Below are 225,757 nucleotides of genomic sequence, written 5' to 3' on the forward strand. Positions count from 1 at the left end.
CTTCTCATCCTATACTTAGGAACTTTCTTATCTGAAATTTTGTGCGCACTTACCGGATCGTTGCGTTCACTGAGAACTCCTCAGTTTCCGAGGTTTCCCGGGTTTTGGCACCACTTGTCGCTCTCACCAGCAAGAACGACCAGGAGACCTCAGCGAAGCAAGCTTTATTTCTGGGTAGCTGTTGGGATCTCCCCCTCTCCCGCCCGCACATGTCTATATATACCAAAGTTGCACAACCAATCACTTGCAGCCACATAGATACAAAATCCTCAGTTCTGCCTACCGGCTCGCATCCAGCCGCCATCTTAATGGCGTGTTTACTTTCGGGCACCGACAAAGTCGCGCGGCGCCCAGGGCCCCAGCGGGCCCAGCCGGAGCAGCTCCGCACCATCGCCACCGAGAAGAACAATAGGCAGCCGCTCACCCGGTGGCGGCGACAACGGCTTGAGGCAGCGGCGGCCGAGGCAACAAGCAGGCACGGTGGTCTCAGCGGAGCCCAGAAGCATCACCGGGGCTGCTCCGGCTCCGCGCTGGCCCTGCACACAGCCCAACCCGCCACGCATGCGCCACAAGCCACTCGGGCACCGACAGAACACGACAGGGTTGTTCCCTCTCACCACTCTTGTTCAACATAGCACTAAAAGCCCTAGCCTCAGTCATCAGACAACAAAAAGAAATAAATGACACCCAACTCTTCAAGGAAGAAGTGAAACTGTCACTCTTCACAGATCACATGGTACCCTGTTGAAAAACCCAAAAGATTCTACCCAAAAATTACTAGACCTCATACAGGAATTCAGCAAAGTGGCGGGTTATAAAAGTCAGCACAGAAATCAGTTGCATTTCTATAGAATAACAAGGAAGCCAAAGAAAGAAAATAAGGAATCAATCCCATTTACAATTGCACCAAAACCAAGATACCTAAGTATAAACCTAACCAAAGTCATAAAAGATCTGTACTATCAAAACTATAGAATGCTTATGAAAGAAATTGAGGAAGACACAAAGAAATGGAAAAACATTCCATGCTTATGGATTGGCAGAACAAATATTGTTAAAATGTCTATGCTATCCCAAGCAATCTATTCATTCAATGCAATTCCTATCAAAATACCATCAACAGGGTGCCTGGGTGGTTCAGTCAGTTAAGTGTCTGCCTTCTGCTCAGGTCCTGGTTGTGTAGTCCTGGGATCGAACCCTGCATCAGGTTCCCTACTCAGTAGGGAGCCTGCTTCTCCCTCTTCTCCTGCCCCCCCATACTCTTTCTCTCATGCACACCGTCTCTCTCTCTCTCTCTCTCTCTCATATTTATTTATTAATAAATAAATAAAATCTTTTTTTAATGTTATCAGGGGCACCTGGGTGGCTCAGTTGGTTAAGCGACGGCCTTCAGCTCAGGTCATGATCCCAGGGTCCTGGGATCGAGTCCCACATCAGGATCCCTGCTCAGCAGAGAGCCTGCTTCTCCCTCTCCCTCTACCTGTTGCTCTGCCTACTTGTGCTCTCTATCTCTCTGTCAAATAAATAAATAAAATATTTGAAAAAAATGCCATCAACATTTTTCACAGCGGAGGAACAAGTAATCTTAAAATTTGTATGGAACCAGAGAAGACCCTGAATAGTCAAAGGAATGTTAAAAAAGCAAACCAAAACTTGTGGCATCACAATTCCAGACTTCAAGCTCTATTACAAAGCTATAATCATCAAGACAGACATAGGCACAAAAACAGACACATGGATCAATAGAACAGAATGGAGAACTCAGAAAGGGACCCTTAACTGTATGGTCAACTAATCTTTGACAAAGCAGGAAATAATATCCAATAGAAAAAAGACAGTCCCTTCAACAAATGGTGTTGGGAAAACTGGAAATCCACATGGAAAAGAATGAAACTGGATTACTTTCTTACACCATACACAAAAATAAACTCAAAATGGGTGAAAGACCTAAATGTGAGACAGGAATCCATCAAAATCCTAGAGGAGAACACAGGCAGCAATCTCTTCTATCTCAGCCACAGAAATTTCTTGCTAGACATCTCCAAGGCAAGGGAAATAAAAGCAAAAATGAACTCTTGGGATTTCATCAGGATAAAACCTTTTGCACAGCAAAGAAACAGCCAACAAAACTAAAAGACAATTACAGAATGGAAGAAGGTATTTGCAAATGTCTAGTAAAGGGCTAGTATCCAAAATCTATAAAGAACTTACCAAATTCAACACTCAAAAAGCAAGTAATCCAGTCAAGAAATGGACGGAAGACATGAACAGACATTTCTCCAAAGAACACATACAAATGCCCAACAGACACATGCAAAAATGCTCAACATCACTTGATATCAGGAAAATATAAATCAAAACCACAATGAGATACCACCTTACACCAGTCATAATGGCTAAAATTAACCATTCAGGAAACAACAGATGTTGATGAGGATGAAGAAAAAGGGGAACCCTCTTACACTGTTTGTGGGAATGCAAGCTGGTGTAAGTACGCTGGAAAACAGTATGGAGGTTCCTCAAAATGTAAAAATAGAAATACCTTACAACCCAGCAATTGCACTACTAGGTATTTACCCAAAGGATACAAACATAGTGATTGGAAGGGGCACATGCACCCTAATGTTTATAGCAGCAATGTCAAAAATAGCCAGAGTATGGAAAAAGGCCAGATGTCCATCCACAGAAGAATGGATAAAATAGATGTGGTGTATGTATGCACAATGGAATATCACTCAGCCTTCCAAAAAAAATGAAATCTTACCATTTGCAACAAGGTGGACAGAACTAGAGAGTATTATCCCAAGTGAAATAAGTCAGTCAGAGTAAGATAATTATCATATGATTTCACTCAATATGTGGAATTTAAGAAAGAAAACAGATGAACATAGGGTAGGGATGGAAAAATAAGAAAAAATCATAGAGGGAGATAAACCATGAGACTTTTAACTACAGGAAACAAACTGAGGGTTGCTGGAGAGGAAGCAGGTGAGGGGACGGGGGTAACTGGGTGATGGGCATTAAGGAGGGCACTTCATGTAATGAATACTGGGCATTATATGCAACTGCTGAATCACTAAATTCTACCCCTGAAACTAATAATATACCATATGTTAGTTAATTGAATTTAAAAAAACAAAAAGGGAAAAAGACTATACCATGACGTTTTCATTTCAGATATTTTTCTTTTCATTTCCTGGGTTTCCATTTTGGTTCTTTCTTAATTCTTTCCAATTCTCTGCTTAACCTTGCATCTTTTTACTTGTTGTAGGCTTTTTCTTATGTCCTTGATCATATTAGTAGTTTCACTACCCCTTATCTGCTAATTCCAACATCTAGATTACTTTGACTGATTTTTTTCTTAATTGTGGGTTATACAATGTCTTTTACATGTCTCGTGTTTTATCCCATGCTGGACATTTTGTGTGCTATGTCACAAGGAGTCTGGATTATGTTGTCATCCTTTAAAGGATGTTGTTCTGGCCTGCTGTTAAATGACTGATAAATCCTTTTGATCTCTTCAGGTTTGGTTTTATTCTTAATTAAGACGAGCTTATTTCTCTTTTGTGTTTCATCCCAGTACAGCGTGGCCTCTCCTCAGTGGGGTCCATATTGCTAAGGTGTGGCCTTTCTGGACCTCAGCTAAATGCCTCAGATACTCAGGGAGTCTCTCTTCTTTACCTGAAGTGGATCTTAGCTTCCACAGCATGACCCTAAATAGCTGAGGTTAGTTCTCAGCACTATAGCAGGCCTTCACTACTAGACACCATGTTTTGAAAGAAAAGTTGAAACATTTTCTTTGGTAGCATTTGTTTATACGGTCTCTTTGAGAATATTTCTCCCTTTGGGAGACTGTATTAAGTACAGCAAATTACCCTAGATAAGAATGTTTGGTTTCTAGTTAGTTGCAAGCAATAGACATTAGTTTTGAACGTGAATGATATTAACAAAACTGGAGGGTACAAGATGAGGCTTTTCTGTAAGGCTATTTAAGATACCACAGAAAATCACTGAATATTTTGGAGTAGTGGAAAAGCTTGGCTCAAACTCAGTTTAGTTTAGGTTTTTCAAGTTTTTTAAAATCCTATATGAGATAGTTGAATTGTGATTCAGTAACTTTTTCTTTTCCTTTTTTTTGTTTTTTGTTTTTTGGTTTGTCATTGTTTTTGTTTGTTGTTTTGTGTTTTGTGTTTTTGTTTTTGTTACAGGAAAACTGTTTAAAACAGTGATAATTGATAGTTAAGACTGAGGATGGGGCACCTGGCTGGCTCAGTCAGTACAGCCTGCAACTCTTGATCTCGGGGTTGTGAGTTTGAGATCCACAACTGGGTTCAAGACTCAATCTTAAAAAAAGAGAGAGAAAGGGAGAGAGAGACTGGGAGGCTTGGGTGTCTCAGTAGGTTAAAGTTTACTTTCACTCAGGCCCTGATCCCTGGGTCCTAAGACCAAGCCCCATATCTGCCTCCCCACTGAGCAGGGAGTCTGCCTCTCCCTCTTATTTTGCCCCTACCCCTGCTTGTGCACGATATAGATTTAATACAATTCTATTTAAAAGATTAGAATAAGGGACACCTGGGTGGCTCAGTCAGTTAGGTGACTGCCTTCGGCCCAGGTCATGATTTCAGGGTCCTGGGATGAGTCCCACATCGGGCTCCTTGCTCAGTGGGGAGCCTGCTTCTCCCTTTGCCTGCTCTGCTTGCCTCTCCCCCTGCTTGTGCTCTCTCTCTCTCTCTTTTTTTTTTTAAAGATTTTGTTTATTTATTTGACAGGACACAAGTAGACAGAGAGGCAGGCAGAGAGAGAGAGAGGGAAGCAAGCTCCCTGCTGAGCAGAGAGCCTGACATGGGACTCCATCCCAGGACCCTGAGATCATGACCTGGGCTGAAGGCAGAGGCTTAACCCACTGAGCCACCCAGGTGCCCCTCTCTCTCTCTTTGACAAGTAAATAAATAAAATCTCTAGTCCTATACATATTAAGTACTTCCTCTCTCTCTCCTCCCTGCTCAATCTCTCCCTTGCTATCTCTGTCTCTGTCTCTCTCTCTTTCTAATAAATAAATAAAATCTTGAAAGAAAAGAGTGGAAGGGAGGGAGGAAGGAAGGAAGAAGAAGGGAACAGAAGGAGGAAGGAAGGAAGGATGCATGCACCTGGGTGGTGCAGTCAGTTGAGTGTTCAACTCTTGGTTTCAGCTCAGATCGTGATCTCAGGGTGGTGTGATTGAGCCCCAGTTGGGCTCTATGCTCAGCTCAGAGTCTGCTTGAAATTCTCTCTCCCTCTCCCTCTCCACTCCTCACCCCAGTTGCACTCTCTCTCTCAAATAAATAATAAAGTAAATCTTTTTAAAAATAGTCTGTTAAACAAAAGAATTGTGTACAAATTTAAAAATGTATACTGATCCTCAGAACAACTAGTAAAAACTCAATTGTGAAAAAAAAATTATTTTGAAGGATGCCTGGCTGGTTCAGTAGAGCATACAAATCTTGATCTTGGGGTTATAAGGTTGAGCCCCATATTGGGCCTAGAGTTTACTTTTAAAAAACCTTTTTTTAAAGAATTATTTTGAGTAAAATAATGGCTTTTATTTGTTTATTTATTTATTTATTTGAGAGAGAGAGAGAGAACATGAGAGGGGAAAGGTCAGAGGGAAAAGCAACCTCCCTGCTGAGTATGGAGCCTGATGTGGGACTCGATCCTGGGACTCCAGGATCATGACCTGAGCCAAAGGCAGTTGTTCAACAAACTGAGCCACCCAGGAGCCCCATTTTGGATTACTGTCTTGAGAAGGAAAATATCTTTCAGACTTCCTTCCTTTCTCTAAGATGACATCTGGGTATTTAGAGTAGCTTAACACATCTTACTGCCTTTGCTCTGAGGGAGCGGGAAGCAAACAGGGGGCATCTGGGAGACAGTGGATCAAAAAGGTCAAAGCAAAAGGTGGGAGCTTCTATTCCTGAGGAGGGGGAGAGTCTGACATCTGTAGAGAATGCATTAGGAGTGGCCCTAAAGGAATAGGCCCAGTGTTGCTCCAACCTCTTAGGCAACACACTTGTTTTTTCATCACTGATCATCAGCCTTGCTCATCTTGGCTTCATCATTTTCTAACAGGTTTGTTTTTGTTTTTGTTTTTGTTTTTTTAAAGCCCTAGATCAGGCTCAGATGGTGCCATAGGAAACATTATCTCCCAGAAGTCTAGGTTCCTGTCTCCACTGGGACCTCCTATCTTCACTGAATCCACACAAGGACTCTCAGTAGTTCAGGAGTAAAGTATCTCCCTAAGATTTCCACCTAATGGTGAAACTACATGCCAGTGTTTGTAGTAAAAATTACTATGAACTCGTATTTATCCTGTTCCTCACGCATATAATGGTAATGTGTTACATTTTTCACTGCTTTGTATGCTTTTATATTTTAAATATTCTTTTCTATAAGTGAAAAATATGGTCTAAATATATATATAGTTTTGGCTTCGTGTTTGAAAATGTATTAAACTGGGAAGAAATGTTGTCTGAGATTCAGAGAAGAGGACTGGCACAGAAGCTGGAGGAGTTTTGCTAGAGGGAGGTGGTTATGTTGGGATTATGTTGGGATTATGGTAAAGAAGAGGAAAGAGGGCAGAGCTCTCAGATTGGAGCTGTTGTGTGAACAACCAAAGTGAAAGGTGCCAGACTTTTCTGGGACTCATAACCTGATTTTTTAGGGAGGAGGAAGTCAATGAGGCAGAAAAAAAGTGTGTCACAATTTTAGTGGGAGGAGGCAGATAATCCCATTAATCATCTTCAATTACTATAACCTCCAGTTTTACCCACAGGAGTTTAGGGTAGAGCACAGCTTTATAAAGAATATATCTGGTACTTTCTTATCGTGGAGAGAGGAGGTCATCCCATTTCTAGGGTGATGGCCTCTAAGTTACCTGTCTAAGATGTGGAATCAGTTAATTGGTTAATGAACAAATAAATGCCATTGAGTAATTCAAGAGGTAATACAAATATAGTTTGAGCAGGAAAGGCAAAAGAAAAAAATAATAAAACAGATGTATTCCTCTAGCCCTGTTGGGAAAAAAGTCCTGCCAGAGTTTTCCTTCATCATGGGATTCTTCAGTGGTGAAAAGGGGAGGAAAAATGTTGAGCTTTTGTGGTTGTTGTTGCCATTCATTTATTCAACACAGTGATTATCCATCATGTGCCAGATTCTGTTCTTGGAACTGGGGTGTGAAACAATGACTAAAGCAGATTTAAAAGATAATAAGCATGGATCTTAGATTCTAGCAGAGAAGAACAGAAATAAATTAATAAAACACCTGTTATGTGAGACAGCAACAGGTGCTAAGGGGACACTGAAAGCAGAGGTTGTGATTGTGATGGTGTTGTGTGAGTGATCTACTACTGCTAGGCAAATTACCCCCATATTCAGGATGCTTAAACAACATTACATTTTATTACCATTCACAGCTCCTGTGAAAGCAAGTGAGCCAGGTGTTTGTGACACAGTCTATCACAAGGTTGCTGTCAAGATGTCATCCGGGGCTACCATCCTGAGAGACCCAGGCAGAAGCTAGTTCTTCTTATGACTTATCCTCTGAAGTCACATAGCACCACTTATATATTACTTATCTCTTACTGCTTAACAAATTACCCTAAAACTTAGTGGCTTAAAACAAAACAAACATTTAGTAGGTTTATCTCGGAGTCAAAAACTGAGACGGAACACAGTGGGAATGGTTTGTCTCTACTCAGGCTCATCCTCAGCTGGGACACTTAAAGCTTAAGCCTCTGAGCTCATCTGAGCTTGATTGAGGCTAAAGGAATCCACTTCTGGGGAGCTCACTCGAATGCCTGGCTAGTTGCTTCCTCTCTGACTGCGCTGCTTGGCACATGGGCCCTTCCCCAGGCTGTTTGAATGTCTTTAACATGGCAGCTGAGTTCCCCAGAGCAAGCAATCTGAGAAAAAAAGGGGAGAGAGAAGGAGAGAGGTGTAAAAGTCAACCCTTTCAACCAATTATGACCTGGCCTCAGAAGTCACATAGTCTCACTTTTTTTGTTGTTGTTTTTAAAGATTTTATTTATTTGACAGACAAAGATCACAAGTAGGCAGAGAGGCAGGCAGAGAAAGAGAGGGAAGCAGGCCCCCCACCAAGCAGAGAGCCTGATGCGGGGCTCGATCCCAGGACCCTGAGATCATGACCTGAGCTGAAGGCAGAGGCTTAACCCACTGAGCCACCCAGGCGCCCCTAGTCTCACTTTTTGTATGGAGAATGGGAGAGGTACCTGAATGGCTCAGTTCGTTAAGCATGCAACTCTTGATTTAGGCTCAGGTCATGATCTCGGGGTAGTGAGATTGAGCCCTCTGTCGAGCTCCATGCTCGGCTTAGCATTCTCTTTCTTTCTCCCTCTGCCCCTCCCTACTCATGCTCTCTTTCTCTCTCTCTCTCTCTCTCTCAAAATAAAAAATTAAAATAATAATAATAATAACAACAAAATAAACTTTTTGAATAAAGAATGGGAGATGGAAATGTGTTTGTTTTACCATTTATTCAGCAAAAAATTATAATTGTGTGTATTATATGCCAGATTGTATGTTAGGTGTACTTGGGGGTAGAATGGTGATTGAAACAGATCCAAAAGTATCACTTGTTAGTGAAGAAGACAAAAAATAAATTAGTAAATGTTTGGGTGGGTGTGTGTGTGTGTGTGTGTGTGTGTGTGTGTATGATGAGCACCTGGCTGGCTCAGTCAGAAGAGCAAGAAGAGCATGCTACTATTGATCTTGGGTTTGTGAGTTTGAGCCCGATGTTGGGTGTAGAGATTACTTAAAAATAAAATCTTTAGAGGCACCTGGGTGGCTCAGTCAGTTAAGCATCTGCTTTTGGCTCAGGTCATGATCCCAGGGTCCTGGGTTTGAGCCCCATATTGGGCTCCCTGCTCAGCAAGAAGCCTGCTTCTCCCTCTCCTTCTGTCCCTCCCTGACCCACAAGCTCCCTCGTGCACTCTCAAAATAAATAAATAAAACCTTTTAAAAAATAAATAAAATTAAATCTTTAAAATACCAAAATAAATAAAATTAAATCTTTAAAATATATATGTTTTTAAACATATGTGTGTGTGTGTTTGATAGTGATGTGTGCTAAGAAGACACCTAAGGAGACTGCAGTATTTGATAGGGTGATATCCAGTCCCAAATTTCTTTTGCCTTCTCGAGAATAATTTCTACAGGTAAAGCTCATACCCTCTGTTCCCTCCCGAAGGTCCTCACCTGTCCTACATTTACCTGGTTTTTGTTTCCTTCCCTAAATTCTATCACTGTAACAAAGTCTTTCAGCTGCCCTGGCTCTGGGGAGCCAGTTTACATTGGAGCACACCTAATTTTTCTCACCCACAGGTACAGAAGTGGGCCCTGACACTGAGGGTCACTGGAATTCCAGTGAATTCCCTGATGAGCCCCAAGACCTCCACCAAGATTCCAGCACACCAGGAGGATTCCACAGCCCTATTCACAAACTTCTGCTCCTGTACAGCTCAACAGGGCAATGATACCTCCATAAATGAATACATACAGACAGATGGACAGACATGCTGTTATTTTTGTGCTGACCACAAGAAGGTGCTGTTCCCCAACTCATGCATCTAAAGGACCCTGTTTCTTCTCAAACCCAGGGACAGTTTAAGGTGAGCTGGGACCCTCAAACTGGGATGTACTAAAAGTCTTTGAGAAAAAGAAAGGAAAACAAATGTGCAAAGTGTTGCAAACCAGTTAATCTGATGTATATGTTAATTTTCTCACCTTCAGCTTACACTTTACCAAAGGGAGACCTCTAGTGCTAGTTCTGGGGCTGCCCTCACAAAAGGGATCATATTTAGCCCCCATCGCCTAGAAATGTTTTGCTGGACAATTTTATCCCTTAATGTTCAGGCCCAAGAAAAGGGGCAAAGATGGGTTGATGTCCCTTCTCTGATCTATTGCTAGGAAGAAAGTCTTTCCAAGGCTGTAAGACTCTGGTTCACTCTCAGTAAAAATAATACTAGCAGTCACCCTTCCAGAAGGCTCAGCCATACCTGACAAGATCTCCCTTGTCTAGAACATCCAGTCTAGTACTCTCTTCTCTCTCTCTCTTTCAGAAGTATTACATGAACATACTCTTGTGGCCATGCAATACATAAATATACACAAGAACATACCAAAATCCTCATAACTCTTCTGTGATTTCCAAAGTCTCCATAGTCTCCAAAATTCCAGGAAACAACCCCACAGTCATAGAATGTAATAAGTAGGCAGAGGCCAACTCTCATATACTGTCCCTGGGGCCAGCACTTCCTATTTCTACCTTCATACCTCTCATTATTAGGAGGGTTTCCAGTCAGGATCGTACCCATCCTGGGAAGTCAACCCCGAGCATACCTCCCCAGCAGCATCTCCCATAGTATATGAGAAGGACCACTGGTGGTTCAACATGGTGAGCCACACTATTCTGAGCAAATATGGTTTCCAAGAGGTATGCAAGTCCATCAGTAAGGTTTAAAAGTAGAATCTGGCCTGGAGTGGATGAGGCACACATGAAAGTGTCCAAATCATGATGTCCAGGAATGACCACAGACTGTTAGGCACTCTCAAATATGGGGGAAAACCAGTAACAGATTGGACTGCTTGGCAGGCTTAGTAGGTAGAGCATGCAACTCTTGATCACAGGGTGATGAGTTTGAGCCCCACATTCGGTATAGAGATTACTTTAAAAAAAAATCATTTTGCTACCAGGTCTGAGTGGAAATTTAGACAACAGTGTACATTTTCCAAGATGGGAATAATTGTCTACGGCCCATACCACCCTGAACGCGCCCGATCTCGTCTGATCTCAGAAGCTAAGCAGGGTCGGGCCTGGTTAGTACTTGGATGGGAGACCAAGATGGGAATAATTAACAGAACTAAGGAAGTACATCACCTCAAGAGTCCACTTTTGAATATCCTTCTACCAAAAACGAAATGCAAATTGATCCTGAATTCTTTCTGTTTATAACATATATAAGCAAACAGTGCCACCTAGGCATACTCCTCTTGTGACTTAATCCAATAAAATTCTCTACAAAATATTTGCCAGTTCTAGTAGAGCAGTTGATTTTTTAGCACATTTACTTTATCTTCTTGTTTTATGAACCAATCTGATATGTGGAACATAAAAATTTTAATTCATGTTTCCTAATCTGACAGAATAATTCATATAAATTCACCCTCAGATAAATTCACCAAAACTTAGGTTTGATTTTACTTTTGAGCTATTTCCATTCTGTTTTCAACAACAAGCAAAAGGGATGGTGAGTTGTAACTTCACTTTGTCCTAGCATATGTCAGGTATCTACAAAAAGAAAAATTCAGTTCTAGGTGCCGGGGTTACAGAGAACATACATGAACTACTATCTTCTTTTTTTTTTTTTCCTTTTTCCAATTTATTTATTTTCAGAAAAACAGTATTCATTATTTTTTCACCACACCCTGTGCTCCATGCAAGATGTGCCCTCTATAATACCCACCACCTGGTACCCCAACCTCCCACCCCCCCCGCCACTTCAAACCCCTCAGATTGTTTTTCAGAGTCCATAGTCTCTCATGGTTCATCTCCCCTTCCAATTTACCCAAAAGCACATACCCTCCCCAATGTCCATAACCCTACCCCCCTTCTCCCAACCCCCCCTCCCCCCAGCAACCCACAGTTTGTTTCGTGAGATTAAGAGTCACTTATGGTTTGTCTCCCTCCCTATCCCATCTTGTTTCATGGATTCTTCTCCTACCCACTTAAGCCCCCATGTTGCAATTGCACTACTGGAACTAGAGCGTATCTTCTTTTTTTTTTTAAAGATTTTATTTATTTATGTGACAGACAGAGATTACAAGCAGGCAGAGAAACAGGCAGAGAGAGGGGAGGAACCAGGCTCCCCGCTGAGCAGAGAGCCTGATGCGGGGCTCGATCCCAAGACTCTGAGATCATGACCTGAGCCAAAGGCAGCGGCTTAACCCACTGAGCCACCCAGGCGCCCCATGAACTACTATCTTCTTGAGAATTAATTCTTGGCAACCAAAATCACCATCAACCATAGAATCAGTATAATTTCTACAGTTAGTTAAAATGGTTTTGGTTATAAGTAGAAAAACAGCATAGAAACAAGCTTAAGACACATAGATATTTGTTATCAGGATTCAAAGGTAACTCACAGAACCTAGGGGCTGAAAGGCAGTCCAAACTTAGTAATGGACCTGAAACCAAAGATTCATTTGTGCCAGGAAATCTTTATCCTCCATGCACTCTGTCTGCATGTATTGTTCTCTTTCTCAGCTTACTGAACTTCTATACAACTCAGGCAACAGAGCAGAATGTGTCTTCTCAAAGGCATGCATTCACATCTGCCTTGTTTAAGAGAACAACTAGACTGAGAGTGGAAAGAAGGAGTGGGAATACTGGGAGACCAGTCCATGAGTTCAGGTTTCCTACAACTGGCATTTTATAGAACATCTAGTCTAGTACTACTCTCTCCTCTCTGCCCCCCCACCAGTTTATAAGTATTACATGGACATACTCTTGTAGCCATGCAATACATAAACATACACAGGAACACAGCAAAATTTCATAACTCCAATTCTCCTTTCTACATCAAGGATAACCACCATTAACAGTTATATATGCTTCCAGTTTTCTTCCTACGTACATATCTGTACCTATATCCATATCTCTATCTATCTATCTATATCCGTACACTTGGAATAAAGCAAATTACCCTCCATAGTGTGATATGCCTCATCAAATCAATTGAGGCTCTTAAGAACAATGTCAGGTTTCTTGAGGAAGAAGCAATTCTGTTTCAAGATTGCAACCTAGAATCCCTGTTTGAGTTTCCAGCCGGCATATCTCAGACTCAAACTGCAACACCAAATTATTCCTGAATTTCCAGCCTTCTGGCATGCCCAATACATTTCAAATTTGCCAACCCCCATATCCTATTGGTTTAAATTTTCTAGAGAACACTGACTATACAAATTTTGGTACTGAGAATGCTTCTAGAGGAACACAGTCTCAACACTGAGTTTCTTGAATTGGCTCTGGGATTTCTGGAATTGGTTCTCTAATCTGGTTACATTTAAAGGCACTAATAATTATTTTCAGTAGGAAAGAGAACACTGATAGTTCACAGCATGAAGTGATGATAGAGATAAACAAATATCACAACTGAATAGCCCTAATCAATATTGATAAGAGGCATGGTCCTGAGTGACCATGTATTTGATACCTTAGAACATTTTGTCAAACTAACAAGTATAATGAGACTGCCTGATTACTCCTAATTGCACTGGACAGAGTGAGGAAGGAAAAGGAAGAGCTCAGGGATTTGAAATCTTGGCTTGATGCTGAACAAATTACTGAAGTTTTCCCCTGTAGCTGCAGGGCTAAGATGGCTGCAAAACAAAACTAGCGTTTCGTCCTGAAATACAACACAAATAGAATTCCCAATCTCACAGGGTGTCTACTGTTAAAATGAAGCATTGGTAGGAAAGGAATGGGATCCTGAAAATTGGAATGGAGACATATGGGAAGATGCTGATAAGATGGAACATAACCCCTAAATTTTGATGAGTCTTCTTGCCAGTGAAAGCACCATTCCATCCATATCTGAGATTAATACTGCTTTGCCTGAGGAACTCGTAATGGCTTTCTTTGAGGTAGTTGCCTTGCAAGACAATGCTGATTCTCCTCAGGACCACCTGTCTTTGCTTCCAGATGTATAACTGGACTCAAGTTCCACCAAGCCCCTAAAGGTGAGCTATGAAGTGTGACTCATGAGGAGATGTGTTACCTCCAAAAGAATTACATTATTTTTCCAATGTATACAGCCGGAAATCCAGAGAATCTTAAGAGATATCAAGAGTATGAGATAATGGTGCAAGATTGGATCAGCTAAATTGATTGATATGGGCCCGCTAAGAAAAGATCCCAGATTTAATATTGCTCTCAAGGGGTTCAAAATACCTCTAATAGTATGTTTGGTTGTTTGGACTAAAAATATGACAAAAAATACCTCCAATAGTATATTTGGTTGTTTGGACCAAAAATGCTAAATGAGTTAAAAATACCAGAACTTCCTTGGTATACTTAGAGAAAGAAATCCAAAGCCTAAGGCAATTGGGGTGTTAGAGTACATTTATTATTTAAATCCAGCTCACCTAACTTGGGAGAATACAGAAGATACATCTTTCACTATGGGAAATAAAATTTACGAGAAGGAGCTCCAGCTCTTCTCTGTAGGTTAGAAATTACAGTAAGGAACTGCTAACACTAATTTGGGAAACCCAAAAACAATGGGAGTATTGGATCCTGAGGGGGCAAGGATCAAATGGTGGCACTGAATCACCAAATGCTGTAATGGACAAGAGTCAAAGCAGCAATTGAAATACCGTGATCCTCAAAGACTCTGATCTGCAGAGACTTAATGGCATTAACTAGTTGACCATGGTGTCACTATACATGAAATAGATGGGCAATCAATTAAACTCTTACTTAGGCTGTATAAGTGAAAGTGTTCCAGGTCAAATGAAAAACAGCCTAATTGTGAGTAGTCGTGGTTCTTCAACCAATTCCCCAGACTTGAGCCAGTTTACTCAGAGCCCCTTGAATGAAAAAGAGGCCAGGTTCCCTTCAGGAAGGACCTTAGTATACTGATAAAAATTTATACTGTTCATCTCTTTCCTGGCTTTTCCCCAAAGAGGCCAGTGGCCTGTCTTCAGAGTGACTGCACTGGGAGAAAGGAAATAATCAGACTTTTTGTGGATTATTGGATACCAGCTCTAAACTTAAAATTATTCCAAGGGACCCAAAATGTCTCTGTGGTCTACTACCTGGAGGTCAGGTGATTTTTTAATGTTTTTATTTTAATACCAGTTAGTTAACATACAGTGGTATATTAGTTTCAGGTGTACGATATAGTGATTCAACATCTCCATACATCACCTAGTGCTCATCACGACAACAGCAGTCCTTAATCCCCATCACATATTTCTTTTTTTTTAAGACTTTTAAAAATTTATTTATTTGAGAGACAGAGATCACAAGTAGGCAGAGTAACAGGCAGACAGAGAGAGCGGGAAGCAGGCTCCCTGCTGAGCGGAGAGTCTGATGGAGGGCTCCATCCCAGGACCCTAGGATCATGACCTGAGCCAAAAGCAGAGGCTTTAACCCACAGAGTCACCCAGGTGCCCTATATATTTCTTTTTTTTTTTTAAGATTTTATTTATTTATTGGACAGAGAGACAGCAAGAGAGGGAACACAGCAGGGGGTAGAAGAGGGAAAAGCAGGCTTCCCGCTGAGCAGGCAGCTTGATGCAGGACGCCTGGGATCATGACCTGAGCGGAAGGCAGCCCCTTAATGACTGAGCCACCCAGATGCTCCCCTCCCCCATCACATATTTCATCCATCTACCCAAACACCTCCCCTGGTAATGATCAGTTTGTTCTTTATAGTTAAGAGTCTGTCTCTTGGTTTGTCTATCTCTCTTTGCTTGTTTGTTTTGTTTCTAAAACTCCAGATATGAGTGAAATCATACGGTATTTGTCTTCTCTGATCAGCTTATTTTACTTAGCATTATACTCCCTAGCTCCGTCCATGTTGTTAAAAGTGGCAAGATTTCATTCTTTTTATGGTTGAGTAATATTCCATGGTATACATATACCTACCACATCTTCTTTATCTATTCATTAACCAATGGACACTTGGGCTGCTTCCATATCTTGACCATCATAAATAATGCTGCTATAAATATAAGGATGCATTTATCCCTTTGAATTAGTATATTGCATTCTATTGAATAGTGTATTGTATTCTTTGGGTAAATATCCAGGAATTCAATTGCAGATCTTAGGGTAGTTCTATTTTTAACATTTTGTGGAACCTCCATACTATTTTCCACAGTGGCTGTACTGGTTTGCCTTTCCAGCAACATTGCAAGGAAGTTCCTTTTTTTTTTTTTTTAAGTGTATGTATGTATGTATGTATTTACTTATGAGAGAGAGAGAGCACAAGCAGGGGAAAGGGGCAGAAGGAGAGGGAGAAGGGAAAGCAGATTCCCAGTTGAGCAGGGAGCTTGATGCAGGACTTGATCCCAGAACCCTGGGATGGTGACCTGAACCAAAGGCAGATGCTTAACCGACTGAGCCACCCAGGTGCCCCAAAAGGATTCCTTCTTCTCCACATCCTCATCAATACCTGCTGTTTCTTGTGGGAGATGATTAATGATGTTTTAGTTCAGGTTTGTCTAACTGTGTGGGTCATCAAAACCATGTTGTGGTTATTTTCCCATGTCCAGAATTTCTAATTGGAACAGACACACTTAGGGACTGGCAGAATTCCCACTTTGGTTCCCAGACCTGTGGAATGAGGTCCATTGCGGTGGGAAAGGCAGGTGGAAACCACAAGAACTGTCTCTACTTAGCAAAACGAAAACCCAAAGAAATGCTGCTTTTCTGAAGGTTATCAGAGAGATTAATGCCAACATCACGGACTTGGAGCATGCAAGGATGGTGATTCTTACCACTTTCTCATTTGACTCACATATTTGGCCTATGCAGAAAATATATGGATCATGAAGAATGACAGTGAATTATCACGAACTTAACCAAAAGTGACTCCAGATGCAACTGCTGTATGAGTTATGATTTCATGACTTCAGCAAATTAATAAGTATATCCCTGTTACCTGTTCTGCTGATATTGATCTGGTAAATGCCTTTTTTCTCAGTACCTATTAGAAAAGACCACCAGAAGCAGTTTGGCAAAGCCAACAATTTAACTTCAATGCTTCAATGTCTTACCTCAGGGATCTGATCATTATCCAGCCCTGTGTCATGGTAGTCCACATGGGTCATGATTGCCTTGCCTTTCCATAAGACATCCCAGTGGTCCATCACACTGACATAAGGCTGATTGGACCCAGGGAGTGAGAAGTGGCAACTATCCTAGACTTATTGGTAGGACATTTGCATGTCAGAGCATGGCACAAAAAATCCAAAATTTACAGACATTCTACCTCCTTGAAGTTCTAGGGGCTCAGTAACATGGGGCATGTCGTGATATCTCTTCCAAAATGGAGAATAAATTGTTGCATCTGGCCCCTCTTACAACCTAAAAAGAGGAACGACACCTGTGGGACTCTCTGGATTTCAGACAAAGCATGTTCATCATTTGAGTGTGCTTTTCTGGACCCATTTACCAAGTAACTTGAAATCTACTGTTTTGAGTGGGGACTAGACAAGAGAAGGCTTTGCAATAGACCCAGGCTGCTGTGTAAGTTGCTCTGCCACTTAGCCATATGATCCAGGAGATCCAATGGTGCTTGAAGTGGTGGTGGCTAGTAGAGATGCTGTTGGGAGCCCTTAGCAGTTCTTTATAGACAATCACAGTGCAGAACCTTAGGACTTTGAAACAAAGCCATACCCTCCACTGTGGATAATTTTTCATTTTGAGAAACAGCTTTTGGCCTTTTGGTACCATGCGTCAGTGGAGACTGAACACTAGAATCAGAGACCACCAAGTTACCATGCACCTGAGCTGCCCATCATGAACTAGATATTATCTGACCCACAAAGCCATAAAATTGGACACTCCAACAGCAAATGGAAGCAGCATATATGAGACTGGGCTTGCCCAGGCTCTGAAGGTACAAAAGTTACAAAAAGAAGTAGCCCAAATGTCCGTGGACCCCATTCCTGTTAGATAGTCTTCTTCTATCTCCCAACCTGCGCTAATGGACTCATGGGGAGTTCCCTACAATCAGTTTACAAAGGAAAAGAAAACTCAGGCCTGGTTTATGGTTGGTTTTGCCCAGTGTGTAGGCACCACCCAAGAAGTGGACAGCTGCAACACCACAGCCCCTTCCTGGAATATTCCTGAAAGACACTGCTGAAGGGAAATCCTCCAGGGGCAGAACTTTGAGCATCAGGTTGTTCATTTGCTTGTAAGTGAAAATGACAAGATGTGCAATTATATGAATGAATTATGCATGAATTTTGCAATTCATGAATTCTGGCCAATGGTTTGACTAGATGGCCAGACTTGGAAGGCACATGATTAGAAAGTTGGTGTCAGTGGCACCTGGGTGGCTAGGTGGGTTAAGCCTCTGCCTTTGTCTCAGGTAATGATGGAGCCCCACATCAGGCTCTCTTCTCGGGAGCCTGTTTCCCCCTCTTTCTCTGCCTGCCTCTCTGCCTATTTGTGATCTCTCTCTCTGTCAAAGAAAGAAAGAAAAGAAGGAAGGGAAGGGAAGGGAAGGGAAGGAAAGGGAAGGAAGGAAGGAAGAAAGAAAGGAAGGAGGGAAGGAAGGAAGATAAATGGTGTCAAGAAGGTCTAAGTGGCACCTGAGTGGCTCAGTTGGTTAAGCATCCAATTTTGGCTCAGGTCTTGATCTCAGGATCATGAGATTGAGCCCCATATCGGGCTCCACACTGGGCATGGAGCCTGCTTAAGACTCTCTCTCTCCCTCTCCCTCTGCCTCTCCCTGCTACCCTCTCTCTTTCTTAAAAAAAAAAAAATCTAAGGAAGAGTAAGTGGACTCACCTCTCTGGATGATTAACAAATATATTTGTGTCCCATGCAAATGCTCACCAAAGGGTGTCCTCATCAGAGGACAATTTTAACATTCAAGCAAATATAATGACCTCTTTTGTGGACCACTCTGCCTCTTTTCCCAGCCACACCTGTTATTGCTCAATGAGCTCATGGAAAAAGTGGCTATGGTGACAGAGTGGAAGATCATGCATGAGCTCAGCAATAGTCACCAAGGCTGACATGCTTACAGCCACCACTGGAGTGCCCAATTTGCCAGCAGCAGACACCAACGCTGAGCCCCCAATATGACACCACTTTCCACTTTGATCAGCTAGCTTCATAGTGGCAGGTTGATTACATTGCACCACTTCTATTGTGGAAACAAAAGCACTTTGTTCTAACAAAAATAAACTCCTATTCTGGATATAGATTTCATTTCCTTGCATGCAGTGCTTCTGCCAAAATTATCATCCATGGACTTACAGACTACTTTATTTACCATCATGGTATTCTACACAGTATTGTTTCTGATCAGGGAGCTTAGTTTACAGAAAATGAAGTGTGCTAATGGGCTGATGCTCATGGACTTGCCATGTTCCACCCTACCTTTAAAGCCGCTGGTTTCACAGAATAGTAGAATGACCTTTTGAAAATCTAATTACAAGAAGAAGAAGAAGAAAGGAAGGAGGAGGAGAAGAGGAAGAAAGCAGAGGGGGAGGAGGAAAGGAAATCTAATTGCAATGCCAGTTAGAGGGCAATACTTTGCAGAGCTGGGCAAGGTTTTCCAGGAGACTGTATATGTCCTAAATCAGCATCCAACATGTGCTGTTTCTCCCATAGCCATCACCCATCATCCAGGGGTGGAAACAGGAGTGGTACTAACTCACTATTACCCCTTGCAGGCCCACTAGCATAATTTTTGCTCCATCCCCATGACCTTATGGTCTGCTAGTCTAAAAGGAAGAATACTTCCACCAGGAGACACAACAGTAATTCCACTGAATAGGAATTTAAGAGTGCCAGTTGGTTATTTTAAGCTCCTGATGCCTCTGAAACAACAGGTAAAGAAGGAAGTTATTGTTTTGGTTGGACTGATTAGTTCTGATTATCAAGAAGAAATTGTACTGCTTTTCCACAATGGAAGTAAGGCAGAATATATGTGGAATATAGGAGATTTCTTAGGGCATCTAAAAAGAAAATTATTTTTTTCTCTACTCACACTTCTGACACCAAATGCATGGATTTTCCACACAAAACAATTCTGACACTAACTACCCACAGTTAGTGCAGACCCCACAGATTAAACTCAGTCACACAAGACCATCCCCCACACACATTCAGATGCTTTCCTGTTCTTTTGACCAACTGAATATAAGTCAAGGATTCCCAAAACACCCTCCTCCTCTGAACAGAGCTGTGAGCTGTGAGAACAGCTCACAGAACTTAGGAAAACAGGTCACTTACTACTGCTGGTTTTTTATAAAGGAAACAACTCAGGAATAGTCAAATGGAAGAGATACATAGGGCAAGGTATGGGTGTGGGTGTGAGTAGAGCACTACCTGCCATCCCCAAAAGTATCACCCTCCCAGTACCTCAATGCATTCATTTACCTAGAAGCTCTCCAAGCCCTGTTGTATAGGGGTTTTTGGAGTTTCCACTACATAAGCATTATGAAGTCATTGGCCACTGGTGATTATCTCAATCTCAAAACCCTCTCCCTTTCCAGAGGTGGAGGGTTGGGGCCAAAACTTCCAACCCCCTAATCACAGGGTTGGTTAGCAGCTGGTTACCAGCCCCTATCCTCCAGGAGTCACCTCATTAGCATAAACTGAATATGCTCATGTTATGCTGTATTACAAACTGTTTCAAAGGGGCTTATTATGAACAAAAAAAAAATGCTCCTCTCTTATCATGCAGGAAATTACAAGGGTTTTAGCATCTCTATGCCGGGAACCAAAAATAAAAACCAAAACATTATTATTTATTTATTTCACAATTTCACAGTGTGTCTAAGTCTTACCATGCCCTGTGACTGTGTCAATGGAAAACTATAACATCCCAATTCAGATGAGCCACTATGGCCTAGACCCTTTAGAAATTAAGGTTTCATTTATCCCACCTGATAAAAAGCTATGACAAGCTCCTGAGGGTAAAAGGAATATGAAATGTGTAGTGAAAGGAGATATTTGTAAAGGCCAGCTACAAACAGTGACAGCTTGTAGAAATGAGGATGGTAGTTGTTATAACTGTATCTTCTTTATTCTGTTATCAATGTCTGTGTGTATGTATATAAGAGTAAATGTGTATGTGTATACATATATGTATGTGTATATCTCTTTGTTTTCTTCCCTGTCTTATCCCCTTACCATTAATTTTACATAACAGTGTTGAAGGCATGGATATCAAAGAAGAGAGTGAATATCACCCAAGGATGTTGCATTCTTTTCTGGGGAAAGGGTTAGTTTGTTTTCAGCTGTAGATAGAATAGTTGTATCATGTTTGGCAGAAGTTTGACTTTGTTAGTGTCTTTATTTGGAGATTAAATATGGTTCCAGGGGAGGTGTACAGGTGCCAAGTCGATAAACTGTGATAGTTGATTTTGTGTGTGAGTTTGGCTAGGCTATGATACCCAGCCATGTAGTCAAATACTCATCTCAGTGTTGTTTTAAAAGGTATTTTTTAGTCAATCATATCTAAATTAGCACAATTTGAGTAAACCAGAAACTGTTCATAATGTGGATGGGCCTTATTCAATCAGTTGAAGGCCTTAAGAGCAAAGATAGGTTATTTGAAGAAGAAGCATTTCTCCTCAAGACTACAAGATAGACACTCTGCTTGCGTTTCCAGCCTCCTATCCTGCAAAATTCAATTTCAAGTCTGCAATATTAACTCTTAACTGAGTTTGCAGTCTGCTGGCCTATCTTAAAGATTTCATACTTGCCACCCTCATAATCATGTGTCTGTTTATTAAAATAAATCTCAAATTCTTAATATATACAATATATTGATTAATACATTTTAAAAGTTAATGAATCATTCATACCAGCATTATTCACGATAGCCAAAAGGTGAAAGCAACCTAATGTTTATCAACAGATAACTGGATAAATAAAATGTGATATATACATACAATGGAATATCACTTAGACTTAAAAAAGAAAGAAATCCCATCATATGCTATGACATGGATAAACCTTGAAGAAATTTTCCTAAATGAAATAAGCCAGTCACAAAAGGACAAATACTGTATGATTCCACTTACATGAGAAACCTAGGGCAGTCAGACTCATACAGAAAGTAGAATGGTGGTTGTCAAGGGGCTGGTGAAGGGAGAATGGGGAGTTTCTGGTTCACAGGCACAGAGTTTCAGTTTGGAAGATGAGAAAATCTTGAATGGTGGTGATGGTTGCACAACAATGCAAACATACTTAATGCCATTGAACTCTATACTTAAAAATGTTTTAAACCTTGCATTCAGTGTATTTACAATTTTAAGTAAGGAGAAAAATTAAGGAATTAAAAAATAATTTACACATTCTTTGTATCATCCCCCTTGGAGCTTTATTCTGGGTAATTGAATCTACACTTGGATTTGTCAGAGGATATTTTGGGGCAGGAGGCTTTTCTAGGGCAACAAAATGGTTCATTCTGGTAACCCTATCCACATGCAGCACAGTTTCCGTGTTTGTGGGTTTTCCAATTCGTGTTTTTTGGTTCTATTTAAAACCATGGACACATGAAGAGCATTTTTCTTAGTTATACCACCAAATAGTAGCAGACCATTCTTAAATAACAAGACAGAAATGACAATAGTTCATATTTACACTTCCTTGATCATAGTCTCTAAGGCATTGTGTTAGTCTGGGCCCAATAAGGAGATTGAAACCACAATGTACATTAAACAGTGGAAGTTTACTATAAAAAATTATTCAGCTCTGATTAACGTGTGACTAGAAAATATAAGGAAAACGTGACTGAACGATAGTACCCAAGGAAGACACACTTGGAATGGGCCCCTTCCCCAAATCCAGGGCTCAGACCTCCTTGAAGAAGACGCAGTCCAGCCTAGGCTGGATGTCAGAGGATGTTAGAGATAGCAGGGACATCTAGCACGCTGGATTAACAGGGAAAGAAGTTGTCTAGCTCCCCTAGGCCAGTCAATGACTAAGGTCTGCAGCCGAGGGGCAAGCAGGAAGCAACCCTTCAGAGGACAGGTGGGGCACAGGTGACAATCTGAGACATGAGTGTGCAGGGGTGGCCAGGGCTGCCCATGTGCAGGTCTGCAGAAAGAATGGAGACAGGAAAGACAGGAGCTGTCTGTGGTGCAGGTGAGGAATGGGGCCACTGGCGGAGGCAGAAGGGCCTTGGGGCAGTTTCCACATCAGGCACAGTGCAGGAAGGTTATTGCTAGGTCAGGGCATGACTGCAAGATTGCTGAAGCAATGCACACACTGGGCACGTGACTGGGAAGAGATCTGCACAGTGTCCTCACTGACCCAACATGCAGCAGCTGGAAACAGCATGAGAACCCCTTCCTCCTGCAACTGCACCCCTCTGCTCCACCCTCTACCGAAAATGCTTAACATCCTGCCCACCAAAAATGAGAGATGCTTGAAGGAAATCTGTCCAGTATCACAAAGCATATATTGAAGGATGAATTTGGAGCTGGGAGACAATAAATTTCTAACTGTCATAGGTGCTTTATCCTTGAGTCTCTAATTCATTCAGTCATGTTCTGATGCTCCTTCCACAATCCTTTTTAATTTCTGCATTTGTGCATGCCCTACTACAGAATTACTTTTTAATGATGTCTGAGTTTATTGTTCTGCTAAAATAACAATGACTAAATCATATGTCTCTTTATATTTGAAAATTAAATTGTCTAATCTATATTTCTTAATTCTTATCAAATACAACCATAAGAGCAATAATGTCAAAGCAAACTTTAAATCTATTTTTTTAAGACTTTATTTATTTGACAGGGAGTGGTGGCTCAGTCATTAAGCGTTTGCCTTCTGCTCAGGCCATGGTTCCTGGGATCAAGCCCTGCATTGGGCTGCCTGCTCCTCGGGAAGCTTGCTTCTCCCAAAATTAAGAGTTGAACACGATCCCTGCTTGTGTTCCCTTTCTTGTTGTGTCTTTCTCTGTCTAATAAATAAAATATTTAAAAAAAAATAACTGTCGGGGCACCAGGGTGGCTCAGTGGGTTAAAGCCTCTGCCTTCAGCTCGGGTCCTGATCCTGGGATCAAACCCCGCATCAGGCTCTCTGCCTACTTGTGATCTCTATCTGTCAAATAAATAAATAAAATCTTTTTAAAAAGCAACTATTTAAAAAAAAAAACTGTCAAGATAGGAGCAGCAGTTTTCTTATTTGCACATCTATGTCTGCTTACCAGAACACTGCTAGTAATAAATGCACTCACGTCTTTCTCTGGCAACTTTCTTATTGTCAGTGCTATCCTTCAGCATTTTATTCTCCTCAGGTCATATAGTTAGTACCAGATTTCAAGCAGCTCCCTCTCTTATAGGCCAGAGGCTTTTGGTACTGAATTCTTCCTGGCTAAAGGTCTTCAATGTAAATACACATTCTCTTTCCTTGATGTCTCAAATTGATGACTCCAAAACAAGAAAGAAGTTGGGGACATCAATTTTAAATCCCACATAAGCCCCATAGGGAATTAGTTTACAAATAACATGACTCTTCGTGAACATTTTAAGTTATCTTAATTTAATTATTAATTGAGTAATAGTGCTGGCTGAGAGGATGGGGAAATAAGAACTCAAGACCACTTCTGCCATGACAAACTTGGCAATAATCTGCATGTAAAATGAGCACATCCTCTCATTCAGAAATTCCACTTCCAGCAATTGATCCTGGACATATACTCTCCCAATTTAAAACTGGTGTTTGCAAAAGGATGTGACCCAAATTGTTTTTATTTATTTATTTATTTTTACTTGGCAGAGTGAGAGCAAGAGAGAGCGAGCGCATAAGCAAGGGAATGGCAGGCAGAGGGAGAGGGAGAAGCATGCTCCCTGCTGAGCAGAGCACCCTACATGGGGCTCTATCCTAGAACCCTGGGATCATGACCTGAGCTGAAGACAGATGTTTAAACTACTGAGCCATCCAGGCACCCCTCAAATGTTATTTCTAATAGCCGAGAGAGAGAGAGAGAGAGAAAGAAAGAAAGAAAGAAAGAAAGAAAAGAGGGACAAGGAAAAAAAGGAAAGAAGGAAGGAAGGAAGGAAGGAAGGAAGGGAAAACCACCTACATCTTTAAGAAACCATTTAACTATATTTCTTTAAGACTGAGGACAAACTATGCAGCAATATTTTAAACTATTATTTTTTTAAAGGTTTATTTATTTCAGAGAGAACATGCTCAAAGCGGGTAGAGGGAAAGGGAGAGAAGCAGACTCTCCAGGGAATGTGGAGCCTGTCTCCAGGCTCGATATCACAACCCTGAAATCGTGACCAGAGCCGAAATTAAGAGTTGAGCTTAACCAACTGAGCCACCCAGGTGCCCAAGTATACAAAATAAAAGAAAGAATAGTATAATGAATCCACATTTAGCCCTCATGCACCTTCAAAAATTATCACTGTAACTAAACCGACACGAATTCATTCACTCTTTGGTAAGTCAGAAACTGCACCAGGCTAAGTTGTCGCTCAAAGAAAACTTCATTTGCAGCAAATGAGGAGATCACAGGGACTGGCTTCCAAAGCCATGACCCCCCACGCAAGGGTGGATGCATTCCTTTTATTTAAGGTTAGGATGAATACCTGGATAGGAAAGCCTTGTCATCATATACAGAGGTAGGCATAAGGTCACACATGTGCCTTGAGGAAACAGGGAAACATGCCTATACACACATTATATGTTATGTAAATGAGGCTTGTGCTCCTCCTTGGGTGGAGATTTTAGTATTACAATGAGGTAAATGTAGTTGTCAGTCATTCCAGAGGTCACTCCATTGTCCATCTGCACAAGCACGAGTGAGGGGTTAAGCTCAAACTGATCTGGGTGGTCTGGGCTGCCTGGAGGTCTTGTCAGGGCAGTTGCTACAGCTTGAGGGGCAATTTCCATTTCCATTTCCCTGAGCTAAGGGATAAACTGTAAAGAAGAGCTTAAGGAAAAATGCAGGACAAGGGTGGTGAGTACCAGCAAGTGGGCAGTAGAGGTCAGTCTTGGGGTCTAGTTGGTGACAGCTAATCATGTTTCATCTTCTCTTTCTTTTTTTCTTTTGGTGGGGGCCTAGAATAATTTGAAGCAAATAGCAAATTACACCATTATATTGTTTTATCTCTGAACAATATGATCTCCAGCAGAAAAGGACCTTTCAAAACACAAAACAACATTGACATTATCACATCTAACAATGTTTACAATAATTCAATGATACCACCTGAAACCCAGTGTATGGTTTCCAGTTGTCTAAAAAATATGGGTTTTTTTAAGTTAAATATATTTCACATATAACAATGTGTGAATTGAAGGTATACAGCATGTTGATTGATAGATTTATTATGGCATGATGATCACCAGTGTAATGATAGCTAGTACATCTATCACCTCACATAATGATCACTTCTTCTTTGTCATGATTGGAATAATTAAGACCTAGTCTCTTAGCAAGTTTGGTGTTTATAATACAATATTGTTATCTATAATCACTATAATGTGCATTAGACCTCTAAGACTTATTTATCAGGATTATACTCTTAAACAGTCTTTCCTATCTCCATTCTCCAGGCCTTGGTAACTGATGGAATAGGCATTTAGCTAGGTAAAAGCAGGGAACAATTGCTTTTGAACAAATGAAAAGGGCAGAAATTAAGTTCCAAACAGCCAGGATAGACTCTGGAAGATAAGCGTGCATTCTTCCCTGTAACAGCTGCCCTACAGTAAACTATAGCTTCATTACAATACATTTAAATTGCAATTTTGACCCTCCCACCTCTTTGGGAGAGGGCTGCCATGACAGTTCCAATGAGGATCATTGGAGGGCCAAAAGCTCCCCTCCCAACCATTAGTAGCAGGCCCTCAGATAACTGGAGGCAACGTCCGTTAGAGACCACCCAGCTATGACCTATAACTCATGCAAATATAAAAAAAACAAGACAGCCTTGACTCCCAGTGGAGTTGCCACCTCTGGACTGCCTGCTCTCCCGTCTTGAGAGTATTCTTTCTCTTTAAATATCTTTTTTTTAAGGTTTATTTATTTTACAGAGAGAAAGATCATGCACAAGAGTGGGGAGAAGGGTAGAAGGAGAGGGAGAGAATCTCAAGCAGACCCCACGCTAACCACAGAGCCTGATGCGGGCCTGGATCTCATGATTGTGCCAACACCAAGAGTCAGATGCTCAACCAACTGAGACACTCATGTGCCCCAAGAGTGTTCTTTCTCATTAACTCTATTAAACTCTTCCTTACTTGAGAGTTTGACTTCGAATTCTTTCTTTGCTAAATTCTAGAACTGAGGTTAGTGCAGAAGCAGGGAAGGACCTACAGATGACAGTGACCACCATTTTACTCTCTATTTCTACAAGTTTAGCATTTTTTAGGTTCCACTTATAAGTGATATGATATAAAATTTGTCTTTCTCTATCTGACTTACCTCACTTAGCATAATATCCTCAAGGTCCATCCATGTTGTCACAATGGCAGCATTTCCTTCTTTCTCAAGGCTGAATAATACCTCACTCTGTGTGTGTGTGTGTGTGTGTGTATATATATATATAATATTTTTATCCATTCATCCATTGATGGACATTTAGGTTGTTTCCATGTCTTGGCAATTGTAAATAATGCTACAATAAACATGAAATATCCTGTTTTCATTTTCTTTAGTCATATACCAGAAGTGGAATTGCTGGATCTTATGGTAATTCTATTTTTAATTTTTTTAAGGAACCTCCATAACACTTTTTAGAGTGGCTGTGCTAATTTACATTACCACCAACAGTGATCAGGTGTTCCTCACCAACAGTTGTTTTTTCTTGTTTTCTTGATGATATCCATTCTAATGGATGTGAGATGATAGGCTTTGATTTGCATTTCTCTGATGATTAATGATGTTGAGCATCTTTTCTTGGTGGCCATTTGGATGTCTTCTTTGGAAAACTGTCTATTTAGTTCCTCTGCCTATTGGTTTTTAATTGGAATGTCATTTGTTCATGAGTTCTGAGTCCTTATATATTTTGGATATTTACCCCTTATCCAACATATAGTTTGCAAATATTTTCTCCCATTCTATAGATTGCCTTTCATTTTGTTGTTTCTATTGCTTTTAAGTTTGATGGAGTCCCACTTACTGATTTTTGCTTTTGTTGTTTGAATCAAGGTTTTCCGTTACTTGAAACCAAGAACACTGTAAATGGTAAGTTCTCACTATACTTATTCATATTTCTGCCAAATTATTTATTGCTCTTCATTACAACTATTTTGAGTTTATCTTCCCACCTAGACTATTAGCTCATTGCCTTAAGATTTGTTTTATTTATCTTAATCTTTCGAGTTTCTAACAGTGCCTGACACAGAGAAGTAAATATTTGTTGACTGTGTGATTAGTTCTGCCTGTTATATCCTGAGCATAGGGAGTAAGAACCTTATATGAAATACAGTTTGGGGGCACCTGGGTGGCTCAGTCAGTTAAGCAGCTACCTTCAGATCTGATCCTGCGTTGGGCTCCCTGCTCAGCAGGGAGCCTGCTTCTCCTTCTCCCTCTGTCCCCAACTTGTGCATGTGTTCTCTCTCTCTTAAATAAATAAATAAAATCATAAAGGAAAAAAAGAAACACAGTTTGTATCCTTAAAATGTTAAAGGAAACTACTTTGCAGTTAATACTTTGAAAAAAGAAATACATTTGAGAGTAACCACATGAAACATCCGAACCAGAATAAGACGTATTCTACGGTGATCATCTGTGGCTGTGTCCATACGTTTTTCCTGATCACTTAGACTCTAGAATATTTTTTAAAACTTTTTGTTTGGGACGCCTGCGTGGCTCGGTCAGTTAAGTGTCTGCCTTCGGCTCAGATCATGATTTCAGGGTCCTGGGATCAAGTCCCACATTGGGTTCCCTTCAGCGGAGCGCCTGCTTCTCCCTCTGCCTGCCTCTCCCAAATAAATAAATAAAATTTAAAAAAATAAATTAAAAAAAACTTGTTTTGATCTAATTTTAGATGTACAGATGAATTACAAAAACAGTACAGAGTTCCTATTAACCCTTTACTCACTTACCTCTGTTAACATCTTAAATGACTATGATAAATTTATTGAAACTAAAATATTAACATTGGTAAAATGCAACTCATTAAACTACAGACTTTATTTGGATTTTCTGTTTTTCTACTAATATCCTCTTTCTGTTCTAGGATCCGTTTCAAGATATCATGTTGTCTTTAGCTGTCCTGATTCCTAATCTCTCATCTATGATGGTTTCTTGATCTTTGACTTTAATGACTTAACACCTTTGAAGCATATTGGTCAGGTATTTACGAATGTCCCTCAATTTTTGTTTATCCAGAGATTTATTATTTCAGTTTTTTTCCTTTCCTTCCTGACATCTATAACTTCCCAGAAATTCTTTTTTATTTTTTATTTTATTTATTTTATTATTTTTTAAAAGATTTTATTCATTTATTTGAGAGGGAGAGTACGAGAGAGAGAAAGAGAGAGAGCACAAGCGGGGGAGCAGCAGAGGCAGAGGGAGAAGCAGACAACCCACTGAGCAGGGAGCCTGATATGGGGCTCTATCCCAGGACCCTGAGGTCAAGACCTGAGCCAAAGGCAACTGTTTAGCCAAGTGAGCCACCAGGTGCCCCGCAAAGATAGCTTTTTATTGTACTTTCCTCTTTCTTAAAGGCATATAGACAAAGGAAGCAAAATAAAGCCCTTTACCTTTGCCTTTCTCTGGGCAAGGTCCTCTTCAAAAGGCTAATTGGAGTATATTGGCACCAACTTGTCCCATCAGCCTAAATTACTTTTCTCTTTCTTTCTTTCTTTCGTTCTTTCTTTCAAGATTTTATTTATTCATTTGTCAGAGAGAGAGAGAGGGAGAACAAACAGGGGGAGCAATAGACAGAGGGAGAAGCAGGCTCCCTGCTGACCAAGGAGCCCGATGTGGGACGTGATCCCAGGGTGCTGGGATCATGATTTGAGCCAAAGGCAGATGCTTAACTGGCTGAGACACCCAGGCGTCCCTCTTTTTTCTTTTTTAAAGTTTTTTTTTTAATGTGTGTTGTTGTTGCTGTTTTGGTAATTTCTACACCCAACATAGGGCTCAAACCAACAACCCCAAAATCAAGAGTTGCAGGCTCTTCCAACTGAGCCAGCCAGGCGCCCCTGCCTAAGTTGCTTCTTAAAGAATTAACCTCTTGGGAGCTACATTCCTTGTTTCTGGAAACCAAGGTGCATTAGTGACAGCAGCAGAGATGAATAAACCAGTAATGCGCTATTTTCAGACCGAGGTACGGTTACAGAACTCAGCCAGCTATGTTTGGGGAGAAGAGAGAAGGGAGGCTAGGGAAGGAAGAGAATAGGTATAGGGAGAAGTTAAGTACAAGGGGAAAGCTTAAGGGTAAGCAAAAAGGAGTTCACCTATTCATGAATATTTATTGGATACTTTCTATGTGTAAGGTTTTATAGGAGAGATAAACACGACACCAGGCGAGGTAGGTACAAGGCAAGATTTATTAAAGGCTCCCTCAGGCGAGGTTCCACGACTCCAGAGAGAAGAGTCGGGTTAGTCGAGCTGGGAGGGGGTCGAGTGGGTCTTTTATCTGGGTTAACACAGGGAATGGGTTCACAGCCATATAAGGTATGGTATTGGGGGATTGGAGGGTTGGGGGAGTCCTGATGTTCCGGTTCCTTGCATAGGTATCGGGTTACTTGTGGAGTGGTGACCTGGGCATACATCCTTGTGGCGGGAGAGTCAAGGGTTAGGAAAGGGGGCGGTGCTGGAAGATGGAAGCCCGGTGGTCATTTCTGTTGTTTCTCCTGTATTCCCGGAACTGCCGACCCAACACTACATATCAGGCTCTGCGATAGATTTTGGAGATACACAGAACAGGGTAGACATGGACTTTGTTGTCAGTGAGTTAATAGTCTTCGTAAGAAATGGACAAGAGGGCGCCTAGGTGACTCAGTGGGTTAAGCCTCTGCCTTCCCCTCAGGTCATGATCTCAGGGTCCTGGGATAGAGGCCCACATCAGGCTCTCTGCTCAGTAGGGAGCCTGCTTCCCCATCTCTCTGCCTGCCTCTCTGCCTATCTGTGATCTTTGTCTCTCTTTCTCTATCAAATAAATAAATAAAATCTTAAAAAAAAAAAAAAAAAGGGAAAGAAATGGACAAGAGGGGTGCCTGGGTGGCTTAGGCAGTTAAGCATCTGCTTTGGCTCAGGTCATGATCCCAGGCTCCTGGGATCAAGTCACACATGGGACTCCTTGCTCAGCGGGGAGCCTGCTTCTCTCTCTGTCTACTACTCCCCCTACTTGGGCACTCATGCTCTCTCTCTTTGACAAATAAATAAATAAAATCTTTTTAAAAATGGACAAGAGGCAGATAATTATTTAATCATAATTGTAACAAATGCTTAAAAATAAAGTGTGCAGTGTACCAAAGAACCAGAAGGTAGCAGGACGGTGCTCTCCAGCTGGGCTAGAATAGTAGCTAATGAATTATTAGCAGACTCCTGGGTTCAACCACGCAGTTCTAGAGAGTTTTGACTAGCTGTTGGGAGACCACTGGGAAAACTGTGGTCAGAGTCAGTGGTTAGAAACAGAGCCAAGGAATCTGAAATTCTACAGTCGAGTGAGGCTTGTCTCTGGAATAATCTGAATGGGAATAGAACTGGCTGGGTGTTAGGTTGATGGGTTTCTGTGGACTGGCCAGCCTGCTGTCGGACGTGTCTTCTGAGCTCTGTCCTGCCTGTTTCAACCAGTGGGCCGCCGCTGTCTGGTGAAGCACTCCCACTGCCCTGCTCCCATTCATACGGGACCCAGGCTGGCTGGTGAGCACTGTCCTAGCACCACCATTTCTCGCCCATGTATTCCCCAATCAGACACTCTTCACAGAGGCCCAGCATGTGGCAGGCTTCCTACCAGTCTGGGAAGACAGCACAGGGGTGCACAAGGGAAGAAGCGTACTAGCTCACTTAGAGCTTCCCTAACATTCTCCATTCACAGCACCTTTAGGCCCAAAGAAACCCCTGCCTCCCTTTGTTTAGAAGTTAGGTCCATGAGTATTTATATCTGAACAACGTCATAGTTTTCTGAAGATATACCTATAAATTAAAAGAAAATGTCATATTTTTATTTCACTCTAGGACGTGTGTGCCTGCTGGACACGACACAACTTCTCAAGCCTTGAAATCAGGTTAGACAGCACCCCTCATTTCCTGTCCCACAGTGATTTTTGTGTGGTTCTAGCTTTTTATTGCAACTGTTGAAAACCCAGTTTGGCAATGATATGTAGGAGAAAGAAATGTCAAATCTTGAATTATCGCTGCTTACTGATAAGATGTCAGACAGATGACCTGTTCCCTCAAATATTTAAAATATCCTACTGTAGCTATTCCGTAAGGGCACTGTAGTCCCTCAACACCCATATCTTGATTTAGTAACACATCTCTGCTTTCAAATGTTTGAACCCACCACAGGGCTTCTCAAACAGAGAGCACTTAAATATGTGTCCAATAATGTATATACCTTCTTGTGCATTTCGTGCCAGACGTGAGTCACATGTACTTCCCCAGCACTCTGCCCTTGATGTGGGTGGCTCTAAAGGGTTTCAATTAGACAAATACAATAGAGGATCATATTTTCTGAACTGCAAATCCAGATACAAAGGCGGGTGAACTTATAAAGATGAAGACTGTTACAGGGCCCTGCCCTAGGAGTTCTGGACCCCTGGTCACCACCCAAGAAAAACCTAGTACAGGATTAACCTCCAAGTCCAGAGCCAGAGGCTGCAGAAATTCCTGATTTCCCCCATGCCTGCCTGCAGCCTGCCTTAGGAGAAATTAAGATGGAACCAGAAGCATGCCTAAAAGACTACCTGGCATCAACCTCAAAAATAAAACCTCCAGTTATTTTACCAGCAAAACGAGTTTACTTGGCAATAGCAGAGGAATTGCAATTTGGTACAAATTATGGCAAACCACAGGCAAATCTAAAGAAACAAAGGGAAGTTCAGCTTTTATTAGGTTTTAGGGGAAATTGGGGAGGTTGTTTTGAACAAAAGTTCACTGGAGAAGCATTTGGGGCTTGTCACTGGCTGCAAGCCATGGTTAGCACATTGCAAGGGCAGAGAGGAATCTTCCTTTGTCTTAAAAGCTGGAGATAAACTCCTCTGTGAAAAGTGTCCTCTCCTGTCAAGATAATTTTTATCGTCCTTCTTCCTGCAGGTTATACAGGCTTCAAGGAATGGTACCAGCAGGAAAGCTTTCCCTTTTGGGCTTCTGGACTTCATTTTAAAATGAGGTGTCCTTCGTAGAGACTTCTACAAAACTCCATTGTCCCTCCCAGGCCACCTTTGACACACACAGGTAATTTAAATCTCTTAAGGAGTCTGGCAAATAGCTTTGTTAAAAAACATCTGGGGGGGGGTGGGGCGCCTGGGTGGCTCAGTCATTAAGAGTCTGCCTTAGGCTCAGGTCATGATCCCAGAGGCCTGGAATCGAGTCCCACATCCCTGCTCTGTGGGAACCCTGCTTCTCCTCCCATGCCCCCTGCTTGTGTTCCCTCTCTTGCTGTGTCTGTCAAATAAATAAATAAAATCTTAAAAAAAAAAAGAAAAAAGAACATCTGGGGGAGGGGTGCCTGGGTGCCTCAGTGGGGTAAGCATCTGCCTTTGGCTCAGGTCATGGTCTTAGGGTCCTGGGATTGAACCCTTCATCTGGCTCTCTGCTCAGCAGGGAGCCTGCTTCTCCCTTTCTCTCTGCCTGCCTTTCTGCCTACTTGTGATCTCTATCTGTCAAATAAATAAATAAAATCTTAAAAAAAAAAAAAAACATATGGGAAGGGGCATCTAGGAGGCTCAGTTGGTTAAGCTTCTGCCTTCAACTCAGGTCATGATCCCATAGTCCTAGGATTGGGTGGCATCAGGCTCTGTACTCAGTGGAAAGCAGAGAAAAGTCTGCTTTCTCTCTACCCCCTGCCCCCTTTACCCTGCTCGTGCTCGCTCTCTTGGTCTCTCTCTCTCTCTGAAATGAATAAATAAAATATTTTTTTAAATTGGGGGGGGTGTAGACTCTTGAAACACTTTAGTACATTTCTAAAATAGGTTTATTTATATATTTTAAGTAGGCTTCACACCCAACATGGAGCCCGACATGGGGCTTGGCTTCACAACCCTGCAATCAAGAACTGAGCTGAGATCAAGGGTCATAAGGTCAACTGACTGAGCCACCCAGGTGCCCCTATAATAGCTTTATTATTCTGACTCTTGAAAAATGGAACTGTTAAGCATGCAACTCTTGACTTCATCGCAGGTCATGATCTCAGGTTTATGAGATTGAGCCCCGCATTGGGGCACAGGGTGGTCCATGCTCAGCAGAGAGTCTGCTTGAGATTCTCTCTCTCTCTCTCTCTCTGCCCCTCCCCCCTTCTAATATAAATAAATAAATCTTTAAAAAAATAGAAGTGGAACTGAGGTTGGAAGCAACCTGAGTTCATCAATAGGCAAATGGAGGAGGAAAGATGAGGTACATACACACACACACACACACACACACACACACACACACACGAATATTATGCAGCCATAAAAAAGGAGATCATGCCATTTATGACAACACATAAAGAGTATTATGCTAAATGAAACAAGTCAGACTAAGACAAATTTCATATGATTTTATTCATATGTGGAATCTTAAAAAAATAAAACAATTAGGCAAATAAAAAAGCGGAACCAGACCTGTAAACACAGAGAACAAACTCATGGTTTCCAGAGGGGGTAAAGAGTAGATGAGCAAAATGGGTGAAGGGGAGTGGGAGATACAGCTCTCCAGTTATGAAATGAATAAGTCACAGAAATAAAAGGCACAGCATAAGGAATATAGTCAATGATATTATAATAGTGTAGTAAGGTGGCAGATGGTAGCTACACCTGTGAATCAGCATGTTTAAATGTGTTGAATCACTATGTTGTATACCTAAAACGAATGTAATATTGTGTGCCAATACAACACTCAAAAACAAAAATTAATAATAAAATATTTCATTGTCTTGCCCAAAGAGGTTGAAATTATGCATCTTAGCTTCTTGTTGTCTGTGATACTTCACAAACTGCTGCATTCCTACCTTGTTCTAAGGCTTAATACAAAAATACTTAAATCACTGTCTCTCTCTCTCTCTCTGTCTCTCAAACACTCACAGAGTGGAACTAAAGGAGTTTTCTTTAGTGATGAAATGTCCCCTATTTTCTTGGGATGTGAATAACAGAGGTGGACAACCAGGAAAAACTCACTCAACTGTGGAGAAATGCATTGAAAAATGACAGAGTAAAAATTATCAGTAGAAACTAAATGGTCAATATCAGAGTGCTCACTGTACAATTCTTTCTATTTGGGGGGATGTTTTAAAATGTCCCATGATATGTACACCTGAAACTAATCTAACGACTGGAATTAAAATAAACAACTAAAAAATAAAATGAAAAATAAAAACTCCTTGCTTAATCAAGGTAAAAAAAAAATGCACATCCAGTGACCCATTCATTATTCTCTTGGGCATATACTCAACAGCAATGCATAAACATAAGTCAAGAGACATGTATTTTAAATCCTACAGTGGCATTGTTCATACTAAGCAGAATTCTATTGGCAAAATGAGTAATAGTTATTCAGATATAAGAATTGGGGAAAAAAGCCCACTCATATTCTTAAGAAATAAGTGTTAAAGATAATTTTGCTTTTTATGTTTAATAATTGCATATCAAATTATGTAATGATTTATGTTTTGATCATTTCCTAATTGAGAAGGATAGAAAATTTTTTTTAATGTTTATTTATTTATTTGACAGACAGAGATCACAAGGAGGCAGAGAGGCAGGCAGAGAGAGAGAGAGGAGGAAGCAGGCTCCTTGCCGAGAAGAGAGCCCGATGGGGGACTTGATCCCAGGACCCTGGGGTCATGACCTGAGCTGAAGGCAGAGACTTTAACCCACTGAGCTACCCAGGTGCCCCGAGAAGGAGAGAAATTTTTTAAATAAAAAAGTAAAATGTCCATGATAAAATGTTAGAAATTTTTAAATTAAAAAATTAAAGATTTATTTTCAAAATAAAATTTAGCTTGGAGCGCCTGGGTGGCTCAATTAAGCCTCTGACTCCTGGTTTCAGCTCAGGTCTGGGGTTGCTGAGTGTTAGGTCTGTTATTAAATGAAACAAGACTGAGACAAAGTGAAAGTTATTGAAACCTTTATTTTATGCCAAGTATTAGAAATCAGACTGATTGGCCAGGGGAATGAGAATGAGACAAGGTGAAAGATATGCAAAGCTCTATTCTACGCTAAGCATTAGAAGTCAGACTGACTGGCCAGGGCCATCTCTGAAGAGAGTGACCACCTCCAGCTTGCAGGCTCAAGAATTGACCGACTGACCGGTCAGGGCCGCCTCCAAAGAGGGCGACCCCTTCCTATCTTACAGATTACCTTCTATAGAGCAAAAGTCTGGCCACACATAGGTGGCCAATGAGATTGTAGTCATGCTAGGTCACACGCAGGTGGCCAATTGAATTACAATTTACCCTATAGTAGCTTTTGACCCAAACTATTACTCTGGTCAGAATTAGTGCTCAAGGTTGGCGCCCAAATGGCAGGGTTTACATTCTTTGGTGGTTAGGGAAAAAGTATGTGTGTTTCTTACTGATTGGATGTCTCCACCTGACCTGACTCGTCCTTGTATTCTGGGCTCTGTTATCAGGAACTAGCTGACCATATTTTACTGGTTTCCCAGACTTGCTTCTAAGTAAGTTTCTCTGGGGGGAGGGGGGCAGGGTCAGTTTAAGTTTTACTGAACAAACAGCAAAATGGCTTTTAACCAAGATGGAGTTGCTCTGGCTAAATAGGTCCTTACATTCCCCCCTTTTCTTTGGAGATTAGTCAAATCTTTGACTTTTCAGAACAAAACTTTTCTTTTGTTCCCTTATTATTTTTCCCTGAACAATTTTAACCCTTAAATCTTTAAGGTAGTTGAAGGTGGAAGGTCTCATCTTCTATGATTTCTTCCTGCTGAATAGGGGCATAGAGTTGTCCCTACCTATTTGGGTCTACATTGATCAGTTGAGGAGAGTATAGGGAAGTTATGAAAGATGGAGGCAGCTGAATCCAGCACTGACAGTGAAGAAGTGTCTCTATGCATGGTAAGGATCATCTGTTGTCGTGAAGTCATTGCAGTAACAGAGTCTCAGTATCAAGTAGGGAAACACTGAACAAAGCAACATATTAAAATTAATAAGGCTATAATAATGAGAAGCCCAAAAAGGAGATTTATTCATCCATCTCCAGCCTCCAGAATTAACTTTGTCAAGGTCTCTTTAAGAGTTTGGTTTATGGGCACTTGGGTGGCTCAGTGGGTTGAGCCGCTGCCTTCGGCTCAGGTCATGATCTCAGGGTCCTGGGATCGAATCCCGCATCGGGCTCTCTGCTCGGCAGGGAGCCTGCTTCCTCCTCTCTCTTTCTCTCTCTGCCTGCTTCTATGCCTGCTTGTGATCTCTCTCTGTCAAATAAATAAATAAAAATCTTTAAAAAAAAAAGAGAGTTTGGTTTATTATTTTTTACTTATCTGGAGTTTTGGGGCTGGTAGGCACAGTGTGGTTTTCAACTAGTGCCCATGACCTTGGCCAGTGTCTGTGAGACTGAACTCATAAATGCAGGACCGTTGTCTGATCTGATCACGAGAGGTAATCCAAACCTAGGAATTTTTTTTTTTAGTAGCTTTTGGCTACCACTCCTGTCTTATTAAATGTTTCACGGAAAAAGCCTCTACCCAGCCTGAACAGGTATCCACAAAAACTAACATATACTTATGTCCATATTTTCCTGGTTTTATCTCTGTAAAATCTATTTCCCAATAAATTCCTGGTTCCTTACCTCTTTTTTCTTTTCCCTCTTCTGCATTTACCGCTTGACATTGAGCACATTTATCAACCACATCCTGAGCCATACACTCTAATTTAGAAACCTGGAACTGTTTGCCCATAAGCTCTTTAAGTTTGTGTGTCCCCACATGAGTGCCCTGATCTATTTGACTTACTAATTTCTTCTAGTCTTCGAGGAAGAATTAACTTTCCTGTTCTAGTTTTAGCCCAATCCCCTTTATAATCTAATTTAGTTCATTTCTGTAAATGTACTTGCATCCTTGACCAGGAGGGCCATGGCAGCAATTATGCGGAGGCAAGGGGGAACCCAGCCGCTACTGGATCTAGTTTCTTGCTAAGATAGGCTATTGGCCTTTTCCAAGGCCCTGGAGTCTGAGTCAAAACTCCTTCAATCATCCCTGCCTTTTTATCCACATACAAGTGGAAGGGCTTGGTAACGTCTGGGATGGCCAATGCTGGGGCACTCAGTAAGGCTGCTTGTAATTCCCAAAATGCTCCTTCTGCCTCAGCTGTCCATTCTACCATAGTGAGTCCTCCCTTAATCAGTTCGTAGAGAGGTCAGGTAATCTCTGCGAACTGCAGTATCCACAGCCTGTAGTCCACCGTCCCAAGAAATTCCCTCATGGAGATCAAAGCCTAAATAAGTGGCGTGGCTCTGTCAAAGCTGTGCTTTCTTTGCTGACACCTAATACCCTTTATCCTGCAGAGTCTGTAAGAGAGCTCTTGTCCCCCGAAAGCATGATCCATAGCGGCTATTTCCACTATTCCCACTAACTCAGTCAGATTCTTCCTTTTAAATCCCTCAATTTTTTGAAGTTTCCTCCTTATATCTGGGGCTGACTGACTGGCAAAAGTAAGATCGTCTAAACGAGCTGTTGTGCAACTTCTCTGAAGTTTACCTCAAGTTGCCTAGCTTAGGTAAACAAACATTTAAAGACAATAAAATTTAGAATATAACATCCATAAAGGTGTGCTACTGAACATAATTTTTTTCTCTAAAATAACCCTCATTTCCAGAGATAGCCAAATCAGGACTGACTTATTTGAAAAACAAGTCCAGTTTTAATAAACTTGGCCTAATTATTTACATAAGCTCAGCAAGAACAGTAAGTGATCATATAGATCTTTTAGAATCTGCTTTGCTGGAATTTTTATAAGGAATCTCTAGGTTGAACTTGTAATAGCCTGTCCAGGCCAGAAGCCAAGCCACGTACTTGCCATCAGACATGCCTACAATACCTGTCGATTTGGGCAAATTCCTCTTCCTGAGGTCCTGCACCTGCCAGGAAGTGACATTCTTTACTCACCTGGTGAGACTGCTGGGAACTCTGTAAGCAAGGTATCAGGCCAACAGTTCCAAGGGGCTTTATGGCTCCAGGTTTTATAAAGTCAACCTTAGTTCCCTTAAGCTGTCTGGTCATATCTGAGTTTTTTTTTCAAATATGACATTCCAGTCAAAGCCTTGGTAAAATAACCAGTGTTTCCAATAGTGTCCTGTTACAAGGAGAACAGATTCTTACTGAACTTATACAAATGACTGATTGCCACGGAGGAAAGAATACTTACTGAGACATTTTGAGTTTCAGAGGGTTTAGATAGAGAGAAAATTGAATACTTTGATTTGTATACAAATGAATATTTTTCCATTTCTCTAAGTTACAGATAACTTAAGGAAAGAAGTGTCTTTCATCTGGAAGAGCAAACATTAGAGAACCAGCAATGTTTAAAATGAGACAAAACATTAAGAGACATAACATTATAATCTTTTAGTTTGTTTAGTTTCATGTTACTAATTCTGGTTTAGTTTGAATGCAGCTTTTACTCCTAGAAATTCTTACCCATTTCAGTCCCAGGATTTTTAACATATCCTGAAAGTCTTATATATGAATCTCCTTGAAGATAAAAAAAAAAAAAACATAGAAACTGGTTTTTCTGGGCAGGCAAAGAGAAAACTATTTACATTTTCTTTTTAACAGCAGATTAATTAATCTAGAAAACTTTGTACTTGAGTGGATCATCAATATAGATTTGCCCTGACACAGGGCTTTAGTCTTTCTTTCTTAAATACTATGCCTCATTTGAACAGAAACATATTACAGGAAAAGTTTCATTAGTCTTTTTTCTCCTCTTGTGAATAAATCCACCAAAACTGATCTAATATAGTAAAATTTTTAACATATTTCATGGTATCCTTTCAAACCCATAAACCAAGGCAAATAAAAGTCACTTCCCCCAAACCTTCTATGACTTACTTCATACCCTCAAGTTTATCTCCTTTTATGTTCTGGTGCAACCAGATATTTTCACTTTAAGACAAAACTACTCATTCTTTTAGGCCCTCTTTTTTGTGTGTATAGTTCATCTTAGTCCATCCTGACTATACCTAAAATTCCTTTTCTGAAAATTTCCCTTCACAAACCTTTTACAACTTGATTTTGCATTCAGGTTTTGTCCCAAGCCATTTCTTTCAAACAACCAACTCATTTAGGACAAAATTACCTTCTTTTACCTTTAACAAAATGCATTCTCATTCCTTAAACCTTTCTTACATATCTCCTACTTTCCTACATACAGGGTTGCTTTCCTCATTTCCATCAGCCTTAGTTATAGTTAGCAGAATTTTGTACTCTTAGAAACATCTTAATCTCTAGTGAAGACAAAATATAAACCAATTGTGAACAGTTACAACAGAATTCTTTAGAAGGCAAATTATGAAACAGTTAAGCATAAAACATGTTTATTCTTAGTTTCTTTGCAGTAAGAAGTCAAAAGCATAAACCTATATCAAGTACTCAATGCTTTAACATTTTATCCCATTTGGTTAAAACCTAGATGTTCATAATTTAATTCTACTTGTCATCCAACCAAAACTTAAAATTTTCAGGTTACCAAAGACTTTGAAAGCTACCTTAGCAATTACTCATTGAAACTTTGAGACAGATAAGTAACCATCAGTTCAGTCATCTCTTTGCTAACAGATTTTAACAAATAACATGAATTTATTTGACCTTCAGTAAGCCTTGACAGAATAAAAGCTTCATATTTACTACTGTAACTTTAAAGACATGTCTATCTTAATTAAACCAGCAAACTTAACTTAGTTTAAATACTGATTTACATTCCACCTGAGCCCATTCTGCTTTGAATGTTTACCTGAGACCTGGGTGGGAAGATCCAGAGTCGGAGGTGTTAGGTCTACGGGGTGCTCTTCTTGTTTCCCGACAGTGAAGAACAGAACAAAGTGCCACCAGAAGGCAGAGAAAAGGTTCCCAGTTTTAGAGCTCATCAGCCCCAACAGAGGAGCAGATGCCATGCTTTCCCGCCAGCAAGAGGGGAGGGGTTAGGCAGTCCATATAGGGCCAGAGAAGACAGGGAATTTCCCCAAAACAAAGGGAGTTTCAGCAGCTGCTTGGGAATATTCCTTATGGTCTCTGTCTCGAGTTAGACCAACACCAGTTGGCTCCAGTTATAGCCAGCCATTAACATAAGAAATGAGTGAGGGGAGAAGCCCCACATCTATTAGGAGGAACGGAGAGATGAAAGTCAGAGTCCCTTTACTCTCCACTTGCCCCATTTCTTCAAACACAATAAACAACACAACAGACAAAAAAAAAAAGACAAGACAAAGACAACCATGGACCCAGCGGCCTTCCCAGGGTCATCCAACATTAAAGGATAGCCATTCAGACATGCAGAAAGTCTGAAACTTTCCCTTTCGTACATCCGTGCTCAGGTTATGAGTTCTTTCCTAACATCCGAGAAGTAGTCAATCATCAGAGACAGAGGGGTCTTCTGTGTCTGTTCCATCACGTCCTCAGTCCACAACAAGACAAATACACTTACAACAATTAACAAGAACATGCTCACAAAGACAAACAATCCAGCGCGGCAGCGAAGACAGAACTGAAAGGAAGTTAAGGGAGAATCTGACTGCAACGCAGCCGGCTTTCCTCACAGATAAGGACCTTGTCCTCCAGGTGGGGGTAAGGGACGTCTCTTCCAAAAATCCTCGTAAACTTAACAACCAGCACAACAGACAAAATTCCCATACATTTAACAAACAGCACAACTGACAACAAAAACAAGGCACCTGACTGCCTAGGGGGACTTGAACCCCCTGGCTGCCTTGGGGGACCATGAACCCCCTAGTGACTGCTTAGGGGGACTCCAACCCCCTGAAAGGGCAGGGGACTTGAACCCCCTGATAACCGCTCAGGGGGACTCTAATCCCCTGAAACGGGGGGGGGGGACTTGAACCCCCTGTGACTGCCTAGGGGGACTCAAACCCCCTGGCAATCCACCAGTGGAGGGATGGGGCATCCCCGCATCCACTCCAGCTCTGGGGAGCAATACTGCATCGAGTTTCTGCCCAGTGGGCCATACCCCTGGAGCTCCGCAACCAGACAGACAGACAGACAGAATCTCACCTCCGGAGGCTTTTCCCAGAAATTCTGATGCTGACTCAGTTCTCGTCATTTAATCCCAGATGAGCCCCCAATGTTAGGTCCGTTATTAAACAAAACGAGACTGAGGCAAAGTGAAAGTTATTTAAAGCTTTATTTTATGCCAAGTATTAAAAATCAGACTGATTGGCCAAGGGGAACGAGACTGAGACAAGGTGAAAGTTATGCAAAGCTCTATTCTATGCTAAGCATTAGAAGTCAGACTGACTGGCCAGGGCCAGCTCCAAAGAGAGTGACCATCTCCAGCTTACAGGCTCAAGAATTGACTGACCGGTCAGGGCCGCCTCCGAAGAGGGCAACCCCTCCCCATCTTACAGACTACCTTCTATAGAGCAAAAGTCTGGCCACACATAGGTGGCCAATGAGATTGTAGTCATGCTAGGTCACACGCAGGTGGCCAATTGAATTACAATTTACCCTATAGTAGCTTTTGACCCAAACTATTACTCTGGTCAGAATTAGTGCTCAAGGTTGGCGCCCAAATGGCAGGGTTTACATTCTTTGGTGGTTAGGGAAAAAGTATGTGTGTTTCTTACTGATTGGATGTCTCCACCTGACCTGACTCGTCCTTGTATTCTGGGCTCTGTTATCAGGAACTAGCTGACCATATTTTACTGGTTTCCCAGACTTGCTTCTAAGTAAGTTTCTCTGGGGGGAGGGGGGCAGGGTCAGTTTAAGTTTTACTGCACAAACAACAAAATGGCTTTTAACCAAGGTGGAGTCGCTCTGACTAAATAGGTCTTTACAGTGAGTTCAAGCCCTGCATGGTGCTGGGGGTGGAGACTACTTAAAAAAAAAAGTCTGTGGGCTGCCTGGGTGGCTCAGTGGGTTAAACCTCTGCCTTCAGCACAGGTCATGATCTCAGGGTCCTGGGATCGAGTCCCACATTGGGCTCTCTGCTAGGCAAAAAGCCTGCTTCCTCCTCCCTCCCTCTCTCTGTGCTTGCCTCTCTGCCTGCTTGTGATCTCTCTCTGTCAAATAAATAAAATCTTAAAAAAAAAAAAAAAAAAATGTCTGCTACTAGGGTGCCAATCCCCGGACCCTGAGATCATGATCTGAGCCAAAGACAGTCGTTTAAGGACTAAGCCACCCTGGTGTCTGTCCCCAAAAAAGCCTTTTTAAAATTAAACTTTTATTTACTTCTTTGAGAGACAAAGAACACTCACTTGGCCCGTGGGAGAGGAAGGGGGGGTAAGCGAAAGTCCGAAGTAGACTGTGCTCAGGGTTTGCTGAGGAGGGCCTCAAGCTCACCACCCAGAGATCAGGACCACAACGAAAATCAAGAGTCCAAGGTGCTTAGCGGAATGTGCCACCCAGAGCCCCCACCACCACCAAAAAAAGTCTTAAAAATAAATGAATAAATAAAAGTTAATTCCACACGTAAGATGTACATCAACTTTACCTCAAACAAAACAAAACAAAAACAAAACACCAGACCTAAGCAGGGAATGGGTGAAAAACAGAATAGAAGAAAATACAACAAATCTGTTGGCTCACTGATTTGGTTGTTCTGAGCACACCCAACCTCTGCGCAGCTGGACGTGTCCCGTCCTGTCCCCGCACTGCCCCGACTGCCAGCGCCCAGGACCCCGCGCCCCAGCTGCATCAAACCCAGCGAGGCAACGTCCCTTGTGCTCCGCCCTGCGCTCTGTCCCGCCTCTCCCAGGACGGGCTCCGCTCCGCCCCGCCCCTCCCAGGACAGGCTCCGCTCCGCCCCTCCTGGGTTGCGCCCCGCCCCCCCGCGAGGAAGCTCGTCCGGGCCCCTAGGGACCCCACGTAGCCCCACCCCCTGCATCCCGCCCCGCTCCGCCCTACGCTCCGCCCCGCCCTGCTCCCAGTGCTCCTCCCCGATTGCTCCGCCCTGAGCCCCGCTCGGCCGTGACCCGGCTCGCCTAAGCTGTGCTGTCCGCTTTGGGGACGGTGGGCTCGAACCCGGGCGGGCAGATGCAGGGTGCAGAGGTCGACCCCGCCCTCGCCGCAGTCACGCGGCAGGTCAGCGGTCGCACCGCCCCAGCCACAGTCCCGAGCGGCCCAGAGCGCGGGCAGCCCCTGGCTGCAGCGGTGGCCGAGCTGCCCGTGCTGGACGCCTCCGGGAGGCAGGTGCCTTTCGGCGCGCTGTTTCGGGAGCGTCGGGCTGTCGTAGTCTTCGTGAGGGTGAGCGCAGACAACGGGGCGGCCCGGAGTAGGGACTTGGCCCGCAGGCTGGGATGGAGGTTGCTTCTACAGCTTCGGCTGGGGGGACATCGGGTCCTTCGAGAGGTTCAAGGCCCGAGAGCGCGGTCCCGTTGGGCCCTGGCCCTTCCCGTTGCCTCCACTAGAGGTTTCCGGAATGCGAACCGCTTCTCTCGCTGCCTTTATTAGAATGGAAAACCAGCCCGCCAAACCAAGTCCCTTTTCCCAGCTAACGAGAAGGCCTAGGGAAGTGGGTGCGGCCCAATATTAACGCCTCTCGGGCGCCCTTTGCCCTTTTTCTACCCGCTGTGAGTAGCGTTAATTAGCGTCACGCGTAACGAAGTATTGGTTTTTTCTGAATCCTGAGGTATTAGTTGCTAACTTGTCCTTTTTGCCGTTTTGGGATTTCAGCATTTCCTGTGTTACATTTGCAAGGAATACGTAGAAGATCTGGCCAAAATCCCCAAGAGTTTTTTACAGGTAAGTTTCCTGAGACTGAACAGCAGCGTACCCTGCTTCAGGGCGACCTTGTCAAAGTCACCTGTGATTTCTAAGAAGCGGGGTGGGGTGAGGTGCATAGGACAACACCTCTCCAGAACAGACCCCCTTGCAAGCCCAGATTATCACCTTCCCAAACATCTCTCCAACACTTTCAAAAAGGAGAGAGACGTTAGAGATCTATTTCTGTCCTGCTTTATTCGCTACTGCCTGCTTATAAATATACTAACTGTAATAATTCCGTTGTAAGTAACCTGTTGGCAAATGTTGATAATGACCAGAAGCACAAACGCTAGAAATTATTTTATTTCCCTTATTTTTTAAGTAAGAACACTCCAAATAGTACATTATAGGAAAATACAAATATAGCTTACGGGTTGAAATTTGTATTTGTTAGGATGTGCCTCCCACGTTCCTGTGACAACCACATACATATGATCTTTGTCAGGCACATATACATTTGCCCCCAGGTGAGCTTTTCAGTGAAGGAACTGGACAACCTTTATAAAGCTAAGATCTGTTTTCATCAGGTGTTATGAATAGGGATGTAAAAAAATAAAACTGATTAGCCCTACTTCAATAATTTTTATTCTTGTTTAGTGTATGCCTTTGGAGGGAGCATAGATTTTTTTGAGAATTATTGAGTATATTATTTTGAAGTTCTTAGCAAGAGATTGACTGAATTAACTGAACATTTTAGCATACATTGCTTTGCTTTGACTCACACAGTTTTGCTGTTTATTCCATTCTTCTATAAGCCTGTAGGTGGCATTAGAATGGAGCAAAAGAGTTGGACAGGGGGAGGTTTTATAAAACATGTATAATTTCTGGTAATATGTACTTGTCCCTTTCCTCTCCTGAAGGAAGCAGATGTCGCTCTAATAGTGATTGGACAGTCATCCTATCATCATATCGAGGTAAATATATCAGAAATTGAGAAACTAACGTATCTGTTTCAGACATAAAAATTATTTTATTTGAACCACTAAGTGTAGGTTAAATTTGCTAAAATAAAGGTAGGTTATAATTACTTTTCTCTCATTTTTACTTAAACAAATTCCAAATACTTTTTTTTTTTTTTTTTAGCCTTTCTGCAAACTGACTGGGTATTCTCATGAAATCTATGTTGACCCTGAGAGAGAAATTTATAAAAAATTGGGAATGAAAAGAGGTGAAGAAATTGCCTCCTCAGGTAAGAGATGACACGTCTCATCAGAAAACACTGATGGTGCATTTGCACATTTCTGTATGTATGCATAGGGAAACAAATGGTAAATTCATCAATCAGGCTGCTTTTTATGATTCTGGTAAGTGGGCCAGGATACACCAAGCTCTCAAAGATTTATTTCCTGGGTGTAATGACATAGAAATCTATTTGTGAAATACTAAATGCGTGAAAAAAGCAAGTTGCAGAACAGTGTTTTAGGTATGATTCTATTTTTGTGGAAATAAAAATCATTTTCATAAAGATTGAGAGTACATGTGTGTGTAATGAACAAGGTTTTAGAAGATATTGCCATGCTTACCCCAAGGTATGAAAGTTAGGAAAGTGGCCTTTGTATTTTTAACAAGTTGTGGCTAATTCAGGCACAGTCTGGGATGACATGCCAAGGAATTTGGATTTGTTCTGGAGGAGTGGGGATGTCATACAAGCATTTGAAGTGGCAAAATGATAATCCTGTGTCCAGTGTGGATGAGTAATTGGAATTCACCAAACCAGAGCTAGTGATACGGCTGTAGTAGGTTGTAGTGATAGGCTAGAAAAAAATGTCAGCAGAGATGGAGAGGAGGGGATGGGTCAGGAACTATTTATGACATAAAGTTGACATGATCCCTTTACTGATGTTTTTAAGGAAGGCAGCCTAAACTTTATTAAAACTAATGAGCTAGCATAAACACACCGAGTGTGCTCTTTTCTTTTTCTTCCTGGTATAGGAAATTGCAATGTATACTTTGTGAACCTTACTTAATGGTAGATGGTTTCTGTGTTCTACCAGTCCCAGCATGTGCAAGTTGTTTATCACTTAGCACTTTAGATCTAAACTGTGAGTTTCACCTTAGTAACACTTCACAGTTCATCAGCTCAATAAAAATACAGAATTGCAAAGAAAACAGTTGAATTCTAAACAAAATATATGCTTATAATTGTTAGAGATGGTATAGTCAAATCTTTTAAACTCCTGTGACCTGCGTTCAAGGGCTGTATTTCCAACCAGAAAATATTATTCTCTCATAAAATCATCTTTTAAAAGTTTCTCTCTGGGGCACCTGGGTGGCTCAGTGGGTTAAATCCTCTGCCTTCAGCTCAGATCATGATCTCAGGGTCCTGGGATCGAGCCCCGCATGGGGCTCTCTGCTCAGCAGGGAGCCTGCTTCTCCCTCTCCCTCTGCCTGCCTCTCTGCCTACTTATGATCTCTCTGTCAAATAAATAAAAAAATAAATAAATATTTTTTAACAAATAAATAAAATAATAAAATAAAAGTTTCTCTCTGAAAAAAAAAAAAGTTTCTCTCTGAAAGAGCAGAAATTTCAGAATCAGTCTCAGAATAGCCCCACTTGAAAATTAAGACTCTAAAAAATATAATGATTTTAAATTAGTGGACATTTTATAAAAACAAAGAATAAGAAAATAAAGCCCATAAATGCCAGGGAGTAATGTGTTTGTAGAATACTGAAAAACAGGAGTTATAGACATAAGAACTAAATTCAAATGGGCAAAATTAGATTATGTTTGAAGCAAAGATTGTTAAATTCTAGGTCATGGAATCTCCAATTAAATGTCTAAAATTTTAGAAATATTAAATATTAAAATATTTAGAAATATTAAATCTCTTCTTTGGATATGAAGAGATAGCTTGGGTTTCTGAATATTTATTTTAGACACAGAATCTTAGAAAACAGTAAAATTTAGTTTTTTACTTATGTCTCTAAGGTAACAGGCCTGTATTTGTTCCTTGGTCAGATAAATGTCCATCATGATAGAAACATGAGAAAAATAGAAGAGAAGAAGGGAAATGATAGGTATCTGGAAATACTAAGGATTCAGGCAGGTTAAAGGCCCCATAACCATCAAAACAAAAAGCCAAAAGCAAGACATAAAAGGCAGGGATAGGAAAAAGATAAGTTACAAGAAGGGTAAAGAGAGTGGGTCCCTTTGATCAGAGGGAGCAGAAGTGAAGTATTAGTCACCGTGGGAAAGAAGGGGGAAACACTGACAGTCGAGGAAGATGGACAGGCAGCTGGAGTAGCCGTTGTCACAGACAACTCCCAAAGTCTCAGTGGCACAGCACGGTAGAGGTTAGTTTTTTTTCTGTTCAAGATGGGTGTATCTATTCAGATGTCTTTCCTCCGAGTAGCAGTCCAGGCAGGGACACAGGGGAAAGGACCCAGGCCCCTTTCATCTTATTGCTCTGTCATTTTCAGCCCAGGGCTTCCAAGAATGTAGAAGGAACATGGAGGTCATAAGGAGCGGGCCTGGAAGTGGCCTGTATCATTTTACTCATGTGTTAGAACATAGTCACATGGCCATAACAAACTGCCGGGAGGACTGGAAATATAGGTTAGCTGTGGGCCCAGAAAGAGGAAATGGGTTTTGATGAGCATATATTAGCCTGTGCTGCAGTGGCTCTTGAAATAGTTGAAATTAATAGTTACCTATTAGTAGGTGAGAGATTAAACAGGATAAATGATGTATTAAAAGGGAAAGCATTAAGGGCACCTGGCTAACTCAGTACAGCATGTGACTTTTGATCTTGGGGTTGTGAGTTCGAGTCCCATGTTGGTTATGGGGAGGACTTAAAAATATTAAAAAAAAAAAAAAAAGGTGGGGCACATGGGTGGCTCAGTGGGCCTCTCCCTTCAGCTAAGGTCATGATCCCAGAGTCCTGGGATTGAGTCCCACATTGGGCTTCTTGATCCACGAGGGAGACTGCTTGTCCCTCAGCTTCTGCCTCTCTCTCTCTCTCTCTCTCTCTCTCTCATGAATAAATAAATAAGATCTTTAAAAAAGAAAAAGGTGGGGGAAAACACTATCAGTTTGAGAAGTCTGTAGCGGACATTCTTCTGTGGCAGGTGATTGGGGTATATCATCACTTTAAAGATTTTATTTATTTATTTGACAGAGAAAGATTACAGGTAGGCAGAGAGGCAGGCAGAGAGAGAGAGGAGGAAGCAGGCTCCCTGCCGAGCAGAGAGCCCAGTGCGGGACTCGATCCCAGGACCCTGAGATCATGACCAGAGCCGAAGGCAGCGGCCCAACCCACTGAGCCACCCAGGCTCCCCTATATCATCACTTTAAAGTAATGGTTCTCCAGTGGGGTACATTTGGTGTTATCTGGAGACCTTTTTGGTTTGTGACAACTTGGTGAAGCTATTGTGGCATCTGGTGGGTATGCAGGACAGTGATGCTGCTCACCACCCTGCAGTGCACTGGCTGAAGACTTTTGTGGTCCAAAATGTCAGTTGTGAAAGGCTGAGAAACCTCTCTTTGAAGGGAGAAAAGAAGACAAGTTAACACAGGAGAACACAAGAAAGAAACTTTCAAGGCGAATGGGCAAAAATGGGTAAAGGGGAGTGGGAGGTACAGGCTTCCAGTTATGGAATGATTAGGTCATAGAGATGACAGGTACAGTATAGGGAATGTGATCCGTGTTATTGTAAGAGCATCGTATGGTGACAGGTGGCAGCTATGCTTGTAGTGAGCCTAGCCCAAGTACAGAGCTGGGCATCACCACATTATACACCCAAAACCAGTGTATGTTCTGTGTCTACTTAAAAAAAAAAAAAGAATGTTTTATAGAAGCGCTACATTATCTTCTGATATCTAATTGAGTATAAAATGATAATATCTAAAGACAGTTCTCAATATTTCAGGAAACAGCCCCCACATAAAATCGAATATACTCTCAGGAAGCATTCGGAGTCTGTGGAGAGCAGTGACTGGCCCTCTTTTTGATTTTCAAGGAGACCCTGCTCAGCAAGGTGGAACCCTCATCTTAGGTCCAGGTAAACATCAAAGCCCGGGTCCAGTGGCACACTTTTTGTGCCTTTTAGAAGTTAGGATTCCACACAGTTTCTTCATGACACAGATTCCATGTAAAAATTGCAATTCGGCATTGTAACAGTCGCAATTCTATGCTTATAGGGGTTACCTTTGTTTGCTAAGGCTTCTGTGTATTTTGGTGCCTGTTTACTGGATAGAATGTGCCCATTACTCTGTGCTCGAGTGATTTCAGGTATTTGGGATGAGAAAGTCAGTGGTGGTTGGGTGAAGTGTATCTGTCAATAAAACTCTTTGAAAAGTTCATGGAAGAGGGGCGCCTGCGTGGGTCAGCCGCTTATATGCCAGATACTTGATTTCAGTGCAGGTCATGATCTCAGGGTCCTGGGATTGAGCCCTGTGTGGGCTGCACTCAGCAGGGAGTTTGCTTGAGATCTTCTCTCTTTCTTTCCCTTCCCACCCCGCCCCCACACTCACATGCTCTCTCTCTAAAATAAATCTTTTTTTAAAAAAAGTTCACAGAAGTGAACATTTCTACATAGAACAAACCATCACCCCTTTTATTTCCTTTTTTTCTTTTCCTCAACAGAAGAATCGTCTAGTCACTTATATCTAACAAGGCTAGAAGACTTACTCAGTGTCAGAAAGCAAGTCAGCTGCAGGGACAACTCATTCAGTAACAATTACTCTAAGCAATGTAGTTTTAATAGATTTATTGATCACTTTGGACCACCTGAAATTTCTTTAGCTCCACACTGCTAAATGGTTGAGTGTTGGATCTCTACCATGGTCAAGTGTTAGAGTCAGGAACAGGCACTCACATATAACAGTATAAATCACTAAGTTGTACATTGATTTTCTTGGTGGTTCTTCCTCTTTAAAATTGTCTGCAAATGGGCGCCTGGGCGGCTCAGTGGGTTAAGCCCTGCCTTCGGCTCAGGTCATGATCTCAGGGTCCTGGGATCGAGTCCCGAATCGGGCTCTCTGCTCGGCAGAGAGCCTGCTACCTCCTCTCTCTCTCTCTGCCTGCCTCTCTGCCTACTTGTGATCTCTCTCTGTCAAATAAATAAATAAAATCTTTAAAAAAAAAAAATTGTCTGCATAAGCGAGCATAGCTCCTAAGAGTTATAAAATTAACATTTACTTTAATGAGCTCCACATGTCTTAAGGTCTTTAGAAGGAGGCTTTTGACCAAGCATTGTGGCTTTTTAGCTTTCTGCAGCTGGAGCTCTTTAGCTAGCTAAAACCTGTAATTTAATCTCTTTCCCTTGTGAATTTACACCAGTTAAACTAGAAAAAAAAAGACAAGCCCTGTTTTATGAGAATGAGTCCTCTAGATTAGCCCTGAATGACCTTCAGCCATAGTTTTGGATGGCTTGTTTCCATCTTCAGACGGTTTTGAGTCCCTAATCTCCATGTCTCAGCATCATTTGACTACATGTTCAGGTGTGTAAGAGTGACAAGCACACAGAGAGCATCATTTGAGTCCCAAGTTGAGAACATACTCAATAAGGAGAATATTTTATACTACCTGCTGGAGGAAATGTAGCTTCTCTAAGGAGAGAGCTGGGTATACTTATTTACAGAAACCTTTCATGGTTAAACCTATATTTCATTTCACCTTATTTGATAATAAGCCAATTTATGATATTAAATCTACAGTGATCACTGTAGACAGCATGTAAGTACAATGCAGAAAACATGCCTCTTTTTTTTAAATTAAGATTTTATTTATTTATTTGACAGAGAGAGCACAAGCAGGGTGAGTGGCAGGCAGAGGGAGAAGCAGGCTCCCTGCAGAGCAGGGAGCCAGATGTGGTGCTCAATCCCCCAGGACCCTGGGATCATGACCTGAGCCAAAGGCAGATGCTTAACTAACTGAGCCACCCAGCACCCAAAAACATGCCTCTTCTAATATTTAATCTTATGTTTTAAGTTAAAATTCTGGTCTTGAATCAAAGTAAAAAAGACCCTAGACCTATAAATTATGACCTTTCAATTTGAGCAGATAAAAGGATTGTGAATGTCTAAGTGTATTGTAACTAACTGTATCAATGCCCTGATTTTTCAGCCTCTTTTGGTCTATGGTTATAATGCAGATAGGCTATTAAATCAGTGTTTGGCAGTGAATTTTTTTTTTTTGAAGCAAGTGATTTATTCCATTATTACATTTAAGAAACAGATGTGATTTTCCAGCTTTGATATTTATGCTAGTTTCATATTCTGCCTGTCTGTTTGACAGGACATTTTATTTAATTACATCTAATAAAACCTAACAGAGGTTATAATTTAAGAATCTTTCCCCTTGGATCTCATAAAACATTAAGTATCACTTTTATTTAACCATAATTCTTGTCATGCTTTATTACTTTAATTAAAAATTATTAGGGCATTATATAGAGAATATTATGAACTCCAGGCAATTAATTTTTCCCTTTAGACTAATTAAAAGTTGAAAAGGTTCCTGGTTCTAATAAGCAGTAAATCTAATGAATAATACTGTATGCCAACAATTGCCTTTTATTCTCTCCTAGGTAACAACATCCATTTTATACACCGTGATAAAAATAGGTTGGATCACAAACCCATCAACTCTGTTTTACAGCTTGTAGGAGTTCGGCATGTGGACTTTACAAGCAGACCTTCAGTCATCCATGTGTGATGGTATAGACTGTGGACCCTTGGAATATGACCTGAAACGTTCAGAGTATGGTATCCTTGTGCAATGGCTAGCTTTTTGGCTTTTCCCAGCCTTTGAGGAGTTCTGAAAACACGAAGAGACTGTGTACCTGTTATTTTGTGCTAGGAGGCATCAGCTGTCAAAAACGTGATACATATTTCTAATTCTGTAGCTTTTAAAATTTTATGTAAAATTAAAGTTTGTTTATATAAAACTTTAAAAGCTATAAAATTAGAAATACTATTCTTTATTTTACATTATGGTATATCCATTAAATGAAAGTTTCTGTTGGCCATTAAAATAATAAATTCTTTGAAGAACATATAAATGGAAAGGTAAGCAACTCACCACCATTTTATCCAGTGAAAAAAAACAGGATATCAAATTCTATAAATAATATAATCTTTTTTTAAAAATTAACATATAAGGTATTATTAGCTCCAGGGGTACAGTCTGTGAATATAATCATTTTTATATGTTTATATTTTTGTATGCTTAGGAAAAAAGAGAAACACACCAGAATATTGCCAGGAGGTACCTCTATGTGGTAGGATTACAGGTGTCTTTATTGTCTTTTCCATACTTTTATCTCTGAACTATTCTATAATGAGCATGATTCATTTTTTTTGCCAGGAAAAGTTCTTTAAAAATTATATGAAGAATATATTCCTACATAACAAGTTCCACAAAGCTGCATTTATATGGGCCGCCGTCCACATGTTTCTATCCTTATTGCTTTACTCAAAGGAAATATAGCAGACCAAGCCTTCTGCATATCCTATGTTCAGAGCACCTTGCACATCCATTTCACTAGGATTTTTGAGGGGAGGAGTAAAAGGAGAAAAAAAATTTCTTACGTATTTAAGATATGCTTCAGTATGCTTTTTGAAAGAATTCTAAGAATTGTTTAAACTAAAAAAGCTTTATAGCTTAAATGTACACTGGTTTGGCTCCCAGATTGCTTTTGTTTAGTGTACTGTTGTCGTCTTTTATAGGTTTAGTTGGGAAAAAATTCTTTTGAAAAGTACAGTAAGATCAAAATCTTGGTAATTATTAGCAAGTATGTACTGCTTTAACTTAGAAGCTTTTATATCAGGCATATGAGGTCACACACAATTATATTTCAAGTATCCAAATATTCTAATGTATGTTTGTAAAAAATCATGTTTTTAATCAATAAAAATGAAACGTCTCATGACATTTAAAATTAAACAATTTTGTGCTGTTTTTTTAGTAAGGAAGGACTGGTGACCCAGATTCATTTGCTGATTTTAGGCTTAAAACTGGTGAATCATAGCTTACACAAAACTTTATGTACTTATAAATGTATAGCACATTTTCCTAAGATCCATAGATGTTCTTTATGTGGCCTCAGGGAGATACAGGGAGATACAAACAGTACAGTGGTAAATCACCAACCCAAACAAACATATTTAATGCAAAAAATCTTTTTTTTAAAGATTTTTTTAAAAATGTATTATTTATTTTTGGCGGGGGAGAGGAGCAGAGGGAGAGGGATAAGTAGATTCTGCTCTGAGCACAGAGCCAGATGAGGGACTTAGTCTCACAACCGCGAGATCGTGACCTAAGCAGCAATCTAGAGTTGGATGCCTGACTGACTGAGCTACCCAGGCACCCTGATACAACAATTATTTGTCCTAGGTACTGTGAAATATATAAACTTGTGCTGTACCAAATAATGTACTAGACTCAAATTTTGAAAAACCTTCCTACAATAAATACATAGAAATACTATTAGAAGAGTGCTATCTATGACTTCCACGGTGCTGATTATTTGCCAGGTAGTATTCCAAGTTCTTAACATTCATTAGCTCTATAGAACTGACATGGTCATCATGCCCATTTCACAGAGAAGAAACTTTTTTTTTTAAGCTGAACTTTTAATAAAAAAGTGAGGAAATGACCAGGGCCAAAAGCAGAAGTAGAAACAATGCTGATGACCATGCCCTGAAGCTGTGGGCTGCTCTGAGGTTTGTGCTCATCCCAGGAATGTTCCTTGGCCAACTGAAAGGCCTCGTGCAGTAGAGGGTTAAAACTAAGACCACTGCCTAAAGTATGGCCTGTGACCTTTGCCTGCAACTTGAGACTTCCAGGAGCTTCTAAGAGCTACAGCTGCACCGCAGTCAGATCCATCCATAGACCAAGGAGCCCAGTGAGGAAGTGTTGTAAGACTTATACAATGAATCAGAGGCAACAAAAATTTTAATAAAATGCAAGTGCATGTTTAATTTAAAAAGTAAATATTTTTGGTTTTTTTTTCCTTAAATTTTTTTATTTTTTTATTTTTTTATTTATTTGACAGAGAGAGATCACAAGGAGGCAGAGAGGGAGAGAGGAAAGCAGGCTCCCCGCTCAGCAGAGAGCCCGATGTGGGACTCGATCCCAGGACCCTGGGATCATGACCGGAGCCGAAGGCAGCGGCTTAACCCACTGAGCCACCAAGAAGATTGATGATAAGCTAGTAATCTGCATAAAATTTTTATTTATATTACCATCTACCACTGGGGCCAGAGTGATAACATGGACCATGTGAAACTGAGGGACAAACTTCCTAAAGAAGCAGTATCATCTACTCTGAAGATATTAGTTATTTTTTTTAAAGTGTTCCAGAAAATAATTAAAGATGTGCAGTTGCAGAAGGTATATTTACATATCATTCTGTGAAAAATTAGTTTTAGTTTATTTAAATAGCCTCCATGCCCAACATGGGGCTTGAACTCATGACCCTGAGATCAAGAGTCACATGCCCTACTCACTGAGCCAGACAGGCACCCCTAGGTTTCATTTAGAACAGAGTTCTTTTAAATTAATTTTGCTCATTTTCAGTTCCACGTTTTCTTGTACCCATATAAAAAGTGGAGTGGCAGCTATTCATATGCTGGCTCTGTTAGCAGAAAACTTTGAAAATAGGTACAAGATGCCAGTTTTATATCCGTATTATATAAATTTGAATGATTACCTATTGTATAAAAATAATGTCCATACTAAAATAAGAAACCTATAGAGCATTCTTAGAATTTGTTGTGTATACATATAATGTATAATTGTGTCCAAGCTGTCAGTCAAAATAGATATTATAATTGTTAAAATTTAACACATTTTTTAAAACTTTTTTTATTGTGGTAAAATACACATTACAAAAATTTACCATTTTAACCATTTTTAAGCGTACAGTTCAGTGACATTAAGTATATTCATAGTATTATGCAACAATCACCACTATTCATCTCCAGAATTTTGTCATTATGTCTTACTGACACTCTGTACCCATTAAATAATACCTATCATGGCAACTGCTGTTCTAACTCTCTGCCTCTATAAACTTGATGACTCTAGGAACCTCATATAAGTGCAGTCATATAATATTTATCTGTTTGTATCTGTGTGATTTCACTTAGAATGAAGTCCTCAAGGTTCATCTGTGTTGTATTATGGAGCAAAATTTCATTCCTTTGGGGCGCCTGGGTGGCTCAGTGGGTTAAAGCCTCCGCCTTCGGCTCGGGTCATGATCCCAGGGTCCTGGGATCGAGCCCCGTATCGGGCTCTCTGCTCGGCAGGGAGCCTGCTTCCTCCTCTCCCTCTGCCTGCTTCTCTGCCTACTTGTGATCTCTGTCTGTCAAATAAACAAATAAAATCTTTAAAAAAAAAAAATTCATTCCTTTTTAAGGCTAAATTATATTCCATTGTACGCATATATATTTTATTTATCCATTCATCTCTCAATGGACATTTAGATTATTTCTACCTTTGGGCTACTGTGAATAATGTTACTGTCAACCTTGGTGTACATGTATCTGTTTGATTCCCTGCCTTCAGTTCTTTTGTGTGTATACCCAGAAGTGGAACTGCTGGATAATACCGGCATTCCATGTTTAAGGAACCACCAGACTGTTTCCCAGAGCAGCTGCATCATTTTATATCCTGCCAGCCGTGTACAAGGGTTCCAATTTCTCTATATTCTCACCAACTTGTTTCTATTTTTTTAGATGTTTATTTGTTTAAGAAATCTCTACATCCAACCTGGGGCTCAAACTCACAACCTGGAGATCAAAGAGTTGTATGCTTGACTGAGCCAGCCAGGTACCCGTATTATTATTATTACCTTTTTTTTAATAATGGCCATTCTAATGGGTGTGAAGTGATATCTTACTGTAGTTTTGATAAAATTTATCAATTTTTAAGCATGTATACACAATAACCAAAGGAAAAAAAATCTATGAGCAGTTGATGTGGAGTAATAATTTTTTTAAAGTAAACTCTATGCCCAGTGTGGAGCCCCATGCAGGGCTTAGTCTCACAACCCTGAGATTGAGACCTGAGCCAAATCCAAGGGTCAGACACTTAACCAACTGAGCCGCCCAGGCACCCCAAAAGTATCCTTCATCTAACAAAATTTTTCCTGAGTTTAACAAGTACCTCAGTACCTGAAGAGACAGAACATTCTCCATTTGAAATGTGGACTATGGGGTGCCTGGGTGGCTCAGTTGTTAAGTGTCTGCCTTCAGCTCAGGTCATAATCCTGGGGTCCTGGGATTGAGTCCCGCATGGGGCTCCCTGCTCAGCCAGAAGCCTGCTTGTCCCTCTCCTGCTCCCCTTGCTTGTGTCCCCTCTCTCGCTGTGTCTTTCTGTGTCAAATAAATAAAATCTTTAAATAAAATGTGGACTACAGAGAAAAATCAAATGAAGAGGTCTACAATTCCAAGTCAATTAACTACAAAATGCAATGTTAGAGAAGGCTAAAGGTAATTTTATTTAAAGTAAATTAAAAATAATTTCAATTAATATAAACTACCACAACTGAACCAGGAAGAAAAAGAAAACCTGAACAGACCCATAACCAGTAAGGAGATTGAAACAGTCATCAAAAATCTCCAAACAAGAGCCCAGGGCCAGAAGGCTTCCCAGGGGAATTCTACCAAACATTTAAAGAAGAATTAATTCCTATTCTCCTGAAATGTTCCAAAAAATACAAAAGGAAGGAAAACTTCCAAACTCATTTTATGAGGCTAGCATCACCTTGATCCCCAAACCAGACAAGGATCCCATCAAAAAAGAGAATTACAGACCAATATCCTTGATGAACGTAGATGCGAAAATTCTCACCAAAATACTAGCCAATAGGATCCAACAGTATGTTAAAAGGATTATTCACCACAACCAAGTGGGATTTATTCCAGGACTGCAAGGTTAGTTCAACATCTGTGAATCAATCAATGTGATACAATACATTAATAAAATAAAGAACAAGAACTGTATGATACTCTCAATAGATGCTGAAAAAGCATTTGACAAAGTACAGCATCCCTTCTTGATCAAAACTTTTAAAAGTTTAGGGATAGAGGGCACATACCTCAATAGCTTCAAAGCCATCTATGAAAAACCCACCACAGGGGCGCCTGGGTGGCTCAGTGAGTTAAATCCTCTGCCTTTGGCTCAGGTCATGATCTCAGGGTCCTGGGATCGAGCCCCGCATCGGGCTCTCTGCTCAGTAGGGAGCCTGCTTCCCCCTCTCTCTCTGCCTGCCTCTCTGCCTACTTGTGGCTTCTGTGCCTACTTGTTATCTCTCTCTCTGTCAAATAAATAAATAAAATCTTAAAAAAAAAAAAAAAGAAATAGTTAAAAAAGAAAAACCCACCGCAAATATCATTCTCGATGGAGAAAAACTGAGAGCCTTTCTGCTAAGGTCAGGAACATGGCAGGGATGTCCGTTATCACCACTGCTATTCAACATAGAACTAGAAGTCCTAGCCTCAGCAGTCAGACAATGAAAAGAAATTAAAGGCATCTAAATCAGCATAGAAGAAATCAAACTATCACTCCTTGCAGATGCTATGATACTTTATGTGGAAAACCAAAGACCACTCTAAATCTGCTAGAACTTGTAGAGGAATTCAGAAAAGTGTCAGGATATAAAATCAATGCACAGAAAGCAGTTTCATTTCTTTACACCAACAACAAGACAGAAGAAAGAGAAATTAAGGAGTCAGTCCCATTTACAATTGCACCCAAAACCATAAGATACCTAGGAATAAACCTAACCAAAGAGGCAAAAAAAATCTATACTCAGAAAACTATAACATACTCACGAGAGAAATTGAGGAAGACACAAAGAAATGGAAAAATGTTCCATGTTCCTGGATTGAAAGAACAAATATTGTGAAAATGTCTATGCTACCTAAAGCAATCTACACATTTAATGCAATTCCTATCAAAATACCATCCATTTTTTTCAAAGAAATGGAACATATAATCCTAAAATTTATATGGAACCAGAAAAGACCTTGAAAGCCAGAGGAAAATTGGAAAAGAAAGCCAAAGTTGGTGGCATCACAATTCCGGACTTCAAGCACTATTACGAAGCTGTCATCATCAAGACAGTATGGTACGGGCACAAAAACAAACCCATAGATCAATGGAACAGAATAGAGAGCCCAGAAATAGACCCTCAACTCTACGGTCAACTAATCTTCAACAAAGCAGGAAAGAATGTCCAATGGAAAAAAGACAGCCTCTTCAACAAATGGTTTTGGGAAAATTGGGCAGTCACACGCAGAAGAATGAAACTAGACCATTTCCTTACACCACACAAGAAAATAGACTCAAAATGAATGAAGGACCTCATTGTGAGAAAGGAATCCATCAAAATCCTTGAGAACACAGGCAGCAACCTCTTCCACCTCAGCCGCAGCAACATCTTCCTAGGAACATCACCAAAGGCAAAGGAAACAAGAGCGAAAATGAACTATTGGGACTTCATCAAGATCAAAAGCTTTTGCACAGCAAAGGTAACAGTTAACAAAACCAAAAGACAACTGACAGAATGGGAGAAGATATTTGCAAACGACATATTAGATAAAGGGCTAGTATCCAAAATCTATAAAGAGCTTATCAAACTCACACTCAACAAATAATCCAATCAAGAAATGGGCAGAGGACATGAACAGACATTTCTGCAAAGAAGACATCCAGAAGCCCAACAGACACATGAAAAAGTGCTCCACATCACTCAGCATCAGGGAAATACAAATCAAAACCACAATGAGATACCACCTCACATCAGTCAGAATGGCTAAAATTAACAAGTCAGGGAATGACAGATGCTGGCAAGGATGTGAAGAAAGGCAAACCCTCCTATATTATTGGTGGGAGTGCAAGCTGGTGCAACCACTCTGGAAAACAGCGTAGAAGCTCCTCAAAAGTTGAAAATAGAGCTACCCTATGACCCAGAAATTGCACTACACGGTATTTACCCTAAAGATACAAACGTAGTGATCCGAAGGGGCACAGGTTTATAGCAGCAATGTCCACAATAGCCAAACTATGGAAAGAAACTAGATGTCCATCATCAGATGAATGGATAAAGAAGATGTGGTATATACACACACACTCACACACACACTGGAATACTATGCAGCCATCAAAAGAAATAAAATTGTGCCATTTGCGACAACGTGGATGGAACTAGAGGGTATTTCGCTTAGCAAAATAAGTCAATCAAAGAAAGACAACTGTTATATGATCTCCCTGATATGAGAAAGTGGAGATGCAATGTTGGGGGGCTGTGGGGTAAGAAAAGAATAAATTAAACAAGAATGGGATTGGGAGGGAGACAAACCATAAGAGACTCTTAATCTCACAAAACAAACTGAGGGTTGCCGGGGGAAGGGCGTAGGGAGAGGGTGGTTGGGTTATGGACATGGGGAGGGTATATGCTATGATGAGTGCTGTGAAGTGTGTAAACCTGTAAACCTGGTGATTCACAGACCTGTACCCCTGGGGCTAATAATATATGATTATAAAAAAATTTAAAAACTTTTTAAAAATAATGACTTCAATTAAAAATAATAAAACTGGCGTGCCTGGATGGCTCAGTCAGTTACGCATCTGTGTTCAGCTCAGGTCATGATCTCGGGGTCCTGGGATCAAGCCCTATATCAGGCTCTCTGCTCAGCAGGGGGACTGCTTCCTCCCCCCCTTTCTCTCTGCCTGCTTCTCTGCCTGCTTGTGATCTCTCTGTCTCTGTCAAATAAATAAAATCTTAAAAAAAAAAAGAGCAAAAGCTAAGACATTCCTGAAGAACAAGAGGCAAGAGGTGACACGTCTGTGAGAAATCAAAATGCAGGCTAAAGCCATAACAATGAAGATGGTGTGAAATTGGCAGGGCATATGTATATATAGAGAGGCATGGAATAAAGTAGAAAGCTCAGAAACAGACAAACACATATAGACACACTTAACATATGCTGCAGATAACTGGAGAAAGGATAGAGTATTAATTAGTAAGTGGTGTTGGGATAGTTAATTATCCACAAGAAAAGACAAATACATGAGTGTAATATTTGTAAACGACTATTTTTCAATCACAGTATCATTAGTCTGTCTGGCATGACCTCAGGCAAGTCCACTCCTATCAGGAGTGACATTCCAAGAGTTTAGGGATTATCTCTAAGAAGCTAAGGGCAAAGGCCAGACCTCTTTTGAGGGAAGACCACATTCTTTGGTACACAACTATAAATTCATAGGGAAAAATCTCAGAAGTGGCTAATAAACAGGAAAAATGTCTAACTTCACTAGTAATTAAGACTTGCAAATTAAAACCACAGTGATAAACTATTTTATACTCGGGAGTTTGGCAAAAAATAAAAAGTATGATGACAACAAGTGTTGAGGATAGAGTCATGGGTATTCTCACACACTCACAGAACATAAACTAGAGAAAAAAATTGCAGAGCAATTTAATAGTATCTAGTAAAATAGAAAACGTGTATAACTCTAGAGTCAGTCTTATATAAAGTAGATGAAATGCACAAAAATATCCACAATGACATTGTTTGTCATCACTATAATCTGGAGACATCCTAAATGCCTATTACCAGGAGAACAGATGAATTAATTGTGGCATAAAGTTTTAAGAAGTATGTATTATTTATAGATACCTACATATGTCTTACAGTTTTAAAGAAATGCAAGGCAGTGGTAAACAGCTAATTAAGGAAAATGAACATCTTCAGGGGAATGAAGGGGGAGGTGATTAGTGGGCACAGAAATGGGGTTTGGCTGGGTTGGCAAAATTTCATTTCTAAAGTGAGGTAGTTGGGTACAGGGATATCTGTTGTATCATTCTTTGTACCTTTTGTATGTATGTATGTATGTATCTGAGAAGGAGAGAGAGCATGAGTGGCGGGGGGCAGGGGTAGAGGGAGAGGAAGAAGCAGGCTCTCCATTGAGTAGGGAACCAGACATGGGGCTCAATCACATGACCCCATGATCAAGACCTGAGCCAAAGGCAGATGCTTAACTGACTGAGCCAGCCAGTAGCCCCAGTACCTTTTGTAGTCTTAAATGGTGTACAGTACTTTGAAATTGAATATATATGTCTCTGTGTATATGTGTGTGTATGCATATATATATACGTGTGTATATACACACATACACACATGTATATATATATATGCATACACATATACACACATATGAATATATCATAGCCTGTTTTGTAGATGTATTAATCAGGTTGTACCTTTATTGTCCAATAATTGCCTTTACAGCACAAATGTTGAAAAAGAAGGCAGTCCACAATTTTACCTTTTTTTTTTAAGATTTTATTTATTTGAGAGACAGTGAGAGCGAGAGCGAGCGAGAGAGAGAGAGCACAAGCCAGGGAGGGGGGTCAGAGGGGTAAGGCAGAGGGAGAGGGAGAAGCAGGCTCTCTGTTGAGCAGGGAACCCACCTCTGGGCTTGATCCCAGGACTCCGGGATTGTGACCTGAGCTGAAGGCAGACGCTTAACTGACGGAACCACCCAGGCACCCTGACGGTTTTACATTTATACATGGAAAGTGGAAAAGCAATTTTTACACCTTTAAAACATGTAGGTTTACTAAGCTGTACATTCAGTTCCCGCCTAGAACGGCAACACAGGGATGTCCTTCTTGTTGGGATCTGGGCTGCAGTACTGTCTTACAGGTGATATGGTCTGATAGTTAGGAAGAAGATGTTTTCCAGGGCCAATCACATTAGGTATTATGGGAGATTTAAAGGACAGATATGGCAGAATCTTTGCCTTTAATCATTCAGAATATATCTAGGGAAGGTGGGAAGAGTATCAGGGCAACTAATAAAATGGGGTAGTAAATGATAAACAGGGTGCAGAAAACCTCCCAGTGATTTGAAGGTCTTGGAGGGGAAGGCAGGAGATTGGAGTGCTCAGAGGTTGGCACATGAATTTTTAAAAGCAGCTCACAAGAACCACAGTGTAATTAACCTTATTCATCATGATGAGGTATTTGATCAAAGCTCTAATGGAAGTAAAACTTGTTTCTAAAAAATTATTTTTAATATTATGCCAATCTTCTATACCCTTTTTAAAAACAGGTAAGCACTCAGAGAATTTTTAAGATTTCTTTAGAAATCACTCCAAAAAGAAAAAGAAAAAGAAAAAGAAAATCACTCCAGCTCTATTATTTAACTTTACTCCGAGAGCAGCCTGTAATCACTGACATTTCCAGACTTTGACTCCTAAAGACTTAAAATGCCACATGTGAATGTATTTACTAACTTGATGTAAACAAAGAATAGCTTCATAATTCCAAAAACATGCAAAAATCTCTCATAAGCACAACATTCGTCATTCTTTCTGCTTAAACCACTATACTTTTCTCTCCATTTTTCTAGACTGAAAGCTCATATTTTGATATTTTGTTGTTCATATATGTATTGGCCAGTATGAGGGCCTCCTGTCAATTAGAGCTGTATGCCACACAAAAGGAAAACAAAGCAAAGAAATGCTTTCAAAAATGCATTGGAGGGGGGCACCTGGGTGGCTCAGTGGGTTAAAGCCTCTGCCTTCGGTTCAGGTCATGATCTCAGGGTCCTGGGATTGAGCCCCTCATCGGGCTCTCTGCTCAACAGGGAGCCTGCTTCCTCCTCTCTCTCTGCCTGCCTTTCTGCCTACCTGTGATCTCTGTCTGTCAAATAAATAAATAAAATATTTTTAAAAAAATGCATTGGAAGATTAACAACTCAGGAACAATAGATGTTGGTGAGGATATGGAGAATTACTACCTCTAACAGTGTTGGTGGGAATGTAAACTGGTGCAGCCACTCTGGAAAACAGTATGGAGGTTCCTCAAAACATTAAAAACAGGGCTACCCTATGACCCAGCAATTGCTCTATTATTTATCCAAAGGATATAAAAATAGTGATTTGAAGGGGCACATGCATCCCAATGTTTATAGCAGGACTATCCACAATAGCCAAAAGAGCCCAAATGTCCATTGACTGATGAATGGATAAAGAAGATGTGGTATCTATATACAATGGAATATTATTCAGTCATCAAAAAGTATGAAATCTTGCCATCTGCAACAACATGAATGGAGCTAGAGAGTATAATGCTAAGTGAAATAAATCAGAGACAGACAAATACCATATGATCTCACTCATATGTGGAATTTAAGAACAGAACAAATGAACATAGGGGAAGGAAAGGAAAAATAAAATAGAATAAAAACAGAGAGGGAGGCAAACTGTAAGAGACTCTGAACTGGGGAAAAAACTGAGGGTTGCTAGAGGGGAGGTGGGTGGAGTATGGGGTAACTGGGTGATGGGGATTAGAGCACTTGTTATTATTGAGCACAGGGTGTTATACACAAGTGATAAATCACTAAATTCTACCCCTGAAACTAATACTAAAACAAAACATCAAAAACAAACAAAAAAATGTATTGGAGGGGTGCCTGGCTGGCTCGTTGATAGACCATGTGACTCTTGATCTCAAGCTTGTACGCCTGAACACCATGTTGGATGTAGAGATTACGTAAAAACAAAACTGAAATAATAATAATAATAATAGGGGCATCTGGGTAGCTCAGTGAGTTAAGCCTCTGCCTTCAGCTCAGGTCATGATCTCAGGGTCCTGGGATCGAGCCCCACATCTGGGCTCTCTGCTCGGCAGGGAGCCTGCTTCCCCCACTCTCTTTCTGCCTACCTCTCTACCTACTTGTGATCTCTTTCTCTACCAAATTTAAAAAAAAAAAAACAACTTTAAAAAATTAAAAAAAAAAAGTATATTGCAGAATATATTTTTCCAAAGACAAACAGATGGACAATGGGTACATGAAGAGATGATCAATACCATCTATCATCAGGAAGATGGAAATCAAAACCACAATGAGATATCACCTCACACCTATCAGAATGGCTAAAATAAAAAAAAACAAGAAGTAACAGTGTTGGCAAGGATGTAGAGAAAAGGGATCTCTCAAGTACTTGGTGAGAATGTAATTGGTGCAGCCACTATGGAAAAGAGTATGGAGGTTCTTCAAAAAACTGAAAGTAGAGCTACAATAAGATCCAGCAATTATACTTCAGATTATTTATCAAAAAAAAAATGAAAACACAAACTCAAAAAGATATCTGTACTTTCGTATACATTGTACCATGATTTACAATAGTCAAGACTTAGAAGCAACCTAAAGTGTCCATCAAAGGATGAATGGATAAAGAAAAATGCATCTAGTGTGTGTGTGTGTGTGTGTGTGTATACACACACATATATACATGCACATACTCAATGGAATATTACTTAGCCAAAGAAAGAATGAAATCTTGTTATTTGCTGTTTACATGGATGGAACTTGAGGGCATTATACTAAGTGAAATAGGTTAGATAAAAAGTGATAAATACTTCATTCTCTCATTTATATGTAAAATTTAAAAACAAAACAAAACCAAGTTCAGGGCACCTGTGTGACTCAGTCCGGTTAAATGTCTGCCTTCAGCTCAGTTCATAGTCCTGGAGTCCTGGGGTCCTGGGGTCCTGGGATGGAGCCCCACACTGGGCTCCCTGCTCAGCGGGGAGTCTGCTTCTCCCCCTCCTTCCCGCTCTTGCTCCTTCTCACGATCTCTGTCTCTCTCAAATAAATAAAATATTAAAAAACAAAAAAACAAAATCAAAAACCAAGTTCATGAATACAGAGAGCAGACAGTTGGTTGCCTGTGGCGTGGGTAGGCAAAAATGGGTGAAATGGGTCAAAAAGTACAATTTCCAGTTTTAAAATAACTAAGTCATAGGAATGTAATGCATAGATGACTGTAGTTAATAATACTTTACTGTGGAGAACCTGGGTGGCTCAGGCTCTTGAGTGCCGGACTCTTGATTTAGGCTCAGGTTATGATCTCCATCAGGGGATAGAGTCCTGTGCCAGTCCATGCTCAGTGTGGAGCCTCCTTGTCCCTCTCCCTCCCTGCCACTCTGACTTTCCTTCCACTCCCCTCCTTACGCCCCTCCTCCCCAATTCTCTTGCTCTAAAATAATTAATAAAGAAAATCTTTAAATAATACCTTACTGCATTTTTTTTTAAGAGAGGGAGAGAGAGAAGGTGGGAGGGGCAGAAGGAGAAGGAGAGAGAGAGCCACAGGCTCCACACCCAGGGCAGAGCCCAGTGAAGGGCTGGATGTGGGGCTCCATGTGGAGCTTGATTCTCCACCTAACAACATGAGACTGTGACCCAAGCTGCAATCAGGAGTTGGTACTTAACCAACTGAGCCACCCAGGCACCCCACCTTACTATATATTTGACAAGAGCTGAGAGTGGATCTTGAAAATTCTCATCACAAGAAAATCAAATTTTATAACTATGTATGGTGATAGTGTTAACTGGACTGATTATGATGATCATTTTGCAATATATACAAATATCAAATCATTATATTATATACCTGAAACTAATATAATGTTATGTCAGTTATACCTTAATAAAAAAACATACTGGAAACCATGATCCATGTATGTTGTATAATTAGGAAAATAAAATATAGTATTAGAACCATTCTGGCAAAGAGACCTTTGACCAAAGAGAAATAATTTAAGCATCTTTCCGCTACTTTGTGGAAAGAAAACATATTCATTTACTAATATTGATAAATTATTCTTTTTTTAAAAAGATTTTATTTATTTATTTGAGAGAGTGAGCGAGAGAGACAGAGAGAAGGAACAGGGAAAAGGGCAGAGGAAGCAGACTCCTTAGTGAGCAGGGAGCCTCATGTGGGGCTTGATGGTAGGGGGCTGAATCCCTGGTCTCCGGGATCATGACCTGAGCCAAAGGCAGATGCCAACTGAGCCACCCAGGCACCCCACTAAGAAATTATTCTAATATTTACTTAGAATCTATATGCTACAGTGTAATCACACACATCTCCATTAAAAGTTATAAAATTCAGGGGCGCCTGGGTGGCTCAGTGGGTTAAGCCGCTGCCTTCAGCTCAGGTCATGATCTCGGGGTCCTGGGATCGAGTCCCGCATCGGGCTCTCTGCTCAGCGGGGAGCCTGCTTCCTCCTCCTTCTCTCTCTACCTGCCTCTCTGCCTACTTGTAATCTCTCTCTGTCAAATAAATAAATAAAATCTTTAAAAAAAAAAGTTATAAAATTCATTATGTAAGTTTGTTTATGTTATTTTGTTTTAAGATATAAAAGTGAACCACTCATAGGGTATATAATAATAGATGTGAAACTATACCTGGATACAAAAATACTGAATTTTGAGCCAGGTGGATGTATTATCTACTTGATAAATAGTTATTTTTATAAGTAATAATCAAATTGTCATTGCATTACAAGCTTCTCTACATTAGTTGATACTTACAGAAGACTCAACTAAAAACCCAGTTCAGCAAAGACTATCAACCTCATTGCTTTATAATGCCAGTTCTCCTATCCTCTTGAACAGTATTATTTTCTATTTCCCACACAGAAAGCAAATAGGCTCACACCAGTAATCAGGCAAATGTAAATCAGAACAATGAGATGGGCAGCGCATGTGACTTTTGATCTCAGGGTTCTGAGTTTGAGCCTCCATGTTGGGTGTAGAGATTATTTAAAAAGAAAAGAAAAGATACTTAGAAACAAAACAAAAACGAGATGCTATCTTCCTTATCATGTGAGAGGGGGTTACAGAGTATGTGCTGCCAGCAGCACAGGTCAGGTGGGATTCTGAGGTGGTCAGAGAACATCACACAGCAGTTAATACTTGAATAGTTGTGAAAAAGAGTAAGAAAAGTGTAAGAAAAGTGGTGGCAAGAGCCTCCAGAAAGAGGGCACAGGAAGTGCAAGATTAGAGAGGAGCACAGCCCTTTGGGGACTCTGGAAAGGTATGTGGCTGTGCAGACAATGCAGGGAAGGAATCGCTGCCTTGATGAGGCCAGAGTCAGGTCTCAGAGACCTTGAATGCTTTTTAAATACCATGATCCCAGTGGAGAGAGCCAGACCTTCCTAAAGGAATAACTGACTCCAGGGTGGAGTCAAGGAAAGGACAAGTTAAAGCTGGAACATCTTGGGCCAGAAAGTAAGAACACATTAAAAAATTGATGGGGCATGTCAACATGACAAAGAAACTAATATGAAGTGCCACCCACTAGTCAAATCTGGGACAATTTGGGCATCAAAATATATAATGACACTATGGGATTATAACCCATTATAGAAAACAGGATATGAATAATTAATAATCACCCATCCATCCATACGTATACATACATTGTACATACATATAAACAAAAAAGCACTCCTCTTCCCAAAGAATGCCAATTAATAAATGTAGAAGATAATTAGAAAGTCACCAGTCTGTACCATTATAGTAACAACTGATTCAGAATCATCAATGTATACTAAATCACTGGGTGGAAGTTTGTGGTCTTAAAGTATCTCCCCACAAATTATTAATTACAAGAGGAAAAGTTACACCTTTTTAGTGGAAAAAAACTGGCAGGTAACACCTTAATGAACCCGGTGATCAAAGTTCATAATTATCCAGAAAAAGGCAAACTTCATCTTGGGTCTCCTAACCTGACATATCAAGAACAAACCATTAGGGCTGGAAACTGCAAAAATGAACATCCTTGGGCTAATTGTTAGAAAAAGGACTGCTTCCTGGGTCAGGGAGAAAAATGCTCAAAAGGATATTATTAGAATAATTGGTGAATTGTGAAGACAGACCATGAAATATTTGATAACTGTACTGTAGGAATGTTAAATTTCCTGAATTTGACAATAACATTACGGTTATGTAGGAAAATGTCCCCATTCTTAGGGGAGCAGTTATGATGTCTGGAACATTTTCTCAAATTTCAAATTTCAAAAATTTCCCCCCTAAATTAACTTACAGTTTTGAAATTTTCAAACTGAACTAAAATAATAATAACAATGACTCTCATAGAAATGTGTAGGATGGTCCAGAAGATAAATTCAAGACTCTCTAAATGGGGCAGGGAGCTGTTAGAACATTTTAGTTGATAAAATGATATGATTATATTTGCCATTTTGAAAGTTTACTATGGAACAGCATCGAGCATGGGCCAGGAAATGGACATGCTGGCCAAAGCACAAGTTTGATCTGCAAACTCTTCACTTATAAACATATTGTACTGTCATTTTGGCAGCTAGATTGAAGTCAGAAACATGTTCTTTTTTATATAATATTTAGTAGTACATAAGCTAAAAGGATTACATTAATACATTAAACATGAAAACATAATTGCTTTTCTTTCCATAAATATTATTAAATGATAATTCACTTTTATGGACGATTTCTAGAAGCTGACTGCCTATATTATGGGTCATTTCAGCTTTCTGTTTTTGTCTTTTGTATAGCCCCCAACTTTGGATAAAACAGTTGACTGCTCAGTTGAATCTGCATTTAAAAATGAAATTAGGGGCGCCTAGGTGGTGCAGTCAGTTAAGCACAGGACTCTTGGTTTCAGCTCAGGTCGTGATCTCAGGGTCCTGATCTCAGGGTCAGGAGATCAAGCCCTGTGTTGCAGGGAGTCGGCCTGAAACTCTCCCTCCCCCCACTCTCAAATAAATAAATAAATCTTAAAAAATGAAATTGATGGAGAATCCAACTTAATTTGTCCATTTGTGCCCTGATATTATTGAAGAAGGGGAAAAAAAAGATAGTAAAAACCTCCCATCAAATAAGAATGTGCATTTTAATCTTTACTGTCCTCCCTATTCCTATGGAAAATAGTGGGTAAGAGGGAAAAACAAGACTGGGCTAGGATCTCTTCATAGACAAGAAAATTTGTAACAAAAAGACAGAAAAACCACTCAATATATTGGAATTGCTGGCTAATTCTCTTCCAAATTCTTTTCAGGGAATATTCTCGCAGACACAACAGGAGATAAAGAATAAATTGCTTTTACACTTCTGCAGCTACAGAAGTGACTTGAAATTGATGCCTTTAATTTACTTCTAACTGTGTGGATAAGGGCAGAGTCAGACAAGGGATGTCTTTCTTGTCCTGCAACAATTGGAAAGACAAATGTGTGTAGTGAAGGTGAAGGAGGCTATTAGCTACTTCACATTACCTGATTATCTCTGTTGATTACTACCCACAGCCAGCTCAATTCTACCACTCTCAAGCCCCATGGGAGGAGGTCTGGTGGAGTGGGGCCGGCAGCTAGGGCCAAAATGCAGGGACAATTTGCTTTAGACCCACCAACTTGGGTCTGCAACAAATTTGTAGCTCAGGGCCATCTGAGGAAGAGGACCAAGACCCCAGCCAGGACAGCCTGTACCATTCAGTCAGAGTGAGTGGGAGGGAATGTTCTGAAGCTGAGGTATGGTGCCAAAGGGGTATCAGGGGTGAGATGGAGGGCATCAAGCAGGGGCAAAGGAAGGGTGGCAGTTGGATTGGAATGGCAAGGGGGTTGGTCTGGGCATGGGTTTGGCATAGGATTCATGCTTACGTTTGCATGGATGGTATTTCTGTAAGGACCACTGATTCTGTATCTTATTTTGGGTGGTGGTTACACAGGTGCATATAGTTTTAAAACCCACTGAACTGGGCGCCTGGGTGGCTCAGTGGGTTAAGCCGCTGCCTTCAGCTCAGGTCATGATCTCAGGGTCCTGGGATGGAGTCCCGCATCGGGCTCTCTGCTCAGCGGGGAGCCTGCTTCCTCATCTCTCTCTCTCTGCCTGCCTCTCCGCCTACTTGTGATCTCTGTCAAATAAATAAATGAAATCTTTAAAAAAAAAAAACAAACCCACTGAACTAACATCCAAATCTTAGTTTCTACTGCATGTTAATTATACCTCAATTTTTTAAAAGCCCACTGTAAGTAAATATAGCAGGAAATTACTGTAGCTGAAATCACAATCTTATGGTGCCCTAGAGCTTACAAAATGAGGTAATAAGAGACTGCACTGCCCCAAACTCCAGACTAAAATAAAGAAAAGAGTTAGTTTAGTTTAGTTCCAAAGTTCTGTTGGGCCTTGGTGTAAATGAAAGTGTCCCAGATGTAGTAGATTCTGCTTTGGTCAGCCAGTCATAGGTGTAATTTCTTTTGCCCCAGTAGGCCTCTGGGCCTTGTAAGAAGCAAAGAGGAGGAACTGAAATTAGTCTGGACAGTAATTTAAAATACTATCTCCCTTGTGAACAAAAGAAGCTACGAAATCTATGTTTAATGAAAATTGTTTGCATTTCTATGAATTTAGGCCGTACTGTCTTCTAGTAACAGTGGTAGGATCAAAGAACAATACAAAAAATCATGCTCATAATAAGCCATGATGGTTTACTTACTGAAGTAAGAAAGGACTTAAATAAATTCAAAGATAGACTTTTCCCTTACCAGTCAGGGGAGTCTCTGACTCTTGATCTCTTGGTTATTAGTTCAAGCCCCACAGTGGGTGGAGACATTACTTAAAAATAAAATCTTGGAAAAAAAAATCTTAAAAAAGGACTGGTTGAATTGATCAGACATTAAAACACATAAAACTTTAGTAGTAACATGAATATAGGGACATGCTCAGCTTTACTAGTGATCAGAGAAATACAATGAAAAGTACAATAAGCTATTACTTTATCTTCTCAAACTTAAAAATATTGGTTATATCTAGTGAACACAGGGTGTACAAAAACAGGTACTCTAAAATATTATTGGTGTCCAGCAAAATTTAAAAAACAGATACTCTTCAATCCAGCAATTCCACCTTCTCTGGATATACATATGTTAGGATATTCAATGCAGGACTGTTTGTAATAGTGCCCCCACCGAATACAACCTGAATGTCCATCCATAGGAAAATAAATTATGGAAAACATAAAAGAGAAATCCATGCACCCATTAGAGTGAATGAAGTTGGCTATAAAGACTGCCAAGGAAAATGTTCAGGATCCCGTATTAAGTAAAACAAACAACCTGCCCAAAAAACCCCACTTCACAGAACAATATGCATACTATGAAACAATTTATTTAAAAAATCTTTAAAATCTAAATACAGAATGTTTATTTTTATTTGATGTATATGAGAGAGAAAGCAAGAAGAGACAGAGCATGAGCAGGGAAAGGGGTAGAAGGTGAGGAAGAGGGAGAAGCAGACTCCCCACTGAGCAGGGAGCCCAAGGAACACAGGGCTCAATCCAAGGATCCTGGGATCATGACCTGAGCCAAAGGCAGACGCTTAACCAACTGAGCCACCCAGGCATCCCTGAATACAGACTCTTAAAGGTGGTTATTTATGAGGATAGGATTGGAGTATGGGGGTGAAGGAGAGCTTTTTTGGTATACACACACACATATGTAGTATATATTAAATATTTACACACATATATATAAGTAAATATCAAATATATTTGATTTTTATTTATATTTCTAAAAAATACAGACACATTCATGCATTATTTAGTCATTTGGGATAAAAACAAAGAAAAAGAAAAATCTCCTACTCAATAATCTTTGAGTTAAAAAGCCACTATCACAAAATTATACCTACATTTAAGAAGCTACTGATGAGGAGGATGAGCATGTATATTCATTCAGTCTTGGTAGAAACATTTAGCCAAGGACAGCCTGCTGATCCTAATGCATGCTTTTCCATTTCTCCCAGGTTACTAAACTCTACTGTACTGATACAATGAACATCTGACAATAAGTCAGATGTGTGTTAGCATTTTTCAAAAGGTGAAGTGAGAATGAGCTAGGCGCTGCTCACTCGGTGCCCCAGGCACAGGCCTAGGCTTTGGGGTGAAAGCATTCTTAGTCATTCACTAATCTCAAGACTCAGTATAACCAGAATCCTCACCATTCTCTAGCACCTTCCATCCCAGCATTCCATTACTATAATTATTGTTGTTGTGTGGGAGGAAGTGTACCTAACTCCAAATCCCAAATTAATATTAGGAATATTGTTTTAAAAATCTGCAGTGTTATGGGACACCCAGGTGGCTTTGTCGGTTAAGCATCTACCTTTGGCTGGGGTCATGATCCCGGGGTTCTGGGATTGAGTCCGTTTCAGGTTCCTTGCCTTGCAGGGAGCCTGCTTCTCTCTCTGCTTGCACCTCTCCCTTCTCTTGCTCTCTCTCTCTCTCTCTCTCTCTCTCCCTTTCTCTGACAAAAACAAAACAAAACAAAAAAACAACAACAAAAAAACTACGTTAACATGTGATCTGAGGTCCAAAAAAAAAAAAAAATCATCAAACTGTATGACATTTACACAACTATACAGGTTATTTCAAAAATGGACCTGCAAGGAAAGGTCCCTTCAAACCCTGTCCTTAACCTGTGAAGAAGGGTGCTGACCCCAGGAAAGAGCCACGGATTTCCAAACCAAACTCACTGTAGGACCTAGAATAACTGGCTTGACCTGACAAATGAGGGATTCCTCATCTACAAAATAAAAATGATAATATTTAACAGGGCATTTGTGTGAAGCCCCTATCACCTGTGTACAGCATGGGGTGATAGCTTAATAAATATCCATTTTCTCCCCTTTTTACAATTCTAAGAGATTTTTAGTCTCAGGGTCAGGAACATGGGGGATTTCAGATTAATGCTGAGATTACCAGAATATCCAATAAAATAAAACCAACTCTTCTTTTAAATTTTATTTTTAAGTAATCTCTACACTCAACTTGGGGCTTGAGCTTAACAACCCTGAGATCAAGAATTGCATGCTCTACAGACTAAGCCAGCCATGTGGCCCCCAAACCAACTTTAAAAAAAAATGCTAGTGAAGATTCTCGTGTGTGTCCTTTTTCCCACATACCTGCTACCTAAACCCTCTAGGTTTATGGAAATTTGACCTTATTTAAATTATTTATCTTCCTATCATTAAGCTATAATTTACTTATCATTTGAAATTGAAATTTAGTATCATTAAAAAATTGTTTTAAAGATTTTTATTTTTAAGTAATCTCTACACCCAACATGGGGTCAAACTTAAAACCCTGAGATCAAGAGTTACAAGTTCTACCTGCTGAGCCAGCCAAGTGCCCTCATCATTAGAAATTTTTTTTAAAGATTTTTAAAAAAATTTATTCATTTGAGAGAGAGAGAGCAGCAGCAAGCAGAGGGAAGGAGAAGAAGCAGACTCCTCACAGCGCTGGAAGCCTGAACCTGGGCTTAGTCCCAGGACCTGGAGATCATGACCTGAGCTGAAGGCAGAGGCTTAACCATCTGAGCTACCCAGGTACCTGGAGAAGCCTTGAAATTTTAACATAATGTATCTATGAACCAGTTTCTCCTCATTTTAGGGTAAGATTTCAAACTTTCAGAGTATGACTTATCTTTAAATATACATATCAGAAAATGTCCCCCCCCCAAAAAAAAAGAAAGAAAGAAAAGTAAATGTTCCATAACTGAATTCTTTTCAGGGTGAATTTACCTGTGAGAAAGGAATATAGAGAATCCCTTCCCTCCTTGTTTTGTTTTTCACCATGTTGCCCGTAATGCTGAAGATCACAACCAGATGCATCTGTTCTCTAAGCTCAGACAGGCTGGGGAAAGACAAGCTGGAATCTTGAAGACAGTGTTTAGGTTCTCACTCCAGCCCTGTCCTTGTCACTTCTGTGGATCCCCATATCCTCACCGTGAAAGGGAAGCTTTGGACCAAAAGTGCCTTCTAGCTCTAAAATTTTATGATCCATGGTCAAACAGTGAACAACAAACTAACCAATCAACCAAGTGAACTAAACTACATTTCCTGTGGCCAATTTCTGAGCCTAGAGATTGGCTTATTGAACATCAGGAAGACTCAAATTGCTCAAGTGAATACACAAATATCAGTAAGAAATACCACTTTTCTACCACTACCTAAACATGACCTAAAAACAAAATACAAATAGGGTTTGAAATTTTGATGTGTGTACTTGCGTATGGACTTCCTATTCCCAAGAATGTAAGACATTCTGGCAAAATTACCAACTGTAATTATATATTTTCTCTCTTAATGATGTTATAGTAACAAAACCATAAAATTCTGTTTCTAAAACATGAAAATACTTAAACAGCATAATTATTTGTATTTATTATATTTTCTCTTTTATTGGAATCATAGACATTTTGTTAGAATTTCCAGCCTTAACACATAAGTTTGAAGGAGAAAATGAACTGCTGTAAGTGAACTTACTGGCACTTCAATCTTAGTTTGACATTTAGATAAGTCACCCTCAAATAAATAGAATATCATGGGGTATTTGAATTTCTTTCATGCTAGGGATCAAGAAAATTCTCATGGATTATCTATTCAAAACAAGACCTACCCAATGTTAACTAGACTTGCTGTGGTGATCATTTTGCAAATCAAATCAAAGCATTATGTTTACACCTTAACTTAATATAACATTATATATCAATTTTACCTCAGTAAACAAAACAAAACAAAAGACTTCTGCAAAATCCCAGATAGTATGGGAAAAGGTGGCCTTTCTACTGCTGAGCCCCTAAGGCCAAAAAGGCCTCCTATTTCCGGTCAAAGCAGAGGACCTGGGAGGATACCTTTCAGTTGAATTTCAACTCATTTGCATAGCATTCCACAAGCTCCCAATTCTTTCCCTTCATCGCTACCCCAGAAGACAAACAGGTAGACCATTTTAAATTTAAGGCCTTCACTGATTTCCTTTAGGGGCAACAGGGGATGAAAGAACATGATTACTAAGCTTCTGGTCTAAGTGGCTGATCTGTAGTTCCAGGCTGTTCAGCTGAGTCAGTGATGCAGAACCTTCTTTCCCCAGCCCCCTTTCCTCCTTAATTAGCAGCGCTAAAGGGTAAAGGCCTTCAACAATAGAAGTCAAATAGCCCCCCACCCGAGAAGTACTCCATCAAAATTTGCATTTCTGAGACGCTTCTAGGTGGACTGACTCAAACTCATCTTTCTCTTCTAGAGGCTGGCAGTGATTGCGGAACTGCAGGATAAAACGTTAAAATGCTGATGAAAAATTAGGAACGGCTTGCAAGACGTAAAGTTCGGGGCTATGAAATCTAAAGATTTGCTCTCCAGTCTATTCACCTTTTTAGATGCTACTGTGCAAATTTGTTTAAAGTCCCTCCAAAATGAGAGTTTTGGTTAAGTTCCAGAAATATCAGCCATTATTTTAACCCAGAAGAAAAATATATCACTCCAGTTTGCAGGATGAAAGTTCAAGAATTAAATTCGTCACTTGCTTCAATACTTCGGTAATTGGATCTGCAGACACCTTAGATAAGAAAAACTCAGCAACTGGTGTATAAAATTACTGAGTTAAATGCGGGTACTGGATTCTAAGAGGAACTACGAGACAAACCGTACGGTATATCATGTTTCCATCGTAGGTTTATCGACCCCCTAAGCATCATATCGACCCCCTAAGCAGCCCTGGCTTAGTCTTTTTGAATGCTGGGCATACCACAGGTGGGTAAATAGTGTAGGTGATTTGGATCGTGGGTCGGTTGTGGTATCACCTTTCCCTTAAGTCTACAGAGCGGCGGACAATTTAATCAGCTCATAACTCTTTTCCAAGCCAGCAGCGTGGCAAGAATCCTTCTCACTTGGCGTGATTACAGGGAAAACCCTGAAATACTTTTTTAAAAATACACATGCCAAAGAACTGGAGTCAAGTTACTAGGGTGGGGCTGTGTACAGCTTCGGCGACTCACTAAAGGAAGTTGGGACCTGGGGTCTCGGCACCGGAGGAACACAGAAAAAACAAAAGTTGGGGGCTGGCGGAGGGTCGCGAGCACACTTTTATATTTGATTGGCGGAACCACTCAGACTTTTCTTTATGGCGTCACCGGGTACCTGCCTGTAAAAAGGCCCCGTCTCCGTGACGTCACATATCACTGACCAATGAAAAGCCCCATTCTGCGGGCCCCGAGGAGGGTTGTGGGCCCTTTTTTGTGAATGAAGCTCCACGGAACAGCCCTCCTGGGGTCCCCGGGAGCCGCGGCCGACTGTGCTTCGGCGTTTCGGCAGCAGCGTCCGCGGCTGCGGTGGGCGCGCGCGGTTACCCCGGGCAGCCCCAGCCGCCGGCGGCAGCACCGTCGCCTCGGGCGCCCCAGCGGGCTGCGGGCACCTGGGGGCGGGCTGGGGGGCGCCGGCGGCGGCAGGAGGCGCTGTAGCCAGGGCTGCGGCGCGGGTCCCTTGGCGGCCGCAGGAGGGAGCGGGGCAGGCGCGGTGGGCCCGGCCCCTCCTCCGACTCCTGCGCCGCCGCCTCCCGCCGGGCTCAACCGGCGCCCGTCGTCCCCGCAGCGCCGTTCCGCGCCCGCCACCCCGAGCGCCCGCGCGCGGGGTCGGCGGGGGCCTCGGCGGGCGAGCGGACGCACGGGGCCATGGTCGTGGCCCCCTGACGGGCCGCGGCCGCCTCCATGAAGCGGAAGAGCGAGCGGCGGCCGACTTGGGCCGCCGCGCCCCCCTGCTCGCGGCGCTGCTCGGCGTCCTCGCAGGGAGTGAAGAAAAGCCGCAGCTCCACGTCGCAGGAACTGCACCGCCTGGACCACCAGGACGACCTGTACCTAGACATCACCGGTGAGCCGGCGAGCGAGCGCGTGGCGGGAACCGCAGACACGCGGCACCCCGCGCGGGGGTCCTAGCCCACCCTCCCAGGCAGTGGAGGCGCCTCCCTGGGCCCGGCTGACACACCTCCCCCCCCACTCCCAAAAAAGCCCCACCGGCCACACCCCCTTCAGCAGCCCGACTCCCTGGGAGCGCCCCCCTACCCCGACTTTCCATCTGCGGGTGTTAGCGAGCTGTAACTTTATCCGTTTTGCGCTCTCCTACCCCGGCAAGATGGGCCGAGGGTCACCTTTCTAAATTGCTGGCGTCAGCTCGGCGCCTCGGGCTTTTTCTGAGTTCGGGTTGATAGCGCCTCTCGGGGCTGCAAGCTCGGTTGGCCCTCACAGGAGTCTGAACCTCTGAATCACCCCGGAGGATTCCCCGAGCGCGCGGAACGCGCCGGCACGGGAGCAGCTGCCCTGTTGGCTGGGCGTTCGCCCAACCTCGGCCGCTGTGGAGGAAATGGAGTCCCGCCTCGTGCGGCGTTCCCACGTCCTCGCGCGGGTCCGCTCCGCGCTCGCCCCCTCCCCAGCGCGCGCGCGAGCACACCCCGACCTAGTAGGGCTAGCTCCTCTCCCCCGCTTCCACAAGGAATGTGTCACACTGGTGACTTGGGAGCCGCTCTGCGTGCCGAATGCCCAGTGGTGTCACTTCTGAGAAATCGCAGCCAGCCGGAGCAGCTAGAAAAGAAGCCCTTTGATAGCGGTTTTATTAATTAGTGCTGACTCTACAGTTCTTGAAGACTAACAAATCCAATTTGGCAGCTGTTGGATTTGCCAGGATTGACACTAAAGCCCGTGAAGGCACGAACGTGGTGATGTATGTGGAAACGCTTTGTAAACAGCATCGCTGTCTACGGTTTTGAGGGAATTCGCAGTCCGCTTTCTGTGGCGCGGCAAGTGTGAGCCTTGGCGTGTGGGATTTTTATAAACAGTTTCCCACCCTTAGCCATTGATAAGCCAGGTGAGCTGGAGTGGTCAGAATATTAATTTAGGAAGTGTCCAGGCAAACACAAATTTAGTAGAAATTGTTTTCTAGGTTGATGGACGGTTGTAAACTTAAGGTCCATATTAATAAAGCTGCGAGTGGAGGGGAAGGTTTCTTGGCGCGCGGTGGATGGACCCCTGGGAACTGTGGAGGGAGGGCTGGCACCTGCCCGGGTCCCTCGTAGCGCGCTCTCTGAGGCCGAGACTGGGTCCCACCAGGCTATGCAGTCCCAGGGAGATAGCCTCGGGAGGGCTCGGGATGGGTGATGACACTACACATTCCTTACGCCTTCGTTCTTTATACCTCTTAAAAGGCATTTTGCTTCATAGCTTTTAGTTTTAGGGCAAGTAACGCACGGTTCGTTACAAAGGTGCCAGGAGTTTATAGTGAAAAGTTGGTCGCAGCCACTTGGTGGCCTTCCCTAAGGCAACTGAAGTTTCCTATGAATCCTTCCGGAAAGAGACTATGTGTATAAACTTGTGTATTCTCTATCATACGCAAGCATGGTAGCTTACATGTTGTTTTGCACATTGTTTATTCTTCGCAGCATTATCTCTTAGAACGGTTAGTACATGCAAAACTGCTTCATTCGGTTTTAATTACTGCTAGGCCAAAGTAGATAGGGTTTTAGAAAATAAAACTATAAAGTACATGTGGATTTAAAATGTGTTCAAGATTTCATTGTATTTGTTCATTTTTAAGTAATTTCTATAGTCAGCCTGAGGCTGGGACTCAACCCCGAGATCAAGAATCACATGCTCTACAGACTGAGCTAGCCAGGAGCACCCTAAATACGTATGTTTTATAATTTGTTTAGACAGCTCCCTATGGATAAGCATTTAGGTTGTCTCCATCAAAAAGGAAGTTTTGTAAAGTCAAGTCATTGGGCTAGATCTTCTTCCTCCTTCATGGAGGGCTTTCCTGAATCACAAGAGTGATTTAATTTCAGAAAATATTGCTAAGCCGAATATTGAGGAAGGAGTTGGTGCATTATATAAAATAAAAAATGCTGTTATTTAGATTACAAGCCCAGATAATGGAAGGGTCCAGTCTCATTGTAAGAGGGGAAGTAAGGAGAATCAACTTTGCCAGGAATTTTCCCAGGTATCCTTTAGTGACAGTCTTGGCTTCTTAGAAAAATGATACTGAATCAGTCTGTTTTAGGGTGATAAATAAGACAAATTAACTTCGGGGTAATGGGGTGAAAAAAAAAATAAAGTGACTTTGGATACAGGGTACAGATTACTTTTTATTGGGCTTGGAGGGAAGGCTTGAAACCTCATCCTCAGCAAGTGGCAACCTGGTCCCGTCCTCCCCAACTTGTTTTTCTTCTTAATATTTTTCAAGTTGAGCATTAGGAAAGGAGATATATATAGTTTGTCTCTTCAGTACTATTTGCTTTCTTTTTTTCTGTGCATACTTAAGTTTCTATAAATTGTGCCATACCAGGAGGGAGAGTCCCCTTTTAATGGCTATATGGTATTGCATTGTATGGCTGAATCGTGATTTATGTAATGGCAATAAATAAATGGTTATGTGGGGGGTTTTCTGTCCCTGCAAATGGCAGCAGTAGCATCATTGTATATATCTACATACATGTATGATTGTATCTGCAGAGTAAAGTAGAAGTGAAGAGACCAGGCCAAAATATATATAGGTTTATCCACTCATGGGTGGACTTTTTTGGTGATTATGAATAATGCTGCTGTGAACATTGATGTACCAGTTTTTGCATGGAGTTGTTTTCGGTTACTTTGCATATATACACCTAGAAGTAGAATTGCAGGGTTGCATGGTAATGCCATGTTTAACCTGCCAGACTTTTCCAAAGCTGCTGTACCAGCAGCACTTTCCACCAGAAATTTATTCCACATCCTCACCAAAACTTGTTACAGGATTGTGAAGATTCTTTCCCACTGGGGTTGGTTTGTAAAAATTAATGCACATTATCGCTTTTGCCCACTCTGTCCTTAAATACATTAAATTTTTTTTTTTTTACTTTAGTCCCTAATTATTTTTATTACAACTATCTCATCTGTTAAGTCAAATTCCATTCCTGTAGATTGCAGTGCATTTCATGGTGGTGTATACATTTTTTTTTTAAAGATTGATTGATTGATTTTAGAGAGAGAGATTAAGAGAGAGTTCTAGTGCCTGCAAGAGTGGGCAGAGGGAGAGGGAGAGAGATGTCAAGCAGATTCCCCAGCGAGCACAGAACCCATTGGGGCTCCACCCCAGCTGCAATCAAGAGTCAGTATCTTAACTGACTGAGCCATCCAGGCACCCCAGTGTATATATTTAATACAGGATGCTTAATGCCTATTTTTGTTCTCTGTAGTCCTTTGCTATGTGGTCACAATTTTTTTTAGTGTGCAGCCAACCATCTGGCTACACTGGCCATTTACTAGGAGCTGACCGATGTTTATTCCCATGTGGACCTCATCCACTTCTCATTGGCCATTCACTCAGCTCTTGTCCTGTGGAATGACGTGGATTTTTACATAAGCTGTATTCCTGCTGCAGTTCCAGTGTATTGTGTTAAAAAAAGATAATTAAACTGTAACCTGTATACATTAATGTGAAAGAGATACTGAGTAAAGGTATAATCAGAATGAGTTGTGATCAGTCAGGGAAGCTGGGGAAGAATGGAAGAGAAGAGGGTTTCTCTTCTGATTGGCTTTGGAATTAGATCTCTCCCAAGATGGGAGAAGTACCAAAGGAAAAATGTTGGACATAGATTTTTGATTTTCCTATGAAACTCCTTGCAGTTAGAAGTCTGAATCTTTTTATTCTTATTCCTTAAATAGGGCCATAAATGACAGTGTACATTCTCCTTTTCTCTTCATTAATATAGGAAAAAATATTAAAGATTATGAAATTACTGTATTATCCCTATGCTTGATAATTGTTGGATTTAATAGTTGGTACAGAGCTTAAATTTATTTTACTTCTTTATGTTTTTTTAAACTTAACGATTAGTGAAAGTAATTGGTATTAACTATTGGCTAGAAAAAGGTTTTTAGTGGTTAAAAAATTTTTTTTGCAGTGTCTGTCATGATAGTCTATCTCTTTAAGACTGTCTATTATAACTGTAAATAATTTTATTGGAGAAGCTCTAGTTGAGGTCAGGATTGTCATTTAAAAGCACCAATTAATGGTATATCAGATACTCATCAAATTAAACAGATAGAGCACTGCCTCTACCCTGCCTTATTTTCTTTTTAGGATTTAAAAAATTCACACTAGACATTATTAGACAGGGAAAATTTATTCATTAATTCAAGAAGTATTTAATTGAATCTTACTATGTAAAATAGTGCTGCATATTCATTGTTTGCTGTGATCAAAGTATATTTTTCTTGATAAAAAAAGGAATACAGTTACCTGGGCCACTGATTCAAGGAGGAAATTCATTTTTCTTCAAGACTTTCACGTAGTAGATTATTTAGAGTTTTAATAATTGAAGCTCATCAAAGTATGTAGTGTTCATTTTCCTTCTTGCTTATGACTTAGTTCTAATTTATTTTCTTGATTTATGTGCTTAATTTTTCAACATCTTTTACTTCTGATGGTGTCATGTTACTTACCTGTTTTAGGTCTAAATCCTTATGCACTGGGGTACCATACACAAAAACTTAACATAGTTGTGTTGTTACTGTTTCAATGGACAGAATGGTTGGGCATAGAGATGAAGGGAAAGTGGAGTAACTGGGTGACAAAGATGGTACTAATGTTAGGAGTTGCCAGTCAGTGCACACTGTAATTTCTCTGTGCCTTTCAATAATGGGAATGAATTTCCCCAATTCCTATGGGGGAGAGCTGGAATGGAACCACACTGCAGATTTTTAGAGTGGAAGGATCGCATTGCTTGTGTACCAGTGACATTTCCTGGAAGTTTGTGAGATAGTCTTTGGGGATCTCTGAATTGACAGGACAGGTATTTTGTTATTTGAAAGAATTTCAAGAGATCACCTTGAAATACCACAACCATCCACTTTTCCCTCAGAACTTAACACAAGAGATAAGTAACTTTGGCCAAATTGATGCACCTTCTTTTTGGCAAAGCTGTCCTTACCTGTCTTTTATTCTTTCCAACAGATAAAGCTATTTCAGCAGAGTTGTACATAAATGATTCATTGGCCATGTACTGTTTAGTCCCGTGTTTACATAGACTAATAGGTGATGTCCTAGTAGATACTCTGTAAGTTGTATCTGTAAAGTTGAATTTAGATAATTACCTAGTCAATTTGGAAATATGAGCAAACTACATAATTCAAGTCCTCCATTCATGCTGTTGTCCAAATTGGCTGTCATCACAGCCCAGATTTTCTAGATAGTTCATTCATTCAACCAAATTGTAATAAATACCTACTCTGCCAGGCTTTTTTTTTTTTTTTCTCCCCCTCTTCAAGTGATAAAAATAGGTCACTGCTGGATATAATCCCTGGTCTCATGGAGTTTGTTTTCTGTGCTGATTGAGAAAATGAAACTTGGAAGGTCTGTAGGTAAACTAGATTAAACTTGGAGGGTCTGAGAAATAACTAGCTTAGAGAGGGCTGAGCCATATTGTGGTTGAAATCCTTGGGGATGTAAAACTTTTCATAGGGTATTTGAAGAGTTAATTCTAGTAGTGAGGCATGAGGATACCAAGGACAGCTAGTGCCAGCCTTTGTGGGGAGCGAACACAGCTGGATTATTAATAACCTTTTGGAGCCTCTTTTCTCTCATCTGTTTGAAAGTTGAAAGTGCACAGTGTTGTTGGAAGAACTGAAGCAGATGTGTGTGAAGTGCTTGGCTTGGTGCCTCTTTGACAGCCGGGGCTCCATAAACGGTCTCTAGTATTAAAAGTGTGTGTGCAGTGGCCCAGGATACCAAGGGCAGACTGAGACAGTCACCATGGTTGGAAAGGTTTCCAGCTCTGAAGCAAACATTTCCCCCATAAGTGTATGTGCACAAAAGGTTCAGTGAATCAGCATAGTGAAAATGCAAGTGTGTTCCTTTCTCTGCTTCTAAGAGTAATCTTGAGGGCAGAAGCACTCCCGGTGAGGCTGGTTCAGTATTTGTCTAAGCTCTGGAAGAGATTTAGCACTGCCTTGACAATATTTTCTGCCTTGGGAAAAACGTTGCCGTTTCTCTTTAAAGATTCCCTGTAAGAGGAAGAATAAACGAGCTGTTTCTTCCTTTTTGAGGCTGTTATGTATATTTACTACACTGAAGAGTTTGTATATAGCCTTATATTAAATTGTAGCTAAGCTTATGGGGGGGGTGTCTTTGTAAAGATGAAAAGGCCTCATGGGAAAGCCTCAGGTAGGTTATGGAAAATAAAACAAATATATTAAATTATTTACTGGTAGAATATAAACTCTTCAGAGTGGTTAGTTTAAAGCATGACTATGCCCTAGAATATTGTTTAAAAAGAATATTTCACAGATCCAAAAGATTTGATACTGGTGGTGTGTATTATAGGCAATAGGACATTTTTTTGGTTCCTATTTTGAGTAAAACAAAATTGCCTTTCAATGGGCCTTTCCATGCTTAATTTGTGGCATGGAGACCCAATGTATTTGGAAAGGGTGGGAGTTAGGCATAAGTAAGAAATTACTTGTTTAAATCTTTTCCTTTAATTACACTGAGAACAAAATAATTTCAGTAGCCAGTATTTTATTTTCCTTTCCATACTAGCTACAGAGTATTTTTAATCTCAGTCCTTTAAGGTCTTTCACATTAAAATTACTTTTATATAATTATCTGTCAGTTGAATAAAAAACATGGGTAGACTGGTTTCAAACATTTCAAAGCCATTCCTCACTTAGGACAGGCACCTTTATGAGTGAGGTAAGTAGGCACAGGGGTTGTGGGCAAAAAAGTGATCAGATTGATCCAGAGACATGGAAACTGTTTAGCAGGAGCTAACCAATCTTCAAGTATCATTTCTTTATATTATTTGATTTTTAGCTTCTGAGGTTAGTCACTTAATTTCTAGAAGTGCTGACTACCATATTAGACAGGGATTACATTAGAAAACATTTTCTAAAATAAAATTGATTTTAATTTCCTAAATGCAAGGATATTTAACTGGAATGTGTGCGTCTCATCTGGATTCTCTAGTTTATATGAAAGTTTTACGCCCTTCTCTCTCTTTCTCTTTTTTCTATAGCTTTTCATGGATACTGCTCCAACAAAGGTATTCAGATCATTGACTCTACTTTGCAGTGCTTTCTGATGATTTTAAAATTGTAGATTTAATCTGTTAGTTGTCATTCTTGGTTCCGTCCCTTCCTGTTTGCTTGTCTTAAATTTAGTCTTGGGTAGCAGATTCAGTTTTCTATAACTGTAGAGTATCCTCTGTATGTTTATGACTTAAGTTGAAATTTGTCTTTATATGAAAAGTTTTGTTGGTTTCTGTGTATAGGTAATGCTGACAGTTGTTTGATATTTTACTGGGTTAATTATTAATGCTATGTTTTTGATGGTGGATATTTTTGGTAATACTGAACTTTTTCTATTATAATTGAATCTTACTTTTGTAGACTTGCTGAAAGGATGCTTAGAATAAGTTGTTATAACTAAACAGCTATTCTTGATTTGTTTTTTCTTTTGCGAGGTCACTTAGTTCTTTCTAGGCATTTCTTTGTTTAATGGACAGGCTTATATCTTATTTATTGTTTTTGGCAAGAGGGAAGTCTCATGAAATGCCAACTTAAACTTTGGGAATGGGGAAGCTCTTTCATAATTCTATTAAAAAATTAAAAGTATTCTGATTCCATTTCATTTTCAAGTGCTTCAGATAAAGCCAGTTATCAAAAGAACAAATCTGTATGGCTCCGTATTTATAATTATTCTAATTTTAAAAAATTTCTGCCTTTATTCTCTTTGTCTTTTATTCAGCTCCTTTAATTCTTAGTATTATTTACCTTCTAGAGAGTAGTTCCCTTAGAGGGCTTTATTCACCAGTTGAAAGATTTGGTCCCATTGTCTTGGATTCTGAAAAGCTGAGGAAGCTAGGCTGGGTAAATTTATTCTAATTGTGTAATATCACATATTGACTTCATTTCTCAGGTAGTTCACTTTCATACTATTAAAATTTGGTTGCCAGTGTACTTTTCACAAAAGAAAAACATCTTGTTCCCAGTGTCGATGGTATTTGTTGTTCCTTCAAGTTCTAATTTGAAAGTAAAATTACTTTCTTGGCACTGCAGTTTATGACATTGATCTTTTTATACCCAATCCATAATGCTATAATATCATTACAGATTCTGAATTCTGCAAAGCCCTCCATTTTAGGACCATCGCAGCTGAATCATTCTCTGCATTTTGCTCATTTATACTCATTTATAGTTGTACGAATTGTGCTATGAAATTAATTAGTATATCCATTTAACAAATATTTATTGAGCAACTACCTTGAGCAAGGCATTGGGCCAGGTGTTATTGAGGAAGGGAGGAGATGTGAAGATTGATCGCAACATGCCTGAAAGAATGAGAAGGCATAGACTATTAAGTCAGCATCTCAGTGACGACAGGTGATGAAGGAATCAGTCATTATGTAGTTTTGCTCTCTTCATTTACACAGTGTCAGTTTGAGAAAATTTTGTGATGCAAATGTCACTCCATAATTCCTACACAAAGTGAACTATTTTTTCCAGTGTGTGGTGAAAACGATCTGTCTTAAGGTGTCTTTCTCTTGGGAGTGTGGGGGATGTGGGAGTAGGTGTGTGTTTTAAACCTTAAAAGAGACAAGAGGAAAAAGCTTAGTTGTGGTATATAACTAGTCATATCCATATGTGAGTGCACTATATCTATGAATACTGTAAATATAGAAATGTACATTGTTAATATACATATTGTTAATATACTGAAAACCTTATTCCTACTAAGAACATTATTTCTACTAAACCACAGCTGAAGTAAAAGGTCTCCATTCCAATTCGTTCTGTATCTCTAATTTGAATCTCAAGAGCATCCCAGACAATGTAATTTTAAAATGAGATACCTTGTTTGTTTTTTTAAAATACATTATTTATTGGTAGGAATTAATTACAGAGCACCTTTTAAGCTGGGTATTGCTTCTTGAATTGAAGGCACTAAGGACGAAGATTACCAAATATTTTAAGAACTAGATTTGGTTTGTGTGACTTGAACTGAGAACTGAAAAAATTCTAATTTTCACATTGTTTTATAGGTGCTGAGGAAGAATTACTTTGACGTGAATGTATAACAGAATTAACGTTATGGTTTTACATTTTGGGGAGCTGTTCTCAGTCTGCTCTTGGAATTTTTTTATTGTAATACTGTCATTAGGTAGCTTGTTGGAAGCACCTTATACATGAAACTGAATCATCTTAACATGCATTTAGTTCCTTTTGACAATAAACTGTCAAATAAAATCTTAGGATTTAACTAGCAAACATAATTGAGTTTAGGATTTTAACTTCACTATTAATATACTCTAATTTTAAACTATTGTGACTGAAAGGGCTCAAAGCGCAAATTCACTCAGGATATGTGTGAGTGCATTTTATGGTGGCTGCACCATAGAAGTGGCTGCTTCTGGGCTATAGCAGAGATTTCACACTTGACTCAGATCTCTGGGAAGTGATAGGAGACAATAGAACGGGGTGATGTATCTCTTGAATCTGCCATATAGAGGGGTTTATCAGTGAATGTCACAAGGATCAAAGATGGATGTCTCTGAATGAATGAGAAAAGAGGCTTGAACGCCCTGTAGCTCACTTCCCCCCTCCTTCCTCCACCTCCTCCCCCCAGGACCAGCAGGAACTTTTCTTGATCACTGTAACACCAGTCTGCTTTCTTCCTGCTGACAGCATCATTGTCCCTACTGTGGTGGCAGTTGTCAGGGGTTGGTGACTGCTGGGATTGGGGATAGACTCCACTCCAGTGTGAGGGGAAACACCCTCTTCTACCCCCTTGACCTATCTCACAGTGCTCTCCCATTCTGCCAGTAACAAGCATCAAATGTGGTACTTAACCTAAATTAAACAACAGCTCTGCTTCAAAATGAAGAAGTACTTTAATGTAATCTCTCTTACTCAGGAGAGCAGGAAAAGGATCGTAAACCTTAAATCATCTTTATCTATTAGAGCCTTATTTTGATCAAACAAATTGAGATTATTTTGATCAAACAAATTTTGGGGAGTTAAATGTGTGGATTCAGAAGACAGCCATTTCTAGGTACAACAGCAAATAATTTTTTTCCTTTTTCTTTTTATATTTTTCTGCCTTTCTCAGTCTGACTTTTTTCACTTAGCATACTACTCTCTGGGTCCATCCGTGTTCTACCAAATGGCAGGGGCCTCATCTCTTTTTTTCTGGCTGTGTAATAGTCTATTGTATATATATGTATATATCTTTACACACACATACACACACCACATCTTCCTTATTTCTTTGTCTATGGGTGATGGATACTCAGGTTGCTTCCATATCTTTGGTATTATAAATAATGTTGCAATAAACATAGGGGTGCACCCTATGTTAGTATTTTCATTTTCTTTGGGTAAATACCCAGTAGTGGAATTGCTGGATCATACAGTAGTTCTATTTTTAATTTTTTCAGGAACCTCCATACTATTTTCCACAGTGGCTGCACCAATTTACATTCCTACCAGCAATGCGTGAAGAGGAGTCTTTTTTTTTTTTTTTTTTTGGTAATATGATACTTTTGGGAATTAAGTATGTGAGATGTTTTTGAAGGCTAAGCAATAAACATTTTTTTTTCTTCAAATCAAAACTTTGGATTAAGGGCTTTATTTTAAAATGGCCAGAAAAGAAATGTTATTCTAATTATAGAGATTTATGAATAGGATTAATAAGTTTTGTTGGTTATGCCAAAAAGCAATTTTTAAATAATGTCAATTTTTTATGTACCTATTACACACCCCATTTAACATAACCCTATGCAGTGCTACTTTGTTGTAATTATATTGTCTTCAAAATAATTTTTCTAAGAATAAATAGGCATGTATAAAAGTGGTCAATGTCTTGTTTTGGCTTCCCCAGCACAGACTGAGTCAAGGATTCCAACACAGTAATTCCTTTGGGATATGATCCCATTAAACTCTCCAGAGGAAGTGGGGAAGTGAGAGGGTTATGAGTGGGAAAGAATGCTCCTCATATTAGGCAGGTTACTTCTGTACTAATTAGAGTTTGATCCCATAGGGGAAATCTGACAGCAGTATAGAACGTACGAGGATTGAGGGGATTGGGATATTTTTTAACCAGTAACTTAGAGTGGGGGCTGAGTGATCATTTTGAAGTGCTGTGAGGATGGCCAAAATGGGCCCTATCGTCAGGAGAAAGCCGTGCAGGAGATGCTGGTACAATTGGAAAGTGTTGGTGGGAGAAGGGTCTAAGTGGAGCTCTTCAGTGTTTCTCCAGAGTCAGCTAGGCTATTGTTAAATTTTTGTGTGTGCTCCTAGTGCTATTGTAAGTTCTCAGCTAGTTAGTGCTCAACTGTTATCCTGAGTTGAGTGCATGACTATCACTCTGTTGTGTCCTGTTAGGGTATGAGGTGTTTTTGATAGCAGATGTTGAGAAAATGTATGCATGGGACAGGGTGGGTTTGTTAGAAAGAAGCAGTGGGAGAGCTGGACTAAGTTTAGAGACCATTGGAGGGAAATGTGTAAAGAAACTAGGATGATTGGGAGTTCTGTCATTTTTACGAAAGGCTTTATAAACACCGTAGCTTGGATGTTTGACTAACAACTGTGTGATTAGCACCTAGAAGAATTACAGCCAGAGACAGTCCTGAATTCAGTGAATGTGAACAAGCTGGAGGAGCTGAGCCATTGCCAATGTAGGATGCCAGGACTGGATCTCCATGGAGACTCCGCGGTTTCTGTGCAGTTCCGTTTCCAGAAACTCCTCATCCCCAGCTAAATGAAGTTTGTGCAAGAGTGTGAAGTCAACCACCTTATGTCATTTATTATTTTTTTAAGAAGTTTTCATTTATTTCTCTATACCTAACCTGGGGCTTGAACCCATAACCCTGAAATCAAGACTTACATGCTCTTCCAAATGAGTCAGCCAACTGCCCCCTATGTTCGTTCGTTCGTTCGTTCTTTTTCTTTCTTCCTTTCTTCCTTCCTTCTTTTCTTCCCTTTTTTCTAAAAAATTTTAAAAGATTTTATTTGAGAGAGAGAATGAGTATTTAGAGAGAGAGAAAAGGAGCAAGGGGAAGGGCAAAGGGAGAAGCAGTGTCTCTGCTCATCAGGGAGCTGAACGGGGGCCTTGATCCTGGGACCCTGGGATGATGACCTGAGCTGAAGGCAGATGCTTAACTGGCAGAGCCACCCAGGCACCTCTGTCATTTATTTCTAATAAGGCCAGGTAACAAGTGTTAGGAACTCTTGGGAAAGTTGCAAAACGAATCTGTATACTAATTTAATTGCTTGTGTAAAACATTATACTGATATAAATGAGAGAACTCACAGCTTACCATATATAGTGTAAGTAAGTCTTGTTTTCCTACCTTTTGAGATACTTTACCCATTTTAAAATTAATTAAGTCATGAATTAATTAATGTTAGTAATCTATGTATGAGGTTTATCGTGACACCCCCCCCCCCCCCCCCCCCCGAGAGAGAGCAAGCAGGGGAACAGGGAGGGTCAGAGGGAGAGAGAGGATCTTAAGCAGGCTCTGCGCCACCCAGTGCGGGCCTCAATCTCACCACCCTCAGATTATGACCTGAGCCAAAATCAAGTCGATTCATCAACTGAGCCACCCAGGTGCCCGCTTTTCCCATATTATTAAAGCCTAGTACAGTCCATTTTCATTTTTCTTTGGAAACAGTAATTCAGTCTGTTGTTCTTAGTGGAGGAGAAAAAATAAGTCATACCATTAATCATGTTAAGAGGTAGACTTTAACAATGCTGAAGCTTTCACATAGGATCAGGATTCAGTTATAAAAAAGCCTTGACTTTGGAAGCATTAGAAGTAATTTTTCTTCATTTTCTTGAATATCAGTGGGCAGTTCATAGAGCTTATTTGCAAAAGCAGAGCTGCTGATCTTTCTTGCCCTTTAATCATATTCTATGCTATTGAGGTGCATTTATGATTCTAGGATCATGACACATTCATCCTTGGTCTGTGCAAGCCCCTTTAGTAGACTTTCCATATTTTTGAAATATGACCCACTAAATAACACTTAGTATACTCCATCACTTAGAGTTGCTTGTGTTTTTTTAAAGTTTTTTTCATTCTATGTTTTTTTCCTTTTTTTTAAAGATTTTATTTATTTACTTGATAGAGAGCGAGCGTGAAAGGGGAAGGGTCAGAGGGAGAAGCTGACTCCCTGCTGAGCAGGGAGCCTGATGCAGGACTCTGAGCTCTGGGACTCCAGGATAATGACCAGAGCTGAAGGCAGTTGCTTAATCAACTGAGCAACCCAGGTGCCTCTATTTTATCTGTTTTTTAAATAGATAATACATGTGTGTAGTTCAGAATTTAAAAGATAAAAAAGAGGGGTGGCCTGGCTGGCTCACTCAGTGGAGCAAGTGACCCTTGATCTCTGGGTCATGAGTTTGAGCCCGACATGGGGTATAGAGATTACTTAAAAATAAAATTCTTAAGAAAATAAATAAAAGATACAAAAGAGTAAATGGCACAGAGTAAGATTTCCACTTTGTCTTGTCACCTAGCAACTTCTCTTCCCTTTTCAGAATAAACTGACATAACTTTTTCTGTGTCTCACCAGAGATTTGCTATGTATTTACAAACATGTATATATGTGTATACAGATGTATATATATTTGTATCTTCTCATGCAAAATACAGCACTTTATTCTCATTGTTCTGTTCCTTGCTTTTTTCACTGCTGTTAGGTTGCTCAGTGAGCATGGAATGAAACAAAGGGAGCTGAGGGATCCTAACAGAGGATGTTTTCAGGCTGCTCTAGATTGAGATGTGATAGTAATAATCTCTGATGGTCAGTGTCTGCTTAATGCAAGGGCCATGCTAAGACTTGTGTCTCTCCTCTATCCCCAGATAAGTTTTCTAAGATACAGGTGCTCATTACTTTTGTTTTTAATTTTTTTTAAAGATTTATTTGAGAGAAAAAGAGAGCACATGCTAGAGTGTAAGCAGGGGAAGGGCCAGCAGAGAGGCAGAGGGAAAAAGAGAATCCCAAGCAGATACCCCACTGAGCATGGAGTCCTATGCAGCATCCTAGGACCTTGAGACCATGACTTAAGGGGAAATCAAGAGTAGGAAGCTTAACTGACTGAGCCACCCATGCGCCCCAGGGGCTTATTTTTTAAAAAGACCACACAGGAAAAAAGTGGTCAGAGATCCTACTAGGAAGGATGTTTTCTTTATCAGTTAGTTTAGGCTTGGTTATATTGTAATAACAAGCCGCTGCTCACCCCCTGGCCAATTTTAGCAGCTTAAAAGATAAATTTAAAATATTTTGTTTCACATCTACTGTGGGTTAGCATGGGGTTCTGCTTGTTGTAATTGTTTAGGGACTTAGGCATATGAGCAGCAATTGTCTCTAAAATTGTTGGTTCCTATACCAGAGGAAAAAGAGTGCCTGTGGAGGGTCTTGAATCAACAATTAAATGTTTGTTTCTACTCATAACTCTGTTGCCAGAATTAATCACAAGGTCCCACCCAACCATTGAGGGGCAGGAAGCCAGAAATATTTGAACAGCATTAATGGTTACCACATTTAGCCTTTTAGATTGCTCATTGCATATTTATATACATAGACATCACTATAGACAGATGTTTTTACATTAACAAAGTAAACACTGTAAATACTATCATTACTTTTTTCCACTTTATATGTTAGAGGGGAATCTTTCATTGTCCTCTAAGTATATGTCCAAATGTATATCTCTTAGTAGATGCATATTGTAGTGTATGGTTATATAAGTTATTTATTTCCTTATAGTCCCTCTACTGAGGAAAATGTCTATGAATTCATTTACATAAAATTGGGTAGAGAATTTTAGGTTGCAGACCTTCCCCAGCCAAGCCATGGATTCTTGCCACGGTTCTTCGGTTATAAATATAAGCTTTATTTAGAATAACCTCTCTTTATCCCCTTTGTCCTCTAATAAAGTATGTTTTTATAGTTTTTATTTTTTTCTTGTCACTGTCACATTATTAATATCAGGTAAATATATATGTATTTTTAAAAATTTTAATTCCAGTTTAGTTAACATACAGTGTTTTATGTTTCACGTGTACAATATAGTGATTCAGCAGTTTCATTTATTACTTAGTGTTGTACTCTTGGAGACACCTGGCTGGCTCAGTGGGTAGACCATGGGACTTTTGATCTTGGGATTGTGAGTTCGAGTCTGTTGCTGGCCTACTGAAAAAAATGTTAAAAAAACAAAAATGATAAGTGTATTCTTAATCCCCCTCACTTACTTTGCCATCCCCACCCCCCACCCCACCCCTGCCCCAACTCCCCTCTGGTAACCATCTGCTTGTTCTCTGTAGTTGAGTCTGTTTCTTGGGTTGTATCTTTTTCCCCCTTTGTTGGTTTCCTAAATTTCATGTATGAGTGAAGAATGGTACTTGTTTTTCTCTGACTGACTTATTTTGCTTAGCCTTATATTGTAGATCCATCCATGTTTTTTTGCAAATGGCAAGATTTCATTATGTTTTGTGGCTAATACTCCATTATATATATACCACATCTTTATCCATTCATCAGTTGATGGATACTTGGGTGGCTTCCATAATTTGGCCTTTGTAGATTATGCTGCAGTAAACATTTATCCCTTTGAATTAGTGCTTTATATTCTTTAGGTAAATACCCAGTACTATGATTACTGGATCATGTGGTACTTCGGTTTTTAATTTTTTTTTAATGATTTTATTTATTCATTTGACAGAGAGAGAGAGAGAGAACAAGCAGATGGAGTGGCAGAGGGAGAGGGAGAAGCAGGCATGCCCTGAGCAGGGAGCTGGGTGTGGGGCTTGATCCCAAGACATACCTTGGGATCATGACCTGAGCTGAAGGCAGTTGCTTAACTAACTGAGCCATCCAGGCACCCCTATTTTTAATTTTTTGAGCAACCTCCATACCATTTTCCCCCAGTGGCTGCACTAGTTTGCATAACCACCAGTAGTGCACAAGGGTTCCTTTTTTCTACATTCTTGTCAACACCTTGTGTTACTTCTTGTGTTATAATTTTTAAACTTGATATCTGGATAGGTAAATACATTCATATGGTTCTGAGACGAGTGTAAAGTGAGCAGTCTCCCATCAGCCCCTCTCTGTCTGTATTTGTCTGCTTAGCCTCACCCTGCCATCCCCCAGGGACTTGACTTTGTTGTTTGCCTTGAGTTTTTAAAAATGCATAAAGTATGGATCCTTCTAAAAATTACTTCAACGAACTTTTTTATTGTGGAATAATTTAAGATTTACAGAAAAGTTGCAAAGATAATACAGAGGGCTTCTGTATCTGTCTTCCCCATTTCCCTAATGCTACTTTACATTACCATAGGATTTGTCAAAACCAAGAAACCACCATTGATGTGATGTTAACTAAACTCCAGACTTTATTTAGATTTCCTCACATAAACAACTTTTTTTTCTGTTCAGGATACAAGCCAGAAGACTACACTGTATTTAATAGATTCTTTTTGAACTAGAAGATAGCATATTCTACACATGCTTCTGCACCTTGCTGTTCTCCACTGATACCACGTTTCACTGATTTTTAAACACAAAAGAATATATTAAATACTTCAAAGAAAGGAGACATGCTGCCAATTATAACTAAGTCACAGATCTTAAGCTACAGCACAATTTCAGAGATATTCAAATGTGAAAAAGTATACACGTTAGAATTGATGGAATAGGATATATCTTGGAGATCGTTCAATTTTATTTCATAAAGACTTCCTCATTCATATTTATAGCTGCATAGAATTTCACTTTATAATACACATAAGATCTTTAAGCCCTTATTCATACTCATTAGGATTGCTTTCAGTCTTAAGGTATAAAAAATAAAATGCTCATTGAATAACCTGTTACATACGTCATATGTACAGATGTATATAGGAATGACTTTTCAAAAGTGAATTGCTGAGTTAGAAGTATATATATTTGTAATTTTGGTAGAAGTTATACCCATTTACCATTTCACCTGCAGTGTGTGAGAAGAGTTGTTTAAAGGTTCACCAACAGGGTGGGTTACCAAATTTTTGGATTTTTGCCACTCTGACAGGTGGAAAATTACAGTCTCAATGTTTTCATTCATGAGCATAGGTTGAGTTTCCCAAAACTGGCCATAAATATTATTCACCCTTTTTTTTATTGGACTGTTTGCTGTTTCCAGTTTATATGCATTGCATTAGACTCTTTAAACATTAAGGAAGTTACTAATGTGTTAAGATTTACAAGTGAGTTTTATATTTGTCATTCACTTTTTAATTTTTTTACAGCTGTGGTAAGATGTGTGTTTACCATGCAAAGTTTATAGCTGAACCTGATAATCTTTTCTCTTAAGGTTTCTGTAGTGTAAGTCATAGTTGGACTTCAGCAAAGTTATTAGGGAACTTCCTATGTGTTTCTTTCCATTTCTCCTGTCTTGGCCCTTATGCTATTGTTCTCATGCATTTTACTTATACATATATTATATTACAAAAAACTCCATAGTACATTATTACTTTTGTTAAAACAATCATCTTTTAGAAGATTTAGATGAGAAAAATACTGTATATTAACCCATGTAGTTATCATTTCTGGTACCCTTCATTCTTTTGTATGGATCCAGACAACTGGTATCATTTTCATTCTGTCTGAAGGGATTTTTTTTTTTTAAACATTATTTATAGTGCAGGTCTGCTAACGAAGAACTCTTTGATCTTTTGAATATCATATCTAAAAAGGTCTTCATTATAACTTCATTTTTGACAGATTTTTGCTTAGTATAGAATTCAGGGTTGGCATTTTCTTTTTAATTTCAGTACTTTAAAGATGTTTCTCTTTTGTGCTATCACTTAAATTGGTTCCAACAAGAAATCTGTTATCCTTGTCTTTGTTTCTGTGTGTATTATGTAATTTTTTCTCTGGTTGCTTTCACGATTTTCTCTTTATAACTGGTTTGGGGCATTTTGCTTAAAGTGTTGTTTTCTTTGTTTCTTGTGCTTAGGATTCATTGAACTTCTTGGATCTGTGGTTTTAATAGAATTCATTGATTTGGAAAGTTTACAGCCATTATTAATATTTTTTAAGGATTTTATTTATTTAGTTGTCAGAGCATAAGCAGGGAGGGCGGCAGGCAGAGGGAGAAGTAGGCTCCCCATTGAGCAGAGAGTCTGTTGTGGGACTCCATCCCAGGACCCTAGGATCATAACCTGAGCCAAAGACAGATGCTTAACCAACTGAGCCACCCAGGCATCCCTTCGATATTATTTTTTTTAATATTTTTTCTGCCTGCCCCACTTCCTTAATATTATAATTACTTTTATATTAGGCCATTTAAACTGTCCCACAGCTCACTGATCTCTTTTCATTTGGGGGGATTTTTTTTTTCTCTTTCATTTGGATAGGTTCACTAATGTGCATTCTAGCTCACTTAATGTTTTCTTCTCCTTTTATCTGCCATTAATCCCATCCATTGTGTTCCTCATTTTATAGATTAGTCTTCATCTTCAGAAAAGCTTGAAGTGGGCCATTTTTATATCTTATGTATCTCTACTTTTTTTTACTTTATTTGTATTTTTTACTCTATTTGAAAAATAATAGCTCTATTGACATAATTCAACTATTATACAATCCTCCAATTTATTATTTTTTAAAGGTTTTATTTATTAGAGAGAGCATGAGATGACAGAGGAGTAGAGGGGGAGGGACAGGCAGACTCCGTGCCAAGGAGTGGGAGACAGGAATCCATCCCAGGACCCTGAGATCAGGTCCCTGAGATCATGACCTGAGGGGAATTCAGATGCTTACCTGACTGAGCCACCCCCAGGTGCCTCCAGTCTTCCAATTTAAAGTGCACATTTGAATGGTGTATTTTTTTGCAATAGTTCTTTTAAATAGAGTTTAAATTTTAAATATTTAAAAAATTGTGTTTCAGGGGTATATAGTATACTTACAGAATTGTGCAGCTGGCACCATGATCTATTTTTAGAACATTTTCATTATCCCTAAAAGAAAGCTTTTACCTAATAGAAGTTGCTCCATTCCTTTCCCTTTCCCCTTAGGCAATCTACATTTTGTTGCTATAGATTTCCTATTTTTGGGTATTTCATATAAGTGGGATTATATGATCAGTGATCTTTTGTGACTGGTTTCTCAACAGAATGTTGGTGAGTTTGTTATGTTGTAGCATGTATCAGTGCCTTATTCCTTTTTAAGATTGAATAATATCACAAAATGTTTATCTTTTCTTCATGGACATGTGGATTGTTTCTGCTTTTAGGCTGTTATGAGTAATGCTGCTATGAACATATATACACAAATTTTTATGTGGACATATATTTTCATTACTTAACTTACTGAACATATGACTACAGTTATAATAACTTTCAGTGTCTTTCTCTGCTCATTCTAACTTATGCATCTGTTCTGGGTCTATTTTGATTGATTATTCTCTTCATATGGGTCATGTTTTTCTGCTTCCTTGCACTCCTGGCAGTTGTTGGATGCTGAATTTTACCTCAGTGGGTGCTAGATATTTTTGTATTTGTTAGGCCGGCCTGCTTCAATGCTAAGTCCAGGGCTAATTATTCATTATTGAGACAATACCTTCCTGAGTACTCTTATCCAATATGACTTAGGCCATTATGTAAAAATTCCTAAAACTCACAACTGTGAGGTCAAGAGTCACATGCATGAGGTGCCTGGCTGGCTCAGGGGGTTAAGCCTCTGCCTTCAGCTCCAGTCATGATCTCAGGGTCCTGGGATCGAGTCCCGCGTTGGGCGCTGTGCTCAGCAGGGAGCCTGCTTCCCCCTCTCTCTCTGCCTGCTTCTCTGCCTACTTGTGATCTCTCTCTGTGTCAAATAAATAAATAAAATCTAAAAAAAAAAAAAAATGAAAAGTCACATGCACTACCATCTGAGCCAGCCAGGGAACCTGAGGAATAATAATACATTTTAGATGATTTGCCAAAATAGCAATCAGTGTGGTTCCTACAATTTAACTTCTATGATTCTGAAGTAAGTTGCTTAAAGAAGTTGGAATTCTAAAGATTACAAGTGGGGATTTTTTTTTTTTTTAAAGATTTAATTTTTAAGTAACCTCTATACCCAAAGTGGGGCTTGAACTCACAACTCTGGAATCGAGAGTTGCATGCTGTATGGACTGAGCCAGCAGGCGCCCCACAAGTGGGGAATTTTTGAAGTGCTGATATTCAAGTGATGATCAGAGAAGCTCAGCTAAAAGAATTGTGGACTGATTGACAATGACAATTGTGGATTGAGCAAAAAATCTTTATAAAAATATAAATTCTTTCTAAAAATTCTTTATAAAAAAATTCTATATTATTCTTTATAATTCTTCAGTCTTGAAGATTCTGACCAGGCTTTGGAGGAGCTAAAGTGATTGATTGGCAGTGAAAGGAATCACATGTGAAGTTCCTTAAATAAAAATCCATTGGTCTTTAAAAAAACAACAACAACAACAACAACAAAAAACCCACCAAACCCTCCAGCTATTCTTGTTTGTTTATTCTTGCATATTTTTCCATATGAATTTAAGGATAAACTTGCCTATTCCATAAAGAAAAAAAAATCCTGCTGGTTACTTAAAAATAACTTGGAAGGAAAAAAAGTCTTTAGGATGATACCACTCTGTCCACAAACATAATATGTCTTGTTTGCTCAAGTCTTCTTTTTTTTTTTTAAGATTTTATTTATTTATTTGACAGAGAGGGAGAGATCACAAGTAGGCAGAGAGGTAGGCAGAGAGAGAGAGGAGGAAGCAGGCTCCCTGCTGAGAGCTGGATGCAGGGCTTGATCCCAGGGTCCTGGGATCATGACCTGAGCCGAAGGCAGAGGCTTAACCCACTGAGCCACCCAGGTGCCCCTCAAGTCTTCTTTTGAGGAACTCCTTAATGTGCTAAAATTTTATACCATACAGTGTCTTACACTTGCTTAACTTTTTCCAAGGTATTTAATCTTTGTTGTTGCTGTTATAAATAGGATTTTTTTTCTCTTTTATTTCAGGTATAAATAGAACCTGAACATTTAACTGAGCTCATTGTGGAAACCATCTTAATTTTATTTAACTTTGACTCTACAGTGCCTACCATGGAGTTTAGAAGATAGAAGTGACTGCGCTTACTGTTTAGATGTTAGAATAAAGACTGAAGAGTTAACTATAACTTCATTAATACTATGTTTACATTGTAGATGATTATCTCATGGCTTTGTTTTTTATTATTAAAATTTAGGAATTGATCATTCTGATTGTGTTGGTATTTTATCTTTCAGCTCTTGTAAATAAGACTATTAATATTCTTTTTAACTACCTGTTTTTGAACTCTGTTGAGTAAGTTGGTATAGCTAATGGTGACCATAGATTTGTTTGGTAAATGAGAAGCAAAATGGCCTTTTAAAAACTTACGGTTTTACACTGCTGTAAAAAATTAAAGACACGGGGGCGCCTGGGTGGCTCAGTGGGTTAAAGCCTCTTCCTTCAGCTCAGGTCATTATCTCAGGGTCGTGGGTTTGAGCTCCACATTGGGCTCTCTGCTTGGCGGGGAGCCTGCTTCTCCCTCTCTCTCTGCCTACTTGTGATCTCTTACTCTGTCAAATAAATAAATAAAATCTTAAAAAAATAAAGACACAAATAAATGGAAAAGCATTCCATACTTGTGGATTGGAAGACTTAATATTGTTTAAATGTCCGTACTACCCAGAGTGATCTACATATTTTATACAGTCTATCAAAATCACAATGGTATATTTAGCAGAAATAGAAGAAAATTCTAAGATTCATATGGAATCTCAAAGGACCTCAGCCAAAACAATCTTGAGAAAGATGGAGGCTGGAGGCTTCATACCTCTGATTTCAAAACATATTACAAAGCTACAAAACAGTGTGGTACTGTCATTAAAACATACACCAATGGAGCGGAACAGAGCTCAGAAGTAAACCCTTATGTATATGGTCAAATAATCTTTTTTTTTTTTTTTTTTTAAAGATTTTATTTATTTATTTGACAGAGATCACAAGTAGTCAGAGAGGCAGGCAGAGAGAGGGGAAGGGAAGCAGGCTCCCTGCTGAGCAGAGAGCCCTATGTGGGGCTCCATCCCAGGACCCTGGAATCATGACCTGAGCTGAATGCAGAGGCTTTAACCCACTGAGCCACCCAGGCACCCCCGTCAAAGATTATTTGACGGGGGTGCCTGTGTTGCTCAGTCAGTTAAGCGTCTGCCTTTGGCTCAGGTCATGATCCCAGGCTTTTGGGATCGAATCCTTCATCAGGCTCCCTCTACTTAGTGGGGAGCCAGCATCTCCCTCTGCCTCTGCCTCCCTCTCTCTGTCTCTCATGAATAAATAAATAAAATCTTTTAAAAAAATTTAAAAAATGGTCTTTGACAAAGGTGCCAGGGCTGCACTATGGTGAAAGGATAATCTCTTCAGTTAATGGCATTGGGAAAACTGTATGTCCACATGCAAAAGAATGAAATTGGATTCTTACATTACATCACATACAAAATTAACTCAAAATGGATTAAAGATTAAATGTAAAACCAGAAACTAAGACTCCTACAGGAAAACACTGGGAAAAAGCTTCAAGACACTGGATTTGACCATGATTTCATGGATATGTACCAAAAGCACAGCAAGAAAAGCAACAGTAGACAAATAGGACTGTATCAGATACAAAAAAATTTGCACATCAAAGGACACAAGAGTGAAACCTACAGAATGAGAAAAATATATGCAAACTGTGTATCTGATAAATGAGTTGATATAAGCAGTTTGTTATTCAGAATATATAAAGAACTCCTGTAAAGAACTACAACTCAACATCAAAAAAAAAAAAAATCCAACTAAAAAATGGGCAAAAGCCTTGCATAGACATTTCTCCAAAGAAGACAAAGAGCCAATAAGCTATATTAGAAAAAGACCTCTCTGATTTCCCTCCTGTATGTTTCCTTTACTCTTACAGATAATCTGTCACTTCTGATACTTCTGGTTACCAAATATGTGGGGATTTTCCCCCACACCAAGCAATTCTGTGACACTAGATGGATGTCCTATAATTGAACTTTTATTCTGACTCTATCAACTTGGAGATAGCATCAGATCTCAAAGATGAAGGTCTCAGTCCCACAAGACTGCCCTCCCCCCACTTCAGATGCCAATCACAAATCCAAGTTGTTACCTGTGCTCCTCTTCAGGTTTGATTAATTGCTAGAGGGGCTTAACTTACTGTTTACCAGTTTATTATAAAAGGATATGACAGGATACAGATGAACATCCAGATGGAAGAGATACATAGAACAAGGTATGTGGGATGGGATGGAGCTTCCATGCCTGCTCTGGGCCCACTATTCTTCTAGTACTACTATGTGTTCATCAACCTAGTAGCTTCCCAAACCCCATACTATTGGGATTTTTATGGAGCTTCCTCATGTAGGCATGATCAATTTATCAACTCCATCTCTAACTGTTCTCTCTAAAGAATTCAGGGCAGAGCTGAAAATTCCAAGCTTGTAATATGGCTTGCTGTTTCTGGTGACCAGCCCTAATCCAGAGTCATCACATTAGAACAAAAGACATTCCTATCACCTAGGGAATTTCTATAAATTTAGGATCCTGTATCAGGAACCAGGATCAGAGACCAAATACTAGAAAAAAAGATATTTCTAGTGTTCTTATCACTTAGGAAATGACAGTTTTAGGAACTATGTGCCAGGAACTGGGGCAGAGACCAATATGTATGTTTCCTGTCCTCTCACATAAACATATGAAACAATGCTCACCATCACTAATTATTAGGAAAATGCAAGTCAAAACCACAGTAAGTTACTGTGCCTGTTAGGTTGGGCACTATTTAAGAAAAGAAAAGAAAAAAAAAAGCCAAAATAGCAAGTGTTGGTGAGGATGTGGAGAAATTTGACAAAAGTGCCAGGGCTACACCTTTTGGTGTCTCACTTTCCTTGTTTTTAAGTAGGCCCCATGCTGGGTGTGGAGCCTAACATGGGGCTTGAGTTTACAATCCTGACATCAAGACCTGAGCTAAGATCAAGAGTTGGACGCCTAACCAACTGATCTACCCAGGTGCCTCAAAAATTTTTAATGATCAAAGTGGTGATAAAACTCCAGCATCCTTTTTCTCTCATAGATGTTTGCTTTTAATGTAGGCTTTTATTTGTTTGCTTTTTAATGTAGGCTCCACAGGTGCAATGGAGCCCAATGTGGAGCTTGAACCCAAAATCCTGAGATCAAGATCTGAGCTAAAATCAAGAGTCGGATGCTTAACCAACTGAGCCACCCAGGCATCCCTAGAGCCTTTGTGCATTGTTGATGGGAATGTAAAATGGTGCAGCTGCTGTATGGAAAACATAACAAATAGCATGGAGGACAAGGGGCGTTAGAGAGGAGAAGGGAATTTGGGTAAATGGGAAGGGGAGGTGAACCATGAGAGACTATGGACTCTGAAAAACAATCTGAGGGGTTTGAAGTGGCGGGGGGGTGGGAGGTTGGGGTACCAGGTGGTGGGTATTATAGAGGGCACGGCTTGCATGGAGCACTGGGTGTGGTGAAAAAATAATGAATAATGTTTTTCTGAAAATAAATTGGAAAAAAAAAACAGTATGAAGGGCTTTAAAAATTGAAATTAGAACTACTGTGTGATCTGGCAATGTCACTTCTGGGTATATAAAAGTACTGAAGACCAGATTTCAAAGAAATCATTCATGTACACTTACATTCACTGCATTTTTCCACAGTAGCCAAGAGGTGAAAGCAACCTAAATGTCCGTAACAAGTGAATGAATAAAAAAAGCGTGATATGGACATAAAGTGGGCTATTATTCAGTCTTTAAGGCTGTCCTGTCATAAACAAAAACACTGAAGAACCTTGAGGACATCATGTCTAAGTGAAATAAGGCAGTCACAAAATGACAAATATTTTATGATTCTACATATGAGGTGATCTAAAGCAGTCAGACTCTTAGAGACAGAAAGTAAATGGTGGTTGCCTTTCTGGGGGAGGTAGAAAAAGGTAGTTGCTGTTCTAGTGGATACAGAGTTTCAGTTTTTCAAAATGAAAGAGTTCTGGAAATCTGTTTTCACGTGTGCATAGTTAACACTACTATACACTTAAAAATGGTTAAGGTGAATTCTTTGTTTTGTTAAATATGTATCTGATTGATTACAGTTATTAATGAGGTCTTTCAAAAATTATTTATTTTTAGTAATCTCTACTAGGGGGTCAAACTCAAAACCCTAAGAGCAAGAGATGCATATTCTTCTGACTGAACCAGCTAGACATCCCTGTGTTATGCTGTTTTTGATCACACACATACACAGTTTTAAAAAAAATAATTTTCACATCTATTTTTATTTGTTGATTGATCTTAATATTGCTCTTTGTTTAGGTATTCCTCTGGAGTATATTAGGCTCTTGGAGATCAAGAATCCAGATTTCAGAGACTGTTTTACTTGTATCTTAAGTAAATAAGTGCATCTGACAAATATAAGGATTAGTTTTAGAGGTGGAACAGAATATTTGAAATTAGAATTGTTGAGGAAAATTGAGAATGTGTGATTAAGCATTAACAGAATTCTTGCACATATCCATTCAATTTAAGCAAAAACAAAATATACTTAGGTATAAATTTTATTTATAGCACTTTATGGATTTTACTTTTATGGATTTTACTTCTGCTTCAGGCAGTGTTTTTCAATTGTAAGTCCTTAAGCAGTGCTGTAAAACAAAGCCGCTTCATAGGTATAATCTAAATATTGCATTGTTGAGGCGTCTGGGTGGCTCAGTAGGTTAAGAGTCTTGGTTTCAGCTTATGTTGTGATCTCAGGATTGTGGTGAGAAATAAAATGAGATAATGTGTGTAAAGTGCCTACCCAGGATGTACTCGGTAAATGACTTTAATTTTCCTCTGCACTTGTCTGTTCTTCTTCCATTTCTTTTTTCTTTTTTTTAAGGTTTTATTTATTTACTTGACAGACAGAGATCTCAAGTAGGCCGAGAGGCAGGCAGAGAAAGAGAGGAGGAAGCTGAGCAGAGAGCCTGATGCAGGGCTTGATCCCAGGACCCTGGGATCAAGACCTGAGCCAAAGGCAGAGGCTTTAACCCGCTGAGCCACTCAGGCACCTGTCTTCTTCCATTTATTAAATTGGCTTCTTTTTTAAAGATTTTTTTTTTTTATTATTTGATAGAGTGAGCAAGCTAGAGAGGATGAGCAGGAGGAGGAGCAGAGGGAGAGAGAGAAGCAGACTCTCACTGAGCAGGGAGCCTAACACAGTACTCAATCTCACTACCTGAGCTGAGGGCCAACGCCTAACCAACTAAGCCACCCAGGCATCCCTAAATTGTTTTTTTATATAGGCATTTATTTTTTATTTTTTATTATTTTTAGATTTTATTTATTTATTTGACAGAGATCACAAGCACGCAGAGAGGCAGGCAAAGAGAGAGGAGGAAGCAGACTCCCGGCCAAGAAGAGAGCCTGATGCAGAGCTCAATCCCAGGACCCTGGGATCATGACCCGAGCTGAAGGCAGAGGCTTTAACCCATTGAGCCACCCAGGAGCCCCTATAGAGGCATTTATTAAGCACCTGTTGTGTCTTGGGCACTGCACTAGGTAGGGTGTGTTTCTGACTGCCTGCTCTCATTCTCTTCAGATGCGTAAGAAAAGCAGAGTTGTTCTCTGAGGATTGGTGTTCAGATCAGGACTCTTGGATCCAAAGGACCTAAAAGCAGAGGGAAAGCCATAGCTCCCTTGCTTCTGTTTTGGCAATAGTGGGGGCCTTTTGTTTTCTTCGTATCCACTTGTCAGAATGTGTAGGTTAGAAAACGATGGACTAATTTCCTCTAAATCTGTGTTGCAGTGATCACTGACCATGTTTGCACATGCTGCACATTTCCATCATTGCAGAAAGTTCTATCGGGCAGCAGTATTGTACGTAGTATGAGAGTTGGACCATTAGTAGATCATTAGTTTTAAGAGAAGAGAGATAAGAACTCGAGATTATTCTGCTATTTTTATGTTACTTGAAGCAAGCCTTAGAGCCATATGACATGGTATTTAACACATATGACATGGTATTTAACAGAGTCAGTGTTCTCCTTATTCTCAATCCAGAGTACTTTATTAAATAATGTGTTTGATGGAATGTAAGGAATGGCAGATATTCCTTCTGTTAATAAAGATAGGCCCTGTATCTATGAATTAGGAAATGTAGATTTATAGGAATTATAGATTTTATAAAGGACCTGAGGAACTGCTTTAAAAATTTTTTTTGTTTTATATTTTATAAACAGTCTATAAAAATAGACAGGAAGAATAAAAATACTTAGATTTCAACAATCTTTCTACTAGTCCCTATCTTTTCTGGTAGTTTTTCTTTTTTTTTTTTCCTGGACTGTAATTATTCATGGTCTGTGCTATATATACACTTAATTAGGTCAAGATAATTCTTCATTATATTCTACACAAAAAAAGTTACTCTGTAGTTATTGTAATCATTTCATGAATGTGTACCAGTTAAGATTCTTTTTGTCCCCCTTTTAAAAAGTCCAGTATAGGGGCGCCTGGGTGGCTCAGTGGATTAAGCCGCTGCCTTCGGCTCAGGTCATGATCTCAGGGTCCTGGGATCGAGTCCTGCATCAGGCTCTCTGCTCAGCAGGGAGCCTGCTTCCCTCTCTCTCTCTCTCTGCCTGCCTCTCTGCCTACTTGTGATCTCTCTCTGTCAAATAAATAAATAAAATCTTAAAAAAAAAATTTAAAAAAAGTCCAGTATAACTTGTGTACAGTAAATTATACAGATTTATGTGTAGAGTTTAAAATTTAAGAAGGATTTACCTCTGTGACCCACTGTTCTCTCTGGGCCTCTCTCCAGTCAACTCCTCCTTACCCCAAGCATCCACTGTTCTGATTTCTGTCAGTATAGATTAGTTCTTCCTGTTGTTGAAATTTATGTATCTGGAATTCTATAGCATGAACTGTTGTGTCTGTCTTTTTTTGCTCAGCATAATGCTTCAGAGATGCATCCATTTTATTTTGGGTATCAACATTTCTTTCTTTTGTTTTCACTGAGTAGCGTTCTGTTGCATGATACAGCAATCCATTTGTCCATTCTTCTGTTGGTGGACATTTCTTGTTTTGGACTCTTATAAAGCTGCTATAAATAATTTGTCTACAAGTCTTTTTGTAGACGTGTTTTATTTCTCTTGCGTATATACTTACAAGTAGGATGGTTGGGTCATAGGGAAAGTGTATGTTATGTCCCATCGTCTTAACATCATTTAAAATTCCCATTAGCAAAATTTGAGAGTACTAATTGCTCTGTATCTTCCTCAGCAATTGGTTTTGTCATCCCTTTTTTTTTAGATTTTATTTTGAAGTAATCTCTACACCCAACATGGGTGTGGGGGCTCAAATTCGCAACCCTGAGATGAAGATTTGCAGGCTTTACTGACTGAGCCAACCAGGTGCCTCTGGTGTTGTGATTCTAAATGTAACCTTTCTAGTGGGTGTAGCTATTTCAGTGCGGTTTCACTTTGCATTTTCCAGATATTGAATGCCTTTTTTTTTTTTTTTTTTTAGCTTTTAGGCCATTCGTATAGCTTCTTTCATAGAGTATCTTCAGATCTTTTGCTCTTCCCGTTAAAAAAAATTTAATTTGTGCTCAAAATCCTCTCAACAACATTTTCTTAAAAACTACAGTCCAATTGGCACAATTTTTAAAGATCTTGCTTTGATGTTTCTCTACAGAAAAAAAAACCCACTATTTGTTGATAGGACTAGTGGCCTAGAATTGTGATTTGTACTAAATATTGTTAGGAAGGCCTTGAAATACTGTTGGAGATAATGAGTATTATGAATAAGAATTTACTTCTGATTAGGTTATATTAAAAATACTCATTAAAGTAAATCTATTTTACATTGACTGCCAAGAAATTTGAGATGAGATAGACCATGTACTTAGCCCCTTCCAATTCCCTCTACCTTTTGAAATGCTCATTTAGGTAGATAAACTAGAATTTATCAATTAAAGTTCTTGGCTTGGAATCTTAGAAAAATATCTGTCTGCTGAAGTTGACTGCTTTATTTCAGCATAATTTCCTTTCTCTGGCTTGTGTCTTACTTCCATGACTATGATGATCCAAATGTTTTAGGACATGTTAGTAATGCCAGATCTAATCTAATTTTTGTATCAGATTTTTGGAAACTGAACTGAGCCATTTTGGTCATGCATAGCTCTTAGGACTTTTTGATAGATAACAGTAAACTTCAGGAAAACTTGAGGTAAATAGGGTTATAATGAAAGCTAGTCTCATAAAAACAATTCTATACAACAGTCATTTATTAAATATTCTTAGCAAGCAGGCATAAATCTTGGTACACCCTCTCCTTTGGGCTTAGCTTCTGAATTTTTAGGTATTCCGACCCCCGTTTTCATGACAGGTTCAGCTAAGGCGGAAATGACAATATTCCAGGTACAAGATTCTGTTAACCTTATAGTTGGCACCAATCAACCAGAAATCCTCACAGCTAATAACTGGACCCAGGCCACTTTAGACATGTGGTCTTAAACACTACATCAAAGGGTCACATTAGATTCTTATAAAATATTTGTCTAAAATATTAGAAGATTTTAAAATTTATTTTAGAGATGGAGCACTAGCGCTAACATGGGGAGGAGCAGAGGGAAGAGAGAGAAGCCGACTCCGTGGTGAGCACAGAGCCCTACGTGGGGCTCAGTCCCACAACCCCAAGATCATGACCTGAGCTGAAACCAAGAGTCAGACAGTTAGGGCCCCTGGGTGGCTCAGTTGTTAAGCGTCTGTCTTTGGCTCAAGGTCATGGTCCCCGGATCCTGGGATTGAGGCCCACATCAGGCTCCCTGCTCAGCAGGAAGCCAGCTTCTCCCTCTCGCACTCCCCCAGCTTGTGTTTCCTTTCTCGCTGTATCTCTCTGTCAAATAAATTGAATCTATAAAAAAGACACTTAATCGATGGAGCTACCTACCCAGGTGCCCCGTTTGTCTAAAATATTTTATAGACCGATTATACAGTCTACATATGTGGACAGCCATTAGTTTCACCAATGAGAGCCCTTTCTAACAACTATTATTTTGATTAACAAAGTACTCATTTTACCAATAAAAACTACTTGGCATTCAGTAGTTTCATTATACATTTTCCAGATACATGGTTAACAGAAAAGCTGTATCATCTCTGGAATGTGATTTTCCTGCAAAATGCTATCTTTGGAGTATGAGTTTCTGATAAGAGCAACTGCCCCTAGATCAACTGATTTGTCCCACAGTGTAGCTTAAGCCAAATTGTGTACATTTTGAACTTGTCTATGCAGTTTGAAAGCAAATTTAACAATAACCCAGTGCCATTATATAAAACAAAAGATTTCATCTGTATAATGCACTCTACCTTCTGATAGATTTAGTAAATATATTAGAAGTCTCAGATAAGAGTAACTTTACAAGATTCAAAGACAAAGAAAACTAGAGTCTAGAACTATTAATTTTGCTTTTTTTTTTTTTTTTACATAGCCAGAGAACATGTGAGACAGAGGGCTGGAGAGATTCCCCCACCCACTCCCCACCCCAGCCCCCCAGTGATGTAAATTTCAGAGCCTTTGTTTTAAAGAGAAGGGCCAAAGAGCTTGATAGAGCTGTCTTTATCTTTGCCACCCCTTAGTATCTCCCCATAAAGTGCTCTGAGAGTCAAACAATTTTGAATCTCTAGCCCAGGGATGAAGGATAGACTAAGATAAAGAAGGATGGTGAAAGGCAGCTGGCAGGCATTACTAACTCATTCTTCCAGTTAAGAGTGCTAGGCTAGTTACTAATGCTTTATTTAAACTTGCCCTGGGACAGTAGATCTTGTCCTGACTGAAAATAGCTGTTGTTTGGGTACTTATTAACAGGGAATTAGGCCACCCAGGTTGAGAGGGAGATGATCTGGAAAGATGATGAGAGCCCCCTACCCCCCAATCCCTTCCTTACTCCTCAGAAGACTATATTTTAAATAACGTATAAACTAAGTAAAAATGACTTACTTTTAAATGTTCTTAAAGACATAAGTAATAACTGTAAAATAACTATTTCTTTCCCCGCCCCCCAATTCCAGTTCCTTTTCTGTAAATGAACTGTTTGGTTGGGTACCCCAGTTGCTTTTCTGTTTTCATATGTGTAAATTTGCTTATAGAGATACTGCTTTGTTTCAGTGTTTTTACATATATCTGTTGTTTGTCTAGATTTTTTAAAAATAATTTATCTTTGTAGTACTTGTGGCGAGATTTCATAGTGCTCCTCATTAATTTTACATCACAGTATGACTTAATTTTAGTTCATGTAATTATTCCGCTTTGAAAGCAATTGTTATTTCCATTTAGTTTTACTGCAGACAATGCATTAGTAAACATCTTCACAAATGCTTCTTAGTGCTCATATGCTAGCATTTCTCTGAGGTAGACATCAAGAAGGGGGACCAGCTGGGTCAAGGAATATGTGCATAACAGACACTGCCAGACTGCCCTCCAGAATGCCTTATTTATATAAAAGTAACAAGTTCCCCACAACCTTTCCCTAATTGACACCAGCATTTATTTATTTATAATAAATAATATAAAATAATATAAATAATTATTTATTAAAATTATATTATAAATAATATAATAAAAATTTTTAATAGACTTTATTTGACAGAGAGAGATCACAAGTAGGCAGAGAGGCAGGCAGAGAGAGAGAGGAGGAAGCAGACTCCCTGCTGAGCTGAGAGCCCGAAATGGGACTCGATTCCAGGACCCTGAGATCATGACCTGAGCCAAAGACAGAGGCTTAACCCACTGAGCCATATTTTAAATACCAGTATTTAAAATATTTTTCCAATTTGATGGTGTGAAACAGGATTAGTTTTATAATTTTTATTTTTTGAATAACTAATTACGTTAAACATCTCACATGGTTTTTTTGTCATTTGTATTTAGTTTTCTGACTTGCCTTTTTATATTTGATTCCGTTTTCTGTTGGACTGTTTGCAATTTTCATAGGCATTTTTTAAAAAGATTTTATTTATTTATTTGACACAGAGAGAGATCACAAGTAGGCAGAGAGAAAGGGGGAAGCAGGCTCCCTGCTGAGCAAAGAGCCCGATGTGGGGCTCAGTCCCAGCACTCTGAGAACCATGACCTGAGCCAAAGGCAGAGGCTTAACCTACTGAGCCACCCAGGAGCCCCAATAGGCATTTAAAAAAAAAAAATTAAAAGGTTTATTTATTTATTTGACAGAGAGAGAGAACACAGAAGCAGGGGGAATGGCAGAGGGAGAGGGAGAAGCAGGCTCCCCACACCTGCAATCATGATCTGAGACAAAGTCAAATGCTTAATTAACCATGTGAGCCACCCAGGCGCCCCTTTCATAGGCATTTTTAAATATTTATTATATATATATATATATATTTATATTTTGTTACATAAGTCACAAATATTTTCTTCTAGTCAGCTGCTTTTTTTAAAAGCAATTTTTTAGATTTATAGAAACATTGCAAAGATAGTACAGAGAGTTCCTGTATAGTCTTTACAAGTTTCAGTTTCTTCCAACTTTACCCTCTGCATTAGTCACCTTGGGCTGCCCAAATAAATACACAGACTTGGTGGTTTAAACAACAACAATCTATTTTTTTTTTTTTCCGGTTCTGGATGTTGGAAGTCCCAAGATTAAGGAGCCACCAGGGTTGGTTTGGGTGAAGCCTCTCTTCCTAGCTTGCTGTGACTTCACATGGCTTTTACTCTTTGTGTGCACAGAGAGAAAGACCCATCTCTGGTATCTCTTCTACTTCTTTTTCTTCCTTCCTTCCTTCCTTCCTTCCTTCCTTCCTTTTTTAGTCTTCCAGATTTTACTTATTTGAGAGAGAGAGCAGGGGAAGAGGGATAGCAGACTCTGCGATGAACGCAGATCCCAACACAGAGTTCGATCTCACGATCCTGAGATTATGACCTGAGCTGAAACCAAGAGTCAGATGCTTAACAGAGTGAGCCACCCAGGTGTCCCTCTTCCAATTCTTAAAAGGACTTTAGTTCTTTTACTCTAGGGCACCATCTTTATGACCTCGTTTAATTACTTTCTTAAAGTCCCTATCTCCAATATAGTCCTAATAGGGGAGAAGGCTTCAAGATAGGCGAATACAATTGAGTCTCTATATCATCTTGAAGTACTGTGGTATATTAGGACTCCAACACTGGTATGTTGCTATTAAGTGTATGCTAGACTTTATTCAGATACCCACAGTTTTTCCATTAATGTCCTTTTTCTATTTCATGATTCATTCTAGGCTACTATATTGTTTTTGTTATCTTCTTAGTCATCTTAGTCTTTGACAATTTCCTTGAGAGTTTTGGGGAGTACTGGTCAGGCATTTTGTAGAATGTTTTTAAGGTGTGTTTGATATTTTCTAATGATTACACTGGGTTTTGGAATGAATACCACAGCAAAGTGCCCTTCTTAGCACATCATATGAGGGGGTACATGAAATCCACATGACAGCCCTGGTTAATTATGACCACTTGGGTTAAAGTAATGTTGGCCAGGTTTCTCTTCTATTAAGTTGCCATTTTCCCCTTTCCATAGTATATTCTTTAGAAGCAAGTCATTAAGTTCATGCAAAGAGGGGAGGGATTAAGCTCCACCTCTTGGAGGAAAGTATGAAGGTTTGGCTCTTCTCCATTTATTTAATCACTTATTTGTATCAGCATTTGTGCATATTTATTTTATACATGGAGTTAAAATACAATATTATGTACTTATTTTGTATAAGTACTTATTTTGCAGTTTTTTTCAGGTTGGCTACAGTATTCTTCTCTCCCCCCACCCCATTTCTAAAAAATAGCTTATGGTGTCTTCTGTAAATTTATCAAATCCTTTCTCTTTATAGCTTTTGCATTTTGTGTTTTAGTTTAAGACTTTTCTTAAATATCTGAGGATAAGTATAAGGATAGGCTAGATTATGTTGTGATTACAACTCCAAAATCTTAGTGGAATTTAACCAGCAAAGGTTTATTTTGTGTTCATGACACATACCTATCACTGATTAGGTAAGATCTGTTCTAAATCTACTTTTGTGACCCAGGCTCGTGGAGCACAGCTAGTACATATATAACTTTTTATTGAGTATGACATAAGTGAATTCATATATTTTAATAATATACACATATAATAGTAATACATAGACACAGTAATACAAAGAAATGTGCACTTAAGGAATAACTTGATAGACAGCTTGTGTACATCGTGGGTAAATAACTAGCACACAGACTGAGAAACAGAACATCACCATATCCCAGAAACTACCCCTTTGTAGCCTTTCCTAATCACTAACTCTTCCAAGGATAATCCAAATTTTTATTGCCAAAGATTTGTCTTGTTTTAAAATCTATATAAATGGAATTATATTATATGTACTCTTTTGTGTCTGGCTACTTTCACTAAACAGTGTGTTTGTGAGGGTCATCTGTGATAATCGTGCGAGGCTATAGTTCATTCATTCTTATGTTATTTAATATGCCATTGTAAGCAAGTATCACAGTGTTTCAGTCTACTGTTTCTGAATATCGGTTTGTTTTCAGTCATTTCAAATGATTCTATGAACCTCTTTTTTATCTTAGTGAATATGTTTTTGTTGTATATATATATCTAGAAGTGGAATTACTAAATCAAAATGTGTGATGTTCATTTTTTATGGCCACTCATAGGTTTTTTTTGTTTTTTAAAATTTATCCATTGGGGGCGGAGGGCAGAGGGAAAGAATCTCAAGGAGGAGACTCCCTGCTGAGCGCAGAGCTAGATGCAGGGCTGGATCTCACCAACCTGAGATCTGACCTCAGCAGAAATCAGCAGTCAGAGGCTTCACTGACTGAGCCACCTAGGTGCCCCATCTTTTTTGTTGTTTTTTTTTTAAAGATTTATTTATTTATTGGAGCAGGGAGTGGGAGGAGAGGGAAAGAACTCCAAGCAGACTCTGCCAAGTGCAGAGCCTAAGGTGGGGCTCTATCCCTCAGCCCCAAGACCACACCTGAGCTGAAACCAAGAATTGGACACCCAACCGACTGAGCCACCCAGGCACCCCTTGACACTGCCAGTTTTCTAAAATGCTTTGTGTTATGGCTATAATCTTGAGTGCTGCTGGTCAGAGGGAAGGAAAATTCTGCAGGGTTTTGTACCATCAAGTTAATGGGCCAGCCTAAAAGCAATATATATCTCACCTCTGCTATTTAGCCATAAGGGAGTCAGGATATACAATCCTACATCCTGTGGAGAACCAGAATTACTATGTTCAGCTTTTTAATCAGGTACAGTTTATTTTTTCATGAGTAATGGTGACAAGTAGACATTTTGTAGGCAGATCATTTTCTTCAGATTTTTGTTTAACCATATTCTACAGATTTTAATATTCTTATTTTTTTAAAAATTTTATTTATTTATTTGTCAGGGAGTGACCACAAGCAGGCAGAATGGCAGGCAGAGGCAGAGAGAGAAGCAGGCTCCCTGCTGGCAAGGAGCCTCATACGGGACTTGATCCCTAGGCCCCTCGGGATCATGACCTGAGCCAAAGGCAGTGGCCCAACCCACTGAGCTACCCAGGCGTCCCTAATATGAATTCTTATTGACATTAATATTAAATAGCTGTGTTGAATTCTGGAAGTTCTTGTGATTTCCTTGTGACCTTGACACATGTTGACTTAAGTGCATATCCTATTTGCAAAGTTTACGTTCTCTGTTAGAAACAGTATTCTGTATTTACTAGATCAAACTTCTAATTTCTTATTTGTTGGAGGTATGTTAGTGTTTTATGATTATGGATTTATTAATTTCTCCTATTTTCACTAGTTTTGTTTTATGGATTTTAAATCTGTTGTCATAAGATGTATGTTGTTGTAATCTCTTGGTAGTTATATATTTAATTATGAAACATCTTCATCTTTTTATTTCTTTTTGGTGTGAATTCTACAGGTATACCTCGGAGATCTTTGCAGGCTCAGTTCTAGACCACTGCAATACAGTGAATATCACAATAAAGCAAATCAAATGAACTCTTTGGTTTCCCAGGGCATATAAATGTTATGTTAGCTATATAGTCCAATTCTTAAGTATGCAGTAGCATTATATCTAAGAAACCAATGTGTATACCTTAGTTAAAAAATACTTTATTGCTGTGTGGGAGGTTGGGGTACCAGGTGGTGGGTATTATAGAGGGCACAGCTTGCATGGAGCACTGGGTGTGGTGAAAAAATAATGAATAATGTTTTTCTGAAAATAAATAAATTGGAAAAAAAATACTTTATTGCTAAAAAATGCTAACCATCATCTGAGCTTTAAGTGACCCAAAATCTTTTTGCTAGTGAAGAGTCTTGTCTCGATGTAGATGGCTGCTGACTGATCATGGTGGTAGTTCTGAAGGTTGAGTGGCTGTGGCAGTTTCTTAAAATAGGACAACAGTGAGGTTTGCCCCATTGATTGACTCTTCTTTTCAGGAATGGTTTCTCCATAACATGCAGTACTGTTTGATAGCATTTTACTAGCAGAATTTCTTTCAAAATTGGAGTCAGTCCTCTAAAACCCTGCTGGCTGCTTTTATCAGCTGTTACATAATATTCTAAATCCTTTGATTTAATTTCAGCAATCTTCACAGCATCTTCACCAGGAGTAGATTCCATCTCAAGAAACTGCTTGTGTTGCTCATCCATAGGGAACAAGTCCTTATCCATTTGCAGCAATCCAGTCACATCTCCAGGTTCCACTTCTAAATCTAGTTCTTTTGCTGTTCCATCACATCTGCAGTTAACTTCTTCCAAGTCATGAACCCCTGAAAGTCATCCATGAGGTTGAAATCAGTTTCTTCCAAACTCCTGTTTATGTTGGTATTTGACCTCTTCCCATGAATCATGAATGTTCTTAATGGCATCTAGAATGGTGAATCCTTCCTAGAAGGTTTTTGATTTACTTTGCCCAGATCTATAGGAGGAACCATTATCTATGGCAGCTATCTGTATATAGCTTTGCAAAAATGTATTTCTTAAATAATTTTGACTTAAGTCAAAATGATTCCTTGACTGTGGGCTACAGAATGGATGTTTTGGTAGCAGGTATGAACATGTTTATCTCATTGTACATCTCTCATGAGTGCTCTTGAGTGACCAGGAACATTGTCAATGAGCATTGATATTTTGAAAGGATCTTTTTCTCTGAGCAGTAGGTCTCAACATTGGACTTAAAATATCCAGTAAACCATACTCTATAAACAGATGTGCTGCCATCCAAGCTTTGTTTTTCCATTTGTAGAGCACAGGCAGAGTAGATTTAGCATAATTGTCAAGGGCCCTAGGATTTTCAGAATGGTAAAGGAACATTAGCTTCAACTGAAAGTTACCATTTATGTTAGCCCTTAATAAGAGAGTCAGCCTGTCCTTTGAAGTTTTGAAGCCAGGCATTGACTAGCTATGAAAGTCCTAAATGACATCTTCCAATAGAAGGCTGTTTCATCTATGTTGAAAATCTGTTGAGTATAGTCCTCTTCATTAATTACCTTAGCTCGATCTCCTGGATAACTTGCTGCTTCACCTTGTACTTGTATGTCATGGAGATGGCTTCTTTCTATTAACTTTATGAACCAACTTCTGCTAGCTTCAGACTTTCCTGCTGTAGTTTCCCCATTTCTCTCAGCCTTCACAGAGTTGGAGAGATGGTGCCTTGCTTTGACTTAGGCATTGGCCTAAGGGAATGTTATGACTAGTGCGATCTTCTATCCACATCCCCAAAACTTTCCCCAAATCCACAATAAGGCTGTCTCACTTTTATTATCATTAATGTGTTCACTGGAGTAGCACTTTTTATTTTCTTTAAGAACTTTATCTTTGCATTCACTACTCTGTTTGTGTAAGAGGCCTAGCTTTCCGCTTATCTTGGCTTTTGACATGCCCTCTTCACCAAACTTAGTGATTTCTACCTTTGGATTTAAAGTGAAAGATGTGTAATTCTTCCTTTCACTCGAACATTTAGAGGCCAATTCCAATATTGTTGTTTCTCAGGCATAAGGGAGGCCTGAGGAGGGGGAAGAGAGATGGGGAAAAGGCTAGTTGGTGGAGTGGACAGAATATACACATTTATCGATTAAGTTTACCATCTTATATGGATGTGGTTTGTGGTATCCCAAAACAATTAGAATAGTGACATCAAAGATCACAGCTCACCATAACATATATAATAATGAAAATGTTTGATGTAATTGTAAGAATTACCTAGATGTGACACATAGACACAAAGTGAGCAAATGCTGTTGGAAAAAATGGCTCCAAGAGATTGCTTAATGCCATGTTGCCACAAACCTTCAATTTGCAAATATTGTAGTATCTGTGAAGTGCAATAAATGGGTACCATATTCTATCCTTTCATTTAAATGAAATTCCTATAGGCTTTGTTTTAGTAGTCTTTTTTAAACAGTATATACTTCTAAAATCAATATGAAAGTCTTAAAGATGAATTTAAGTGTTTTATACTTTATTAATATATTCAGACTTACTCTTACCATCTCACTCTGTTTTCTGTTTGCCATATTTTTCCTAGCTGTTTGGTGCCTTGATCACATTTTCTTAGTTTTATTTTTTCTCTTGCTCTAGTGATTTGGAAGGTATGAAATCCTTCATAGTTCTTCTAATGGCTTCCTTTTAAAAAATTCATTTATAAAATATTTCAGAAATACAGGTGAGTATGGAGACTGCTGTAACATTGGGGGAAGATGTTGGGATCTCTTCAGATATAATTACTCTTTTCCCTATCTTGGTTCCAGACCGATTGATACAGGAACATGGGAATTACACAGATAAAGTTTAAAATGTAGGCATTATTACTGGTAAAATTATGGGACTTGGTTTATATCTGTGTGCATTTAGATTTGCAGGCAACTGAAATTACTTATGTAAGCAGTCACTGGCTAATTGGACAACCAGCTACAAGGATAAATTCCAGATGGTGCATCTGCTAACTGATAGAGGCTCTATCATCTTGGATCCTTGGATGACATCCACCATCAAATGTCATCCACCCCCCTACCGATGATGCACATGTAGCACCAACAAGAAATAAGCTCTGTTGGAGTAAACTAAAACATTAAGATTTCAGGGTTAGTTGTTGCCATAGCCTTTCCTGAGCAACCATCTCAGTTCATCACAAAGCATAGCGTAGACTAAAACCATCCTTATACTCATAGGTCCTAAAAAGAAGAGTGAAAAAGGACAGTTAGGTTTCTTCTTTTGTGAATTTCTTATTCCCATATTCTGCCCATATATTTATTGGGGTGTTATCTTTTTTCTCTTTGACTTATAGTGGATCGTAAATTCTGATACTAATCATCTTTTGCTTTTATGCATTGTACCTATCTTCTAGTGTGTGAATTATCTTTTTAAATTTTGTTTATGAGGGGGCGCCTGGGTGGCTCAGTCATTAAGTGTCTGCTTTCGGCTCAGGTCATGATCCCAGGGTTCTGGGATCGAGCCCTGCATCAGGCTCCCTTCAAGCGGGAAGCCTGTTTCTCTCCCTCCCACTCCCCCTGCTTGTGTTCCCTCTCTCACTGTGTCTCTGTCAAATAAGTAAAATCTTTTTTTTTTTTTTAAGATTTTATTTATTTATTTGACAGAGAGAAAGATCACAAGTAGGCAGGCAGAGAAAGAGGGGGAAGCAGGCTCCCTGCTGAGCAGAGAGCCTGATGCGAGGCTCTATCCCAGGACCCTGAGATCATGACCTGAGCCAAAGGCAGCGGCTTAACCCACTGAGCCATCCAGGCGCCCAAAAAATAAAATCTTTAAAAAGAAAAAAATTTTTGTTTATGGGACCTTGTACTGAATAAAGCATCAAATCTTTATGTGACCAAATTTCTTAAACTTTTGCTTTATAGTTGGTACTTTTTATGTTTTGTTTTTTAAAAAATCCATACCTTTGCTTTTGTTTTTCCATATTTTCTTTAAAAACTTTTCAAACTTTGTTCTCAAATCTAAGATTTTAATCCACCTGAGATTTTTTTTTTCTTCTTTGGGGCTAGGTGGCATATGATGTGAGATCAGATCTTCTCCCTCCTGCCGTCTCTGACAGTATACACACCCAGTTATCCCCATACCATGTATTGAATATTCTTAATTTTCCTACTGATCTGTAATTCCATCTCTGGAATTTCCATGTATATGTGGCCTCTTTCTGGGCTCTTGTCTTTACCTTTTGTCTATTCTTGTCTGTGTCAGATTATTTTAAGTTTTACTATTTTTAAAAAATATTTTATTTATTTATTTGCCCGAGACAGCATGTACACAGGCAGAGGGAGAGGTAGGCTCCCTGCTGAGAAAGGAGCCTGATGTGGGACTCGAACCCAAATCATGACCTGATCAGAAGGCAGACACTCAACTGACTGAGCCACCCAGAATTCTCCCCTTACCTTTTCATTTTCAAAGTGGTCTCAGTTCTTCTTGGCCCTGTGATCTCCTGGATTAATTTTAGGATCAGCTTGTCAGATTCCACGAAAAGCTCTATTGAGAATTTAATAAGAATTGCTTTTAGTTTGAGGGTAATCACCATCTTTTGATAGTGAACCTTCCCAATTATAAATCTGCTGTATCTTCCCATATATTCATAGAGGATATACACTTGTTTTTTTCTATTGTATTTCATAGTTGGTTATTACAAATATTTAGAAAAAACTGTTGGGTTTTGTATGTTAACCATCTATATCTAGAAACTTTGCAGAAGTTTATTAGGTTATTTAATAGTTTGCCTACAGATTCTCTTGTATTTTTTAGGAAAATAATGATTGTCTGTAAATAAGGACAGCTGGTTCCTTTCCAATTCTTCTCTCTTGTTTCTTTTTCTTTGGCATTATCTAGACCTTCCAGTTATTATAATGATAGAAGTTGTTGTCTTTTTTTTTTTTTTTTTTTAAATTTCAGGGAGAGGCTTACAAATTAAAGCATGAAGTATAATATTTGGTAGAGGTATTTGGAAGATACACTTTATCAGGTTAAGGACGTTCTTTAGGCTCATTATACAAAGACTTAATTGGAACTGACTTGGTTTTAATGATTCCTTTTTCTGTATTTAATGAAATAATCATGTCGCTTTCTTCTATAATCTGTTCATGGTGATAGGTTTTCTTGTTTTTGTTTTTGTTTTTGTTTTTAAAATGATGAGCCAGCCACTGGGAAGGTGTTCTTTTCAAATGCCATTGACTGTTTGTATACTTTTCTGAATTGGCTATTTATAGCCTTTGTAGAGTTTTATTTTCTGTTAGGTTGTTATATTGCTTTGTAGGTACTTTTTAATCTGTTGTGATGATTAACTCTTTATTATATATTTTCCCCTAAGTCTCTGTTTTTTTCCTGTATGACCTGAGTTTTGTGTCATACTTGAAAATTCACCATTTAAAAAAAAATATTTATTTATTTATTTGACAGAGAAAGAGAAAGAGAGAGAGATAGCCAGGACCCTTGGGATCATGACCTGAGCCAAAGACAGATGCTTAGCCAATTGAGCCACCCAGGAACCCCTGAAATTCCCCATTTAGATTATAAAACTATTCAGTATATTTTAATAGTTATCTGACATCTTTTAAAAAATTATGTAATCTGTTTTTTTTTCTATATAATACGTAGGATGGGAATCTCACTCTCTTTTTATACATGTAGATATTTGCCTCTTATTTGTGACTGACTTGAAGTATCATTTTCCTCATTTACCAAGCTTTCATATATGCCTAGGTCCATATTTATCTTTTGCTGTTCTAAAATCATACTGTTTTAATTATTCATGCTTTATATTAGGGCAAGTCTCTGAGGCAGGGATTTTAGAAATCTCAGGCTTCAATCTAGTGTCCTGTCCTAATTCTGCTACTTTACCATAGGTTTTGGACCTTGCTTAAGTTAGTCACTTTGCTTTTTTAAGGTTAGGTTTCATTTCCTGAAAATACTGATGGGAGCAGTAGTAGTATCTACCTCATAGGTTGTAATGAACTTATATTAATACAATACCTGGCACTAAATTCTCAATAATTGCTTGCTGTCATGGTTTTCTTTTTTTTAAATCCATACTTTCATTAACATTCTTCCTCTGCTCCCCTTGGTCATTTCTTCCCTTCAAAGGTGCATGACTAATATAGATGAGAGCTTGATGTCTGTTGCCTTCTCTCTCAGGTGGAGACTGGTTTATTTTTTTTACCTGTTCTCTTTTGTTCCACAGGTATAAGCATCTTCCTTTCTGCTTGTCTTGTGGTGAGATCCCTTATACTGTAGGGAAGCTGCTTATGTCTCTAGCTGCTCTGCCAGGATCTGTGAAGTCAGTTCAGTTCCAGGGGTAAAGAGAAATAGTAGAAAGTCCATTGTGTCTATTATGTTCAAGTAGAGTTTTTAAAATTTTCTTTTAAAAAGTGGTATATACTGTTTTATCAGTGCCACCTGACTCCTATATATATTTCTCACTTGGTTTAGATCATAGCCCTCTGTTTGATTGATTATCCCCAAATATCTACAGTTGTTATGCAGGAGAATGTTTTTCATTTATTTAACATAGTTATTAAAGGAAGAATTAGCAAATTGGAGGCCAAAAAGCCAAGTCAAAACAAACAACTTTGGCATGAGGATGTTGAAAGTTTTTGTTAGCATTTTAAAATGGTGAGATTTTATTTCCTTCTACTGTTATCATGTTATCCAGAGAAGAAAGAGAGGCAACATTATATGACAGGCATATATAGGCAAGAAGATTTATTACTTTAAAACTTTGGTTTTCTGTTTTTGACAACAGAACCGTTAAGTGGAAGATATGTGGGTTTACAGTAGGTTTATATTTTAATCATGAACCTTTAAGGAAAACTTTGTAAAGACCCCTGTTTCTAGCTCCAGGTTTCTAATAAATAGCTCTCATCTTAGCACTCTAGTCTCTGTAACAGGTTATTGCAATATTCTAACAATAGAGTATTGAGAATATATTCTACAAGGATAATTGGACATCAAAAACCACTGATTCTTTTTTTCTTCCCTGTAATAATAAACATCTCTTCTCACTTCCTTCTAGGTATACCCAGTTTTATTTGGGTTTGTTAAAAGAAACTCGATTTCAAGATATATGTAGGTAGAAATCAAAAGAAGTTACTAACTAGTTCTCTTCTTTAAATGTGCACAAAGGACATTTTCCAGGTTGCCTTGTACTTACTGTGCTTATCATGTTTTGTATCTTGAAGAAGAGTCAGCTTTGGAAAAACACTGTTAGCTTGCAAGTTCACTTTTCAAAGCTTCATAATTTTGAACAGGTAATATATGGTACAGAATTTGAAAGTTTTTAGAAAGGCATAAATCTCACTTACCCTTCTGTGTTTCTGAACACCCAGGTTCCCTCTGTAAGACATCCACTACTACCAGTTTCTTGTATTCCTTCTGGATATTTGCTATGCAAGATTTCATATACAGTCATACAAATGAGTATATATACTATACATACACTATGGTAGTATTTAAATAGGAGCCTATCTTGGCAATCTTTTTTTTTTTTTTTTTTAAGATTTTATTTATTTGAGTGAGAGAGAGATGTACAAGCAGGGTGGGGAAGGGAGGGGTAGATGGAGAAGCAGATTCCCCACTAAGCTGGGACTCCCATGTAGGGCTCCAACCTGGGACCCTGGGATCATGACCTAAGCTGAAGGTCACTGCTTAACCATCTGAGCCACCCAGATGCCCCCTGTCTTGGCAGTCTTGCCAGTTTTCAGTCTTGAACATTTTGCCAAATTACCCTTCCTTGCCTTTCAAGGAGGTTGTCCCAGTTTATATTCCTATCCATAGAAAATGTTAAAGTGCCTGTTTCCCTACAGACTCACCAATAGGATGCCTTATCAAACTCTTTTGATTTTTGCCAGTCAGAAGGCAAAATAGTACCTTGTAGTTTCAGTTTGTATTTTGAAGTTCAGCATCAAGATGAGATGAATTTTAAAAATATTTTTCCAGTTTATCTCTTGACTATGTTTATTTGACATGAAGACCATTTTAAAAATGTGTATCAATTTAGTAGTTAATTCTCTTATGGCTTTTAGATTTTGTTTCATTTAGAAAGGCCTAGTCGGAGAGCACAGAAATAATTCATTGTTGTTTTTTTTTACGTTTAAAGCCTTTGATCCCTCCAGAAATTTTAGAATAAGGTTAGGAGGTATACAGGCTTACTTTTGAGGCAAAGATGTATATACTGTAATATAATGTGTATGTTTGTATTGAGACTATAAGTAATTTAGGGGAAGGAGTTGTTACTGTATTGCTTTTCTCTGTAAGGGAGAGTCATTGCAAATTTTTTCATGGATAAAACAATAGTTTTTCTGTAGGAAATTTGGAAAAAGAACAGGGGAAAATGAAAACCAGCCACGGCCCCTGCACCAATATATGTAACAAAATCCGGTCCATACTCACACTGTATCATAATTTTTTTCACTTGAGACTAAATAGTTAAACAGATTTAGAGAATACTTTAAATGGATGCTTCATATTGTATTGATGCTTCTTCGTATTGTGTCCGAATATTTTTCAACCATGCCAGGGCTTTCCTGAGGCGAAATCTAAGGTCTTTAAAGAAACGCCTGGCCTCCGTTTTTAGGCTTACCTTTAAATCCGGAACCGTTTTTGGAAAGCCCATTTTAGATGAGATGCCAGCACTGGCGCAAGCCGGCATCCCGTGGGTCTGGACCCAACCTGACCCAGGACAGGACGAAGTCCCGGCCCACCACCCTGCCTCGTCTACCCGGACTGGCCAGAGCGCCCCCTAGCGGCGGTGAGAGCAGCTGAGTGCGCGGCTGTGGGAGGGCCCTCTCGTCGCTTGGCAGATCCCCACCGAGCCTGTCTATTCTGACAAGTCCTTTTAATGGCTTTTGGAGCTGCTTGTTTTCCGAGGCTGGCATTCCCTCTCCCGCGCTTTGCTGCAGGCCCCGACTTCAAGTGCAGAATTGCTGCGGGGCCTGGCCTGGAGCTGCAAAATATCGGGCCGACGCTCAGCCCGAGCGTCTGGGGCTGGTCTGCGTCCCACTCCCTTGCTGCTTCGTTTGGGGACGTTTGAGAAGTTTTGAACTTCCGGGGTTGGCTGGCCCGCGTCTGCCCTGTGGAGGGTGACCGAGGGGAGTCGCTGTGCCCTGCCCTTGGGCGCGGCCCTTTAAACTTTCTGTTTTTTTAAACTTTGGGGGTGTGGTCGCGGCGCCTCCTCTCTCAGCGGCTGGTTGTTCCCTGGCCACCCGGTCCTCCCCTCCGCCCCGCCTTCCAGATGCTTTGGAATCATGAGCCGGGAGGGCGCAGGGACCCCTCTGGTGGTGGAGGTGATCAAAGGTGAGTGGGGTGGCGCCGGGCTTGCCTGTCCCGGGAGCTACTGTGACAGCCGTATTTAGGGGGTGTCAGGCCGTGCGGGGGGAGGCGAAGAGACGCCTGTTGCCGGCCAAGAGCCGCCCTTCAACTTCTGGGCCCGGCCGATGCTGTCTCACGGGCGTGGGTGGCTTCCCGGGACTCCTTGTCCCCAGGCACGGTCTTGCTTTGGGGCGAATCCGCACAGATGTGTGCAGTTGGGAACCTGGTGTCCTTCCACCCCTGGCTGGCAGAGGAGTTGCCCCTACTCACCCACGGGAGCAGAATCCTAGGTCACTCTGTGCACAGGGATCAAGGGTCATTTGTGGTTAGCAAGGAATCAGCTCCGTCATCTGTTTGAGTGTTTGTGGTTACAAGACATTTCAGTTGAGGAGTTTGCAAGGAAATAAACACGGCAATTGTGTGAGTTGAACTGCAGACAAAAGTTGTTTAAATTACCATTTGGGGAACGGATGCCAGCTGGCATTGTTTCTTTTAAACTATTTTGAAGGCTATACTTGATTTTGCTACAATCTGAGTGTAAATAAGTATTCTATTAGCACTATTTAGCACCACTAGTAGGTATCGCAGGTGACTGCTTCACCGTGGATTTTAAGGCAACTTTTTGGGGGGTGAGGCAAGGGAGGAAGGGTGGAGCCTCTGAGCATTACTGCTCCTTACCATTCTTGCTAAACGTCACAGCAGCCTGACTGCATTTATGCAACACAGTTCATCTCACTCATCTTGGAGAAACCTCTCATTGCTTCTTTTATAATGGTAATTTGTCTAATTGTAAAAATAACTACAAAAGTAGTGATCCCTAAGAATAGTTGAATAAACTTACGGTTTGTTTTGTTGTTTGTGTTCTACAGAAGCAAATGTTAATTTTGCAACTATTTTGACAGCATTCTTTAGCTTCTACTTAAAAAAATACAGTTTCCTATTGAAACCATTTTTTTTTAGGATGGCTTGAAAACCTGCTGAAACAGAGCGCAAGTAATCTGCCTATCCAATGCATGATGCTGTTTGCTGAAATTTCTTAGCCCAGGGGAACCAAAGTTTTGTAATGAGAGGTTCCTCTAGAAACCTAGCCATATTGCTGTGAAAAACTACTTATTGCTATTGAGATTTATGATTTTAACAATTTCTCCTTTAAAAATGTTGCTTATTTATTGTTACCCACCAAAATAGCTGAACACTTTGAAATTACCCATTGGCACCCTTACCATGCATGAAAAAAATAAAAATATGACTTAATCTGAAAAGAGTTGCATCATGATATGTGAAACTTTTTTTAATAACCTGAAGGAAGGAACATTGCAATTTTTCCATTTCAGATCGCCTTTGTTTTGCCATTCTCTACAGCAGACCAAAGAGTTCATCAAATGTACATTATTTCAGCATAGATAATGAACTTGAATATGAGAAGTAAGTACTGCTTTTTTAAACGATTGCTAGTAACTTTTTTTTTATTTTGAAGAATCTAAAGGTATGCTTGTAAATAGAATAGCCTTGGAAAATTACAAATCTGCTGATTGATAATTGCCAAGTACTTTTTTCTTGGTAGTATAACCCTTGGTAATAAAGTAGACCCTTAGGGCAAATACCAAAATGAAGGAACATTCCTAAATTTAACAAGTTATATTTGAAGTCTAGCAGCTTAAAGTACACATGAGATATAAACTAGTATAGTTATAAGTAAAATGTGGGAAAACAGCTTTTTTATTCAGATATTATTGAAGCTAGATTTAAGCACTGCAGCCCTTGTTACATTTTTTAGTAGGCATTCCTTTTTTTTTTTTTTTTTTAAGATTTTATTTTATTTATTTGAGAGAGAGAGACAGTGAGAGAGAGCATGAGCGAGGAGAAGGTCAGAGGGAGAAGCAGACTCCCCATAGAGCTGGGAGCCTGATGTGGGACTCGATCCCGGGACTCCAGGATCACTCCCTGAGCCGGAGGCAGTCGTTTAACCAACTGCGCCACCCAGGCGTCCTTTAGTAGGCATTCCTTACCAGAATACCACTAGTTTACCACTAGTACAGCAGTATCATTAACATTGTTAACCGATAACAGTTTGGTGTATGCATTCTTGTCATAGTTAGATATTGTAGTTCCAAAAGGCATTTATAAAATTTAGAGGATCTGGAATGTATATATATGTTTTTGTTTTTCATTTTTAAAGCTTCTACGCAGATTTTGGACCACTCAATTTGGCAATGGTTTACAGATACTGTTGCAAGATAAATAAGAAATTAAAGGTAAAATCTTTTTTACTTAAAATTTGACTTAGGTAATAATTGTTAGCCCAATTCTGGGGAGGGAAAAGAAAGGAAAACATACCTCTCTTTTTTATTTAAAAAAAAAAAAAGTTATTTTTCACTGCAGTGTTGTTTGGGACATACATGTGATTTTTGTTTTATATAATAATAGTGTATATATGTTTCTTGTTCAGAGTTTTGACTGAATGGTTTAAGCTTGATTGGGTCATTTTGTTCTGGTTTGGATTGGTAATGCTCAGATACTTGAAAAGCCAAAGTAGAAATTGGTTAATAAAGTGAGACCTCTTGCTATCTGATCTAATGGAACTGAAACCTAACAAGAGAAATTTTCCTTGCTTTGGTTATTGTTCTTTCTGCCTTTACTTTACTTTATAAAGAATATTGGCTCATCTTACTTCCATTCTATCTTTGATCTCCCATGATAGTTGTACTCCTTGTGACTCCTTACCCCCACCTTTATATATACCATTAAGGAGCAAGGAAAGCAGGGGCAAACAGCCTCTCTTTAAGACTGTGTATGAGAGTTGCAAAAGTGTATTTCTGTTACATTGATCTCAGACCCCATTCCTTTATTTAAAAAACTTCTAAGTTATGGTCACATCGATAAAAAGTGTTTATGTACTGCTTAGCAAGTCCAAATTAGTCACTGTAAATTCTCAAGTAGAAAATACTGGATTTAAGGGTAGGTATTTCTTAAAAAACAGCTTTATCCAATTGATTACTTATCATCCTAGTACAAAGAAAGAAATAAAATTTGTTTTCTTTTTTTTTTTTTTTTAAGATTTTATTAATTTATTTGACAGAAAGGCAGTGAGGGGGGGGAACACAAGCAGGGGGAGTGGGAGAGGGAGAAGCAGGTTTCCTACTGACCAGGAAGCCCCATGTGGGACTTGATCCCAGGACTCTGGAATCATGACCAGAGCTGCAGGCAGATGCTTAACGACTGAGCCATCCAGGCGCCTATAATTTATTTTCAGTTAAAAATTAAATTGTATTGCAAATTATGAGTGAGTAAGGCAAATTTTTCTTTTCCTTGAGCGTCAAACCTAAAATTCCCCATTGTAAATGTTAGAAGCACCTGTCAAAGGAGTTACTAATTTGCAAAATGGAAGTTGTAGCATTGCCTTTTCTTTTTTGTATTATATGTGTTTGCCCTACAGATTTATGTAGAGATGGATACTCTTCTCTCTGGACTTTATTTTTCTCTTGAATAGGAATATAAGTTTATGGTCTTGTATATTTATGGCCACACCCTCCTTTTTTCCAGTTGCTAATGGCTGGTCTTTTGTTCATACAGGGCTGGGAAGCTAAAAATAATTTCCTCCCTGAGGCCACCCGCCTGTGTTTCTTTGCTTTAATTTTGAAAGACTTTTTTTTTCCTTTCCTGTGCTCCACCTTTTATCCTTTGACTCAACCAAGAATATATTGACATTGGTCCTTTTATTTTTTTCCTTTTTCTTCTTTTAACTTTTTATCATTTACCAAAACAACTTCTTTCAGGGTGTTGACCATCCAACCTGATGGAAACATTACTGCCTATTCAATTAGTGACAAAAGTGTGTTGAGAGTTTGAATTAAAGTGTCTTGTGCTTGTGTTCCTCTATGGCTGGTTGGGTTTTGGTTTTGTTTTTTAAAAATCAACTTGGATCTCTTACACTTTGGAAACAACTAAAGGAAAATAATGTACACGTACATCATTGACTCACAGAAATCAAGAAATGTGTGCTTTTTGAACTGAATATATCCTTTCCCTTATGCTTACCTGAATCTGTTTCTGCTCACGTTAGTGAAATACAAGTGAGGAGGTGCTAACTATAATCATGTGCTTTTTTTGGGTTTTTAAATTCCATACCCTTTCTATTTAACTTTTTTTTTGAAGTACAGAAATAGATACAGATCTTGAGGGCACAGTTCAATGAATTTTCACAAACTGAATATATGTAGGTAATCACCTTGGTTATCAAATCAAGAACAACATTAACATCACCAAGTAAGAGTCCACTTTTGCTCTGTTATCTCTGCTCTACCCTCCCCCTACCCTCTTACCCCATTCATCATCTTGATTTCTAACAGAATGAATTATTTCTGCCTGTTTTAATATACCCTTTTAATTATAATCATTTTGGGAATTGATTTAGAACGCAAAATAGGAGAAGGAAAGCAAAGTCTCCCACTGCCTTTTCCAGCATCTTGTGTATTCTTTAAGAACTCCAAGCCCCTCCCTACTCCTTAACTGTACTTTCATCCTAATCAAAAAATATGTCTTTTATGGGAAGGTACATGGTATTTTGGGATATCAAAGTTAATCATTTTAAAGATCTTGCTAAGGTGAATGCCTGTACATTGTAAGGTTTGAAATTTGTCTTCATCACAAAATGAAGTTATAGAAAACTTGAAATTAAAGAGAAAATACTAACACCTGTTTATCTTTATGTAGTCCATCACAATGATGAGGAAGAAAATTATTCATTTTACTGGCTCTGATCAGAGAAAACAAGCGAATGCTGCTTTCCTTATTGGATGTTATATGGTAAGTATTTAACTGATTTCCCAACATATTAGTGAAAATGTATACAACATTGGTACTTAAAATTGCAGTTGGAATTTGGAAATTACTTTTTCTAAGATAATATCTTGATTTCTTTCCAGAAAGAACATGTTTTGCTTTTTAAGATTTGATCAACAGGGAAGACTGTGCATATTTGGAGGGACCGGGTATATGGAAGATTTCTGTACCTTTTACTTAGCTTTGCTATTCTGAACCTAAAACTGCTCTTTAAAAAGCCTATTTTTAAAAAAATTGATCAACAGTATGTGTTACAGCACTTAAGGTTCAAGATAATGCCCCCAAAGCTGTGTTTTTATAAACCTATGATCCATTTAGTGAAGTTGTGAAAGTGGAGTCAGGAGCAATAATTGATTTTTTTTTCTAGAAAAACATCAAAGTGTGTCACATGAGGTAAGAGTGCTTTATAATTTGAATATAGTCCATTTTTTCCTAACTAAGGTTTGACTCTTAGATCTATTCTCATGGATTCTCTCCATTCTCATGAAAGCATCTAGCATGAGGACATAGTCAGTGTTATAGGTCAAGTTTTACATACTATATAGGTTACATAAGATACTCAGAGGTCTTTTTTTGTTTTAAGATTTTATTATTTATTTGTCAGAGACAGTGTGCACAAGCAGGGCAAGCGGCAGGCAGAGGGAGAAGCAGACGTCCTGCTGAACAAGGAGCTCAAAGCGGGACTTCATCCCAGGACCCTAGGATCATGATCTGAGCTGAAGGCAGTTGCTTAGCTGAGCCACCCAGGCGTCCCGAGGTTTATTTGAATCATTGGAAAATACAGTTTGGAATAGCCAGTATTTACACAAGAGTTACAAATTTCATTTATTTATAAGGATCATGGAAGATTTTGTCTTTAGAGTCCCATTTTATCAGTGCCTAATACATTCATCTGCAGGGGTACCTTAGCAACAGTTTTTCCAGAGTAGGCTGAGGGCTCCTCCAGAGTAGTGCCCCTTACCTTTTTGTTTGTTGGTGTGGAAGCTAGCTATCCTATTCACTGGAGAAGAATAGTGAGTGGATGTGTCTTTTGCTGCCGTCCACAATAAGGGGATTGTTTTTGAAGTTCTTTAGATAAGTTTTTTCTTCCCCCAACTTGCTACTTGCCTCTGTCATGCCTTCCTCTTTTTGGAAATTATTTTCTGGTTTAATAATTTGGAATATACAGTGATTAAACCAGAAGTTGGTGGTACTGGCTGAAATTACACCTAAATTTTTCATAATTCCTTTTTCTATGTTTAAGGTAAATCATTAGGAAATGTGATTAAGGCCTTTTTGCTCTTATTTTCATCTTGTGTTCACAGAAGAAATGTTTCTGGGATAGGGCTGTTTTCTTATTATCTCTGAATGTGTGAAAACACTGGTTGTGGATTAGGTCTACTAAAATTTGACTTTTTAAGCTTACCCAGATGTGCTTTTGTTTCCCACCCTCCCCATTTCTCGTGGTGTTCATTGTGCTTAGTACCAAAAATTCTTAGGGGGGAAAAAGCCTATGCAAGTTAAGAAAAAGAGTACGGAGAGGTGGCTCTTTTAACTGGGACATTTGGTGCCATTATTTAGCCCCATTACTTAGCCATTACCTGGGTCAGAAGCCTGTGGATTAGAATAAATCACGACGGCTTTATAGAAAAAGGGATGCAGCCAGAATTCTTGGGGTTTATAATATATTAAAGGGGACCCTGGAGATCTGGTCCTTAGTGTGACAGTAAAAGTCTTTACATTATCAAGGGGGAAATGGCTGAAGGCATTCCATTTAAGAGAATGTGCTCCTGAATAGAACACACAGAGCTCTGCCTCGACTGCTCTTGTGTCAGTCATTTATTTGTCTCTGGTCAGATGTGATGTCCCCAAGATGGTGGAGGCAGGGAGCAGGTTTTGGGGGGCCAGACATGACTTCAGTGTCAAGAACCCCTAGAGAGGGTGGCTGTGTGTTGGAAACCGAGGGTTTTGTTAAAAACAAATTACTTGATAATTTTATAAATAAGGAATTTCTTTTTAAAAGTCTTATTGCTCTTGTTTTTTACGGCCAGTGATAAAACAGTGACTCCTTGGCACATTTTCTGAAAATTTGTTGTTGTATTTGCTCTAAGTTTGGTGTTGTCCTTTTGACTTTGTTTATGGTTACGTTTTGGCAGGTCAAAGTTTATTTTTCTGTATTTAACGTATTTAGAGTTAGAAGTCCTTTCAGGATTTTATGGTCTCAAATTAGCACAGATTTGATTGGTTAGTAAAGTGTCAGGTAAGCAATTTGGACATTGAGTTGGGTTCATTCCTCTGCTGAGTTAGAAGCCAGCTCAGCAGGAGGATTACAGTTCTTAGCTTTAGCAAAAGTCTTCACAGCCGTGACTGGTTGGCTAAAATAGAAGCTTGGAGTTGAAACGATGCTAGGTGAGAAAACAGGAGAAAAACTTCTAATAAAAGGAAATTAATTAATTAATAAAGATTTTATTCATTTATTACAGAGTGTGCAAGAGCACGAGTGGAGGGTAGGAGGTGTCAAGGGAGAGGGAGAAACAGGCTCCCTGCTGACCAGGGAGCCCAACTGTGAGCTCCAGGCTCAATTCCAGGACCCTAGGATCATGACCTGAGTCAAAGGCAGACGTTTAACCAACTGAGCCACCCAGACGGCCCGAGAAAAAGAAATTTATTAATAGTAGCAAAGGAGTGTCAAGATATAATATAGATACCTCAAAAGATTAAACATCGATTGTGAATTTGATGGATTTGAGGTGAGGATTTGATCTGGTTGAAGTCTGTTGAATCCTCTGATTAAAGAATTTTAGAAAGAGTGAGTTTCCTAGAAATTGGTTTACAGCCTCGTTAACCTTTTCTGGAGTTGTTGAGGAATTTTGGAAATAGTAATGCTTTTTAGTGATTCATCTGGAAAGTGGTGTGGTAATGTTAGAAAAAAATCTGGAGGAAGAACTGTTGGGAAGGAAATATTCCGAATGGACTGACTGACTATTCATCCTTTTACACTCTGAAAGGAATGCCCTCTCCATCTTTGTGTATACAAAAGGATTCAAAAGGATCTAATATGGCGTGTAGAGGAGGCTTGAATAAAGTGTCAGTCCTTCTGTTTATTTTTTTGTCTTAAAAACAGGGGAGGTTTGGTTTTGAAAATAGTCAAAATACTCAGCTATTGAAACAGGATTGATATGCCCATGCTCTGTTAGTCCCATTTGTCAGATGGTCAGGTGCTACATTTGGCAGAAATGAAATTATTGGCTTAACTATTCATTTATCTTTGTGTATTTCCAAGTATTGCACTTTGTGTGGCCTGATAAATGGTTTTAGCAACTATCTGAAATGGTGGGAGCTTTGTTAACACACTAGGTGAAAGTAAAAATCTTTTACCCTTACTCACTTAGAAGAGTCCAAAAATATAGAAGATATCTCAGTTTTTCTTTTTATAAAAAGTTAAGTACATCACATAATTTTATAGAGTGGTAAGTTTATCCTGTTGTGATAAGTCAGTGGCAAATACGTAGGCAGATTTGGGGGGTAGTGGTATTTAACCTGTTATTTGAAATTTTAAATGGAAAAGCAAGTGCCTTTCAAAACATATTCTTGATAGTGAAGAGAGTATTTTGAAAATAAAAGCTTGAAACTTTGTTTTGTCATTTTGTTGTGAAAAATATCATGTCAAAACCCGTATTTATACCCTTGAGAAATTTAGGAAACTTGCCTTAAAAAGGACCCTCTTTTGTATTTATAAAAGCAGGACATGTGCATGTGTGTGTGTAAAATCCCATCTGTTTTATGTTCACCAGGACAGTTTTATCACTGTTTTTTTTTTCTCCAGTCAGTGGCCCATTCTTCCATTTTAGTAATACCTGGATTACATTCATATTTCCTCCATTGATCCAAAATGTCCAAAACAGTACCTAAACCAGGACCATACATTGTGTGTGATTGTTGTGTCCTTAGTCTCTCTGACACATGTATGGTCCGTTTTTGCTAACACTGATGTATGGAAGAGACCAGATCCCTTATGGAGTGTTCCACCTTTTGAATTTCTCTGGTTTCTTCCTTGTGGTATTTTTAAACTTGTTTCTCCATTCTCTGTATGTCTTGTGAACTGGAAGTTAAATCTATAGACTCCTGTATTAGTAGTATATGTTGCATTGTGTTAGAAAACATATAATACCAAAATTATCATTAAGGATGCTAAAAATGACCACTGGATTTGGTGCTAACCATCAAATTCCTTCAATGTATGGTTTTCTCCTTTATGACTTAATGGATTCCATATGGTGTTAATTTTGGAACTATTTATATGTTCAGTTCCCCATCAATAATGCATCTAGTGTTTTATACAATTAATAGGACTTGCCTCAATCAATAATTTTATTACGGCTTCAATATAACCATAGTTTCCAATTATTTTATTCATCCTGCATTTATTAGTTGGCTTGCTTTTATGGGAGTTGAGTTTCCCCTCTCCAGTTGAGACTGAAACCAATTTGGTTATCCTGAAACCAGCTTCCTACTGAAAAGGCAGAATGAATGATCTTTTCCCTTTATGGACATAGTTTTCAAAGTCAAGTGTCACATTAATAGCCACAAAACAAAATGTTATAACCCAGTTTAAAATCATCTAAATAATGTTTCAGTGGATTCTAAACTTATTTGCTAAACATTGCAAAAATCTGTAACACTTTTCCCTTTAGTTTTTAACAACCTCTTTAGTTTTTAACAACATCCCCTTAGCATTTGGGATGTTGAGAATTTACTAACCAAATGTCCATCATTGCTGGATAGGATGAAAGAAAATGAGTGTAATCATTATTGCATTTGCATTTACTTATCACTGGAAAGTATCTTTTTAAGTCATAGCACCCATTAACATCAAGAATTGAAACAGCTGTACATGATTTTATTTATATGAAGCCCTTGGAAGATGTCTTGTATGTCTAGTCCGCATTGACAGAAGGCATAGCAGTGGTTGCCTCAGACTTAATGGGGAGGAGGGAGACATTTGGGACTAACTGGGAAGATGCACAAGAGAACCTTTGGGGTGATAGACACCACCTGGCTTGTGTTGTGGTTAGATAGCTGTGGACAGTTGTTGAAACCCACTGACCTGTACATTTAAGATGTTTTCAATGATGGTAAATTATACTTCCATAAAGTTTTTTTTAAACCAACAACAGAAAAATACCTAAACTCACAACTAGGCTTTTAAATAAAGATACTTAAAAAATGAACCATTAACTTAAATTTATTAATATTTTAGTGAACAGGGGTTCTTTAAAGCACAATTACTCTATATAATCATTTAAAAAATAATTATCACTTTATCTTTCCCTTACTATGTAATTTTTTACATGTATACTTTGTAACAGAAGTGGTAGTGTATTATTATACTAGTAGGTACAAACTTTAATTTCTAGTTGCAAAAACTCTTCTTTGGAAGGGGGCACTGAGATGCCTGCACTTTCAATTTATGTACAGCATCTGGCACAAATTAGGCACTCACTAAATGTCTTTTTCTTTATATTTTTTCTGCTTCGTTCCACTATTCTCATATCTTAAATCTACTTTTTATATTAAAAAACAAGAAAGATGCCATTTTATCTTGTTGGTTATCAACTTTGTTCAAATCTTATTGCCCCAGCAATTGTATTTTTCTGCAGATACATAGCATTCAGCTCTTCCATAGGTAAATGTACTTTTGAGGGCTGGCCTGAGAAATTAACCACCATTTCTATCATTTTCTTGTGGTTAAATTGTTCTCAGTGTAAAATAATTGATGCGAGCAAACTCTTGGTATATAGCTTGCAAATTTGCTTTCCTTTAATGTTCAGTAGATTACTTTGAGAGAGCTAATTTTGCTTTCATGTAGATTGCTTGTTCAGAATATCACTCTGTAGTATTTTAAAATTCTAAGGAGTTTTTATAACCTTTAGAATGGCTTCCCTTGTAAACATTTACATTGAAAATTATACTAATTAAGTTCTAGGATTTTATTAATTCAGTCTGTGAGTAGAATCCTAAATTGTGTTGAATTTGAGATTACTTCAACAGTCATGCTAAAAGCTCAGGGACTTAAATTTGTTATTTAATGAAGACCTTTTGAACTTGTGGTCTACTTTTTCTTAAGGATTTAATTATTTTGGACGCAGAATAATTGACTATGCTGGCTTAAGGTGGCTCCAGGGTGAAGGGATCAGATGAGAGAAGTTAAACCAAAAGGAGCAGAAAGGAGAGGATCTGAAAGCAGTAGGTAAAAATCTAGTTCAGCAAACAGCAGTCTAGATGGGGCACCAAAGATGGGAGGATAAAATCAGGTGGGACAGCCCGAGTGTCTGTAAACACTCATCACCCAACAGACACCTTCCTGGGTGTCTGTGACAGGCTGAGCAAATAGCAACAGGCTGCTGTAAATAGCAACCAGGAGCTGGTTAGTGCGAGGTGTGCCCAGAAGGGGACGGCATGGGCCAGAGGGCCACCATGTGGTGGAGGTAGCTGAAGGCATCAGCAGCTGATCACAGCCTCACTTCCCTTTCTTGCTCCCGTGAGCCTGACCACTGGTATTATAGCCGCCTCTGACATTTGCAGGGTGATATTAATTTGGGGATAGAGTGAAGGGAAATGGCTATTATGAGCTTTGATTAGAGATCTTTTAAGCTCTCTGGAATTTTGGATCCTGTCCTAGTTTCAATACGTGTTTTAGATAGTATGGTTTCTTGTCTATAAATAAATAAGACCTGAGCAGTAGGCCCTCTTCTATCCAGTAACAAGCAGTGTGATTTTGGGTGACCAGTGACTATAACAGGTTGAAAAGTAGTGGCCTGCTAGCTCTGTGTAAATGAGTATTTATAAATAGTGGGTTGCTTTTGCCAATGTTTAAACATTAGGAGGTTTCATGCAAAAAAAAGAAAAATTGAGATTTTTGCTTTGTTTTAAAAAAATATCCCTAAGACCCACATAATATAACCATGTACACTAATACCCAGGCCCAATTTCCTCACATTTAGTAGCTGTCTGGCCTTGGCAGATACATGATTGCTATCCCAAACTTGCAGTTTCCCTTTATCAAAATCAAGGATTGTTCTACCAACCTACTATATATATATATCTACATACATATATACATAAAAATAACTGAAAAGTTAAAACTACTGAAATATAAGGCTATCTGATTTTTTTAAAAATGTTTAGGATTTTTTTAAAAAGTGATTTTTTTTTAAGTGATTAGGATTTTTTTTTTTTTGGTATTAGTGCAGGAGCTGTGAAAGTGATTTTACTTTATTTATTTTATCATATAAAATTGCTAATTGTATATACTCTTGTCCCTACTCACCTTTTTTATTCAGCAGTTGGATCTTTAAGCTTGTTTCTAACTTTCATTGATTCATAAACATTCTGTGTTAATCTGGTGAGTGATTTTTTAAGAAAGATCATTTAAGTCTTGTCATAGGAAAGACTATATCATCTGGTTGAAGTGAAAATAGTTAATACTGGAAACATTGTGACATTTCTCCATGAAAAATTTTTGAAAATGGTTTCCTGGCTTATCCGCTGCCACATTTTTTGTGGAATTTAAATACCCTTTGTTATTCTTCGTTCTCAGGATGATTTGTGTAATGTTTTGGTTTTTAAAACCTACAAAGATGGTTTTAAGGCTCTCTGAGTACATAGCTGGAGCTTCAAAATGTTGTATGTAAGAAAAGAAATAAGAAGTATGTGTCTAAATGATTGGGTTTTATTATTTGAGGCCTGAATTGTCAGGATTGAAACTGAATGATTAGGCTATAATTCTTTTCTTTCAGTCCACTGATTTCATTCACCACTGATCAAGCCCATCCCAGGTTTTGAAATACAGATCAGTAGTCCAAGGTTAGCAGTTTTCACAGGGACTGGGGCAGGCAGTTGATAATTTTTAAAAATGAGAGGGTGGAAGTCCTAGAAATGGCTATGGTATTATTCAGCAAAAAAGATCTTTACACTAGGACTTGAAAAAGCTCTACTGAATTCTCAAGTATTTTTTCCTCAATATTTTGTTCTTCCTGTGAGATTGCCCTTTGCTTCTTCAGAGAGATTACCTACCTCAGAGAGAGAGATAGATATAGAGAGAGAGAGAGACAGACTAGAGGCTTTCCTTCCCGATGCTTTCTAAGCCTTGGGGTCTGTTTACATTTACATCTCTGCACTTGTCTTCTGTTTGCTTATTTATCTACTTTTAACAAACTGAAGTGATCATTTTCTTATTCACTGTTTATTGTGCTAACCTGTTACCTTTTTTTTGCCTGAGAAATTTGCCTGACAAATTACCCCACTGGGCTGCAGTCATCTGAAGGCTTGCCTGGGGCTCGAGGCACTGCTAAAACATGGTCCGTTCACACCCCTGACCGGTTAATGCTAATTATTGGCACGAGGCTTCTGTTCCTTGCCACATGGGCTGCCCAACTGCCCTCATTGAATGAGGTACCTGGAGTGAGGAATCCATGGCAGAAACCACAGTGTCATTTATGAGTTAGCCTCAGAAGTCATACTATGCCATTTATGCATTATTTACACATGGGTACCCTAGTCATTGTCGGGGGGGGGGCTGCCTGGGAGGGTAGAAATACCAGGAGATAAGCATCATGAAGGCTGTTTAAGAAGCTGGCTACCACAGCTGTTTAATATCTCTCTTGTTCCTCATTTGTTGCTTCCTATTTTTGGACAGCAGTGTGGAATTAGAATGACCATTCTATATTTGTTCGTAGCTTCTCATGAAAATATATCAAAGGAATTTAAGAAGGACCTAGCTTCCAAATTGCCAGGAACACAGTGACAGATTATAAAATTGCATTGATTTAGAGTTTACTAATTTGCGGATTTGTGTTAATATAGGAGTCATTTATAGGGTTTTTCTTAAATTTAAAATAATTTCATATGGCAAGGCCTTTTGACTAGGGAAGATGGATGGGTGTACAGTAAAAAATGATAGATTAGTAGCAAATATTCCCTTGATAGTGACGTGTCTTAGTCCTTTCAGTAGCAGTAATGAACTGCCAGAGACTGGGAGGCTTATAAACACACAGAACTTTATTTCCCACAGTTATGGAGGCTAGGAGTTCTGAGATCAGAGTACATCAGCATGGTCTGGTGAGGCCTCTTACATGGTAGAAGGGGCTAAGAATCTCTCTGGAGCCTCTTTTATAAGACACTGATCCCATTCATGATTGCTCCATCCTTATGGCTAACCATCTCCCAGAGGCCCCATCTACTAATACCATCACCTTTTGGGGGTTAAAATTTCAACATAGGAATTTGCAAGGTGGGGCACACAAGCATTCAGACTGTAGCATTATAACATAGATTTATTCTGAGTCTATAAATTTCCTTCAGCTTATCTCATTATACCCATATCATCTAGGTATGTACATTATGTACAGGCATTCCCCAGCTGGATTTAAAAATAACTTTTTTAAAGTTCATTACTAGGGATTTAGGTTTTATTCCTCCAAAGGAAAAAATGTTATAGTGCTCTTGTTTTCTTTAAATTGAACATGTGTTCCAAAGCATACATCCAACCTGCAAAATTATTTAATATATTAGACTATTTTTGTTTTGAAGGTTAGAGAGAAATAATACCTAATTGCAGTTTTAGTAATTGAAGAAACTAAAGAACTGCAATCTTGAGTAAGAAGAACTATCTTTAACCTGGTGCTTAAGGAAAATTTTATATAATTTGAGAGAAGGTCTTACTAAAAATTTAGGGAGAATCTGAAAAAGGTTTCTGGACCTCTACTAGTCTGTCTACTAGTAAGTCCTAAAATAGAATGAAGAAAAGACTTTACTGGTGTTACACAGTAAACCTTAGAAGAGAAAGCAAATATGTTGGAGAGTAGAAGAGAATGAGGAAATTTGGAAAGGAGGGGAGGTTGGATTTTCAAATTTCTTCCTCAAAGAATTATCATGCTGTACTTCCAAATAAAAAGTAATAAAATAGAAAGTCATGTGATAGGTTGATGCTTAAAAGAGGAAGTAATGTATAGACAAAAATGATGACTGAGATTATAATAGATTATCTTATGGTTAATTCATGATAAATTGCAATCTTATATGAGTCACAAATAACTGTACTTGAAAATTTGTACGAGGTACAAGGTAACAAAGCATTTCCTTATTCTTGTAATCAATTATTTTTTCTTATACCTTTTTTTGTGGATTTGTATGCTGCCATAGATAAATGTTAGAAGATTCTGTATAGTTAATTAAAATTTTGTATTTTTTTTAAGAGTAAATAGGATAAAACCATATTGAGAAACAGCCTAGACATTGGGAAAAAGTTCTGCAGTTATGATTCTTTAAGCAGAAAATTGGTAAAATGCTCTCTGGAAGCTGAATCAACTGTTAATGACCAGTTTCGGGACATGTCCTCAAAGTTTCAAAGATCCTTGTTGGATTTGTGATTTTATAATTTCTCTTAATCCAAAGATTTTTTAAAATTTAAGATTTAAGAATTTAGGTTCAGTGAATTAAACATTGACTCAGAGTCCATATATAGTATATGAACCAGGAATTTAAAATGAAAACTAAGACATGGGTCCTCACTTCAAAGAGTTCACAGTTAGGTTGAGGAAACAGTTCATATGTGTAACTAATGGAGATAAAAAGTTTATAATTTTGTGTATATATATAAAATTTAGTGTTGCTGCTTTTTTAAAAATTTATTTATTTATTTTAGAGAGTATGCATGAGAGGAACAGAAGGAGAGAATCTCAAGCAAACTCCCCACTCACTGAGTGTGGAGCTAAACACGGAGCTCAGTCTCACAACCCTAAGACCATAACCTGGTTTGAAATCACGAGTCAGACGCTTAACTGACTGAGCCACCCAGGAGCCCCTTTAGTGATCAAAATTTAAAGTATATTATCCCAAAGTAAGCTTTAGCATTGAATCTAATTTATGTAATAATATATATGCCAAATCTAATGCTGTAACCACCTCCCCATCCTTCCATGCACGAGTGAAAATTCCCTGCCCTGCAGGAGGATTCTGAGTTGGAAAAAGGTTTGTGCCTTCAGATTGAATGAGGGTCAGAAAGTCCCAGGCAAACTTCATTGGAGATTGAGGATGACTTACTTAGGGGGATGTCAGTGAAATTTTCAAACTCCAAGTTTCTTTCTTTTTAAAGATTTTATTTATTTATTTGAGAGAAAGAGAGAGATAGTGAGAGAGAAGAGGAGCTGGGAAGAGAGGTCTCCTGATGAGGGAGCCCGACATGGGGCTTGATCCCAGGTCCCTGAGATCATGACCTAAGCCGAAGGCAGGTGCTTAACTGACTGAGCCACCCAGATGCCCCTTGAATTCCAAGTTTCTTGTAGGTTACTTGTAAGCAAGAAGAGGAGAGAAAGAGGCTGGTAAAATACTTCTCCTACTCTAGCACTGAAAAGACAGTGGAGCAACATGAATGAATTATTGAGAGAAAGGAACTATCCATTAAAAAAAAAAAATCATATACATTTTCTGTAAATGTCAGGGCAGAGAACAAGAAACTATTGGAAATGCAAGGAATACCAATGGCGGATCCAAAATGCTAAAGAAGCTACTTGGGATAGTTCTACCACATAAAGATGGAAGCATAAAGTAGTTCTGAAGATAAAAGAATGAAAATAGGCAGCAAATGCAGTTTTATAGGAAACCTGTACAGTGTTGTAAGTAGTTAAATCTAAATGAAAAGAGTTAATCAAAATCTTGCTCTGCCTTTATGTCCTTCTCCACCTTTTCCCCATTCTCAGTCCATTTCCCATCCACATCCCCTACACACTTCTTTATGGTCATTTCAGTGGATTTTCAAGAAGATGAGGTTAAAAGCATGTGTTCCATCTAATGTCCTGATACAGAAAATGTCCTGTTTTAAAAATGCTATACTTGTTACCACAAAGTTGTTGTGAAGTTGTTTGTTCAGTGCTCTTACTGCAAGCAACAGAAACTAGCTATGGCAGATTTAAGGAAAAAAGGAATTCACTGGTGGGGTACTGGGTATTGGTGGAGTACTGAGTATTCTACCTGGTACTCAGGACCCTTGGGAAGGCTGGAGAACCAGGCTCAGTTAATTGGAGAGACATCGTGCAAAATTTTGCAGTGACAACACTGCATCTTCATTTTAGAAATAAACTGCCTTTTTCTTCTCTTTTCAAATGTAGGTTATATATTTGGGGAGAGCTCCAGAAGAAGCATATAGAATATTAATGTGTGGAGATACATCCTATATCCCTTTCAGGTAAATATAAGAATGACATGACCGATTCATTCAATCAGGCCCTTGCCAGAAATATCTTGAAATATCTTGGAGTAGTTGTTTTTGGTGGGGGGGTGGAACGGAAAGAGGTGGGGGGAAGACCTGGTAAATAGTCATTTTAGAGTGGGTGCAAATAATACCATAGATCTAGGTTGCTCAACAGTGACACTATTGACATTTTGTTGTGGGGGCTGTCCTGTGTATTGTAGGATGTTTAACAGCATCTCCGGCTTCTGCCTACTAGTTGCCAGTAACACCTCCACCTCCATGAAATTAATTGTGGAAACCAGAATGTCTCTAGATATTGCCAGGTGTCCCTCGTGGCAGTGAATCACTTCTGCGTGAGAACCTCTGCCACTTATGGAAACTATACTTTGTAATCATATGACATTCCTGGGATTACAGTACTCAGAGCTGCCACTGAGGAGGAGTATGGGCCCTGAAGAGTTAAGAAATAAGTTTTCCTGATAAGCAGGAGTTAATTTTGGTGGCATAAAGAAACATCTTTGTCCTAGCAATATGCCAGCAGAGATAGTGGGTGAGGTTGCTCATGTAGCAAGCACCACTACTAGAAAAACCAAAAGTCTCTGTCATCAAGGTAGTACAGAAATAGTGTCTGTGTATAAGCAGGTGGTAGCCTCATCCTCATCTCAAACTTACCAGGTGATTGTGTTGCAAATATTTTCAAAAAGCTTGTGTTTTTCTTTAAGTTCTCAAAGTTTCTCTACCTGTTTCTCAAAATCCTTGACTTAGCTACATAATTGAAATATTGTATGGCACTTAACATGAGACAAACATGTGAAACAATTTTGCGGATTGCATACTGTGATAATTTTAAGTACTGCATTATTACTCATAAGTTAGTAGTTTTAGTATTGTTGCATATACCTTGAATGCCTGATGTTGAAGGGATGGCCTTGCTTTGAAAAACGTAAAATTGTGAATTTGACTTCATTTTAGACAAGCTTTGGGATGGGTCCCATTGACCTTTAGGCAGAATCTTCTTCAGTAAGTGTAGGACTGTCCATGGACTTACTCCATGAAATAGATGTCTGTTTCAGCTTTATATTGCACTGAAGACTGTATGTTAAGTGATTTAGCAAATTAAAAGAATTACTTTGAACCCAGTACTACCATCTTTCTTTCTCGTGCAAGGATTATGTTAGGTCTTCTGTTATTTGAGGAGGGTAGGAAGAGATGAAGATTATTTTCTAAACTGGAGAGTGCTCTACTTTTTTTCTCAACCTGTGCTCTTATAGCAACCATATACTTCCCTTAGAAGAAATGCTTGTATCTGTGGTCTATGAGTCATAGGAACATTGGTATACAGTGTTAATTTTGTTGTAGAGTTCTTCCTATTGGTATTCCTCTAGAAGACCTCTATTTTCAGGTCCTGAAATAGAACAAGCACATACATTTCACATAATCCAAGTAAGGATCCATGAAACACTGTTGATGTAAAAGAGAATTTGCATTAATTTAAATGCAAAGGCCAAAACAGAATAAATGTTGCCTTTTTGTCATACCTGTGTTTAAAATTACTGAAGTTTGGCACTGAGAATTGAAGTTAAGTACTTCTGGTCCCGGGAGTACAGTTATTAATTCTCTAAAAAACGGGACTTAGCTAGAAACATCTCAGGTTTGTAAAATTTGAATCTTTGTAGGCCAAATGCCAGATATCTGATGTATCTAAAGTATTGGTTCTCCAGGTATGGCCTTTGAATTAGTGTCAGTGTGTGAACGCTTTGTTACCAGCTGTGACAAGTATAGGAATTGCAAGTAAGATTTTAGAGACTTTTATAATAATAGAGTACTTTAATGTCTGTGGAATCAAATATTAGAAGAATTTGAGCTTGTATTTGATTTTTTCCTTCTATTTTTTCTAGTAATCCATTTTCACTTATAAATAAAAAAGTAAAAAAATTTATGTATTTTTATTAAATAGAAAGTATTTTTTATTTACAGAAGTTACTGTGTTCTTTTGTGGTATGTAATAATGCAGTACTATCATATTTTATACTTACTACATTTTACAAAGGTATCAGCATATGCGGATTTAAAAATCTGGTGCTTCACCACATTTTACTGTTCTGTTGAACTTACTAATTAGAAACTAGGTCTATCAGAATTAATAAAGCCTTGATAATTTTTTAAGCATGATAATATTCTGAAAAATTGCATTATAGTCTTTTATCCTTGCCACTCTTTAAGTGCACAGTATAAATATAGCTGTTAACAAGAATAGCATTCATTTATAGTTAAACTTTTTATGCTCCATAGCAATATTTAATTAGATTTAATTCAACTTCCATATAATTCTTTAACCACTGAGTTTACATGTTTGTATGTACCTATATATGACTTCTTAATGGATTATATCGATATTTCTCTGCCATCTAAATGAAAATATAGTATGAAATATAGTTCAGTATTTTCTCGATACCTTATGATTATTATTGTTAGGAAGAACATACACTGCCATTCTTTGGTATCATCTGTAATACTCCTTTGCTTCTTAGTTGATTTTTGAGGGTGGGGGGGGAAGGGGACCTTTGCTTTCTGTTTTCTTGGGAGATAGTATTGTGTAGTTTTTATAGCTTGATTATTGATGTTAGACCAAGGGCAGTTTGACCCTCCGTTCTGCCACTAACATCTCTATGGTTCTTTACAAATGTGAGACTTGGTCTCCTAGTCCGTAAGTGAGAATAACAGTAAGATCTCCCTAATGGGTTATGAGGATTAAGTAACATCCTGCATATAAAACACCTAGTATAGTGCCTGTCTTTAGCTAACATTTATTGGACATTCATATTTTTTGTTTTTTTCTTAATGTGTATCTTTTTCTTTTTTTCTTTTTTTTAAGATTTTATTTATTTGACAGAGAGCATGCAAGCAGGGGGAGCAGTAGGCAGGAGAGGAAGAAGCAAATTCCCCCAGAGAGCAGGGATCCTGATGTGGGGCTTGAGCCTAGGAACCAGGGATCATGAGCTTAACTAACTGAGCCACCCAGGTGCCCCTCAATTAATGTATATCTTAATAGAGTTCAAAGAAATCTACTAATTTCATATATGTATGTAACTACCATCTTGTTCCAGGTACAGAACACTGCCAGCATTCCTAAGGATTCCCTTCAGCTCCTCTCTAGTCAGTAACCATCCCCCAAGTAACCACTACTGTGACTTCTATCACATCAGTTTTTCTTGCCTTTGAACTTCATATGAATGGAGTCATACAGTAAGGATTACGGAGGGTTGGGACCTAGCTTTTTAAATACATAATGCCTATGAGATTTATCGATGTTATGGCAAGTATCAGTAGCTCATCCTTTTTTTTTTTACTGCTTTTGTAGCATTCCATTCTATGAATGTATCACAGTGTTTTGGGTTTTTTTTTTTTTATGATTTTATTTATTTATTTGACAGAGAGAGATCATAAGTAGACGGAGAGGCAGGCGGGGGTTGGGGGCGGGAAGCAGGCTCCCTGCTGAGCAGAAAGCCCGATGCGGGACTCGATCCCAAAACCCTGAGATCATGACCTGAGCTGAAGGCAGCGGCCTAACCCACTGAGCCACCCAGGCGCCCCCATATCACAGTTTATTTACCCTTGGTCCTTTTGATGGATTCTTGTGTTATTTGCTGTTTTGGGATATTATGCATACAAGCTGCTGCAAAAACTGTTATTCTTAAAGCTAGTATTTGACCTTGTTTTGCAGTTTCTCAGCAATACTCTTTTCATTCTTCTTTATTTTATTTTATTTTATTTTATTTGACAGACAGAGATCACAAGTAGGCAGAGAGGCAGGCAGAGAGAAAGGAGGGGAAGCAGGCTCCCCGCTGAGCAGAGAGCCTGATGCGGGGCTCGATCCCAGGACCCTGAGATCATGACCTGAGCCGAATGCAGAGGCCCTGACCCACTGAGCCACCCAGGCGCCCCATCTTTTCATTGATTCTCATTTGCCTTATATATTTATTTATTTAGAAGATTCTATTTTTAAGTAATCTCCCTACCCAACCTGGTGCTTGAATGCACAACCCCAAGACCAAGAGTCACATACTCCACTGACTAAGCCGGCCAGGCACCTGCTCCTTTACTTTTCCAAGTTTGTTTTGTTTTTGTCTTTGTCTTTTTCTTTTTCTCTTTCTTTTCTTTATTTTTCAGAGAGAGATAGAGAGCACAAGCAGGGGAACCTACAGGCAGAGGGAGAATCAGGTCTCCCTACTGAGCAGGGAGCCCAATGTGGGACTCAGTCCAGGACCCTGAGATCATGACCCAAGCTGAAGGCAGACGCTTAACTGACTTAGCCACACAGCTGCCCACTTTTCTAAGTTTGTTAAATTATCTTAGTAACAAGTCCCCCCGCTGGCAGTCTTAGATCCAGATTCATAATTGCTGTTCAGCTGTTTTGAGGAAACCTGATTGCTTGGATAGAAGGAAGGATGTGTGGGTGTGTTTAAAGTTGGAGGTATTAAGAAATAAGCATGAATGAGTAAAGAAAGATTTTTGTTACCTATTCAGGTAATATGATGTATGAGGTAGAACTTTAGCTGAGCCCAGATTAAAGCTTGTGGAATCATCATCGACTAGAGCAGGGCTTGGCCCATTGTAGGTTCTCAAAAAATATGCAATGAATAACTATTTCAGGTTATCACAGACTGAATCAACATGGCGAAGAAAATGTAAAAACTTAGGATGTAATTTGAGAGTTCACCGTATTTCCACTGTAATTTTTTAAAAAATGTTTATTTACTTATTTGAGAGAGCACGTACAAGCAGGGGGAGGGACAGAGGGAGAGGCAGAGGATCTCAAGCTGACTCCAAACTGAGAGCAAGTAGCCTTACACAGGGCTCAGTCTCAGAACCCTGAGATCATGACCTATGCTGACATCAAGAGTCAGCGGCTTAACTGAGTGAGCCACAGGCGCGCCTCCACTGACAATTTTGGATTTGGTTTAGGCTAAATTACTTCATTTCCCTACCATAGGTTCTCTTTCTAAAAATGTTCTTTATTCCTTAAAAAAGTTATTCCTACAAAACACATGTTTTGTGTTGATTCTATAGATCAGTAGTTCTTAAACTTGAGCATACATCACAAACATTTGGAGGACCTATTAGTACAAAAATTACTTCTGACTTAGTAGGCTTGGGGTGGAGCCTGGGAATTTGTATTTCTAACAAAATTGGGTGATGCTTCTGCCACTTGGCCAGGGACAACACTGAGAACTACTGTGGGTCATTTTGTTTTTCTCCTTTCTGAATATTGCCAATAAACAATTGGTAAAATCATTTTCTAAGCTGCATAGAGAGCTTTTCTAGTTTTTAGAAGAGCAGCTTTTTAAATTCAGAAGCTTATAGGAAAAAGTGGCATGTTTTAAGACTTTGTGTGCCATCCTGTGTAAGCTAACCTATAACTTACCTCCTTAATTCTAACCAATTCAGACAGTAAAACTATTTTAAGTAAAAAGGATGTCCTTTTCCTCCTTATTCATGTTGCTATGAAAGTGTGTATTCTAAAGGTTTGTGTAACTTGAAATTTTTAAATGTGTTGTTTAATTTTTCAGATAAGTAATATTATATTATTGAAATAAAACCAATTTCAATATTATATTATTGAAATAAATCTGTAAAGGCAATTAATAATGATGGCTTCAGTAGCAGGCTGGTTCCACCAGGGGAACAATTAAGGACCGTTCAGAGAGTCACAATTTGGCATTTCTGGAATGATCACAATTCAATTAATTTTTATCTTGCCTAATTCCAAACATTTTCACTTTATAATGGCTCAGGGTAGCTGGAAAGGAGAAGCAAGTGGGAGTGGAGGATGGCCTTATTTTTCTGGACAAATTCTTAACTGACATTAAAAGATTTGTGGTAAGATTACAGATAGCTGTTGATGCGGTATTGGGCGGAATTGTCTTTAAACTAATTTAAACACTTGCGCAGGAGTACCAAAGGTGGTTGACCCCATAGTTCCTGTGGTTTTCTTGGTGCCCTGATCTTCTAAGAATCAGAAAGAAGTTATTCATTTAACTTGTTAAAGACTGAAAACATAATGAGAAGAGCAGACTGCTTTGTTGTGTGGTTTTTGAATTTGCATTTTTTAAAATAATTTTTAATTTTTTTATAAACATATAATGTATTATTAGGAGCAGACTGCTTTTTAACTCACATCTAGTATTTCATTACCTTGATTTCCTAATATGTTTTCTCTACATGGATGAACGTATACCTACAATACCTACTTACACTTGGCATGCATGTATGTGTAAATACAGAATCAAAAAGAAGTCTTTCCTGGTAACAGTTTAATATGGTATTTTCCAGTTTGAAGAAAAATTGCAATGCTTTGCCCTTCTGTGGAGAGGGGAACATACTACTGATTAGAATTCAAGAAGAAACTTCAGAAGCCTAGCTATTAAGGCCAGAAATTATCTTGGGAGATCATTTGAAATTTAGAAAGTTGTCATTATTAATCCACATCTGTAAAACAGTTTCTACTGGAATATATGGAAACTGCAGTGAAATTTGTAACAGTGACTTATCCTTGACTTAACTAACCAAAAGCAAGATAGATAGATAGATTTTATATATATATTTTTTGAGCCTGGTCCTGAGTTTGTGGTTTGATTTTGAATTCTAGTCAGCTGTCTTGATGCAAGTGTAATACAGAAAATTAAATTAACTGAGCTATGTATTTCAATACTTTTGGGATTTCAGAGATGCTGCCTATGGAAGTTGCAATTTCTACATTACACTTCTCGACTGTTTTCATGCAGTAAAGAAGGTAAGTGATTCGTAGGATGTGTCCAGTCTTGAGTTGAAAACTATAGCCCCTAGGAGGGCTAGGCCTTCTACAAAGATCTTCCAAGATGTGTATGATGTCAGAGATATCTCATTTCCCCACTAATGTTAGAATGATGCCAAACCAGAAAAGTTTTTCTGAATCTGAGTGTTTCTTTGAATGAGTTGGGAGAAAAGCCACTTGAACAACAGAGCACAGTAAGAGATAGTTACGTAATTAGGTGCTAAATCCAGATTTGCTTTGAGTGTGTTGTGATTTCAGAGGAAAACAAGAAATAAATAGATTACTGGTTTCCAAGTTCTCTCTGATTTGTATATTTTATGTGTCCGATAACCACCAATCCTAATTACAGCGGACATTTCTAGAACATAGTAACTGATACAAACACTTCATTTTTGTATCTTCAAGCATTCAGTTTTTAGTTCAACAGAAGAATTTGTATAGCCCATTAGTTTGTTACTAGGTTTTATATAAGACTAAGTAGGTCACCACTGCTTTGTCAAAGCTATTTAAAAATAACTCCTGTGTTTTATAACCAGGGCTGCCTGCTGTTCTTGACTCTGTGGGACACCTTTCATACCATATTCTAAATGAATGGGGTCCCCTGGAGTTCTGTGTCGCAGCGGACTGTGGTTATAACACTCACTCCCTCAGGTGTATGTCTTGAATGTCAGGGCAGCACAGGGAATGAGAATTGCAAATCAGTTGCTCATGGATCAAATAGGCCTTCAACAACATCTCAAGTTTTATGTGACTTGTATTTTCAGAGGCAAAAGAAACCTGGGTTTACTTTCTTATATAATGAAACATGGTGGCTTTCTGAGAATTTTGAGAACTAAGCAGTAAACAAATTCAGAGATTAATTAGTATACCTTTTTTTCCCTATCTTAGGCAACGAGGTATGGAACTTAATTTTTTGGGGGGGTTTGAGTCCAGTGATAAATGGAGCTGGTTGGGTTCATTACCATAGGCTTTGAGGCAATTCCATCAGGCCTCAGATTAGGCAAGTAATGTTCAGAGGGAGTGCTCAAGAGATGGAGGGACAGCAAAAATGGAAACGAACCCCTTCTGGTTGCAGTTATAGTTCCTGCCAGATGGGCCCCTAGGAATTGCTAATGTAGGCAGGCCTAACTGTCCTGATCCTAGGGCTCCCTTCTCTCCTTTAAAAGGAGAGGTGAAAAACTTAGCCTTGGAAATGGTCTACTCTAACATTTATAGCAGTTTCCATTATTTCTCAGCTTAGTTTTTTTTTTTTTTTTAATCAGATACTACATCCAAAGTCTAATTAATTAGCAGGAACTATAGGCCAAGTTTGTTTTTCTGTCTATATGTAATTTTATTTGATGGCTTCTGATTTTCAATTTAAACATTTTTTTGTTGGTGGCTGATTTGGAATATTACTGCATATATAAAACATTTATAAATATAATTATGACTTAATTTTAATGCAGCTTCTAATAAGCTCTCCTTATGCATAGAAATTGCCTACAAATTACATTTTCTTGTATCATTCTGTTAGGAACATCTGTAGTTCAAATAGCATGACATATATTGAGTATTTTGAATTCAAAGAAATCTAATTCATCATGGTCTTAGAATTTAAATAACTTTTTATTTTTTTTTTAAATAACTATTTTTAAAAACAGGGGCTTTTTGTTTGGTATTGTAGCCTATTTTTCATTCATATTTCCATAGTTTAAATTTTGAAAGTTGAATTTATAGAGTCACCCCCTTATGAACCAAGAATACTTTGCTGCTTGACAATTCTTGCTTATACAGAAAGATGAAAAATACAATGAAGAGAATGTAGTCAATAGTAGTATATAATAACGTTGTATGGTGACCGATGGTGACTACATTTACTGTGGTGAGCACTGGGTAATACCCAGAGTTGTCAAATAATTATGTTGGACACCTGAAACTAATAAAACATTGTATGTCAAATGTACTTCAATTAAAAATTCTTGATTATATACTGCTTGGCAAGGAGATCATCAACCAGGGACAACACTTCTCAGGGGCCACCAGCTGGCTTTTGTGTCAGAAACTAGATACTCTGCTTTTTTGCTTACATGATCTGCCCGCTGCAATTCAGAGTGAGGCCACAGAACAGAAATTTTACAGTTTTTCTTCTTATTGAAAGAAGAATTTTTTTCAAAATTTTGAATTTTGAGTAGTATCAAGAACGTTAAATCTTTTAATTCAAATTCAAAAGAATTTGAAAGTGAAAATGTTTATGAAGTGTTTATGAAAATGTTATGAAGTGGATTTACTTAGAATAAGCTGACCTACAGTTTTCTCTTTTTTTATTTATTTAGGGATCATTGCTTGGGCATTAGATTTGAAGGCTGAATGGTGTTGAGCTAATAAGTTTAGTAGCATTACTTTGAAAACTTGTTTTATTTAGCTCTGCATGGATAGGATGACTGTTGAAGGAAAATTTTTAAAAATCAAATCTCATTAAGATAAATATTGTTATAACTAATTTTCCAGATAATGGAAGCATTTAAAACACATAATCCACCTTCTTTGAAAACTAGTAAGTGGAACAAAATCTAAATATAATAATGCTCTTTTGGGGTACCTCCTGAAATTTTAATTAGGAAATTGGATTGAAAATTGTTTTCTTATTTACATCTTTATTAAAAGCTTTCCTTTGGATTTTAGGCAATGCAGTATGACTTCCTTAATTTCAACTCATTTAACCTTGATGAATATGAACACTATGAAGTAAGTTTTCAAGGATATTGCTCCTTTATTCATGTTTTACTTACAGAGATAATATTCTTGTTTTTTAAAGTAGTGAATGATTTAGATGTGTATAGAATAAAAAAAAAAAATTCAGGTCTTTATCCTCTTACCCCCAGTTCTATAATTCCAGTTCTTAATGGTGTTTCTGCATTTGATGCATCTTTTCAGAGTTGCATGAATGTGCTTATGGGCATTTTTCTTCAATTTTCTTTTTTTTTAGTGTTGATGATTTTCATATAGTGATTAAATGAGAAAATCATAAAACCCTTAACATAGGATCTGATGAGATGAGTAGTCATTATATATCTAATTACCTCTGGAAAAAATATTTTTATCATCTTTTATTGATATGAAGTCAAGACAGTATTGGTTGCAAGTTACAGAAAGTAAATAGAAATGGCTTAACTAAAAAAGGAAAATTTATTGACTTATATAAATAAAACATCCAGGAGCAGGTATAACTTCATGCATGACCTGATTAATGTACTCCAGTATTTGAAATTAGGCTAAAGCTGCCCAGTAGTGATAAAAATGGTGACCAGCAGTTTTGATTTATTCTCTCGGCAAAGTCATCAGAAAGGACCCACAAGTTACTCATTGGCCTGCATAGGTCGTGTCCCCAGCTCTAAACCAGACTGTGTTTCTGATGAGGGTGGTTGGTAGGTGGGCCATCTTGGTAGTTGGAGTGTAGTGCTGGGATCAGCCTTATCAAACCACCCAAACAAAAAGAGAGAGAAGAAAGTCTAGGAAAGCAAAGCAATAGATGTCCTCTACATTTTTAAATGTAGTGTATTTTTTTTTTTTTTTAAGAATAAGTAATTTGGTTCTACCATCTGCCCTTTAAATAGATAGTAAGATGCTTTGCTGAAGGTCTCTTCAGCATGAGTCCTCATGGAATCTTGTCTCTTTATGCTACCGTGGTTACCTTGAGCAGACTTTCTCATAACGGAGTGATTCCACAGATAGCACTCTATGCAGCAGTATCTGGAATCCTCGGATAACTGCCCTTTCACAATCGATTTCTAGAGTAACTATTATTTTAAGCTGTTAGGTATAACCGAATTATTTTAATAGTTACAATTAGTCACTACTATGATATACAAAGATCTAAAGCATAGCTCAGGGGCGCCTGGGTGGCTCAGTGGGTTAAAGCCTCTGCCTTCTGCTCAGGTCATGATCTCAGGGTCCTGGGATCGAGTCCCGCATTGGGCTTTCTGCTCGGCGGGGAGCCTGCTTCCTCCTCTCTCTGCCTGCCTCTCTGCCTACTTGTGATCTCTCTCTGTCCAATAAATAAATAAAATCTTTAAAAAAAAAATAAAGGATAGCTCAGGATTGATTGATTCAGGCCAACCATATCTTCTCCGGAATGGGAGTACATATCTGAAGTAAAATATATATGTAATTTGCATCTTAAACTAGTAAATATAACTTAATACCATTATTTTTGTGCTTATCCTCATAAAATTAAACATTTAAAATAAAAAATACTTTCTCCTTTTAGGCAAGTAAAACTAGTTAGACTGCCATTTGGTATCCTTCAGTGGAGCAGAGTGGTGTCTTTATGTTACTAAGGAGTAATATAGGTGCTAATTAGTTTCCCTCTCACTAATGCAGCAATTGCAGTGTTGCGGGGAATAGCAAGGTTGCCGACAAAAGCTGTTTACTTTCAGTGAAACTGCATTGAGACCCAAGGAACTGTTTACGTAGCTACAGACCTTGGGTCGTTTTGTTCAGTCTCTGGTATATTTAAAAATTTTGGATTCGTGTCTTTCTTTGATTCCATGATGCCCATTTTTTCCCCATTTTAACTTCTCTGAATTCAGGATGCATCTTACATACAATCTGTGATGTCTGCAAATTCAATGAAATCTAATCACAGTTTCTCATTAAAAACTCTAGATTTCTGGTTTCATTTCAAAATTGAAATATCTGGGCCCATTCTTATTCCTTCTTAGGCCTTTTTAGTATGGAACATGGGGTCATTAATTCCCCTCACTGATAATTAAGTAAATTGGATTTGGATTACCTGACTGGCCTATAAATACTCAGGCAACTCCCAGTTTATTTCTTCCTTGTTCTTGAGTGCACATATGTATACCCCAATTGTAAAGCTAATTGATCGTGTTTTTATTGCTAGTTTTTTTTTTAAAAGATTTTATTTATTTGACAGACAGAGATCACAAGTAGGCAGAGAGCAGGCAGAGAATGGGGGCGGGGGAAATAGGCTCTCCGCTGAGCAGAGAGCCCAATGTGGGGCTCAATCCCAGGGCCCTGAGACCATGACCTGAGCCGAAGAAAGAGGCTTAACCCACTGAGCCACCCAGGCACCGCTTATTGCTAGTTCTCTCCTTCTCCATTATCAAGTTTCTTCCCTTTCCTGCTTAAATCTTTGTGTATCCATTTCTATTATTGTTAAAGTTTAGCTATATTTATCTTATAATTGTTATGGTAACTTAGTTGAAAGGACTTAATAAGAGGAAGTAAAGTGTTTTAAATTTCAGTTTACATTTGTGTTTTTTTCTTGAGATATACTGTAATCTCACTGTACTTATAGTTTTAAATTTCCTGGTGGGGTTAGTGCAAATTTCTCTTACTAAATAGCTAACCAAATGATGGAAGTGTGTCTCTCTATGAGTAAAGTGTAAATATGGAGAAATCAAGAATTTTGTTGAAGGAGTCAAGATTGCTCATATTGGAAGACAGTCATTCAAGGAAAATAGAGAAGCTTCTGGATTCACTCATAGTAAAAAAAAAAAAAAAATTGCTTTCTTATTAAGTAGCAGTAACCACATGAGAATTTATGTGGACAAAATAACCAAAATATGTAGTTATATTTTAGGTAGCAGCAGTCAGCTCTATTTTCCAAAGCTGACTATCCCAAAGAAATGCTATCTTAAGAAAAGCGATTAGGACAAGGAGAAGTTAACTAACTGTTCCCTGGGAATACTCATAGCAGGCTTAATTTTAACTTTCTTGTCTCCTGGTCATTTATATACAGTTTTGTGCTTAAAAAAAAAAATGGGTTTGAAGTCCTTCAGACAGTCAGTATTGAGAAGGGATGTGGACAGGAGATTAAGTCTAAAAATGAATTGTACTGATATTCCCTTTGCAGAAAGCAGAAAATGGAGATTTAAATTGGATAATACCAGACCGATTTATTGCCTTCTGTGGACCTCATTCAAGAACCAGACTTGAAAGCGGTATGTGAAAATAGGGAACCTAGTATAATTTTGTTATTGTAAGAAGTATCCATCCTGTATTTTCCTTTGGAAGAAGCCAAAGAGTTAAACCATGCTTGTCTGTCTTAACTATTTAAATAAACTTGGTCACTTTAGTACATCATTCTGCCTGGCTTTTAACTTCTTAAATTAGTGTTTTGCCAGTTATAATGAAATTGGTATTCAATCCCTAGTCCAGATATTCTTTCCACCCAATTATAAGTAAAATTGTTATCTGTTGTTTTCTTTCTGCATTTGACAGCATCTGGTGAATTTCTTTATGTAGGTTACCACCAACATTCTCCCGAGGCTTATATTTCATATTTTAAGAATCACAACGTTACTACCATTATTCGTCTGAATAAAAGGATGTATGATGCCAAACGCTTTACAAATGCTGGTTTCGATCACTATGATCTTTTCTTTGCGGATGGTAGCACCCCTACTGATGCCATCGTCAAAGAATTTCTGGATATTTGTGAAAATGCAGACGGTGCCATTGCAGTGCATTGTAAAGGTATGTTTCCAGGGTTGGGTAAACATGGTGGATGTGCATGTGTGTATGTTTAGAAACACACCAGCCCCATTTAGATTATAAGCCAGGATACATGAAGCTGCCCTTCTTGTACTTTAAGTAAGTTGCTTTTTTCTTAAAACCACTTTGAGGTACAACTGACATTAAAAAGCTGTGCATATACAGAATGCTTTTAAAACCCTAATTTCATGTGAAAAGTATAATCTAAATTATATTCATTGGTAACCCTACAAAACCTTATCACACTGAAATGCATTCATTTAGAGGTGCCTGGGTGGCTCAATTGGTTAATTGTCCAACTCTTGGTTTTGGCTCAGGTTATGATCTCACGGTTGTGAGATCAAGTCCCATGTCAGTCTTGTGCTTTGCAGGGAATCTGCTTGAGATTCTCTCCCTTTCCCTCTCTTGATGTCCCCTGCTCTCGCACATGCACACACTGTTTCTCTAAGTGAACAAAATCTTTTAAAAAAAGAGACATGCATTCATTCATTCCTTAAATACCTATTCAGTGCCTTTTGTTTGATATGTTCTAGAATATGTCAGTGAGAAGAGCAGACTAAGAGCCTTTCTTTGCGGAGCTTATAGTCTAACAAGTTCCTATGTTTTCAGCAGCTATAAAGCAGTGCCTTGGCACTCAATAAGTGTTTACTGAATAAATGATTGTGTATTAAGACATTGTGTGGTGTACTAGGGTTTATTTAACTTCTCCCCCATTTAATAATGGAAAAAAGCAACCAGATAAGAAGATCAGTAAGGAAATCGAGGATTTGAACAACACGGTAAATCAGCTAGAAATAACAGACACCTTAGAACACTGCCCCCAATTTGTCTCAAGTACACAGAGGCCATGGTAGTAATGGTTGCACAGCAGTGAGCTGGTTAATACCACTGAAATGTACACTTAAAAATGGTTTAAAAAGGGGCGCCTGGGTGGCTCAGTGGGTTAAAGCCTCTGCCTTCAGCTCAGGTCATGATCCCAAGGTCTTGGGATCAAGCCCCGTGGTGGGCTCTCTGCTCAGCAGGGAGCCTGCTTCCCTTCCTCTCTCTCTCTCTGCCTGCCTCTCTGCCTAATTGTGATCTGTCTAATAAATAAATAAAATCTTTTTTAAAAAAATGGTTAAAATGATCTTCAGATACTGACCATAAAGAAACTGAGATCTTTGAATTATTGAACAAAGAATTTAAAACAGCTGACTTAAAAATGGAGTGAGCTAACAGGAAACAGAAAAAACCCGGGAAAATAATGCATGAACAAAAATGTTAAAGTGGTAAACTTTATGTCATGCGTACTTTACCACAATTTTAAAAAATAAATAATTAAAATCCAACACTGGTTATTTCATTTTTTAAATTATAATAAGCAGTTGAGGTTATTCTCACCCTCATTCAAGGTGGTTCTGCACCCTACAACAGACATTTGGCAATGAATTCTTCCCTAGCGCACCATGTGGAACCTGACAATTTAAGCACGTCTAAAATAACAATAGTGGGACACCAGTAGGGTAGGCATTCCCATTCCAAATAAGAGAAATCAGGAAGAAGAAAGTTCTGATAGGTCCCAAGCAAGTCCCAAACCTGGCAAGGCAAATGCTGTTAGATCTTAAGGCCGAGACATAATGTTCTGGTTCCTTCCCTGTTACGCAGGCCCCGTGGGTAGTGGCCGTGCTCCTGAGGTGGTGGGCAGGAACAGCCTGACCGACCCACTGACCATGGATCCTGCCCTACCCTTTGAAACCCAGCCTTGCCCCCAGGCTTATATTGGCAGTGACAGCCTTGTTGGTCCCTTGGGGCTGTGCTTCCCTTTTCTTCAAGGATGAGGCATGTTTTCAGTAAGAGATTTCTATTAGTCCTGTTAGAATTCCAGAAACTTGAAAGCCTTCCTTTATTTCATCCTGTGTGTATCTCCTTTAATTCAGACCGGCAGTGTGCCTGCTTGGTATAATCAATCCCAGCACTGTTTTTGGCTTCTGCTGAGATGGCTGATTAGATCCATAGGTAATCACTTTATGGAATGGGTCATAGACCATTCCCTTGGTATTCTCTCCAGAACATACTTTCTCACTATTTGCAATATGAGTAGGCCTAGAATTTCCTAAATGTTTAGTTTCTGTTTTTCTTAACAACTTTTTATTCAGTTCATCCGTCTCCTCTCACGTTTTACTTAAGGAGAAACCAGGCTGTACTTCAACAGTTTGCTTATAGGAGTGCCTGGGTGGCTCAGTGGGTTAAGCCTCTGCCTTCGGCTCAGGTCATGATCTCAGGGTCCTGGGATTGAGCCCCACATCGGGCTCTCTGCTCAGCAGGGAGCCTGCTTCCTCCTCTCTCTCTGCCTGCTTCTCTGCGTACTTGTGATCGCAGTCTGTTAAATAAATAAAATCTTAAAAAAAAATAGTTTGCTTATAAATCTCCTTTTCTAAATATCCAAGGTTGTCATTCACAAGTTCTACCTTACATAAAGCACTAAAACAATTTAGTCAGGTTTCCCCCGTCCCCCAACACACACTTTCTAACAAGGTTTCCAGTAACATGTTCCTCATTCTCGTCTGAGTCAGAACCAGAATCACCATTAACACCCATATTTCTACCAACAGCCCCTTCAGTGTGGTCTTAAGTTTTTTCCAACATTGTGCCTTAAAACTTCCAGACTTTTACAGTTCCGACTCCAGAGCTCCTTCCCATTTTTACATATGTTACAGTAGCACAGCATTTTGCAAGTACCGAAATCTGTCTTAAGTGAGGGTTTTCCAGAGAAATTAGAACCAATGGGCTATATATATAAAGAAAGAGATGTATTATAAATAATTGGTTCGTGTGAATATGGAGACAGACAAGTACAAAATCTGTCGTGTGAGTTGGCAGGCTAGAGACCCAGCAGAGCCGAGGTTGCGGCTTAAATCTGAAGGCAGGCTATTGGAGAATTCTCTCTAGCTTGGGGAAGCCAGTCCTTGTATTCTCTTCAGACCATCAACTGATTGGATGAGGTCCACCCACATTATGGAGGGTAATCTGCTTATTCACAGATCTAAATACACCTGCCAGGCTGACATACAAAATTAACCATCACAGGAGGTAATGATATAGTCTAGATGAGAGTAAAGGTGGACAAACAGAAATAGAGGTAAAAAATCCATGTGAAAATGGGAATAAAAGTAGAGTAGAAAAAACTGCTGGATGAGGGAAGAAGTGTAAAAGTTTAAGCTCATGCATTTGGAAAGGTGGTGGTACCATTAACAGAAAACTCAGAGTAGAAAACTGTACTCATTGAGAATCATTACTTGGAAAAAGTGATTTTCACTGTTGACTACATAGAACTATCTGGGGGATGTTAGCAATCTCCATGTCCAGGCTATATCACATACCAATTAAATCAGAATTCTGGAGGTGAGACCCAGTGTTTTTTAATACCCTTCAGGTAATTACTGTGTGCATCCAAACTTGAGAACCGCTGTTGAGGGAAGCAGAATCATGGGAAGCCTTCTAAAAAATTGTACCTGCCCAACACAATTCTGGAGTACATGAGACCAGGTCCCTTTGGTTTGTTTCTTTTTCTAGCTGGCCTTGGACGAACAGGCACTCTAATAGCCTGCTACATCATGAAGCATTACAGGATGACAGCAGCTGAAACCATTGCTTGGGTCAGAATCTGCAGACCTGGCTCAGTGATTGGACCACAGCAACAATTTTTGGTGATGTAAGTAGATAGAGAACTTTGGTAATTCCTCAGGGGACACTTGGGTCTGGAAAATGATGGGAAGTAGGATTTTTCTTAGTCTCCAGTAACAATAGATAGTCTGTAGGAGAGAGTTATTTATGTGTGTCTTTCATCTTTCTGGAAAAGCTGTATTTTGATGATGTTATTTAAATGCTCTAGGAAACAAGCAAGCCTCTGGTTAGACGGTGACTATTTTCGTCAAAAGTTAAGGTGTCAGGAGAATGGAAAACACAGAGCAGCTGTCTCAAAACTCCTCTTGGCTGTTGATGACATTTCAATCAATGGGGTCGAGAATCAAGACAAGCAAGAACCTGAACTGGTAATCGAACCATCCCCATCAGGCTGTTGTCATTGTTTTCAGTGCTGTTGAGGACCTTATAGGGCACAGGGAAATTGTAGATAAAAATAATAAAGTACATTTTGAGGGATTATCGTCATACTTTTTTTTTATGCTTATAGCCCCCTCTAGGAACTTTTTATTCAAAATAGTTAAGATAAGGTCATATGTCCATTAAACTAAAATTGTTTGTTTGCTTACTAGGCACCAGAAAAATGAGGTATGTGAAGTAAGCTCTTTAGATGAACCTAGTGACACTTCCCCGTGTGCCTCCCCACCACCTTCCCATTTTGCGACAGTTAATTTGGGGAACTAGTTGTTTTCAGTTGGGAAATGTTAAAGAATCAGGAGTTTAGAGGGTAGGGGTACTATAGTGAGTGGTGGTATGTGGATTGTGAAATTTTATGAAGACTGGTTCATTATTGAAAACCCATGATGCCTCCTCACAGTCAGTATGTTTTATAACAGGAATGCTGTTGGGTTCAGTGTCTGTAAAGTCAACTAACTGTTGGTTGTCTTGAAATGCGACCTGTAGCTTTATTTTGAAAGCAGCAAAATTTTTTAGAGTTCAGCAGTTTATTTGTATGTGTCTATGTGGATAAATGCAGGTGCTATGCTTTACTGCCTTAATATGTGCAACTTAAGTCACTAGCTCAGTGTTTCTTTACTTATACAGTACAGTGATGATGACGATGGAGTGACACAAGGTGATAGACTGCGGGCCCTGAAAAGCAGAAGACAGTCAAAAACAAACGCTATTCCCCTCACGTGAGTCTGGTTTCTTTTGTGTGGTTGATGTTATGTAATATGTATAGGAGGTCCTTCATGAGCACTTTTTCCCTGTCTGTTTTTCTCCATAGTCGCTTGCCCATTATGCTACTTCAAAATGGTTATTGACATTATTTAAAACCCAGGGTTGTTGCCCAGGCCCTCGGCTGTCTTTATCTCCATCTTGTGTTGTAACCTCTCTAGGCTGTGTACATAGGAAAGCAGTATCGGGAATGGTTTTTCTCCATGAATAATCACCACGGGCCACTCAGGAGAGTGGCAGCAGATATAAACCGCAGAATAACAGATTTGTCCAGAGTTGCTGAAATAGTGTATTTCCTTAAATTCACTACCATATTATAGACCATCTGTTTGGATATGGTAGCATTTAATCAGGGATGACATTGTAGCTTTATGTTCTATTATTTTAGGGCAATAATGAACCAGATTAAATAAGAATTTTATATTTTTCATTTGAGGAGTTATTTTCAAGTTACAGAAGAAGGTTTAGTATGGGATAGGAAGTTGTATAGTTAGTGTGTATATGCTCACCTGTACTTGATTGTATAAGTGCTAGTTGGGATTCAACCTCATGGACCATCTAGGATTGTTAGAAAAATATGTAGAATTTAAAGACTTGGCCATTGCACTTTTTTTCTAGTATATTCTTTAGTATATGCTTTCATTTATGCTGTTGGATTCCTTCCTTACAGTAACCTTTCTTTTCATTGTGGGGTACCACATTTCCAGTTACGTCCTTTTTTTTTTTTTGGTGGGGAGAGAGAGAGGATCTTAAGTAGGCTCCATGCCCAGTGTCATGGCCCTGAGATCATGACATGAGCCAAAATCAAGCATCAGACCCTTAACCGACTGAGCCGCCCAGGCACCCCTCTGGTTATGGGGTGTTTTTTTTGTTGTTGTTATTTTGTTTTGTTTTATCTGATTTTGGGGGGGGGCGGGGTGATGTAGACATGTCATTTTGTTCAGTAATCATCTTGTAATACAGTAAGGACCTAATGACATCATAAACGTTCATGGCAGAGAAGAACAGGCCTTCTTTTTAATTCACAGTGGTTCTTCACTGGCACCTCCTTGTTATCTAAAGTAGAATTACACAGAAGGCATGTGTCGTCATGGGCCCCTGCCTTGAGATGTTTTTAAAAGACACACAGAAAAGAACGCAGTTGAAAAGGTCCATGTGAAGGACACGTGTCCGTGTGGACTACAGGCGTTCACTGGGCCTTCTTCAGTGTGGGGCAGCTGCATTTCACTGAGAAAGCTTTCAGAATGGTGCCTTTTGTGTCACTTATATAACTCCAGATGCCATTTTGATTTTAATATAGAAAGTCTTCATCTAAGGCCTTGATGGTTCTTTTTATTTAGAAATATTGTAGTCCCTCCAGATAATCCTCCTGAGGCCAAAGGAGGCGTGATAGGTATAGGTACTCGCCTCAAACAATGTTCATTCTTCCCTGAGCATTTGAGTCTCCCGGGAGCTTGTCGAAATGTAGATCATGGTTTTGGGCCCGGGGTGTGGTCTGTGACCGCACTGCTGGCGAGCTTCCAGGTATCGCCCGCACAGCTGGTCCAGGGCTTTGCGTCATAAGCCCTAGAAAATGGGTGATTTGTGGGTTGCTTTTAGTTTTGCTCAGGTTTTTTATTTTGTTTTTATGAATCTGCAACATCAATTTATTTCTCAAAAGCTTCTGATGAAAAGTCAGGTTGGGAGTTGGAATGGGAATTCTGCTTAGTCAAAAGTTCCTGTTATTTAGGGCTTCTAGGAAATTACCTTCAGTCACTCTGAGTCTGTTCCGTTGCGAATATGTATTCCAGAGAGTTCATGTCACTTGCTGCTCTTTTCTACAGATGAGACCATTAAAGTCCCTTTAATAGCTGATAGATTTGTGGCATTGTAAAAGAAAACAATGAATGAGGCCTAAAATTCTAAATACCATCGGAAACCAGAAGGTGACACTAGACATGATCACATTCACCTTGGCGTGTGAGGTGTCCCAGAGAATACTTATAAGAAGGAAAGTTAGTGAAAAATACTTAGTACTGGTGATTCTTTTTTTTTTTTTTTTAAAGATTTTATTTATTTACTTGACAGACAGAGATCACCAGTAGGCAGAGAGAGAGAGGAGAAAGCAGGCTCCCTGCCGAGCAGAGAGCCCGATGTGGGGCTCGATCCCAGGACCCTGGGATCATGACCTGAGCTGAAGGCAGAGGCTTTAACCCACTGAGCCACCCAGGCGCCCCAGTACTGGTGATTCTTAAAAGCAAGTTTATAGTACTCAAAAATAGCATTCCAATTATTGTTTTCTATTTTACAAACAGTATTTGGGTGTGTTTGGGGGGGTAAAGTTAAAGTTGTTAGATACTGTAAAGTAGTCCTTTTCTCAGAGAGTCTGTCTGATCCCAAGTACCACGAAGACATTAAATCTGGTAGCACCGTGACCTTGACGGGATCTGTGGGATGTGACGGCAAGTATATTGTTGTCTGTGCTAAAATAGATTTGGTAGATTTTATAACTTCATCCATGCTGCCTTTCTGCATACTGCTCATTTCTGTCAGTGTTAAATGAAATAGTGCATAAAGAGTCCATTGTAGCCTACCTGGGAATAAGGTAAAAATACAGATCTAATTTGCTTTAAATCTTCCTTAGCAGCACAGTATGGATGGGTGTGCTCTCATCATTGGAAAATAATTCTTACGCCATGAACTTTAGGAGAAGAACGATGAAAAATTTGTGATGGAGATACTTGGATATTCAGACCATTCTGCCTTTAAGATCACTATTAAATCAGTAACTGCAAATGGAACTTGGGGTGGATAGAGAGTCCTCTAGTGTTCCTAAGCCAGTTATTCTATTCTGCCTAAATACTAAGCCCCTGTAATCTTAATATATATTAGTAGGTTTGTGTTTTTGTGGAAGGAGTAAATGAGCTGTAACTTGCTGCCAGGTATACCTTGCAGGGTGAGGTTAGATTGGATTTCAGGTCCGTCCTCAGTGTAATCCCTTGTCACTAGAGACCATATAGGGTACCTGTTCAGTGATTAAGATGACAAGGACACCGATAAAGGTCTCATAGTAAGCCAGACGAGTCATTTATGACTTGATCAGCCCATTACTCGCACAGAGCAAATGTTCAATAGAGCCTTTTATGTTTGGTCTCAGATATGTCCCTGGTGACCATTTAGAAGTAGCTGGATGGAGTCACCACTCTGCAAACTGTGAGGTTTCTTTCTTCACTGCCAAAAACTAGACCACTGGATTAAGAAATACTGAGCTGAAAGCCGAGTTTGGCCCTAAGAGGAAAATGAATGAGGAAAACAACTGAGGAAATTTATCTTATGTTGATTTGTGGGGGAAATTTTCTTCATTTTGTGTTGCCCGGGGTTGGGGGTGCTTCTTTAGTCCTTATTTTCAGAGTCTGCCATTTGCCTTAACTCTTAGATGATCCAGTGTGGGACTGCATTGAAATGAGATCACTGCTGCTGTGCTTTGTTCATTCATAATTGTGCCTCCTTTGAATCACTGTTAATGATCAGTCCAGGGCTGCATGTTGTTCGGCTGGTTTTCCCTCCTTATCCTCTGGTTTGATTTAGTTTTCTGTGTGCATATCTTGTGCTTTTTGAAGAATTTCAATCCTGTAAGTACATCTCTGATTTCTGTACAATTAAATTAACAAGGGCCAGTTATCCAGCTAGAGATTGGATCTAATCTTTTGTTGCCAAATACGAAATCAATTTAAAACTGAAGGTAGCATTTTCTCCCCAACATAAAATAGCAAAACTCCATCCTTGTTTCCCACCCCTTTGTATCTATCACAGGGTGTCTAAAATTCACACATGGCTCTATTTATTTATTATTTTATTTATTTTGGCTTCCCAATTTGAACATCTGTTCTTTCCCCTTCACCCCTTTCCAGATGTTCCCTAGCTGTGCTGACCTCTGCACTGTGTAGTGTTGTCATCTGGTGGATTGTTTGTGACTACATTCTTCCCATCCTGCTATTCTGTCTTGATGGTTTCAGAACACAGTAGCCGTCGGGACCCTTTGACAGATAGCTGCTGTGTAAGTGTCCCATTCCATTTCTCTATACAGTCACCTCTGGTGGCCAGTGTGTTTCTCATGGTACATGTTTTTCTCACTGTCACCTCTCCTAGCTTTGTTGGTTTGCCTCTTTTCAAAGGTTCTTTTTCTGAAACTTCTTAATTAATGGGATGGTGGGGAGGGGAGGCCTTCCCTGATCCTTTCCTATAGGGATACTAAAAAACAAATTTTGTTTTTAAGTTGTGCTTACTCTTAACGCATTTTTTGAAATGGCAATTTATAAAGTCACCAAAATAGTTTCTTTTTCCTATCAAAAATAGTTAGTGAGTCTGGGATAATTGGGGTGTTTTTCTTTCAGTCAATTTCCTCTAATTTCCAGAGTAAATGTCTTCAGCATATCCTTTTCAATCTAGCAAAAAGAATTTGCCCACTGATTTCCTGCTGTTGGTAGAGATTTGCTTTTGCAGCTAGTGAGCGTTGTGTGGTGTTTCCCCTCCGACTCCGCCATTGGTTGCAGTGCTTTTAGCCGCAGCTGCTTCCCTGCTAAGTCTTCTGCCTTGAGTAAGCAGAATCTTCTCCTTGGCTTCATTTCACATCCTTCCCTGTAGGGAATACAGTTAGTACAGTTTTCAAAAATCATGTTAAATGGAAATAGGACAGCAGAGAAGACTGGAGTCCCTTGTTCAGCCTCGTGCTTCTGCATGACTGCCCCTGTGCTCACTTTCTTCCATTTTCCTTTCCCAGAAGTAATCAAAACACCCTTATTAGGTGATTATAGCAGATTTTGTATTCTCTTGTTATCTTTCACCTGAAATGAATATCTTAACAGTGAACAGATTTTTTGTTCTGCAGTAGTGTGTGTCAGGAAGCTTCCCCAGGGGAACACCGTGCAGTTGCCACCAAGAGCATAGGAAGGAGGGTGTGTCCTGTGAGAGTGTGGTTCACCACTACCCTCTTGTGTCTACACTGCATTCTTTTTTCTCTGAAACTCTTCCTTTAGCTCATATTTCAAGAATTCATTCTCTTGTTCCAACTTGGACTTGGGAGTTATAAAGGAGTATGAAAGTTCCTTTTAGGATCTCCTCCAAAGTGGAATTCCATTGCAACCAACTCTCATACTTTATACTTCATGGCTTCCTGGAGTGTCTTCAGATGGCTAGAAAAGATTTAAAAATCCAGCAGATGCCATTCTTTTCAAAATTAACATGTTCCTATTATGACATTTTCTCAAGTATTTTATTCAAGTTTATTATTGCATAGTCAGATATGCAGTATTTCTGATACAGGTCTTTTTGTTTTTCTTTTTTTTTCTTTTATTCCTCTTACTAAGCTTAGGTATCTGCATATTCTGACTCAAGAACACCATGCACTTACATAGATTTATTCTCAGACTGTTCTAAGTGGGAAAGGTATTTCGGATACGTGGAATTCTAAACGGGTGGAATCGTTGCTAATAATACTTAGGCACTTTGTAGTTGTATTACTTTTTCTAGGGTAAGTTTAAAAATGGTCTCTATCAGACACTTTTCTTTTCAATATTCTGTGTAAGATATAATCTTTTTTTATTGTTATTACCGATATTTTCCAATGCATTTGTAGACCCAAAGAGTATTCAGTTTAGCTTGCCTGATTAAATTGGAATTTACAGAAACAGAAGCCTTCAGCAGTAACAATGATGTAAACAGGTATAATCTTATAGTTACCTTGTGAGGGGACTACTTATGGGTATTGTTTCTGGTATTCACCTCTATTGGCTGATGACGTATCATGGCCTGATAGTCTGATTTTCCAGGCATGCCAGGTAACAGCCTATTCCACACTATGGATGTCTGCGTCAGATTCTCTGAGACAGTGGCAAAGGAGAGCCTGAAAGTTGTAGGGCCTCCGGCCCATCATTTGGAAAGTTTGTTTAGTGTTGGTGGATAACCAAGTGTAAATAGTATAGTGCACAGTCTCACTGATGGATTCTTCTTTTCTTGGAACTGAACATTTATGTTCAAAGCATTTTGTAGTTTGAGAGGTAAGAGAACTGGCTTGTCAGTTACTTGCTTTGCTATATGCCTCAAGTTGCAAGTTTTGGTCTGAGAATACTGGGTCTCAAAAGAGGTTGCCAAAAAAAGGTGAACTGTTGTGTGGGCAAGACATAAAAAGGAGGACTGCAGATTAAGGAAAAGATGGAAAGAAATTTACAGAAACAAAAACCTTCAGCAGTAACAATGATGTAAACAGGTTTAATCCTTACAGTTACCTTTTGTGGGAAGTATTTAGGGGTACTGGGAAAGGAGAAAATATTTATGTAGAATATTGCTCTGCAAAGCCATGTGATTGGCCTGGTTTCTACAAGGTGAGAAGCAGTGGCCTCCCACATGTCTTGGGGTAGGGTGGATCTACCTTACGTTTGGTGTGGTGGGAGTTTACCAAGGTAATAATCTAAGTGTAGTTGCTGGGGAGTTTTCCAGTTTACTGATGCATAACTTACAGATACAGTAACTGCTGTGTTGTTAATGCAAATAACTAGTTACCTGAATCTCTACTGGTGTGATTAAATACATTCCAGATTTCTGTCATGCTTTTATTTTCAAAATAGCCACATGAAATATTTACATTAATTTTATAGAGAAAGAAATGCTTTCTAAAAGATGTTTCCTGCCAGCCTGAAATTTGACTTAGCAGCGATTTCTTTTTTCAAATAGTGAATATTTCAGTAGTAGTTAAGAAATCAAGATTTAAATTTCCTAAAACAAGTAATATATTGGCTCTTGTTTTTATGTTAATGATTTTACAAGGTGGGGATTGTCTATACTTTTGGCCATCAGTGGCCTCAAATAATTTGACAAATCGGTATGGTATTTCCAAAAAAGCCAAAAGGAGTCTTATTTTCTCTCTTTGGCTAAATGGAGATAAAACCCAGGAGCCTCACAGAACAGGTGTGAGACCCCCAGACTGGGCTTCAGAAATAGCAGTGGAAGTTTGGTGGTTGTTTTGTTTTGCTTTATGAAAAATTCTATATTCAAATCCTGTTAGTAGAGACCATTAAATATTCTCCTGTCCCCCCCACCCCATTTGATATGATCAGAAAGATTTTTAAATCCTTGTTTTCAGAGGTGGAAATCATATACCAGGCTGGTTGGTTGCCTTCTTTGATCACACTGTCTGCATATACCTTTTCTGTGTTGTTAGAGTGATGAAGCTTTGTGAGAAATCCCAAGGCAACCATTGGTTCCTTTACCCAGGATCAGTTTCCTTCTGAGACCGAAGGCCTGTTTCATAGGCTTTGAGGAAGACTATGGGGATAAAGCAAACCAGCTGAGAGAGAAGCGCCCCCCCCCCCAAAATAGCTTGGAAACCCCTGGCCTCCAGGCTGCCTCTCTGGTCCACTGCCACCCATCGCGTTTTTTGTTTTGTTTTGTTTTGTTTTAAGTGATGAGAAGTTAAGCATTTTACTAAATGCTGAATATGCTTTGGTTTGGGTTAATACTCAGAATTTACAGATCTTTGCTGCATTTTGAGGACCTGGCTTTGGTTATTAATTAACATGGCAGTAACTCAAGCATAGGAGACAGATATTAGTTAGTTGTAATGGTTTCTGTTTACTCTTCATGAGCTGGGGCCTCCTAAGTGGTTATCCACTTTCACCTTCGTTTGGACATGAGAGGAGGAAGCTTATTTTTAAGGCAGTGTTTTCTCCTACAGATAAATAAAAGTCAAGTGTATATATAAATGTATGTGTATGCAGTTCAGCATTTTGGTCATTATCTGTTAAAGAAAAGGGTTGCACATAAAATCTTTTGATGTTTTCTGCTGTTTTCCCTGTGACCATTCAATGAGTAATTACGAAACACCCTCTACTTTTGAGCAAGGTACTTTATGTGGGCTTTATCTGAGGGTGTTCTTCTGACTCATGAATTTGCCTCTTGGACAACCTACACCCATAGGCATCAGTTCCTTGAGATTATTTTTGAGTTTAATTAAATCAAGATTCACAAAATTCAAACAATGTTGCTTTCATGTGAATGGTACTTAGTGATTTAGTGAGTAGTTATAATCTAGACAAAATTCAAGTTTTGTTTGAACATATTTTAAAAATTGAAATGTTATATAAAGTAAGTATTGATTTGGGGTATATTGCCCATACTTTCACCTCCAAAGAGTGACTATTTTATAGATTTTTATATTCATATTCTTTAGAATTTGGGGCTTTTAAATGATTTCCTGTTTTCATGACTAGAATTCTGAGAATCTACTTTTACTTTGGGGCACAAAGATTTGTTCTACTGATTGATTTCTTTGGTGTGGGAATTGCTTAAGATGCCAGGTGATTTTTTTCCTTAAAGCAAAGTAAATTCTGGTTATCTTTGTGTAACCTTCGTGGGGAAATAAAAAAGACTTGGATGTGAAAATGTGTTTTAGATTTTTTTTTGGCAAATGTGTTTGTGGAAAATCCTATCAATTTTCAATAAAATAATTTGCACTAAAGTGCAAAGATGCCTTCCTCCGTCAAGTATTTGAAAATTGTTTCAGTGAATATAATCTTATTTTTTTCCAACTGTTTTCAGAGTAATTCTTCAGTCCAGTGTTCAGAGCTGTAAAACATCTGAACCTAACATTTCTGGCAGTGCAGGCATTACTAAAAGAACCACCAGATCTGCTTCAAGAAAAAGCAGTTTTAAAAGGTGAGAAAAGAATCCTACTCTTCTGAAAAGTTCCAAGCATTGATTTTCAAGTTTAATCTTCTGGAGATAGAAATGAAGAGAGAAAGAGAGGAGAAAGCAGAGTCCCTGTGACAGGAAATTAATCAAATGTGTTTGACTTGTGCATCGTCTAAGAAAATCTGGGCCATTGCTAATGTAGGGTTTTTGTTTTGTTTTGTTTTGTTTTGTTTTTCAGAGGTGCTTCTCAACACTGGAAATGTGGTCTCGGGGTCAGATTATGGGAAAATTGAGAGGGTTGTACTCAATACATTTTTGTATTTCCATAGCTCTCTGTTAGGCTCGGAGGAAATTTTTTTGTATATCAGATACAGCAAAATTATTGGAGAATTAGCTGCAAATAAGTGTGTTGGTGGGATATGAGAACACCAGTGAGTCTGGAATCCTTCTTTACCTCGGGCCTGGTCTCTTGGCCACAGTACACACCCAGGGGGATTTATGCTTTCACCTGGAGCCCAGCATCTTCCTTTCCTTCATTATTACAGGCTATGACAAGAAAGTGCACACGTTCCATGACCAGATCCATTACTCATTATTGTTTTTGGTGGATAATCATGAACTGAAAGCAGACATTTCACTTTTAGCATATTCCAGGAGCACTCCCCTTTTGAAGGAAGAGCAAATAACCTACTTACTGTCATCTCAGGAGGGGAAGGCAGGCGCCCTTTTTGTGTTTGTGCATCTTTGCCTGGTGTTGACAACACCTGTGGTCCTGTGCTCATGGCCCAGTGCCTCTCTTATAACAGACCACAAGCAGCCTGAAGATAGTTTGAACCAGACTTTAAAGCATCCTTCGTGATTTTCCTTGCTTCTTTTTTTACTTTCTGCCTTCATATCTTTGAGGCTGTGGGATGGCTGAGTTAGTCTCCGAGACAGGTTTCAGCAGCCTGCAACCTGAGGGACTTGCTAATCCTGAGGGACTAGCTCTCCCACAAGGAGAGCTCTGTGTCTTTGTGCGTGTGTACGTGTGTGTGTGTTTTGTTTTTTTAAGGAATTGTTCAGTTCTGCCAGTTCCCCCTTCTCGTTTTTTCATTATAATTTCACTACATATGTTTACTTACACAAGAATGTGATAGGGCCTTAGTGCAAGTAGTTGAAGACACCAACTCATAATTTGGGGATTTTGAATTTTTCATTGAAAGGTATCAAATATTCATAAATTTTTTATTCTTTAATTCCATTTGAAAAGAATATTAGAGAAATACTGACAGAAAGTCAAAGATTTAGGTACATTATAACATAATACCAATATGGTATTTATAACAGTGAGGAAGAGGAGATGGGCTGAAGATTGTTGAATTATGCCAAGTGAATCAAGAGTCATGTTTTTAAAGAAAACTTAATGGCCTTGATAAATGCTCATGAAGCAATAAGTGAAAAGAGCTACACATAAAAATTATGAAATATTACTCTAGTTTTGTAAAAGTACAATATACTTTATGTATAGAAATATATACATCTATAAATATATGTATATGCTTATACATATATTTATATATATGTAAGTTTATATTATACATATATTTAAATATTTATATATACATACATTTCTATGCATGTATGGAAATAATGTAATGGAAAAATATGCTGTATTATTAACAGTTATTCTAGCTGGTAGGACAGTTAGGGAGTTTTACTTTTTTATCATTTTCTTTTTCTCCAAATTTTTTACAGTAAGTAGGGGGAAATGGGAGCATTTTAACTTTGACATTTTAGGTGACTTAAACTATTAAAAATTCAAATAAAAAGACTGTAGTCGGGACTAGTTAGACATGTTTTGAATGAACTTTTCTTTTTTTAGGTATAATGACTCAGGCTTCCATTACAGTTGAATGTGTCTTGCACATTTAATTCTGCTTTCTGCTTTTCTGGATTGTGCTCTTCAGGCTACAGAGGAATAGAGTCCAGGAGCCGGGACCACGCATACCCAGTCATACCATGTTCCTCTGAGGGGTGTGGCCCTGCGGCAGTTTTTCCATCTAGGTCTTGTCTAGTGATCTAAACTTGTGCTTCTCAGCAGAGGTGGTTCCTGATTGCAGTGAGCATCTGCCTGAGGTCCGTGCAACGGATGCTTTGAGGGGTTGAAAGTAGAGTTCAGACTGAATACACTTGACTGAATTTTGAAATGACCCAAAGCAGTTTCCAGGCATTTGGGATAGTGCCAAAAGCCAAAAGACTTCTTCTAAATTCTCAGAGTGGACTTTCAGAAATTGGGAAGGATGAAGAAATAAATCAATGAGAGAGAATTGGGTTTTGAGTGTGTTTCTCACCTCCCTTCATGCAGGGTCTCCTTGGCCTCTTTTGGGTCTTTGACCTGTGTTCACATCACCTTAACTGTGAGCCACCTACAGCTCATGAAATGAAGGCAAATACATTATGTACAGGTTCCATTTCCTGGTTCTAGGAAATAGAGTTGATATAGCCAAGCTGTAGCCTGCAGCTTTTATCCTACTGAATAGTATTTATTTTTCATTGAAAAGTAATGAGGGAATTGACACATTTGTGCATAATCTGATTCAGGACAAAGCACTATAAGATTGTTGAGTAAAGTATTGAATTGAAAACTTTGCTTTAGACAGCAATACAAGGAAATGAACCTAGTATACCTTTCAGTATAAAATAAATACCTCCAAAGCGCCAGCATTGCCTGTGTGCTGTTACCCCACCTCGGAAGCCTTCTCTTTGCAGGTTGGTGTTCACACATGATCGTCCTCATCCTGTCTGTCCTGCCATCGGAACTTGACCTTTCATGCCCATGTTCTGTTCCCTTCCTAGAGGCTTCCGGGATGAAGACCTTACCTAAGCTCACTTTCCACTGATTTGGGCTCTTTCAATTTTTGACAGTTTACTGAGAGGCTGTACGACTTGGGACAACTTTTCCACAAACACATTAAAAGAGCGGTTATTTGGAGGCTGAAAAACTAGGTGGTGTCATAAATCTTTGCTGCAGGGAAGAAGTGCCCCCATGTTTCTCTCCTGGCAGATGCTCATTCCCTCTAGTACCCATTAAACACAAGCCTAATCTGAGCCTCCTGAGCCTCTGCTGTGGCCCAGCGTGCAGTTACTGAAGAAGTAAATCAATGGGCTTCCACCTCTCCCAATTGCTGTTAGAGCTATAAATCATTCTGCTGTTTCTCTTTTAAGAATTACTAAATCCATTGGAGAATTGACCTGTTTCCCAGTGTTCATTCTTTCGGAGGAGCTCTCTTAGAGTCTTGAAAGTTCCATCATTGTGCCTCTGATTGAGGACCTGCAGTCACCTCATGGGGTACAATCCAGTTCAGTTCATGTCTTGGCCCAACATACGTACCATCAAGTGCATGTTTCTATAAGCATGTGCTATTTCCTTGGAGGAGTCCTTTTTTTCTTTCCTTCATTTTCTGAGAAAATGGTCATGGACAAGTGATTTTTTTTTTTTTTTTTCTAAGTTATGTCATTGTGAATCATCACTTTCTGTTCCACCTGTCAAACCAACCTAATGTTCCTGGCTTTCGAGGTATTTTGCAGCAAATTATCCATATCGTGGGGGAAGATAAATGCTCAGGGTGCCTTCCTTGGCCTCTAAAAACGTGAGTGTATCCATGAGCCCTTCTGTTGGGAGTACCACATTCAGGACTTCTTGGGCTTTTGAGGTCTGCTCATTTGTGACTTTTGTCATCATCATGCCTGCCACTGCTTCTTGTCTCTTACAGTCTCAGATCTCAGTGTCCATTCCACCAATTCTGGGCTCCTGTCTTTCTGTTACGGTCATTATCTCTGAAAGTGCATCTACATAGAAGCACCAGAATGTTGTTGCTAAATATCCTTTTTAAAAAATGTCGGTTTCTTCTGATCTTCTAAGATACTGATTCCCCTTTGAAATTCCAGACATTTCTCCACTTGGGTGCACCAGTTGACCTGGACCCTTATAGAAACGCAGTTCCATTGGGGTCTCCAGAGACTAAGTGATGGATTCAGACAAGCTACTCTCCTAGAGCACCATCAGCACCCAGTGAGGGCACCTCCAGATGAGAACTGGCTTCTCTGACTTTACCCATTGCTTAGTTTCTTCTCTGAAAGTTGCTGTTGAGTTCAAAGTTGACAGAATAAATTGGGGAGGATAGAAGGGAGGTGGGGTGACAGTCAGTCCAGGTCCGTTTCCAACGGCGGGATGGCTTTTCCTGGGCGGTGGGGGGTTGCCCAGCTGGCAGCAGGCCCAAGCTCCACTGGAAACTGCTTGAGGGGCCAGAGCTTTTTCTGTGACCGAATTCTGGCTTTGGAAATAATCAAGTAACACTTCTTTATCTTTTCATTCTTTTCACCTTTCCCACAGCCTGGTTCCTCAGAGGGAAGGAAGGAAAAGGAATGCTTTGCAACAAATGCCCTTAATGGCATTATGGTACTCGCATTGCTCTGCTGCTTCTGCCCACCCTTCCTGTTTTCTTTGTTTTTATTTTTATTTTTTATTTTTTTGCAGAACTGAACCTTTTTCTGCTCTGCCTTTCTCTCCCGTTTGTCTTTACTTTATGGTTGGTACTGTACTGTCTTTTCCAAAATACTTGTCATTAAAAAAATTATACAAAGTGTATACTTTTTAGCATGTCACTACTTTTATTATGTTGCCTTCCTTGTCTTTTGGTAACTACATACGGGACACTTGGAAACCTTCATGGTAAAATCCTTTTTTTTCTCCCCCTGTAGTCCCTCCATTTCAAGGACTAAAACAGTCTTGCGTTAAGTAAAAACCTGTGACCAGAACTGAAGGAAGACTCTAGGAACAGAAAACTGCAGCAGGACTTAGCACAATTTATTTGGAAACAAAACAAAATTGCAAAAAGCCTTAGCTGCTTTCCACCTAAGAAGTTTATTCAAGGAAGACAATGTCCACTGGAGTTTAAATAACGGCATGAGTTTGGGCACAAGCCGTGACTTGAAGAAGGCCCAGCTCACCTTTTGTAGAAATGTCTCGAGTTTAATGACAAAAAAGCTGTTGTAAATTTAGTCTCAGGTGTAAATATCAAAAGCCCTCTGCTGTCGGGAGAGCTGACCAGTTTGTGTGGTGCACGTGTGTCCCTGTGACGGCAATCATTTTAGCTGCTGGCCTTCAGAAGAAGTGAGGATCTGATGGAGGTTTTTTATGTATTTATTTTCTGTTCATCCTGTGTCAAAATTTATAAAGAGAAAACAGGCGTTACTGAAATGATTCTCTCTGTAATTTGATACTGTTTGGTTTAACAATCTTCAGTTCAACATTTGTAACGTGGTTGTAATGGTAACTCTGTTAAGTACCCAAACTGCTTGTCTTCCACCAAAGAGTGCTTTATTAACAAGAACCTGTGAAAACCCTGTTTGAAGACTGTTGGATGTTGTGATAAAAAGTGGTACTTTGGTAACCTAAACTGGTAAGAGAATGTGAGCCGTAGCTCTAGGAAGACTCGGGAGGGGAAACTGGCTTCAGAGTTGGAAGATTGTTGTAAGTCATTCCTCTGTGTGGTGTTGAGGAACCGGAGAATGCCAAGGCTGCCCACTGTTTGGTTGCTCAGTCCTACAAACTAAAATCGTATTTCCTTCCACACGTGATTTAAAAAACAAAAACAAAAACAAAACAGCACTGTTGGTGTTTTCCCTTGGAAACAGCCATCCCAAATAATGGTGGCTTAAAAGGAAAAAAAAAAAAAGGTACTGCTTTATTAGGGTCTTTCTTTGTAGCATTGTGGCTTTCTTTTTTGTGTGTGTGATCTGCCTAAGGCCATTCACATACCCTTTGATTTCTGTAACAGTTATTCATATCTGGATTTCAGTTGTTTGTAAATAAGAGACTCACTGTTGCCTTTGGTTAGGGAATACAACTAACTCTTTGCAGAGTGCCTTCGCCCCTCCCCCCTATAGAAACACGCAGATCTGTGATACAAAGCAATCACAAAAATAATTTATTTGCTGCTAAAACAAAAAAATGGGGCCCAAAATACAAGAATATTTTGCAGTCACTTTGGTTACCTCCATAATAAAAAGTGAATGGCTTTAGTTATTGTTAACCAATTTTTGCCTGTCCTGGTTTGGAAAACAGGGGATACAATATGGAAAGGCTAGAGAAGGCAAATGCCTTCACATTACAAGATGAATGAGCCAAGTGAGCAATTCCATTTTAAAAAGCTGCCTTTTTAACAAAACTTAGAGTGGTAAGAAGTGGTTAGAATAAACAGATTCAAGTCTGTTAATGCAAAAAGTTACTGGAAGACCATGGCTCCATTTTGATATTTACTCTCTTGGAGTAAATTATAAGGTTGACTGGCTTTGAGGGGAGATGGCAGGTGCCACTTGTCTTGGTCAGACAAGTGGCCTTTCCCCGTCAGGGGATGGGTCATGCCGGCTTTTGAACACTGGGGACTAGATCTCAGAAAAAAAAAAGGTGGCTTTCTGTCCCTGAAGTGAAGAGACACAAAGACCCACTTACTGGATGGGAAGACCCCTCTTTGCTAAGCTCTGGGTGGGAGGAGAAACATTCTATTTGCTGTCTCGGAGATAATACTAAGTATTCAGACTGTGCCCTTGCATAAAACATTGAATTCTCAGGGCAATTCTTCCCTTGACAATTTTAAAGGCCATCTCTCCTGCATAAACAATCCAGGTAGTTATGAAAATCAAACTTCCATCTCAACTGTCCCCGGTTTGGCTTTTTACTACATCAGAAAAAGTTACATGTGCTGTCTCCCTCATAGTGAATAAGCCATTTGGTGTCTTGGCCAAGAGTGAAAAATCTGGGCTTCAGCATTAACCACAGTACTTTTTTATTTTACAAATTGCCTTTTTGTGTTGGCTGCTCAAGTTTCCAGCTAGAATTGCTATCACTGTGGCTCTTTCTAAAAAATCTTTTTGTGTTTAACAGGCCCACTAAAATGAGTCATGGGAAACTAGTGACTTGATAAAGAAGCATTCCGTAGAACGCACTGGGGAGTTGGAATAGTGCTTCAGGGCGACTTCACAGCACACCAGTAAACTTACTGGGGGTGGATGTAGAATCCAGGAAGTGTCTGGGTCTGACTGATGGAAAGTTCTTTCTGCTATGAATAAGAGTGGATTCTTTTTTTCCCCTAACGGAAATTTCAGCACACCCAGAATCTTCCGAGATTCTAACTCCCTTGTCGTAAGAAAGACCCTGTTGCTATGGAATATGAAGTAGGGCATGTCAGATGGAGAGATTCCTTCAAACTTGAAGCCTTAAGTAGCTTTGAAAGGACACCGAGATAGTTTCCACTGGGATTAAAATTAGAAATGAATATTTTTAGGTGTTCTTGAAGCTTTTGGGGGACTCTTGTCCAAAGTCAGAGACAGTCCAAAGGAAGGGCATCTGCAAAACCGGGTATCTAGAAGTATAGACAGACTTCTCTTTTGTAATGCTAAAGAAAAACTAGAAATCTCTCTTAGCTGTCTGTGAAGAGGGGTAAATCCTGAGCTGTGCCTCACTAAAACAAGTAGCCTTCCTTGTCCCAGTAGCCGCTTCTGGGTGGTATGCTGCATCTCCGGCGCTCTTCTGTTCTAAACTTGGCCCCATTAGCCTGTCACCCACCCACTTCCTTCTCTTCCCTCCTCCCCTCTCACGGGGGTGATTTCTACCTCTTTTCTTGGGCCCAGACATTTTTAAGAGGAATTCCCAAGTGTTCTCACGAGGCAAATGTGCTTGCCCTTGGAGCCTGATGGCCGGTTCGGCACACCCTGCGGACCATCAGGCGCTCTGGGTGGTGTCGTGCCAAGAGCTTCTGGAGGCTTTCCTTTGCTTCAGTCACCACCATTCATGACAAATGAGCAATGCGCTCTTTTGATGTTTGTTCTAAAAGTAGCTTAACTGTTTCTCTTCATACATTTTTACAAGTAATTCTTGCATTTTAGAAAGCAGTGCTCCTCAAAAACGACTTTAAAAAACTGTTTTAATCCTTTAATAGTTCTCTCCTGCGAAAAACTGTCCTGGTCAGGCTAGCTGCTGCTCCTCCATTTCTCCTCAATCTGAGTATTCCTCGTGTTGCTAAGTGGAAATACTACAGATATGTCCAAAAGACTGAACAATACTATACTGTGTAAGAAATTACCTCCTTAATTGCCCAGTAGAATTAACTGTCAGCAGCAGATAAGTTCATCTGATTATAGTACTGCAGTTTTATATTAATAACTTGCAGACTTTTATCTAACCTGCACTCATGTACAGATTATTAAAAGTTTTAAAATGTAACTGATTAATCAGTATTTGATCAATCATTGTTCTGATTTTTTTATTAAAATGTATATTTCTAATCATATTTTATAAAGCCAAGAGAACTGGTTGAATGAATGTTTATTTTCCTGAAGGTATTTTTAAGATAAAGCTTCATAATGGCCTGTAAACTTTGCATATCTATGTAGTTTGGTACGTATTGTCGAGTTTGAAAATCTTGTGTATTGTAACTGGTTTTATACAAAACATTGAATAGTGAAAATTGTATCATTATAATCATATAATTAAAAGTATTAACCAAACAGCCTTTTGGTTTATTGTATTCACTTGCCATTCTAAATCATGGTAGGGAGTGGTTGAAGTATGAAGTGGATATAACCTTCTGTATCAGTTCACAAAACTGGGCAGCTGAACCATTTTATTTTCTTCCAGTTCTGTGGCTGGAAGTCCGAGCTCAGGGTGCTGGTAGGTTTCCATCCTTGGGCTTTTCTCTGTACTCTGGTGTCCTTCTGCCCTCTCCTTTTCTCATGATACCAGTCAGATTGCAATAAGGTCCATCCTAATGGGCTCATTTTAACTAATTACCTCTTTAAAGACCCGTCTCCAAGTGCGGTCACATTCTGAATCATTAGGGGTTAAGGCTTCAGTAAGAACTTGGGGGATGCCCCTTCCTTAAGTCAAGATAGTGAGGGGCTCCTGTTATGAATTCCTTCTAGATATACCCAGCACTAGCTCAAGGAATGCAAAGGTTTGATTGGAGAAATTACTGAGGATAAGACACAAAAATCAGGCCCTTGGAGTCTCATGGATTGTAGACTATATTCCCCTCACATGACCTGCCGAGGTCAGGATTAAAGAGCTAAGCGAGGGGCAGGACTAGCGCCAAGGTGCCCACATTCTGATGTCCAAGCACGGATGCCATCCCAAAGCCCTCTTCCTGCCTCCCCTCTGATGGCCTCTTGCTGGCCCGAACCCCAAGGACCTCATGCCCGCACCATCATGCACAGGTTGTGTCAGGGACGGAGGAGCTTGTTCTGTTAGGGGTGCTGTCCTGTTCCCAAAAGAACTCCGCTTTGATTCATGCCAGGATACAGGGACTTGCCTTCTCCCCACATCCAAACTTCCACCAGGCAGCGCTACCCCCGGAGTGTGATTCGTGGGCTCTGTCCTCTGTTGAAAGCCCGCAGCATCTGCCTGCCCTCCGCGGTTGGCCCTGAGGCCCACACTAGGTCACACGCCCTCCTGCTGACCAGTCAGAGCTCCGGTGATAGGCAAGGGTCAAACTGCACAAAGTATGGAAGTGCTGTGAAGGGGGCTGGCTTGGCTCTTGTAAGATTCGCGGTAAAACCCCAAGTCCCATCTTCCAGGGCCGTGCAGTGTGGTGATGAGCCCCGGAGACCCTATTCCCGTAGATTCTTGCTCTCTGTTGTTGGCAACACTGGTGACCTGCTAAACCCCTGCTGTTAAGTAAAATGGGAAGAAAAGCAGTTCCTGTCTTCATCAGGATGAGAATTAAATGAGATAATCTATGCAAAGCAAAACAGTACTGGCACAAAGCTTTCAATAAATTAATTTTTTTCATACATTTAAGGTGATTTTCTATAGATACTTAGGTAACAAAAGACTGATCGATTTTGAGTGCTCCATAGCTGGTATTTTTGGTGCCTTATCATAGGTCGTAGTGCCAAGCACCGAGCATCCCGCCCTTGACTGTTTCTTCCCCATCCTCCCCACATGTCTGAGTGTGGTGCTGGGGGTTGGGAAGGCGGACGGTCGGGGGTGGAGTTCCCCATGAACATGACGTGGAGCACCCCACGTCAGCAGTCTGTCTCCCCATTGTTGCCCACGGGGGTTGCCAGCAGCACTAGTGCAGGGCCCTGTACACATTATCTGTGGGTTCTTCCTGGGTGGTGGTGCTTATTTCCTTAGAATAAATTCTTACCAAAGGCATTTCTACTGGGTCGAGAATGTGCAGTGATTTAAAGCTTTCGTGTACATTCTGTCAGAAAGCAGCTTGGTATAATTGTTCAGAGCGTAAATTCTGGACCCAGCCTGGGTGCAAACCTTTGCTTCGGTTGTATGAGGATTAAATGAGTTGGTATTTGTTAATTAGAACAAGTGCCTGGCACATACCAAGAGCAAAAAAGAACAAATGGCCCTCCCAAAGATCTGGGGCAGTGGAGAGTCCCCTCTATCCCCTCCTATAGCAGCAGCTGGCAGGGCCCTGCTGAGGTCGCTAAGGAAGAGCAGGACACTGGCCTCAGTGCTGTAGGTCACCGGTCACCATTACTCCCCGCTCTTTCGGGTCCAAACTTTAACTGCCCCTTTACTGGGATTCGGGGCCTTTTGTCTTCCAAGTGGTTGGCACAGTGTGTACCTATCACAGCCTCACTACTTTTCTCACTTCTTTAGCAGGGGGGAACACATGGACTCCAGGCAAACCCTTCCGTGGGCCACCCCAGACACCTCTTGCCTCTTCACCGGGGGTGCTGGCCCAGCCCCTTTAGGAATGCAGAGCCTCCCCTGCAGCCTGGCCTTGTCTAACTGTGTCTCATCTCTTTGCTAGCAAGTCTGCATGGCTTTGACATGCTCCTGGATGACAGGTGCTCCATCCACACTGAAATGCCCAGGTAAGGAGGCCTCTCACCTGGCAGGACCGGACCCCACGTCGGCTGGCCATCACCAGGGACCATGCCCCTGGGATTCTGACACTGGCCCTGTGTCCTGTTTTTAAACAGGGAGAGGCTTTCAGTGGGAAAAGAAAGAGTGGAGGAGGTAGTATGGTTTGTGCATTCTTTTCATTGGAGAAAGACAATGGTTTCTTCTCATGGGTGTGTTTCTTCATGTAAAACGATGACTTTTCAGGCGGGACACTTCTTGCGTAGGACTCTCCGGAGAATGCAGTCAGTCTGGCATCCCCACCCACGAAATGCCAGTCATAGCCCCAGCCACTGTGTAAGCCAGACACCCCCGCACATTTTCAGCCACCTTCAGGAAGCGGTGCTGCACCCCCCACCCCCCAGTCAGGAACAGCTTCCCTGGGCAGTGTCATGGAAACAGGAATGGCTGCTCTTAGGACCTTTTAGAAGTGAATGTTGTCGCCCTGTTCTGCTCTGGCCCCAGCCCCAGTGGGCAAAAGAAGGGGCTGGAGGAAAGGTTTCACTTGGTGAGAAAGTGCCAGGGTGCTCAGTCCTCAGGAATGGGGTTCATGAGGATTTGTGAGACTGGGGGGGCCTTGAGACCGTGAGTGAACTGCCTTCCTGCCTGGCCCTGGCTTATCCCGTCGTGTGGCCGCCACTGAGAGGTTGTCTCCATTCCTTAGAGCGAGGGGTCTGTTGTGACCGAGCTGGATGCCTCACAGGAGCAGTGCAGGCAGGCCAGTGGCTGGCAGGCTCTTGGGACAGGACAGAGCAGGGCCTTGATCACTGCCTGGGACCCCCTTGATCAGGGTGGTTCTGCTCTGGCCAAGCCCAGTTTGCCTTGCAGTGAACCAAAGAGTTGAGGGCATGCGCTGGGGAGTCTCTCCTCTAGCTGGCGTATTAAACTAGTCCTTGCCACACCCATTGACCCCCATAAGACAGGTTCTGGTGTCATAAATACAGTTCTGTCCATCTCCTCCCTTTTCCAGTGATAGTTGGCTGTCTCGAGCTGTAAACTTTCTAGACCGGCTTTTAATCTGGATTGGGATCCGCGAGGACTAGACCTCCCAAGAGGCTCTCTCCTGGACAGCACAGTGCTCACCAGCGGAAATTCTCTCCAGGTGCGGCTTAAGCCTGTTCCTTCAAGCACGTCCCTCAGCCTTGGCAAGAGTGTGTGTCCTCTTCCTCCACAGGGCCTCAAGGTTTCATGCCGAGGCTAGATCTGGGCCTACCAGTACGTAACCTGGAGGGGTGCCTGGGATGGGAAGGGACCAGGCTGACGCCCCTGTGGGGCCAGGTCAATCCCAAGCCCCCAGTAAATAGTGTTTCTTGGAACTTTCTTACATCAGGGGTCCCAGTGACTTACCTGCTGGAAGCCGGTCTGTCCCCCCCAAGAAAAGTTACCACAGAATTTTTGAGTTCATAGGTAGGCCTCGTATGGCCTCCCTGGCTGGGCACCCTCTGGCTCCAGGAGTGCTTCTCGTATAGGTGTACCAGTCCTTCCAAGGTCCCACCCCGGGCATCTATAGATCCTTGCTGGAAGTCCCCGAGGGAGTGGCGGGCGTGGGGGTATCTTTCCACCCTGGTTCACAGGTCCTGGCCGCCACTTCCCTCACTAGGCTGAGTGGCCTCCACGTTTCTGCTCCTTCCCTTCTACCCTGCCTGCTTTCCCTCTTCCTGAAAGCTGCTCCTGCGGCCCGCTCACTCCCAGCTCTCTTTGCCATATCTCGCAGTACATGGGGGCTGACCACTTTGCATTGCTGACAACATAGGCCTTACCTCAGGTACTTGAGTTTTCCTGCCGGTGGCCCAGATGCTGCCAGCGTCTAGACAGGATAAGTGCAGACCTGGGCCACTGACGCAGTTGTGTAGGTGTGTCATTGCTGGGGGCGAGCTCCCCCCGGGTTGGGCAGCACACACTTGGGGGCTGTACTCAGTGCCCCTGGTGGGATGGCTGTTCTCGAGGAAGGTTCTTACCTCACAGCGTTAGAGAACCATGGGAGCTCTGGAGAGACTTATGTGCACCTTGACACCACTCCAGTCTCACATGACAGGCATTCCCACTTCCAGATGACTTTGTGCTCCCAAGTCGGCCCTCTGAAATGGGGCCACCTTTTTGCAAAGTCACAAGGCTTAGAAGGCATTGTGGCTTGGCTGGGGAAATTCCAGCATCACCCTGAGTCACAGGAAACCTCGTGGCTTTCTGGAGCACTGGGAGATGGGAGAAGCAGCCTGAGCCCATCAGAGGTCTCAGGAGCCATTGGGCCCTTTAGGTTCCATGAGGCCCCCGGGACAGCCAAGCTTCTGTTCATTTCCTCCAGTGCTTCACTGGTGACCTTGAACCTAATCTTGTGGCCTCTCAAATCTTGCCATCTTCACCTGAGCAGAACTGATAAAGCGTTCCTGGAACACTTCTAATCCCATCGTGTTTTCAGGAGAATGTCAAGCGGGACTCACTTAGGCCACTGTGTGCAGTCATCGTGTTGCTCGCTCTGGCTCCCGCCTCGCCCAGGGGGAGGGGCTGAACATGGCCTCACACAGCACATGGTGGGGCTGCATTGGTCTCCTGCCAAGGAACCTGTCCTCTGGCCTGTCCCTGTCCTTTTCCTACCAGCTTTACCCTAGAGATTAGTTACTGAAGTGGAAATTTCAGGAGTGTGGAAGGAACACTAGGCTTGAGGAATGAATCCTGTTTCTGCCACATCTTCTCATCTCATGCTTGCCCAGGCAGTTGTTAGGAACTGAGAAGACACACGTCCTTCCCCTGTTCCCTGCCTGGGAAAAAGGAGACAACTGCAAGACCGCACACAGCAGCTGCTCAGGCACCCTGTTTCCTTAGGGGGGCTCTGCAACAGGGCGGGAGGGGGATCCTGCAGATGTATAAAACTCCCAAGCACAAAGCCTTAATGTTGGGGTGACCCTTGGTACTAAGTCAGGGTAGTGGCTCATTTCTGAGGGAGGGGAGGCTGTGTTTGGCAGAGGCACATGGACAGGCTCCTGGGAAAATCTGTTTCTTAGGTGGTGCTTATAAGGAAGTTTTGAGCTTTTATCCATATTATTTTACAATAAAGACTTTTTTCCCTAAGATTTTAGTTTTAAGTAATCACCACACCCAACATGGGTCTCAAACTCACAACCCCAAGATCAAGTCGCAGCCAGGTGCCCCCACAATAAAGATGTTTTAAAAATACCTTTTTTCCTTCCTCATTCCCTTTACCACATAAATACAGACCCCTCTGGGATGGAGCCAGGTGAAGCCGCACACGTAGGCCGTGTCGTGGGCAGTGGTGCTGGCCGCCAAAGGGCCTGATTCCAGGCCAGTGCCGGACGATCCGGAGAGGAGGGCGGATCCATGGTGGTTGTTTCCACAGACCATACCCTCGTAGAGGCTGAGGGAGAGACGGGGGCAGTGAAAGGAAATGGGCAGATCGTCTCTCACAGTCTTATCCAGCTGGGTGATGCCATGTTGAGGGGGAGGGCAACCCCGCCTGCTGTTGGCAGCGTGGCTCTTTCCTGAACAGCTCAGGAGAGGTCAGTTCCTGTTTTTGAGGGCTAATCTTTCCCTGCTTCTGAGACCCAGGTCCAAAAGCTCCATAGGACTTTCCAACACCACAGGGTATGGTTCCGGAAGAAACACAATGGCCTGGAGGAGCTAGTGGAGAGAGAGAAGTCCTGAACTAGTGACCCCCTTGCGGCCTCCTGGGCTGGAATGAAAACAAATGCTTATCAGCACCAGGCTGAAGATCTACTGCTTCTTTATTTAACCATCCAGTGCATGATTTTAACCTTCCTAAGGCAATTCCCAGCCTGGCAGCCTCTAGTGAGTCTGCCTCCTCCCCCAGACCTTGTCAGAGCACCACCTTGGGGTTTCACCCCATCAAGGCTGGGTACCGGACCCCCTCCCTTCAAGGGTCACATCACTGTGAAGCTCTCCCAGCTCCAGGCCCTGGGCCTACTCCCCCAGCCCATCTTCAGCTGCTGTCTGGCTGCCTGGGATCCAACTGTGAGCCCCTTCAAGTTGAGCTTGGGGCTGGCACACCTGACTTTGGAGTTCAAACATACTTGACCCCTGCCTTCCAAGAGTCTTGGAGCCTGACTTTCCTTTTGTGGGGTTAACTTGCTGTGTTGTTACTAGCTAGAAACGTGACCTGCCTCATGATATGTCTACACCCGAGCACCTCAAAGGAGAGTTGTAGGGGAACTTTGACCAGGAAGGCCTTCCCTTGTTTATAGATCTGAACACAGCCCTGCCTACCTTTGATTTTTCCCTGCAGTGTGTTAGGGATTTCCCCTGCTCTTTGCTTCTGCTCACTCTTCTCTGGGGCACTTTGGACAACCACATGACTAAAACCCGCCATCCACCTGCCCCACTGAGCAGTCTTCTACAGGCTCAGAAACTGTACCCTGTCCCCAAAACTATTTCCAACTATAGGACCCAAGACTGGTCCCTGGTAGGAAATGTCAGTATGCCTGGGAAGGATGTGGTGTTTGCAAATACCGTATTAAATCTAGTACTACAGGCTTTTCAGGCATTATTTATAACACGAGAATTTTCTTGAAAGGGATCTCCGTTTTGCCAATCTTCAAAGCCAAAGCAGGCAGGATGACTTCATGTGACAGCATTAAGCCTGCCAAGGAATGGCACAGCCTCACGCTGTCCCAGCTGATCACTGTAGCTAAACCTGACATTCACTCTTCCGAGACTTGACTTAGATCAAGGCAGTCCCACTTGTGTCCTTCCCATGGCAAGGGAATAAAACAGTTAATAGATCTTAGTACTCAGATATTAATTTAATAATGAAACCAAGAGTAGTCATTCACCCACAGCAAAGGTCCTTAACCTATCATCACGTGGTTGGGCAGGCGGTTCAGCCGATTCCTTCTACTGGGTCTTTTCCCACATTCTTTTCTCTTGACCTGGGAGTGACCAAAAGGATTCAGCTTTCTAGACACAGTTAGGAGGGAATACCAACCTTTATTTACACTTGGGTTCAAGTTCAGAGCCATCTTAAACAGCATAGCAAAGCGAGGGGAAAGCACAGATCCTGGGACCAGGTTCAGATTCCAACACAAGCATGTTAACTGGTGACAACAGGCAAATGTTATCTTGAGTGTCTGCGGTACAAGGGGAGAGCTGCCCACAGCTGTTAGAGCTGCCTCAGCCCCAGTTCCCACCCCAGGCGCACGGCCAAGTGTGGCTCCTGCAGGGCTTGCTCTGCTGGGCAGGGCAGGACTCTGGGAGTGGCTTAACCTCAGAGGTGGCCCCTAACCCCAAACATTCACCACAGGCAAGAAATAGGAACTCCAACTGGTGTAAGGGCTGAGTGAGAAAAACCGCCCATGGTGTTCAATAAATACTAGTTATTTACAAGTTTTGCTGGGACAAGGACTGAGGGCATCTGTACATGGGCACTGTATTCAGATACTAGTTTTGAGGGAGAAAAGGGTATGGTGTTAAGTTGCAATACTCTTTTGCCTGGATCCCTTTCACTTGATTGATGGGTTAAATAACATGATTTTAAAAATCATATGCTTAATACTCATCCAAAAAACCACCTGAACCCTAAATATGCACATTTATACTAAGCATGTGTGTATGTGTGTGTACATACACACGGAAACCACGAGGTAGTTAAATCACCATTAAAAAAAACAATACTTTTCCTAATTCTCTGTCATAGAGTGGTGGCCAGTGGCTATATATACACTAGCTGCTTAATATTATTAAATGAAAACCAGAACTCAAAAAATACCAGGAGAGTGTAACATTTACAAGTAACCAGTAAATACAGCTCTATTTTAATTCCTCCGTCTCCGAAAAGTAGGCTGTGACTGCTTTAAGTTAATGGTCCAAGTTATGCATATTTCCTCTAATACTAAAGAACACAGCCTTCCAATTCTGTACAATTTACGAAGTAGTCTCAGCAGATTCTATTTTACATCTTTACTCTCCCTGTTTTTGTGGAGGATTCAATACAATCTCTATATATACATTTTAAACATTGTTTCTGAACTTCATTTGGAATTCCTTAAATAAAAAAATAATCGCCATTCTCCACCTTCTTGGGAAAGTGCCGGACTAACCCCCCGACTGGAACTGCTGCTCTGGGTCTGGAGAAATCCTATCCCACAGCCCCTAGGCCAAAAAAGCGCAACAAATTCACACTACACGGGAAAAAGCAACATCTATTGTTCTTAGAGTCTGACTCTCTTCCCCACAGCAAGAAAAGTCTCTCATAGGTACGCCAACGCTGTTTTAGGTTGCTAGGGAAATAGGGCTCTCTCAAGCCAGAGCAGGAAAGTCCTCAGGGTCATCTGGGTTGGGAGCAACATCTTGTGTCTAAAAAAAAAAAAAGAAAAGTTTTGAAATCAACAGTCATTTTACCCATTCCCACTTGGGCACAGCCCACTCTCATCCAGGGAAGGCGCTAATGGGGGATATGGCCCAAACACTGGGGAGAGGCAGGCCCCCAGTACAAAGAGGAGACACAGAGTTGGGGACACAGAAGGGTGCCTCTCCCTTCTCAGAATCACTCCTCTCCCCACTACAAGATGGCCAGCAGTGCCCGCCTTCCTCCCTTTCTCCCACAAACCCTTACTGAGTGACCCTGAGTATCATACTCAGTGATACTCAGTGTCCTTGAGTATCAGGCACTTCCCTCATCTAATAAACATGATATAGAATGTTTACTACATGGAGTCACAAGGTTGATTAGAGACAGTTCCTGGCTGCCCTGGGTCCCCCTCAGGTCAGGGGAGAAGCCCTGAGGAAATCACAGTGTGGTAACTTCAGCCAACAAGTGGCCAGTGAACAGACCCCAGGAGGGGCTCCCACTGCAGTCTGGTGGCAGAGTGTACACCATGGTCAGGTAGGGGCTTCTAGAAGAGATGGTTCTTCTAGAGGTAAGCCTCAGTGAAGGAGCAAAGAGAATACAGATCTCCAAACAGAGTACCTTGACAGTGAAAGGTGAGGGTCTGGGGGCAGGTCTGAGCTGGAAGAGCACAGGATGCACAGAATTGTTCAGAAATGTTTATGAAGTGCCTAATACACACTCAAAGTATGCGAGGCACAGGGGAAACCAATAGTGAGCAAAAGCACACATGGTTTCTGTCATCCACTGTAGAGACAGCAGACACTGATCAATAATCACACCCCTGAGGACAGAGTTAAAATGAAGATAACGCTTCAAAGAAAAATAAAATTGTTTGCTCAAGGACTCTAACCTGGTCTGGAAGGACATGTGCCCAGAGAAGACTCCTGTGAGGGGACAAGGTCAGAGGGTCTATGACTCTAGGTGAGCAAGCAAAGGGATAGGAGAAGGACTATCAGGTACAAAGGCCCTGTGGGGTCAGGAACATGCTTGTCTGAAGAACTAGAGGTAGAGGTATTGGCTGAGCAGCAGGGAAGATGGTCTGAGGTGGGATGACGAACCTGGGGAGGTCACAAGGAGGCCCTGAAGCCTTACAGAAGGTCCTGTCTGCCCTGACAGCATCATACAATCAGATCATAGTAAGTAACCATCAGGTGATCTGACTGGTTCCCAAGCCTTTGTCTTTCTCTGTTCATGGCAGTGGTTCTCCCTGGTGACCGTGGAGGCTGGGGCTACTGAATGGTCTGTACCAACAATGTCTATACTGTTACCGTCATGGTTCCAAATGCCTCGATGTCAGACCCACACCAGACAGAGGGATGGACAGCAGACCCTGATGGCCCTCCCAGCTGCACAGCCCAGGGCATCCTCATCCTCTCACTACCTGTAAGACCATTCAGGACCGAGAACACAAACACTCACCACCACCTCTGCTCTGGGTCCATAGTTCTCTGCCCTTCTGATCCTTCCCCGGCCTCCCCGTGTGCCACCTCTGGCTCCACGCCCAGGACGAGGGAGGTTACCGAAATTAATCTCCAGCTGGGATGTGATGTCATTGGCTGCTTTCCGGAAAACGTGGGCATCATCTTCATAGTCATCCTTTACCATCTGAAACAGTCACAGCATCTCAGCATCACATGCACACACGTCTCCATGGACACTCACTCAGCTTAGTGTCCCAGAGCCATGCTTCCAGGGAGCTGAAATGGCATCACGGTGGGACAGTGCCTGCTGCCCCCACCATGTGTCGTCAGCACTGGACTCCAGGGCAAGGCAGAGGTAGGGACTCTGGTGCTCTGGTTCCAGCAAGGGGGGGATCTGCCCGTTCCCCAGCCACATGTTCTCCTATGCACAGTCTTCATCCAAACATCTTTGAAGTCACTATTAATTCAAGTGGGACCAAGTTTCTATCAGTTTGGCAGGTTAAGATGTAAGATCTGACGTGCCTAACAGCAATCGATATGAATGGTCTGTACCTAAATGTATTTTGGCTAAGATTTTAAAAGTCTTAATTTCTGTCTTATTTGTTCACAAATTCTACTTTGATAAATAAGGAAATATCACCTTCCTAGAATAGAACTTGATGGAAAAACTCCTTTCAATGTGGGTGCTGACTGTACAAATACCATATGTTAAGAACTGCATGATTTACAATAAACAGTTCTGACTCAAAATATAGGGAACTAGTAAAACAACAGAGTACGGCTATCGGAGGATCGCCACTGATGCGGCAGAAGGAATTCAAGCTGCTTTTTAAGAACGATTATCAGTCAAAATACTTTGAGAAATGACATTTTAAGAGGTCAAATAAATTCTGTGTCTTGTTAAAAGAAAACTCCATTAAATGTATCTTGTTCCAAATTTGATTTGGCTTCGATTCCCAGTAAGAGATAAAACAAACCTCTCCCTTTTCAGTAAAATATAAATCTACAGAAGATATGCCGATAGTCCTAGATGAGAAATCGCCAAAGTGCTATAATGCTAAACATGCCTACAACTCGTCCAGGAAATGGAATCAAGCTTCCCTGAACTTATCAAGCCCTTCTGGCCACATGTTCATTACAGGTTTCATGTTTAACACTCGGATTGCCTTCAAAGCTGCACCTTAGGTAAATGGACTGTTGAAGCTAAAACGGTGAAAGAAAGAACAATTCAGGAGCACCGGCCCTCTGGTAAAAAAGGCAAACACAAAAAAACAGCAAGAGGCAAAACTGCGGGCTCTGAGGGAGGCTCTGGGGGTACCTCGTTGGGAGGCTGAGCAAAGGCCCCACTCAGTTCACAGGCTGCTGCTGGTCTGGACTTGGCAAACAGTGCTCCATTTCTTAGGGTCCCCAGCACAAAGTAAATGCGTGACCCCACGACTGGGCTTTTGTCACTTTCAGAGCACTTCCTGGCTCAGTGCCCTAAGATTACCAAGGACCAAAGACGTGCTTTCTGAGGCCAGGCTGCAGGAGTCAGCTAACGCACGTGCTTCAGATGCTCCAGACCCCTCTCTGGAGGCAGAGAGGGTGAATCTGGTGTGGATACAGGACAAACAGCTTCAGTGTTCGCCTGACCTGTCAACTACCCATTTCACATCCCATCCTGACAGCAGATTTGTTTGAGGCAAAGCTTTATTTACGATGCCACAGAACAAAAAAGAACAAAAGTGAACTGGAAAAGAGCCAACCCAGCTAGCTGATGGACTTGCAGCAATGAATGCTTCAGGGGACCCTTACATTCAGGAACATAAATGGAATGTGACTAAAAGACACAGTGACCATCCAAACAATCTATGCAGAAGATCTTTCCAAAGCTTAGGCTCCAAAAAAGGGCTGAACACAAACTGAAAAATGAGGCCCTCACAAGAGGGAAGAACGCCGTGAGCCATGAGCGAGCCTGACCGCGCCGCCTGGTCTCGGGGCTTCTCCCTGGAGTCTCAGCAGTCAGGCCCACAAGGCGGAGCTGCTGCAATGCACAGAGCACAGAACTGCAGCTGGTTTCAGAGGATCAATCACTCCCAACTAAATGCTCTTATGCAGAGTTTGAGCTGAAACTACTCTATCATGAAATACAGGAGTTATCCCTTGACATGGCATTGTTCATGAAACACCGTACCTCTCTTTTGAGACAAAAATGAAATGCCATTAACACAAAGTATTTGCACAGTCAAAGCACAGCTCTGGGTTGAGCAGAAAATGCACTGTCACGGCAAATGCTTTGTATGAAGTGTCAAAAGGTCAGGTTTCTACTCTTTTTACAAATAATACAGATAAGAGATACAGATAAAATTAGGCATATATTGTATCTGATTACTCCTAGGTAGAAATTAAAATGCCAACTGCTGGGACACCTGAGTGGCTCAGTGGGTTGGGCCGCTGCCTTCGGCCCAGGTTGTGATCCTAGGGTCCTGGGATTGAGTCCCGCATGGGGCTCCTTGCTCAGCGGGGAGCCTGCTTCTCTCTCTGCCTCTGCCTGCCGCTCTGCCTGCTCGTGCGCACGCGCATTCTCTCTCGCTCTCTCTCTCTCTCTGACAAATAAATAAAATCTTCAAAAAAAAAAAAAAGAATGCCAAATACTAATGCCCCATTTTCACCCTAGGAGTGGAAAGGGTCATATGGTTTCTAGTAAGGTAATCTAGACGATTACCTCTAGAGGAGAAAATGTCATGCTTACATCATCTCTATACTTGGACTTGTGTATCACCACCGCTTTGGAAGGGACAGTAGACTCGGGTTTCCGGATGTTAAACTCAGGCTTTGGTCTTGTCTGTTCTTGAAGGTTTTTCCACTCATCAAGGGTCATCTCTTGAACTTGAGTTTCCTCTTCTAACTCCAATTCAGGAACTCTATTAAGAAGCAGAAGTTTTTGATGGCTCTAAAACGTCTTTTCTCAAAGACAAAGTTGTTACTATTAGTTTAGCATACCTTCATGATCCCACATCTCAAATTTACATAAGGTAAGACAATCTCTGAACCATAAAGCTTCCTTATTTTAATCATTTTATGCTATCACTGCCAACTGAAGGTAATTCTTGTTTTCTTTCTTTCTTAATAATCTCTATGTCCAATGTGGGGCTACCACTCACACATCTGAGATCGGGAACCACATGTCCCACCAACTTTGCCAGCCAGGCACCCCACTTCCTGTTTCAAAACTGTCTTTGAAAAATGGGAATATCACCATCCCATTAACATTACACTTCACCTCCCTGCAGTCCCTTCCCAGATGGCATTACACACAAAATGAGGTAACTGCAAAAGAAAAGGGAGGAGTTGTTATGTTAAAACAAATAGAGGCAACCATGAAAAGAGTTTTAAAACAGTGGGTTACAAATACATAGTATAGTTTTGTAAATACCCTCTTCAGATTCATGAAATTTTAAAAGAAAACTGAAGACAGATTGATAGATCGATGGACTAGAATTCAGAGCCCAGAAGTAAATCCTCACATTTACGATAAACTGATTTTTTTCAAGCAGGTGCCAAAGATAATTCAAAGGAGAAACACTAGTCTTTTCAACAAATGATGCTGAGAAAACAGGATATCCACACACAAAAGAAGGAAGTCAGACCCCTACTTCACACATTTACATAAATATAAGAGTTAGACATACAAACCCCTTAGAAGATAACACAGGCATAAATATCCATGGCCTTAGTTAGATTGGGCAGTGGTGACACCAGAAGTATATGCAACAAAAGAGAAAGTGGATCAACTGGACATCACCAAAACTTCCGAAAACTTTTGTGCTGCAAAGGACACCATTAAGAAAGTGAAAAGGAAACCCCTGGAACACTAGAAAATATTTGCGAATTATATATCTGATAACGGACTTATGTCTGGAATACAAAAGGGACTCTTACAACTCAATGAAGAGAAATAACCCAACTGAAAAATAGGCAAGGCTCTGAATAGACATTTTTCCAAAGAATATTTAAAAATAGACAATAAGATGCTCAATATCATTAGCCATCAGGGAAATGTAAATCAAAACCACAATGACTTATACCCACTCCACATTCAGTAGGATCAATAGGATAAAAAAAGGCATTTAACAAGTGCTGGTGAAGATGTGGAGAACTTGGAATCTTGGAACCTGGGAATACGAAATGGTGTGGCCACTTTGGAAAACAGTCTGGCAGGGGCACCTGGATGGCTCAGTCTTATTTAAGAGCCTGCCTTCAACTAAGATCATGAACTCAGGGTCCGGGGATCAAGCCTCCCCCATCGCACTCTCTGCTCAGCGGGAAGCCTGCTCCTCCCTCTCCCACTCCCCCTGCTTGTGTTCCCTCTCTCACTGTCTCTCTCTCTGTCAAATAAATAAATAAAATCTTAAAAGGAAGGAAGGAAGGAAGGAAGGAAGGAAGGAAGGAAACAGTCTGGCAAATCCTTAATAATGTAATCTAGAGTTACCATCTGACCTAGTAATATCACTGCTAGGTGTATACCCAAGAGAAATCACAACATATGCCCATGTGAAAATACAAATGGTGCCACATATAGCAATTCAATAATGCTGTTTACAGCAGCATTATTCACAATCACCAAAGTGGAAACAGCTTGGATGTCCATCAACTGATTAATTGACAAAATGTGGTATATCTAATACTATGGAAAATTATTTGGCTTTAAGAAGAAATGAAGTATTGATACATGTTACAACACAAATAAACCTTGAAGACCTCATGCTAAACAAACCAGGCACAGGAAGTTTATGTACAATTCCATTTATATGGGATATCCAAAAAAGGCAAATTCATAGAGACAAAAAGCAGATTAGTCCCAGGGACTGGAGGCAGGGAGGCCAGGGAAGGACTGCTTAATGGGTACAGAGTGATGAAAATGTTCTGGAAATAGATAATGGTAATGGCTGATTAATGGTAATGGTAATGGTTGATTAAAATTTAAAACTTTATGTTACGTGCATTTAGCACCAAAAGGAAAACATATGTAAAAGAATGAAATGAAGCCTTGATACATCCCATGGCATGGATGAACCTGAGAACATAAGGCTAAGTGAAAAAGTCAGACCCAAAAGGACAAATACAATATGCCACTTATATGAGGTGCCTAGAATAGGCAAATTCATAGAGATATAGAATAGAGGTTGCCAGGGGTTAAGGGGAGGGAGGAATGGGGATTTATTATTTCATGGATACAATGTTTATATTTGTGAGGATGAAAGTGTTCTGGAGATGGATGGTGGTAACAACTGCACACGGTGTGAATGTAATTAATGCCATTAAACTGTACACTTACAAATGGTTAAAATGGTGGTTTTCTATGTTATATGTTTTACCACCATTTAAAAAAATTAATAACATAATATACCCCAAACCACTGACTTATATAGTTTGAACGGTTGAATTTTATAGTATGGATATCATATCTCACTAAACTTTAAAAGAAAAAAAAATTAGGTGATGAGTGGGAAGGCAATCAAATCTATATATAATACCTTCATAGAAGGGCTAATGTAACTTACAGTCCTAGGTTATAGGTTAATGACATGAAAACTATTACAGAAATCTAATCATAGAGCATCCAAAACATGCATATTTATAAAGTAACTTTAAAATATCAAGCAAATGGTAGAAAAAAGATCAAAGCAGTGGTTGTCTCTGAAGGAGCATGAGGGAACTTTCTGGCACAGTGGTAATATTCTGTATCTTGATGGACAAGTTTGGGTTCCACAAGTATATGCATTTTGTTAAAATGCATTTGTTAAAATGATCAAATGTTAAAATTTGTTAAAATGCATATATATATATATATATATATATATATATGCATAAGAATCTATAATAGCAAAACAGTGGAAACAACCCAAACTTACCTAAAGAGAAATTTGGTAGAAAAATTATGGATAGTAAACATGAAGATTCTCTATCTCTATATATTGCTGGAGAGCATCTCCTGGGTATGTTCATGAAATAGCAAAGTGGAACGTACATTACCATTCACCTAAGAAATAGTGAGGCGTACAAATGTATCAAGTATCCCCCACTTTCTAGAAGTTCACATTAAGCTTTTACAAAAGCCCACCTCAACACCAGTCTCTGCAAACTGAAAGAAATCCAAAGAGGACTTTTGCTTTTATGAGAAAAGGCAAAAAAAATAGTATTCAGCTTTTATTGTGTGGTTAGGCAGAGTGTATCCTGAGCAGCGAGAGGAGCCTCAGCAAACTCATTGCCCGGGAACTCCACTCAGTCTATCTCAGCATCAAGTGGACAGCTTTGAACTGTGTCTGGGAGCATCTGTGCTTTATCTCAATTTCTACTGTGCATCTGTTAGCAAGATGTGTCCTAAAGTATTGGAAAAGCCCAAGCAGTTAATTTTGAATGCTCAAAAAACTTAATATAAATTAATGGTACTCACTTCTTTTTTTTATGCCATTTTGGCCTACAAAGTGTTTCAAAGGAATGCCCTACTTTCAGATAGCAGGGGAGACCTGTATACACATAGGTTTTATTTTAAAAAATTATAATATAGGCCAGAGAAAGGAAACAGATAGAAGCTAGCTGGAAAGTGTAGTATTTTATCAGACTGAACTTTGGAAACACCAATGCTTTATATAATTATAAAATTAGACAAGTTAAAATTCAATCTCTAAAATTTGAAAACAAAATTAATCAAGGTAGCCTAATGTTTATCAAGTTGGTGATATAACCACCTGGAGAAACTAAAGTGATTATTCACTTCCCTTTGATTATTACTTTGATTACTAATTTCCCTCTATATAACTTTTTAGTAATCATATTATTGGACACAATGTTGGTAATGTTGTTTGTTACTTATGTGAGTAGTAAGTGAGTGATGTTACTGACAACTGGGATTTTCAGCATGGAAGTAACAAAGAAACAAATGTAAGAAAACTTCACTAAAAATCTGTAGTCTTAAATTTCAAATGGAAATAATGCATAAACTCATATTTTATCTAAAAAGTGTGTGTGCGTATTTCTTAGCTCTATATACTTAAATGTCCTAGAAACAATCAAGAACCTAGTAGCTGAGCACTCCTAGTGCTCAGACTGTGTTCTCTAACTCCCATATTCTATTAAGGGGAAATGGATCTCTTTGGAAAAATGACTCTTGTGTGAGATATTCTGTATTGGGTAGGAAGTATAGATGATGAGATCAGAACGCATCTTACCCAAACCAAGAAAGCCATTAAAGATGACTGAGTGTGTGTGTAAAGGATTAAGAATCAACTTGAAGAAGTTTCCTCTAGCTAAAAAATGGATGAGTTTAAGAACCTATAAGAATAAAAAATCAGTGGATTGAAACACAGTAAATATGTTTAAATCTCTAAGTTCAAAATGATACTTTTTTTAAAAAAAGATTTTATTTAGTCATTTGACAGAGATCACAAGCAGGCAGAGAAGCAGGCAGAGAGAGAGGAGGAAGCAGGCTCCCTGCCGAGCAGAGAGCCCGATGCGGGGCTCGATCCCGGGACCCTGGGACCATGACCCGAGCCGAAGGCAGAGGCTTTAACCCACTGAGCCACCTAGGCACCCCTCAAAATGATACTTGAGAAAAAGTCACCTGCACCTCAGAAATATTTTAGGGAACTGAACCAACTCACTATTCTAAAAATAGATCAATAAAGGGTACTTAATGATGTAGTGATAGAGTAAGCTTTGGCATTAGAGAGCTGTGTATTTTACCTTAGCTTGACCGTCTAACAGCTTGACATTGGGCAGGTTGCTTATTCTCTCCAAACCACAGTTTGTCTTTCATAAGGACAAGTGAAGTCCAGTTTGCCAGACTCATGGTACATTTCTTAAACAAACTTCCACCTCACTGTAATCAACTAGTTCCAGGTATAATTTTTTTCTTTACCATTCATGCCGGCTAATAAGTGAAGAAAGAATGAGATTATTAGACTATTGCCGATGTGCAGCCTTAATGAAGTAATGCATAAAGGCAATGATGACCAGCAGCCTTCTAAAACCTATGAAATAAGCCTACAAAAAGCTGAACCTGAATTTGATCAAGCCTCTGATTTTCACTATTAATTTTTAGGAAATACAGAAAATCCAGGGGACAGAGAATATGTTCAACTCCTCTACAAGCAATGCTTGTTGCAACTGGCTTGTACTAGTTTGAACTGGCTCACAGTCAATTGTTAAATTTTCACAAATTTTGTGAGCTGGCTATTAACCACTGTTAAAAATTAAATTATGTAAACTTCTAATTAACTATATTAAAGTAAAGATAATAAATAATCACAATTCACTATTCCCTAGTAGTAAATTTCACTATACTTTACTTTTATCTATGCTCTTGGGGTTAATTATACTAATGTATGTGAATCGTGGAAATGTTACATAATAATGTACTATTGCACATCTCTTCCCGACTCTGCATTCAGATGACACACTGGTAGTTTTAAATCAGCCATAATGGGAATATTTACACCACAGAAACCAGCAAGTGCAACAGATCCAGGCTTTTTCATCCTAGAGAGCCAGATGTTGAATATTTACCAGCATACCATTGCCCATAGGGAGGCACTCAGTAAAATTCTGACTCTGGACATATGATCCAATTTCTTCAACAAATAAATTGCAAGGGAAAGAAAAAACATACAGATTAAGACTTGAGAATAATCAAGGTATTATAATATTAGTGTAAAATAAACAGATCAATGGAACAAAACAGAGTAGAGAAAGAGGCCTAGACATAAATGGGCAACTGATTTTTTGCCCCTAAAGATTTTTATTTATTTGGAGAGAGAAAGAGAGAGTGAACATGAGTAGGGAGAGGAGGCAGAGGGAAAAGCAGGCTCCCCACTGCGCAGAGAGCCCAATGCAGGACAGCCCAATGCAGCCCGATCCCAGGACCCTGCAATCATGACCTGAGCAGAAGGCAAAAGCTTAAGTAACTGAGCTAGCCAGGCGTCCCATGCACAACTGATTTTTTAAAAATGGTGTTTCATGTTCTATAATAACTAGATATACATATGCTTTAAAAAAAAAGAAAAAAAGGACCTTTGATCTCCACCTCACACTCTATACAAAAATCAACTCAAAACGGATCACAGACTTAAATATAAAAAACCCAAATTATTAAACTTACAGGAGAACACCTTTGTGCTATTAAACTGGGCAAAGATTTCTTAGATTTGAGACCAAAAGCAGGATCAACAAAAGATAAAGATGATAAAAAGTACACTTCATCAAAATTAAAAACTGCTGCTCTTCAAAAGATACTGTCGAGAGAATGAAAAGACAGGCCACAGACTGGAAGAAAATATTTGCAAATCATTTATCTGATAGAGTACCTATATCCAGAATATATGAAGAATTGTCAAAACACAGTAATAAGAAAACAGTTATAAATTGGGCAATTTCAACACTCTTTATTAAAGAAGATATACAGATGGCAAGTAACCCGTAAAAAGTTGCTTTAACATCATTAGTCAATAGGGAAAAACAAAACCCCAACGAGATATAAACCTATTATAAAGGCTAAAAATCATACAAACTGGAACCACCTTAGAAAAGACTTTGTCAGTTTCTCGAAAAGTTATATATAATCGCCTGCCATGTAGTCCAACCATTCCACTCCTCGGCATTTACAAAGGAGAAGTGAAAATGTATATCCCAGAAAGACTTATACACAAATTGTTCGTTCACAGCAGCTTCACTTGTAGGAGCAAGAACTGGAAACAACCCAAATGACCAGCAGGTAGACAGGTAAAGAAACCAGTGTCTGTCTGTGCAGGGAATACTGCTGGACACTGTACCTGCAGCAACACGACTGCAAACAAACAAACTCAGTGACAAAAAGGAGTTCACTGGCCACCTGGGGAAAAGGAGCATTAGGGAGGATGACAAAGGATAAAAGCAACCTTTTTGGGTTAATGGACAGGTTCATCATTTTGGTTATGGTGATGGTTTTACAAGTACAGATGGATGTCAAGGCTCATGAGACTGTACACATACTAAACACAGGTCACTCACTGGCTGTGAACTGTCTCTCAATAGTACGGTTTTAGACATTTTATTTATTTATTTTGAGAGAGAGACAGTGAGAGAGAGCATGAATGAGGAGAAGGTCAGAGGGAGAAGCAGACTCCCCTGGAGCTGGGAGCCCAATGTGGGACTCGATCCTGGGACTCCAGGATCATGACCTGAGCCAAAGGCAGTCGCCTAACCAACTGAGCCACCCAGGTGCCTGGTTTTAAAGGCTTTTACGGTTTTAAAAAGAGATAAGAAATAAACCCCATTTGTGATGTATATTTCAATATTAATTCAAACAAATTGTTTTAAAAAGAGATTTTGAGACAATCAGGGAAACTGACAAACTTCCCAGATATTTAAGGAATGGTTAAAAACTTTAGATGGGATGTAACACTATTCCAGTTAAAAAGAGTAGACTTTTAGGGGCACCAGTGTGGCACAGTCAGTTAAATGTCTGACTCTTGGTTTTGGCTCAGCTTTGTGAGACTTAGCCCCATGTTGTCGGGCTCTGTGCTCAGTGGGGAGTCTGCTTAAGACTTTCTCCCTCTCCCTCTGCCCCTTCGCCCCATAATCATTCTCTCTCAAATAAATAAATCTTAAAACAACAAAAAAAGAGTAGACTTTTAGATATAACACTCTGAAACATCTAAGAATGATATATGATATCCTGGGGGGAAGAGGAAATGGAGAGAGATATATATGAAACAAGAATGGGCATGATTTGATAAAAGTCTAAGACAAATAACTTAGTTGGAAGGTTATTGTACTATTTTTTATACACATCTTTCTATAACATAATCTCTAATACAGATCTAAAAGTAAAGAAATGTTAAGGATTTGTAAAGATCCTTTAGGCTACTTGTGACAGAATTAGGAAATCAATAAAACTCATTTTTAAAAATTTATTTATTTGACAGATCACAAGTAGGCAAAAAGGCAGGCAGAGAGAGAGGGGGAAGCAGGCTCCCCACTGAGCAGAGAGACCAATGTGGGGGTTGATCTCAGGATCAACCTGAGCCAAAGGCAGAGGCTTTAACCCACCGAGCCACCCAGGCAGCCCAATAAAACACATTTCTATAATGCTATTCTGATTATAGATTATAATCTAGTTCCAATTTCTAAAACTGACACAATGAATTTGAGGATTCGACCACAACTCAGATGCCCTAATACAAATTAATAAATTCCAAAAAGTTCAGTAAGAACAGCCCTTGTGTTAAGACCACAAAAGGAGGGGAGCCAGGGTGGCTCAGTGGGTTAAAGCCTCTGCCTTCTGCTCAGTTCATGATCCCAGGGTCCTGGGATGGAGCCCTGCATCGGGCTCTCTGCTCAGCAGGGAGCCTGCTTCCTCCTCTCTCTCTGCTTGCCTCTTTGCCTACTTGTGATCTCTGTCTGTCAAGTAAATAAACAAGATCTGTAAAAAAAAAAAAAAAAGAAAAAAAAACACAAAAGGAATCTTTTTCTGTTTGTCTTAAAGAACATCATATCTAAGCATGAAGGGCTAGAACAAAAAAAGGGTAAGGCATATGAGAAATGCAATCTTTAAATGATACACAGACACCCAAAGTGGAGCAAACAGTGGAGCTCAGAAGAGAGCATTTGCGGCAAGTGCTCCCCCTCCTTGAAAGTGATCGTCCTGCACACCATTCACGAGTGTATGTACAGATGTTCCCAAAGCGTCCTCCTTTACCATCTGTCACTGCAACAAGCCATGTTGGGAGATGTAGAAAATCACCAAGGACAGACTCCTTAACCTTATTCTCTACTGACGACAAATTATTACAAAAAACCCATTATATGAAAGTTCTGTGAGGCAGACCCCATTTGCTCTCTGGATTGGCACCAAACGCAGTTTTTACTGGCAGTTTTAGCAGACTGGATTTTCAAAAGGAAGAGATGTATAATTAATCCCTTGGTTCCAAGAGGGACAAAAGTGGCTATATTTCTAACATTTATAAAAGCATTGTAATTGCTATCATTCTAAATTTAACACCCCTCCCTCTCCGCCACCTTTTGATGAATTCAAAGACCTTCACAGTTCTTGGTACATTATCAAAAATTTTGGGAGATGATTTTCCATCAAAGCTGCTTACAGATATAAGGTGGTCTAACCTGAGATTTATATGGTGAATAATGCTACATGAAAATTTGATAAACATTTGTTGCTATATGGGTCAAATTATAGAATAGAGCTAACATTTACTGTGTCCTTACTATGTGCCAGATGATATTCAATGTGCTTTACATTAATTTGGTCATGATAATTAATCCCATGAGTTAGATCCAATTAATAACTCCATTTTACAGGTAAGGAAACTGAGGCAGAGGTCACAGAGTTTCATATCCTTCATTCTGTCTCCTAAGCCCAGACTCAGACTCAGTGCTCTTTAGGGAATAAGAGGGCAGAGAAAACATACATAACAACAAACATCCAAATGGCCATTCAGGCAATACATTTTCACCTCAATATATGAAAGGGTGCAGGGAACGGAAAAAAAGTGGGTTCTAGAAATAAAACTTGATTAACTGAGTACTTAATCAAGACAAGTGGTTTTAACCTAACATGTAAGCAGTACCTCTTCCTTCCTTCCAAGCTAGTACTGAAAGGGAAGTGAATTTGATGCTAACTTGTGAGCGCCTCAGAAATTTGCCATAAACATTTCAAAGAGCTGTTTTCTGGCTTTAAGAAAATTCAATACATAACACTCTTCACTGTCTAAGCACAAAATACTTGGAAACAAATTACAATGAAAAATATTCCATTGTAGGTATTTTGTAACGATGCTTCCTCAACATTCTGTTTTCATAAGGGCTTTTTCACTTTTAAGGAAGGGAGCACTGTTCCATATTACTGAAGAGGGAAGTCCTCAACCACCCTAGCCAGCCCTTCCTCTGCTCACAGAACCAACATCTTCCCCTTTTTCAGCTCTTCATAGCAAACTGGTGCACACGGCACTTTTCAACCATTCCTACCACCCACTACAGGTAAGAGCATGGATGTCCGACAACATCTGGTTTGAACGCTCGCTCTACGATGCTTAGCAGCTCCTTTCGCCTCTATGTCTCTCCATGACATCGGCAACAGTGTCTTCTCCTTCACTGAGGGGGCAGCAAAGGGTTAAGGAGTTCAGACATGGAGGCATTTAGAGCAGCTCCTGGCACACAGCAAATGCTCTATAAATGTTAGGTTTATTCTTATAGTCTTGAGGCAAAATACTCCCAAGATGTCGTCACAAACACACTCAGACAGAACACCATGTGATAACAGACACGTAATACTTCCGTAACGAAAGGAGGAAGGAGGGAAGGAAGAAAAAGGAAGGGCACAGCACATCTATCAACAAAATGTGTCCAATCTGAGGAAAATAGATGTTCTTTGGGGTGTATGTTTGAGCATAAGTAGAGGGTACTTTAATCTATCAGGAAATGCTAAACTGACACATGTGCTGAATATTCGTTTTGGCTGAGTGTTGACAGCCCAAGTGTGAGCTCAGCTTTCAGATATGGCGGCCATCAGACAGCATCATTGCCATTGGATGTACTTCTCAAATACAAACCTGATTTTGAAAGTTATCAAAAAACTGTTATTATTAGGAATCTTAGTGATAATTTTAAAGTTTGACTGGGCAGTGCAGAAACAAGAACTTGACAGCACAGTGGGCCAGCAGACGGCCACGTGGCTTAGCCACAACCCAGCCCCAGCAGTTCGATCTAGACACTGCCTGTCCGCTGCAGTCAGCAGAGGAGAGAGGGAGAGGGGGGTCTGCCAGCTAGCTCTGCTAGGATCCTGCAGACAGTGAGACTGCCCTCAGATCACTAAGTGGTATTTTGTCTTTCAGAGTAACTGACTGACTGACTTATTTTGTCTAATATTATGAAAGCTAGAGTACCTCAACCAATTCCATAGATTAGAGTTATGCTATCATTGACTATCATTCTGCCTTACATAGCCCGAATTTGTGTAAGTGGTTTTTTGGCTCAAAAAAAGATATATTTTTCCTGAAGGTGTCTAGTCAGCTCACTTGCTCCCCAGTTAACAGTAGATTAACTGTTAATCTACTTCCTTAGTTAGCTGTCTAAATATTTGTATTGCTAATTTATTTCTTTAATTCAATACACTTCTCAGTTGTTCCAAATAATAAGTTAACAGCTTTCATGATCATCATTCATTGTGGCACTTTTCTCTTGCAATAAGGAGAATAATAACAGCAGATATCTGTACAGCATTAACTATATGCCAGGGCCCCCTGTGACACAAACACACACCCAACCAGTCCTTGTAACAAAGCTAAGATGTAGGTAGTGTTACTACTCCCATTTTACACATGAAGATGACTGGCACAGAGAGAATACATAACTTGCCCAAACTAGTAAGTGGCAGAGCTGGGATGTGAACCCACACACTGGCCGGGGGTCTGTGCTCTTAACCACTGGACACCTTGCCTCTAGGCAGCTGAATAACAAGAAAGAGTTAAATCGGTGAAGGGTGAAGGGGGTCTGGAGGTGAGACAGGGAAAAAAAACCACAGGACTTGCAAAAGCACTCTGGGTTGTGTGGGGCAGGGGCGGCTGCAGAAGAAAGGTGCTTGAGGACACCACATGGGGCCATGTGCTGAACCCACAGAAGGCGCATGAGCAGCTGCACTTGAGGGCTCTGAGGGGGACAGGCCATGGAGGACTGTAAAGGTCAGATCAAGGGGAAGGAAAGGAACAGCGAGCCACTGGGGTCTTGCCCCAGGGGTGAGGACATGACAACCAGAATGCTAGTGTGAAATGGCTGGTCGAAGGTGAGAAAGAAGGAAACCCCATCAGGAGCTGTGGTGACAGGTCGGATGACAGGACGGTGAGGAGTGGAGATGAGAGGAGATGAGAAGGTACCTATCACCAGGCAGAGTGACAGACTGCATTCAGGGGAAGGAAGGGGGTCAAGAAAAAAGAAGTCTCAGGGATGACTCCCAGGTTTCTGATTTGTGCAACTGGATGGATGGCGACAGGCTGTTCCCCAAGATGGAAACACCTAATGAGAACAGAGGTTTCTGGAATTCTCTTGGACACGTGGAACATGAGGAGCATCTGCAATAGTCACGGGGAGGTAAGGTGTCCAGAGTAGGCAGCTAGACACACGCACCAGAAGCCCATGCCGAAGGTGGGAGCCAGAGACAGAGTCTGGAGTCCGCACGTAAATGATGACTGAAGCTGCAGGGGTGCATGGGATCCTATAAAGGACACTAAAGAGAGGCCCTGTGGCAGAGCCCTGAAGAACTCGGCATTTTAAAAGACAGAAAGACAAGGATGAGTCTGTAAAGGAGGAGCTAAGAGGCAGAAGGAAAACCAGAAGAGTACAGTGATCACAGAAACCAGGGAACGCAAGCTTAAGAAGAAATCAATGAAGCCAAATGCTCTGACAGGTCAAGAAAGACACTCATGGAAATATCTGTTAGGTAAGGAGACATGTGGTGACAGTTTCCAAAGGGCCATGGGCACAGAGCCAGACCTGGAGTGAAGTGAGAAGAGAGGAAATGAAGAAAGAGTACATACAACCCTGAGAAAGGTAGCTGAATGGGAATGTGGGGCAAGAGTAGAGATGTAAAATAGGAGATGCTGAGCACGTTTAAACTGTTGGTGAAGACCAAAGTGGGAGGAGGGAGCTGATAGGGTGAGGTTTCTCCACAGGAACAGGATTCTGAGCCTGACCAAGTGGCAGGAGAAATGGTGCCTTTATCTTACTGTGAGGGAAGGAGGCTCGGAGGCATGCCGAGGCAGGCCAGTTTGTACCTTTCAGAGTGGAAGGATGATGAAGTTCCCATCTGATGGCTCCCAATTTCTGTGTGACACAGCAGGCAAAGTTGTATCCAGAAAATGAAAGAGAAGGTGTGGGTATGGGAAGGAGAGGGGGAGGGGGAAATAGGGGCAATGTCAAGGTTTCGAGGAGACAAAAAGAATGGAACTAATCATTGTAGATGGTGGGAGAAAGAGTGAGCTCAAGAAGAGAGGACTGCTGGGCAGTGTTGAGGGCTCGTTTCAGAATGCAGGGGATTGAGAATTTTTAGGGGTTCCTGCTGGCTCTGCTCTGTAAGCTGCAGTGCTCAGCCTGAGTGTTCAGGGAGAGAGAAGGCAGACAGCTAGTGGTAACCCAGGAGGCAAGTTTTGCTAGCAAGGCATAACAAAGATCCAAGGCCAAGAGGGTGTAAGGACTGGGCAAGGATGCTCGAGGTGGTTCAGGGACCTAAGCTCCATGAAGACAAGAGGGAGGATGGACTCAGAGAATAAAGGGACAAAAGATGAGGGTCCTGATAAGAGGAAGACTAATTACAGTACAAGCTGCTGATGAATAAATGGTTGTGGGCACTGACTGGAATACCTAAATTTAACTCATTAGTTATCATTAATAATCAGCCATTAGATTATTTGAATTATTAATGAGTTCCATTATTCATTAATACATCAAGGTCAACTTTCTGTGATATAATAAAAGGTGAGCTTCCTGCTCTGTGAAGGACTCTTAGAAATCGAAATCATTAAGAAAAAGACCAACAACAACCCATGGGGAAAATAAAAAAAATACCCACTTGGCTGGAGATTCCTCCTCCAGGGGGCCCGGGGACTCTTCCGCTGCTGTGGTCTCTTCCATCGGTGCAGTCTGCTCCGCGTCACTGAAAAGCAGTGACAATCGTTCTGGTCACACAAATATGTTTACATCAGTGCTCTTACATATCCAAGACAGAAAAAATACATTTCAATATCCCTTTTTCTTAAGTAAATACCATTCAAGGAATTATATACACACATAGGTAATCCACATCAAAATCAAGAGAAAATTGCTAATCCATTGAAATTATTTGAAAAGTGTGGAAAGTACTTTTAGAAATAAAAGTTTCTATGAATGGCCTAAAATTAAATACAGATTATAAGTGACCACAACAATTATTTAAAAACCCCTAACGTCCTAGGAAATTCCAAGTATTAGCAGAGGCCATAAAATTTCTCAACCTGTGTTTCCAGAATGTGTTCAAATTTAAGCGACCATCCACAATACAGTCTGCCAAATACATAGGATGTTATATATGAACCTCATGGTAATCACAAACCAAAAACCTGTAATAGATACACAAAAAATAAAGAGAAAAGAATCCAAACAATATTAAGAAAGTCATCAGATCACAAGGGAAGAAAGTAAGAAAGAAAGGAAAAGAGAAGAAATTTAAAAAACAAGCAGGAAATGATTAACAAAATGGCAGTAATGCATATCTATCAATAATTACTTTAAATGTAAATGGACTAAATGCTCCAGTGAAAGATATAAGGTGGTGACTGAATGGATGAAAAAGCAAGACCCATCTATATTCTGCCTATAAGAGACTCACTCAGACCTCAAGACAAACGTAGGCTGCAAATGAAGAGATGGAAAAACCATTTACCATGCAAATAGAAGAAGAAGAAAAAAAAAAAAGCTGGGGTATCAATATTTATATCAGACAAAATTGACTTTAAAACAAAACTCTAACAAGAGACAAAAGAGTATTACATAATGATAAAGAATCAATCCAAGAAGACAGTGTAACTACTATGAATGTCTATGCGCCCAACACAGGAGCACCTAAACATATAAAGTAAATGTTAACAGACATAAAGGGAGAAACTGACAGTGATACAGTAATAGTACAAGACTTTAACACCCCACTTACATTGATGGATAGATCATCCAGACAGAAAATTAATCAGTGGCTTTGAAAGACACATTAGGTCAGATGGACTTAACAGATACAGAACAAACCCTCTCCAAGTAACAGAATATACATTCTTTTCAAGTGCATATGAAACATTCTCCAAGATAAATCACATGTTAGACCACAAAATAGGTCTCAATGAACTTAAAAGACTGAAATCATATCAAGCATCTTTTTCTGGTCACAACAATATAAAACCAGAAATACCTCAACATAATAAAGGCCATATATGAAAAACTCACATCTAATCTCATACTCAATGGGGAGAAACTGGAAATATTTCCTCTAAGATCAGGAACAAAACAAGGATGTCCACTCCTACCACTTCTATTCAACATAGTTCTTAAAGTCCTAGCCACAACAATCAGACAAGAAAAAAATAAAAGGCATAGAAATACATAAGACATAAAACTGACACTATTTGCAGGTGACATATTATATATTGAAAACCCTAATTTACTCACCAAAAACCATTAGAACTAATAAATGATTTCAGTAAAGTTACAGGAATCTGTTGCATTCCTATATAGTAATAATGAATCAGCACAAACATAACAAAAATAACCCCATTTACAATGAATACAAAGAATAAAATACCTATGAATAAACTGAACCAAGGAGATGAAAGACCTGTACTGTGAAAACTATAAGACACTGATAAAAGTAATTGAAGACAATACAAATAAATGAAAAGATACTCTTGTTCATGGATTAAAAGAATTAAAATTATTAAAACGTCCACACTGGGGCACTGGGGTGGCTCAGTGGGTTAAAGCCTGTGCCTTTAGCTCGGGTCATGATCTCGGGGTCCTGGGATCGAGCCCCACATCGGGCTCTCTTCTCGGCGGGGAGCCTGCTTCCTCCTCTCTCTCTGCCTACCTCTCTGCCTATTTGTGATCTCTGTCAAATAAATAAATAAAACCTTAAAAAAAAAATAAAAAAAATAAAATGTCCACACTACTCAAAGCAATCTACAGATTCAATGCAATCCCTATCAAAATGCCAATGGTTTTTTTCACAGAACTAAAACAAACAACCCTAAACGTGTATAGAACCACAAAAGACCCCAGGTAGTCAAAGCACTCCTGAGAGAAGAACAAATCTGAAGATACCACAATCCCAGATTCCAAACTATGCTACAAAGCTGTAATAACAAAACAGTACAGTACTGACACAATAATAAAGATATAGATCAATGCAACAGAAGGAGCCCAGAACTAAACCTATGCTTACAAAGGAGGCAAGAACATAAATGGGGAAAAGACAGCCTCTTCTACAAGTGGTGTTGGGAAACTGGACAGCTACATGCAGAAGGCTGAGATTGGACCACTTCCTTACATCATACACAAAAATAAAATAAAATGGATTAAAGACCTAAATATAGGAATTGAAACCATAAAATTCTGAAAGAAAGAAAGAAACCAACCATAGGCAGTACACTCCTGGACATCTGTTCAGCAATATTTTTCTGTATCTGTCTCCTCAGCCAAGGGAAACAAAAGCAAAAATAGACTATTGGGACTACATAAAACTTAATAAAAATCTTTGCACAATGAAAGAAACCATCAAGAAAATAAAAAGGCAACCTACTGAATGGAAGATCTTTGAAAAGGGGTCAATATCCAAAATATATAAAGAACACACAACTCAACACCAAAAAAACCTAACAGTACAATTTAAAAACGGGCAGAGGAGTTGACAGGACATTTCTCCAAAGACATACAGACAGCCACAGACACATGAAAAGATGCTCAACATCACTCATCATCAGGGAAATGCAAAAGTCAAAGCCACAATGAGCTATTATCTCACACCAATGAGAACAGCTAGTTTTAAAAAGACAAGAAATGACAAGTGTTGCTGAGGTTGTGGAGAAAAGGGAATCCTTGTGCATTGCTGGCAGGAATGTGAATTGGTGTAGCCACTACGGCAAACACATAGTGTATGGAGTATGGAGGTTATTCAAACAATTAAAATAGAATTACCGTATGATCCAGCAATGCCACTTTGGGTATTTACCACTCCACAAAGAAAAGATCAATTTTATTTATTTATTTAGTAAGATCATTTATTTGAGAGACTGAACATGCGCGCAAGCAGGGAGAGGGGCAGAGGGAGAGAAAGAATCCCAAGCAGACTCCCCACTAAGTATACAGCCTGACGCAGGGCTCAATCCCACAACCTGAGTCAAAATCACGAGTCAGACGCTTAACCAACTGAGCCACTCAGGTGCCCCAAAAGATGAATTTTTTTATTTTTAATTTTTTTTTCTTAGTTTTATTTATTTATTTGAGAGAGAGAACAAGATCACAGCAGGGGGAGGGGCAAAGGGAGAAGCAGACTGCCCACCAAGCAGGGTTTGATCCGGGACTCTGGGATCATGACCTCAATCAAAGGCAGACGCTTAACCGGATGAGCCACCCAGGTGCCCCAAAAGATAAATTTTAAAAGATACACGCACCGTTATGTTTACTGCCACATTATTTACAATAGTCAAGACATGGAAGAAATCTAAGTGCCCCCTGATAGATGAATGGATAAAGAAGATGTCCTATATATGTACAATGGGATATTACTTAAGTCATAAAAAAGAATAAAATCTTGCCATTCGTGACAAGATGGATGGACCTGAAGGTATTATGCTAAGTGAAGTAAGTGAGACAGAGAAAGACAAATTCCATATGATTTCACTCATGTGTAATCTAAAAAACAAAACAAATGAAGAAAAAGAAACTCATAAATACAGAGAACAAATGGGCTGTTGCAGTAGGGGTATGGGGTGGAGAAGGATGGGTGAAATAGGTGAAGGGGATTAAGAGACATAAACTCCAGCTATAATAGATTGAGTCATTAATTTGGCTTAACTTATTAAGAAAAGTATGGCATAGAGAATATAGACAATAATATTGTAATACTTTTTATGGTGGTGACAGATGGTAACTACACTTAATATGGTAAGCATTTCATCATAATGTCTTCATCATAACATAATCCCTATGTCATGCACCTCAAACTAATAGAATACTGTATGTCAACTATAATTCAATAAAAAATTTTTAAAAAAATTCTCAACCTACAAGTGTCAAATGACTCACAATACACAAGAATATAATATACGAAACTTAGAAAATGATGGAAACATTCCACAATAATGAGTGTGCAGAATACAAACATGCTGGTAGTAACTGTGCCAAAAAAATAAGGCTCTGAAACATCAATTTATATATCATCACATCGAAATACAATCTACAGATTAGAAAGTATAGCACAATGAGACAAAACTTGAATTCTAATACACATGATCTTAATTTTTCCCTTTTATGTTAACATTAATCCTATATGATTATAACTTTAAAAAAAAAAAAAAACAGTCCCAGCAAAAGAAATTTCATGTTCAGGGAAATGCTAAAAATAGTCAATATAAGTATATCCATTAGAAATATTTCATACTAAAAAAAAAAGAAAGAAAGAAATATTTCATACTCTACAGATGCCAGTACTTTTTCATCTCCCATTAAGGAAAAAGTAACACAACATAAGCTATTTTTTAAAAAGCAAAAATGGGGCACCTGGGTGGCTCAGAGGGTTAAAGCCTCTGCCTTCAGCTCAGGTCATGATCTCAGGGTCCTGGGATCAAAGCCCGCATCAGGCTCTCTGCTCAGCGGGGAGCCTGCTTCCTCCTCCCTCTCTCTCTGCCTCATTCTCTGCCTACTTGTGATCTCTGTCTGTCAAATAAATAGTCTTTAAAAAAAAATTTAAAAAAAAAAGCAAAGACAAATTGAACTGTAATAACAGAGCTGACTTTTTACATTTAACTTTTTTTTTTTAAGAGTTTATTTATTTATTTGACAGAGACCACAAGTAGGCAGAGAGGCAGGCAGAGAAAGGAGAGCAGGCTCCCTGCCAAGCAGAGAGCCCGATGCGGGGCTCGATCCCAGGACCCTGGGATCATGACGTGAGCTGAAGGCAGAGGCTTTAACCCACTGAGCCACCCAGGTGCCCCTACATTTAACTTTTCCTTATTCATCATCCAAAGCTATTGTACTAAACTTAAAAAATGAATTTTTAGATACTGAATTTGAATACTTAATTTTTTTGAAGCTTCTTCATTTTTATTTTTATTTTTTTGGTAATCTCCACACCCAGCCTGGGGCTCAAACTCACGACCCTGGGATCAGGAGTTGCATGTTCTTCTGACTGAGCCAGGCAGGCACTCCAAATAATTAACTTTTACTTTTAAAAAAGGTCATAAATCAAATGCACTCTGAGTTTGGCTGCCTCCGCACATCAGTTGGATCTGGGCAGGGTCACAGGAGCTTCTCACACCCAGAGCCCCAAAATCTAGCAGTAGCAGCACAAATTACTCCAACTATCTGTTTATGCCCTTGACAACATAATAAATCAAGGGGATAAAACCACAGGTTTATTGGTAACTCATAGCTTTCAACAATTAAAAATCATAAAAGGGCTATGTAAATACCAGCATTTCCTAAACCTGAGCAGCTGATTTTAAAAAAGGAGAGAAATCACAGATCTTCCTCCTGTGTTGACCTAAATTATTTAAATAAACAAAAAACTAATGTGCTTACACCTCTTAGAGAACCATGTGACCAAAACTGCAGAACCATGGGGTTTCAAAATTAGCAACAATTTATGTTGATGGATTCTGTTATTTTGTTGAAAGTAGATAATCAGTATTGGATTTATAGGGCCCTCCAGGGTCCATGTGTATACTTTGACTTCAATTATATGAATGCAGAAAATGCGTTTGCACAAATGCATTCCACAAAGCGATTAAACACCTCAAGGCTTTGTTATCTAGTGCAAATTCAGACTCCACACTTACCAAATCTATGACAGTGAACAGATTTTAATTGAATGTTGATTATTACATAAGACCATCTTGCTCTTTGAAATAAAAGTTGGAAGGCACCATTACAGAAAACCACTTCTGTGGGTGTGTTTCAATTGGTAACAAGAAAATATCTGGTATCTGATGTGGTATTTTAAAAATTACCACAAATGGAGAAAATTCTACTTTCAGCACAGGCACCCACTGTCACACTGTTGAAGAAAACCAGTAACAGTGGAAATGGCTCCTTGTACCATTTTGAAAACATTTTATCCATAAATTTAGTTAGCACTGCCAATGCCTTCAAGGAGGAATACTAACTACAGCAACTTTTTAAATTTTTTTAAGATTTATTTACTCATTTTAGAGAGGCAGAAGAGAATCGGAGGGGGAGAACCTCAAGCACACTGCCCACTGAGCACAGGGCCTGACTCAGGACTCGATCTCAACCCTGAGATCATGACCTGAGCCAAAATTACAAGTCAGACACTCAACCGACCGAGACACCCAAGTGCCCTCAAACTTCCAATGCACCGCAGTGTTCGGCTTTGCCAGCATGAACAGCCTTACTAAACTTGGCTCTCCTCTTCTCCTTTCTCATTAATCACAAGTAGCATATAACTCCACTGTACTACACTGGTTTTCATGATCAAAATCAATCTCTCCATTTATTAAATGAGAAATTCAAGTCTATTCTCTGAAAATCTTTAAATGACAAGTTATTGCCACCTCAGAGCTTTGGCTGAATAACTCACTAACCAATCCAAAATGCCCTGTGATTTTGGTCCTTTTAGCACCGGGACCTGCCAGCCCACCAGCAGCACACATGGCACCTGGCTACATCTTGTGTTATAAGACCAGTGCTGACTGCCTCTGGAACATGATCACTTGAAGTCAAAATTATTTTAAGTTTCAGTGTTTGCATGGAAACAGAATGGTAGTATTGATTTATTTCTTGAGAGAGAAGGGAAGATAATCTGACTAAGAGTATGAGTGGGGGAGGAACAGACGGAGAAGGATAGAAGCCACAAGCAGACCCTCTGCTGAGGGGGAGCCCGACACAGGACTTGATCCCAGGACTCTAAGATCGTGACCTGCGCTGAAACCAAGAGCCAGATGCTTAACCAACTGAGCCACCCAGGTGCCCCTGGAGTGATGGTTATTAACTAAGGTGGTAAAGCAGATGACTCAGAGGTATTACCTTTTTTTTTTATTGATATTAGAGAGACACAAGTAGGCAGAGCAGCAAGCAGAGGGAGAGGGAGAAGCAGGCTCTCTGCTGAGCAGGGAGCCCAATGCAGGGCTCAATCCCAGGACCCTGGGATCATGACCTGAGCCAAAGGCAGCCGCTTAACCAACTTAGCCATGTAAGCACCCTTCAGAGGTATTACTTTTTAAAATAGATATTATCAAAGTAAAATAAAATTAAAAGATTCATAATCAAGATCCTATGAAACCCTATACCAAGAGAAACATTCAACAAGTATCTTTTTCCTCTCAAGGACAACATAGATATGCAACAGCAACACATGTAATATTACATTTAGTATAGTTTTGTACATTTGTCTTTACGGACAACCATTTCAGAAAAATCTGTCTATGAAAAAAGCTTATATTCTTCAGAAGAAGAAAACTGGAAGTCTGGATTCTCTCAAGCCTTCAAACATGTGGAAAGCCTGCCCCACCACATGCGCTGGGGGACCCATTCCTTATCTTGCACTGCCCGGCAATTCTTGCTGCCTAGGCTTTGCAGACACAGAAAGGCATTGTCCCTACAGCCATGAAATGACAGGAACAGCAGAACCAAGAATCTCAGTTCTAAGTAGCAAAACTAGCACATATCTGAGACACTATGAAGCCTCGGAAAAATGTAAGATTTGAACCTTTGGTGAAACTTGTTACTGAGCTTCAAACTGCAAATGATTTCATGATATCAAGATGCAGTGCATACGAGAACTTGGAGAGGTCACAGAAAAATAAAGTATAGAATATCCAGGAATTCAAAAGCGTTCCTAGGTCTATGCAAATGTACAGTGCCATGTCTTGGGGTATCATGATTTAAAAAGTCATCTCACTAAATAAAAGCCTAAAATGCTTACCTAATGGCACACAAGTATAAAGACACTGAAAGCACAACAGAGATTATTTTTCATGAGGAAAGTAAAGATCCAGAGATTTCCACCTAATTGTAGGTTCACAGAAGGTACACATTTGCACCATACCTGGTATCTTTACCTGATCCCCAGGTTCGAACTCCACATCCACCCATGTTGTCTTCAGTTCTGATTGTTCTAGAGAAAGAAAGAATATTCCTTTAAACTAGAAGGTGGTCTCCAGTCAATCTCCAAATCAGAAAAGCTGTCCCAGGATCAGCTCCCTCAGGAATAAGAGCACACTATATAAAATCAACTAAATATTAACACAAAACAAACAGATTCATGTCATGTATTATCAAGAACATGAAGCGAAAACAGCAGTTACAGAGAACTGGTGTTTTCTCATTCCCCGTATACCTCTCAAAATCTCGTTTCCCTCTCTGGTCAAAACCGTCGAAAGCTCTGTTCCCAGGGCCACCTCTTCCTCGGCTTCGCATGGCCCCTCTTGGGCCTCCCCGGCCTCTCGGTGGTCTGTCTCGATCAAATCTGTCAGGGGGTCTAGAAAGAGACAGGTAGAATCAAAAGTGGTGAATTGGATGAAAGGGCTAAGAAGACTCTTTTCAGAAAAATAATTCTAGAAAGACATGATGGCTGTAATGTACTGGAAAGAATGGTGGCTTGAATAATAAAGCAATAGTTAACTTTTACTGAACACGACTACCTGAAGCACTGTTCTGAGCCCTTCATGTACAGTCATTAATTCTCTAAAACAGAACTACAGCAGACAACTATTGTCCACAGATAAGGAAACAAGAGGCATAAAGGAGGTAGGTAACCTGCCCCATACAGCAGCTAGGTGAGGGAGCCAGAAGAGAGAAGCAGGTCCTGAGCAGGTCTCATTGTGGAAGGCCATCCCTTTCTCTGGATCTGGTTTCCTCATTTATAAAATGAGGATAAACTCTAAGATTCATTCCAGCTCTAATAATCAATACTTGTGTTAAATTTGGAATGTTCTGTGTAACAGAAATAATTTAACTTCAAATTACGCCCCCCTCCCAAATCTCCATCTCCCAAACAAAACCAGTGACTAAATGACCCTTGGGGCTAAAAACATTAACCTGCAACAACCTCGGTTCATCCCCACCACCCTACACAAACTTCCAAGGACAGCTGAAGTTCTTTGTTGTTAAAGTGAACAACAACTTTTGGCTTTATGTCATCTGACCCCTATTCATCATTTGACACCACTGACTTGTTAATTTTCCTCTGACCTCGCTGGCTTCTCTTTCCCTGCTTGTCCTTAAAAAAATTATTTTTGTAATAGGTCATACTGAAAGAGGGTGCAAAATTGACAAGCTATTCCCCTTGCTCCTCAGCTACCCAATCCCACTTCTTACAGGCAGGCACGTCCAGAGTCACATAAAGGGATCAGTTCTATTACCTCGCCCCTTTCATTTCACTAGGCTTGGTGCTCCACACGCAGCTGCCTGCCTCGTTCTTCTGGATAACTGTTTGTCCTTACATGTACCTGTATTCCTGACTTCCTATTTCTGGCACACATTGTCCTCATCTCCATGCTATTGCTATGTGATATTCACACATGTGACCCTGAGTCTCTCACTGAAGTCTCTGATTCCAGGCCACAAACCAGTTACTTCCTGGACATACCCTCTGTCCATGCCTGGGCCCTGCAGATATGGGACCAACACTGACCCCTTGCTCCTCCTGTGGTCCCTAACTCACAGCACGAAAATACCAAAGCCAAGAACCAGCTGTCTTCTACACTCTCCCCTTCTTCCCCTGCCACACCTGCTGGCGCCAAGGCCTGACCGCCCACCCACTGCTCCTAACACCCAATCTCGGCCACGTCTCTCTAGTCACTGTCATTGTTTATGAGGACCAAAGCTACAGCAGGAAGGACCATATCATTTTCATCATTACAACCTTACTTGAATAAGATAAATTATATATTTTTTAATTTGTAGAGGCCTTAAAAAACATTTAAAATGACCAATTACTTACTGAACTCTAGTGGCATCAGTGGCTCAAGCACTGAAACCAGAGGTATAATCCAGTCTACTGCTGTGGCTGAAATGTTACATTAAAAAGCTACTATCTGATAGTGGGCAAAAAGATACAAAAGGATTAAAAAATGCAGAATCACAAATCATTAACTTTATGCAAGTCTCTTATAAGACACATCATCCTAAATAAATTCCTCAGGTTAGCTTTTTTTGTATTATTATTATTTTTTTTAAGACAAAAAAAAAAAAGAGATTTATATATTTTAGGGGCGCCTGGGTGGCTCAGTGGGTTAAAGCCTCTGCCTTCGGCTCAGGTCATGATCCCAGGGTCCTGGGATGGAGCCCCACATTGGGCTCTCTGCTCAGCGGGGAGCCTGCTTCCTCCTCTCTCTCTGCCTGCCTCTCTGCCTCCTTGTGATTTCTATCTGTCAAATAAATAAATAAATATTTTTTTTAAAAAAAGATTTATATATTTTAGATAAAAGAAGAAGAAAGAATACATGCATGCAGCATGGAAGGGGAGAGGGAGAGACTTTCATGCAGACTCCTCACTGAATGTGGAACCCACGCAGAGCTTGATCCCACCACCCTGAGCCGAAATCAAGAGTCAGCTGCTTAACTGACTGAGCCACCTAGGCGCCCCAAAACAAAATTTTGAAATAGAGACTATCATAAAATCAATAGCATGTTATGATAAATATGTGGAGCAGAGTTCTAAGACAATGACAAAACCAAAGCACCAATAATAATAATAATAATAATAATGGAGTTGGACAGGGCCATAAAGAAAAAAAATTCTACTTAAATACTGGGAAGAAATGAAACACCAAAACATACATGGAAAATAATGCGAAGAGTCAAAATCAGGCCTAAATTTACATGAAATCTAGATCAGAAACCAACAAAATACCAAGTCATTTAAAATATAATAGTGATTGAAACTGACCCTAAAATAGCATTGTGAGTTCTGGTTTATTCTAATCCCTTGAACCATTTTTTTCTTACTCCACAGATTACCCACACCTCCACCCCCAATTAAATATATTCTCAATTGCTTCTTTATGATCCCTTGATTATAAAATATATCCTCTTTGTGCTCGTGTTGGCAGCACATATACTAAAAGTTGGAACAATAAAACGTATCCTTTTTTTTTTTTTTTAAACAGGCTAGTGAGCATTGAGGAATCCTGTACATTTAGTTAGGAAGCCTTACTTGTGATGTACTCACAAGCCAAAGTAAGGAAAATAATATTTCAGCCAAGTACCCTGCCTTATATCCCTGACATCCACTCTCAACAACAGTCTTTATAAGACATGAGTACCTGTTTTACAGGTAAAGGGAATGAAGTTCATGGAGGAGAAAGTGGGGGCAGTTAGTGTTTCCTGGGAACAGAGTGTCATTCTGGGAAGATAAAATTGTTCTTGAGAAGGACAGTGGTGACAGTTGCACAACAGTGTGAATGTCTTAATGCCACTGCACGGTCACACATTTATAGTGGTTAAAATGGTAGATTTTATGCTATGTATGTTTTACCCCAATTCTTCAAAACGCTTCTTTATGAGGAGAAACAAACAAACAAACAAACAAACATCTGAGTAAGTGCTATCTTTTAGAACCCGGACTTTGAATGACCTGCAGTAAACTTCAGGAAGAGCCAAAGAAATAGTCAAAATGTATCCAGACAGAGGTGGACTAATTTCTTAATAGCCTGTGTTCAAGGAGTTCACTTAAGTTCATTATCTGGAACCTAAAGAAAAATTTCTACTGCATTAAAAACAGTAGTGGCCCTCCCAGACCATATGCAAGTGACCTGGCTGATCTCTGCACCTGAGCCACAGGGACAGCTACGGTCAGCACCACTTAGGACATTGCTTCTCTATGAAAATGTGTGCTCTGCTTAGAGGAGCAAAAATCCACTTGAGCCAGCTAGGACCAGAGTACCCATCACTGCAACTCAGGGTCTTTGTTTCCTCATTCCTAAACATGGAGAGATAATGAATTAGATAAAGTCTGTTAAGATTATCAAGATTCTAGGGGTGCCTGGGTAGCTCAGTCGATTAAGCTTCTTGATTTCAGCTCAACTAATGATCTCAGGGTTGTGAGATCAAGCCCTGCGTCTGGCTCTGCAGTGGTGTGGAGCCTGCTTAAGATCCTCTTTCTCCTTCTTCCTCTGCCCCTATCCTCTTTGCATGCATGCTCTCTTAGAAAAAAAAATTTTTTTTCAGGATTCTATAATTCTGCCCAATAACCATGTATAGGTATCACAGAAAATGTAAGGTGATAGGATTTTTCACTATCAAATAAGCAAAGATGAAAGTTCAATTTATTATATTCAAACCTGGAGAAAGAGCTATGAGAAATGCTCTTATAGTTAGTGATAGAGTAAATGGACAGGTTACCAGGATGGGGATTGGTCACTATGCATCAAAAGATCCCCACCTTTACCCCAATTTGTTTTCACACTACATGTACCCATCCAAACTTGCTCTAAAGCACAAACTGGGCTCTAGGATACACGACACCCAGTTGAGGACCACTGCTTTATGGTTCCCACTTCTAGAACTCCCATCTAGGAAAGGACCAATCCTAACGGAATGATTACATTGTACCACATCCAAACAACACATCATAATAGAACCACGAAAAATGTTTACCAAACATTGTTAGGAACATGGAAAACACTTCTGCCATGTCAAGTGGAACTGAAAGAATATAAAGGACTCAGTACATATGTATTATCATCTTAATACTTAAGTATACCCATGTATAAGAAAAAAAGGAAAAATTTAGGCCTGTGTTAAGAGTAATCATCTTAGATGGTAAGATAAGTAGTTTTAATTTCTTTATAATTGCATGCATTTTCTAAATTTTCAAATTTGCTTATGGATCTTTATTAATAGGAGAATACTTTTTAAGAAATTAAGGAAAATATCTTTTCTAATAGTACATAACTTATCAGAAATAATTTCAAATTTCCTTGAAGGTAAAAATTACCTACATATACCTAATGTAATACACTGAGGACAGGAGACATCACTTCTGTGGTATTCCTGCCAAAATACATAATATCATTTCATAGAGAAACACCAGACTAATTCAAATTCTGGGCAGTTCTACAAAATAACTGACCCATACTCTTCCAAAATGTCAAAGTCATAAAAGATAAAGGAAGACTAAGGAGCCATTCTACATTAAAGACGACTAAGGGCAACGCACATTCTGGGACTGCATCCTGAAGCAGACATTTTTTCTCTTTTGCTGAAAGGGCATTATTAGGACAACTGGTGAAATGTGAGTACTCTGTAGATTACATGATTTAGAGGATTAGATAACAGAATTGTAGATGTTAATGAGTTTGATAACTGCACCATGTTCTTACAAGAATACTTTTTAAGAAATTAAGGAAAATATCTTTTATGATATTTTATTTATGAAATACATTTAAGAAAATGTATTTCTTAGGAAATACATTTAAAGTGTTTAGGCATAAAAAGATAATTTTGTACCTCACTCTTAACTGTCAAAGAACAAAGGTTGTATGTGTGTCTGTAAAGGAAGGGAAGGAGGGGGGTTATGATAAAGCAAATGTTAACATTTGAGGAATCTGGGTGGGAGTATATAGAAATCCTTTAAGTCTTGCAACTTTCTGTAAATCTGAAATTATTTTTTTTTAAAGATTTTATTTATTTATTTGACAGACAGAGATCACAAGTAGGCAGAGAGGCTGGGGGGGGAGGGGTGGGGAAGGGGAGAAGCAGGCTCTCCGCTGAGCAGAGAGCCCGATGTGGGGCTCGATCCCAGGACCCTGAGATCATGACCTGAGCTGAAGGCAGAGACTTTAACCTACTGAGCCACCCAGGTGCCCCAATCTGAAATTATTTTTAAAGAAAAAAGAAAAATTTCTCCATGATCCCATATCCCACCCTACCCCTACCCTTACGTACACATATGATTTCACTTAATAGACACCGTTTTGTGTTAACTTATACTCATCCTTTTTAAAGACTCATAGTTTTGCCACTTAAAAAAGCTGGAAACATGAGTTTGTGTTTCTGAGCTATAATTTCCTTATTTCCAAGGAATAAATCCCTTAAGTGAGGGGAAAAAAAAAGTACACATATGCTTCCCCAAATAAGTAGTTATGATCCAGAAGGCTTTTTGTAGGCAAGCACACTATGGCCATTACACAGCAAAATTGAAGTAATCACCAAAAATAGCAATTAAGCCTTTCCCTTCCCTCACCCTCCAACATGGTGGCAGATACACCATCTTGATGTTCTGAATATATAACTTCCAGGGAACAGATGTGTGTAAGTCACCCCTGCTTCAGCCCTCCCAGACTGAGCTACTCTGTTGGACTTTTGCAATGGGGTGGTGAGGGGAGAGGCGGTTAATGAACATGGTTTTACAAAGCCATGTCTTTGGTTAAAACTTGTAGCCACAGGACGCCTGGGTGGCTCAGTTGGCTGGACGACTGCCTTCGGCTCGGGTCATGATCCCGGAGTCCTGGGATGGAGTTCCGCATCGGGCTCCCAGCTCCACAGGGAGTCTGCTTCTCTCTCTGACCTTCTCCTCGCTCATGTTCTCTCTCACTGTCTCTCTCTCAAATAAATAAATAAAATCTTTAAAAAAAAAAAAATTATTAAAAAAAAAAAAACTTGTAGCCAGGATCCTAAATGGAATTAGTAGTCAAGAAGTTGAAAGACTTTGGGAATAATGGCTCCCTTGACAATAAACTATTGTCAGCTAATAGTGTCAACATACACTGTTCTGGTCAACATACACTGTTCTGGTCTCCCTTAGCCTCTTTTACCTATTTTCCTTTAACTTTGATTCACAAGTTGTTTGTTTAATCTAAACTCAGTGTTGTGTGAATTATTAAACAAAAAGTTTAGGCAGCAAGCAGTACCAAGCAGAAGACACCAAGAATGGCTCTCTGTGTACATGTAGGCACAGGTGCAAAGCTGCCCCATCACTCAGGAGCGGTATCCAGCCGCACCAGCCTGAGACCACCTTCAGGTTCAGAGCACTTTCTAGAGGAAGGTACGGGAACCAGAAACTGGTGTTACACACTGCATCAGTTTTCCTTAAAACGTCATCCTGATAGCCAATTGACCTAACCATGGGGCCAGGAACTCGTTTAAACCTGTTAGTAGTCTAAATTAGTAATGTTAAATCAAAACCATAATTATATCCCTAGCCTAAACTGCAAAAGAAAATTCAACCAGTTTAACAGACTCCTGTGTAGTTTTTTACAGGAGTACTTTATGTAGTTACTAATAAATAATTCATTTTTCACCATACAATCATTTCCCTCATGCATCACCTAAAGTAACTGCCAACTTCCATTGGCAAAATACTCCCAGGACTGGCACCAAGAAAAGGCGGCAAAGGCTAGCAGTTCTCCTAAAACCCTCTGGCTGCCCCCATCCTCCTGGTCGAGGTCTGCCATACGTACTTTTCATCTGTAAACTTCTCAGGTGTAAAGTCCGCCTGTCTCTCGGTCTCATAGGGTCGATACTCTCTGTAGGATCTTCGCTCTGCTCGGTCAAGTGTCACCTCTGTCCCCCGGCTGTCATTCCATCCCTGTTGCTCCCCTCTTCTGGGAGCTCGCTTCTGGCCTGCCAGGGACAAATCAGAAGGGAGAGCTAGGACACCAGGTCCACAACAGCACATTTACAGGGAGTTTTAAATTCCACTTTTCTGGAAGTCAAAGTCATAGGAAAATCTGGGAATTTCAGAAACACTCGGAGAAGAAAAAAGTTGTGGATACTGTCAGAGTCAACTACAGCTGACCCCTGAGCAGCCCAGATTTGAAATGCGTGGGCCCACACATGCATGGATTTTTTTCTTAGATATAGTACAGTAGTGTCAATGTATTGTCTTCTCTAGCTTATCTGCTGTAAGAATACAATATGTAACACTACACAAAATACACGCTAATTGACTATTACTGGTAAGGCTTCCAGTCAACCGTAGGCTATTAGCAGTTAAGGTTTTGGAAAGTCAAAAATTTTATGTGGATTTTCAACTGAACAGCTGGTTGGTGCTCCTAGTCCCCACCCCATTGCTCAAGGGTCAACTGTACTTGTGAATAAAACTTTTAAGACACTTATGTTCTCCTCCTCTTCTGTCCTAAGAAATATAAACTATACCAACTAACCTATAATTATCTGACAAAGTATGACAGCTCTAGATATACACATTTGCCAAATTAACTACTTTTGACAAAAGCAACTTTATTAAAACATGGTAGATAAGCTCCACAGAGAAAGCTCCATAGGATAAACACTGTATTTCAGATTGTACTTTAGTTAAACTGTGGTTTATCATTGGCTACTAAGGTTTTCGTTTTCAAATAGTCGTACTGCTATTATCTTCATCTGAAAACAGATTTTCCTGCTCTCCTGCTTTTTGGGGGGTTTTATGCATTTATGATCATACTTGTCAATATAAGGCCAAACTGCTATTTGCCAACTCACACAAGGATCAGTTGGAACTCAAAGGGACATTCTCTGCATCATTTGCAGAGAAGCCGCACTTAGCCAGGGCCACGAAAGGCTTCAGACTCTCCCTCTCTTACTCTCACTTTACTTCTCTCTAGTTTTGTTGCTTTAAAAATTCTTAGATTCTATGTCTGAAGGCAGCTAGTACTTGGTAAATACACTGTGAAGAACTTTGTCACTTCTTAATCCATCTCCCAAAAAATGTATTTACTTTTCTTTATATACATTTAAGAGGTCTCCATCTCAAACAAGATGTACTATTTTTATTATAGTAGCTTCGATTTTCCTTGGTATAACTTGCCCTTCACATTGGTTGTATAGCTATAAAAATATTAAATGTATTTGAGTTAATGGGTATTTTTTAAACTCCTAGATTCCTCTTACTTAGATAACACATGACTCTTAAGGAATATACATTTATACATATTGTCTTCCTACTGAATATTTCCTATCTGAACTTTTAATTGGGCACATGTAAATGTTAACATAGTTCCAATACCTTAGTGATCACATTTTAAGGCAAAAATCAAGTCTGTGACACCACTAGCATAAAATTGTGCGATTTATTACTTGTTAGTTAGCCTAAACTATTTTTTTTCAAATGTGAAAAGTTAAATAACAAATCTAAGTTCAATCTTAAGTTAATGTCCCATAACTAGAGATGCTTAAATCCGATTTGTATCCTGTAATTGTGACATCAGTCACAATCTGAGCTTATGACATGTTTGGGACATGGGAAAGATGCTGTCATAAATAGATCGTTATGCTTCTCCTGCAGAAACAAAGCAGAGACTGATACTTGTCCCAGGAGTATGCAATGCCAAATCTGAGGGCATGCATATCACTAATAGAGATCAAATTTGAAACGTTAGATAGAGGGGCGCCTGGGTGGCTCAGTGGGTTAAGCCGCCACTGCCTTCAGCTCAGGTCATGATCTCAGGGTCCTGGGATCGAGCCCCGCATCGGGCTCTCTGCTCAGCGGGGAGCCTGCTTCCTCCTCTCTCTCTCTGCCTGCCTCTCTGCCTACTTGTGATCTCTGTCTGTCAAATAAATAAATAAAATCTTTAAAAAAACCAAAAAAACAAAAAAACTGAGGACCCCTTTAAAAAAAAAAAAAAAGTTAGATAGAAAATGTTATTATGAAAGTTAATTATCTAGCAAGTTGAAAACTACAATAGATTCTAACATAACAGCAATCAGCTAATATGTCAACAGCAACAATACTTCTCAATACTTTTCCCTCAATGTAAAAAGTTATTTTAATGCAGCTTCAAATTTCCTATTTATAACCTATTTTAAAAAATCTTAGTATTTCTACTCAACTACATAATTATTTAGGAGCTTATAACACCTTTTTGCTTCCTCAAGGTTATTTAAAATTGTATCAATTAAATTTGGAATTCACCATTCAAAATGTAAAATGACATTTACTTCATCCTTTGTATTAAAACTTCTTCCAAAGTTTTGGTGTACAAATTAAAAACCATTAAATATAACCGTATACTTATTAGAATAATTATAAATACACTGCAAACATGTCATTCCCTCTCCAAAACCCATACAAAGATAAAGGGTCCATTTTTTTCCCCACAATTTAGTGCTAAGAGATCAAGACAGCAACTGAACCTAGTTTCTGTCTGTGCTGGGTCAGCAGCTCTGAGCAGATAATGCAAACACTGAATTTCTCTAGCCCTTTCCAATAAAAGGCTGGCACATGCTGTCTGATCACTGATCTAAACCCAAGCCCATACAAAGATTTCCTACAAAATAAAGTTGAGCTTCGACTCAAAGACAATAGTTCTAAAAGGTTAGGAAAAGCAAAGCTGATATAGCCTCTCTGGATTTCAAGAATGAATTTATCAAACCAGGCTCACCCAAGGGTCAATATATGTTGTTACATAGTGAAGGGCATTAAAAACCTGTTTTTATGGGAAAATATTACAGTTTACATATCCACATCCAAAAATGTTTCCAATATATGTCAAACATGTTTTGGCTTTGATTCCTGTCCACAATGAGCATTCACTTATGATATTCTAACTAAATTAAAAATTTTGAATGTTAGAAATGAGGACTACAAAATCTTGAGAGTAGCCCTGCATAAATTCAGTAGAGTAACTACATGAATGGAAATTAATGAGCTGTTTACTCCTGAAATAACATGTCTGAGAAAGAACTGACAAATGACAAAATTTCCATTCTAACTGCAAAATTAACTAAAGATCTTTCGTATAGATCTCAAAGGCCAGATCATCTGGATCATGAACTATCGGCAGAAAAAAATTATAATCCCATTAGATCACAATGCAAAGTGAAAGCAGGTCGCAACTCAGTTTATAAGTCATTTAAATTTAGGGGGAAAAAAAAGAAATAGCTCTATATAAATACAAGGTGTTAACAAGTAAGAAAAATAGGAGATTTTTACTTCATACATTTCAGAATTGTCCAAAATTCTTATACTAAAAAGTCATTTTTAATATTAAAAAGGTTAAAAAGCAATATAGTAACAGCACTGAATGCGGTTTCATACCAAAGGATAAAATACATTATTTTCATTTGTTAAAAAGTAAAGGGAGAAGAAAACCTTAGCCTTTCGCAGTTCTTTCATTACTATATTTATCTAAATAGATTTATGAGAAAAAGGAAAACATAACACAAAATGTACAATATATCTCATCTCATTCACCATTTAAACAGGCTTGTAAACCTACTGGCCTACCAGCATGGGGTTTTCAGAAATCCAGTAGCATTTAAAATAATTTTCAACATCTTTATTATAATGACTTTTCTCAATCTCCAGTAATATGTCAGACTGAAGTTTTCACAGCTAAAGGTAAACATTACCTAGCTGCAGGAGTCAAAGACCCAACACTTGATCCAGGAGTTGTAATCTCAGGGATGGGAAGTACAGTTGTAACCAAGCAGTAACAGGCCAGTAAAGCCCAGTTGAATACATTGCCAAACACTGTCTGGAGTGATGGAACGACACATCTTAATCTTGTAACACTCCTTTTAAGCAAACCTTAGGAACATGGCCTTATTTTAGGAAAACAGAAAACACAGATGGAGTCCTGCAGACTATGAACTGATGCAGTTCAGGTGATAAGAGACTCTTAAGTTCCTCCCTGACTAGATGATGACAGTGGTATCTGGCTAAACAGGGTGTGGGGAACTTTGAATATTCTTGTTGAAAAGGTTGAAGGTTAAAAACGCTTTTCTTAAAGCAGTCCGAGTTAATGACAAGTTACACATCCCAGTGATACTACATGCTGTATTGAGAAATGATGCGGGCTGGCTGCAGGAAGTCACCATAAGGGGATGGGGTGTACGGTGATGGGGTGAAGGTACGGAGCCTGCAAAGAGCCAGGGACCCCGCGTCCGCCCCCACCGCATTCTGCTCGCGGCTCTGACGTCACAGCCCGCCCCCGCGGTCACCCAGGCAGGCCTTCGCTCCATCACAGAAGCCCGAGCCCCGAGCCCCCGCAATTCTTCACACACCCTGGGCTCTAGCCACCACCCCCTGCGGCCGGGCGCACCCTCCTTCCTCACCCTCTTGAAGAGGGGTTCTTTTTCCTTCTCCCCAGCGCGCTTCTCCTTTTTTTTTCCGGACCCGAATCTTACTGGAGGATGGAGCCGGTCCCTGCTAGCTCTAGATTTGAGCTCGGAGGGGTAGCGACCCCAGTTATCCACGCCACACACACCCCCGGCAGGATCCCTCAACTTTGCTCAACTTGTAAAGGCTCAGTTCCAGGATTCTAAGACCCTTACTCCACGACCGCACTCCCCCTCAACCCCACAAGGGGCCGGGAAAGGCCAAAAGGGACGTGACCCCCACCCCCGTCCTCTTTCCTACCTTCCCCTGCCACAAGGACCCTCAACTTAACCCAAGTCTTCCCAGAGGCCCCTTCCGTTTCTGGATCAGGACCCCCTGACCCCAGTCTCGCAGTGGGGGGTCGAGAAGTGGCGGAGGAGGGGTGACCTCCGTGACCCCATTCTCCTTCCCCTCCTGCCCACCTCGCCTACCCGGGGATGCCCAGGTGCCGGGCGGGGCGCGCGTACCGGGTGGCAGCGGGCCGCTCCCGGGGCTGTCCGGCTGCTGCGCGCCGGGGGCTGGGAGGCTCTTGCGCTCCTTCTGGGACTCCCTTCGGCCGCCGCCCGCGCCAGGTCTGTGGCCCGAGGCCCCGGCCGGACTCCTGCCGCCGCGGTTGCCGGCCCCAGCCGCCGCCGCCTCATCGCGCCTCTTGCGCTGCAGCTGCTGCTGGCGCCGGTGCTCGGCCTCGCGCAGGATGTCGAACGGGTCCGACTCGTCGTCCAGCAGCTGGTGGAAGCGGTTGGCCACGACGCAGCCGAAAGTCTCCTGCATCGCGGCGCTTGCGGCGGCCGCGGCCACGGGGCTCCCCAGAGCGCCCTTCATGCCCCGCGGCCACTGCGGGCCCGCCGCTGGCAGCCCACGCGAGCGAGTCTCAGCAAAGCCGGCGGCGAGGACCCATCCTGCCCGCCGCTGCCGCCCTCCCTGCCCTGCCCGGTCTAGTCCCTCCCGGCGCCCGCCCCCGCGCCGCCGCCGCCGCCGCTGCCCGCCCAGGTGCCACCTGACAGCCAATCAGCGCATGCGGACACGCCCCCTTCCCTAGCCGGCATCCCTGGAAGGCCAATCAACGGCGGGCTGCTGTCACGTCACGCGACCTCTATGCCCCTCCCCCCGACTCAGCAGAGAGGGGCGGGGCCCCAGGGGCGGAGCTACTGGGAGCAGCAAAGAGACTCTTAGTCCCCGCAGCTCGGCTGGGCGGGTGGGTCAAGGCCATTATTTGTATTCTTTCTGGGAGTGGGTGTGTATTCATTATGGGCCACTCTTCTTTGAAGTTTATATATTCATCTAGCCATTCAACCATGTGTTGAATACTTATGTGCCAGACACTATGTCGTAAGAGATATTAGCTCCGTGTTTTCGTGGATCTCTGTCTGTTGACAGAAAAGTGCCCTAAACGAAAGGCACAGACTTTTCGACGCGCCCGAGGCAAAGGGACCTGACCTAATTAGGAGTCCTAGAAAGACTTTTCCTCGGAAGTGAAGGTTTAACGGAGATACGAAGGATGAAGGATAACAGGGGCAGGAGCAACCGCGAGTACGGATGTAGTGAGGTGGGATGGAGCACAACCCGTTGAGACTCAAAGGAAACCATCGTAATTGAATTGCAAAGAAGCGGGGGAAGACCCTTACTTTGGTCTTTATTCTGGGAGCAGTGAGAAGAAAATTTTAAGCGTAAACATGTATTCTAAAAGGCGAAAGGCCCCCCAGGTGCAACGTGAAGGACTAGGCTGGAAGCAGGTCAGAATGGATGCAACGAGACTAAGCAAAAGATTGTTGCAGAACTCCAGGGAAGAGTTGATGCATGTGACTTGAATTAGAATGGTGACAGTGGAGGTGGACAGACCAGTAGGTTCAAGAGCTATTTTAGATAAGGGTGTTGAAAAAGAAGAGGGTAGGATGACTCCTCTATTTCTGCCTTCTACAGCTGGAATGGTGGTGCATTCGAAACAAATAGAGCACAGAAGAGACCTTTTTGATGAGAGTCATGAATTCGGTTTTGGACATGTTGAGGAATTGTTTCATTTGTTTTGTTTTCAAACTCTGAGAGAGGACTCTGAACTGGACAGTCCTCCAGGAAGTTCTTCCTGGCACCTGGCTGCTTATCCCTCAGCCCTTCCTTTTCTTCTATTATCCCAGAACCTGTATTTTGTTAGTGCATCAGGTGGCCATGTGGCCCAGTGGAAGCTGGGCGCCCTTCCAGCCTCCAACTTGATTAATCTTAAATCATGCGCTGTAACTCCATTCTCCTGCCAGTGATTAGTATGGGAAAAGGCTCTTGGTGCAAATCTTCTCTGAGGGGAAGTATTCTGGAGGATTCCTGAGAACATTTTTCTTATATCTAAAAACGGATTGAGAAGGGATCTGCCATTTCCCACCTCTGTCCTTTGCTCCTTGTTATGTGAAGAGGACATAACACCTAGAGTCCCTTGTTGTGAAGATGAGAATGGCAGAGCAGAAGGATGGAGAAAACCTAATTGCTTGGTTATCCCACTGGAATAACTGGGAAACTCCCTACCTCAGACTTTTTATGTAAGATGATAAACAACATTATTGTTTAATCTACTTGTGGTTGTATTTGTCTATTGATTTAAAAGCATCTCATATTTTCTATGTCAGTTGAGTCAAAGCATTTTGCTCAAGTGTGTAATCACCAGCTTTTGTTTTCCTTTAATAGCAAGTGGAAAAGGAACTTTTAATCCTGACTGCTGCGAGGATTGTATTTTACTCAATTCAATTTTTTGTCATTCCCAAGGAGGACAGGGATGATGCCTGTCATTCACTGCATTCTTAGTCATCGCAATTTATATTCCCAGTGCTTAGCATTGTAGGTAGTTGTACAGTAGGTCCTCAGTAAGTGTTGAATGACTGAAAATTTTAAGGCATTTGGTCATTTTTTTGGAGTCAGCAGAGGTTTATGATCAAAAGGTTATTCTTTTTTACCCAAAAGAATTGAGAGCAGGTATTCAAACAAAAACTTGTATGTGAATATTCATAGCAGTACTACTCACAATAGCCAAAAGGTGGGGAAAACCCAAATGCACTGTAGTGTACTGGGTAAACTTTTGGAGTCATTGGCCCTGTGGGTTGGGGCGGCCTGAGTCAGGGATCCTGTGCCAAGGTGCTTGTTAAAGATGTTTGGGTCCCCGTGAAGCCTTACTATATCCATGTTTACCAGGAGATTTGGGTAGGAATGGGGTTGATGGGTTTCATCGTTTATGAAATTAGGAGTGCTGATAAAAGAAGTAAAGCTTTGAAAGCTTCAAGTCCCACACCTGCTCATGGTCATCATAAACCAGTTTTACTTGAGAATACACATCAGATGGAATGCCAGTTTAACTGTAAATTTCAGCACACTCTATTAAATGGGAACATGGAGCATTGTTGTATGATTATAGACATGTTGTTTCCTTTGTGGCATGAATAAATGTAACTGCAATGTGCAAAAAAAAAAAAAAAAACCGCTACAGTAGTAAATTTTATGTGTATCTTGCCACAATTTTTA

At 40.0% G+C, this 225,757-nt stretch overlaps 3 protein-coding genes across 14 annotated transcripts; 2 read left to right on the top strand and 1 right to left on the bottom strand.

Moving 5' to 3' along the window:
* The first annotated feature begins 44,011 nt into the window (after positions 1-44,011).
* PRXL2C (peroxiredoxin like 2C) lies at positions 44,012-53,696 on the top strand. 2 transcript variants are annotated; one of them, XM_044265727.1, is made up of 6 exons: positions 44,014-44,288; positions 44,718-44,786; positions 45,668-45,721; positions 45,891-45,996; positions 49,678-49,809; positions 52,339-53,696. In XM_044265727.1, exons 1-6 carry the CDS (start codon positions 44,079-44,081, stop codon positions 52,464-52,466), a joined length of 699 nt encoding a protein of 232 aa, XP_044121662.1. In that variant the 5' UTR covers positions 44,014-44,078; the 3' UTR covers positions 52,467-53,696. The 2 variants fall into 2 exon arrangements, with proteins under 2 accessions (XP_044121663.1, XP_044121662.1); XM_044265728.1 differs by lacking the exon at positions 49,678-49,809 and having other exon boundaries at positions 44,012-44,288.
* A 23,051-nt stretch (positions 53,697-76,747) lies between these two features.
* On the top strand, positions 76,748-175,306 carry CDC14B (cell division cycle 14B). Of its 10 annotated transcripts, XM_044265732.1 has the most exons (15): positions 77,022-77,284; positions 124,182-124,272; positions 125,027-125,102; positions 127,561-127,653; positions 139,836-139,912; positions 146,645-146,711; positions 149,397-149,459; positions 152,593-152,680; positions 152,985-153,215; positions 156,786-156,924; positions 157,105-157,264; positions 157,959-158,050; positions 166,665-166,781; positions 171,130-171,195; positions 171,498-175,306. In XM_044265732.1, the coding sequence occupies exons 1-15, from the start codon at positions 77,125-77,127 to the stop codon at positions 171,532-171,534; spliced, it is 1,557 nt and encodes a 518-aa protein (XP_044121667.1). In that variant the 5' UTR covers positions 77,022-77,124; the 3' UTR covers positions 171,535-175,306. The 10 variants fall into 10 exon arrangements, with proteins under 10 accessions (XP_044121664.1, XP_044121670.1, XP_044121666.1 ...); XM_044265729.1 differs by lacking the exon at positions 171,498-175,306 and having other exon boundaries at positions 76,748-77,284; positions 171,130-171,488; XM_044265735.1 differs by lacking the exons at positions 166,665-166,781; positions 171,130-171,195 and adding an exon at positions 161,984-162,129 and having other exon boundaries at positions 76,749-77,284.
* A 7,111-nt stretch (positions 175,307-182,417) lies between these two features.
* On the bottom strand, positions 182,418-223,160 carry HABP4 (hyaluronan binding protein 4). 2 transcript variants are annotated; one of them, XM_044265739.1, is made up of 8 exons: positions 222,691-223,160; positions 217,620-217,782; positions 210,554-210,694; positions 210,263-210,331; positions 202,031-202,114; positions 188,168-188,339; positions 185,435-185,620; positions 182,418-183,981 (listed from the first exon to the last, which is right to left on the bottom strand). In XM_044265739.1, the coding sequence occupies exons 1-8, from the start codon at positions 223,079-223,081 to the stop codon at positions 183,925-183,927; spliced, it is 1,263 nt and encodes a 420-aa protein (XP_044121674.1). In that variant the 5' UTR covers positions 223,082-223,160; the 3' UTR covers positions 182,418-183,924. The 2 variants fall into 2 exon arrangements, with proteins under 2 accessions (XP_044121674.1, XP_044121676.1); XM_044265741.1 differs by having other exon boundaries at positions 222,727-223,159.
* Positions 223,161-225,757: the final 2,597 nt, after the last annotated feature.

Source organism: Neovison vison, chromosome 9 (assembly GCF_020171115.1).
Source record: "Neovison vison isolate M4711 chromosome 9, ASM_NN_V1, whole genome shotgun sequence".
NCBI classification, from domain to species: Eukaryota; Metazoa; Chordata; class Mammalia; order Carnivora; family Mustelidae; genus Neogale; species Neogale vison.

Excerpts from the sequence above, each read along its gene's own strand:
- CDC14B (XM_044265729.1), top strand. The coding sequence starts at position 77,125 with ATGAAGCGGAAGAGCGAGCGGCGGCCGACTTGGGCCGCCGCGCCCCCC. Across the intron at positions 139,913-146,644 it reads ACATCCTATATCCCTTTCAG|AGATGCTGCCTATGGAAGTT; the intron begins GTAAATATAAGA and ends TTGGGATTTCAG. Across the intron at positions 146,712-149,396 it reads GTTTTCATGCAGTAAAGAAG|GCAATGCAGTATGACTTCCT; the intron begins GTAAGTGATTCG and ends TTTGGATTTTAG.
- HABP4 (XM_044265739.1), bottom strand. The coding sequence starts at position 223,081 with ATGAAGGGCGCTCTGGGGAGCCCCGTGGCCGCGGCCGCCGCAAGCGCC. Across the intron at positions 217,783-222,690 it reads CGGCACCTGGGCATCCCCGG|GCCAGAAGCGAGCTCCCAGA; the intron begins GTAGGCGAGGTG and ends TGTCCCTGGCAG. Across the intron at positions 210,695-217,619 it reads GAGAAGTTTACAGATGAAAA|ACCCCCTGACAGATTTGATC; the intron begins GTACGTATGGCA and ends GTCTCTTTCTAG.
- PRXL2C (XM_044265727.1), top strand. The coding sequence starts at position 44,079 with ATGCAGGGTGCAGAGGTCGACCCCGCCCTCGCCGCAGTCACGCGGCAG. Across the intron at positions 44,787-45,667 it reads TCCCCAAGAGTTTTTTACAG|GAAGCAGATGTCGCTCTAAT; the intron begins GTAAGTTTCCTG and ends CCTCTCCTGAAG. Across the intron at positions 49,810-52,338 it reads AACCCTCATCTTAGGTCCAG|GTAACAACATCCATTTTATA; the intron begins GTAAACATCAAA and ends ATTCTCTCCTAG.